The 276,546-nt window shown below is 38.7% G+C and overlaps 1 protein-coding gene across 2 annotated transcripts; it reads left to right on the forward strand.

Moving 5' to 3' along the window:
• Window positions 1-7,386: 7,386 nt before the first annotated feature.
• Window positions 7,387-125,532, forward strand: DERA (deoxyribose-phosphate aldolase). Of its 2 annotated transcripts, XM_045061440.1 has the most exons (11): window positions 30,470-30,522; window positions 35,656-35,721; window positions 49,841-49,905; window positions 57,022-57,119; window positions 58,275-58,422; window positions 60,395-60,490; window positions 62,492-62,626; window positions 78,733-78,861; window positions 120,693-120,805; window positions 124,349-124,498; window positions 124,828-125,532. In XM_045061440.1, the coding sequence occupies exons 1-11, from the start codon at window positions 30,485-30,487 to the stop codon at window positions 124,882-124,884; spliced, it is 1,095 nt and encodes a 364-aa protein (XP_044917375.1). In that variant the 5' UTR covers window positions 30,470-30,484; the 3' UTR covers window positions 124,885-125,532. The 2 variants fall into 2 exon arrangements, with proteins under 2 accessions (XP_044917377.1, XP_044917375.1); XM_045061442.1 differs by lacking the exons at window positions 30,470-30,522; window positions 35,656-35,721; window positions 49,841-49,905 and adding an exon at window positions 7,387-7,520.
• The last annotated feature ends 151,014 nt before the right edge of the window (window positions 125,533-276,546 follow it).

The following is a 276,546-nucleotide window of genomic DNA, read 5'->3' on the forward strand; positions in this document are numbered from 1 at the left end:
TTGCCATGTAAGGTCATATTTACAGGTTCCAGGAATTTGGACATGGACATCTTTTGGACTGGAGCGGGGGGTGGGGGTGCATGGCCATCTTTTGGAGTCCATTAGTCTGCCTACCACACTTTGTAATGGTAGAATCTTCTAGTAGAATTAAGCAAAAAGTTCGAGAATATATCTTATTTAAGTTGCACTTGTCAAAGTCTTCAGTGTTTGTCATGGTTCTAACCTAGGCACTTTTCCGTCCTCATTTTACTAAACCTTCAGCAGATTCAATAGTTGTCTGCTTCATTGTTTTTGAAACACTTTTTTTCCCCACTGTCTATGAAACCACACTCCTGGTTTTCCTTCTACTTTTCCAACTGCTCATATAGTTGCCAAATCTTCCTTTTCTCACCTTTGGTCTGAGCTGTAATTCCTAGCTCTGCCTCTCCAAAGGGGGACAAAAAGTATCATCCATATGGCATTCAGTATTTTCTGATATCTTCTAAATTTGTATATCCAGCCTGCCTCCCTGAGCACCTGAGTGTTGCACCTTCACCTTTATAAGTATTACAGACCTACCTAACTAAAACAAATCTTACTGTTTCAACCAAACCTGTTGCTCTCAGCACTCAGCTACTTATTTCCATTACCAGCTCTACCGGCACTACCTAACATTTGCCTAAACTAAAGAAGTCCTGGAGCCCATTCTCCCATCCCCATTTCTAATCTCTACGCAAGTCCTGTGGGCTCTTCTGAATCTGTACCTTGCCTCTTCTCTCCACTGTTACTCTCCTAGGCCAGGCTCTATTTCTCGCTTGACTATTGTGGAGCCTCTCTGCCCCTGCCTCCCCCACCCTGCCCTCATCCCATCCATCCTCAACATGGCAGGAAAGGATTTGAAGAGACCAGGGACTGCCTTATTTAAATCCATAGTGGCCTCCCACTTTACCAATTTTTTATTATGATCAGACTTCTGCCTTCTTGTGACCTTTTCATTTTTCCTTTGCTTACACTGCTGTGGCCATGGTGGTTTTGTTTCTATCTCAAGGCCTTTTCGCTTGGCTTGCTATATCTGCTGCTTGGTCCGCTCTTAACCTAAATATTTGCAAGGCTAACCCTTTCTTGTGATTCAGGTCTCAAGTCCTGTATCCCTTCTGTTGTCACTTATTTTGCTTTTCTTTTTTCTTTCTTCTTTTTCTTTTTTTATTTTTAAATTTACATCCAAGTTATATTTTGCTTTTTTATTCATAGTCCTTACGCTATCTGAAATTATCTTGAGTCTTTTTCATCTTCAACAATACTATCTTTTTTTGCCTAGAAAAGAGGCTGGTATGCTAGCAAGTGTTCAAAAGGTGTTGAGGGGCACCTGGGTGGCTTAGTCGGTTAAGTGTCTGACTCTTGACTTTGGCTCAGGTCATGATCTCACAGTTTGTGAGTTTGAGCGCAGCATTGGGCTCTGTGCTGACAGCGTGGAACCTGCTTGGGATTCTCTCTCTCTCTCTCTCTCTCTCTCTCTCTCTCTCTCTCTCTCTCTCCTCCCCTGCTGGCCCTCTCCTCCCTCTCTCTCAAAATATATAAGTAAATAAATATGTTGTTGAAACAAGGCCCTAAATTAGCACCAAATTTATCAGACCAGGAAGATAATTTTCTGGTTATCCCCCATGTAGCAGATCATCCTGTTCACGGAAGAACCTGACATGGAGCAGTCCCCTCAAAGCCCTTGCCCATGTACAGCCAAAGGCAACCTGAGGCCCAATTACCTAGGAGCAGTCCAGCTTATAGGATAGTCTCGTCTCCACCCACTGTTTCCCATTCCATTCTTCCCACGGAGCCTCCTGTCTATGTCCTAATGGGCAGTAGGTCATAGTGATTGAATTCCTACCTAGTTTTTAGTAACTTCACTTCTGAATCCTTACTTCTCAGTTTTAGTATCATCCAGAGGTTTCTTCCAAGAAACCAGAATTGAGTGTGGTCAGTAAATTGTCTTGAGGCTTTGTCCTACCAGTAAATTAAGTTCAACACATTCTTTTTCAGGCTGTGAAATAGTATGGTAAGTATGTACCGTAATTCATAATGACAAGACATTTTTAGTAGTTCAAATTCATGGTATTAATTGAGCTGTCTTTTCTTCTTTGAGACTAAGGACGGGGGGGTTGAGGTAGAGAGATGTAATTTTCCAGAAGGAGCAACAACAAAATGAGAGTTGGAAAATGCAGACGGGGAAAATATTTCTGTAGTAGCTACCTATGTTTTACACAAGGAGGATTAATATTTTGAAACAAAAAGTGATTCTTACTGGGTTACCATATACATTACATGTTGGTTCTTATACTAGGGGAATTCTTAGGTAAAAATAATTACTGGAACAAGAGCATTCTCAGGAGTTTTAGCTTTTCTTTGTTTGTCTATAGGAATGCACCATTGCCAGTGAGATAGTGTCACCTACAACAGTGTGACTATAGATCGATAAAGTTCCTGAAGAAACAAAGGAGGCATCTAACAAAAGTACCTGTGGAAATAAGGCCAAAGCCTATTATCATTAGCCATGATAGCTAATACTTTATAGGTTGAGTCACCTTATATAATTAATGAGAGAAAAGAACTTAGGCAGAATATATCCATAACCCAATGAAGATAGTATCCCTATTTTATATACGGAAAACCTGACTTTCAGAGGTTAAATGGCCGATCTAATGAGTTTGGGTTCAACAAGATAGTGGGAACAGTATGTGTGTGGTCTGTAGGCAGGGGAAGGGCAGAAGGAGAGGGAGAAGGAGAATACTCATTTATTTTTTACTTTAGAGAGAGAGCATGAGCAAGGGAAAGGGGCAGAGGGAGAGAGAGAGAGAGAGAGAGAAAATCCGAAACAGGCTCCATGCTGAGGGTGAAGCCTGACATGGGGCTTGATCCCACAATCCTGAGATCATGACCTGAGCAGAAGTCAAGAGTCTGACTGAGCCACCCAGGTGCCCCTATTGCCTGGGTTTTAAATCATCCTCTAGCACATAAACTATTTTCTCTGTGCCTTAGTTTCTTTATCTGTAAAAAAAATTGATAGTTCACACATACATCTTTTTGGAAATATCTAACAGGGTTTTTTTTTCCTGAAATCTTGAATAATGTAAAGAACTTAACTCATAGGAAGCACTTAGTATTAGCTAGTATTATAGATTTATTCTACCAATGATTCTCTAACTTTGGGATTTTGTGGACCAATAGATTAAAGAAAAAGGAGGGGTGAGGGGCAAGATAGAATGGTTTTCTTTTAGTCTTGCCAAGTGAGGCTGTTAAATTTTTTCTTTCTACCACTGCAGTCTTCATAAAAGAGACATTTTTACAAATCCAAGTTGGTAGTAAAGACCTAGTATCAGAATAAAGAACTGTTATTTAAATGGAATAAATTTATCTTCTATAAAAGACTGAATATACTTCTTATTTCTTTTATTTCACCATGAAATAGAAATTAGATGTTCTATAAGTGTCCCTTCAGTTCTGAAAGATTTCGATTCTGCCATTCCTACTCTTGTCTGGTCCTCCTTGCTTCTATATCTTTCCTGTTTTGATTTAGAAAATCTGGCTACAATCCATATATTCCAAGTGAATATTTACCTAAGGAATCTGTGAACGCTCTTAGAAATCATAGGATAGAGACTACAGTCAAGTGGAATTGGACTGGATAAAACCATGGGCATTATTAAAAAAATAGCCCCGCCAATAATATACAATTATTCATTTAACAAATATACACGGTTTACCATGTACCAATGATGCCACTAAACCTTAGGCATGTGAACAACCAAACACAAATGGTCCATGCCCTTTGAAGGTTAACAATTGGATTACTCTTATGTCCCAGGCATTGTAGGTTCTTGAGGCTTCAAGAATAAATATGACATAGTCCTAGAGCTTTACTTTTAATTGAAGAAGGAGTGGGGATGGGAAGACAAGTAATTTATCTGGCAATTTAAAGTTTATATTAAAAAAAATGACAAAATTTGCATGGATTAAAAAAATTCAATTCTTGAAATAACTTTATTCATGTAAGAGCCAATTTGGGCTGAAGCTTCAGGGTGACATGCATAGCTTTCTCTGCCCCTAGGTTGATGATTCTTTACATTTAGGTTGCATAAACATCATAGGTTCCAGGGGTGTGTGGTTGGCTCAGTCAGTTAAGTGGCTGACTCTTGATTTCAGCTCAGGTTGTGATTTCATGGTTGTGAGATCACTCCCCATGCTGGGCTCTGCACTGAGCAGGAGCCTGCTTGGGATTCTCTTTCTCCCTCCTCTCTCTCAGTCTCACAAAATAAATAAATAAACTTAAAAATAAATATGGATTCCATGATCCTAGAAATTCTGATTCAGTAGGGCTGTGGTAAAGCCTAGAATTTGCTTTAGGAAAAACTCCTGGGAGATTCCAGTGTCATAATAGCGGTCTACAGATCTTTCTTGGAGAAGCCTTGCCTAGGGATACTTCAAAAGTTTCAGAAGGCAGTAAGTTTAAAAATGATATTCACAAAGTGAAACTTGGCAACATTTTCCCCCATTAAACTTATTTTGTGTGGTGCCTAGCTGACTCAGTCTGTAAAGCATGCAACTCTTCATCTTAGGGTCGTCAATTCAAGGACCATGTTGGGCATAGGCATAGAGCTTACTTAAAAAATTGGGGTTCCTGGGTGGCTCAGTTGGTTGAACATCTCACTCTCGATTTCAGCTCAGGTCATGATTCCAGGTCGTGGGATCGAGCTCTTTGACGGGCTCCATGCTGAGTGTGCGGACTGCTTGGGATTCTCTCTCTCCCTCTGCTTTCCCTCACTCATATGCTCTATCTCTCCCCATCTTCAAAAAATATAATAATAACATAAAATGAAATTAAATTAAATTAAATTAAATTAAAATAAAATAAGAGGCATCTGGAAATTGGTTAAGCATCTGACTCTGGATTTCAGCTCAGGGCATGATCTCATGGTTAGTGAGATGGAGTCCCTAGTTGGCCTCTGCTTTGACAGCTCAGAGCCTGCTTGGGATTCTCTCTCTTTCCCTCTCTCTTTTCGCCTCCCCCTACTCCTTCTCTCTCTATTTCTCTCAATAAATAAACATTTAAAAGAAAAAGTTAAATGAAACTCATTTTTTTCCTTCTATCCCTACTATCCTTCTGAATCCTGAAAGTTTAACATACTTTCAAACTGTAGAGATTAATTCCAGATTAGTATTAGAAACATGTCAATTTTAGAAAAAGTCCTTGAGAAGTTTTTGTCAGATACATTGCTGAAACGTCAGCTGTAGGAGGCTCCCCTGATTCTTGTGTGTTAACTAAGTTAGGATCTCACAGTTTTTGTTTGTTTTAATAAATTTGTGTTGCATGTGGGTGTATATAAGTGGCTTAGAATCTGGCTTAGAGTTGTGTCTGCCCCTAAAAGCAGAATTCCATTTACTGTCTTTGTATGGATGTCAGTGCTCTCTAGCTGAAGATCACAGGAACACACCTGTGGTTGGATAAATTTGGATTTATTAATTTATTGAAACAAGGAAGAACACTCACCATGCAGGACTCTGAGGTGTGTCAGAGAGTGTTAGAAATGGGCTTGTGTTCCATGATTTGGGGAAGGTTCAAGGAAGCAGAGCATTACTCTGGGTTGGATGCTGGAAGGAAGTGGTGAGAATTCTTTTTTTTTTTTTTAATTAAAAAAATTTTTTTTAGTAGTCTCTCCATTCCATGTGGGGCTCAAACTCACGACTCTGAGATCAAGAGTTGCATGCTTTTCTGACTGAGCCAGCCAGCTGCCCCAAGTGTTCTATGACAGAGCATCTTAATTCTTATTTAGAATACAAGAAGAAGGGGGTAAGGTTAAAGTTGCTAGATAAAGAAGTGACACTTATATTAGGCAGGAAAAGGGCCATTTTGTCATTTTTGTGTTTTGGACATGTTCATGTTTTTTCTGTGTTCAAACAGGAGTACGAGTGGTCTTGTTTTTGTTGTTTCATCATGGTTACAATGGCCTTGGCTGATGTTGATTTTCTGTGACATTGTTTATGTTCTACTTGAGAGCAGCTGGTCTAGCTGCAAGTGCTCCAGACTTTCAGGGTTTGCTCTTCTCTTTTTGAGGGTTAAAATAAAAATAAAGGAAAACATGCTATATACATGGATTAGAATCTAGACACATTCAAACTACTGAGCAATAGCTATGTCTTGACAAAGCTGAGAGGCAGCTCAGTGTAAGGGAGTAAGACTGGGGTTACTTTTCCTGTTGAGCCCTATAATTGTTTTGTGAACTTGACAATAACATTAACAGCTTCCATTTGTTGAGCACCTATTATATGCCATAACATTTCCTAGGTGCTCGACACACACAGCTTTGCAAGGCATATATATTTTGATCATCCCCATTTTACAGATGAGTTGTTAGTGGAATTGCTGGTATATTAAGGGGTTTGTGTGCCTTTTCCCAGCCTTGTCAGTTTCCAGTATACCAGGATGCCTCTTTACGCAGAACCTTGGTGTCTGCAGGTATAGCAATGAGATGTAATACATACTTGGCAGGATTGTTCTGAGACTCAAATGCTATCATACATCTAAAGGCACCTAGCACAGTAACTGGCTCCTGGTGGACAAGCCACGACTAGGAGTTTTCTTTCTTCCAGCAGAGAGGAGGTGCCTTTTATGGTGAGTAGAGAGGAGCTGACTAGTAGTCTATGATGAATGACTCCAGACAATTTTAACCTCCTGGTTACAGAAAAGTTAGGCTGAAAAAAATCTTAGTATTACAGATTCAGAGTTTAGAGCTCCAAGAAATCGTCAAAGTCTTTTCTTAGAGACGAGGAAAATGAACCTTAGAAAGGCAGTTGATGTGCCCACTGTCCCACTTAATTACTCCAAGTGCTATGCTGAGAAAGCCGACTTCTCACTCCTAGCCCCACCCCTTTTTTTTTTTTCAGGCAACTGATCTGCTTTTTTTTCACGAGGTCTAGGTTAGAAGTCCCAGTGTGCTCTGGACCCTTCCTTGTTTGTTCGCTGGCCGCCCTTACGAGGCTAAGGGACCACTGCTGCCCTTCAGGCATGGGGCTGCAGAGCTCTGCCCTCGGACAGTAACTGGGAGGAATGCTCTCCCCTCTGGTTACTTAATCTTACAGTTAAAAGTTTCGAAATGTCTTTATTCAGTGCAGTTGGCAGCTCAAGCATTTTAAAACGGGTTTTGGTGGCATTGTTTCGGGAGCTAGGTCTCCAGTCGCATACCTGCGGGAAGGAGCCAGGGCGATGGGCGGCAGGATTCCTACGCGGGGCAGCAGACGGGGGCAGAGGGCCCGGGGGCAGAGGGCCCGGGGGCAGAGGGCCGGAGGGGGGGGGCAGAGGGCCCGGGGGGCAGAGGGCCCGGGGGCAGAGGTCGCCGGCCCCGCCCCCAGAGGGACAGGGGCGGGGCGAGCGCGCCGGAGCCGAGGGGGTGGGACGCAGGAAGGGCTGGGAGGAGGTGAGCTGGGCGTTGAGGAGCCTGCGACTGCTGCTGTGGCCCGCGCCATGTCCGCTCGCAACTTGGGCACGGAGCTGGGTAAGGCCCCCGCGGGTTGTCCTCGCCCGTCTCCATCGCCTTCCGTCCCCCGCCCTCCGCCGAACGCGGGGCTCGCCGCCACCCGGTGCCCTGGCCTCGGCCGCCGGGAGTGCTCGACGGGGCGGGAAGGGTGGCGCCGCGTCCGCACGCACTCTGAGCAAAGGCCGATCCTCCGAGACTTAAACTCTTGTGCACATTGGCACCCAGGCCTTGTGTTGTAAGCGGAAGACAGCAAAGGATTAGACTTTCATCTTCCAACTTAATGCGTTCACCTTCTAGCTTTCTGGTTGCAAAGAACAAAACCAAACCAAAAACCAAACCAAAATACTAAAAAAACCAAAACAGAAAGCAACCCAAACAAAACAAGATAAAAACCTTCTCTACCCACTCAATAAGGTCCCTGTGCATGCTGGATTTCTGTAGATAATTTTAACACAGCTGTATCCCAAAAAGGCATGCTGGTGGAAAAGTTGCCAGATCTCTGTAATGTAGAACTTACTGTAAATTGTGTATGATTTTAGAGGTACAGAGATTTCTAAGAGTGCCTGAATTATGTCAGTATTTTTCATTGAACTGATATTATTAAATATTACTGGGTGAAAAGTTTAGTTCTGATTTCCTAAAATGTGAAAAATTTATAATTCAAAACGTAGCAAAACCATGATCGGAGCCGAAGGTCAAGGATCTCAGTTTAAGTATCATAGCTGGGGTATCTGTATCCTGGTTCTTCACTTTAGCTGTGTGACTTTGGGCAAATTACTTAATCACTTGTGCTTAAATTTCTTAATCTGTAAAATGGTTGTAATAGTATTTCATAGGGTAGTTTGGAGATCAAATGAGAGGATGTAAAGTGTTTGGTACATTGTGGGTACTTAATAAGTGTTAGTGAATAGTAATATTGTATAGAATTACATTTTTAGAGGTTAATTTTCAGAAAATTAGCTATGATTGTATATAACACATAAGGTGCTTTATTTTCTTTAAAAGTGCTGTTCTACGTACTCTAGACTAAAAATAGTCCAGAAATTTTGTTAAATCATTAGCGTGTGATTTATAGACACTTGATTTCTTCATCAAATTTATTCTCTTTTAGTCATTGCTGTTTAGCAGATTATGCCTTATTTATATATTTATGTATTTATGTATTTATTTATGTACTTATGTATTTATTTATTTTTGAAAGAGAGAGAGACAGAGAGAGAGAGAGAGAGGCAGAGCATGACAGCAGTAAGGGAGAGGCACAGAAAGAGAGGGAGACACAGAATCCAAAGGAGGCTCTGAGCTGTTAGCACACAGTCCGACGTGGGGCTCAAACTCATGAATCCTGAGATCATGACCTGAGCCGAAGTCCCATGCTTAACTGACTGAGCCACCCAGGTGCCCCAGAAAATTATGTTTTAAACCGTAAAAATAAATAAATAAATAAATAAATAAATAAACTCTAGTTGTATCTATGGAATGTGGACTTTAGTAATAAGGAATACCCCTAGATTAGAAGATCCAGATAGATGGTGGATGGGGTATAGAGATGGAGTGTAGGTCTTACCTTGGTATCTTCAGGGATATGGATGTCTTAACTTTGTACACATCAAGGATACAACATTATTTTTCCAAAACTTACATGTTTATTTTTCTTTCAAGAAATACAATCAAAGCTTTCTTAACTTGGAAGAATTCCCATCACTTCCATACATTTGTTGAAAAGTAATAGTAATGACAAAAAATTGGTGTGGGGCGGGGCACCTGGGTGGCTCAGTGGTTGGGCAACCGACTTCGGCTCAGGTCATGATCTCACAATTCGTGAGTTCGAGCCCCGCATCGGGCTCTGTGCTGACAGCTCAGAGCCTGGAGCCTGCTTCAGATTCTGTGTCTCCCTCTCTGTCTCTGCCTCTCCCCCACTCGCACTCTCAAAAATGAATAAACGTTAAAAAAAAAAAAAATTGCTGTGGGGCACCTGGGTAGCTCCGTTGGTTAAGCATTTGACTCTTGATTTTGGCTCAGGTCATGAACTTGGGGTTCATGAGTTTGAGCCCCACGTCCAACTATGTGGTTACAGTGTGGAGCCTGCTTGGGATTCTCTCTCCCTTTCTCTCTGCCCCTCCCTCACATGTTCACTTCTGCTCTCTTTCTCTCTCTTCTGTCTCCTCCCATCAAAATAAATAAACTTAAAAAAAATCCTACATGACAAAAAAAACCCACAATTGCTATGTAGAATAATAGTAAAGGTAATTTTTATGTAGTTATTTAAAGGATCATGGTTTTGTTTTATTCTCTTTGTTTAAATAAAATCAGATATATTTCAAGGATTTTTTTCCTTCACTGATATTAATCATTAATCCAGACAGAGATTTAACCTAAAATGTAAAATAAGTTATTTGAATTTATGTACTAAGAAAAAAAAATCATTCAGTATTAATTTATGCTGCATATTAACTAATGCGTTTTATAGTTTTCTAATTAAAGGTCTTTTTAAATGAACACTGTCACTTTTTTAAAGAAAGTAACTTTTATTCTCTTTCCTATTACAAAAGAAATGCACGTTTATTGTAAAAATTTTAGAAAATACAATTAGCACAAAAAAACTAAAATTGTTACTAATCCAATCACTTATTTATATTTTAGTGTATATACTTTTAGTTAGTAGATTTTTTTTTTTTTTAATTAATAGGCTCATTTGAGACTGAACCTGGCCCTTATGATAAAGCCCTTTAGGGAAAACATGCTTTTATCATGGCATTTAGACACATGAAAGAAAGAACAAATTCTCTAACTGTAATGTTAGTTTTTATGTCAGTGTTTAGTGGTCAGTGCAATCTGCTTAAGGTCTTTTATACTTAAAGCATTTATTTCTGATTTTCTCCAACTCAAACATAGAGCTAAAAAAACATTTTTCTTTGGGCAGTGTTTGCCCTAAGCGGGCAAGTATATCTTCATAAAGACTGGACCATTTTGGAGTTAGAAGGGAGAAACCCCTAAATCTGGGCCTGGTGTCAAGCAGCCTATGGTTCTGGCCAGGTTACTCGTTTTGTTTCCAACTAGGTCAGTGGTTCTCAAAGTTTGCTTCCTAGATTAGCAGTGTCTACATTAGATGAGAGCTTATTAGAAATGTAAATTCTAAGGCCCCACTGAGATATTTTTTTCTACTTTTTTTTGCCATATATATATGTATATATGTATATGTATATATTGTATATGTATATATATTTTATAGTTTACATCCAAGTTAGCATATAGTGCAATAATGATTTCAGGAGTAGATTCCTTTGATTCATCCCCTATGTATAATACCCAGTGCTCATCCCAAGTGCCCTCCTTAATGCCCCTTACCCATTTAGCCCATCCCTGCACCCACAGCCCCCCCGGCAACCCTCAGTTTGTTGTCTATATTTAAGAATCTCTTATGTTTTGTCTCCCTCCCTGTTTTTATATTATTTTTGCTTCCCTTCCCTTATATTCATCTATTTTATATCTTAAATTCCACATATGAGTGAAGTCATATGATATTTATCTTTGTCTAACTAATTTTGCTTAGCATAATATCCTCTAGTTCCATCCACGTAGCTGCAAATGGCAAGATTTGATTCTTTTTGCTGAGTAATACTCAATTGTATATGTATACCACACCTTCATCCCTTCATCTGTCAATGGACATTTGAGGCCCCATTGAGATCTTAATGAATCAGAAGCTCTGGGGTGGCGCAGGGCCTTCCGAGTTTTTAATTAATTCCTCTGGATGGTTCTGAAACACATTCAAGTTTGAGAACCACTAGTGGTGCTAAGGTTTGCTTCTGGCCCTGCGCATTCTTTTAAAATGAACCTATGTTCTTTTCTTTATTCTCCTGGATGCCTCCAAAGTTCTGCCTAACGTGTAGGTACAGCATGGGCAGTGATCTTTCTTTTTGTTCATTGATGTATCTCAGGCACCTAGAATAGCGTCTACCATGCCAGAAAGCCCTCAAACGTAACTGTTGAATGAACAACTGAATTTAAAACTACTTGCTTGGGAGAACTGGGGCTTCTGCCTTGGCTTTTCTTTGTAGACAGGAGCTGGCGGATGTACACCTCCCTCTTTTCTGAATATCATTAAAGTTGATATTTGTTTTGTCCCAAGAGGCTTAGGAACCATGTTGACAGTGTGACTTTATTTCAATTGTGATTTTCTTTGGAGACATCTGGAAAGTAGGGATATTGTATTAGGTGACTTCTAAGACCTTTCCACTCTGTATCTGTGTATTTGTCAGCTTTTGTGTACAGAAAGAAAAATTTCAAATAGCTTATATCTGAAAAACAATAGGAAAAAAAAGTAACAAAACTGATTTTTAATTTGGAGGAATGGGGACAAGTCTATGGATTTTCTGTAGCGCATTAATAAGAGGTTGTTTTAGGCATATATCCGCAATTGGAATGATCAGGGGCCATGATTACTGAGGAATGTAGAGATTATTTTTCTCTGTGGAGACTTTTCTGTAGTGCAAGTCAGAACAAACAGAAAGGGCAACTTACTTATTTAAAACACAGATAAAGGAGATTAGTTTTGGCTAGTTGTCAAACCAAGAACCATGATGGGATTTTGTATTTTATGAAGCATATTTATTCATTCAAAAAATAGTTAGTTATTGAGTACGAATTGTGTACTGGGTAATATTACCCTGGATACAAGATGGACAAAGATAGTTCTGCTTTCAAAGACCTACATCTGATTCAGGAGCTGGGCATCAAGCCAAGTCTACAATTAAAATAATTGCAAATGTGATAAGCAGTTACTTTTTTGTCTATTTAAGAAATTAGATAGATGTATCTAAACTGTACCTTAAATGGATTGTGATAACCAAGTGCCCTCTTGCATTATAATTTTTATTTTCCCTTTAAGAACTTAGATAAGAATCGGGGATGTAGGGAGCTCATTTTTGCCACTCCTGCTAAAGCATAACTTTGGTGTAGAATGTAGATTTTGGTAATGGTGATTTTCCACTGCAAAGTTATTTTAAAATTTTTTAAGTATTTGGAATGAAATTTTATTTATTTATTTATTTATTTATTTATTTATTTATTTATTTATTAAAGTTTATTTATTTATTTTGAGAGAGAGTGAGAGGGGCATTGAGAGAGAGAGAGAGAGGGAGAGAGAGAATCCCAAGCAGGCTCCATGCTGTCAGAGCCTGACAGGGGCTGGAACTCACCAACTGTGAGATTATGACCTGAGCTGAAGCTAAGAATTGGATGCTTAACCAACTGAGCCACCCGGGCTCCCCTGGAATGAAAGTTTAAATCTTAAAGTTAGGCAAAGCGCAGGATGCTTGAGAATATTCTTTATTTAATACCAGCCATGTGCCAGACACTGCCTAGACGCTAGGTACAAAGATAGTGGTTAACACAGAGCTTAAGCTATGTGCTAGGCACTGTGTTAAATACTTTTTGTGTTATCTCAATTAGTCTTCACAACGGCACTGTGAAGATTCTGTTGTGATGCCCTTTTTACAGATGTGTAAATTGAGGTACAGAGAGGTGTAAATAATTTGCCAAAAACCAGTTAGGCAGAGCTTATGCAGAGTTAACGTGGCAGAGCCACAATTCAAACCTAGGTGGTTTGGTGCTAACATTGTATGCTTAACCACCACACTTCGTCTCTTGGTACCAACGGGGGTACTCAATCTGTAAGACGAGAGAAGGCATGTCAACAATTGGTGAATAATTTTAATGTGACCCTCTGAGGTTTGCCTGTGTCTTTGTGAAAGCTTTTTGTTTTCTTACATTCATCCACTTTTTTTTTTAACCTTTTTCTCTTTTCCTCTTCTTCTTCTTCTTTTTTTTGAAGTATGCTCTACACCCAACATGGGGCTTGGACTCATGACCCCGACATGAAGAGTTGCAGCCTGTATCAATTGAGCCAGCCAGGCACCCCCATGATCCACATCTCAACCATGGCAGTTTGTTTCAGAGAAGAAGTTTATCTTGGGAGAGAATGGAAATATCCAATCTTTGGTAGATTGGAGAGTAGGTTTAGATGTCATTGCATTAGAAATTTTATGGGATGACATGTTAAAACCAGCCTTCCTCTGGAAGTTCCTTATGTAGATGTGCTGATGTGCCTCAGAGTGTCTCGGGGTGGGGACCTGGAAGTGATCTCCAAGTGATCAGAGTAAAGGGGTTTTAGTTTTTTAAATTTCTTTTTCTTGTCTCTTTGTATTTTTTAATTTTTTGTTATTTTAGAGAGAGAGAGTGAGAGTATAAGTTGGGGAGGGAGCAGAGGAAGAAAGAATCTCCAGCAGGCTCCACAGTCAGCATAGAGTCTGATGTGGGGCTTCATCCCACGACCCTGGGATCATGACCTGAGCCAAAATCAAGAGCCAGGTGCTCAACAGACTGAGCCACCCAGTCTGTCTTTTAAAAAACAAACTGTGGAGTGCCCACTGTTCCTGGCACTTGGTTCTGGATGCTTATGGGAATAGCTGGGGTACCAAAGTGAATATTGCCTGTTCTCTGCTCTCCCTGTAGCTCACAGTCAGCTAAGGGAGTTAGTCACGTAAATCATTACAGAGAAGTAGTCAGATTGGAAAGATACAGAACAATTCAGGGGAGGTTTTTTGGTGAAGGGTATTTTGGTGAAGGGAGTAGTTTCTGTGAAGGAACTGAGTAAGACCAGCTTGTCATGTTTCATTAACTATAGGAACCCAATTTTTAGATTTCTAGTGTAATCTTCTCATTTTGTAATGGCTAAGGGTAATATTTTAGTGAAGAAAGATGAAAACAATCCTTCCTATTCTATATATAAAATACATACACAGTGAATGTTATGATTATCCTTTTATGAATGCTAACTTTGATTTTACCTTATAAGTTCTTTTACTGTTTGCTTGTAAGCATGATGATGAGGCTGTCTTTTATTATTCTGATACTGTTCTGATAAATAGAAAAAACCTATAAAGTAATAATTTGGGTTGGTCGTATAGTTAAATAATTAAAAGTTCTCCATGGTGCCTCTTAAGTTAAAAAAATTTTTTTAAAGCATCTAAGCCCCGTAGATTTTAATTGTTAGGAAGGAGGATGAACTTCAAGCGCTCACTTAAAATGGGATGCCTCTGCCAGGAAAGAAAGACTAGTAAATAGGACAGCAGATAGAGCCCTTGAGGATACGATTTAAACATGTCACTAGAAATTGTTTAAGTGGAGAGCTCTGGCCCTTTTAAAACACTGTCTGTCACTTGAGGATTGGGTCACCTTGAAATGTGTTCATCTTTGAGTTAAAGGCATAAAAAGGCACTTTGAAATTTTTCAGTTAACTTTGGTGTGTGTTGTGTGTGTGTCTACGGATGTACCTCTCGTCCGCCTGCCTCAGCTGTGAGTCAGTCCCCTGGAAACCAAAGTGGTTGCAAGAGAAGGATAAATGTTTCATCTCCGCTCCAGCAAACTATACAGAATTTTTAAAATGTTGAGACACTGGCTGCAACTTCTGACTCTCTTTGTAGAGTCAGGCCTTCCTCCCCTAAAGCAAAGTCTGATATAAGAGTGGCTTCTGGTAATTACTTCTTAAAAAGGTGCTACTTAATGGGTGCTTTGGTTCTTTTGGAATGTGGCTAATGATGTCAAGATTGTGGGCTTTAATGGCTGGTAAAAATATCCAATTTAACTACTTTTGTAATCCAGATTTGGATAAGCTTTTCAACTGAACACCTAGTGGTCACATTCTTGCCCCCATGACCACTAGGTAGGAGTGTGTGTGTGTGTGTGTGTGTGTGTGTGTGTGAGATTTCATTCAAGTGCCTAACATTTGACACTAAACTAGGTAATCTGGCATGCTTAAGGTATGCACCCTATGTCTCCAACGTAGAGATCCTTGAATGAACGTTTCTGAGCTGCTCAGTAGCTTTAACTGTCCATTGTAGGGGGAGGAGTCCAGGACTCTTCATTTTCACAAGCTCCTCAGAGGGTTCCTAAGGACATTTCAGATTCAGAACCCTGCAGTAAATTATAGAGTGACCCAGATTAACTAGAGATTCAGAGAATCTTTAATTACTATATATTATTTTTGACAAATTCTGTCACTTTTATATTTAATTAATTTCTTTTTTAAAAAAATTTTTAACGTTTTATTTATTTTTGAGACAGGGAGAGACAGAGCATGAACAGGGGAGGGTCAGAGAGAGAGGGAGACACAGAATCTGAAACAGGCTCCAGGCTCTGAGCTGTCAGCACAGAGCCCAACGCGGGGCTCGAACTCACAGACCGCGAGATCATGACCTGAGCCGAAGTCGGCCGGTTAACCGACTGAGCCACCCAGGCGCCCCTAATTAATTTCTTTATGATATTTTTTATATTTGGTTAGCAACATTTCTATAAGCAGATTTTAGGAGAAATTAGCCTTTTATGTTTTGATTCAGGAAGTGAAGACATGTATTAAAATGAGAATGAAAGCATATCGGAAAAATCAAGAGGGTTAGGGAGTAAAGTAGGTGGTAGGTGGTAGGTAACTGAAAAGTGCATTGTGTCTAAAGAGGAGCCTATTTTATTCAAATAATGCCAGTGACTAATGGGAATTAAAAGCATTCTTCATGGTGATTTTGGAAATTGACATGAGTTTATCTTCTCCATGGTCTCCGACACTGGAGGGGACAGAGCCTAAAGATTTCTCATTGCGTACAGATGCGAGATGGTCTAACAGAAAGAGTGATTTAGTTAATTTTCTAGTGGAAAAAAAAAAAAGAACACATTCATGTTTCCTTTAAGATTATTAAGTTTGTGTTGTAGATTCGGTGGGAAGGTAGGTTGTGATGATTCTCATATTTGTTTTGGCAAAGGAGCTCTAGCTGTGTACATTTTCATGTTTTGGGGGAGATTTTTCTTTCCCTTCAGTATGCAGAGAGAAACCTCAATGTTTCTGATAGTTTTCCAAAGTTGACACAAGAAACATAGTTTAGCCTTCTATCTTTATAAGCAGAGTTTCTTTTCCTTTTTTTTTTCTACTGTTGACTCTTCAGGTTGCGATCATTATTATAATTTCAAATTCTTTCATTCAGCAGGTATATATATATATATATATATATATATATATATATAGTACCTTCTCCGTACTTTCCCTGTCTTTGTGAAAGAGACAAGAGCAATGAAGTTAGGAGGCTCTGCCCTTGAGAAACTTCCCTTAATCAAACTAAAAACATCACTGGGGAAGCACACTGCTGTACACAAAGCAAACTTTGCTCATCATCAGGGTATGTAGCTGCTCTGTTTCAAAGGATGAACCAGTCAACATTACATTCTTAACCTTTAGATAATCATTTAAAAACACTGTGGGAAATATCTTCATATCGGCAAAGATCTAATGGATTTCTATGAGTGAAAACATTTCCATAGATCTGAGTCCAGGAAGAAAAAAAACTTCAGTCTGTAGATGAATACTATGTTTGGTTGTCATATTGCCTTAATGATTACATAATATAGAGAAACTGTGAGACATAGTGATTAGCATGTAGAGTCTAGACAATAGGCATCGATGCTAACAAGACTTCTTTGAGTCTTCTGATCATTACTTAGAATTACTGTTCTGTGGAATTGTAGGTCCATGATATTCCCTGTGCTTGGAATTCATACCTTTTTATGGCTCCTCTGGCCATCACAGTCCTCTCTGGCTTCTGAGGCTCTAAGTTCCAGTTATTGGTGTGCATTCCTCCTTCCCCCTTTCTCTGATGGTTGAACATGGTTGCATAATAACTATATATTTTCTTTCTCTCTAGATGTTTCATGAGCGTACATCTTGACTTCATAAATCTTTATGTACAGAGCCTTTTATTTTGTACTTATTCCTCTGCATGACAGAGTATTGATTATAGTCTCACTGTTTCTTCCATAAAAAATGTCTTGTGGATTCACCCCTTTCTCTTTTATTCTTAAGCTTGGCTTGTTCTATTACACACCTAAATCACAATAGTGGCCTCCTTGCTGATTTCTCCACCTCTGGTCTGTCTTATCTGCCCTAGGAAAATCTCTATTTGGTCAAACGTTTTCTTTGTTTTTGCACACAGCACAAATTATATTGATTTTCTCAGATTTGCTATTTGGGTTATTTGGTTTCCTTAAGATATACTTCCATTTCAAGAGAAGTATATACTCTTACTTAAATTAGTACAATCACTGTCTTTAGTCAAAGGAAAGACTTACTGGGGATAGCCAAATAGTTCTGTCAGGAAGTGGTGGATGGTTTAGCCAGGTGGGAATTCTCACAAGAACTGGAAATAGAAATGTCTGTTAAATTCTGTAAAAATTATATGTCATATAGTTGAATTAAGTAAATGTTTTTCACTCTAATGATTATATGTATGGCATTCTAGAAGTAATTTGGGTTTGGAATCATAGACACCTGTGTTTGAATCTTAGCCCTGACAAGTAGTTCCATCTCTTTGAGTTTCAGTTTTCCTCATCTGTAAAATGGACCCGATGCCTATGTGGCAGAGTTAGTGTCAGTATTCAATGAGAAATGTAGTTAGATCACCTTAACTTGAGGAGTGACTAATAGATGGAATCGATTATTCCAGTAATCTTCCCCAAATACTGCTTTCATTATTTTATCTCCTCTGTGAAGACTCTTTGTCTCCTCTGCTGGACTGTTCATCACTCACCTGCCAAGGTCCTCTCCTTCTCTTATGTACCTACTGATATCCTTCTTGTGTTTGTATGTCGTAGTGATACTTTGTTAATAACCTGCCTGAGGGTAGGATCTGTGTTTGTTAGGTCTCTGTATCCCTCCTTTCATGTGCAAGAGTATTTTTCGTGATGTAAGTAATTTATTATTATCAGTGTTTATTACATGAATGAATGAAGAAGAAGCATTGTTGCCTTTTCTAGGAACTTACAGTGGCTTTTTATTCCCTACTGTGCCAAGTCCAACACTTCTACTCTTTCTTTCTTTAAGGGTCCTGGGTCATTTGGCCTGTTCCTGTTACCTCTACCCACCTCTGCCCTTCGAGGTCAAGCTTGACCCCCTACCCGCTTCTTGAAAACTTGTCCATCGTGTTTAATAGATGTCTGTTAACACTTAATTATTTTGATTTTTTCTCTACAAGTTTTCTTCTCACCATTTCGATCACATTTTCCTTAATACCAAGGACAATACCTAAGATGCATACCTATCTGTGAATTTTGGAGAATGGATCACTGTGGAATGACTTAAAAAGTTTAAAACTCAGGTCACCTGGAGTGAAATTTTCCTAAAATTAAGTATCTTTATTTTTTTAATCAGTTTTTTAAAAACTTTTTAATGTTTATTTATTTTTGAGAGAGACAGAGAGAAAGCAGGGCAAGGGCAGAGAGAGAGAGAGAGAGAGAGAGACCCAGAATCTGAAGCAGGCTCCAGCCAGCTGAAGTCAGAAGCTCAACTGACTGAGCCACCCAGGTGCCCCCAAATTAAGTATCTTTAAAAGATGTTTTTATCTAGGGGCGCCTGGGTGGCTCAGTCAGTTAAGTATCTGACTCTTGATCTCAGGTCATGATCTCATGGTTCATTAGTTCAAGCCCCACATTGGGCCCATGCTGACAGTGTGGATGGAGCCTGCTTGGGATTCCCTCTCTCTCCCTCTCTCAGCCCCTCCCTGCCATGCGCACACGCTCTCTCAGAATAAATAAATATTTTTAAAAAATATGTTCTTGTTGGGGCGCCTGGGTGGCGCAGTCGGTTAAGCGTCCGACTTCAGCCAGGTCACGATCTCGCGGTCCTTGAGTTCGAGCCCCGCGTCAGGCTCTGGGCTGATGGCTCAGAGCTTGGAGCCTGTTTCCGATTCTGTGTCTCCCTCTCTCTCTGCCCCTCCCCCGTTCATGCTCTGTCTCTCTCTGTCCCAAAAATAAAAATAAATAAATAAATAAAAAAAAATATGTTCTTGTCTAATTATAAATGTAATGCACAATCATTATAGACGTTTTTGAAAATTTATAAATATGAAGAAGGAAATAAAAATTGCCCAGTAATGTCCCATGGAGCAGCAGAACTCTGAAGGTTTAGTCCCTGTCTGAGGAAGAGTACACTGAGTAGAATTTAATAGTTTTTGTGACTTGGAGTATTATTGTTACAAGCATGTAAGTCCTTGTAAGTACTCAATATTGTAAGTACTCGGTAAATATTATGGACTTGTGGGGCTTTTAGAGCAATTCCCTCTAGATAGGTGGCCAGGCTGCTCTGCTTTTTTGGTTTCCTGAATGCATTTTTGATAAACTTTTAAATTTCTCTCCTGTGATCAGTCTTCTGCTATAGAGATTTCCACCTTCTGATTTGCTGTTTCCAGTATGCTCAAAACAAGAGCATCGAGGTTAGTGGAAATGTGAATAAACTAAGAGCAGACCTCTGAGTGGGGGTGCCAGCAGCTTTCTGTAGTTGGGATTCTGCAACAGAATGAAGTCTTACTGACCTAAGGCATCAATTATATATCATGAATTAACTTCTCTCTGATGTCTCTAGAAGGGTACTAATTCTCCATCGGGAGGAATGAGAAAATAGTCATTCAAATCATTTTTTTATTCTCTGGTTCAGATGAGGAACCCTGTCGGAGAAATGCTGTTGGGACTCTGCTGATGAGTCATGGGCATAAACACCATCTGTGGATGCTGTAGAATCCCTATTCACAGATCACAACCTTTTCCTTTACTCAGTCTTTGATTCTTGGCATCATACCAGAAAGGTAAAGTTGATGCCTGCCTGTGTGTGTTTGTTTAAAGTAATAGTTAACTGTTATCTTATGTCATCAGTTCTATATTGGGCTCCTGGAGGATTCTTAATAAATATGTATTGATGGACCAGTCGATTCTTTTTAACCTTTTAATTATGAAGGTTTTCAAACATGCATAGAAGTGGAGAGGTTAGTGTGATGAACTCATCTACCTGTCCCCCAGTTTCAATAGAAATCAGTTTTGTCACACTTCCTTTACTAGCCTTCATCTTTAGCTGTAGTATCTTAAAATTCAAAATGACATCGTGCCATTTTACCCCCACTACTTTGATATTTATCTCTTGAAAAACATTCTGTTGTTACAAAATTACTTGATCGTTGTCATGCTAACAAAATTAAAATTGATTTACTTAAAAGATTTTCAAAGGGAAATGAAAATAGTATTTTCAGAAAATACTATTTCAGAAAATAGTATCATTCAGAGCAGAGTATTTCATATGCAAGACATTGTGCTAAGTACATGGAGTAGCCTGTACTTTACTTTCCCCAACAATTTTATGTAGTCAGTATTGTTTTCATCCTGATTTTACAAATGAGGGGTCTGATTTTTAAGAGGTAAGGCATCTTGCCTGTAGCGATACATGTAGCAACAGAGTGGTGACTTAGAACTCAACCCTGGTCTGCGTGACTTGAGAAACTGCTCTTAGCCTGAAAACTACACTATTTCTGTATAGACTTATTTAACATTTTTTTCCACTTATATTTTTTGTTGTTGATAACACCACGCCTTCCGTATACGACCACTCGCTCGTGACCTGTCTTAACTGGAAACCCAAAATGAAGGGAGATGGGAAATCTATAGCTAATTTTCAAATGTTATCTTAATTAATAATTTTAAAATGTCTTGTTTGTTCTTCCTCTTTGAGGGATTTTAAAACAAAAATGATTACTTTGAAATTCAAGTCTGTCTATGTGCGTTTTGTACTGTATGCTGGATATGCCGTGGGCAAGCAGTGAGAACAGGAAAAGGCCAGGGGCCTACAGCAGCCTCTTTGGATCATCACCAGAGTCAGCTGGCATAAGGGACAGTCCTTATGAGGCAGGGGAAATCTTGCCTCTGGGGGCAGCAGCCTCTTGCTGCACCCCTTTCCCACCCCTGAGGTGTGTACTTTGAGGGTGCCTTTCCCCTTATTCACACGCTGTCTGGGAGGAGAACAGAAAATTCACTTCCTGCTAATGTGTGAGAGATAAAGGGCTACATTTCCCCGGGAAAGGTAGCTTTAATAAATGCCAAGGAATGATACTTTAATTGTGCAATTTGAATTATTTACCCATAGAGAATATTGGGTGACGGGGAGCCTTCTTGCGTACCTGAGATCTCACCGTTTTGTCTTCCGGCTGCTCTGTGTTTTCTACAGTTGACCTTAAGTAAAGTCTCCAGTCTTCTAGATGTGCTGCTGTGAAACCCTGCCTGCAGACAGGAGTAGCCTTCTCTGTGAGAATTGGACGGGAACCAGCTTCCCTAGAGAGCTGACACAGGCACGTGACTTCCACAGGCATGTGACACCCATGACAGCTTCAGGTTTCCCCTGCCCCCAGGAGCAGGCTGCAGGAAGCCGTGTTCCTGTGGTGCACCACCAGGGGGAATGCTTCCAGATGAACGTGGCCGCCAAGTTGTTACTGTAGAGCGAACTCAGACCAACTTCAGAGTTGGCACGTCTAATGACTTTGTAAAAGGAGGGGTGGTGGTGCTTTAAAGTTTTTGATGACTTGTCACAGAGCATCTGAAAGCACGAGGAAAATCACCCACCTTGTCAAAACCTGTGCCACGAAAGAACTTCCTGAGGAGAAATTACAGAAGGAGATGAGGTGCTGGGGGAAGCGGTGTTTTTTGAATCAGCACCCAGCAGGTGGTGAATACCGCTCAAATTCAGTTTTGAACAGATATGCCCAGGCAGTGTTGGCAATCATTGTGCTCCATAATGTAACGGGGGTTTGTTTGTTTGTTTTGGAAGACAATATCAACTCAAGCCCTGTCTGCTTACAGTCAGGGTGTTTTAGCACATGTTAGATGCCTGCTGTTTAAGGGGTACACCTACATGCCAAGCTCCTTCTGCGTGTTTAAATATTTTTTTGAACACAGATACAGGCATTACCAGAGAGCAGGAGACTGTGGTAAGTAGGGATCTGGAAAACATTTGGTATTTCCTGCAAATCAAAAGGTAGGGGGGAGATGATATAAGGCTTGTTTAATACATATGGTAGCTCCCCAGAAATGTTTCTCTTGTTTTAGTTTTTATTTTCCTTTCAAAACGTACTTCACTTTGAATGTTCACTTAGTTCATTTAGTTCAAAGGGTGATCTCTTGTTCAAGTTTGAGAATTTGGTTCTGTAGCTCTAGATGTAGCTCAGATTAAAATTGTTTTGCAAATAAATATATGCTTGATGGTTACCCATTTCATTAAATGGAGCTGTTTTGGGGAAAGGAAGTTAGACTTTGAAGTCAGAATGCCTGGGATTCAAATTCTGATTCGTCCACCTGTGATTTCTGAGTTTGCACACCTAAAATAAAAGTGCATAAAAGTGATGGTGGGTAATAGCTAGGGCATAGAATAATTGTGGAGATTAAATGAGGTATTACACGTATAGCAACTGGCATGGTGCCTGGAACAAAGTGAGCCACAATAGGAATTATGTACTTTTCCTTTTACACAGATACAGTAGAGGTGTTGGAAAGTTCTGACCCTAAAGCTAAAGAATAACTCATTGTGAACAAGGGTATATGTTGACTGGAATATAACAAGGGGTTGTGAGGGAGAGATTCAAAGGGTTTCGGGCAGCTGGAGCCCAAGTGTGCTGGCACGTAACGGGGTTGAAACTACGTATGTACTCAATACCTATGTACTCACATCATACAAATTTTGTGTTGTACTCACACAAAATACATACAAAATACATACATTTGTGTGTTGTACTCACACAAATACGTATGTACTCACATCATAGTGGTTTGCTTTCCTCCATATGGATATGTGACAAAAGGTAGTTATCACTGGGTTTTTTTCTCCCAGATGGTAATTTATTCATCCCAAATTCTTTTATTTTTCTATTTTTTTCTCCCGTAATCAGAATCTTTGGAAATTGATCAATACCCAGACCATGGAGTAGGTGTTTGTTCAGTAAGTCCCCTTGGTACCACTCTATGACCATTTTAGGTAAATAATCATAGACAAGTACTTATATGCCATTCACCTAAGAATAGCAATATTTTTTTTTTGTAAAAGTAGACATGGGCTTCAAAATTCAAACATACAAATTTCAATAGCGAGATTATAGTGGTTCTCAGTAGGTCATTTAAAAATATTTGCATAAGAGATTAAGTATTAGGAATAATATAAATTCATAAACTTTTGAAATAATTTAATACCCTTTATAAAATTTGTCATTCATAATTTGCTATATCTTACCATAGAGGTAAAACTTAAATGTTCCTGGGAGAGGTCACATAGTACCTTAAATTCATGAGTAGTGTGTGGTGAGAGTGGAAGGACGTTGAGTGTGTGGTGAGAGTGGAAGGCAGTGCAAATGGTGAAATCAGTTTCAGGAAAAATAAGAATAGGTTTTATATAAATTCTAGGTTCCATTAACATATTTATTCTATGTTTTCTTGAGCTTAACATGCTTATTTAAATTTAAATGAAATCTTATTATTTGTAGTTCCATTCTGTAGCATTCCAGTTACATTTTTGATAGAACAGATTGTCTACACGTTTGTTTTAGCGCGTAAGTATCCCCCAGACTCTTTTTTTTTTTTTTAATTTTTTTTCAATGTTTTATTTATTTTTGGGACAGAGAGAGACAGAGCATGAACGGGGGAGGGGCAGAGAGAGAGGGAGACACAGAATCGGAAACAGGCTCCAGGCTCTGAGCCATCAGCCCAGAGCCTGATGCGGGGCTCGAACTCACTGACCGCGAGACCGTGACCTGGCTGAAGTCGGACGCTTAACCGACTGCGCCACCCAGGTGCCACCCCCCCCCCCCCCCCCAGACTCTTGTAAGACTAGCACAACATGCAGCACAGGTAGTTGCTTTATGCATCTTTTTTATTGACTAACAATATGAACTTAATAAGTAGCAGGGCTTTTTTGCACATTTTCAAATTTTAATTTAGGAAAGTGTGTCATCTACTCTCTCACTGAGAGGAAAGTGTTAAATAGATTTTCTTGGCAGCTCTTAGCTCCTGGAATAATTGATCAAATCTTCTCAAAGGACTGAGAGTTGAATCTTTACCCAACAGGGGGCCACAGTTGTCTAGCTTCTTGGTGAATTTCTCTAAGGTCTAATGATTCATTCTGAACACTAGGCACATTTAGGGGTTTGGAGAAACTCTTATCAGAAGTTTTCCCAGAGTATGTTAAATTGAAAGACTGTGTATTTGGAAATCCGGACATGGTTTAGTAACTTATGGTGTACATTCATGAGAGTGTATAGGAGTAAAATCAAGATCTGGGCAATGAAATGTCTTGTGAGATGGGAGATTTTTCTCTCTCAGCAATTTTGTTTAAGATGTTAATTTGGCTGAAAAGCATGAAGGAAGTGATTTTTTAGAGGACAGTTTTTGAAGGGTATTGTCAGTTTAAGGATTAATGCACAGCCATGTTTGGTAAATTGTGTGTGTGTGTGTGTGTGCGCGTGTGTGCGCGCGCGCACGTGTGTGTGTGTTCTGAATTTGACAAGCATGGACGAAACCCATGTAGATCCCTAACTTGCTTTGCCTGACACGGTCATAAGCATAGATAGAGGCTGAACAGCCAATAATTGATTTAGGTGGATAGAGTGCATCCATTTCATAAAGGTGAAGGATAGGCCAGGTAGAAAGTAAAAGAAACTGTAAAGAACTTTTTGTCATCTTGTTTCCGAGATATTTTCTCTTATCCTTATAAAGCAGAGCATCTGGGATACAGTGATATTTCAGTCATGGTATAAGTCCATATGTTAAGCCTAGAATGTAAGTCCTGATGGTCTGTAAGAAAGGAAAAGCTGCCTCATTTAGTTGCTAATGACATTTCTGAAATAGAGGGAAAAAGAAATAGCAGGATTCAACATAGAGAATTACTGGGAGACAAACAGTGATCCTTAATGTGGAATGTGTCCCTGATAGCACATCTCTTGGGAGAATTATTAGAGTGAAAAGGAATTTATAAATAGCCAGTAGTTTATAAGCATTGAGGTGAGGTTGGCTCTTTGGGTTCAATCTTGGGCTCAAACTCTCACACCTGAGTTTTTTGGTCAGCTGATCCTTTGAGAAGATTCCTTTGAGAAAACAAGAGAAATGTAAACAATATTCCCCATACCCTTTTGTCACACAATATAAAGCCTGCTGGTATTCATCCTGATTAATTATAAAATGCTTCACCTCTTCTCTTGTTTAAAGTATTATCTTATTTTTATTGATTGTTTTATTTTAGAGAGACAGAGAAAGAGTACAAGCAGGGGCCAAGGGGGGGGTGAGAGAGAGAGAGAGAGAGAGAGAGAGAGAGAGAGAAAGAGAAAGAGAAAGAGAAAGAGAAAGAGAGGGAGGGAGAGGGAGAATCTTAAGCAGGCTCCACACTCAGCACAGAGCCAGCCCAATGTGGGGCTCTATCCCACGACACTGGGATCACGACCTGAGCCGAATTCAAGAGTTGGATGCTTAACCAAATGAGCCACTCAGGCACTCCTAAAATATTATTTTATTTTTATTGACCATGTCTATGTGTACATAGATGTATACATTTTTATCGACCATAGCGTTATACTCTCTAGCTACGTCCATTTTGTTGAGGATGGCAAGATTTTCATTCTTGTTTATGGCTGAATAATAGTCCAGTGTGTGTGTGTGTGTGTGTGTGTGTGTGTGTGTGTGTGTATCACATCTTTTTAAAAAAATATTTATTTTTGAGAGAGAACGAGCATGGGTGGGGGAGGGTCAGAGAGAAAGGGAGACAGAATCTGAAGCAGGTTCTGTGCTAACAGCAGAGAGCCTGATGTGGGCCTCCAACCCACAAACTCTGAGATCATGACCTGAGCTGAAGTTGGACACTTAACTGACTGAGCCACCCAGCTGCCCCGACATCTTCTTTATCCATTGTCTAGAGAAAGATACTTGGGCTGCTTCCATAATTTGGCTTGGTAAATAATGCTGCTGTAAATGTAGAGGTGCGTATATCTTTTTGAATTAGTGTTTCTATATTATTTGGGTAAATACCCAATAGTGGAATTACTGGATCATACAGTAATTCTTTTTTTAATTTTTTGAGGAACCTCCATACTGTTTTCCACAGTGGACACACCAGCAGAGGCCAAGTGTTCCTTTTTCTTCACATTCTAGACAACATTTGTTGTTTCTTTTGCTTTTGATTGTGGTCATTCTGGCAGATGTGAGGTGGTATCTCATCCTGGTTTTTATTTTTATTTCCCTTATGGTGAGTGGTACTGAGCATCACTCAGTGACGTTTCGTGTGTGTGTTGGCCATCTGTGTGTGTTCTTTGGAGAAAAGTCTGTTCATGTCTTCTGCCCATTTTTTAAAAATTTTATTTTAGAGAGAGTGAGTAGGGGAGAGGAGCAGAGGGACAGAGAGAGAGAGAGAGAGAGAGAGAGAGAGAGAGAGAGTGAGGGAGAGAATATCGGGCAGGCTCCATGCTCAGCACAGAGCCTGACATGGAGCTTGATCCCATGACCCTGGGATCATGACCTGAGCTGAAATCAAGAGTCAAATGCTCAGTTGACTGAGCCAGCAAGGCGCACCTCTCCTGCCCATTTTTAATTGGATTTTTTTTTTTGATGTTGAATTGTGTAAGTTCTTTATATACTTTGGATAATAATTCTTTTTCAGGTATGTTATTTGCAAATATCTTCTCCCATTCAGTAGGTTTCTTTTAATTTTATCCGTTGTTTTCTTTGCTGTACAAAAGCTTTTTATTTTGATGTCCCAATAGTTTATTTTTGCTTTTGTTTCCTCTGCCTCATGAGACATATCTAGAGAAATGTTGTTATGGCCAATGTCAAAGAAATTGCCTGTCCTCTTTTCTAGGATTTTTATGCTTTCGGGTGTCACATTTAGGTCCTTACTCCATTTTGAGTTTTTTGTGTGTGTGTGTGTACTTATGATGTGTGAAAGCGGTTCAGTTTCATTCTTTTGCATGTAGCTGTCCAGTTTTCCCAGCAGCATTTATTTGAAGAGACTGTCTTTTCCCCTATTGCATATTCTTGTCTCCTTTGAAATTAAATTGAAACTAATTGACCATATAATTGTGGATTTATCTCTGGGCTATCTGTCCAGTTCCATTAATCTATGTGTCCGTTTTTCTGCCAGTACCATACTATTTTGATTACTACAGCTTTGTAGTGTATCTTGGAATTTGAAATTGTGATACCTCCATTTTTATTCTTCTTTTTCAAGATGCTTTGGCTATTTGTGGTTCCATACAAGTTTTAGGATTGTTTGTTCTAGTTCTGTGAAAAATGCTATTGGTATTTTGAGAGGGATTGCATTAAATCTGTAGATTGCTTTAGGTAGCATGGACATTTTAACAATATTTATTCTTCCAGTCCATGAGCATTGGATATCTTTCTACTTATTTGTATCATTTTCAATTTCTTTTATCAGTGTTTTATAGTTCATGGAGTACAGATATTTCCCCTTCTTGGTTAAGCTTATTCCTAGGTATTTTATTATTTTTGGTGCAGTTGTAATTTGAGTTGTTTTCTTAATATCTCTTTCTCCTGCTTCATGATTAGTGTATAGAAATACAACAGATTTCTGTAAATTAATTTTATATTCTGTGACTTTGCTGAATTCATTTATCAGGGCTAGTAGTTTTTGATGCAGTCTTTAGGGTTTTCTGCATGTCATCTGCAAATAGTGAAAGTTTTACTTCTTCCTTATGAATTTGGATGCCTTGTATTTACTTTTCTTATCTGATTGCCATGGCTAGGACTTCTAGTACTATGGTGAATAAAAGTGATGAGAGTGGACATCCTTGTCTTGTTCCTGATTTTCAGGGAAATCTCTCAGTTTTGAGCATGATGTTAGTTGAGGATTTTTCATATATGGCCTTTGCTATGTTGAGGTATTTTCCTTCTAAGCCTGCTTTGTTGAAGGCTTTCATTATAGATGGATATTGTAGTTTATCAAATGCTTTTTCTGCATCTATTGAAATGATCCTATGGTTTCTGTCCTTTTTCTTGATGTGATGTATCACATTGATTGATTACGAATAAATCTTACTTGATCGTGTGGAGTGATTTTTTTTATGTATTGTTGGATTTTGTTTGTTAATATTTTGTTGACAATTTTTGCATCTATATTCATCAGAGATATTGGTTTATAGTTCTCTTTTTTGGTAGTGTCCTTATCTGCTTTTAGTATTAAGGTAGTATTGACCTCATAGAATCAATTTGGGAGCTTTCTTTAAAAGAATAGGGGTATCTGGGTTGCTCAGTTGGTTGAGCGTCCAACTTCGGCTCAGGTCATGATCTCGTGGTTTGTGAGTTCAAGTCCTGCATCAGACTCTGTGCTGACAGCTCAAAGCCTGGAGCCTGCTTCAGATTCTGTGTCTCCTCCTCTCTCTGCCCCTCCCATGCTCATGGTCTGTCTCTCTCTGTCTCTCAATAATAAATAAACGTTAAGGAAAAAAAAAATGAAAGAAGTAAAAGAACAGATACTACCTTTTCTTTAAATATTTGGTAGAATTCACATGTGAAGCTTCTCGTCCTGAACTTTTGTTTGTTGGGAGATTTTTGATTACTGGTTTGATTACCCTTTTTTTAATTGCTGCTAATTGGTCTGTTCAAATTGTCTATTTTTCCCTGCCTTTGGTTTTGGGGGATTATATGTTTCTAGGACTTTATCCATTTCTTTTAGGTTGTCCAGTTTGTTGACATATAATTTTTCATAATATTCTCTCAGAATCCTTTGTATTTCTTTCTTTTTTTTTTGACATTTATTCATTTTTGAGAGACAGAGAGCACAAATGGGAGAGAGGCAGAGAGAGACACAGAATCTGAAGCAGGCTCCAGGGTTTGAGCTGACAGCACAGAGCCTGAAACAGAGCTCGAACCTACAAACAGTGAGATTGTGACCCGAGCTGAAGTTGGACGCTCACCCAACTGAGCCACCTAGGCGCCCCATAATCCTTTGTATTTCTGTGGTGGTGTTATTCTCCTCTTTGAATTCTGATTTTATTTCTTTGAGTCCCCCTTCCCCATTTTTTTATTGAGTCTGTTTAAGGGTTTATCAATTTTGTTTATCCTTTCAAATAATCAGTTCCTGGTTTCAGTGAACTGTTGTTTTTAGTTTCATTCCACCCCCCCCCCCCCCCCGATGTTATTATTTCCTTCCTTCTACTGGTTTTGGATTTTGGTTTTTTCTTTTTCTAGCTCCTTGGTGTAAGGTTAGGTTGTTTACTTGAGATTTTTCTTGCTTTTTGAGCCAGGTCTGTATTGTTAGAAACCTCTCTTAGAACAGCTTTTGTTATATCCCAAAGATTTTGGACCATGTGTTTTCATTTTCATTTGACTCCATGGATTTTTTAATTTCCTCTTTGATTTCTTGGTTGACCTATTCATTGTTCATTAGCATGTTATTTAACCTCCATGTATTTGTGCTCTTTCCAGTTTTTTTCTTATGGTTGATTTCTAGTTTCATGGCTTTGTGGTAGGAAAAGATGCCTGGTGTGACTTCAGTCTTTTTGAATTTGTTGAGACTTGTTTTGTGGGCTGATATGTGATATATTCTAGAGAATGTTCCATATGTACTTGAAAGAATTTGTTTCTGCTGTTTTAGGATTGATTGTTCAGTATATATCTGTTAGATACATCTGGTCCAATGTGTAATTCAAAGCCACTCTTTTCTTGTTTGGATGATCTATCCATTGATGTAAGTGGGATGTTAAAGTCCCGTAGTATTATTGTATTGCTATTGATTAGTTCCTTTAAGTTTGTTACTAGCTGCTTCATGTATTTGGGTGTTACCATGTTTGGTGCATAAATATTTGCAATTGCTATATCTTCTTGTTGGATTGTTCCCTGTATGATTATATAGTGTCCTTCTTTGTCTCTTGTTACAGTCTTGGTTTTAAAGTCTATTTTGTCTGATATATATATGTATTGCTACCTCAGCTTTCTTTTCACTTCCATTTGCAATGTAAATGGTTTTCCATCCCCTCACTTTCAATCTATTTATGTCTTTAGGTCTGAAACAAGACTCTTGTAGGCAGCTTATAGAGGAGTCTTGCTTTTTTATTCATTCTGTCACCCTGTGTCTTTTGATTGGAATGTTTAGTCCATTTCCATTCGAAGGAATTATTGGCAGGTATGTATTTATTCTGTTACTTATGTTATGGTAGTTTTTGTAGTTCTTTGTTCCTTTCTTCTCTTGCTCTTCTCTGTCATGGTTTGCTGGCTTTCTTTGGTGATATACTTGGATTCTTTTCTTTTTATTTTTTGCGTATCTATTACTGGTTTTTGATTTGTGGTTAGAATTAGGTATATAATGTTATGCTATAGCAATCTATATTAAGTTAGTGGTCACTTAAGCTTGAACTCATTCTTTACTCCTCTCCCCCCACATTTTAGATATATGGTGTCATACTTTACATTCCTTTATTTTGTGAATCTTTTGACTGATTTTTAAAAAATTTTTAACATTTATTCATTTTTGAGAGAGAGAGATAGAGCATGAGCGGGGAAGGGGCAGAGAGAGGGAAACACAGAATCTGAAGCAGGCTCCAGGCTCTGAGCTGTCAGCACAGAGCCTGATGCAGAGCTCAAATTTACGAATTATGGAATCCTGACCTGAGCCGAAGTCAGACGCTCAACCAACTGAGCCACCAAGGTGCCCCTTGACTTATTTTTATAAATATGCCTAATTTTACTGCTTTTGTGCTTCCTACTTTTCATACTCCTACTTACGGTCTTCTACTCACAAAATCCCCTTTAACATTTCTTGTAGGTCACGATTCCTTTAACTTCTGTTCATCTAGGAACTTTATCTCTCCTATTCTGAATGATAGTCTGGCTGGATAGAGTATTCTTGGCTGCAGGTTTTTTTTTTGTTTGTTTGTTTTCTTTCAGTAGTTTGAATATATCATGCCACTCTGCCTCTGGCCTGCAAAATTCCTGCTGAAAAATCAGCATATAGCTGTATGGGGTTTCTCTTGTATGTAACTATTTTCTTTTCTCTTGTTGCTTCTAAAATTCTCTCTTTATCAGTACTTTTTGCCATTTTAATTATTGTGTGAGTTGGTGTGGCCCTCCTTGGGTTGATTTTGTTGTGCTTCTTGGATCTGGATTTCTGTTTCCTTTCCCAGATTCATCTTATTTTTTCAGATAATTTTTTCAGCTGTTATTTTTTCAGATAATTTTTCTGCCCCCTTTTCTCTCTCTTCCCCTTTTGGGATTCCTATAATGCAAATATTATTATGCTTCATGGTGTTGCTGAGTTCCTTAAGTCTACTTTCATTTTTTATTATTTTTTCTCTCTCACCTGCTCAGCTTGATGACTTTCTGTCCTCTAGGTCATTGATCTGTTCTACTTCCTCTAGTCTACTGTGTATTCCATCTAGCATATTTTTAGTTTCAGTTATTGAGTTCTTTGTGATTGGTTCTTCTTTACATTTTCTGACTCTGTAGAGAGTCTCACTGAGGTCTTCCACTCTTTTCTCAAGTCCAGTGAGTATCTTTATGACCATTACTTTAAATTCTCTTTCAGGCATATTATCTGTTTCATTTCGCTCTCTTGCTCTGATTTTTGTCCTGTTCTTTCATGTAGGACATATTCCTCTGTCTTCTCATTTCTCTTCTCCTCAAGAAGTCAGCTACGTCTTCTGCTCTTGAAAGTAGTGGCCTTATGAAGAAGAGATCCTGTAGTGCCCTGGAGTGCAGTGTCCCTTGTTCACCAGAACGTGTCATAGGGGTGTCTCTCATGTAGTGTGCACCCTGCTGTTTTGGCTAAGCCACTTTTGCCTTTAGTCCAGTTGTCTGCAGTGGCTGTCTTTGCCTCTTGTGGGCAGGTTTTATCCCTATGGTGTTAGTGGGCCAGTCTGGGACCACCTTGGCCTTGAGTTGAGTCAGACCCGGCATTTTCCAGAAATGCAATAGCACTGAACTGTAGGGTGCTTTTCCTGTGGTGTCTCTTAAGAAGCATTCACTGGTGGGCAGGGCCTGCATGCAGACCAGATGTCTGCCCCAGCCCACTTCTGGGTTCACAGTCAGACAGGTGTGTATGGTTATGTTCCCTTCTCTCCAGGGCAGGAGTCACTTTGGAGTGGTGCTGGCTCCTGTTGGGGCTGCTTGCACATTGCCAGGCACCATTTCTCACCCTGCTTATGGCACCACTTTCGATGGGCCGTGGCCAAGGATGTATTGGAAGGGGCAGGTCTACAGGAGAAAGCTGGCCTGTGGTGCACAGTGTTAGCAAGGTTTGTACAGGCCTGCTGGAAGGGGACCTAGATTCACTTTAGAAAACTGCCACGAGGCTAGAAGGGTGAGTCCCCGGGAGAATATGGGGGTGGGGTGCACAATGTTAGCAAGGTTTGCAGGGGTCTGCTGTGGGAGGGAACCTGGAGGAGAGAGCTGGCTGCAGGGGGTGTGTGCACAGGGGAATGTGAGGGCAGCAAGTTAGGTGGAGAGTATTGGCTGGGCCTGGTTCCTACGGGTGTCCATGTGTCTAGGCTGGGGGGTGAGGGAGGGAAATGGTGACCGTCAGCTCTTTAGTTCTTAGAGAAGTCTTTCAAGAAGTCTGTAGTTCTTGGAGAAGCCTCTCCAGCACACATTCAGATTAGTAAAGAAATTTCCCTCCCACATGTCCTAGTCATTTTCATACTGCTACTTCCGTGTTGTATTTCCCCAGGGGCTGTTTGTTGTGTTGTGTCTCTAGAGGCACGACTCCATTTTCTCTTACACCCTGCTCTCTGACTCTCCCAGAGCTGACCCCACTAATTTTTAAAGTTCCAGACATTAAGCCCTGCTGATGGTAAGAACTCATGAAATTAGGCCTCTCTGGCTTCCAAAGCCGAATGTTATGGGGATTCATCTTCCTGGTCGGGGTTCCCCATATGTGCTTGGTGTGCAGATCTGTTTCTCTCCCCTGTCTGCACCTGCATGTCTCCTTCCTCAGGACAGTCCAGCAGTCTGCCTACCCTCTTTGATGTGGCCTCTTCTCTACATTTAGCTGTGGAGAGTCTGTTCTGCCCATCTTCAGGTCGTTTTCTGGGTTATTTACACTGATGTGGACGTTATGTGGTTGTATCCATGGGACAAGATGAGCTTAGGATCTTCCCATTCCATTGTCTTCGCCAGCAGTCTCCTGTATTCTAGATTCTATGCCGTGTTCCCGTTGACAAATTTGCTGCTGTTCTTGTCCCCATTATGTAATGTGATCTCCTTCATTTTTCTTTTTGGAAGGTGAAAAAATATTCTCATTGTCTTCAGCATTCTGAAATTTCATAGCGATGTGCTTTGGTGGTGTGGACTTTTCATTTCTGACATAACATTTTTAATTTCTAAGAGCTCCTTAGCTTTCTAATTTCAAGTTTTCTCCTGCTTCCTGTAATATTTTCTTCTGAGTGCCCTCCACTTGCTCCTCTCTACTCCCCTCCAGTTGTTTTTATGCCGTATCTTTTGTGTTTGAAGCTTTCCTCATATATCAGATAATCTTTTTTTGTCCATTCATATTTACGAATGAGACATTTGTGTAGTAAAGGATTTAGTCTTGTCCAAAGAGGTTTCTCTTTCACCCTAAGTCCCTGGAATGTCCTGCCTCATAGTGTATTTACTTGGGGCTTTGGGCCATGACAGATAGTCTAACAATGTGGTTCATGTTGAGTACTTTGGGTCAAGTGGTATCAGCTCTACTCCCAGAGGGGCTGGAGACTGAGATCAGCCCCTGGGAATTAACCACATCTCTGTGACCATCCCCTGATAAAAACTCTGGATGTCAAAGCTTAGGTGAGCTTCCTTGGTTGGCAGTATTCTACATATTCTCGCACATCACTGCCAGGAGGCAGTAACACTGTCCTTTGCTCCACTGAGAGCAAATTTGTCCTTTGTTCAACTGGAAGCTCTGTGTTTGGAACCCTCCTGGACCCTCTGTCTCTTCCCTTGGCGGAATTTAATCCATATCTTTTTGTTGTGATAAACCATCACCATGAGTATAATAGCTTTCTAGCTTTCAGCAAGTTCTGTAAGCCTTCTAGTAAATTATCAAATCTGAGGTGGTTTTGGGGATCCATTCCCCATGAGCTTATAATTGGTTTCAGAAGTGAGGGTTGTCTTGTGCATTTCCTCCAAGCTTTGTAGCAGTAAGAAGCTTATTAGAAGCTTTCTGGACATGGATGGGACTCATAAGCCATAGGGTGATATTGCTGGGCCATTTCACCGAGACTCCAAGTTCAGTGTCTGGGGGTCTTTTTTCTTGGCCTGAGCAGTTTCTCCAGAATTGAATCATCCGGTCTTTTGCATAGGTGAACATAAAACTAACTGCTGGTGTTTTCAGAATTGAGTAAGGAAGGGTAGTAACACTGAATATCAAATTCCATTTATTCCTTCTATTTTTCTCTGTGCTACTCTTGACAGCAGAAGCAGTACAGGATGTTGAGGGAGCACATTAACAGGGACACATAATGTATATGGGGCATCAAGGAGAGATTCATAGAGAATATTTAAACTGATACCCATGCATGGGTAGTGGGAGCTAGCTCTGTGAGAATAGAAGGAATAGTGTTCTAGGTAGAGGGCTTATAAATTTATTTGAATAGATGTGTCAGTATTATTTGGAGAGAGGGAGCAAGTAAGGTGTCAGTCTGTTGTAATCAGAAAAATAGGACCAGGGATATAATACCTAAGGGAATTTGTAGATTGAAGGGAATACCTCTGATGGTGGTTAATCGATACCATGTCTTTTTCAGATATGTATAAAGGCATTGAGGGCCCAAATGAAAGTTTTGTTTAGGAGTCAGGATTTAAATTTGTTACCTTGGGTATGTGAAGTTTGACTTGTTATGAAAAGTTGAATATTTACATTAGTCATACATTTTCTTGTTAATCTGTGTTCTTTGTTGACTTTGCTTTCCAGATACCATTTTAGTTTTTTGTTTTGTAATGGTAATCTGGCCAACTAGAGTAGTTTTAAGGAGATACTGAAACTTAGATTAGCTATTGCTTATACCTAAGTATTTAGATGGCTTGAAGAACTTTTGAATTTGCCTTTAGAATACTAGGGCACTAGTATTACACTTCCTGGGTTTAAAACTTTCAGTGTCTTCCATTTGTCTGTTGCATTAGATTCAATCTAGTATTCATCTGCCCATCTTCACCTTTCATGATACATTCCCAGCCTGTCTTTCAGCCTTTGTTTCTGTCTCTCTGTACTTGATTCTTCAGACAAAATAAAAATTAAAAAAACGTTTGATTATTCCTGAACTAAATTTGAGTTCTTTCACCTCAGGGTCTTTCTTAGAATGCTTCTCCTGCCTTCTCAGCCACCTCGCTCCGCCCCACCCAGAGAATGCATGTAAGTGTTCTAAGTTATACTTGTTCAGAATATCCCTTCAGAATATCCCCATTTGATTTACGTCTGCATTTGACATTATAATTTGACATCGAAAGCAAAAGAGCCTACCCATTTGGCCCTGTTTTTCCCCGTTTACCTTTTTCTTTTAACCATTTTATTTAATTAATTAATTTTTTAAAAAAAGTTTTATTTATTTAAGTACTCTCTACACCCAGTGTGAGGCTCAAACTCATGACCCTGAGATCAAGAGTCACACGCTGTACTGACTGAGCCAGCCAGGCACCCCTCTTTTAACCATTTTAAACTAAGCTTTAGTTTTTCCCTGCCAGGTTTTTAAAGAAGTAAGTGTTTATTCTACAGAACTGGGAGAAATTTGACTGTAGTTTTTCCCTTTTTCCTTTCTATCATATATACCAACTGATTAAATAAATTAACAGTGGTCCAGTATTTTAAGTCTGGAGTGTCTTGTGTCTGAATTTCAGTGTCTTGTGTCTATGACGTGACCTTACCTATGCAACCACATATTTATTCCCAAACACACCTCTTTGCCTTTGTGATTGTTTTGGTAACAGGCTATAACCATTCCTGAATTGGTCTTCATTCACATTATACACAGTATTTGAAATGTCTTCCTTCTCTTGGACCTGTAGTTAATGTCTGCTAATCTGTTATGATGAGCTGGCTTGTTGAACCCTTCTCTGGATGCCTAGTCTTCTTCTTATGACAGAGTTGGAGCTGGAACCCAGTCTCTTGCCTTGTTCTGCACTGTCATGCCTGATGTTCAGATTAATTGAATGATGCCTGTGGATAAGTTTATCACAGAAGACACATCGTCTAATCAGCTATACTATGATAAAACATTATAAGATACCTGTTGAGGGCCTGTCATAGAGTAAATGCTTCATAAACAGTTGTCCATGTTTTCCCATTTTCTTTTTTTTTTAATATATGAAATTTATTGTCAAATTGGTTTCCATACAACACCCAGTGCTCATCCCAAAAGATGCCCTCTTCAATGCCCATCACCTACCCTCTCCTCCCTCCCACCCCCCATCAACCCTCAGTTTGTTCTCTTAAAAACTGTTTTCCCATTTTCAAATCCAATGATGACCCATATCACAGAGCCAGAATGGAGATTTCCTTTTTTCCCGGGTAGTGCTGTGTACCCAGAGCTGATACCCCATGTGCTTATGAATTTCCATCATTGCTAATCTAGTATTAGGCCCCAGTAGATAGCTTCTGGGTTTGGATTATTACCATTGTACTGTTGAAGTTTTACAGTAAACTCACTTGGAACTATAGTAAATTAAAAATGAAATAGGTGGGAAACTGCTGGATATTTTAACTGCCTCTTTCTTTGACTTCTCGATTCAAGCCAAGAATACATTTCTCAAACAGCTTTGATATGCGGATTGCTGAGGAAAACTGTATAGTTCCAATCTGGGAGGTTAAGAGTTCTTTGAAATAGTTAATGAAATGCTTCATACTGGGAACCTGGTAGAAATACTTGGTTTCTGAAAAACCTTTTCATAATGCTTCCCTTAAGAGTTTAAGAAAATGCCAATAGAGTAAAAAGTATTGCTTTTTTCATAGATTTGAACATATTTAAACAATAGTGAAAACAGTGCATGGTGAAAAGCTGACCTCCCAGAGAGGTCAGACATCAGTTGACACCAGTTTTATTATAGCACATGATATTTTCAATGCTAATGGAACTCTTTGGAAGACAGTTTAGAAACACAATTGAGGGACACCAAGTTTTGAAAAGCCAAAAAATAGATAAGCTTTGTAAATAAATTAGGCTGAATTTAAAAACATGGGTGTCTATCACTATGCTATTTAACTCCCAGAGTTTCACTATTTTTTTAAAAATAAATTTAATGGAAGGGCACCTGGGTGGCTCAGTCGGTTAAGTGTCCGACTTCAGCTCAGGTCATGATCTCACGGTTTGTGAGTTCAAGCCCCACGTTGGGCTCTGTGCTGACAGCTTGGAGCCTGGAGCCTGCTTCAGATTCTTTGTCTCCCTCTCTGTCTACACCTTGCCCACTCACACTCTGTCTCTGTCTCTCTCAAAAATAAACATTAAAAAAATAATAAATAAAAAAATAAATTTAATGGAAATATGTCTCAGTCTGTCCAGGCTGCTATAACAAAAACACCACAGACTGGGCAGCTTATAAACAACAGAAATTTATTTCTCACAGTTCTGGAGGCTGGGGAGTCCAAAATCAAGGTGCCAGCAAATTTGGAGTCTGATGAAGACTGGCTTCTCCATCAATGGCTGTCTTTTCACTGTTAACTTCACATGGCAAAGGGCCAAGGGATCTTTCTGGGGCCTCTTTTATAAGAGCACTAATCCCATTCATAAGGGCTTCATTCTCATGATTATTCAACTCCTAGGGGCCCTACCTCCAAATGCTGTCACTGGAGAGTAGGTTTCAACATATGAATTTGTGTGTGTGTGTGTGTGTGTGTGTGTGTGTGGGAAGATGATGCAAACATGCATGCAGACTGTGAGACACCATCTATCTATCTATCTATCTATCTATCTACACACTCACACAGTGAGATGTACTAGTCTTAAATGTATAGTTTCTATAGACACATACAAATGAGTTTTGGTATGGTTTGATTTATATGTTTATATTGGTGGAGTGTGAAATACTTACGTTTTAAAGTTGTGGGGAAAAAAAAACTTTTAGTTTGCCATTTTATACTTGTGACACTGTTTACTATTGGTAACTTTTCATATTGGTTTTTGTATGTTATGTATTGCTATGAAATAAATGGCTCCAAAACTTAACAACCTAAAACAATAGACATTTATTAGCTCATAATTTTTGTGCGTCAGAAACTTGGGAGTGGTTTAGCTGTGTGGTTTTGGTTTGGGGTCTCTCATGAGGTTGCAGTCAAGTTATCAGCCAAGGCTGCAGTCACCTAAATGTTGACTGGAGCTTGGGATCTAGTTTCAAGGTGGCTCCCTCCCATGGTTGGCAAGTTTGTGCTGGCAGCTGGTGAGAGCCCTCAGCTTTTTGTTAATGTGGACTTCACCCTAGGGCTGCCTGAGTGTCCTTGTGATGTGGCATCTATCTTCTCCCAGAGAGAGTGATCCAAGATAGTAAGGCAAGAGCCACAATGTCTTTTATTGCCAAATATTGGAAAATACACACTGATATTTCCACAGTATCTTATTGGTCAGTCCTGTTCATTGTGGAAGAAGCATGAATACCAGGAGACAAGAATCACTGGGGGCAATTTTGGAGGCTGACCATCATGGTTTCCCTTATTCGTTATGTTATTTATTTTAGCCTGGTTTTGTTTATAGTTTCCTTTAATTACTAAAAATTTCAAACATTCTGAAAAGTAGGACTAATGTAAAATCACCCATAGATACCAGTCACCTAGACGCAACTGTCATTAATGGTTTACAGTGTGCTTTGGCAATGTTTTTCTGAAATATTTTAAATTAAAATTGTAGACATCATGACATTTCATTTGTGAATACTCATTTATGTCTTTAAGGAATAAAGGTACTTTCTTACACTATCATAATATCATTGTCAATAACCAAATTTGAAATAATTCCCTGATACTATCTAATACCAGGTCTTTATTTAAATTTCTCCAGTTGGACCCAAATGTATTTTGTAACTGATGTGTTCAAGCCAGAATCTAAATAAGGACCATGCATAATATTCCGTTGTTGTATTTGTCTCCCTTCATCTGGAGCAGCACTTGTTTCTTTTACTGCCATGAGTTTGATGATTTGAGATTATCTAACTTGTTTATCTGATTATTTCCTGCTGATGTCATTTAACTTATTTTTCTCTCTTCTGTATTTCCTTTAACTTGGAAGTCATACATTAGCTTGGGTTCTTTTGAAAAACAGCATCAGTAGTAGGTATATGAATATAGATACAGATACAGATTAAGAGATTTAATATAAGGAACTGGCTCACATGATTATGGAGTCTGAGAAGTCTAAGATCTGCAATTAGTGAGCTAGAGACCTAGGAGAGCCAAGGTACAGTTCCAGTCCAAGTATAAAGGGCTGAGAACCAGAAGAACCGATGCTGTAACTTCTAGTCCTAGTCCAAAGGTCCAAGACAGGTGAGTAGATGGTGTAAGTTCCAGTCTGAATCTGAGAGCCTGGGACCCAGAAGAGCCAGTGGTGTAAGTTCTGGTCTAAGTCTAAGTCCGGAGGCAAGAGAAGATCAGTGTTCCAGCTCAAAGACAGTCAGGTGGACAGAATTCTTTCTTACTCAGCCTTTTATTCTACTCAGCGAATCAGATGAGGCCCAGCCACACTGGGGAAGGCAACCTCCTGTACTCAAGCTACTGATTCAAATGTGGATCCCATCCAGAAACACCCTTATAAGACACACCCACAAATAATGTTTGAACAAATACCTGGGCACCCCATGGCCCAAAGTTGATACATAAAATTAGCAATCACTTATTTAAAATCTGATTAGATTGAGATTCAGTTCTGGTAAGATTACTTCATAAGTGATGCTAATATATTGTGTCATATCATGAGGCTCATAATGAATGCCTGGTAATCCTGCTGTCAGTGATACTAAATTTGATCATTTGTTTAAGGAGATTGCAGCTACATTGGCCAATTCTGTGCTTCTAGCTTGCCCTTCTGACCTGCAAGTAATGTATGAGGTGATACTTTCATACCATGTGAATATCTAGTTCGCCACAAACTTTTCAATCAGTGTCTTTTGTATCCGGGTCTCGGATTGATGTCTCCTACAGCATTGATTCGGACTGCCCTTGGCTCACTTTAGCCAATAGAGTGCAGCTGAAGTGATGCTTTCCTAGCTGTTTCTATGATTCTGGGAGCCCTCAGCTGCCTTGTGAGGGTTCAGCTACTCTGTTAGAGAAGGCACTTGGAAAGGGAGAGGTTCTGGCCCTACATGGAGAATGAGAAGGACACCAAGTGTCCCAGCAGAGCTTGCCTGTATCAATTATTTCGTTAAGTGTGGCAAAGTGATGTGGTTTATAATTTGGTTCTTTGTGCTGTTGAGTCCTACAGTTTTCTTCTCCCTTCCCCTCAGATGCTAACACTTCTTCCACAAAAGATTTCTCATCAGATAGTAGCTATGCGATGAATCTTGGTTAAGTGAATGGCTGAAATACTGTGTTCTAGTGTATCAAGGCTTCCCCAAACTGCCAGTCCCCTTTCTCTATAATCTCTGTGTTTATCATTGATTCCTCAAATGTTATTGATGATTGGCTGTGTGTCACTTAAGTGCAGTGATGGGGAGCTGGGTGGGGGAGGTAGAAATTTGTATACTAATGAAACGGTCTGAGTCTCTTGGCTTTCGGGAAGCTTCTCCTGTTGACAGCATCTGAATAGACAATTCAACAAACAATCCAACATAACCACTAGATTACATGCCTGTGCCTGATGCATAGTAAACACCTAAATACTTAGTGACTGATTTAGGTAAGAATTGTATTCGTATATTATCTGTTAAGGTTCCAGTGGAGTCCAGAGGGAGCTTTTGTGATTGAAAGGCTTGGGAAAGTTCCCAGGCTGACGTAGAGTAGGATTTTTGATTGGGGTGACCTGGCATGCAAGCTAGATACTTTAGACAGTGAAAAGGGGTGCTAAAATACTTTAAATGATATATAATTAAAAAATATTTATCAACTGACATTGTTTTTATATTTTAGTGGATCTTCTATTCAAGAGTAAATAGCTCTATTTAAAAACTTTTAAAAAACAATTCATTCTAAAACAAAATATATTAATGTACATCAAAGCCAAAAAATGTATTCGTATTAATTACCTCAGCATTATAAAGCAACATAAGTTGAGTTATTGCCCTGCTTTAACCAGTTTCTTAACTGTATCAATCTATTATGTCATTGGTATTTTTTTTAAGTTTTTTATTTTTATTTTTTATTTTGAGAGGTGGAGGGAGGGGCAGAGAGAGAGAATCCTGGGCAGGCTCTGCACTGACAGCAATGTGGGGCTTGAACTCACAGTGAGATCATGGCCTGAGCTGAAAGCAAGAGTCAGACGCTTAACCAACTGAGCCACCTTGGTGCCCCTATCATTGATATTTTTTTAAATAATTACAATGTTCACTAATTTTTTTAAAGTTGCATTTTATTTTTTCTTAAATTTGAAATTCTTGACACCTTCAATTGATTCTTCTCTGTAGAACATATTATTTCTAATTGAGAACATCCTTTCTCTACAGATGGTGAGGTATCTGGTAAGCTTATAGCAAATTCTGTAAGTGGAGGGTGTTCTCAGTTCTCATTTTTTAAAAACTGAAATGCATAAATATTTTGTCACAAATAGTTTCACAGCTAATGTATTTTTGCCTCCATCGCAAACAAAATAATATGTAATTTGATAAGACAGAACTTGTCAAATAAGATGTCTCTGCTTAAGATTCTTTGGAATGTTTTGCTAAATCTAAATACTGTAAAATCTCAAACCTTCTCAATTTCATTTCCTTCCAGTACAGAATATAAGTGTAACCAACTTAAAATAGAAATTTATGGTAACTAGTCTTCAAATATGAATCTGGGATTCATGTCGCCTACAGCATTGATTCGGGCTGCCCTTGACTCACTTTAACCAATAGTTTTTCAGAAGTGATGCTTTACTGGCTGTTTCTATGATTCTGGGAGCCCTGAGCTGCCTTGTAAGAGGTTCAGCTACCCTGTTGGAGAAGGCATTTGGAGAGGGAGAGGTTCCGGCTCTACATGGAGAAAGAGAAGGCCATCTAGTGTCCCAGCAGAGCCCAGTCTTCTAGCTGCCTTCTGTAAGGCACTGGGTGTATGAGTGAAACCACTTTGCACGTCCCAGCTCCACTTGACCCACAGAATCAGGAGAAATAATAAAAGAGTTGCTGATTTTAGCCATGGCATTTTGTTGTGATTTGTTTTACAGCAGTAGATACTCAAAACAGATTAAGTTGTGGTATTCCAAAGTGCAGCTTTAGAATTTTAAAACTAAGCACCTTATTTACTACTTGAAATGCCCTCATTTAATTTGTTGAAATTTTGTCTTTACTTTTGTAGTGATAAATCTTAGTGTCTTCCTGGGTGCAATATTTACAAACAATTGTCACCCATGCTAGTGGTTCACTAAGTTTCAAAAGCTAGAGGCTTTTGGTGTTTTATTTATTTAACAGGTTTTTTTTTTATAAAGATTTTCAACTGATTTTGAAAAACAGTAAAGCCAAAAACCATGCAAAGGTCTTGTTTATAGAATAGTTTAGGGCTAGTTGTACATCAGCTTCGATTGACTGACAAAATAGTTCTTGCTCTTCCAAGAGTAAGATGAATATTTCTAATATTCATCTGATGATGATCAGTAAAGAGAATGTGCATACTGCCGGGAAGAAGTATTTATTTTTAATTAAACATCAGCTTTCTCAGAAAGATCAGGTAGTTCACTTATTCTGTGTGTATATGAAATATTTAAAATTTGACAGCTACAGCTTGTACTTTGTTACAATGTGGAAGTTTATTTGGATGAAACTGTAAATTATGTGTCTGTCACATCCATATCCAGGTATCTTTCTGCTCCATAGATTTCTTAATTTAATGAGAAAATTGTTTTTATCATAATAGTATATTCCAACAAAATTTGTACCCATGTTATCGTTGCAAAATCAAATAATGATGTGTTCAACACCATCCTCTTTAACTGAATTTACAGTGGGGGTCACCATGATGTCAGATGTTTTACCTTCAACAAAACAGACTTCTAAATTTTTTTTTCTTGGATTTGATAAATTTGATTTTTAAAATGAGCCAATACTTGAATTAATTTAACACATTTTCTCTTTGAAGCACCCATGACTCTGATATAAAACTGGTATTTTCTAGTTGTTTGTGAAGTTAGGCTTCTAGAGCCAGCAACTTAGTAACCACTGCTCTACTTCTTATACATACGCTAGGAAATTTGGATTAAAAATGAGCAGTATTTAGAGTACAGATCTGCCTCAGCATATGGTGGGGTCACGCCCTGACGAACGCATCATACGTTGGACATATTTGTAAAGTGGAAAATCCGTTTAATACAATGAATCCAACAAACATCATAGCTTAGCCTAGTTTACCTTAAACATGCTCAGAACACTTACATTAGCAAGTGGGCAGGATTATCTGACACAAAGCCTATTTTATTTTATTTTATTTTATTTTATTTTATTGAGAGAGAGAGTGAGTGAGTGAGCAGGGGAGGTGTGGGGGCGGGGGAGAGAGAGAGAATGAATGAATCTTAAGCTCCATGCATGGGGCCATATGTAGAGCTCGATCCCACGACACTGGGATCGTGACCTGAGCTGAGATCAAGAGTCAGACGCTCAACCCACTGAGCCACCCAGGTGCCCCTCAGGGCCCTTGGTGCCCCTCAAGTAGTCATAGAATGTATTACATCCTGTACTGACAGCGAGAAACAGAATGGTTGTTATGGGTGCAGGGGGGTTGTCAGCGTATGGGTGGTTTACCCTCCTGATCTCGTGGCGGACTGGGAGCTGTGGCTGTTGCTGCCCAACATGATGAGAGAGGATCCTACCACATACCGCTATCCTGGGAAAAGGTCAAAATTCAAAATTCGAAGTATGGTTTCTACTGAATGCATATTGCTTTTGCATTACTGTAAAATTGAAAAATTGTAAATTGAACCATTGTAACTTGGGGACCATCCATACTCATTTTATCTAAAAGGAAAGTCATGCTTCAGAACTTTATGGAACTGCATCTTTTGAGGCCGTGTTAAAAAGCCATCTTTAAGGGGCGCCTGGGTGGCGCAGTCGGTTAAGCGTCCGACTTCAGCCAGGTCACGATCTCGCGGCCCGTGAGTTCGAGCCCCGCGTCGGGCTCTGGGCTGATGGCTCAGAGCCTGGAGCCTGTTTCCGATTCTGTGTCTCCCTCTCTCTCTGCCCCTTGCCCGTTCATGCTCTGTCTCTCTCTGTCCCCAAAATAAATAAACGTTGAAAAAAAAAAAAAGCCATCTTTAAGCACAGGCTTCTTAACATAACTGCTAATTTTTGAAGTATGTATAAAGATGCTTTTTAGCAGATTTGGGTCTTAGAGTGAGTGACATCTCTGTAGAGCTATGTTGGCACACTGTAAACGTTGAAAAGCATTTTGTGCAAATTACAGATCATCGGCTTTTCGGAGAAATGGAAGTTCAGAATTTAATATTTCATTAAGCATACTTTTTTTGAGCTCATTGTTGCTAATAGATTTTTTCAAACTAAAAAGGACTAACCCTAAATAGTTTTAGATTTACAGAATGTAAAAAATGACAAAAACATTGCTTTCAGTTCGTTCTCCTCTAGGAATCTAGATATTCCCCATACACGTTCCTTATTTGCCTAACGTAGTTTCTCACACTTCTCATGCCCTACTGACTGGTGGTGTGGTGTGTCTGTGTCTCTTGTGGGTTTGGGCCCAGGCCAGGGCACAACTGGCCGGTTAGATTCAAATGACTGCAGAGACACAAGAGTGTTGTGTATTTCTCCTACCACCTCCCAAGACTGGAAGGAGTTAGCTGTTGGTAGCCACAGATGTCCCAAGTACCTTCAGTTTTCAGTGAATGTCCTGCATTCCGGGAGTGTTAGTTTTGTTATGTCTGGAAGATGGGGGAAGAGTCGAATTGTGGTCTCTTTACAGAGTGAAGTACATATTCGAGTGAGATCTCTGTTCACTACACTTTCCTCTTACATGATTACTGGAGAATACAGTAGAAGCTGGGGTCTCTGAAACCCAGCCTGGTTTATTTTGCTCATTAAAAATTTTATTTTATGTTTTTATTTGAGAGAAAGAGTGTATGTGAGCAGGGGAAAGGGGCAGAGAGAGAGAGAGAGAGAGAGAGAGAGAGAGAGAGAATCCCAAGGCGGCCCTGTGCTCAGTGCGGAACCTGTTGTGGGCCTCCATCCCACGACCCTGGAAACATGACCTCAGCCAAAATCAAACGTTGGAAACTCAACCAACTGAGCCACCCACATGCCCATATTTTATTTATTAAAACAATGAAATATGGAAGCAATGCTAAACCGGATGGGACAGGGAGTGTCAACTGAGTGTGTCCTGGGCCAATTAGGATGACAGGTTGAATCTAGTGAGGACCAGAAGCTCAGCAGATGGACCTGATTGTGCTGAGTATTTGATTTTACTCCAGTGGTCAGAGCGTGGATGCAGAGGGATCAGCTCTGATGGTTTGTTCCAGTCTGTGAACTTTCCACACAGAGACTTAGCTGAGGGTATTTGTGGGTACTGCGCAGAAGGAATTCTTCCTTGATTTTTGTGCTCTGTGAACCTTCCAGCTGCTTCTAGAATACCAACTCTTCTTGGACTGTTTACTCTCCAGATGGCACCAGAGAATAGGCAGCTCTTCTTTGTCCGAAGGCAAAGTGTGAAGACTGAAATGGTACAGTCAGTGGACTGATGAGGTTATGACCGCTCTCTCCTCCCCACTACCATTGTTCTGGTTCGAGCTACCACCTGCTTGCATTAGCCTCCTATTGGCTTCCCCACAGCAGTCAGAGGGACCTCCTAAAATGTAAATCTAAATCAGATCATTTCATTCCTCCACACAGAGTTCTCTGAAGACTTCCTGTCTCACATCTAAAGTCTTTTCTGTGCTGAAAAAGTCCTTCTTAAGGGGCTTTCAAACCTTACGGGCCATGCTTCACAACAGGCCATGTACTTTATATTACAGCCATGTAGTACATGCCTACATATGTATAATTGAAACAAAATGTCTGTACATGACCCTTATCTGTATTGTATATAAGGTGTCCTGATGTTTTCCATTTTGTTTCTTCTTTTTAAAAAATACTGGTTGTAGCTGACAAAGTTGATTTCATGACATGTCCATGGGTCATGGCTCTCAGTGTGGAGAACATTTTACTCTATGACCTGGTCCATGCCTGCCTCTTTGACCACTATCTCTGCCACTCCCAGTCCTCCTTGTTTACCATCCCCCAGTTACACCTGTGTCCCTGCTTTGCCTCAAACATGACATGTTCGCTCTTGCTTTAGGGCTTTTGCATTTGCTCAGCTCTCTGCCTACAACACTGTTTCCCCTGGTTGATGGTCTCTTTGCTCACCTCCTTATTTAATATGGGGCTCTGCTCCGTTGTTTTCATACCAGAAATTCTCCCTGAGCATGCCCATCCCTGCATTCTCCTTTCTCTTATCCTATGTAACATATGTTCCATAACGTGTTCAACATATATTTATACGTTTATATGTCTTACCTCATTAGAAGAAGCTTTGTGAGAGTATGGATTTTGTTTTTTCATTCACTGCTGAATCCACAGAGCCTCAAGCAGTGCTGGCATCATCGTGTGTACTCCCTTTGTATTAGTTGAATGAAAGAATAAATGTAATCCATTGACGGATTTGTATCAACCATACTTTCTAGGAGCAAAGTCCCTGATCTGTCTCATATCTTAAGTTTAAGCTATCGACTTTGGCACGGAGACCCCTATATAACACTCTGTGAGCAGGTCTAATGCCATTCGGTCCAGGAATTCTGGGGTCCTGTGTACCTGCACATGGACTGGAAAGAGAATGTGGTATCAGGGAAAGTCTGGACCTTTGGCCCCATAGACTCTTTAACTATGCAGAAGGGCATTGCTATGGGTGGGCCGGTGTGGGCCTGTCTCACCCAGGTGTGATATTAGTATCATATAGGATTTATATAATAATCAGGTTCTGTCTGGTGGCCTGTGGTGCTAATGTTTTGGTGATCTTTTCTACGGGAGCAGTAATGGTGGCATTCTGATGTTATCCCTTCCACCTGGCATCATACAGCCGTGTCAGGCTGGGTTTGTGGAAGAGCTCAGTGGCAAGGTAGGTCACAATAGGTTTGGAGTGTGAAATGCCCCAGGGAGGCGTCCTACGATGCTGATGTCTGGACTACAGTACCAGATACCTTACTGGTTTACCTACTGTAGTCTCTCTCCACCTGTCCTGCACACTCCTGCTTGTGTGCCTCGTAATTCAAAAGAGTTTAATGTAGCTTGTTTTTACTGCTCAGTAAGATAAAGCTTGCACTTGGTAAAGATTTTCAGTTTTATGGAACTGCAACATGAGAAAGTAGAAATTTTATATAATTCTAGCTCTGAAGAGAAGAAACCCTCCTATCAATTTGGTATATAGTCTACTTTTTTTGCACATGTACCAACAGAGATATGTTTTATACTTGTATTGTTGTTTTTGTAAACATTTTTATTTTAGAAAATCACTGCTGTGCGGGTCGCTTATTTTCACGGAGTAATGCACCATGATCGGTTTTCCATGACAGTACTTACTGATCTACCTCATCCTTTTTAATGGCTGGATCATATTCTGTTTTATGGATCTGCTATATTTGATTGAACCAGTCATGGATCTTGGTACCCCTTGTAACAATAGTATCATAAATACCTTTTCATATTTGTATTTGTGTATTTGTGTAAGTGTTTCTATGGGACATATTCTGTATGCTGATTATTTTTAAAAAATACTTCTTTGATTCTGTTACAGCCCAGTTTGGAAATCTTCAGAGGCTCTGATCACTTACAGGAGAAAGTCTAGACCAGTGCTGTCTAATAGAAATACAATGTGCGGGGTGCTTGGGTGGCTCAGTTGGTTAAGTGTATGACTCTTGATTTTGGCTCAGGTTGTGATCTTGCTGCTTGTGAGATCGAGCCCTGCATTGGGCTCTGTGCAGACAGCACAGAGCCTGCTTGGGATTCTATCTCTCTTCTCTCTCTGCTCCTCTTTTTCACACACTCTCTCTCAAAGTAAATAAATTAAAAAAAAAAATACAACGGGCAACACAAAGTAATTTAAGGTCTTCTAGAATCCGCATTATAAAAGGTAAAAAACAGGTGAAAATTATTTTAATAACTTTTTATTTAACCAAATATTTATTCAACCCAAATATTATATTGTCAGTGTATAATCAATACCAAGACATAATTACAGAGATATTTTGCATTCGTTTTGGTGCTAAATCTTTGAAATCTGCTGAGTATTTTATACTTAAAGCATATCTCAAGTTGGACTGTTGCACATTTCAGATGCTCGGATGGCCACATGTGGCCAGTGGCTACTGATTGGATAGCACAGCTCTAGACTCCTTAGCCTGGCACTTAAGAAGCTTTACAAATAAGCCACAGTGAATCACGTAGAGCCAACTTGCTTTTACTCCTGACACTCTATTTCCCTTAAACCTTCAGAGGTTCCACTTTTTTCTTCTTGAATCCTGCCCATCCTTCGGGTAGGCTTTCTCAGCGTTGGCACTATTGACGTTTGGGGCCAGTTACTCTCTGTTATTGGACCGCGCTGTTGGTCCTGAGCCTGTTACTGGTAGTGGCCTTGGTTAGGAATGCCCGCAGTGCCCACCTGGGTACGTCATTTGTGGCAAATTCCATAGACAGTTCCCCTACCGGGGCTCCTATTTGTGGGTGGGCCACCTCTTCCTGTTCTTGTCACAGCTGCAGGGCACACTTCAGCAAAAATCATCAGGGAACTTTGAGGATCAAGACTTATTACTCACAGGTCCTGGAGAGTACATGGCACACCTGAGGGCCGCACTGTGTAGTTTCAGGTAGAGAGGGAGCAAGTGTGCGTGCACAAGCGGTGACCTGTGTCTTTATTTAGGGTCTCAGGGTGGGTGTCTAGGGCTTTGTGGGCTGTGTCTCTACTGGCTAATTTAAAGCAAAAGAGCAGGAATTGGAGCATGAGAAGGGGAAGCAAGGTGACTCAGGTGGTTGTCTAGGTTACTCAGGGCTCTCTGAGAGAGGGACCTTCGTGTGGGGGGGCTGTCTAGCTCCTTGTTGCTTGGTTTGTTAGCAGCAGTGTCATATAGCTGCTGATGTGTTTATTCAGGACAGATGTCCTGAAATGGATGCCTAAGCAATCAAAAGCTTAGTGTCAGGCACTTACACTACTGAGAGAGACTGTCCTGTACGTTGTAGGATGCTTAGCAGCATCCCTGGCCTCTGCCTACTAGATGCAAATGTCACTTTCCTACCACAAGCCGTGACAACCAAAAATGTCTCCAGACTGAAAACCTTTGCTTTAGGGTCAATCTCTCATCTCCACTTATTTACTAAGAGGTTTTTTTTTTTTTTAGCCAGCTGGATGAACTGACTCTGACCTTCCCTTCCTCTGAACTTGACTTATTGCCCAGCCATTGTGGTAGGTGTATGTTACAGGGAAAATGCCTTTGTGGTCAAATGTTTGAGAAATGCTGAATTAAAGAAAATCCAACAGTCTTTCTTTCCTGTGGGGCTTCGTTGTAGAGGCTAATGTGCTAAATGCTTTATGTATCTCTAAGAGAAACTAACCCATGTAGCATGTCCCAAACTTACTGACCATTGTCATAGAAATTTATAATTTTTTTGAGTTTCCAGCGACTAACTCCTGTCCTCTTAGTGTTGGGCAATTCCATCAGGGAGGCGCAAAGAGGAAGGAATGGATCTCTCCTCTTCCCTGCCGCCCACAGTCATGCATAGTTCAGGCTTTGGATGCTTTTATATGGAACTTGAGGCTCCGAGTGAGTTAGGTTAAGTGGTGGTGTCATTGTCCGCAGCAGCTGCTGTGACATCTTGGCCAGGCTATTGCTGTTAAATGCTGGCATTGTTCTGTTTTTGGCTCTGTATTGTTGTCTTTGTTTCCTGTCTCTTTTCTGAGCTTGTTCCTCCAATCTCTTCTCAGTTATCCGAGTTTTTACCATCCTTCCCTTTTTGTTCCAGTCACCAAAGTCAGTTTTTTGTCATTTTTAAAAACTGAAAGATTCCTAACTGATTGTTTGGAAATGTTGGTTAAAAGCCAACATATGTCCCCATATTTTTTATATTATTCAGATTTTGCCAGTCTGTGACTTTATTCCCTAAGCTCTTTCAGGATAGCAGCAACCTGTTTCATGCCACTGCATTTCTCACCCCGTGTAGCACAATGCCTACAGGCCAGACAGGCTAAATGGAGAGGTAGTAGGACTTGTATTTGGGTGCTTCACTCCTCTAAGGGCTTCTGGCTCTCTGGCTACATAATTGCAGCCACCCCTAGCTGTTGAAACTTTGAGGCTGGTCACTGAGTGGTTATGGGCATCCTTGGAACAAGTGGATCTGAAACAGGGAGCCTGGAGACCGCAACAAACAGTACTTTTGATGCCAGAGCAAGTGACTAGGTTCTCCTTTTGGTGTCTAGATTAACCTACAGGCAATAGCTGATGAATTGAGAAGAATAATAATTGGGAGAAATTACTTAGTAAAGAGCAGCAATAGCTGGGAAAGGGCTCATGTCTTAAGGAGGGATGAAGGATAAGAGAAAATGGGGAGACCTTAAAATCACAATGGGATGCTGCTATGTGAAGCCAGTACAAGAGCACATGTATCTTATAATGTGAGCCCAGACTTTCTTCCACTGTGATGTGTTCTGAAAGAATGTTATAACCCACATGGCTATGGATACAATACATACTAGAAATGAAAGCCAGAGGGAACAGGAGGGTAAGCAGAGAATATTCTAGATTGGTAAAGAAGGAACAAGTTAGCAAATCATGTCAGATTGATGCCATAAATCTAAGTTGAAGTATTTTATTTATTTAAAAATTAAAATAATATATTTATCTATTTTTTAGAGAGAGAGAGTGAGAGAGAAAGACAAAGCATAAGCAGGGGAGGGGCAGAGAGAGAGAGGGAGACATAGAATCAGAAGCAGGCTCCAGGCTCTGAACTGTCAGCACAGAGCCTGATGTGGGGCTCAAACCCATGAACCGTGAGATCTTGACCTGAGCTGAAGTCAGATGCTTAATCGACTGAGCTGCCTATGTGCCCCTAAGCTGAAATATTTTAGAGGGTGTAGTAAACTTAATATTCACCTGGACTTGGATTAATAACCTAAAGAGTGGTCTTAATGGAGAATGTATGTGGGATAGGAGTTGAAGATTAGGGTCAGAGTGGCTCTAGGGAGATGTCATAGTAGTAAGGCTTTGTGACTAGTAGTAATGTGTGTTCTAAGTTGCTGTGTCTTGGTTTCTATTTTTTTTTTTTTTTAATAAGCTTCACCCCTAGCATGGAGCCCAGTGTGGTGCTTAAACTCATGACCCTGAGATTAAGACCTGAGCTGAGATCAAGAGTTGGACACTAAACCAACTGAGCCCGGGTGTCTTAGTTTTTAGACCGTCTATCTGGGTTCTGAGAATTGGGTTTACACAGTAGGATGTTGGAAAAGTTGGCTCATGTCCAGTGGGGGCGTGGATGCCCCAGAGAGCTTACCAGGGGCTAACTGGATGGTAGTAGACTTTGTGAAGAAAGCTAATTCTTACTCCTACCTGCTAGTAAGGATGGGGCTTCCAGTCTTTCTTGTATATTTTTGGCTTAGGAAGTGGGCGAGGCTGAGTCTGCTCATTTATATAAGTTGAGTATCTAATGAGCTTGGATGGATCAGGCATGCACTAACATCCAAAGCTCTTTTTTTTTTTTCTAGCCAAGCTGCCCTTTTCCAAGGCTGAGTTTAAAAGACCCTACATGGTTGGGGCTGCTGGGTAGTTCAGTCAGTTGGGCGTCCGACTTCGGCTCAAGTCATGACCTCATGATCTGTGAGTTTGAGCCCTGTGTTGGGCTCTGTGCTGAAAGCTCAGAGCCTGGAGCCTGCTTCGTATTCTGTGTCTCCCTCTCTCTGCCCCTCCCCTGCTCATGCTCTGTCTCTGTCTCTCAAAAATAAACATTAAAAAAAAAAAAAAAGACTAGACATGGTCAAGTTGATATTTCACCAGTTACAGGGTCTGTGGTAAACAATAAATTTACTGTGGAGCGCCTGGATGGTTTATTGGTTAAGCAACCGACTCCTGATTATGGCTCACATTATGATCTCACAGTTTGTGAGACTGAACCCTGTTGGGCTCTGTGTTGACAGCGTGGAGCCTGCTTGGGATTATCTATCTCCCTCTCTCTCTGCTTCTCCTTCTCTCTCTCTCTCTCTCTCTCAAAATAAATAAACATTTTTAAAAATTTAATAAATTTACTGTGATGCAAGAGCCTTATTGAGCAACTATTTTTGTGCTAGGCACTTGTGCATATGGAAAGGTCTGGCTGATTCCTGGGAAGTTGCAAATTAGAACTGGAAATAAACAGAAAAGAATGAAAAGAAAGCATGGGAAATTTAGTCTTTCTTCCTTTTCCCAAATTTGGGGGAAAAAAAAATCTCTAATGAGCTATCACAATGTATTTTTCTCCATTAGGAACAAAGGTCAAATCAAAATACAAATAAACCTCCTTTCACAGAGTTACCATTTGAAATACTCTGAAGAAGTGCGAGAACCTCCAGGGAAGCACCCGTGGAAGTGACAGACTACATGGTAGAGTTGTAAGGAAAATGATTTGTCTCCATTGAGACTTAACACAGGAACGATAACAATAATAAAAAATTGTGAGAAGAGTCTCTGAGAATAAATTTATAACTGACAGAAGGGCCTGAAAGCCACCCAAATGGCATACTAAGAGACACAGTAGGATATTTTTTCATGGGAGAGTTTTAAGAAAAGAGTATTACCGCCTTCCAATTATGGCTTCATGTCGATTCTCCCCAAAGGCACGTGCACTTGAAACCCCTCCTGGCCCCGTAAGAGAAGATTCTATGGTACTGATGAGATTGTGTGCATTAGAATCACTTCTCCTGGAAAGGAGACGCTAAAGGGTACTCGAATAAAATATTAAAAATTATGAAGGACATAACAAAGGCCAATCAGTCCTTTCTTTTCCCCAGACCCCATAATATGAGAACAAGGGTTATTTGATGAAATTAAAGAGTAGCAAATTAAGTGCTAATAAAATGAGATAGTCACTTATATAATTCATTACCATGGGAGGTCACAGAGGCAAATTCTGTGGCTGGATTAAATATGGGGCCAGATAATTTTATGACCACTAATGATATTTTTAACAGTGGAGGCTGATACTGCAAGAGAAGTCATCCTATTACATTCTCCAGTAGGTGGTTTGCAGGGACCTCTGGCGAGTGATGTCTGTGAAGTATGAGAGCAGGCCTTGTGGGTTCTAACCTTTGGTGGGGAATATTACTAAAAATTAGTTTTTAAGGTGGATGTCCTCAGGTATTCCATGCATGCCTCAATCCCAACTTCTCTTGTGGAGATCCACAGTTCCTTTATTGGAAACAGTTGGGGTGCAATGTTCCATTATACAAGGTGAATAAGTTCCAGAGATCTAGTGTACGGTAATGTGACCATTGTTAACAATACTTTATCATGTGCTTGAAATCTGCCCAGAGAGCAGATCTTAATTGTTCTCAGCACACACAAAAAAGGGAAAAAGAGAAAATGGTGTGAAGTGATAGATAGGTTAATTAGCTTGATTGTGGTGATTATTTCGCAGTGCATATGTATATCAAAACATCAAGATGTGTATCTTAAACATACACAATTTTTATTTGTCAGTTATACCTCAATAAGGTGGTGGGGGGAAAAAGTAAACGCTCATTTTGTTTTAAAGCAACTGGGAAAGGTGTTGCTCAGAATTCGATCATGGCTGATGTCGGGGAACCATTCGGCTTATTTATTGAATGCCGCCCATGTGTCAGGCACTTGGCTTGGAGTTTTAAAAATCTGTGGGGAATGTGAACATTTCGGCAAATCAGTGTATTCAGAATGAAGGGGTCTGCGCTAATGGTAGACTAGAGAGTAGCCTTACGTGCAAAGAAACAAGGGAGTAGCTCAACTGGTATGGTTCGGAGAAGGTTCACAGAGAAGGTAGCATGCGAACTGAGTCCTAAAGGTTGGGTAGGAGTTCACTGTATTGGCAAGATAATGAAGGGCAGAAGGAGCAGACAGCGTGCACAGGTCCAGAGACAGAACGTGACAGGCTTGCCAGTGAACTCCTGATAGTTTAGAAACGCTGTACCACAGGGTTGGAGGAGCAGAGAGGGAGAAGAGGGTCATATGAGGACAGAGGCGGCCAGGCGGTGGAGCGTCCTGGACCTCTCTCCAGTAGCAGTGCTTCCATTGGTGGTAGTGGTAGAGAAGTGGTGGGGAGGGGCTTCCAGAAGTGTCACATGACTGATAAAGGACGTCCCCTCAAAGCCTTGCCCCACCAGCATAGGCTTCCCTCTTTTGGCCACTGACAACAGTGGCTTGGTGGTGAGCCTTGTATTTCACACAACTCTTTGCCTCATTGGTTTTACTACCTGCCTGAAACGATCTTTACCACAAACCTAATCACTGTTACTAGTTTTTGTTTTTGTTTTTTTAAGAATCTCCCCTGTCTTTGGGTATAGAGGGGTTCTTATAGGTCTTATGATTAGGATGAGTCTGATGTGTCTGTCTGGTCTTATTTCTTTGGGCTTTACCTAGAACCCATCTCTGTGTAGGGAAGAAGAGGCAGATTTCATTTGCTTGACCTTAGACTCCCATTTTCTCTGTGATGTTGGCTCAGTAGACAAGCAGAAAAACACACAGTGTCTTTGAGGAGCAGATGGAGTGAAATGTTAAAAATCTGTTTTGTTAAATGATTTCGGCTAACAAAATAGTTTAATTGAAAAAAAAAAGCACCCAGACTTTGCTCTTTATTCAGTGATATTTAAATAAGTATATCATTATTAATCACTCAAACTCGCACTTCGAATTTCTACATTAATATTGATAAGAGGAATCAATTGGAAATGAGAGAATTTTTTTTTTGTAGAAATGTGGTCTTATCTCTGTGGTAGATGCAAATACTTTATTATTATTATTTGTGTTGTTATGTAGTGCAGTATGCAATCAGCGGTTTTCCCCATCACATTGTAGAGAATTGTGTACCATAGTCCCCTCTTATCCATGGAGAATATGTTCCAAGACCACCCCTAGTCGATGCCTGAAACTGTGGACAGTGTTTGACCCTACATATATACCATATTTTTTCCTATACATATACACCTATGAGAATTTTTAATTTATAAATTAGGTACAGTAAGAGATTAACGGCAATAAGTAATAGTAAAATAGAACAATTATGACAATATGCTATAATACAAGTCATGTGAATGTGGTCTCTCTCAGAATATTTTATTATACTGTAGTCACCCTAGTGATGATGTGAGATGATAAAATACCTATCTGATGAGAGGAAATGAGGTGAATGATGCAGACATTGTGAGCTAGCGTTAGGCTACTATTGACCTTCTGATACCTCAGGAGGAGGATCTTCGGTTTTTGGACTGCAGTTGACCACAGGTAACTGATACTGCAGGAAGCAAAATCACGGATAATTGGGACATATTTCCTAATGAATAACCTTTCCCACTGTGTTTTTTTTAAGCCTCTTCTAAGAAGAAGTTGCTGGAGGGATATAAAAATGAAGTTATTTATAGAAGGTAGAAGATGCTGGAGGGATATAAAAGTGAGGTTATTTGCAGAAGGTAAATGGGTGTGTGCTCAATTTACTCTAAGGTCACCTCTGTTATACAGAGTGCTGGTGGATAAAAGTGAAATACATGTGCACCACCCTGTGTTTGGTGTTAGAGACTCAAAGATAAGATCATGACTCACAGTACAGTGAGCATAGGAGACCATTTTACCATGACTCCTGGCTGAACTAAATACAAGTTGTACAGTACAGCTGTATCCAAAATGTTAGCTCTATCTGAGGAGCTTGGCAGTGTTTTCACCAAAGCTAACATGTAGGCTGGGTTCAAAATAGAAGTTACAGTTAACTAAGATGGAGGGTAGGATCGAGGTAGGAAAGAGCATTTCAAAACCGAAGCAATAGAGATGTCTCCCAGACTTTTGAACACCTTGTTTCTTTCTTTCCCTTTTTGAAACTTCTGTTCTATCAATGTTGTAATTTCTAATACATTTTGAAATAGTCTCCTTTGAGGAAAGAATGGGATATATCATCTCAGCCTCTAGTAGAGACTAATCTTGTCAGTAGGGGGTAGTGATCAAGGGTTCCTTTAAGCCCCAACATTAATTCACTAGGTAGTTTATTAATCATTTGTTCTCCTGGACGGGGCACTTGCAAATAAGTTTTTGCCGTCAGATGTGAGGCACATGGCAGGAGTAATGTAACATTTTCCTCTGTTAGATATGTCTGTGTAACGAATCAATACAAGTTCTTCCGGTTCCTCCTGTACTTGATTTTACATGAAGTATGCCTTTTCATGACCAAGCTTCTTTCAACAAGGCTATTGATTTGTAATTGTGCAAAAAAGAAACAGAAGCTTTATAAGAGCTTCGATGCAAAATGATATATCCTTTCAAGGACTGCGTGAAAATAGGTGAATATATTTGATAAAGAAGTGTTCTTCTTTCCCCTTTAGACCTTAGCTGGATCTCCAAAATACAAGTGAATCAACCAGCAGTTCTGAGGCGTGCAGAGCAAATCCAGGCTCGCAGAATGGTGAAAAAGGAGTGGCAAGTAAGGTTTCTTCTTGAGCATTCTATTCCTGTAGTTTACAATGCCTGGTCTCTTCCCTCAAGGCCACAATATTGAATTTTGCTCAAGATGCATCTAAACTTAAAAGATTGCAGCTGTCCATGACTTATTTTAATAATTCATATATGATGATGATGGGTTGGAGAAAGATAACACATTTATCCGAACAAATTAAACATCTTACCACTCTTGAGTGGCAAAGCCGCAAATGAATTTGAGGCATCTTTATTCATGAGTGAATTAAATGGCGTATTTCCTCAACACATTTATTCAGTTCCTTAGACATACCTTCTTTGGTTGTCTTCTATTTTAATTTTTAAACCATAACGTGTAAACCTGGTGTGTCTGCTGTTGAGGCCCTTAGGCATAAAAGTTGACCTTCTTTGACCACCGTGTTTACCTTACTATTAATTTTCATAAATCATTTTCCAAAATTCAAAAAGTGATGTTTCATGGGGTACTTGTGGTCAGCATATCCTTCAGTGGATACTGACCAAAGATGTGCTGTGGATCACAGGACTAGAAGGAATTCAGAATTCATTTCTCAAGTGAGGCAAAATATTGCCATTGAATCCTTTAGGGTGACATTTCTCATTTGACTCATCCTTGGAAATATTCTAATTGAAAGATAAAAGGAAATTCATTAGAATGAATTACAAACTATGAATATTGTTTTAAAAATGGGGTTGGAATACAGTAAAAAAAAACAGCAAAGAAATTAGAAACTTCTTTTTTAATGTCTCATCCTAGATCTCAAGGGTGGAGGTAAAAATATCAGATAGAGATCCTCTTATTCCCAAGTTCTCTCATATCATGGTAGCCATCAGGGCTCCTGGTGGATAAGATGGGGAGGTGTGATGTGGGGAGGCTTGCTCTATTAGGGATTTCACTTTGAGATAGCTACGGAAGGAAAATAGTTTTAAGACTACTCTGTACCCCTCTTTTATTTTGTTCTCTTCAGTGTTCATCTTTTTGGTCCCTGTTGAGCAATGTCTATATCATATAGAGAATGACATACCTGAGAACAGTGTAGATGTCAGATTTTAGCACAAATGTTTGTCTAATGATTTCCTGCTAACTAACTGGGTTGTTGACGATTTTTTTTTTTTAATCTTGTTTTTACTTTTCTTAAACCAGGCTGCTTGGCTCCTGAAAGCTGTTACCTTTATAGATCTTACTACACTCTCAGGTGATGACACATCTTCCAACGTTCAAAGGCTTTGTTATAAAGCCAAGTATCCAATCCGGGAAGATCTCTTAAAAGCTTTAAATGTGCATGATAAAGGTAATGTTGTTGTGTATAATCTGTCTGTGTTTACCCCTTTACAGTACTAATTACTAAATCTAAGAGGACTTAAGACAAGATTCAGCTGCTTCAATGATAATAGCAGTAAGATCCACTGGTAGATTTGTGTACACAGCAAATAATTGAGATTCTTCTCTAAAAAACAGCAGGGAGAGAATCTGAATCTCTTTTTTAGGTCAGTTCTTCCCATCATGGATTAAAGTTGCTGGTAGAGAGTTTCTTTATTTTTCTTTCTACTTCTTCAGTGTGGGAAATTTTCCATCTAGTGACTCTAAAATACTGATTCTCATTCCCTAGCCACATGTGCAAAAGCCAGTCTCATTACTTAATAATCACATCTCATACATAAAGTATTTTCTGTGAGTAAATGAAATACTTTTGAGAATAAAATGCAAATGGGGAATATTGCATGCTCGTATATTAGGTTAGATCTTTTGAAAAAAGTTATATTCACTCTCTTAGTATACATGAAAGAAAGGACTTTCTAAAGTTGCCGTAAGTTTAGAATGTTAACATTTTAGGAAAGGAGGAGACCTTTCTTTGAGAGTTGATCCTCTGTATCTAAATGAGGAAACCGAGATCTGGAAGGCTAACAGCATTTCCGGGATGATGTGCGTATCACTCGCTGGGCTGGTTTTAGGAGCTTTTCATGGAGAGATGCTTCATGATCCCCAAGTGCCTGTCTGTAATGAATGCAGCTAGAGATGCTGCTTTGGTCCAGTGCTGGTGTTTTATCCCAAGTAATTTGTAGATAATTTGTAGACCTATAACGCCACAGCTTTTGAAAAATATTTATGATATTTGATTATATATTCTTTTTTTTTTATTTTTTTAATTTTTTTTTTATTTTTGGGACAGAGAGAGACAGAGCATGAACGGGGGAGGGGCAGAGAGAGAGGGAGACACAGAATCGGAAACAGGCTCCAGGCTCTGAGCCATCAGCCCAGAGCCCGACGCGGGGCTCGAACTCACGGACCGCAAGATCATGACCTGGCTGAAGTCAGAGGCTTAACCGACTGCGCCACCCAGGAGCCCCTGATTATATATTCTTTTGAGTTGACAATAAAAACACCACCTATTTGTAGGTGTTGTTATACAAAGTTATTAAAAGTAACAGCCTTGAGGGAGGGGCTGAAAAAAGTAACAACTTCATATGAGTCTTATGCTCTTGTTTTGTTTTATATTGGCTATTTGATTTTTATTTGATTTTTTTTAGATTTAAGAGCTTATTCTTCCAAATAAGGGCTCCAGATTCAGATTTTATTATTTCTTGCAACAGAGGGAATAGAATCAATTAAATGTCATTTTGCTATATTACCTTGTAAGGTTCACATCCATTTTTTTTTTCATCCACTGTCTGTTTGCTGTAGAAATCTGGATTTTGTTATCTACATGAAATAAAATATTGTCACTGAGTCAAGACCATTATGTTTACCATTTAGGAATTTTTAAAAAGTGGTATTATATTATCCTCAAAGAGTAGCATCATGATTATTTTATTCCATGACTTTAACAGTTAGAAAATGACCCATATTGTCAAGACCTGGAAGGGGATGTGGAGAGTCAAAGCTTTTTCTTTATTAAAATTTTTTTTTTAATGTTTATTTATTCTTGAGAGAGAGAGAGAGAGAGAGATTGGGGGAGGGGCAGAGAGAGAGGGGGACACCCAGAATCCAAGGCAGACTCCAGGCTCTGAGCTGTCAGCACAGAGCACGACGCGGGGCTCGAACCCACGAACCGTGAGATCATGACCTGAGCCGAAGTCAGATGCTTAACCAACTGAGCCACCCAGGCGCCCCTAAAACTTTTTCATTCAGTGCAGCGTCATGGGGGAGTTATTTTTCCTGCCATTTTGATTTCTGCCAGTGTGGTGGTATAAATAATAATTAAAAGCATATTGTACAAATTGAACTTCCGCTAAAGTAGGCTGTTACGATTCCTTTCTTCATAGGCCTTACTACAGCCGCCGTTTGTGTTTATCCCGCACGAGTGTGTGATGCTGTGAAAGCACTGAAGGCAGCCGGCTCCACCATCCCAGTGGCTTCGGGTAAAATTGTTTTGGCTTTGCTGTTGTCTCTCAACCTGTTTCCGGTTCTTCACCTCAAAACACCTGGAGGCTTTATATATAATTTTATATTATTTTAATTAGTTTTATCTATTTAATTATGTGTTTTTACTCATTGTCTCAGTATCTGATTGCCTGCTAAGTAGCTGACCATGTGAATTCCCAAGAATACAGAAGCGTTTCCCTGTCCTTAAGGAAACTTAGTTGTTTAGGAGGAATAATCAAGTTTAAAACATCATCATGCAGGATATATATTATTATATGTATGCAAAATATGCTAATAGAGATATGCAGAAGCTATGCTTGTAACTCTGAGCAGGGAGTGATTTATTTTGCAGAGGTTGGTGACAGAGAGTAAGGAGATTCTTCATAGAGGAGCTAATAGCTGCATAGGGTCTTAAAGGGTAAGGAGGCGTGTTGGTGAGTTAGCGAATGATTTTAGACAGAGGAACTAGCGTGTGTGAAGGCACAGGAGCGTGTTCAGGGAACTGTACGTGGCTTGCAGTTGTTGGGTCTAAATTGGGGCAAGGGGGCAAGGGGCTCTGGGAGTTGAAGCTGGAGAGGTAGATCAGGGCCGGATCCCATAGGGAAACTAGGCTCGGCAGTGGCCTTTGGGCTCATTCTGGTGATGGGGGAGATACTGCAAGGTTTTGAGAAGAGGTTATGTCATGATCAGCTTTATGCTGTAGTGGGTCAGGAGATGGTACTGGACACATTAGGGAGGGGTGACAGGATGTTAGGGGGACTTATTACGGTCCCTGTGGGAGGTGAGGAGAGCCACGCCAAAGCCTGGGAGATAAAGTAGAGAGGGTATGTTCAGGAGTTATTGGCTTCAGAGAGACTCAGTGGGACTTGGCATGAAGGAAAGAAGAGTCTTAAAAGCTTCTGTGTAGCTGAGTGTGTGTGAGTATATGGATGGACAGATATAAAATTAGATTGTACTTTTAGAAGATGTTAAGAGGAATATCCTGGGGCCTTGAAAAAGGAGTCTAAAAAGATGATTAATTTATTTTATTAGGGATACATCAAAAGAAACATAGTATACAGTATTGATATACAAGCCATTTGTGAGGATTCCCACAGTATTTGGCAGCTGCCTTAATTTTTCATCAGCTTCTGTCAATTCAGCTTTTCTTTTATACAACAGGGAAACGTGCTCTCCTGTAAGATAGCAGACCCAAGGAATTTAATAACATCAAGGAAATACAAAAGGTTATCTTTAGTCATAGACATGGAATTAATGATGCACGTGTAAAAAATATAATAGGTTTTCAGAAGTGTGGCTGTATTTTCTTTTCGTTTTTGGTTTTGGTTTTTTTTGTACTTGGTCCTGTTCTTCCCACCTCACCCCTGTCCCAATTTTGTGGACAAATTAGGTATTTTTCCCTCCTGCTGTCTCTTCCCTCTATTCTCATCTGCTTGGCTATTCATTTTAAGATAGGCAGTGGGAAAAACCTATACTGCAATTTGGTTACCACAGCTGTAAGTGTGAGTGAGTAAATCAAGAATACAATGATAGCCAACTTGATTAGGAGTAGGATCCATAATTAACCAGGGTCCATCAAGATAGAGCTATAGCTACTGTTTTATGACTCAGTGTGACGATAACATATTTTCTTAGTATCTATTTACTTAGAGCCCCCTCATGAGCATCACTGCAGCAACTTACTTTCAGGTTTTCCAGACGATGCAATACTAATATTTATCCTAACACCAATAACACCATATGAGATGACCTTCTATTTCTTCACACTCACTTTGCAACATAAGCGTGAAGCTCTTTAGTGTCATTAATGCTTTAGTCTAAATGCTGTTTGTTGTTGTTTTTTGTGTTTTTGTATCAAATTCCTTGTTGAGAAACCACCTAAAATTTGTCTTCTTTCCTTCCTCCCTTCCTTCCTTTTTTCCTCCCTTCCCTCTCTCTTTGCTTGCTTCCTTCCTCCCTCCCTCCCTTCCTTACTTCTTTTTCCCTCTCTTTACTAGTGGCCACTGGCTTTCCAGCTGGACAGACTCATTTAAAAACACGATTGGAAGAGATCAGATTGGCTGTGGAAGATGGAGCTACGGAAATTGATGTGGTAATTAACAGGACCTTGGTGCTGACAGGCCAGTGGGAAGGTATGTGCAAGTCCTTACCTAAGAGGGAGGCCTAGTTCTGTCCTAGTGACTGAAATGGAGACGATTGGAAAAGAGGCAGCATGTTTTGGAAGTCATTGTTCTAGATTACAAGTCACTAGATCAGAAGGCGAATTTCAGAGAAAACATGGCTGGAATTGCTCATCCTTGTTCCCCTCACAAATCCTAGACAGTTGCCCACCTATGTGAACTTTTTAGATCCCTTTGAGTGCTTAGGTGAGTGGTTATTTCTATGCAGTAGACTGTTAACTTTTATTCTGTCCTCCAGTATTTTATTACTCAATACATAAATCACTCTAGGCAAGTCATTTATGCAGAGTTTAATATGTGGAGGAAACTTCCCTTTTTTATGTTAATCTTTGTGGATTTTGTGGAGGTGGGATTAGTAGTAAATCTGCGAAGTCTGCTTTATTCCTGCTATTCTTACACATAGTTCCTAGGGGTTATTATATTTACCTTTGAGATTCATAATTTACTATCGCACCAATTATGAAAAACATTACCCATTTCAATAACAAACTTTTTATAATTAAATATTAAAAAATAGATTTGACCTGTGCCTTAAGTATATTTTGTATACTAGAGATGGTTGATAGCTAAAGTAAGTACAATTTTCTATTTCAAAAGAATCATAAAAGTAGTTCAACTAAAAATTTTTTTAAAGCTTTTTTTTTTTTTTAAGTTTATCTATCTTGAGAGAGACAGGGATAGTGCACAAGCAGGGGAAGGGCAGAAAGAGAAGAAGAGAGAGAGAATCCCAAGCGGGCTCTGCACTGTCAGTACTGAGCCCGACACAGGGCTCCAACTCATGAACCATGAGATCACGACCTGAACTGTAGTCAAGAGTCAGATCCTTAATCAACAAAGCTACCCAGGCGTCCTGCAACTGACACCCTTTTTCAAAGTTTAAGTAAACGGTAGGATTATATTTAATGTATTTTTTCTTAACCTACTTATTGGACTTGCCAGTATCTCATGGATATCTTTCTGTGAGTCTTTAAAAAAAATTTTTTTTTGATGTGTATTTATTTTTGGGAGGGAGACAAAATGCAAACAGGGGAGGGGAAGAGAAAGAAGGAGACATGGAATCTAAAACAGGCTCTAGGCTCTGAGCTGTCAGCACAGAGCCTGACATGGGGCTCGAACTCATGAACCGTGAGATCATGACCTGAGCCAAGTTAAACACTTAACTGACTGGGCCACCCAGGTACTCTTCTTTCTCAGCATCAGTGCATCTAACTTAACATCTATAAATCCTTTTTTTTTTTTTTTAAATGTTTATGTATTTGTGTGTGTGTGTGTGAGAAAGAGAGAGAGAGAGCATGAGCAGGGGAGGGGCAGAGAGAGAGAGAGAGAAACACAGAATCTGAAGCAGGCCCCAGGCTGTGAGCTGTTAGCACAGAGCCTGATGCGGGTCCAAAATCTGCAAACTGTGAGATCACGACCTGAGCCAAAATCGGACGCTTAAACAACTGAGCCACCCAGGTGCCCCTAACATCCATAAATCGTAATTCCATTGTTTATTCATTAAGAATTGCTTTTGGTTATGGAGTAGGCAAAGATTCAGTCAGTAGTTTAAATACTTCAGGGTTTATTTTCTTATACAAAGTCTAGAGGTAGGTATTTCAGGGGTGACCTATGCTACTTTTTTCTTCTACTTCCAAAGTGTGTGGCTTCTGCTCTCATGCTTAAGGGCATGCCATTCTCTAAGATGGCTTCTGAAGCTCCTGTCTTTCCACTCATTTCCTAGATAATAGGAAAGAAGGGCTGTCCTATCCTAAAAATCTCATACAACATTTTTGCTTACACCTCCATGGCTCAAACTGAGTCAGTGGCCATCTTGGCTGCAAGTGAAGCCGGGAAAATGTAGTCTTTTAGCTTAGAATATTAACATTCCCAATAAGTTAGATGGTGTACATTTCTGTGCCCAGACGGAAAGGACTGAGGGAAGTTCTGGCAGAGGACAGAAGGCAGAGAAGGACAGTTTAGCCATATGGAGCTAAACGGGGTCTGACAGTAAAAAGCTTAACAGCAAAGGGCCAGGTGAAACAACAGTAACACAAATATTTAAATAAAAAGATACATGAAGTCAAAAGGCACAGTGCCATTAGCTGTGGGGCAGGTCATCTCAGAGATCTTAGCAGCACTGAGAGTATCACTGTGATGCAGTCACTGATACCACAGTTCTGAATGATCTAGAACAAATGTTAAAGCCATTCCTATTGCCCTGTACTCCCAACTATACTTCATCAACATTTTTAATCCTTGCCAGGTTTAAATTCTTGACAGTTCACAAATATCTTTTTGTGCTTTTGATTTTTGTTCCTTTTCCCATGGTTCATGTGAGCTTTGACCAATTGCAAACATTTTTTTTAAGTTCTTTTTTTTTTTGTTTTTTGAGAGAAAGTGCACATGCATGTGAACAGGAGAGCAGCAGAAAAATGGAGAGAGAGAATCCCAAGCAGGCTCTGTGCCGTTAGCATGGAGCCCAGTGCAGGGCATGATCTTATGAACTGTGGAGAGGTGAGATCATGACCTGAACCGAAATCAAGAATTGGATGCTTAACCAACCAAGCCACCCAGGCTTTTAAATAGATGTCTCTTGTCCCTATATATTAATTCTTGTTTCCTTCTAGTCATAGATTTCAATTAAGATTTTGGGCCAGAGTAAGAGGAGAAAAGTGAATAAACATAATATTTAAAACAAATTTGGAAATAAACTGTATGATTTAGTTAGATAAAAAAACTATATGTCCTATATCTTTTATTTAACAGTTGTAGACATAGAAGTATGGTTTCTATTATAACTTGTGCTCTTGTCTCTAGAATACTAATTGGGAAATAAAATATAATAGGAGATGAGTTTTGATGTAATTGTCCCTTAATGAACTAGGAATGGTTGTTTTTAGGAACTGATAATTTCCTAATAACAGGCATTCATGTAAAATATAATAACACATCTTTGTCCTAGACCATACTTTTCTATTAACTTTTTTATGGTGTTAATAACCTCTTGACCCAAAACAAATTGAAAAGGAACATTTAATACTGGAAATTTAATTCTAAATAGAAACCTGCAATGACTGAGGCCTTTTTTTCACTGTGGTATTTTGTCTTAATTTGCCTCAATTTGATTACGTACTGTATTTTTCAGTGTCATGCTTTGATATTAGCTGTTTACTAAAATATGAGCCTAGAATTGATTTCTTTTTTTTTTTTTTTAATTTTGTTAACGTTTATTTATTTTTGAGACAGAGAGAGACAGAGCATGAACGGGGGAGGTGCAGAGAATGAGGGAGACACAGAATCGGAAGCAGGCTCCAGGCTCCAAGCCATCAGCTCAGAGCCTGATGTGGGGCTCGAACTCACGGACCATGAGATCGTGGCCTGAGTCGAAGTCGGACGTTTAACCGACTGAGCCACCCAGGCGCCTCTAGAATTGATTTCTTGGAATTTGCTGATGGAAATGTCTGTGAGGCTATTATACGTTCAAACGTTCAAGTCTAGATTCCTCTCCTCTCTGTGCGCTGAAGTGTGTAGGACCCTGGTTAAAGCACAAAAGAAAGAGTCCCATTTTTAAACCTGGCCATTCATACTGTATCCTAATCACTGCTCATGGTCACAGGGTCCACGGTTTCGGGCATGAACTCAAAGACTGGAGGGGGGCCCGTATTCCTCTTCTTTAATTCTCCTTGGTGACAATTTAAAGTTTCTTTCTCCTCAAGCTTCTAATTCTTCTGCCCATCTTGAGGCTCCTTCACTCTCAGCAGAAGACCCACCTGCTACTTTCTAGAGAAAATAGAAACCAGTAGACAGGGTCTCCCTCGAGGTCCTTGCATCAGCTCTGCTTTCCTTTGTTCCTCCTTTTCCTTCCTCCTAAGTCCAGTCCCTCCTCTGTGCAGTGGCTCTCATCTCCTCCCACATTTTCAGAGGCCTTACTCCATTTGTTGGCCATTTTTTTTGCTCCTGTATCTTTCGTCTGTCTCTACGATTTATTCCCATCAACACCTAAACATAATGTAAGCTTTTCTTATCCATTAAAAAAATGCTCACATGTCAACCTTCCCCCTCATCTCTAGCTAAGTCTACCTTTCTGTTCTTCCCTTCATGGCTACAATTCTTAAAAGAGTTATATTTACTTGTTTCCCTTGCATCTGTACTAATCAAGATGCCAATGTCCTCTTATTTTCCTATGCCCAGGGAATATTCTGTAGTTGTTTGTTTAGCTCTACTGTTCAGCATTTGACACAGTGCACAGTCCTTCTGGAAACACTCTTTTTGCCTGGCTTTGGTAATCCTAAATTCTTCAGGTTTTCCTTCAAGTTTCTGATGACTCCTGTGTCCCTGTGTCTTGTATGCAAGGTTCTGTCTCTCCTCCGTCATCCCTGAAGTGTTGGCGGTCTTCAGGTTGGGTCCCAGCAAGCTCTCAAACTTCTCACACTTTGCACACTCTCCCTTGAAAACCTCCTGACCTCTCCGATTTCAGCCACATTCCCTATACTGAAGACCACAAAACCTCCCAAGTACCGGAACCTACATCTGCTTGACTCCAGAACTTATGCTCAGTTTCCCCACTAAACCATGCTGCTTTTCATGCGTCATTTTTATGTAAGTAGAACGGTTGAATCTTGATTAGATCAGAGAATCTAGCCATTTTAGAAAGAAATCCATTAAAAAGTATTTGATTTGAACACTTTCTCTTAAATACAGGTTAGTTTCCAAACTGTGGTGTTAGTGATTGGATTGTTCTGGAGTACAGTGATGCTCTCTGGCTGCTGAAAACCCTGGAGGTGATCCTCCCCATAGCTAACACTTCAGACCCCTGTGCCTTTTGACTTCATATATCTTCTATTTAAAAAGCTTTGTTCTTGTTGTTTCGCCTGACCCTTTTCTGGTAAGCTTTTTACTGTCAGATCCTGTTTTGCTCTTTATAGTACACTGTCTTTCCCTGCCTGTACTTCCTTTAGTCCTTCCTGTCCGGGCACAGAAACGTACACCATCTCACTTATCCCTCAGGACAGTAGTTTTACTTGGATATAGGGTGTATCTAGTGTGTTATGCTGGTTCTTAGAATTACCTGACAAAATGCTTTCAGATTACTTGCCCGAACGCCTCTCTTCCTGGAACCTAGAATATCCCTCCTGAGTATATGTACTATTGGGGTTGGGTGTTGGACTGAGGGGATAGGCTTCTTTATTGTGAAAATTGCCCCAGGTGATTTTGGTTCCACCCTCTCCCCTACCATCCCATAGTTGTAGAGAATCACTAACTTGAAACATCTATTTTTTTTTTAAGTTTATTTTTTCTTATTTTGAGAGAAAGAGAGACAGGGGAAGGGGCAGAGAGAAAGGGAGACAGAATCCCTGTGATTCTGTGCTGTGAGTGCAGAGCCCGATGCAGGGTTTGAACTCACGAACTGTGAGATCATGACCTGAGCTGAAATCAAGAGTTAGACGCTTAACTGACTGAACCACCCAGGTGCCCCACATCTATTTTTTAAAAAAAGACTTCTTGTTCTTGGTTCCACATAGTTTAGGTGCAGGATGATTGAAGCATTGTTGAATTTATATATTGGTTAGTTAATACAAATAGTATTCCCTGTGTGTTTCTATTTAGTATGGATCTGCAGTTGGCTATAATAGAAGGCTTAATGGATAGAGAGTTTCTTTCTCTGTCAAGTTTAGCCAAAAAGTACATCTACCTCTTATGCTCTCAGGAAAAGGATGGCTTTCCTCTCCCTGGAATGCTGTGCTGGACTAGGAGACAGGCAGGGGCACCCAGCCAGCCAGCCAGGATATAAGCCAGTCATCACTGGAGGTGGTCAGACCCAGAGCTTACCCAGAACAAATATACCATGGAACAAGAAGGGAGGATAACTCTGGGAGACCAGGAAGGGTTGAGAGCAGAGTCTTTGCATTGGATAGACTGTGGTTGGAATCCTGGCACTACCATTAGTAGCTTTTGGCCACATTGCTTTTCTGTGTCTTCTGTTCCTTCTCTGTAAAGTAGGAATAATGGCCTCTATTTCACAGGGTTGTAATGGGGATTAAATTAGATAATGAATGTAAATTGACCATCCATTGCCTGGCCCAGATGAATCAGTCCCTCCATGCCAGCTGCAGTTTCTTCTCTTTCCCTCTCCTCCTTTTGATGCTCATAGGATGTTGTCAAGGGAAGTAACCGTAATAGTACACGTATTGAGTAAATGAAGTAGAACTCTAAAAGACTTGGATTTTAGTCTTTGTAATTTCGCTAATTTATACCTAGTCCTTGGGCAAACACTTCACTTCTCTCTGCCTCCATTTAAATAAGCTACCAATGAGGGGATAAAACTTAATGATTTCTACAGTCCTTTAGAGCTATAATGGCCTGTGATTTTATATTTGGCGTTTTCATTGTCTGGGAGTATTATTCCCTAGATAAGGACCTATAATACGGTATTTTTTCATGATGATATTAAAGTCGACATCGAAGTTGCATTTCTTAAACAGTTCTTTGAAGAAAGCATTCACCAGAAGGGGTTCATCATCTCATAAATCTTACTGAACAGGTTTTGAAAATTAAATGCGTTCCATGCTCTGTAAATATAGAGGTGTTCATTTTTTACTTTTTTTATGACCTCTCTCTGCTGCATGTATTTACCTTAATATATTACCAGTGACATTGAAATGGTATCAGATTCTGCCTTGTTCAAGAATCTTCCACTTCTCTGAGCTCAAGACCTACAGCTGACTTTCTCTTCCATACTAGAGCACTGTCAGACATCGCCCCAAAGGTGGCTTCTTCTGTAACATTTTTCAGCATAGTGCGTTCAGTGTCGTACTTGGAAATGTTGTTTGTGTCCTGTATCTAGATCCCTCTTGTATCTTCTTCAGTTCGTCAGTCCTGATTTGTTCTCCTAAACCTGGTTTGTGGAGTACATGTCTCAGGCCATCAAGCATTTTGCGAGGAGAGAATGAAATATTGGGGCCAATGCCACAGTGTCTATCACTGTGTCTTATGAAGTGGATCCTGAAAATCTTGAATCTTGGCAGCAATTTATTTTTCTTATTTGCTGATTTTTACACAAGAAGGATGGTAGAAAGAACATCTCTTAAAAGAAATTGAAATTGTTCTTTGTCTTGTAGAGTTGTTAATCAGAATATCTCATGAGAAAAGCCATCTCTAAGTCTATAGACACTGTTTGAGGAGGAATCACATAATCTATAGTCTGTGTTTTCTCTGTTTTGGGGGTTGTTTATAACAGAAAAATGCTGGAGATACTTATAGCAGCTGTATGCTTTTATGGTTTTTGTTTTTAGGCTATGATTCTTTGAAACTTCAAATAGTATTGACCAAAATGTGTGTGTTTTATCTCTTATAGGTTATTTTACTACCTGGCGTTTTAGCTCATCTCTGTTTTAGTCTTATAAGATTAATTAGTTGCCTTGGTGGATGAAAACTGTTCTTGAACATTTTGTGACTTTTTTAATTTAAAAGGTTGCTGTACACTTTATATTAAGTGTTTTACTATACATATAATTATCTTAAGAGATATTTTCAGGCCATTCATGTGCAGTGCTGAACATCTTTTCTGGTACTCAAAAAATAATTGCTTAGATATAATTCGTTAACAATTATTTTTTAAGTGCCTTTGAGTAGCATGAAATATAAAAGGAAACTACTTTATGACTTTTAGATAGGAAGCATAGGCTTTAAACACTTGGGTTTTTACTTAAACCATAATTTATATTCACAAAAGCTTTACTAACACAGTTTTCTTTGTCTATAGCAGTGCTTTCCCACAAAACTTTATGGATTTCCAGGTGCCCCAAGATTAAGAATATACTTCCCTTACGGGTGGAAGCTGGAGAGAAACAAGATACTTTTGAATAGAGAAAAGTAAAATACTGTAGACGCAAGTTCCTGCTGACACAGGGAGGCAGAAGGGAGAGCCAGTTGTCAACCGTTTTTGGATGCTGCTTGAAACAGATGCAGTGTGACCCCCTCTGCTCCTTGGATCTACATTCTCATCACACAGGCCTTTCCCAGGGTGGCTAAGTTCTCTGACTCCTGTCAGTGAACACACTCCATCAACACAGCCTCACTTGTTTTTCAGCTGGGAATGATGAGCAGAAGGTCAGGTTACGACCTCCATTTCTCCTCCTCAGTGTGGCAGTGGTGGGAGGGATGTGGGGGGACAGACAGGAGACAACTCCTCCGCTGGTTTTGCTACTATATTGATTACGCATCTACAATGTAATATATCCTGGGTTTCTAGTACACCCACTTTTGCTACTCCTGAAAACCTCATTATAAGTCAAAACATTTATTATCAGGTTTTTAATGTGACATCACTATGCCAGCCACTTCTCTGGTGTATGTGTTTTGTTATATTTTGCATTATTCTGACTAATTTGCAATCGTGGTGTTTGAATTCCATTTTCATTTGTCAGTCATCTTTTATAATAGTCTTCCAGATTATTATTTTTCTGTTACATGCAAGAATTATTCTTTCTTCCTTTTTTTAAATGGAGAAGTTTTAGTTTCCATACTGTTTGAATTTTTTAACAGTGAACATGGATTACATGTGAGTAGGTGAGCAGAAAAAAAATTAATGAAAGCTCTAGGGAATAAGGTCATGATGTATGCAAAGATGTAACCATAAGGACGTTTACTGAAGTATTGTTCCTAACAGCAAAAAATCTGAAACCTTAAGTATCCAATAACAGAAAAATGATTGTATAAATTATTTATGACCATGCAGGGGAAGATTGTGTAGCCATTAAAAACTGTGCTACAAACCTATATTTATTAATATGGAAAGATGTCTATGATATTTCAAGGGGAAAAAGCAGGCAATATGTACCATATATAATCAAATTTTTTTTGTTTAAAAAATAGAATAGTTGATAATCTTGAAAGCCCTTCCATAAGAAAAAATATCTAGATGCTAAATAAACCACAATAGTATATGAAATATATCTTTTTAACTTTTATTTTTGAGTAATTTTAAACTTACAGAACAGTTGCAGAAATCGTACACAGAACTATTTACTCTTCACTGAGATTCCACAGTTATTAAATTTTGCCCCATTTACCTTTTGTCTTCTCATTATCTTTGTGTGTGTACATGTGTGTGTTTATAAAATTATATATGTGTAATTATTTCAATTTTTTGAGATTAAGTTGCAGACTTGTTGGTCCATTAGTCATGAATATTTCAGTGTATATTTTCTAAAAACAAGAACACGTGTACCAAGCCACAGTATACCATCAAAATCAGGAAATTAACACTGATAGCATACTACCATTAAATCCATAGACTCTGTTCAAATTTTGCAGATTGTCTCAAAAATGGTCTTTATTAGTTTTGAGATCAATGGTTACATGTCTCTCTAGTCTTCTTCACTCTGGAACAGTCCTCAATCTTTCCTTGAGTGTGAAGAATAGGTGCCTGTTATTTTGCAAAATGTGCTTCAGTTGGGTTTGTTTGATGTTTTTCTCATGATGAGATTCAAGTTATATATTTTGGGGAGAAATACCACAGAAGTTTTGCTCAGTTCTTCTCAGTGCATTATGTCGGGAGTCCTAAGATGTGCATTTGTCCCATTATTGAGGATGTTAATTTTAATTGGCTAAGATGCTTTCTGGCAAATTTCTCCATTATAAAATTAATAACTATTTTGTGTTTTTTGTTAAAGTTTATGTATTTGAGAAAGAGATATTTTGAGATTGTATTAATATCCTGTTCCTCATCTAACTTTATTCAGTAGTTTTAGCATTCATTCATAATTCTTCAGTTATTACTCTGATATTTGTCAAATGGTGGTTTTCTAATTCCGTCATTTCTTCTATACTTACTAGTTAGCATTACCTTCTCCTCTCCTACTTTTTTTTTTTTTTCCCTTTCTGTTTATAAGAGCTCATGGAGTCTTATCGGACTCAATTGGTTATAATCCATTACTGTCATTATTTATTATTGATATTCAGATTATCCCAGATTTGACCAGTAGGCACTGTGTTAGATTGTTCTTCTGTCCTTTTGACATGTTCATATTATTCTTTGACATGTTCAAGAAGTTCCTTGAATTCTTATCATGGATATTTCAGGCTTACCTTTAACTTTTTTTCTGCGCTAGCCCTGGAATCGGCCATTTTTCCAAGGAGGTCTACTTTCTTTTAGTGAAGATTGATTTTTAGAAACCAAGATCTGGGTGCTAGGTGTGCTCACTGCTGTAAGGCTGTTGTTTCTAGGTCTTCTCAGTGGACAGATGTAGGAAATGCATGAATTTTCACATATACACAATGCGCACATATAAATACACGTGCATTTATATCTATTTGTCTGTCCATCTATCTATAATCTATCTGTATCAGAAACTATGAGTTCACACTGATGATTTCCTCACAAGCCAACATCAAATGGCTATTCTTGCCCACTCCCCTTTCTATATTTGTGTCCCTCTTTCTTGTCATGAGAAATCTTGTTCCCATTATCCTCAGTATATTTATTTAGTTGATCAATTTCCATGTGTGGAACAGTCTCTTGACCACATAGGCTGTCTCCCTCGTCTAGTACTGTGCACCCAGGGTGGTTGAGCTCACCAAGTCCTCCAGAATTCCCAGTCCTCACTGATGAGGATGTCCACCCCCCAACCCTGATCTGGCAGCATGTTAACCTGGAGTTTCTCAAGGCCCCAGTGATGTGCCAGGCTCAAGTTTCCCCCACCCTTCATGGTAGTGACCAAATGAGACTACTCTGCTCCCCATCTCTCTCTGGCCGAGAGCTCCCACAAAGTAGAGATCCAAATCATCTTTCTAAACCAATAGCAAGAAGCTGTTGTAATTACAACAGTGTAACATTTTAGAGCAAATTAAAGTTTGTCTTCATTTTTATACCTGCTTATTATTAAAGGTGGAACCAAGAGAAAAATAATCTATTATCTTCATGATTATTTAATTTTTTTACATTTATTTCTAGGATTTAAGATGTGTTTGAGCTCTCAAAGTAAAGATCTTCTATCCAATCTTGAGTAGAAACATGATGCTTGGAGAGGTTTCGTAACTTTCCCAAGTGACATGGCTAATCAGTGGGCAAGCAAGTGCGGCAAAGTCCGGATTCAGACACGTGAACTTCTCTACGACATAATGTCAAAATGTGCTGTTCTGATCTTAACCAGAAGGTTTATAGAGCAAGTTATAGGTCTTTTTAGCATATTAAATCGTGCAGAATTAACTGTTTTATGTTTCTGAATTATCCTAGAACTTTTCAGTTTCCTCAACTTTGTTTTCCCTAGAAAAATGAAAATCAGCTCCTGGGTTTATAATGTTCATCTATAATGTTAGTAATTTGAACTAAATGAGAGTTGACATCCCTTTAGGTTCTAGGTTTTGATTACTATATTGTGCTAAGTTCTTCAGTTCATGTCCTTGAGAACGTATTGTAAGGACAGCATGCATGTAGCTGCCTGAGTGTATGCATGTGGGGGCATAAAGGCAGCAAAGTGTGAGGAAATTTTAGGCAACTCATTCATCTCTCTACATTTCACTTTTCGTATATGAAATGTGAAGCTAACTACCAGCTACCCCACAGGGATGTTTAAATGATGTGTAGAAAACACTGAGCATTTTTGCAGGAAGATGCTTTGAAAACTTATGGGGTTTCTCATTCTTTTGAGTAGCTACTCCTCCTGAAGAGTTTTTTTTGGAAAGAGGATCTATTGAACTTGTAAATTCCACTGTGATTTCTTCCTACACATGTGTATTCCACTAGCAATCATATAAATCCACATCCTGCTGTCCTTTCCCGCTAATGTGGAGGAAAATCCACCCATTAGTTTTTCCATTGTTTTGCTCATTTATACTGAAAGGTAAGTGACCGTTGAGTATGTTGAACGACATTATGATTTGGGATTGACAGTTACACTTCAGCCATCACGTTACTTTAAAGAAAAAATTTTTTTAAAATGTTTATTTATTTTTGAGAGAGACAGAGACGGAGCACAAGTGGGAGAGAGGCAGAGAGAGAGGGGGAGACACAGAATCTAAAGCAGGCTCCAGGCTCTGGGCTGTCAGCACAGAGCCCGACACGGGGCTCGAACCCATGAGCTGCGAGATCATGACCTGAGCCGAAGTTGGACACTTAACCAACTGAGCCACCCAGAGGCCCCTCCATCATGTTACTCTGATTTGCATATGTTATCTGTCACTGTGATGCCAAGGTGCTTAGAACACCTGGACACTAATAATGCTTATTTGTGGCTTCTGTTGTTTGTGTTGGAGTGAAGTAGTCTGTTTTCCTTATATGTTAAATTTGTAAATTCTGTAACTACTAAGACAGTGCTTACTTTGTTTTGTTTTTCAAAGTTACTTTTGCATTTCTGGAAGTATATAAGAAAAAATATGGAAATCTAGTATTGGATGATTAAATGCCTACTAATTGCCTTGTTCCATTCTAAACATATATACTGTTTTATCTCATCTTCACAAAAATATGGGAGCAAACTGAGGCTCCCTAAGTGATCAAGCTTAGGAAAATTGAATGATTCCTGTAAATTTACGTAACCAGCAAGTAATAGAACTCTTATCCCAGGAGTCTGGGAGCATGGGCTCCAAGTTAAAAAAAAATGTTCGTGATATAATAAACATTTCCCCACCCAAAGCCCCAAAGAGGTTGTGTTTATGTTCTTTAAGAAACGTAGATCATGGTGCCCTCTGCTTTATAAGTTGCTGTATGTCTGCACCTGATAAGCACTCAGCAACGACAGCAACAGCACCACCACCAATGCCAGCAACAGGGAAACAAGTAGCTGACAGTTTTTGAGCATTAATACATGTCCCAGACACCATCCTTAGCACTTTATACATATTAGTCTATTTGATACTTGAAATAACTCCATGAGGTGTGCATACCTCAATTATCCTCATTTTATGGAAGAGGAAACTGAGAGTTTAAGAGTTAATCGCCCAAATCACACAACAAATTCGTGTTGAAGCTAGAATATGAACCCCAGGCAGTGTGGCACCAATGCTATTGTCCCACACCATGCCAGATTTCTCAGTAAATACTTGTTATACTAGAATTATGAGTTGGAAACTAATGAAACCAGTTCAGATTAGGTTAAACTGAAAGGGCATCTGTTAGGAGGACATGGAATAGCTCACTGAGTCAGCAAGAAGCCTGGGGAACCAGGCTTGGAAAACGGGCAGGTCCATGAAAGACTGGGGAGCAGAGAATACAGCTGGATGTGCCGTGGGAAGTGTGGTTACGGGGCCACTTCTGATGTTGCCGTCACTGGCCAGCACAGGTACCATGCTGCTGGCACGGGGCCATGGGGCCACGGGGCCACGGGACTCTCGGATCTGCTGCCATTGAGGATGTCGCAGTAGTAATACTAATGAACATCTTGAATGCTCTGTCATCTTTGCGTAACTCAGTAAGATTCAGAGGCCCAGATAGAAGCATTTGCTTGTTCGGAGTCCAGGCCACATTTTCCAAAGGATAGGTCCAGTGTGTTTTTTGATTGAATTACTACTCTGGGCAGAATAGTAACAGAAGAAAAAAATGACAAGCAACTTCAGTAGAGTTCAGTTGAACTCTAAAGATTAAGATACTTTCTCAGAAAAACTTGACCCTGTTATGTGGTGAGATAGGTCAGTTAAATGATTTGAGGAGTTGGTGGTTAAAGAATGAGAAGGCACTGGTTACTTATTTGTTTAAATCCAGTTATGTGCTGATGACTATTTTGGGTTCATTCTGTTTGGATCATGGATTACAGGGCATAATAACTTCCAGGTGGCTGATAATTGAGTCGTAAAGTACATGGGTTTTTTTTTTTTTTTTTTCTGATTAATTTTAACTGTAGGTAAAGAAATGGACTGGATATCAAAAGGTAATACTCTTTAGAAAAAGGCTGATAGTTTTGTTCTTAAATGTGATTGGGATCAACGTTTTAAGAATTTTGTTGTACAGATCAAACTTTACTTTAACAAATGTTGTAATAAAACATTTCAAGCCTTATCTGATGACTCACTGATTTTAAGCACTAATCCATATAACAAGATTTTGGTGCAGTACAAGGAGTTGGGTCAGGCCATGAATAAGATTTGGCTTTTATCACACAACACTTAATTAAAACTCATTTCACTAGGTTTCTGAGCTTAAGAATAATGGTTACACTTTTTGAGTGCTTACAATCAGCCAGACAATGTGCAGAGTACTTTGTATATATCTTCCCTTTTAATCCTCATAATAACCCTATAATGTAAGTATTATTATTGACACTTCAAGGATGGAACCGAGGCTGAGAATTACTTGCCCAAGGTCACGCAAGAAGAGATGCAGTTGGGTTTTAAATCCACATTTGTTTGACTCTCCAGCCTGCTTTTGATGGCAACGCTGCACTGTGGAAGAAAAGTCATTAATTAAATTGCAAGTTAACTCTGGGGTAGCATTCTTGAATTTTTAGATCAAGAGATTTCCTTCAGTAGTTCTTAGAGAACAACTTCCTGTTTTCAGATTCAGTAACTCAGGAAATGTCATTCCATCCAAGATTCATTCCCTGAGTTAAAAGAATATAAATTGTTATTGCCATGTAGTCGTTGTTGTCTATGCCATTCTCACACATGTTGTCATATGGGATGTGTGGGTGAGATGATTTCTCACAATTTGGGTAGGATGGGCAGGGTGAGGTAGGCGGTGTGGCATCTCAGATCGTCTCTAATGCTCAAAACCACTGATTTTTAGGGATTTGTGAAAGTATTTAGCCCTTTCTTGAAAAACCTTCTGTGGGTGCCATCTTTTGACGGGGTCAAACTCTAACATTTACCAAGCATCCTGTAATGGAATTTTTGCTTTTATTTGTGTTCACTTTTCACTTGGAGCTTCAAGTTCAGTTCAGATTTTCTAGGATCGGGAAGGCAAGTTTTCTTCATTGTGTTATAACTTTCACGATTTTGACTGAGTTTGGTGACTTGTGACCAATTTTTAGTCTTTTACATGTACTTTAGTAAACCAGTGAATTACGGAAGTCTCATTTCCACATTAAAAACCACTTCCCCTAACCCTAACCTTAGTATGAATTTTTCTTTCCTGCTCAGTGTAGTCTGTGCGCTCATAGAACTACTTCCTATGAAACACACACACACGCAGAGGAACAAAAAAAGCGCTGGTAGTCCTGATCGTGTAGTAATAGCCCAAGTTCAAGGAATGAATGCAGGATAAGAGTGATACAGGATAAGAGCCAAAACCCACTGGTGTCATGCCAGAAGATGATGTTAAATAATTTTTCAAAAATTTAATACTCATTATACTGATTTTGTTTACTAAAATTCTGTCAATTCTTTTTGAATATGAAATGTTCTCCCCCTTGATTTTCTTTTTGTTATGAGGATAGTTTTTTTTTTTACATGTATGTTTTTCAAAAATCTGCTTTCAGGGTATCAAGTGGAGCCCTCAAAAGCCAGATGTGGTACTGGGGTCAGGGGTTAATAGATTCAAGGCTGCACCTGGGAGCCCCTCTACAACTGGCTCTGTGCACATACATCCAGCATACCTGGCTAGGCTCAGTGCTTTTTAGTCAGATATATAGATACATGTCCTGGCAGCGAGTGGGGAAAGCTGTTATGTCTTCATTGTCATTAGCAGAGCTCTCAGGAAAGGCCTGCTTTATATTCTAACAGGAGAACTTATTATGTGTGAATGGAAGAATTAATAAGGACCTGAGGTTTCCTCAGTTTGCAGAGCGGTACACCCCCGTATGTATGGTGGATAAATGTCTTTTTTTCTTGTAAGTAACCAACATATGGGAGAGGTAGAAATTATTTGTAATTTGCATGTCATTATAATAATAATTTAAAAAGCGGCATGGTTCTGGACCTCGGGCAGGGGCTTAGAAAGTTTCATGGTAGCAAACTAAGCATTTCTTGTAACAGGATGTGAATGGCAACAGAATGCTCTAGGCGATATTAAATTGGGGTGATTTTTAGTAAGTGACAAATGTTTTATGTTTCCTAAATCTGAGATGGGTTCTACCAGCTCCAAATGGCTGCCAAGTTATGTTATCACTTGCCTGCTTTGTAACTGCCTCAATTATTTCCTTCCCCAGCCCTGTATGATGAGATTCGTCAGTTTCGCAAGGCCTGTGGGGAGGCTCATCTCAAAACCATCTTAGCAACAGGAGAACTTGGATCTCTTACTAATGTCTATAAAGCCAGTATGATAGCAATGATGGCAGGTAAGTGTTCTATATTCAAAGGATGATATATGTTGAATTGATGTTTTTAGGAGAAATAAGTAAGTGAAAAGATTTGGCTGTTAGCTAAAAAGTGCTAACTGCTTGGAAATTTTTGTGGGAGGGGTCAGATATTTTGTGAATACATGTACAGTGTGAAGTGGTCACACAAACTTGGCTTTCTTCCACATTTTTTTGTGGCATTTCATCGCTGCACTATCCTTGGAAGGCAGTAGATGGCTCTCTTGTTAGTGAATTGCCTTCTTGTTATTCTTTGATTATTCATTCATCAACATATGTTAGACAGGAATTTCTTTAACTCTGACTTATTCCTCTCTGTGAATTTAAGTGTTTGATTTTTCCCAGAGATGTATATCTATACTGTCTAAGGCAGCATGTGCTTTTGTTTGCGTTAATTTTTCTTTTTAAATGTAGTGCAGTATCATTGCTTTTTATACTTTCGAGCACAGGTTGAACTTATTCTTCATCTCCATGAACAGCAGGCCTGTCCATTCGTACATCCAAGCTTGAATCCTGGGAGTCCAGCTTGATTCCTTCTTTTCCTCATCTTTACGTAAACCAGTGGACAAGTCTTGAGAACTCTGCCTCTTCACCATGTCTAATACATCTTCACTCCATCCTGCGTTCTGCTGTCTTCAGCCATTGCCATCCCCCACATGGATCACTCCAGTCTCCTAAATACTTGCCCTTGTCTCCGCGTTTGTCTCCTTCCAATCTGTGTTCCACACTGTTGCCAGAATGATCTCTTAAAAGATGTTAATTCGATTTTGGTATTGCCTGCTTAAAATCCTTCCGTGGCTTACGCTGTCTCCGAACCCTATCGGAGACAAAGAAAGATACTTGTGCACCTGTAGACTTGAGCTAATATTTGCCAGCAGGGCACCTGAGAATCCAGTGGGTTTAATGTAATCTTGCCACCAAATGATTCTTTTACAACATAAGACAATGTGAAGGTGTAGGGTATACGAGGAGAAGAGGTGATGGAGGGAGCAGCCTTCTCTTCAGCAAGATGTGAAGGAAATGTAGTTCACTTATACAAATGAGAAACAACACACACACCAGACCTTCACTAGACACTGTATTCTACGCTGCCCCTCTCTACTCTCACATCACTTTCTGAGGGCCAGGGTCACCACCAGGGGCACCTGGCCTGCTCACTTGAAAAAAACAAAATCCTTCAGTGGCTTCCTTTCATCTTCAAGGTAAAATATAAATTCCTTCAGGCTGCTTTTAAGAAAAGGTCCTTCTTAAGACCCTGCCTGTGCCTCTATAGTCTCCTCATTTTCCCTTCATAACATATTCTCCAGCTGTATGCAATTCCTTGTGCCCTGCAGATGGCACCATCCAGACCTTTCAAGTCTTTATACGTGCTGTGCCTCCTGCCCGGAATGCCTTTTGCCCAAGTAATTCCTTAACATCTTTGGATTCAGCAGAGGTGTCACTTTTTTTCAAGAGTGTTTCCCCTAATAGTGCTTCCTCCCCTACCACTTGGTTCATTACCTCCTCTGTTTGCCCCCATAGCATTCCGTTGAAACCTCAGTCAGATGACATATCCTAATTGAGTACAGTATTGAATTTCTAAGTGCCTTACCAGTGGCTCCATGTTTGGGTGAAGATACGTGACTTCTCAGGTTTTCAATCTGGGCCTCTTTTGTAGTCACCCTCTAGATTTTTATACTCGGTACTTTTTGAGTACTGTCAGACCTAGCATTGTTCCTTGGAACTCTACTGGACATCAGCCAGCTAGGTATTCGTAAAGCTGTTGCTCTGCTCATTGCCAGTCTTTTTGTATGAGGTCTGCTCTGGTTGTCTCATTTAGAGCAAAATGAAAATCTAAGGATAAGGAGGTTTGGAACACTTTATCTGTTATACTGGCATTTCAGAGGTCCACAATAAGAGATGGGTCACTGCAACCCTTATGATCCTGGATGAAGCCCCTTGGAGTCCTAGGTAGACCAGTGACTCATGCTCCCTGCCAAGACAATGGATTGCTAGCCTAGAATGCTGTGATCCAGGTCACAACAAAAGTGTATTCATTCATTCATTCCAACCCTACCCTACTCAGTGCTGCTCACGATGGGAACATGTCTGAAAGCCCCTCTTCTACTCTCCACCCTACCCATCCACAGAAAAAAGTGTGACTAGGAACATGCTCTCACCTGTCTTTTCCTGTCTGCTTATATCCCTGCCCACATTGGTATTTATCTCTTTCATTTCTTCTTTTAATCGGTGTCTGTTGAGCACTTACTGTTGGTAATAAGACTTGTATTTGTGTTGTGCTTTACCAGATACTTTAAAATAATATTCCCTCATCTTCACATCAACCCTGTGGTAATGAAGAAACTTAAAAAGTAACTTGTTTTAGGTCACATATTATATATATTTTAGGTCATATATCTGTCTAACAGATAACATATAATTATTATTTGAACCCAGGTCTTCTGGCTCCAGGGTTACTGCTTTATCAGCTGTAACACTGCTGTCTCTCAAGGTACCATTTAGGACCTTTGCAAGGTAATAGCAAGTGAAAGCATCCAGCATACTTCCTGGCCCATAGTTTATGGTTCCTATTGTCTTAAGAAGGTATATGATAGAAAGTATGTTTTGAAGAATTGTTAAAAAATTTGGACTAAATTTACATTTATATAAGTTACAGCTCTACTTCTTTGGTATTTTTTATTTATTTTTTCCTTAAAAATCAACTTCATTGAGGTAAATTTATGCACATTGAGTTCTTAAGTGCATGATATGATGACTTTTTACAATCTGTATTTTCCATCATCTCAGAAATATTCTCTGTGCCCCTTTGCTTTCAGATTCCAGCCTTTTTACCTTCTGTCCCAGCTGCTATCAGTGCTCTGATTTTATCATCATAGATTGGCTTTGCCAGTTTAAGAACATCATATAGCTCTACAGTATACACTCTTTTGTGCTTTTTATCCCTCCATCCCCAAGATAATAGCTGTGAGATCTATCCATGTTGTTCTGTGTGTAAGGAGTTTGCTTAGGGGTATTCCATTGTATAAATAAAGTGAGTTGCCAAATTTATTGACATCAAGTGTATAATATCCCTATGTCTATAGGGTCTGTAGTTATACCTCATTTTTTACTGCTGGTGTTGTCAATTTTGTTTTCTTTCCTGTTGTTCTTTTCCCTTTCTTTCTTTCTTTCATAGAAAGGAGTCTTGCTGGGGGTCTGCCAATTTTATTAATCTTTCAAAGAGCCAACTTTTTGCTTTGTTTTTTTTTTCATTGTCATTCAGTTAAAAATAATTCTAATTTTCCTTGTAATTTCTCTTGTTATTTAGAATGTTATTGGAGTGTTATCTAGAATAAATGTTTACACTGGAGCACCTAAATACATTAAGCAAATATTAACGGACATAAAGAGAGAAATCAACAGAATGTTTAACCTCCAAGAATTCTATGCTTTTCTAGATATCTTACTGTTATTGACTTATAACTTAAAATTATGTTATGCTCTGAGAGAATCTGAAAGAATCTTTTGTCTTTTGAAATTAAAGAAATTTATAGGCCATTTTATGGTGTAGTTAAGCATATGCTTCAAGTGCACTTGAAAATAATGTCATATACATGACATTATATATTATATATAATATTGCAAGTATTAGTGGTAGTGTTCTGTAAATATCAAGTTGGTCAAGTTGGTTGATTGTATTTTTCAGGTCTGGTTTTGTTTTATTTTGTTTTGGTCTACTTGTTCTATTTATTACCAAGATAAGGGTGTTAAAGTCTCTAAATATGATTGTGGATTTGTCTACTTATCTCTTTAGTTTTGTCAGCTTTTTCTAAATGTATTTTGGAGCTTTGTTATTAAGCATATACGCTTTTAAGATTGTTATGTTTAGGTTTTGAATTAGTGCATTCATTAAGGTATGTCCCTCTTAATCTCTGCTACTAGTCCTGTCTTATATATATTTATCTATTTAAAACTCTCTTTCATAGGCAGTCTTTTTTTTAATCCATTTTGAGAATCTGTGCTTTTTAATTGGAGTGTTTTATTCATTTTAACTTCACATAATTTTTGACATGATAGGATTTAAGTCTGTCATCTTGCAATTAGTTTCCTATTTGTTCTGATCCATTTTTTTTTTCCTGCTACCTTTTGGGTTCATGAAATATTTGATAGCATTTCATCTTATTTTTTTCTATTGGCTTTTTATCTACAGCCTTTTTGTACTTTTCAAGTAGTTGCTCTAGCACTTACAATATGCATCCCTTAACGACAGTTTACTTAAAATTGATATTCTACTTTATACTTCATGTAAGAACCTTAATAACAGTCCCATTTACACCCTCATTAGTCCTTTGAATTATTTTGGTGTTCTTCTTCATCCACCTATTTATAAATGCCTCCTTAAAATGATGCAATTTTTGTTTTAACAGTCCTTTGCTTTTAATTAAATCAAAAGAAAACTAAGCAAAACCAGTCTTTTATATTTTCTCACACATATATCATTTCTGTCTTTATTCCTTCCTGTAAGTCGGCCAGTGACTAATTCTCTTAGGTTTTGTTCAGCTGAAAATGTCTTCATTTCACACTCAAGTTTCAAGGATCATTTGCTGAATATAGAGTTCTAGGTTACAGTTTTACTTTTATTTCAGTGCTTTAAACATGTAGTTCCATTTCTTGGAATTCCATTTTTTCTTGTTTTCCTGTAAGTAATGTTTCATCTTACTCTGGCTACGGTCAATCAATATTTTCTCTTTATCTGTTTTTCACTGATTTGACCATGATGTGCCTAAATGTGGTCTTCTTTGTATTTATCATGTTTTTAGTTTGCTGAGCTTCTTGGATTTGTAGGTTGATGTTTTCCACCCGTTTTTGGACATTTTATAATTATTTTTCCAAATATATTTTCTACCCATTTTGTCTCTTTCCTTTCTAGGACTCTGAGTACATGAGTGTTAGATTTTATCCCACAGGTTATTGAGGTCCTGTTAATTTTAATTTTAATTTTAATCTTTTTTCCTCCCTCTGTACTTTTGATTGGCTAATTTACATGGAACTTCAAGTTCATTGACCTTTATTTTCTATCTCAAATTTGCTTTTAAGCCCATCCAGTGAAATTTATGCTATTGTACATTTTTAGTTTTAGAAATCCCATTTAATTCTTTTTTAGGATTTTCATTTCTCTGCTGATGCTCAACATTTTTTGACTCATTGGGATCATGTTTTCCTATAAGTCCTTGTGAACATTTTTTTTAATAGTTGATTACAAGTCTTTAGCAGCTAATTTGTATGTCTGGATTATCTCAGGGTTTATATCTTGATCTGCCAGTTTTCCAGTGCCTGAAAATAGTTGCCTTTTATATTTTATTCCACTATATGTTCATTTATAGCAGGAAGGTAAATCTGGTAACATCTATTCTGTTGTGTTTGTAATTCTTATGGCTTTTGTTTTCTCATTAATTTAGCATGGAAATCTCAAAAGGAAAGGTATTTTATCATTTACATTCATAATAATTATCTTATAATATGGATAGCCATTTAGATTATTGCAGAATTCTCTGGAGACTAGGCTACAGATATGTAACTGTGTAAGTCTGGTATCACATATCATTGTAAATAAAAAGTTAGTTAACCAAAGTGTTCACATTTTTGGTCAACTAAATGCTTAGTAAACTACTTTTAGTTTAATTTTGCTTAGGAGTCTTTTAAATGTTTTAGAGGAAGGCACCATGGGTCATGGGAGTTAGAAGACCCAGACTCCTGTTCTTTTTTTGCACAGTTTATAACCTTAAGTGAATAAATTAATCTGATTATTAATTCAAATTAAGTAAGTGTGTATGGCTGCATTATAAAGTATAAACTAAGTACTTTGCAGGTTATTAAAAAATACCAGCGTACCTTCCTATGCCATACTACCTCAGTCAGGAAGGAAATATAATGGCATTTTTCCCCCTAGACTATCACAAGGCATTCTTCAGACTACCACTTTTTCAGAACCATTTGGCATAGCTGTAGGAGATATAATGTATTGAGCTGGATTCCATTCTGTACTGATCTTAAAGCTTATTAATATGTTTGTAGGATTGTTCAGTAACTGTTAGATAGGAACTTGTTTTGTCAACTTTGGCTCTGTCTTAAAAAAGAAAGGTGTGAAAAGAATCTGATTAGTTGAGAATCACCATCAGATGTGGTCCAGTTAATTTTTTTATGCTACATTTCTCAGCTATGGCTATTTGTCATGTTTCCTAATTCTTTTACTCTGGAAACTATAGCAGCCACCTTAGCTCTCAGATGTGATTCGTAATAAAATGTCATTTAACTAGGGATCGATTCCTCAGCAGCCACAATGATCCAGAACCAAACCAGGAACCAGGGGAAAAAGAAAGAAAACCTTTCAAAGAGATGAAATATATGTAATATAATCTACAATGCAACAACAATAATAGATGATAACATTTCTTGAACATTTACTGTGTAACAGGTACTATTTTAAGGGCTTTATGTATATTTACATTTAACCTTCACACCAATTCTATGAGGTAGGTACTTTTCCATGGAAAAATGAAAACATCAGTTAAAAAGGATTTTTTGTGCTGATGCTGTATGGTCATTATTGATATTTGGAAACATTCCAGATACTTCTGTCTTTGTTACATCATTTCCTCTGTCTGTTACAGCTTTCTCTCCTTCCCTTAGGTGTTTTTAAAGATTTAAATAAAATTTCCATACTTTGTCAAATCTCTCCATGATCCTCTAGGGGCAGAATTACTTAATTGTTCATACCGTTGTGCTCCTAGGACAGTTGTAAATACTAGTAGCGTTTGTCATACAGTATCATCATCACTTATTTCACCTGTTGAGTTTTTTGCAAAACTATGAACCCCCCTGAGCCAGGGGGCTGTATCATACTTATTTATATTCCTCTGTGATTACTACCATTCCAGGCATCTAGGAGAGCCTAAAAAAATTTTTGAAATACACGAATGAATGGATGAGAAAGAAAGATAGAGGTAAAGAAAAGTAGGGGCGCCTGGGTGGCTCAGTTAGTTAAGTGTCTGTCTGACTTCGGCTCAGGTCATGATCTCACAGCTCCTGGGTTCGAGCCCTACATTGGGCTCTGTGCTGACCGCTCAGAGCCTGGAGCCTGCTTCGGACTCTGTGTGTGTGTGTCTCTGTGTCTCTGCCCCTCCCCTACTCATGCTCTGTCTCTCTCTCTCTCTCAAAGATAAATAAATAAACATTAAAAAAAAAAAAAAAGAAGGAAAAGGAAGAACATGCAAAATAGAAATGGAAGATTTAGGCTCCTCTTTCTATACGTGCCACGACCTTGTAGAGTTTGGAGATGTTATTTTGAGCTCTAAATCTTGTTCTAATTGAACAAAAAGACAGATAATTTATACCTTTGACAAAGAGATTATGTATTTGAGTATTGTTCAGATGATCTAAGCAGTGGTATGACCTATAAAAGGTTTGTGAGGATTCTAAAGCAGCTCGAGGGCCCAGAAAGGACTAAAAAAAATTCCTGCCTTGGCTTTTTGGTCAAAGAAAATGGATCTTCCTTTGACATTACTGGAAATGTGGTGAGAGAGATACAAATAGAGGAGGAGGAGAGGTAGGAGTAAACAATTTGAAGGGAATATAATCAGGAAAGAGAAACGAGAGCCATAGTTTTTCATCAAACAATCCAAGAACAAAGTGATAGGAAGTAAGATAGAAAGGGAAACATGCTTATGGAAAAAAGAAGTCTAAAGCAGGTCAATCTACTGCTAAGGGATTTCAGCCCTGAAAACGTACACATTAAGAATAATGCCAGAGTGTAGAAAAGTGGCTTTATCTTTCAGTAGCGGTGGACTGTTCACACACATGCAACAGCTAACAAGCCCCGCTCTGAAGTTATTCTAGACCTTATCTTTGGAAATAATGCAGGCATGATAAATAAGGTTGGAGTAGAAAAGCACTAAAGATGCAATCATAATGTCATCAGGTTTGAATTGCTGATGAAGATCTGTGGGAAGAGTACTAACACAAAAATATGGGGCTCGAGAAAAAGCAGACCGTGAAGGAATGCAAAATGAGTTTTGAACTTGGCTGGAATTTTGTAATGTATAGGAAATCAAAAACGAAAAAAGTAGGAACCAAGGGAGGGGATATTTGAAATTCAACCCAATAAGATCAGAGTAAATCAGAAACAATAAGGTGAAGCAGAGAAATAAAAGAAAATAGAAGGGAAGCCATTAAAAAAATAAAATGAAGGGGAGAAAATAGACAGTGGGAAACTTGTTATGACTGAAGGAAACCAAAGCCCTAAAAAAAATGCTGTGATTAGTAGCAAAGTAACATATAAAACTTTTTAAAAACCGTTTTTAAAAATTTACATAGGAATCAAATAGAGTAAAGGGCAGTGTGGATTGAGCTTTCTAAAGACTGTCACAAGTCACACTGAGTCCTTCATCTTGGGCTGCAAATCTCTGTATACTCAAGGAGTATCGATCCAGATGGCACATCTAGACTCCTGTGGTGATCCAGCCTGGTTTTCTTGTTTGGGTTTTTTTTTTTTTTTTAAATAAGATCTTGCCTTTCACAGGAAAAACATTTAATTTATGAAAGGTATGCTACAATTGAAAGTTAGTCACTGGGGAAGGCATAAGAATATAAACGTGTATTTGGTTAAGAGTTCATGGATTTAAAATATAAATTGATTTACAGTTCCTTAAAGTAGCCCTGAATATTAAACCACTTATAGGGTTAAAACCAATTAACTTGCCATCTCATTCAGGGAGCATATATTTTTAAAATTTCATTTCATTTTTTATTATTTTTTAATAAATTTTTTAATCTTTTCTTTTCTTTTCTTTTCTTTTCTTTTCTTTTCTTTTCTTTTTTTTTTTGAGAGAGACAGAGCTTGAGCAGGGGAGGGGCAGAGAGAGAGGAAGACACAGAATCCAAATCAGGGTCCAGGCTCTGAGCTGTCAGCACAGAGCCCAGTGTGGGGCTGGAACCCAGGAGCCTAGAGATCTTGACCAAAGTCAGATGGGGGCGGGGGGGGGGGGTGGAGGGAGAGAGAGGGAGGCAGAGAGTGGGGGAGGGGCAGAGAAAAAGGGAGAAGGAGAATCCCAAGTAGGCTCCACACTGTCAGCCGCTTAACTGACGGAGCCACCCAGGTGCCCCCAGGGAGCAAATTTAAATTCAGCTCCCCTAGAGCAAAGCTTTCAGAAAGGTTACCCCCTCGAATCTACCCACCCACCCACCTTCAGTATTCATGCATCCCCTTTGCACTTTGTTGAGTGCAAAGTAGAGAGCTCAGCAGGAGGGAGAAATACCATGTTTTCTGGCCTCCCAGAAGCTCAGGAACTTCTGATGGTCCATTTTGGTATACATGTATTGTTTTAAAGAAATGAAGAATACACTTAACCATGAAGTATTTCTTTGCCTCTTCATGGCTGGGCTTCTAGGGAAAAAAAGAAAAAGCCTGTAAGCTTAGTTTTTTATGTGCTGTATAGTAGTCTGTGTAAAATTTTACTGTGTGAGATTTTTAAAAATGTAGCGCACCTTATTCCAAAATCCTATAACTGCCTTCTCCAGACCTAGCTTGCCCAGGGAAATTCCTGGGCACAGAAGCTAGTGCATAGTAAGTGCCTCAGAAGTGCTTGTTAATAGGTTCAGCTGTCAGGCATGGGGGCATCAATAGGTGTTTGTAAGCAACATGTATAAAAACTCAGTGTTTAAATAAATCTATATTTTGCATTAAAACAAACATTAAGGGGCTTTTTTTTCGTGTCTTGGTGAAATTCTGGTACATGACATAGAGGCCTGTAGCTATTTGGCTCATGTCTCTGAGATTCTGTTACTCATTTGTCTACTCCCTACCACATTCACCTTTGTTATTTATTCTTTAATAACTGTGTCAGGTAGTGACTGATCTATTAGCAAACTCTTAAATGCTGGGCAATTGGAATCCTTGAATGGGTCTCTCAGCATATTGCACCAGGTAGGTACTTGATACACATTTTGTTGAAGGAGCAAATGATTTAAAGATTAATAAATCATGTGAAGTTGCTAGTTTACAGATTCTTTTTTTTTTTTTAAGTGTATTTATTTTTGAGAGAGAGAGAGAACAAGCATGGGAGGGACAGAGAGAGAGGGGGGACAGAGGATCCAAAGCAGGCTTTGTGCTGACAGCAGTGAGCCTGATGCAGGGCTTGAACTCATGAACTGTGAGATCATGACCTGAGCCAAAGTTGAATGCTCAACCGACTGAGCCACCCAGGCACCTCACTAGTTTAGAGATTCTTTTCACAATTGTCTTAAGAGGGAACTAGGGAAGGTACCTTATCATCTTTCAGTGACTGAAAACCTAAAGCCCAGGAGTTAAGTGACTAGACCAAGGCCACACATTGAGGAAGTGGCAGAATTCTGGACTCTTGACTCTAGATTCCAGGTGTTACTGCACAATCCCGTTCTCAACCCTGCAATTGTTCTGTATGTAAGATACTATATAAGCTATGTTTAATCTTTGGGGGCAAGAGGTATGTCTAGAGTCCCTGAATGAGATTTATATGCTGAGCTACACTTTTTTATTGACAAGCAAAGGACAACAGAGAGGAAGTAAAGACAATAGAGAGTCACAGTATTTGGCGAAAAATTATAGGGAGTGGTGGACATGAAATAAACATAAAAGAGAGAAATGAAAGAAAGCCCAGGAACCCATGCCCCATAGGCCCACAGTAAATCCTTGTTGGAGTGGAAAGGAAGGGTTCCAAGAACACCCTCACCTCAGGCAGTTTGCAGTTTTTTCATGTTTACCTGCTCTGCTGATGGTCCCATGATGATGCCCTGGGAACGTTAATAGAATCGTGATTTAATGACTTCTACTTGAGTTCTGCACTAAAGTTCTTGGCTGTTTTCAGATTCCCCTACTTGGGTGTCGAGAGGACAGCTAGGGAGTGGCTGAGAAAGCGGACCTTTCTCTTATCCACCCGATGAAGAAGGAGGAGAGATGCCAAAGCTGGGGATAGTCTGGGAATGAGGGAGCAGAGGGCGTGACATTAAAGGGTATGGGATAGTGGCAGTGGTATTGGAGCATAGGTGGGGGGATGTCCTAGCATAGGATGAGGGGCATTGAAAACATCCCGTGAAGTGTGATTGAAAGGAAAGTGGGCATCTTATTTAGGAAGATGCAATTACTGGGTTGTGATATTGTATTCAAATACTTATATATGTCCATACAAAAAGGATGGAAAAGGATAATTGTTCTCGATTATCCCAAGATAGGAGGACTGGGGCCAACTTTTAGAAGTTATGGAAGGATGGATTTTGACCTGGTGTAAGGCAGAGTTTTGTAAGGCCCAGATTTTCCAGAAATTGGATGGGCCACATCAGGAGGTAGGAGATGTTCAAAGCACAGAGGCTGGATGGCATTGTGATGAAACTACTGTTAACATATGTGATGCTCAGTGATGATTAGAGATGCTTGCTGTTTCAGAGTTCAGTATGATCCTGTGCAGAAGAGAAAAACATATTGTGTACACACACACACACACACACACACACACACACACCTGTTACATGTGTGTGAGAAATTTCAGTGTAGATTACAATCCAGTATAGACAGGGCCCCAAATGCAAAAATAAAAGAGGAGTGTATTGGTTTCCTGGGTTTCCACTTCAAACTGGGTGGCTTAAAAAACAGAAATTTGTTATCATGATTCTGGAGGGTAGAAGTCTGAAATCAGGGTATCTGCAGGGCCATGCTCCCTTTGTAATCTGCTGGGTAGAATCCTTGCTTGCCTCTTGTAGCTTCTGGTGTTTGCTGGCAATCCTTGAGATGCATCGCTCCATTCTCCGCCTCCATCATCACATGGCCATGTGTATTTCTGTCTGTGTCTCTTCCTTTTTTATAAGGACACCACTCATTTAAAGGCCCCACCTTGCTCAACAAGACCTGATCTTTACTTAACGAATTATGTCTGCAATGACCCTATTTCCAAATAGGTCACTTTCTAAAGTACCAGAGGTTGGAATTTCATCATACTCTTTTAGGGGACAAGATTCGACCCATCACAAAGAGAAATAGGGTTCTTGTGCTGTGATTCTGATTCTGTTATTTCCTGTAAAGACCTGAAGAAGTTAGAAAAAAAATACTTTTGAGTCAAACCAGCAAACTTAAACTCAGGTACAAAAGATTGATTTTTCCCTCTAAGCAATGTTGGATGGTTCTGTGGATAGGGGAAATCTAGTAGATATTAAATATTTTTATCTGCAAAAAGCATTTGGTAAGGTTCTCAATGGGAGATTAATGGCTAAAATAAAGAATGAGGCATTAGGAGATAAATTTGCTTATGAGCAAGAGACAGAGACTAACAGTAGAAGGAAATACTTTTTAGATTGGAAAGGAGTGACATACAGCACAAGCCAGGAATCAGTTTTGGGACCTATGGGTTTTTCACTTTATTTTTATTGGACTTTGTAATAAAAATACAGATCTTCAAACAGTCCAAGACAGAGTGAGTAATACTACAAGCATCAGTAATCAAAAGTTATTCTCTATCATAAACTAAATGACTGATAATAAATACTGACACAAGACTACACAATGTACCATAATATTATAAAATGGAGCAAGCGATTCTCCTGTGTTCTGTTTTCTTCTGCATGGGTGAATATTTCTCTATTTGCTTTTTAAAAAGTATTTGCAGGTTTCTAGGTTTACTTTATAAGCCAAATAAATGGAAAAATATTCTTTTTAAACTTGGGAAGATGTGCTGGCTGAGAGAAAAATCAGTTGAAGCAAGACAAAGGTTATATTGCCATCACTAGAATGAAGAAATTAGGGACCCTGTGTGTTAAATTGCTCAGCAAGCTATTCAGTAAGAAGACTTAAGGAGTGAGGGGGCGTTCTTGAAATCATCAGCTTATTCGGCAGTCATGACTTTAATGGAAGCATATACAAAAAAAAGTCATTGTTTAGAATGATGTAGCTATGTATCTGAGGCAGTGAAATATTATAGTATGGAACTTTTCTCCCTTCTGTTTTAAAAAATTTAACATAATGGCTCGAAACAATCCATAAAATTCAGTAATTGTATATATAAGTTGTGTCCTCCCCGGTTAAGTATGTGGGAAACGCACTTATAAAACTGGAATTTTGCTTGCAACTCCTTTTGTCTAAGTCACAGAAAGGTCTTTACAAATTCATCTCTGTTTTTCCTTGATTTGTACATTGTCAGATAAGCTGAGAGGAATAGAGCAACTAAACATTTAAAAGTTAACTCATAAGAGTTGTAAGTGCTTTGAAAACTGGAAAGGATTATAAAGTATAAAGAAGCTTCATTAACTTCAAAGCTTTCATTTTACAGGTGAGAAAACCGAGATCCAGAAAGGTCAAATTCACAAGGAATTTATCCAGGGACAAATATCCTAAAGGCAAAATAGCCCTGGAGGAGGTTCTCAACCCAGTCTGTATGTTAGGATTTCCTGAAGGGCTTTTTAAATAAACCATTTAAAAGATCCTACCACCAGAAATCCTGATTTTAGTTGGTATTGAATGGAGCCAAAAGAATTAGTATTTTCTAAAACTTTCTTGAGTGTTCCTACTGTCTAGGCAGGAATGAGAACCTCTATCTGAAATCGGGGTTTCCCGATGTTAAGACGAGTTCTTTCTACTCGCCCTGGTAGTTTAGAAATTATTTAGAGAGAGAAATTCAAATTCTAGAGTGGGAATATCCTTGAGCATAGAGAGCTCACAATTAAATCTATTGTCCTAGCAGCTGGCTACTTTGCAGATTGCTTGTTTGGAACCCTAAGCCTGCACTCCCATAGAAACAAGATTATAAATGGTCAGCCCTGTATCAATACTTCTATAGGTCCTAACTAAAACATGAAACAGTGGCTGTGGAAGGACATGAATTTATATATTTTTTTAAAGTTTATTTATTTATTTTGAGAGAGAGAGAGAGGGAGAGAGAATCCCAGGCAGGCTCTGCACTGCCAGCGCAGAGCCCAGTGCGGGTCCTGAACCATGAGATCATGACTTGAGCTTAGATCAAGAGTTGGATGCTTAACTGACCGAGCCACTCAGGCGCCCCTGAATTTATATTTTTAATTAAGACTCCAAGAACATTTTTATTCCTTTCACCACCTCGATAGTAGTCGCATGGCTTCTCCTCCTTCCACCTTTAATGTATTAGGTGTAGGATTTGAATGGGGACTCCCCCAATTCTAAGTTGTGCCAGAGAGTGGAAGGAGACCAGGGGCTGAGGGATGGTGAGGTCTGCAGGGAGAACTGAGCAAGCAGGGGAGAGGGATGGAGGCTAGTCAAGAAGAGAAGGGCTAAGGTTTTCTGCCGTCTTGATGCCTGGGGACATTTCTTTCTCTTGAATTGGCTTATCCTGGAGATAAGTAATTGGTGAGCACAGTAATGTTTATCAGATGCTGTTCTGCACATGGGAGAATGATAAGAGAGAAAGGGGAGAGAAAAAATTAGATATAACCCCATCCCTTCAAAACACTGACAGTATCTTTTAGTCTGATGAGGGAGTGAAAGGTAGGGTTTATGATTGCCTCATTGGGAACAGGTTGGGAGCCATAGGAACACTTCGGCCAAGCACTGCACAAGCTGAGCTAACCTCTGGAGAGTCGTAGAAGGGTTTGCAAAGCAAGTGACATTGTGTAGGTGTTGCCAGGGGCAGATAGATGTAGAGGAAAGGCACTTCAGGCAGACAGCACATGCTTTTTTATACACAGACATGTGCAAGGCATGTCATGGTGAGAAAGCTAGTATGGTTGGGATGGAGAGTTAATGGAGAAGTGGCAGGATAGGAGAGGATACAGTTGGTGAGTTGCTCAGGGCTTAATGTCATGCTAAAGAGTTGGGGTTTTCTGTTTGCAAGTAGGGTAAGTTTTACCCTTGGAAAGTTTCTAACCTGAGAAATGAATGGTTGAGTAATTTATCCATCCAATTATTCATTCGGTAGGCTTTATTGAAGTCCCCTATGTGTCAGGTACCAGGGATAAAGATCAGTAAGACACTCTTACTCCAGACACTTTGTAGTGGTGGAGCAGTACTCAGAGTTTCATTTTAGGAACATGGCCTTTGGGCCCTGTGTTTAGGCTGGAGACAGGGAACCCGTTAGGAAGCTGTTATAACCGTCTAGTTGATCATCACGTGGCACTGAATTGAGATAGTGCAGTGAGCATGAAGAGGGGTAGACGGCTGGGGGGAGACACTCGGGGCAGAATGAGTAGTGTTTTGCGAGTGCTTCTGTGCTGAGCAGGGAAGGGATAGAACAAAACAACTCTTAATGGTGTCGTTCTGCACCCTCACTGCAATAACTCATAATGGTGCTATTTCCCCGGGGTAGGGAGTTCAAGACGAGCAAGGCTCCCTTCCAGCCCAGGAACCAAGTCTCTGCTGCCCCTTAGAAGACCTCCACCTGTTCATTCCATTGCTGGCTTACTGCAGAATGTGCTAGAGTCTCACCACTTTTCGTCTACTTTTTTGTTCTTGTAACAAGGGAAAAAAAAATAGTGTTCTTAAGGAAATCTGATTAAGGTTATTATGGTGGTGAAAGAGAGAGAGAGAGAGAGAGTCTATTTTTCTATTTAGAACACATGAACAAGACAACGCATATAAAGCAAAATGGAGAAGAGGAAAAGGAAATCCATGCTTTTACTTGAATTATTGGGGTGATGCTTTGCTTTGCTAGTGGCCTAAGAATGAATGTTATAGGATGCATTTTGTAAAAAATTTATCATCAACTGGGGCGTCGAAAGTCAGTTTCCGATGCTACAAAGCTGCTAAATTGGGCAGGGACAGCAGAAGAGACGCTGAATAGTCAATGAAATTGGAAAGAATTTAGATCACCCATGTCACACAAAGCCTGCAAAAGGCTGTTTGTAGAATGTTAGCTGCTATCACACTGGTTTGATATTAACATTCTAGTGAATAATTAAAATTTTCCTGTTTATTTTTTAATAAAAAGCAAAAGCGTATAAATTACCTCAGAGTTTGTAGTGTTACCTATAGTTGCATTCACAGACGTTGAGGTTTCTGCCTAGGATTGTCGATTAGATCATTGAGGCAATTAAAAAGCAGATTTTCTTCGACCTTTCTCGGTGTTTGCATGTTATAGTATTCATTACTATAATGCCTTTCAAAAATCTAAAATAAAAAATCCTTGAAACAGCTGAGACATTTTCATTATAGATGGTATTCTCTAAATTGAGTAGTTATTAAATATATTCTTCTGCTGAAATTATTTTTGAAGTACGTTTCTCATTTTCATCTCCTATCCATAAGCACACACCCAGGCCTGGCTGATGCTATATTTCTTCCCACCTTGCTTTTTAACCAGATTCCCAAGAGGTGATTAGGTACTTCCTATAATTGAATATAATTTTCACTTATACCCATCCCTTTCCACTAACTGTTTTCTTTAGTTGTTCCTTCAGGGGTAGACTGGAAAAGTTCAGGGTTTTAATTCAAGACAATTGGCTCCGAGACAAGAGGGACTCCCATAGAGATGGGAAAGAGATTCATGCTAAGAAACAAAGAGAGGGAGACAGGTGCTTATAAAGCCATAGTCTTGTGGTGTTGGTCTTGGGTGATGTATTTGTTGCTATTAAAGGTGTGCCATGGCTGAGTAATCTAGACATGTATGGGATCCCTGGACCTCATCAATTTCCAGAGGATCTGCCTGAGTTTTTGTCTATCGTATGGTAGTCCCTGTGTTAGTAGAGTAGTAAGTGGGGAATGCAACTAGGAAGGCCAAGAAAAGAGTAAATGGTATTGGAGGAAGAATTTCCTAAGAGGGCGATATAATGAGTTGAGAGAACACTGAAAGTGACCACCCTGCCTCCTCCCCAGAAACAACCACAGCTGGGATATTGGAGAGGGAAGCATTTGGCAGCAAAGTTCTTGAGAGTTTGGGTGTTCTGGGAGCTTAGAAAGGAGATCCCAGTGTGGGCTTTTTGAACTAAACATCCCTTTCCTTAGTGCCTCAAATAGCTCCAATTAAATAAAGTTAGGTTGATTAAGGGGCACATTAAACAACAAGGTTATAAACTCTAAACTGTTTGCTAGAGAAATTATAGATGTAGAAGGAAATACTAGGGGGGCACCTGGGTGGCTCAGTTGGTTAAGCGTCTGACTTCGGCTCAGGTCATGATCTCGCAGTTTGTGAGTTTGAGCCCCACGTCAGGCTCTGTGCTGACAGCTCAGAGCCTGGAGCCTGCTTCGGATTCTGTGTCTCCCTGTCTCTCTGCCCCTCGCCCTCTCATGCTCTGTCTCTCTTTCTCAAAAATAAATAAAAACATTAAAAAATTTTAGAAAAAAGAAAGAAATATTAGGTTATTTGCTAGAGAAATTATGGATGTAGAAAGAAATACTAGGTGGTACCTAGTGTTAATAACCTTGACATAAATGTGGCTCTTCTTCATGACCAGGGACTAGCAAGAATGTTGCCAGAGAACTTGGAAATGCCCCTGCTCCTCAGAGCTGCCCTCACCACCCACTCCCCCACAAACCTGGATACCACCCTTCTCTGCCTCATCATCTAGAGATTGCTTGTCCAAATTACCCCATTGGTAATTTGAAGGTCAGAGTGATTCATCCCTAATCTGGCAGATGATAGAGGTGTTGGGTTTTAGAGATGGACGGTCAGATGTAGGCTGGCCCTTCCCCTCTTTTCTTAGGGGAATTGCTATGCATAATGCTTAGGAAGGTTAGTAGAACTCAGGTTCAGTAGAGGTAAAAAGCATGCTTTGGGCTGCTGACCTGGGACTTACTATCAGGTAAAATATTGTTTATCTGGAGAAGTACATTTTGATTTCCAGGCAGCCATGAATTTATAAACTTTTGGAATGCAGTCCACTTCTAGGTTGGAGACTTGGGTATTAAACCGTTCAATTTAATAACTGAAGGTAGAAAAATATAACTGGTTTATTGCTGTAGTCAACTAGCAGTTTCATCTATGTAGATCATTTAAATCTGAATCTAAAACCAAGTATTCAAAATATAAATACAGAGAAAAAATTAAAAGCACACATAATTCCCCCAGAGACCTTACATAAGGCAACACTAAACTAAAAGAGCTTTAACTGCTGACAACCTTGTTCCCTCACGAAACCGTGTTTCTTTTCTTTAATGTGTAAATCTAGAAGTCTCATGCCTCATGGAATCTTTAATAAAAAATAGCTTTTAAATGCCACAATTCTCAATTTTTGTTAATCAATTTGGGGAAAAAAATGAAGCTAGTGAGGAAAGGGGAGGCTGTATTCTCTGACATAAGAAGAGAACTGGCCGTCTTCCTAAATTTTTATTAATAATCGCTGTAATTTGTTAAAGTGTATGCCCTCTTCATGCAATGCCCTCTTTTTTTATTTATATAAATCTAAGTTAGTGACACAGTGTAATAATGATTTCAGGGGTAGAATTTAGTGATTTATCACTTACATATAACACCCAGTGCTCATCCCAACAAGTGCCCTCCTTAATACCCATCACTCATTTAGCCCATTTCCCCCACTCAACACCCCTCCAGCAACCCTCAGTTTGTTCTCTGTATTTAAGAGTCTCTTATGGTTTGCCTCCCTCTCTGTTTTTATTTTACTTCTCCTTCCCTTCCCCTATGTTCGTCTGTGTTGTTTCTTAAATTCCACATATAAGTGAAATTGTGATATTTGTCTTTCTCTGACTGATTTTACCTTGCATTGTACTCTCTAGTTCCATCCATGTTGTTGCAATTGTGTGTCCCCTCTTAAGAATGAGGGCATTTGCAGCTGTATTCTTTGTATAACGGCAACAAATGACTTAGTGGGACTTCAGTTCTTTGTTGCATTCTTTTTTTCAAAAATTAACCGGGATTATGTTAATGAAAAATGTTTTTTAAGAACTAAGGGAAATCCTACTATAAATTAAGTTGGAGATACCGTGGGAGCTTTCACAATCAAGATTTATAGAGATCATCTCTGTATGTGTGCATCTTAGTGCAAGGGGTTAGAAACCTTTTGATAATTTGACAATTTGAAATGAACCTATTTTAAGACTTGGTCTGTGAATAACTAGACTAAAGAAGAAACAGCAATGAGGATTTGATTTCATGTCCTATAAAGTTCAAATAAAATTTTGCTAAAAAAAAAAAGAGTTTTAGAAGTTAAAAGATTGTGTTCTTCCTTTTTATGTAGTCTGCTTCATAACACATTTTCATTAGCTAGCCAGTGTAATGAACTCAACAATACATGGCCTTGGATGATTTGGAATACTGGAAAAGTACAGCCAGAATTGAAAGGTTATTCTAAAGACCAGGTTGCCCCTAACCAGATGAATAAAGAAAGGCTGTGTATTTGGGGACAGTTTTTCAGCTAAAACAGTGATTTCAAATTGTGTTCCTTGGCACAGTATGCCAATGAAAACCTTTCTTACAAAAGGGTCTCATGGCCACACAGCTTTGGGGATACCGTGTAATAGATATCCCAGCAAGACATTCATAGCACACATGTATTTAGAAAAGACCCTGTAAGTTTACAAAAAGGAAAATTGTGTATTTTTGTTTAAGTCCATCACATCAAACATTTGAAAATATGGCAAAGTTTTCCTCATGTATCATTATTAATTTTGAACCAAAGAATACTCACTAGGTTCTGTCAAGTCCTGTAGACATAGAAGATTATGGTCTGTAGAAATATAAATTTTTAAGCAGACAGTATTACAGTTCACACGTAGCTGTAGAAGCATAGGCATGCCATTGTAAGGGTCCAAGTACAGAACACCTCCCTTGCAGTCTCTGGTAACATTGCCCCCTTCCTGTTCCTGGTGCTAATGTATGAAATTCCATGATTAGATGCTTAGTCCTTAGTTTAAGCCTGTTAAAATTTAAATCTATGTGAAAGAAGTAATACATTTAGTAACTGTGTGACATTACTTGCACAAAACTAGTTGACAGGTGAAGAGAACTAGATGTGGACTTTGTGAAAATATTTGATTAAAGAAAATTCATTGAATTGAAACCATAGTTTACAAACCCTTCCTCACCCTGTCCTCCCCTCCCTACCAGTGAAGAGAAGTCAGGTCATTTGTCCAACCAAAATCAGAAACTCTTCCAAGAAAAGAGAAAATTTTCTCCCTGGGATGAGAGCAGTGTTGCCAATCAAAATATTTTGTGTTAATATTTTGACTAAATAACTTAGAAAAGGAGAGTAGAAGAAATTTAATATAAATTTGCTCAGTTGAACTGACTGAAACTAGGACTAAAATCGGGTAATCAAAACCCAAATTTTACCAATTAGTGAGGAGCCCTGGAGTTTAGAATGTCCTGGAACTAAATTGCTCTCTCCATACACTGTTCCTCTGAGGTTTCTCCTCAGCCACTCACATCTTTCCATCATACCCTCCTGGGGACTCCATTCTGTCATAGCCCCTTGATGGTATTTCCTAACTCTCCTTGACCCCTCTCTAGCGCTTTGTACATGCTACTTAGCACATATGTCCGCCTCTCTCAAAATGGAGCCATTTCCAGTCAGGGAAGCTTATTAGTTATTGCTGAGCACACAGCAGCCAGCCACAAATACTTGAGTTGGGACAGAATAGGTTGAGGAAAGAGCCCCAGAGTCAGGAAGCATAAGCCCATGCTGCCATCAAGGATTTCTCCAGATTCCTTCTTGAGTACTTGAGCCTTAAGAATATGGTTTTCTCCCTATGTTACTCTCAGACTTTCTCAGCAAGATAGCCTCATTTGGATCCTGAAGCATCAGATAACTGCTTTATTTTTAAAGATTTGTCAGGTTATTTTTAAAGCTCTTAGGGCAATGGCCAGCACATGGTATGTGCTGTGTAAGTGTTGATTAAAGGAATTAATTAAGTAAAAACCCGCTTGTTTATACAAGTAGGCAGCTGTGGAATCATTGAAGAGTTCATTTGTGTTCAATGTGGACATTATGTTTCACTAAAGCTTGACTAATACGGAATTCATTTGGATTGTGTAATTATTAAGTTCATACTATGACCACTGTGCTAGCTCACGTGGTCAATATCACGATGATGAATGAGATAGTCATGGCCCTCAAAGTGAGGGGCTGGGCCGAGGAGTGAGGGGCAGACATGTGTAGAAATATCTCAACTTATTCTGGCCTTGTATCTTCTTCGATTAGCTTTAAAAAAAAAAAAAAAAGAAAGAAAGAAAGACTTGTGCCTTAGTTTCTTCCTCCATTTTCTACTACTGGTAGAGCTTCTTATATTTTCTGTTGATAAAACAGTTCCTTCTTGTTTCTTCAATAACTTGTGCACACAGATTGGTGTATAGATGCTTCATGGACTAGTCTCTTGGATGGTTGCTTCTCTAAGAAATCTCTGCTGTTCTGTGGCTTTTCGCTTTCGGCTTTTCCTAGTAATTCCTAACAGCTTTCTTGAATCCCCCTCTTTTTTTTTAATTAAAAAAATTTGTTTAATGTGTATTTATTTTTAAGAGAGAGAGTGCAAATGGGGGAGAGGGGCAAAGAGCGAGGGAGAGAGAGACAGAGTGCGAGCAGGGGAAGGGCAGAGAGAGAGAGGGAGACACAGAATCCGAAGCAGGCTCCAGGCTCTGAGCTGTCAGCCCAGAGGCTAACGTGGGGCTCAAACTCTCAAACTGCGAGATCATGATCTGAGCAAAAGTCAGATGCTTAACTGACCGAGACACCCACGTGCCCCTCTTGAATCCCCTTTTGCTTGCTATTTTTCCTTCCACATTTTATTCCACGGGATTCTGACTTCTGTCTGATTAACCAGTGTAGATGGAGTGGGAAGTTAGAGGCTTGGATGAGCATAGCTGGCAGTATATAGTACTGCAAAGCAGTACAAAGAGTCTCAGCCCTGCAAAGCAGAGTGTATGGGGATGTGATACTTTGTGTCATGGTTGTGGAGAGTGATGCCTCTGGGAACTTAACAGATATAGTGTACCATTGGATTTCTAGGTCAACAGAGCAAAAGTAAATAGTCCAGAGGCTGCATCAGTTAGGATTCTGGATGGCGGCAAATAGCACTGAACTTGACAACAGTGACTTAAATAAATAAGGCATTATTTTTCTTACATAATGAGAAGTCTAGTTAGTTCATCATCAGTGTCAGGATTGATACCTGTTATTCTCTTGGCATTTCCCTCATGGTTGAAAAATGGCTGCCATAGCTCCAGTCATCATGTTATATTCAAAAAACAGAAAGAAAACAGTGTTAATGCCACTCATATTATAATTTTTTTTAATTTTTACATTTATTTATTTTTGAGAAACAGAGTGAGACAAAGCATGAGCGGGGGAGGGGCAGAGAAAGAAGGAGACACAGAATCTGAAGCAGGCTCCAGGCTCTGAGCAAGTGGTCAGCACAGAGCCTGATGCGGGGCTCAGACCCACAAACTGTGAGATCATAACCTGAGCCAAAGTCGAATGCTCAACTGACAAGCCACCCAGGTGCCCCAATGCCACTTCATATTGGAGGGAACTGGGCCAGATAAGATTTTGAGAGGGAGAGAAAGAATAGAGAGTACAAAGTTGATACGGTAGAGGGTGTTTTTGCAAAACAGTAACTAGTCTTGGCTAGGAGGACAGGAGTATGGCCTGGGCTTAGAAAAGGCTGTGTCAAATTCCATTCATGACACTTACAAATTGTCATAGATGAGTTCCTCAATGTCTGCACCCTCTGTTTTTTTCATTTGTAATTGGAGATGATAAGAGAACCTGTCTTTAGGGGTATCTGGTGACTCAGTTACTTGAACGTCCAACTCTTGATTTGGGCTCAGGTCATGATCTCAGGGTTATGAGATCGAGCCCTGCATCAGGCTTCATGCTGAACGTGGAGCCTGTTTAAGATCTCCCTCTCTGTCTCTCTCTCTCTCTCTGTCTCTCTCCACCCCCTCTGTCCCTCCCCCTGGTCTCTCTCTCTGTCTCTCTCTCTCCCTCTAAAATAAAAAAACAAAAGAGTACTGATCTTTAAGTTATCATGAAGATGGAATGAGTGTAGATGTATAAAGTGTTCTCTGGAACCAAGCACCTGGTGAGTTCTCAGAAAGGGGGGCCTATTCTGTTACCACTACCACTGGTAATTACTGTCGTCAGCACCATCATCGTCATAAGAGTTAGCTAGAGTCTGTGATACTTTAGAGTGAACAGCAGAAGAAAACAGTGGAATATTAGATTAGATGCAGATCCTGGCGAATGGATCCTAAAGTTTTATTCTTTAACCAGTTGGAGGTTTTGAGATGAAAAACGCCATGATTAAGCCTGTCTTATCTGCCCATTCTGTATTACAACACTTTTTAGCTCCTCATGCTTAAAAAATTTTAAATTTTTGTGCTCTTTAGTTTCCACGTGTAGGATATAAAAAAAAAAAACTAGACCAGGTCAACCCAGAAAATCTTCTTTATCAAGAGTAAATTTGTGATATTTCTGACAGAAACACAAGTAAATGGATCTCCAGCATAAGTTGACACTATGAACTGCCTCTAGCCCAGTTTTTTAAATGCCATTTTACCTTATAGGTTATCATTGTGAGTCCCATTTCCTATTTTTGGTAATAAACTTAACAGCTGAATTTTTGTCTTCATGAGGTTTTACATTTTTGAGTTACCTATGTATTCACTTTGGATTTTGACATTTAATAGCTTCCTGAAATACCAGGGAGAAATTATATCTATGATGTAACGTGTACTTTAGAGGGAGGAAATAAATGCCACACTTAAAGCAATTATATAGGTAATATTAAAAACATTAAATATGTATCAAAAATGTTAAATGTAGGCTTAAAAGGAAGGTAGGTAAAGACCTAACTTATACATGTTAAGAAACTATTTATATTCTGTTTTCTGATGGGGGGGAAATCTCCTAAAAATGAATAGCCTTTTAATCAAACCTATTAGTTTTGTAATAGGAAGTTCTGCGAGAGACAGATAAAACCTCCGTATTAAGTGTGTAGTGTAAGCTATTTGTCTGAAATATACATCATTACTGTATGGTTATATGTTATTTCTATTTCTATTTAGTTTTGGAAAAGGAACTCACAACCTTTCTGCTATGAGGGAAATACAGGCATATATATTCATTGGCAAGGCAGTGCTTTAAAAAAAAAAATGTGTGACATCCGGGGAGATCCTAGATGAGTTCTAGTTAATATTCAAAATGGATCCAGCTTGCAAGCATGTTGCATTAGTTCATGGCTTTTGCAGAGTCTAGCTCAGGACTGTTCTTCCTGCCTCGTTGACAAACCTCTTTTTCCTTCCTTTCTCCTTGCCTCAAGTGTTTTCAGGAATTGTGAATGATTCTAATATCCCAGTGATGCACACGACCTGGCAAAAGTTTGTGGTGACCGTCTCTGATTATAGACCCTTACCCATTGGTGAGATTTGCGGGGGCTCTAACACTTTCTCTTTTGCCAGTACATACCTCTTTTGTTGAGGAATCAAGGCCTCTGAAAAAGGGGAATAAAGATAAAAATGAAGGCAGGACTGGTTGAAAAATAGAGACAGAATTTTAACGTGAAAACTGTGAACAGTAGGAGAGAAGGCAGCATTGTCTTTGTAAGTGGTCGGTAAGTGGTAAGTGCAGTAACCCAGATGGCCAGCCTGAGAGCTCCACACAGTAAATACTTTCTGTTCAGAGCCTTTTCAAGGTGTGTCCATCTATAGATCTGCTAATGGGATGCATGTGATACGAGTCTCCAGGTACAGAGAAACAATCACCAAGAGATAAAACTCCCCACAGAAAAATTAGCACAACTTCTTTTATGAAAGACAGGTCACTGTAAAAAGTAACTCTACATACTTATCATCAACTGTTGAAAAAAAAAAAAAGATTTATGATGACATTGAGGTATGATAATCTCAAATATGCTCTGCATTGTTTTTAAAAGCTTTGTGTTTAAAATTCATAGCACTTTCTAATCCTGATAAAGTAGACTAATTTTCTAGCTTGCTTTGTTCAGTAAAATGTATTTCTAAATCCATTTTAAGCAGCTATTTCTTCAATTTGAGTAATTTTCTCTCAAGTTAATAGATTCCACACAAGCATACCTGACTTTTAATGTTAATATATACTATATATTCCAAACTTGCTAGTGACAATAGAAAGCACAATCAAAATGAAATTCAGTTGTTTGAAGCATATCTAGCTTGTTATTTTGTTAAAATGCTTCTTCATTTTACTCTTCTTTGCCAAAGTATAGTGATACCAAATCACATTTTACCCTGTATTGCAGTTCCAGCTTCCCCTTCCCTCCCCGCAAATGTGAAGGAAAAAAGAGTATGTTAGATATGCTTGTGTCATTTTAAGATAAGATGACTTTAAAACGACCATATCAACAGAGGACATTTGCTTAACATAGTAAATCCCTACATCAGTACGTTCGGCTGCAGGGGCTGGCTAAAAAGGAAAGCATTGTGATTTTGAGGCGTTTGTCATCAGTAACTTGGTTTACAGATCGATGTTTTCACTTTATATTGACTCTAAAACACTTTACTATTTTATCCAAACCATTATACCTATACAATAACAATGCCTGTGGGTATTTCTGGTGTTTTTGTTTGATCATAGGGTGCTAGCCTCATCTCACGAATCTTACTTTTGTCTTCTTGGCAATGCGACAAGCTCTCTGAAAAACAGAGGGTAAGGTGATGGAGACAGATAAAGATTTTTTCTTTTTTAATTTAAGTAGCCAGACTAAGAGAAAGCAAATGTAACTTATATAGTTAAGTTAGTGTCACCTCTGATGGTACAGAGTCTTGTAGAGGAAAGCCTTGGCTTGTACACACTGCTGTGTCTATAGATATACAACTGTACTGGCACATAGTAGGCACTCGGTAGATAAATAGGATATTGAAGGGTTGGGAAAGAGAACGGCTGGGTCGATTTGAACACAGAGCTGTGAGCACAAGTCATAAATAGTCATGAGTCTGTAAGTGTAGTTTTGGAGTTAGTCCTGTGTTTGAAAACTGAAAGCAAGGTCAATCACAGACAGGATGAAGGGCCGGCCAGCTGGCCAGTTTCCTTGGGTGCTAATCCACAAGAAGCCTTGAAACCACTGAAAATGTTCCAGGCAGAGCAAATTGCATGTACTAGCATTCCTCTACATTATGTGACCAGGATTGGGTATAAGACATTCCAGAGACATGCTCTTATGTTCTCCAAATGGATAGTGTACACTTTTTAATAAAGGTGGGTTTAGTTAATTACAGAGCTTTTGTTTGGCTGAAGGAGGATTCAAATTTGGGGGCTGAGCTGAATTGCTTGGATGAGAGAGAATAGTTAAGTGCTGTCACCAGAAATCTTTTTGTTCTACCCCTATGCAGAAGTAAGCCTTTCCCCACCCCCCCAAATAAATGTAAACCAACATGTAAAGGATATTAGTATAAAAGGACATCAAATTGTAGCCTACTCAGAGTGATTACAGACTTTGGTGTCTCATTGAGGCTCTAGACCAGTGCTGTCTAATAGAGATGCATAATTTTAAAAAAATTTAATAGCTACATTAATAAAGTAAAAAGAAATAGGTGAAAGTAATTATAATATATTGTGTTTAACCCAATAAATCCACAATATATCATTTCAATGTATAAGCAATATAAAAATTAAGAAATATTTTACATTCCATTCCATTTTTGTATGCTAAAGCTTTGAAACCGTTTGTGCATTTTACTCTTCTAACACATTCCAGTTTGGATTAACCATTTTGCAGTATTCAGTAGCCACATCGGTGAGTGAGTACTGTATTAGACATTGCAACTCCAGACTGTGCAAGGGCAGAGTCTCAGCATCCCCCACCTTGCCCCCACCAGGCATCATTGAACTCGTCCTGAAAGGTCCTTTCATTAAAGTTCTCTCTCTCTTTGGCCAGCATGATACTCTCCGTGTTGATACCACTCTTCAAAAATATTTTTAAGGAATTGTAATGATGTGTTTGTTGAAGTATTCTCCTTTAAAAGTAATGCTTTAGATTGTTTAAGGCTTTTGAATATAAATGCTGTATTTTTTGGTTAACTTTACCTACGGACTGAAGCATTATCAATGGATGCCATATTTATTTAGACTAATAACAGCTTACAGTTATATTGTAATCGTTGATGACAGTTAGGAGGCTTGGATTGTGGATGTCCTACTTGGCAGCTAATAGGAACCACTTACAGAGAGGACTAGGAATAGTGTTAAAATGTGTTCAAGAAAAGGGTAAGGGTACAGTTGATTATATATACTTGATTTGTCAACTAATTGATAATTTTATGTAAAGTTAGCTTTATTAGTTTTTTGCCTTCCCCCCTTTTCTCTCATGAACACATTGTCTTTTGTTTTTTATTTTAAGCTGAGATAAAATTTCCATAAGATAGACACCTTGAAAGTATACAGTTCAGGGATTTTTAGTATGTTCACAAAGTTTTGCAACTATCCCCACTATCTTAATTTTACGAGAACCTTTGTTTTAGTTTCAGACCTTCTGGGGCTCACCTGTCCCAGCTCTCCTTCTCTGATACCCTTACTCAAAAGGGGGAGTGGGAAGAGGAGAGATAAGAACTCAGAAGTGTAGCATGATTTTGGGGAGCTCTTTTTTTTCTTTTTTAAAAATGTTTATTTATTTATTTTGAGAAGGGAGGGGCAGGCAGAGAGGGAGACAGAGAGGGAAAGAGAATCTCAAGCGGGCTCTGTGTGAGCCTGACACCAGGCTTGATCCCTCAAATGTAAGATCATGACCTGAGCTGAAATCGGACACTCAACTGACTGAGCCCCCCAGGCACCCCATGGGGAGCTCCTTTCTGAACTGTTAACTCATGTAGATATTTATAGATATCCTCAGGAGCACTAATGCAATATTAAAAATTAGAGGAGGCATAGAGCTAGGTTTAGAAAACATTCTGATGTCTCTCAGTTTGACTCTTAGTCCAAAATGCTGACAATATGGTCTCATAAACAGTTGAGTTAATCCTTTTCTTTTTCCAAATTTGTAAAATAAAAAAACAAAACAATAAACAAAAACCATTTAGAGTTGTTTGAAAGATTAAACAATTTGAATTCACTCTAAAAGAGATGCTGTTTGCATTGATTGGAACGTCATCTGCAGCATTATTACGGTTATGAAACTCATTTCAAATAACCTAAGTTTTAGAAGTGAAAGGAAACTTCTTGTCATATTAGACATAACTCAGGGACTCTTGTTTGTGTCAAGCAGTTCTAACACATATCTTTGTATGGTTAACATAATGGTTTAGAAAATTCTCCCAGGGACATTACTGTCAATTACCAAGGATTATATAGTCAGAGTCCCCACCTTGTATTCCATTTGAATCGTACTGTTCTGCATTATTTTCAATGGCCACATTTTTATTTTTATTGAGGAGAAGGCAACTGCGAGGAATGTGGTTGTCATGAACTAATCTTACCCTTGGGGTATTTGAGATATTTCCTGACTCCGAGATTGTGATTGCTTTCTGATTGCCATTCTGCTTGAACATGCCTTACTGCTTAATTACGATGTTCTGTTGCGTTTCTCACGTGACGGACTAGACCAACTGAGGAGTATTTTCAGAGCTCACTGTTTAGATCAAAGGAAAGAACTGAGAAAGCAGGTGTTATTTATTTTTCTTTCCTTCTTCAGCTTTTCCTCTCTCTTTTAGGAAACACCCCCGACCCCCTTTTTCATAAAGTTAGCTATTATCCCTGGATCTTGTAAGGCTGTCTTTGTGCGTTTAATTGTCTCCAGACTGAGTATTAGCATCATATTGATACCTCCCCAGAGGCTTTCTGCTTCCATCTTTACTCTGGCCAGTTCTTAAGCCATAACACTGGATCTTGATATCTCACCCCAAATTATTTTCAAGCCTATGTTGATCAAAAGAATACAGTATCAAAGAATATGTTTTAATTTGGGGCTTCATATTTTTGTACATTATATTTGTTTAAAAAAAGAGTCCCATTGCAGATTGCAAGTATAAATTAGTGTCAGAATTACCAGAATTACCATACAAAACTCTCTTGCTAACTTTAAGGTAGTTTCTTAGAGAGCGATAGAAAACATGGTGCTAATGAATAATGTGCCCAGAAGCTCTTATTATAGGGTTGGCATGAATTCCACTTAATGACAAGCTTTCTCAAGCAGCAGTTGATTTTAAATCCTATTTTTCATTAACGAAGTATAAAATGTTAATAATACCTTCCATTGTGCTGTTCTTTTGTAACACAGGAGCATGTATCTTCTGTGTTCACCAAGACTGTCTTTAAGATCCTACTAGTAACTTCCTATCTCATAAATAAGATTTGTTCAGGAAATAAAAATGTATGTTTTCCCATTGTTAGCTATATGTTTTTCTAATAATCACATCTGAAGCTTATTATGCAGTAATAGCCTTAAGATATTATTTTTTTTAATGTACTACTGTGGTCTTAATACTAGTTTTTAATCTCTTCTTGTTTCTATGAAGTCTGAATGAGATTTTCAAAATTGAATAATAATTTGATCCGTTAATCTTTTGAAGCTAGTAATTTTATTTTCCTCTCTTTGCAGTCTCTGAGGTTCGCAAATGAATAGAGCTTCATTACTGCAGTCTGCATTTAATAACCATTATCCATTATCTTGTAATTAAGACTCCCTGTAACGAATCATGAGGACAATGCAAAAATACATAGTACATTTCTTTAATGAACTGGAAAATGTTCATCTTGTTCTATTTAGTAATGAGTTGCTGAATAGTCATTAAATCCACTGGAGAATAGAGCTAGATGGATTTTGAAGACTGTCTTGAGTTTGTGGTTAATCTATTAGAATTAAAATTTCATCTTCTATTTTTATCAACAGCTGATTAGAAGTCATTCTGTTTGACCAAATTGATTAGAAGACCATATACAAGGGCAGCTGTTGTTTAATGAAAGTTTTTAATGAAACTGTACCATGGAGACTTGTAATTATAGGCCTTAGAAAAGCTTTGAGTTGCTTTAGACCACAAAAAAAAGTATTGTGCTAGAGATTTCAGATTAAGAAAATAAAAAAATACAATTGAATGTAATACTATGAATTTATTATTAATGTTAATTTCAACTAACCACAGTTGAATTCTAGTCTATTTAATGTGTTGCTTTTGACTTTTCAGGCCTTTTATCTCCTAGTTTAGTCATTTCCTTGAAATTGTGGGCACTGATGGAGGAACATTTATATGGATAGCTATTTTAATTGTGAGATATTTTCTCATAAGGGTTTTCCCCCAAAGCTGAGCAGAGGTGAGCTTGGTTAATGTTGGATTTACATGAGCCCTGAGGAGAGTTTATGGTGCTCTGTGATGTGGATAATTTGAAATGTAGCATTTATTTCTCTATGGTAATTTTTTGTTTTAGCAGAGGGGCAAGGGAAGCAATATTAAAATAAGGAGTAAAACAAAAGTGTGTGCCCACTTAGTCCCACTGGAAAATCCATTGTTCTTTTGACAGTAGTAAAATACTAATGTACTTTCAGAAGTATTTTGTGTAATTAAAGCTAGGTCATAGTCCTGGATATAAAGAAATAGCTGTATGCCCGAACTGCAATTTTAATCTCTTGTGTGGTCTCTGGCTCTCAGTTGTTGTCACGAGATCCAACACACCCCAGACTCTAAAAGTTGCACGTTCTAAAACACACATCGACACCCCCTACCCCCAAATATCACTACTGCCATCTGTCATGCTTCCTGTCCCTCACAGAGTTTCCTTAGATGGATCCATTTATTATCGTTTAAGGATGTGTCTCATCCTTCTGTGCTTTCAGTGTTTCTTCTGATGGCAGTACTCTTTCTTCTGCCCTCTCGTCTTTACATTTTATGTCTTCTTCAAGGTTCATACCAAATTCTATCTGTTCCGTGAAGCCTTCATTTATCATTTTAGCTAAAGTGAATTTCTGCAGGCCTTTCCAATTTTCGTTGACCATAAGTTACTTGGCATGTACCTGAAACACCTTAAATACTATATATAATTTGTATCTTTATCTATACCTGATATCTAGACAATAAAGGCTTGTCTTGATATTTAAGAACTTCCTGACATGTAAGGAGCTTGGAAGTTGTCATTTCTGCTCTTGGAGGAGAAAAAAAAAAAGATGAATACACTGAAAATCCGTGGCTTTTCCCAGACCTTGCAAAGAACTTAGGCCTCAGGGCAAACTCCCACTCTGATATATGGAGAGAGCGACTCCTGAGAGTCAACTAAGATCTGCTTACTTACCTGCAAGAGCCATCAACTGGCAAGAACACTTAAGTGGTAATTAAAAAAATTTTTTTTAATGTATTCTCGAGAGATAGAGACAGAGGATGAGTCGGGGAGGGGCAGAAAGAGAGGGACACACAGAATCCGAAGCTGATGCCAGACCCTGAGCTGTCAGCACAGAGCCCAATGTGGGGCTCAAACTCCAGAACCATGAGATCATGACCTGGTCGAAGTCAGATGCTCAAACGACCGAGCCACCCAGGTCCTCTTTAAGTGGTAATTTTTTGACCACTTGTTAGAGGCTGCATAGGGTGCTGGCATATTTGTGGGATTTACCTCGTGGAACCCCAGGTTCTCACAGTGAAGAGCCAAGAAGTTTCTTCTCTTGGCTATCACAGGGTAAGGGGAAGATAATCTTTGCAAAATATACACAGAGCATTCTCCTTAACAAAGACCTGCTCTCCAGGACAAAAGAATTTGCTCGAGTTTTATCTCACCTGGGAGGGCATTTCCCTTTCACTCTTCCTGCCTCATCAAAGTAGGAGAGAAAAGCTAATACACATTTGTGAAGGGTACAATCTAGGCACATTGGTCCACTAAAAGTTTAACCATAGGATTATGAAATACTTGTTCTCCCCTATACATTATCACTACACCAACAGGGTTCCAGTAATTAGTGGATTGTAGATAACAAAGCTGAAAGACAGAGACTCTCTCTGAGGAGGAACACTTAGGAAACCCAAAGTAAACAGGATGGACCACAACAAGGATATGATGGCACTTGAAGACTTTGGCACTGGTGACTACAGCAAACATAAAATACAGCTTGGTTCCTGATTAGATTAGCATAAAATCTGACACAAAAGACCTGTTCCTAATGTCATACTGACTTTCAACAAAAAATTACAAGACATGCTAAAACCCAAGAAAAAACACAGTCTGTAGAGACAAAAACATCAGAACCAGATTCAGACATGATATAGATATTGAAATTATCAGAGATATTTAAGATAATTTTGACTAATATGTTAATTCTAATGGAGAAAATAGACAACATGAAAGGATAGTTAATGTAAGCAGGGAGATAGAAACTCTAAGAAATATTCAAAAGGAAAAGCTAGAAATCAGAAACACTGGAACAGAAATGAAGACTGCATTGATGAGCTCATGAGAAGACTGGATACAATGAGTGACCATTGAAGATAGATCCAAAGAAACCTCCTAAACTGAAGCATAAAGAGATAAAAGGATAAGAAAACAACAACAACAAACAAACAGAACAGAAAACAGTGGGGTCCTGGGTGGTTCAGTCAGTTAAGCATTTGACTCTTGGTTTTGGCTCAGGTCATGATATGTTTCATGAGTTCAAGCCCTGCATCCATCTTTGTGCTGACAGTGGGGAGCCTACTTGGGATTCTCTCTCCCTCTCTCTCTGTCCCCCCACCACTTGTGTGTTCTCTCTCTCTCTCTCTCTCTAAAAAATGAATAAACTTTAAAAAAAAGATTTAGAAAAACAATAAAAACTGAGGGACAATTTCTAATGTGTAATACATATATAATTGGGATACTAGAAGAAGAAAGAGAAAATGGAGCAGACAACATATTTGAATTAATGGGCAAGAATTTTCCAAAATTAATGACAGATATCAAACCACAGATCCAGGAAGCTCAGATAACACCTAAAAGGATAAATATGGGGGGAAAACCCAAAAAACTATACCTAAATATATCATATTCAAACCAAAGGAAACCAAAGACAAATTGAAAATCTTGAAAAAGGCCAGAGAAAGAAAACACCTTACCTATAGAAGAAAAAAGAAATAATTACAGTAGACTTCTCATTGGAAACCACGTCAGCAAGAAGTGAGTAGAATAAAGTACTTATAGAATGAACACTCATAGTGTTCGAAGAAAAAAAACCCAAGCAAGAAATCGATATCCAGTGAAATTATCCTTCAGAAGTGAAGGAGCTCAGACATGTATAACTGAGGGAATTCACTGCCAAGCAGACCTGCCCTATAAGAAATGCTGAAAGAAGTTCTTCAAGGAGACAGAAAATGATATATGTCAGAAATTCTGATCTATATATAAAAAAAAGGAACATCAGAAGAGAATATATGAAAAATAAAATTACTTTTCTTTCTCAGTTAATCTAAAAGATAACTGTTTAAAATAATAGTAAGAATGTACTGGGCATTTAATCCTGTATGGATGGGATAGAAAGGAGGAATTAGGAATACTTTGTTAAAAGATACCTCCCAGTATCTAGCGGTATGGTATTGAAGTAGCAGTATAGTATTGAAGATAGACTTAAATTCGTTAAAAATGTACATTGAAAACTCTAGGGCAACACTAAAAGAATGTATAATAGAAAATATAATTGATATGCTGAGAGGAGATAAAATGGAACTATAGAAAATGCTCAATTAAAGCTAGAGAAGGCAGAAAAAGAGATGTAAAAATAAAGACAAAAGTAAGACAAAAAGCCCTATCTTGATGAATGTTTTATCTGAATTTTAGAATATGTAGTCTACTGTTGTTTTTTGTTTTTAGTTTCCTATACATGTCAGTTTGATCATGATAACTGACAACTGATAACTTGATAAAGCTATTCAAGTGAAATACATCTTTGCTCATATTCTACTTGTTTGAGTTATCAATTACTGAAAGAGGGGTTTTGAAGTCTCCAGCTATAATAGTAGATTTGTCTGTTTCTCTCTTTAGTTCTTTCCAGATTATGCCTCATGTATTTTGATGCTCTATTGTCAGGTGTATACATGTTTAGGATTGTTATGTTTCGTTGGAGAAATGGCCCCTTTATCATTCTGTAAAACCCTTTTTTTTATCCCTGATAATGTTCCTTTTTCTTAAGTCTGCTTTGTCTGAAATTAATATAGGTTCTTCTGATTTACTTTGATTAATGTTATATCTTCTTCCATCCCTTTATTTTTAACCTTCTGAATCTTCATATTTTTTTTAATGTTTATTTATTTTTGAGAGAGAGAGAGAGCCTACTTAAACAGGGCAGGGACAGAGAGAGGGAGAGAGAGAGAATCCCAAGAAGGCTTCATACTGTCAGCATGGAGCCCAATGAGGGGCTCGAACTCACAAATTGCAAGATTATGACCTGAGCTGAAGTTGGATGCTTAACCTACTGAGCCACCCAGGTGTCCCCTGATTCTATATTTTTCAAGTGGATTTCTTATAAACAACATATAGAAGGGTCTTGTTTCATATCAATCTCTGATTTCAACTGGTGCATTTTGACCACTAACATTTAAAGTGATTATCGATTTAGTTGGATTGATACCTGTGAGGAGAAATAATCCCAAATAAGCCTGTATCTATCAAAGAAGTAATTTTAATTTTAATTTATTTTGTAAATATTGTATATAATAGTAAATATGTAAGTATATATTTATATAAACTATGTTATAAGCTATGTCATAAAACTGTATTTTAATTCTAGAATATTATAAAAAAATTTTATTATTTAATAATGTAATAAATTGTTAAAGAAAAATTAAACCCTTCCAAAAAGGAAAGCACTGGCTAAAGATGGTTTCACTGATGAATTCTACCAAACATTTAAGGAAGAAAGACTATCAATTCTCTACAATGTCTTCCAGAAAATAGAAGAAGAGAGAATGCTCACTTTGTGAGACCATCGTTACCCCAATACCAAAACCAGATAGAGACATTGCAAGAAAGGAAAGCCATAAATCAGTATCACTCTTGAATATAATGCAAAAAAATAATCTTCAACAACATGTTAGTAAAATGAACTCAACAATGCATAGAAAGAATTATATGCCACGACACAGGGGGATTTACTCCAGATATGCAAGCCTGGTTCAGTGTAATGTAATTGACCATATCAGTACACTAAAGAGGAAACATCATATGGTCATATCAATTATCACAGATAAGGCATATGACAGATTTTAACATCTGTTTATAATAAAAGCTCTCATCAAACTAGGAATAGTGGGGAATGTTCTTAGCTTGGTAAAGAAAATCTACAAACAAACTTTAGCTAACACATGTATGAGCAACTAGACACTATCCCCAAAGGTCTCCCTAAGAAGAAGGCAAGAGTGTTCTCCCTCACTCTTCCTATTCAACACTGTACTGGAAAGCCCTACCTCCTGCAAGAAGATAAGAGAAGGAAATCAGAGAAATACAAATTGGGAGGTGTGGTAGGCTAATAATGGCTCCTAGAGGTATAACCACATCTCCAGAATCTGACTATTACCTTTTTTGGGGAAAAACAAAAAAGCCTTTGCAGACATGATTAAGAGTCTGGAGATGAAGTGATTATTCAGGATTATCCAGGTGGGACCTAAATACCATCACAAATGTTATTATCAGAGAGAAGTAGAGGATGATTAGGTTTATACCCAGAAAAGAAGGCCATGAGAAGACGGAGGCAGAGGTCAAAGTGATGCAACCAAGGAATGCTGGCAGCTAGAAGAAGCGGGGCGAGTTCGGGAACAGATTTGCCCTAGAGCCTCCACAAGGTGTTCAGCCCTACGAACAACTTGATTTTGGACTTCTGCCATACAGAACTGCGAGAAAATAAATCTCTATTGTTTTAAGATACCAAGTTTGTTATAATTTGTGACGACAGCCACAAGAAAAAATTTACAGGAATAACGATATAAAGCTGTCTTTGTTTGCAGATGACATCATCATTTGTGGAGAAAATCCCCCCAGGCTAACAAACTCTTGAAACTACTAAGTGAGTTTACCAAGGCTTCATGGTACAAGGTTAATATAAAAAGTCTATTGCTTTCCTATCCACCAGCAGTGTGAACAGTTGGAATTTGAAACTCAAAAAACCTATCATTTATAACAGCGATCCATAAATTGAATACTTAGGTATAATCTGACAAAAATATGTATGTAATCTATATGTGCACCTATTAGACTGGATAAAATTCAAAAACTGATGACACTAATTGCTCGTGAGGATATAGAGCATCAGGAACTCTCATTCACTGCTATTGGGAGTGCAAAATGATACAGCTACTTTGAAAAATAATTTGGCAGTTTCTTTCAAAGCAAAATGTGGTTTTACCATGTAATCTAGCAGTTGCCGTCTCTGTATTTGCCCAACTTATTTGAAAATTTATGTCTACACAAAATCCTGCATATGAGTGTTTGCAGCAGTTTTATTCATTGTTGCCCAAAACTGAAGCAACCGAGATATCCTTTAATAAGTGAGTGGATGAATATAATTGTGGTACATGAATACAATGGAATATTATTTATCAATAAAAAGAAATGAACTATCAAGCCATGAAAAGACACCAATGAATCTTAAATGCACATTGCTGGGGCACCCTCAGTTGAGGGTCCGACTTGGCTCAGGTCGTGATCACACAGTTCGTGGGTTCAAGCCTCACATCAGGCTCTGTGCTGACAGCTCAGAGCCTGGAACCTGCTTTGGATTCTGTGTCTCCCTCTCTCTCTTCCCCTCCCTCACTCTTTCTGTCTCTCTGTCTCTCTGTCTCTCTCTCTCTCTCTCTCTCCCTCTCTCAAAAATAAATAAACATTAAAACATTTTATTAATGCATATTGCTAAGTGAAAAAGCCAGTCTGAAAGGCTGGATGATTCCAATACATGACATTCTGGAAAAGGCAAAACTGTTCCAATAGTTTATGATCAGTGGTTGCCAGTGCATGTGGGGGAAGATGAAAATGTGAAGCAGAGTTGTGAATGCGTTGTGTGTGATACTGTAATGGTTGATGCATGACCCTGCACGTTTGTCAGAACCACTAGAAGCTTCACAAAATGTGACCCTTAATGTATACAGATAATATATATATATATGTTATATATATATTATATATTATATATATATTATATATATTATATATATATTATATATATTATATATATATATTATATATATATAATATATATATATATTATATATATATATATATAATTTAGGAGATTAGGGGATTCCAGGATAGAATGCTGGCTCTGAGCAAAGAATTTGACTATGTTACACATGTATGAAACAGCCTTACTAAAGGAGGTGGGAAGAAAGGTGCTTACCCACATAACACTATAAATGAGGGTGGGCTGTAAGGCTAAAGGCAAATGAAACTGCACATTAGCACCGTGGAGTAGTTGATAAAGTTATTTCCCATGGTGTGGGTAACAATTCTGATAGTGCTCTACATGGATACTGGATGTGCGCGGTTAAATAAATGAATGACAGATGGTAGGTGCCAGGTTCCTCACTGTTGAAATGGCAGTTTCCAGAGGGGGAAGGGGCTAGAATGATCCATGTGGTGATGAGTCTGAATTGGAGACATCAGTATTATGCATATTTAGTGTAATATAGTTAAACATGGAATTATTAATAGATGTGTATATATAAGTGGGTTAGTATACACATGTATATTTCTTTGCTAGGCAGCTGAGAGAGCCAGAAACAAGCCCCTGCAGTAACAGTGAGTATGCCTAGCACCAAGATTTGGGGTTCTAATACCATTCTCTAATAAAAGTAACTAGGGCTTATTCTCAGACTGGGGCAGAAAACATAAAAGATGAGCCTGGAGCATTTGGCAATACCAGAGTAAGTGCTTAAAAAATAAAAATGCTCCATGGTGGAGGTGTGTCAAAGGTATATAGGAAGCAACTGAAAGAGCTCCCAGTGGCCAAAGGTAGAACCATTTGAGCAAGAAAATAATGAACTGGATTATAAACACAAGTATATCTCTGAGTCTGTACTGCTAGAAATGATCATAAATATGTACATGGGAGCAGACAAGTCTCCCATGCAAGTGTAGGATTCACATAAAGGCTTCTTTCCAAGGGGTACAGTATGGAAAGTAGAGAAAAGAGAGTGACTTTGCAGTGGACAAACGTGGCAAATCCTACCTCCCAAGTGTTTGCAGTCGACATCAACAGTGGTAAATCATGTCAATGGTAGGTACGCTTGATGTGATACTGTGAGAATGGCACGTTACCTCTGTGGTCTTCCTCCCCAAAAACCCATCGCCCCAGTTTAATCAAAATGAGAGATATGTCAGACAAGTCCCAAATGGGGGACATTTTACAAAATACCTGACCAGTACTCCTCAAAACTGTTAACAGTCATCAAAACAAGGCAAGTCCAAGAAACTGTCACAGCCACGAGGAAACCATGGAGATATGACAGATGTACACATCATACTATCCTGGGTGCAATTTGGATTCTAAGTAAAACTAAGGAAATCTAAATAAAATAGGGATTTGGGTTAATAGCAATATGTCTATATTGCTTCATTAATTGTAACAAATGTACCATATGGATAAAAGTTTTTAATAATAGGGGAAACTGGGTGTAGGGTTTATGGGGATTCTCTGTACTAGCTTTACAATGTTTCTGTAGATTTAGATCTGTTCTAAAATTTAAAATTCATTTAAAAATAAATAAAATAATGTATTCTTCTGAGTCACCTGTCCAGTTTTGTTACCTGAACTGGGATGAAACTCAAAACTGTCTTTCCTTTCCCATTAGTCAAAGGTAGGAAATATTGTAGATTGCTTTTTCTTGGTAGCTGTGGCCCTCTATTTACCACTTGATCCATCCATCCATCCATCCATCCATCCATCCATCCTTCCATCCATCCATCCATCTCTCCATCCCTCCATCTATCCTTCCTTCCTTCCTTCCTTCCTTCCTTCCTTCCTTCCTTCCTTCCTTCCTTCCATCCATCTATCCATCCATCCAAAATTCATTTATTGAGCCTTGCTTGTGTGTCATTCTCTGGGGATACAGAGTGCATAGAAAGATATAGCACCTGCCCTCAAATGTGCTTACCGTACAACCAAGAACGAGAGACAGACACTATGTGTAGGCCACTGTTACTACTCCTGGACTTTTGTTGCTATCATGATAGGTATTCTGCTCTGCTCCTCCCAAATATGTTAGGAGGAGAGTCTTCTCCCTTATCCTACCTCCAGACTCTTTCAAAGGAGTTTGGCTTTTTTGGTTAACTTTAAATTGTGTGATTTTTAAGTGACCATAGCTTTTTTTGGGCCTCCAAATGTGGCCTTGGACTTTTATCTTAATAATCTTTTAAGATGCTTGAAAGAATTTACATGATATCCAGTGTTGTACCCAAAAGCTTTCTAGTGAATCAGAAGACAATGTCACACTTTAGGAAATCACATCTTGGTCTTGGTCTCATTGTGAATTCTTTGGGGATGTTCCCCTCACCTCTTACATCTATTTTTTGGAGGCTTTAATCTCTTCTCCTTGATTGTCTTTTTTCTGGTGTGGTAGTGACCACACGTTGGTTCTGTAGTCCTATTCATTTGTTCATTTATTAATCAACTCAGCTCATGCCTACCTAAGGGCCTTTCTTTGCACTTGCTGTTTCCCTGCTTGTGATGTTCTTTTCAGTGATACCTTTCATTCAGTCTGTATTTGAATATCACTCCCGAGCGATGCCTTTATGATAACTCTATTTAAATATGGCTACCTCTCCCCAACTCCATCACTCTCTACCTCATTACATTGCTTTTTTCTTCATAGCACTTACCTCCGCTGACATTTGTTATATATTCATTATTGTCTTTCTCCTCTAGAAAATCTGCTTACAAGGGTAGGAACTTTATTGTTTTGTTTTGTGGTCTGTCTTCCGCATCTAGAACAGAGTCTGGCACATAGTAAGTGCTTAGTGAATATTCGTTAGATAAATGCATGCATGACAGATATATCTCCATTTCTTCCAGTGGGTCTATAGACCCACAGGAAAAAAAAGGCTTCTGATGACCTGCTTTCATAAATCAGAATTTCTATCACATTTTTACACATTGAAACCCTACCTAAGTCTTTGATTCATTTATATTTGTATAATGCTTGAGAGTTTTCAAAGTGCTTTCATATAGATTGTCTCTTTTAATTCCTTGTATAGCGAACACTGTGAAGCAAGTAAGAATTTTCAGGCGTATTTTATAGGCAAGATGGTTCAGGAGGTAAAACCAGGTCTTCTGACTTCTAGCCTATCAAGTAATTACCCAGGATTTATGTTTCATTTCCACCTGCACCTAGAATGTATGCTTTTGAGGGCAAGGGCTTGAATAATTTGTTGCTGTATTTTCCACTGTGCCGCACACACAGTGTGTTTACAAAGGTGTGTCAATTTGAACCTTTCCATCCACAGAATAGTTGTGGAAGTATCTTTCCATTTGAAACTAAAGGGGAAAGTTTTAGCCATTTCTTTCCAACATTTCCATTGACCACTTCTTTGATGCACCTTGGGAGAATCCCAGACATTAGCCTTACCTGTGGTCCCACAGACTCAGTGGGCTAGAGCCATGAATTTGCACAGGAATCCCCTAGGAACCTTGTTTATATTCAGATTCTGATTCAGTTGATCTAGTATAGGATCTGAGAGTCTGCATTTTTAGCAAGCACCCCCATGGTATCCATGCTGCTGGTCTGTGGGCATGTTGAGTATTTCAAGGTTAGATAACCACATTAAAGATGGCATCCCTATTTGGCTACCTGACTTTGTGACCCTAGGTAAGTTTCTTGGAGACACTATAATATTGGTTAAGCTGTGTTTTTTTGGTTAGAATTCTACCCCGTCCCCTTACTAACTGTGTGACCCCAAGCAGGTTATTTAACATTTCTTCTTCTTTTTTTAAAAAAATTGTTTTTCAACGTTTTATTTTTTGAGAGACACAGACAGAGCACGAGAAGGGATGGGGCAGGGAGGGAGGGAGACACAGAATCTGAAGCAGGCTCTAGGTTCTGAGCTGTCAACACAGAGCCCGACATGGGGCTTGAATTCATGAACCTTAAGATCTTGACCTGAGCCAAAGTCAGACGCTCAACCAACTAAGCCACCCAGGAGCCCCATTTTAACCTTTCTGTATCTCAATTTTGTCCTTTAAAATGGGGATCATATTAGTACTTAACTTATGCAGGTGTTGTGAGGAATGACTGAGTTATTACTTGTAAAGCACCTAGAATAAAGAATAGTGCATAACACACAGTGAATCTTAACTGTTATTATCATTTCTTTGTCTCCTGTGCTATTCTGTTAAACTACATCAATAGGTTTAGGATGCATTTGAGAGACAGAAAGTTGTTTAAAGTATTTGTAGGTTATGAAATAGTTGATGTCTTTCGTGAAATTCCTAATCTCGTTGGAAGATACACGGCTTTCATTACTGAACAGCGCGGTACAAATAAGCTAGTGGTGATTCTTCTCGCGTGGTCAGAGCCGTACTGAGTACTTTCTGTCGAGCATAAGAAAATGAGGGGAAAATGAGTGGGCACTGCAGTTTTGTAGTAAAGTGTTGTGATAAATGATATTAAGCACAGGGCATAAAATTGTTTTTATTCATCTTAGTTATGCATTAAATAAACCAACTTGATTTTAATTGATGATATGGAAAGATGGAGGCAAAGGCCCTAGGAATCAGAATCCATTCGGTACTTAATTCCATGCATCTTCTAGTAAGGGGGGGGAGGGGTGGAAAGTATGGATAGAATTATTTTAAGGAGGGATTTTCTTTTTAATTTTCAGATAGCTAATGAAAAATAAAGTTGTGTTCCTCAGGAAAAAAATTTACACAACTCATTTCTTCCGCTGACTAAGACGTGTAAAAAATGAAATTTTAATTAACATGGAGGTTTTTTTTTTTGTTTTAGGATCAGATTTTATTAAGACCTCTACTGGAAAAGAAACAGTAAATGCCACTTTCCCGGTAGCTATAGTAATGCTACGGGCCATTAGAGATTTCTTCTGGAAAACTGGAAACAAGGTATATTATTGCCAGCAAATCTTTCTTCGGAGTAAAGATAATGTTATTTATAATACTAGTTACAGCCACAAAAACTGTCTTTATATGCAGAAGGTGTGAATGAGTTACCTTTATTAAGATAAATGTTTAATTTACCTTTCATTACAAAAGAACACATTCATGGAGAAAAATGTGCGATTAGCAGAAAGTGAGTGTGAGTGTGGGAGTAAGTATGTGTGATCAAGATGTAAACTCACTTTATGTCCTTTTATTAACTGAAGACAATTTTATCACTGACAAGAGATTCCTAAATGGGTTCTTTAACGAACTAATTCTGCTGCAACACAGAGGCTTTCTGGTAAGGCGTTGGCCAGCGAAAACAGGTTAATGCAGAAATTAAACTTCCTTGAGGAATGGAAAGAATTGCAGAGTAACATTTATTGAATGATAAGCTGTGGTGGTGATATGAAAAGTATGCAATATAATGGGAAATAATCTTTTCCTGTCATTATTGAAGGACACACATAAATTGGTTTTTCTGTTGGGAAACCCCCGGTCCAGAAAAACTTATTACTTTTAATAATATGAGGTGAAGAGAAAATTCTCGAGGAGATGAACTTATTAAACAAAATAATGAAATGCTGTGAAACAGCAGGGAAAAGGTAGCTAGACGTTATATAGCTCTTGAATTAAATATCCATTTTTGCGTTTTATGGCAGTTGGATGTGCTCTTTGGAAGACTGTTAAGCTGAGGAGGGTATGTGCTAGCTTTTGTCAGCTTTTCGAAAAATAATACATATTTTTTTGAAACATAGGAAGTTAAAAAGAAAAATGCGTATGAGGTGTTTTTTTAAAATGAGTTTGGATTTTCCTTTTAGCTTCAAGTTGCTTGTTTAGCTGCAAATTATCTCAAAGGATTTTTTTTTTTTTATATCACTGGAGAGAAAGGTTGTTTTGTTTTATTTTGTTTTGTTTTGTAATGAGACTGTCCCTTCCTCAGAAGACATCTTTCAAAGCTGATCTCTGGATTACTGCTGAATGGAAACCCCAAAATAAAGATCTTTAATCCTGTGCCAACCAGATGTGATGACTGTATATGTCACTGTACCTTCAGTTCATTGAACTTCTTCCAGAATTTTCTCCTTCAGAATAACTTCATATCTTAAAAAAGTATAGGAATGCTGTCTACTGTGACCTTACTTATGATAGTTGACTCAATTTGAGTAACCTCTACTTGGTAGCCTTTCTGCATTGATCCAAATTAAAAAAAAAAAATGTTTAGCTCTAAAAAAGAGAACTCTCTCTTTGGCCCTCCCACCTGAGACCACTACTATTCATTTAGACCAGTAGTTCCTATTTTGTGCCAAAGTACAACAAAATAAGATGTTCGATGCCTGGGCCCTCATCCCTAGCACTTCTGGATCAGGAGTAATCCTCAGGCATCTGTGTGTCTCATAAACTCCAGAGTCAGGATTAAAACTCACCATTAGAGACCCAATCCTGTTGTGTTCTCAACAAACATTGATTGAGTGGTTAACTATGTGCCATGTTAACCTATGTTAACAGGGATACAAAATGAACAAGTCCCTTCCCAGGAGATCTCTTAGACAACAAGCAAAGGATTTCAGTAAAAGTTTTAAGTGCTCAATATCCTAGGTCAGTGTACAGTAGAAGGGACTCTTCACTGTCTTCCAGTACTTTCCTTTTACTTGTATTGACCCTTTCCTCAGCTAACAACCAAAGTTCACCCCAGTTTTATCAACAGTGGACCGATACAAGTCAAATCATAGTCATTATAATCACGTTTGATTTCACACGGTGAGGATCTGTGTCTCTGTCTACAAATCAGGTGCATCCTTTCAGGTTGTTGACAAGTTGCCTGGGCAGCCGTTAGACTGTAAACTTTCTACATCATTGATTTAAGGGGAGTTTTAAAATGTGATGGGCCGTCTTCCAGACCATGATTAGTGTCACTCTGAGCAGCAGAGGTTTAATATTTCATAACTGATTTCATTGCAGATTTATGTTTTCCATATTCTCTCCCTTAAAAAAAAAAGGATAAACTTATGCTAGAACCTCTCTTTAGAAACATTGCCAAACAGACTTGCTGACACAACTGAACTATATGGAAAAATCTATATGCAGCACTGCCTAATTGACAAAAATGCTCCTATGATTAACATGTATGCTAATATAAGCTAATTGATTTTGGGGGCTTCTTCTCAAAAAATAATCTCATCCTTTTTATCTCCCCCTCTCGCCTCATGTCCCTGCACTCTTTCAGAGCCAGTTGGGCTCCAGAGGAATAGACAGATAGGGTTAGGATCAGTGTATAGCTGCTGCTTAGTCATGTGGCCATGTGTGCCTGAGGCAGGGAAACCAGTAAGGAGACCGACCGATATTCCATATGAGAATGAATGAGGGTCTAAACTAATACGGCAGAAGTGAAAGCAGAGAGGAAGTGTGTGTGGTAGATATGGAAGTTAAGGAGAGAAGATTCGTAGGACTTGACCATTGATTGATTGGGTTTGGTGTGGTGAGGAAAATGGCGGAGTCTAGGTTAACTCTGAGGCTTCTAGTTTGGGTAAATTATGGGACCTTGCATTTATCATCTCCCTTCTCTAGCATTCTTTTAGCAGTTAACCCCGTGTTGGTGCTACCTATCGAATCAACAGCTGTTAGTGTTTAAATGCCTGAGCTTTAGTACTTGGCTGTAGAGTGTTTTCTTGATTGTTCCCATCTATAGATGCCCTACACTAGTGGATTCAAGTTCTGGAGTCCAGTAAATCCAGATAAGCAGGTTTTACTGTTTATAGAACACATTTATCCATTTCTAATGGATTTGGGGACATCATTTGTAAACATCAGATACTGGCTGACTTGTGCTGTTTTATGTTCACCTTCAAAGACTACTGAACTGTGAAGAGTTCCTACACTGTCTTTTTCTGCTGCACTTATTTAAGTGGTCTGGCTGCTTTATATAACTCTTTCTACTTACAACTTAGAAGAAAGTCCCTGCAGTTACATTGATGAAAACAACTGTCAACACTCCTTCCTGACTGCTGCCAGTTTGGTTAGTGTGGCCTCACTGATTCCCTCTTCTTATTTTGAATACATGTGTGTGTCTTTTGCACCTCAGGATGAAGGGCTGAAAGGTGACTAGCCAGGCTCACTGGTAGAAATGCAGAATGAATGGGCTTTTGTGATATCTGTTTTCCTTGTTTATTGACACCTCTCTTGTTTATCCCCAGTTCACAGCTATCGTTTAGATGGTTGAGGTTTATGACTTTCCAATAAGTGCAATGTTAATGAGGGTTATTAACGCTCATTAGTGTCTCCTCAGAAGCAGTGACATTCTTCCCATTAATCTTAGAGAAGTCATTTTGTACTGTGAATGGGCGTGAGCCAGTGATCTAAGCTCTTTTGCTGGGTAAAGTGAAATAGACTTTAAAAAAGAGAAGGAGAGAAAGAGAGAAAGAGAATCGAGACCCTGTATTAATGCAGTACCAGTTTTTAAAGTACTCCAGGAACAAACATTGTTCTCTTTCCCACCTTCCCTTTTAGATCGGCTTTAAACCAGCAGGAGGCATCCGCAGTGCAAAGGATTCCCTTGCCTGGCTCTCTCTCATAAAAGAAGAGCTAGGAGACGAATGGCTGACGCCAGAACTCTTTCGAATAGGTGCCAGTACTCTGCTTTCTGACATCGAGAGGCAGGTGAGTAATAATCCGTTGTCCTTGGCACAAATTGGCAAGTGTGTTTTTGAGAAAGAAATGAATAACCCCTACTGGGCTATGAGAACTAGAGATAAGAATTCATCGGATTTACCTCATCGTACCCAAAGTTGTGTTTTCTTCCCAGCAAACCTCCACCTGAAGTAGGCTGAAGTAGGCTGACTGCAGAGTCTGCTGAAGTGCATAATAATATAGGGCTTTATAATGAAACATCAATTAAATTATTAATTATTATTTAAAAGTGTAAATATTAACTGACATATATGCTATATAATCATTATTAATTAACTGAATTCTGATTTTCCTCACAGATTTACCATCATGTGACTGGAAGATATGCAGCCTATCACGATCTTCCTATGTCCTAAATCAGACCGATTCCAGAAAAGTTCTTTACAACGATGTTTAAAATGTGTTTTTCTACATAACTGCTAAAATTATTTAGTTAAAATATGAGGGAACAAATAGGTAACTGATGGTTTTTTTTTTTTTTTCCCTTCAAGCTTTCACTGAATTTAATTCAAAAAATAAAAGGAAAAAACAACTAATCCATACGTGGTATTCTTTTCAGGCACATCTGAAATGGCTCTAATTACTTAATGATCTGCATTGTTAATTTTGTGAAGATTTCCTCTTAAAAAATTCTAAGTAAAATATTAATGACAACTTTGATGACATTAAATTCTAAGGGGAAAAAAAAATGCTAAACTGCCCAAGAAATGTGCTTTAGCCAAAGAAAATGGAGCATTCCAGAGCTGCCAGCCGTACTCTAATGACTCCAGGAATCACTGACTTGACACTAATTTCCTGCCATGAAAATCTGTCTTTAATTTTTACAACAGATACGCTCTTTTATTAATTGTTTTGCTAACGAAACGTCTGTCATTGTTATATGACATTATGGCTATTGCCTTTTTAAAAAATCTCTGTAGTTTATTGTTTTGGAAAGGAACTATAAATTCTAATAGTACATACTGAACAAGTAATCCGTTAAACATACAAAAAGGTTTTATCAATGACTTTGTGAATGTCTCTAGTAGAGCCTTTGTATATTTATATCATAAAGCACCCTAGTAACATTATTAGTGAGTACAACTTATGTATATATTCTGAAACTTTTAAGATTTTCTGGCATCGTGATTGGAGAAAAAGCAGCAAACACTAACGTAGCATTTAATATGTGCTAAGCTCTTTAAATAGATCAATGTATTTAATCCTTATTTAATCCCTAAAACAGAACTGATATTATCATCCTTTTATACAGATGAGGGACTGAGGCACAGAGAGCTTAAGCAACTTGTCAGAGATCACAGAGCTCAAAATGAGCAGAGTCAGGAATGAAGCCCGGACAGACAGTCTGGCTCCTGAGTCTGTGCAGTCAGTCATGCCATGTATCGCTGTCCCTCAGCACACACAGAGCTCACTGTCCACTCTGGGGATGGTTATCTACTTTGTGGTCTACTCGGTCCTTTGCTCTTTGTCTCTTCCAGGTTTCCATCTCTGCCATTTTTGCTTGCTGGCACCTCTACCGAATTATAGTGCCTAAGTCTTCTTAAATGGGGATTTTCATAGAGAGAATCTTTTATCCTCCCTGAACGAGTCTCCAGCTACTCGTAAGTGGGAAACCCCACACTGGGCATCCGTCTTGGTTTCATCCCATTGCTGAATTCTAGCCAGCCTCTTCCTCTTTCTAGCTCTATGACCTTGGTTCAGTCAGTTCACATCTCTGGACCTCAGCTTCTTCATCTATAAAAGAAAGGGGTTGGGCAGGTGACATCAAGGTTCTTTCAGACCTAAAATTATATTACCCTGAGGGTAATTACAACAAATTCTAGAAAATGTTTTATGGCTATAAAGAGAAAACACTTTTGGAGCAATCTAAATTAGAATTTGCCTCTCGGGAATCAATTAGGCAAGTCCCCACGGCACCTCTCCAACTGTAAATGAAATGACTAAAATAAGAACGGAGAAGAAATCCACTTTCCCCCTTGCCTTAGCAGAAAGCTAACTCTTAACTTACGCCTTTGGATACGGTTGGTTGCTCTGAATACCATATCCACCTTCATAACATACCAGCCCAGGTGCCCACAGCACAATGGCCAGTCACCTTTAGAGAAGAAACTTTGCAGAAAAATAATTACATTCTATCACCTTTGAAGCTATTCCAATTTCACAGGGGTTTCTGTTTTCCTCCCATTAAACCCAGCTGGTCATTTTAGTTGATCAAGTGAACAGGCATCATTATCTTCAATTCTAATTTATATGAGGCGTCCACTGAAATTGACCCCTGCGGACAATTATAGATTCACATAGGAAATTAAGACTGTGAGTCCCTCAAACCTATTAGAGGCTGATGAGCATGGCCTGATCTAAAGGTTCATAATCTAATATTTTGGGGGACAATTTATTCCAAGGACTATCAGGCTCTTCATCAGGAATGTCTGCCCCTTACCTGGCTCTTGAAATCAAATGTAACACAGATGACTTTAATGCGAAGACCCTAGTAAATGTTGATTGCTATGAAAACATAAGAGGAAGAGGTCATTTTCGAGGTGACTGTGATTTACTACGAGCAGATTTGTGTACTTCAGAACATAGGTAGCAGATGCTTTGTAACAATCAGGAAGTGAGGGCCAGGTCTTGTGTTTAAAGCCTCTAAGTTAATAAAACAACCCCCACCCTAATTGTCCCAGTTGTTCAGTAAACCATATTAGACCTTAAAGTTACTTTTTAAACAACGAATCATATAATCTGTCGGCTTCAAGAGACTTTAGAGAATATGTATTTCTGTCATTTTTTATGTAAGAAAAGAAACAATGTGGGGGAGTCACTTATTAAGTAAGACCATGTAGAAAGTCAGAGCTGAGACTAGACCTTCAGTCCATATTGTTGTTATTTATTTCAGTTCTTATTCTTTTTTTTTTTTTTTTGAGAGAGAGAACTTGTAAGTTGGAGAGAGGAGCAGAGGGGGAGAGAGAGAGAGAGAGAGAGAGGGAGAAAGAGAGAGAGAGGGAGAGAAAGAAAGTCTTAAGCAGGCTCCATGCCCAGGGTGGGCTGGATCCCATGACCCTTGGATCTTGATCGGAGCTGAAATCAAGAGTCAGACAGTCAACTGACTGAGCCCCCAGGTGCCCCCTTAGGTCCATATTGTGCCATGAAATATTTTATAAAACATAGCCAGGGCATTGGAATTGAAAGTTTCTTTCTTGTTTATACACCCTGCCACACCTAACATATTTTGTCAGTGTGTGAAATTCAGACTTTAAAAAGACTCACTTTTGACTCTTAATAATCTTCTAAATGGTGTTTTTGAGAAGACCAACCATCTACATTTAGCCCAAATGATGGTGTGGTAAATTTCATCCAGTAGGCTTTCTGAACTTTGGGTGACCTCAAGCACTGAAATTTTTTCTAAAAAAGAAAGTTGAAAACAAAAAAAACAGTTGAATGTTGCTTTATTGTGTTTATTATTATTTTTTTAAGGACAAAAAAGACAGGGGCTTGTTTTGATTCTGGTTTGTCTACAAATGGGGAGAAAATGACTAGTGCAATCACAAAACAATCTCATAATTACAGTATCTCTGCCTCATTCTAGATTATTTCAGCACTAACGGGAAATTTAGGCAAATGAGTTTGCATGAAAAATAGCTTCTAAGGAGACCTGTAGAAAATCCAGAACTGTTGGAAATACTATCTGAAAGTCCCATCTTCTATACACAGAGATCTAACAGATCTAACAGAGATTCTGATGGAGCAGAACAGTTTGCTATGCCATATATAGATGTCTTACATAAACCAAATCTATAGAAACCAAATCAGTTTCTTTGGAAAAAATAACTTACACTTCCAGTACAGACAGAAACCAATATTAATTTTTCTTCTACTAACCTGATAATTTTTTGACCCAACATAAATAGGGCCAGAGTGGAGATAGAAGAAAGAATTTGCATAGATCGTACTTTCAAAGGAAATGAAACATTATGCCCATTTTGGCACTAAGAAAAAGGTATGAGGTGAAATCAATTTCTACATTTGTTTTCCTGATCGTGCTCAAGAGGCTTGCTTCCCAAAGGAAAATATATATTTTATAACCACCACCAAATGATCCTTTCCAGAAATGACCACAGGTAACATCTGGCCAATATATAAAATACGTAGTAAAAATAATCATTTTTAATTAACTAAAACCTGCTCAGGAGAGAGAGTCAGAGGAATATCCATCTGGTCAATTCTTATTTAATAGGGCAAATGAGGATCAGAATGTTTAATGTAATATATGTGAAATACTTAGTGACCTTACAATGAACTAAAACTTTTTTTTTTTTTTTTTTTTTTTTTTTTTTTTTTTTTTAGGAAGAATAGAGTGAGGGGGAGGAATCAGAATATCTTGAAATGATGGACCTAAAATTTGATTTCTTTTTGAGAAGTACATCTTCTACTTTAAAATATAGGTAGAATAGAAACCTAGGTTTTGTGGCATTATTTTCTATGGTTCAATGACAGAAAATGTGTTTTAATCCACTTGAATGGTAAAATGAGGTTTTACTTTTTTCTGGAGTTTGAGAAGGATGATGAAGAGTTTTAAGTGATAAGTGGTTATAAATAAAGGTGAAAGGAACTAGGATTATTTAGCCCAAGGAGAAAATAGAAGAGTACTTGATGTCTAATGGTCCCAGGAAAAGTTGTATATTTGCTCATAGTAACAGAAAGTCCTCTATCCCCTCTGCAGAAGAAGAAATGAGTTTATGCTACATGAGAAGTAAGTTTATGCTACATGAGAGTTCTAGGGAGAACTCTAATACTCTGAAATGTGTTCTTAAGGAGGCACATCTTTCTCTTCCCTTCTCAGAAGTAGATTCTCCTTTGATTGGTGTGGTTTAGTTGTTCTTCCAAAGAAAGTGGTTCTCAGACTTTAGTATGCATGAAAATCACCAAGACGGTTTATAAAACATGGAATTCTGGTCCCCACCCCCAGAATTACCAATTCAATGCATTGGCTGTGGGGCCTAAGAATTTGGATTTCCAGGAAGTTCCCAAGTAATGTTACTGCCCAGGAACCACACTCTGAGAACCACTGGACCAGAAAGCCTTGTATTCAATACCTAGATTCCAAAGTAAATGCATGTTTTCATTAGTAATGTCCACCAGCTGCAGTGCTTCTTAATCATGAAACTGCAGGATAAATGTGTATATTTTTCTGCTTTTTGTAGCCAAGAACAAGGAGGGAGCAATGGAAATGACATTATCCCTTAATCCTTTCACAGTAGGCAGTGAACTTGACTCTACTTTGGGCTTAAATGCAAGCTTTGGAGCCTAGGATAAACATTTTAGATGAGTTTAGAATCATTATCCACAAAATCTTCCAAAGGATTTCAGCAAGCCAGGGTAGGAAGATTCAGCTGTATTTGATTTTACCCATTTGGAATGCTTTGACTTTGGTGATTCCAGTGTAATTGCACATAAAACTAAGACCTGTTTTAACAGAGCTCATTCTTTAACTTATATTTAAAATAGATAAAATGTTCTAGGGAAGGGACATTTCACAGATACTTGGCTTCTTAATTTGAAGCTACTGGGTAAGTGATCTCTGGACTAGGAGCTAATGAAAACATTAGGTCCTTGGTCTTCTTAAAACTAAAGGATGTTTTAAATTTGTTTTTTTGCTTTTAAGTGTGTGTTCTGCATTATCAGGCAAGGTTCATAGTTGCAAATAACAGAACTCCCCTTTACCTAGAAGGCCGCCAGCTAGGAATAATGCCCAAATCACTCTTCAGAACTGCTCCGGTGAAGACACTGCTACCACCCCTGGGCACTGGATTACTGGAACCTTCTGCCTTTGCTGTCTCTGGAAGATGGAGCCCTATTTTATCACAGTGGCCCAAGAGGGATTCCTCACATTACTTTCTTGGGCATCAAAGACCTATGTGGTTGTGTCTATTGTTGGAGCCTCAGTCATATGCCTGTACTCTAGCTGGGAAAGCAAATTTGGTCTTCTTGGAGAAAGTGGCACATGGTATTCAAAAGATATTGGATGGCGGGCACCTGGGTGTCTCAGTCGGTTAAGCATCTGACTTCAGCTCAGGTCATGATCTCACAGTTCGTGAGTTTGAGCCCTATATTGGGCTCCTGCTGTCAGTGCAGAGCCTGCTTTGGATCCTTTGCCCCCCCCCCCCCGCCCCTGTCCCCTCCCCCTCAAAAATAGATAAAAACATTTGGGAAAAAAAGATGTTGGATGGTCACTAATCATGACAGTTGTCAACTACAATATAACAAGGTAGTACTGGAGACACAGTTCGTATTTTGTGCTAGGAAAGGATTCATTGTGCCTCAGCAGTCTTTCCATTTCTTGTGAGTTGAATTCTGCAAAAGCTGCCCCTTGTCTTTTGGTCCTACACAACAGAGCTAGAGAAGCCCTATGAAAACCTTCCTATAGTCACTCTCACTAGCAATATATGACAGCGACCCTTCTATATCTCTAGACAGCTATCTATTGACTTCCTATCATGGGTAATGAGGAAATCAGGTTTTCCACTTCCTCCCCCTATCTTCCCAAACTCACCTGATTCTTGCTGATCATATAATTTTTCATATCATATTCTTTAGACTTTGAAATGTACTTACCGCTCTATTCCATGATTTATCAGCTTCAATAATCTTTCTATCCTCTGCTCTACCAGATGAGAAAATCAGCATATTGACATTACTACCCACCATCTGTCCTCTCCCCCTCCAAATCTTGACTATATTATTTCTACACCATTAGAGTTCATAACATTGAAATGCTGTTCTGTGACCATAATTTCTACAATTATTTTAGTTTCAGTCCTACAGTTAAATGAGGTCGGTACTTAGGATCAGTACTCCACTTCTATTTGCTTTTCAAAACTTGGCCTGTAGTAGTTTCTTCAGGAAGGGCGTAGGGTATATTCCCTCAGTTTTTGCAAGCTCAAAAAATGTTCATTTTCATTATACTTTAATGAGTCTTTGGCTGTGTATAATTTTTGGATTGCATACTTTATTTCCTGAGGACTTTGCTATTATGCTATTGCCCCAATGCCTTCTAGCAATGAACATTGCTGTGGAAAATAATAATCCGACTTGAACTTGTTGCCTTAATGCACAACAGCTTTTTTCTTTGAGTTCCAGCAACTTTATTAAAACATGATTCAGGGTTGAATGTGTTATGTAAAGTTTTCCCAGAGTTTAGTGAGTCCTTTCAGTCTACAGAGGCATGAGTTCCATTTCTGAAAAGTTCCTTTGAAGTATATCTTTAACTTTTTTCCTATTTTATTATTTTTAACCTCTTTAGGTTTTTACTTATTGCATATGTTAAGGACTTTTTAACTGTCTTGTCTAGCTATTAATATTTTATAATTCTGAATTCTTTTTTCTACTTCATTGAATTGCACTTTTTCTATTCCTGCCATACTTGTTTCTTTCCATGTTTTTAGCAAACTCTGGCTGCTGCCAGTGAAATGTTTGATTCCTGTACTCTGCCAAATCATATTTCATTTTCTGTTGTCTTGCAGTATCTTCCCTGAGCTCTTGTATATCCAATATGGGCTCTTGCTTTATAGGTATGGGAGCTTTGTTTAGGTCTTTTTTTCTTTCAAGTTTATGGCAATATTTTTGACTCCAATTTTTTGTTTGTTCTATGGAAATTTTTTTTTCTGTTGTGTCTTCTTTGCCTTCCATTTTATCTTTGTTTGATCTCTTTTTTTAGTGTAGCTTTGCATGGATGTTTATTTTTGAATGAGATAGCTTTGCATGGATGTGCAAGCTTTGAACGTGGATGTTTAGTTTTGTATGGTGTAGCTTTGCATGGATGTTTATTTTTGAATGAGATAAGGTTTTTTTTGTTTGTTTTTGGTTTTTGGTTTTTGGGTTTTTTCTAGACCAGGTACTTGCCAGATGTTTGTGTGGGAGAGATGCCATGTCCATTTTCTATGCTGGCAGGGATTCTTGATGTTTTAAGACACATAAGTTCCTTATGTCACAAAATGTGTGTTTGAGTGAATTTTTCTCCCTAGCTACCAGAGATCAGTGGCTTTAGGGCTATTCACAATGCAGTCCTGTCCTCTGGCCCTGTCTCAACTATAGGCTGCTTCTTGCAAATTGTGGGTTGCTGTATGATTTTTCCTTTAGCCTTATCTTCTCTGCTTTTCTTTGATGCCATACTGGGTCCAGGGAAACGCCTGCTGTGAGTCCATGCACCACCTATCTCCATCAATCCTTAGAAGTTCTGGATCTGCCTCCCTTGAGTGGGCCACCTGTTTTGATCTGCTGCCTTTGACTGAGGCCATGAGTTGGAATTTGTAACAATGTTACATTTAAAACAATGTTACATTTAAATAAGGAGAGTTCTTAACTGTGTTTGGGGTAAATATAAATTCTTTTTTTTTTTTTTAACTTATTTATTTAATTCAAGGTAGTTAACATACATTGTAGTATTGGTTTCAGGAGTAGATCCCAGCGACTCATTACTTATAACACCCACTGCTCATATCAACAAGTGCCCTCCTTAATGACCATCACCCACTTAACTCACCACCCCCCCCTCCAGCAACCCTCAGTTTGTTCTCTGTATTTTATTTTTTATTTTTCTTAAATTTTATTGCTTTAAATTTACATCCAAATTAGCATATAGTGCAACAATGATTTCAGGAGTAGGTTCCTTAGTGCCCCTTACCCATTTAGCCCAACCCCCCTCTCACAACCCCCCCAGTAACCCTCAGTTTGTTCTTCATATTTATGAGTCTCTTCTGTTTTGTCCCCCTCCCTGTTTTTATATTATTTTTGTTTCCCTTCCCTTATGTTCATCTGTTTTATCTCTTAAAGTCTTCATATGAGTGAAGTCATATGATTTTTGTCCCTCTCTGACTAACTTCACTTAGCATAATACCCTCCAGTTCCATCCACGTAGTTGCAAATGGCAAGATTTCATTATTTTTGATTGCCGAGTAATACTCCATCGTACATATATACCACATCTTCTTTATCCATTCATCCATCAAAGGACATTTGGGCTCTTTCCATACTTTGGCTATTGTTGATAGTGCTGCTATACACATGGGGGTGCATGTGTCCCTTCGAAACAGCACACCTGTATCCCTTGCATGATAAATGCCTAGTAGTGCAATTGCTGGGTCGTAGGGTAGTTCTATTTTTAGGTTTTTTTTTTTTAATGTTTTATTTATTTTTAAGACACAGAGACAGAGCATGAGCAGGGGAGGGGCAGAGAGAGAGGGAGACACAGAATCCGAAGCAGGCTCCGGGCTCCGAGATATCAGCACAGAGCCCGACGTGGGGCTCGAACCCATGGACCGTGAGACCATGACCCGAGCCGAAGTCGGACGCCCAACTAACTGAGCCACCCAGGCGCCCCTATTTTTAGTTTTTTTGAGAAACCTCCAATACCGTTTTCCAGAGTGGCTGCACCAGCTTGCATTCCCACCAGCAATGCAAAAGAGATCCTCTTTTTGTGCGTCCTCGCCAACATCTGTTGTTGCCTGAGTCCTTAATGTTAGCCATTCTGATAGGTGTGAGGTGGTATCTCATTGTGGTTTTGATTTGTATTTCCCTGATGATGAGGGATGTTGAGCATTTTTTTTTTTCATGTGTCGGTTGGCCATCTGGATGTCTTCTTTGGAGAAGTGTCTATTCATGTCTTTTGCCCATTTCTTCACTGGATTATTTGTTTTTTTGGGTGTGGAGTTTGAGAAGTTCTTGATAGATTTTGGATACTAACCCTTTATCTGATATGTCATTTGCAAATATCTTCTCCCATTCCTTTGGTTGCCTTTTAGTTTTGCTGACTGTTTCCTTCGCTGTGCAGAAGCTTTTTATTTTGATGAGGTCCCAATAGTTCATTTTTGTTTTTGTTTCCCTTGCCTATGGAGACGTTTTGAGTAAGAAGTTGCTGTGGGCAATATCAAAGAGGTTTTTGCCTGCTTTCTCCTTGAGGATTTTGATGGCTTCTTGTCTTACGTTGAGGTTTTTCATCCATTTTGAGTTTATTTTTGTGTATGGTGTAAGAAAGTGGTCCAGGTTCATTCTTCTGCATGTTGCTGTCCAATTTTCCCAGCACCACTTGCTGAAGAGACTGTCTTTATTCCATTGGGTATTCTTTCCTGCTTTTTCAAAGATTAGTTGGCCATACGTTTGTGGGTCCATTTCTGGTTTCTATATTCTGTTCCATTGATCTGAGTGTCTGTTTTTGTTCAGGTAACATACTGTTGTGATGATTACAGCTTTGTAGTATAGCTTGAAGTCTGGGATTGTGATGTCTCCTGCTTTGGTTTTCTTTTTCAAGATTGTTTGGCAGTTCAAGGTCTTTTCCATACAAATTTTAGGATTGTTTGTTCTAGCTCTGTGAAGAATGCTGGTGTTATTTTGATAGGGATTGCATTGGATATGTAGATTGCTTTGGGTAATATCGACATTTTAACAATATTTGTTCTTCCTATCCAGGAGCATGGAATCTTTTTCCATTTTTTGTGGCTTCTTCAATTTTTTCTTAAGCTTTTTATAGTTTTCAATGTATAGATTTTTCACCTATTTGGTTCGATTTATTCCTAGGTATTTTATGGGTTTTTTTTGTGCAACTGTAAATGGGATCGATTCCTTGATTTCTCTTTCTGTCGCTTCATTGTTGGTGTATAGGAATGCAACTGATTTCTATGTGTTGATTTTATATCCTGCAACTTTGCTGAATTCATGAGTCAATACCAGCAGTTTTTTGGTGGAAACTTTTGGGTTTTCCATTTAGAGTATCATGTCATCTGTAAAGAGTGAAAGTTTGACCCCCTCCTGGCCGATTTGGATGCCTTTTATTTCTTTGTGTTGTCTGATTGCAGAGACTAAGACTTCTAATACTATGTTGAATAACAGTGGCAAGAGTGGACATCCCTGTCTTGTTCCTGACCTTAGGGGGAAAGCTGTCAGTTTTTCCCCTTTGAGGATATTAGCATTGGGTTATTCATATACGGCTTTTATGATCTCGAGGTATGCTCCTTCTATCCCTACTTTCTTGAGGGTTTTTATCAAGAAAGGATGCTGTATTGCTTTCTCAAATGTTTTCTCTGCATCTATTGAGAGGATCATATGGTTCTTGTCCTTTCTTTTATTGATGTGATGAATTATGTTAATTGTTTTGCAGATATTGAATCAGCCCTCATCATAGGTATAAATCCCACTTGGTCATGGTGAATAATTTTTTTAATGTACTGTTGGATCCGGTTGGCTAATATCTTGTTTAGGATTTTTGTATCCATGTTCATCAGGGAAGTTGGTCTATAGACCTCCTTTTTAGTGGGGTCTCTGTCTGGTTTTGGAATCAAGGTAATACTGGCTTTATAGAATGAGTTTGGAAGTTTTCCTTCCATTTCTATTTTTTTGGAACAGCTTCAAGAAAATAGGTGTTAACTCTTCCTTAAATGTTTGGTAGAATTCTCCTGGAAAGCCATCTGGCCCGGGACTCTTGTTTTTTGGCAGATTTTTGATTACTAATTCGATTTCCTTACTGGTTATGGGTCTGTTGAAATTTTTTATTTCTTCCTGTTTCAGTTTTGGTAGTGTGTATGTTTCTAGGAATTTGTCCATTTCTTCCAGATTACCATTTCATTGGCATATAATTGCTCATAGTATTCTCTTATTATTGTTTTTATTTCTGCTGTGTTGGCTGTGATCCCTCCTCTTTCATTCTTGATTTTATTTATTTGGATCCTTTCCTTTTTCTTTTTGATCAGACTGGCTAGTGCTTTATCAATTTTCAAGGAACCAGCTTCTGGTTTCATCGATCTGTTCTACTGTTTTGTTTTGTTTGTTTGTTTTTGTTTGTTTGTTTGTTTTTTGGTTTCGATAGCATTAATTTCTGCTCTAATCTTTATTATTTTTTGTCTTCTGCTGGTTGGGGGTTTTATTTGCTGTTCTTTTTCCAGCTTCTTTAGGCATAATGTTAGGTTGTGTATCTGAGATCTTTCTTCCTTCTTTAGGAAGGCCTGGATTGCTATATACTTTCCTCTTATGACCTCCTTTGCTGCGTCCCAGAAGTTTTGGGTTGTGATGTTATCATTTTCATTGACTTCCATACACTATTTAATTTCCTCTTTAACTTCTTGGTTGGCCCATTTGTTCTTTAGTAGGATGTTCTTCAGTCTCCAAGTATTTGTTCCCTTTCCAAATTTTTTCTTGTAGTTGATTTCAAGTTTCATAGTGTTGTGGTCTGAAAATATGCATGGTATGATCTCGATCTTTTTGTACTTATTAGGGCTGATTTGTGTCCCAGTATATGGTTTATTCTGGAGAACGTTCCTTGTGCACTGGAGAAGAATGTATATTCTGCTGCTTTAGAATGAAATGTTCTGAATATGTCTCTTAAGTCCATCTGGTCCAGTGTGTCATTCAAAGTTATTGTTTCCTTGTTGATTTTTTGATTAGATGATCTGTCCATTGCTGTGAGTGGGGTGTTGAAGTCTCCTACTATCTTGGTATTACAGTCGATGAGTTTCTTTATGTTTGTGATTCATTGAGTTATATATTTGGGTGTTTCCACATTTAGTGCATAAATGTTTACAGTTGTTAGGTCTTCTTTGTGAATAGACCCCTTGATTATGATATAATGCCCTTCTGCATCTCTTGATACAGTCTTTATTTTAAAGTCTAGATTGTCTGATATAAGAATGTCTACTCTGGCTTTCTTTTGTTGACCATTAGCATGATATATGGTTCTCCATCCCCTTATTTTCAATCTGAAGGTGTCTTTAGGTCTAAAGTGGGTCTCTTGTAAACAGCATATAGATGGATCTTGTTTTCTCATCCATTCTGTCACCCTATGTCTTTTGATTGGAGCATTGAGTCCATTGACGTTTAGAGTGAGTACTGAAAGATGAATTAATTGCCATTATGATGCTTGTAGAGTTGGAGTTTCTGGTGGTGTTCTCTGGTCCTTTGTAAATTTTGTTGCTTCTGGTATTTATTTATTTATTTGTGTGTGTGTGTGTGTGTGTGTGTGTGTGTGTGTGTGTGTATGTATGTATTCATTTTTTCTCCCCTCATTGAGTCCCCCTTAAAATTTCTTGCAGGGCTGGTTTAGTGGTCACAAACTCCTTTAATTTTTGTTTGGGAAACTTTTTATCTCTCCTTCATATTTTGAATGACAGCCTTGCTGGATAAAGAATTCTTGGCTGCATATTTTTCTGATTCAGCACACTGAATATATCCTGCCACTCCTTTCTGGCCTGCCAAGTTTCTGTGCATAGGTCTGCTGCAAACCTGATCTGTTGTCCCTTGTAGGTTAGGGACTCTTTTTCCCTTGCTGCTTTCATGATTCTCTTCTTGCCTGAGTATTTTGTGAATTTGACTATGATATGCCTTGTTGATGGTCGGTTTTTTTTGACTCTAATGGGGGTCCTCTGTGCTTCCTGGATTTTGATGTCTGTGTCTTTCCCCAGGTTAGGAAAGTTTTCTGCTATGATTTGCTCACATAACCCTTCTACCCCTATTTCTCTCTCTTCCTCTTCTGAGACCCCTATGATTCTGATGTTGTTCCTTTTTAATGAGTCACTGATTTCTGTAATTCTTAAATTGTGCTCTTTTGCCTTAATCTCCCTCTTTTTTTCTGCTTCATTATTCTCTATAAGTTTGTCCTCTGTATCGCTGATTTGCTGTTCTGCCTCATCCATCCTTGGCGCCGCTGCATCCATCTGTGATTGCAGCTCAGTATAGCATTTTAAATTTCATTCTTACTATTTTTTACTTCTTTTATCTCTGCAGAAAGGGATTCTAATCTATTTTCAACTCCAGCTAGTATTCTTATTATCGTGATTCAAAATTCTGGTTCAGACATCTTGCTTGTATCTGTGTTAAATCCTTGCTTGTCATTTCTTCATGCTCTTTTTTTTGGAGTGAATTCCTTCGTTTTGTCATTTTGAAGGGAGAAAAGGAATTAATGAGCTAGAAAAATTAAAATTAAAAATACTAAAATGAAAAAATATTAAAGTTAAAAAATTAAACACACACACGCACACAAATCGAATAAATGCTGCTAGATCCTAGGTGTGTTTTGGTCTGGGTGTTGAAAGTGGTTTGACAGATTAGAGAAAAAAAGAGGGTGGGGAGGAAATTGTTTGAGAATTTAAAAAAATGAATACACTGAAGTAGACTAAAATGAGATGATGGGAGTAAAATAGAATTTGAAAAAATTTACACAAAAGTAAAGAATATAGTAGAAAAATTAAAAATATTTTTAATAAAAATTAAAAATAAAAATGAATTTTTTCTCTTTATGGGCTCAAGAAAAAGAAAAGAAACAAAAAAGAGAAAAAAAGAAATTGTTTGAAAATTTGAAAAGTGAATACACTGTAGTAGACTAAAATAAAATGATGGAAGTAAAATAGAATTTGAAAAAATTTACACAACATTAAAAAATATAGTAGAAAAATTAAAGAAAAATGTTTTTAATAAAAATTAAAAATAAAAATGAATTTTTTCTCTCTCTGTGTTCAAGAAAAAGAAGTATAGAAGAGAAAAAAAAGGAAAGAAAATTGAATAGATGGACCTGCTAACAGATTGAAATAGGACTGAAATTACTTCGTTTTCCCCTAGAAGTCAGACTATGTAGTGCTTTATAGTCCATAAACTAATTAGGTGGTGAGACTTGTGTCCTTGAAGAGCGAGGTTGGCCCATTTGGGCGGGGCTCAGTGTAACAGCTCCATTCTCCACTAGATGGTGCTGCTAGTCTACTGGGCTGGAGTGTTGAGGTGCGTGTAGGTGCGCATGCGCGGGAACATGCGCGGGAGCATGCACGGCAGCATGCGCGGGAGCATGCGCGGGAGTGGTGAAAATGATGCCAGCGGTGAAAACAGACCCAGTCTGTTCTCCTAGATCAGCAATCGAGCACCCGTACTCTGTCTTCAGCTCTCGTCCACTCCCTGCTTTTTCACTGTGATCTGGCCCCAGGCAGTACCTCTTTCCCGAGTTTTGTGTCACGTGCGGCTGTTTTCTCTGGCCCCTTCCAAAGGACTGCGGCTTTGACCCATTCCGCCCCTCTGCGGGAGGCTCTCACCGAGCAATGGACGAACAATGGCTGGATGTCGGCTGCAGCCAGGAACACTTGCTGGATTCTGCTGCTGCCAGTGCCCTGAGACTGCGGTCAGGTGCCAGCCTGCCTGAGAAAAAGTTTGCGAAACAGTGTAGCAGAGCGTTTCAGGGATTATGGAAAATCACCACACACATCTGGCACCAGACTTCACCCTTAACGCCCTTGTTTCAGCACCAGTGAACGTGGCTGTTCTCTGGGGTCTGCTGGGACCAGGTGGCTTCAACAATCTACCAAACATCCTTCCAGCAGTGGAACCGCTTTTCCGCGTGTGGCCTGAGAACCTCCCGGACCCCACTCTGTTCCTGGGGATTCGCCCTTCCCACCAGACCACCGCCAGGTATGGAGCTGCGGAGTTGCAGACTTTGCACTCCCCTTGTTTACGGTCTTAATGGAATTTAAAATTTCTCCTTTTTCCCTTTTTAGTTTAGTCCCTGTGGCTGTTTCCAATTTTCCACTTTCTCTCCAGCTGCTTTTGGGGAGGGGTGCTTTCCCCGTATTCTGCCCCCCCACTCCCAGTCTCCGTCCTCTCTCTGCTCGCAAAAGCACCTCCCTTCCCGCGCCTTCTCGCTCCCCAAGTTCATCTCTCTGCGCCGCATACCTGCTGAATTCTGTGGTTCAGGTTGTGCAGATTGTTGTGTTCATCCTCAGATCAGTTTTCTAGGTGTGCAGGATGGTTTAGTGTTGGTCTGGCTGTATTTGATGGACGCGAGACACACAAAAAACTTCCATGCTGTTCTGCCATCTTGGCTCCTCCCTGTTCTCTGTATTTTAGAGTCTCCATGGTTTGCTTCCGTCTGTGTTTTCATCTTAGTTCTTTCCTTGCCCTATGTTCATTTGTTGGGTTTCTTAAGTTCCACATATGAGTGAAATCGCATATTTCTCTGACTGATTTCACTTGGTATAACGCACTATATAGTTCCATCCATGTTGTTGCAAATGGCAAGATTTCATTCTTTGATTGCTGAGTAATATTTCATTATATATACATATATATCATATCATATATATATATAAATCTCATATCTTCTTTATTCATTGGGGTGAATTAAATTCTGAGTCACTTTGAAGTTATTAGCAAAAACAATAATAATTTTAAACCGGACAGTGCCAACAAATGGGGGGTTGAAGCTATAGTGCCTGCGGCAGCTAGCATTTGTTTAGTATTCGCTCTCAGATAAAACATCTTTCCAGTTGGAATATGGAAGGAGATAATAGATGAAACTGAACTTGGAAAGTGTCTGGCACTTAGAAAACTGTTAAAAAAGATCCAGTTCTTCTCTCTACCATCATCATGACACTATTTAAAAAAAGGTAGAAAATCACACATTTAAACATATCCTATTTTGGTAATAAAAATCTAATCTTTTTTATAAGTATAAACATGCTGCTGCTCTAGTTCTTCCTACGGGGCATCACTGAAGCCATCATTAAGCAGCATCAAAAAAGATGCCACATGAGCAGCCATTTCTCAAGCTTGTGACTTACCGTAATGCCTGGTTTCTATCATTCTCTATGTCATTTTTATAATAAAATTATTGTCCAGTATTTTTTTCTGAGTTCCCTTCTATGCCAGGCAGATTGTAAGGAGAGGGGGAAGGAAGGGATGGGGAGAGGTCTGGGCTAAGTAGTGTCAGTCCTACAATGCAGAACGAGCAGCACATCTCTTACCTGGAGCTTTGCAAGTCTGGGACTCAAGAGTGGAGAAAAATCCAAGTCAACAAACAGGCTTTAAGTATGTCTTTTACCAAATGCACCGGCCTGGGGTAGGTATAGGGAAATAGATATTAAACTAAGAGATTGCAGAATAAGAAGTTGGAAGCAACGGCAAACAACTCAAACAGGAGTTGTCTAGGACAGAGGTCTAAGCCTTCATCATGATTACACACTAGGCCTGGAACTTGTAAAGGGACAGGGACAGAGCAGATAGTCTTGTACTTGATTTATTTATTTGCATTACCTTTCTGACCTCCTTAAGTGGGGACCCTGAAGGGTAAGCTTATTGTAACCAGCTGAACTCCCCTTATGCTATCCAGCTAAATACCTTATAAAGAGTAGGTGATCCAGAGTTATTTGTTAATTTAAAAGATAATTATCACTTTGGATAAATACAGGGAAGATATGATTTAAAATAACACCGATCCCCAAAATAAGCATAAAATAATGCCATCCACGCAGGCAAAAGTGCAGTTTTGCTAGTGAATGCAGTTCCAAAGTAAATGCATGATACATATTTTTAGAGTAGTTTTTCACAGAATAACCACACCTTGAGTTTCTTGCATTTTAATTTGGACGGACAGTGATACATTTTGCCATTCTGTAACTTCAGACCTGGGATTTACTGGATGAGTTGCAAATGTATGAAAAATGGTTTGGGAAAACAATTTTTATTCATTAAGTTGTTTGTTTTGATAGGTAAAAAAACGCATATCTTTTTAAAGCGATGTTTATTTCATGTTTCGAGTGGCAGAAAAATAATTGTGTGTTTGAAATCTTTGAAATATGTTTTAATGCTTTTAAAATGACTTAAGAGCAAATGTGCCAAATTTACCCACTTTTTAAGCCATTCCATGGTTGACAGTTAGCTTCACTTTTTAAGCTTTATGGAACTATTTAATATGTTCTTTGATTATATCTTTTAAACTGCAGTCAGTGTCTGTACCTGGTGGTATGATTAGAACATTTGACACACCTACAGCAAGATTTGCAAAGAAGAGATATTACGGATATTGTGTAAATGCTTGATTGAAGCTCTAAAAATGGATATGAATATTTTCAAATATAATAGAATTATGCAAACATGGTCTTATAATAAGATTTCATTGGTAGATTGAGCATATATATACCTGGTCTATATGCTGGGAATCAGTTTTCAGAAAAGACAAACTGCCTTTCTAATTTGAACTTTTCCTTTTTTAATTTTAGTGAGACAGGGTATTCAAAAGAATTTGGATAAGACTATAAAATTCAGCCCCAAGATCAGTCTACAGAACTTCCTGAGTGCCCATTAAATGTATATTTTAAGTTACTGGGAATTCATGGAATTGTAGAATTCTCCGAACACATATCTGCTCATACTAACGAGTAATTGATAGTTAATTGTACACTTAGTAAGTTGTAGGCACTGTTCCGAGGGCTTTATATATATTAACTATTTAATGCTCACAGCATGCCTATGAGGCAGGTATGATTATGATTATCATTTTACAGATGATTTGATGGAAACACAGAGAAACGGTTTGTTTTAAAGTCGCACATATAGCTGGGATTTGAAGCCAGTTACTCATGGTTTCAGCATCTCTACTTTTAACTACTGTGACAGACTGCGTGCTGGGTACTTTGGTAAAATGACATTTCTGTGCCATACTTCCAAGAAGAGGAAACTCACCAGAATTATAGGATTTCAGGGGGTGAAACAGACCCCCCAAGAGTCATTTAATCTAACCATCCTGCCGATGATCGTGCTCCCAAGGAGTCTGCAGGCTGTCATGGCGATGGGGAGAAACAGCAAAGTACTGGAATCTCTTTAATGAGCTGCTCAGGGACAGAAATGGTGCCCTCCTTATAGGTTAAACATATTATATCAGGCTTTTATTATATTTATTGTTGGGTCTTAGGATCTGGGATTTGACCCATGTTCTTTCCAAATCCTTATATAATGAGCTGTGCTACTGCACATTTCTGCCATTATAGCTATAAATACAAAACACACAAACACGAAGGCATCCACCCAAGTATAGAATTACCATGGAAATGGGAAGGATAAAAAAAAAATGGATTGTTAGGTTTGAGGGGTAATTACTGGTGACACTGGTCTGGCTAGAACTTGATAAGAAGCGAGAGTAGTTTGGAAAGATTTCAGGGGCATCATGAAAGTTGAGTACAGATTTGTCAGGGTCAAATGATGGAGACAGATTTCAGATGGTGCGATGACACGTGTGAATTATTTCATAGAGAAAGGGTGCCTGGGTACTTGGTACTTCCGAATATACTGACAGAATAAATGCAGGGGATAAGAATCTGAGAGCTACATGAGAGATGCTGTCATGGGTATCATTTCCCCAACGTTCTTGAAGGCAGAAATAGTACCTTACTTGTATTTGTATTCTTTGTGCCTTGCGTGTAATAGTCTTAATACCACTTGTTGAATTTATTTATGTGCACAAAATGTTATGTAAGCAGATAGGAAAATATGTCAGGAAGGTAAAGTGTCACCCAGTTGGTAACGTTTGAGTGTGAGAAGGGGTTTTGTAGATAGAGCTTGTTTGTGGGGTGTGTGTGCGGAAGTGGAGTGGGGCAAGTTTCTTCCCCACTATTTTCTTTCACAGAAAGAAAGCCACACCACTCCCCCTAGTTTCTCCCAGTTTCTCCCTCAGTCATCTTCCTTCAGTTAAGACAGAGTGACGTAGCTACTTGTTGGCTCTGAGATAAGGAACTGCAGGTTGCTTGTAGCTCACACCTTTCTCCTTTCTCCTCTTAGGAGTGAGCCTTTTCTCCTTTCTCAAAATGTAATAATGGAGCAGGGGGACTGTTGGAGGCTTGAAGTTTTGCTCAGCCCTGTCTGCATCTGGGTAGGTGTATCTGTAAAGTTCTGGGGGTAGATGTCAAGAAGCTCATTGCTGCCATATAGTAAGCTAGCTGTTTCCTTTGCAATCAGCCCTATTGGTAATAAAAGTGATCCTTGGTCCTCTCTCTGCTTGATTTTTTCTTTTATTTCTTAGTTTATTAAGAGCTTGGGGAGGGTTATAATTTATTGGGTTCCCTCGAATCTCAACATAACTACCAGGGACAGGCATTCCTAGAAGAGACAACAGTATTTACAAAAGCGTATAGAACTGAAAATGCTTCATGTGTTTGGGAAAGAGAATTTTGTATCATGGTAAGAATGAGCGTGACAGAGAGAATAATCGAGGAAAGTTTAGGGTTGAGTGAGGAAAGGACTGGGGGCATGCTAAAGAGTTAGAGTTGATCCTTTGGACTTTATGGTTCTCTAAGTACTGTCTAGGGTCTCTTAGAACCTTTCAGGGGGTCCATGAAGCCAAAAATACATTCACAATAATACTAAGACATTGTTTACTTGTATCATTTTCATTTTCTCATGAGTGTACAGGAGAGTTTTCCAAAGGCTACATGATGTGCAATATTGCAACCAATTGAATGCCGAAACAGATATGAGACTTCTGCTTCTACTATAATAGAATATCTTTCAAGCCAGTAATTAAAAAGATCTGTAAAAATGTAAAGCAATACCATATGTCTCACTAGTGGATTTTTTAAAAATAGTTATCTCATAAACATATTATTTATGTTAACACATAATGGGTTTATTTTTAATGACTTAAATAAAAAATTTGAATTTTTGTTTATATTAACTTTAAGTATAATAATATATTAGTTTATAACATAGCAAATATTAATATATATAACCCATGTAAATAAATCCTCTGGGGGCCCTTAATAATTTTTTTATTATTATTTTTTATTTTTAAAAAAAATTTAATGTTTATTTTTGATATAGAGAGAGACAAAACATGATCAGGGAAGGGACAGAGAGAGAGAGGGAGACACAGAATCCAAAGCAGGCTCCAGGCTCTGAGCTGTCAGCACAGAGCCCAATATGGGGCTCGAACCCATGAACTGTGAGATCATGACCTGAGCTGAAGTTGGATGCTTAACCAACTGAGCCACCCAGGGCCCTTAATAATTTTTAAGAACATGAAGAGGTCCTGCTACCTAAAAGTTTGAAATTGACTCCTATGGACAATGGGGAAACTGGAGATTTGAAAGTAGAGGAGCAACATGATCTGTTTCATATTAGACATTTAATTCTTCAAAAGTTACAAAGAATGTCCATGCCCACTGTTGGTAAAGATGTAGGAAATGAGCATTCTTATGTTCCACTGGTAGGAATATGAATTGGTATAGCCTTCAAATGGGTGTTTTGGCAATGTGTGCCAAATGATTGTAAAAGAGCATTTTCTTTGGCTTAGAAATTCCACTTTTAGGGATTTATCCTAAGGAAATAACTGAACAAATGTTAAAGATATAAACACCGTATATTAATATTTATTGTCATATTGTTTATAATGATTAAAAGATTAAAAAACAACCTAGGGGCACCTGGGTTGCTCAGTCGGTTAAGCGTCCGACTTCGGCTCAGATCATGATCTCGTGGTTCACAAGTTCAAGCCCTGTGTCGGGCTCTGTGCTGACAGCTTAGAGCCTGGAGCCTGGCTCAGATTCTGTGTCTGCCTCTCTCTCTCTCTGCCCCTCCCCCACTCATGCTCTGTCTCTCTCTCTCTCACACACACACACAAAAATAAGTAAATATTAAAAAAAAAATCCTAAATGCTCACGTTTTAGGTTCTGCTCGTTTTGGATATCACTCCACTGCATGAACCACACTGAGCCTTGATTCTTTCTTTTAATTGTAATGAGACAGAGACTTCCATCTTTCAAGAGACAGAGGCTCATGAAAGGTTTCCATGTGCCCTTTATTCTCTATCCAACTCAGTGCCCAAATAATGCTCCAGACTTAACTGCACTGCCTTTAGCCATCTGCCTCAAGGTGAGAGACTTAAAAGTCCAAAGGATCCAGACATTCAGAGCTGGCATTGTTCCTCCATGGCCTGCAAGACAGCAGAGATAGAAAGATGACACAGTTCTACATCCGCAGATGTGACCAGGCTACCTTTCCTGGGGTAAAACTGGGGTAAAACTTTCCTGGGATAAAATGATAAAATTCTTTTACACCTTCCTATTGCCCTATTTAGGAGGTAAACATATGAGTTTGTCACTCATATGACTTCTTATGAAGACATATTTTTTTAAAAAGGAACACAGTTCATAAACTGCACAAGCTCTAGTCAAAGGATTTGCTGAAGTGACTCATTTTACCACAGTGCAAATACGCAAATTTCTTAGTGTAAGAGCACAGTGACCCTTGACAATATTAGATATGTTCCCACAAGAAGAAAAGGAAATGTACATGGTTGGCACCAGAATTTTCAAGGCCATTTAATATTTTTCTAAGAAACCCAGCAATAATCCAACAATAGGGAATTAGCAAATTTCTGGTATGGAAAGGCTACTAGTAACCTCAAGATGAAGAAAGATGTAATTCTTTGTGCCTCTATAGGTAAGATTTTTTCACCTTCCGGTTTCTTTCAGGATTTTTTTCTTTATCTTTGATTTTCTCTGGTTTGAAAATGATATGCCTAGGTGTACTGTTCTGGTATTTTCTGAGCTTCCTGGATCTGTGGTTTGGTGTCTGATAATTATTTGAGGATATTTTCAGTCATTATTGTTTCAAATATTTCTTCTGTTCCTTCCTGTCTTTCTTCTCCTCAGGTATTCTCATTATGAGTATGTTACACCTTGTGCAGTTATCTCCAAGTCCTTGGATAGTCTGTTGTTTTTCTCAGACTTTGTTCTCTTTGCTTTTTGGTTTTCAAAGATACTATAGGTATATTACCTAAAGACCTGGATGATGAAAAGGAGGTGGCCTGGGAAGATCCACAGGAAAAGTGTTCCAGAAAGAACAGCAAGCAAAGGCTACCTGGAGGGGTTGACTGGAGCAAGAGGATAAATGAGAAAAGGGTTTTGAGAGAGAGGAGATTGAAGAGGTGGGCGGAGGGCCTTGTAGGCCATGGTAAGGGTGCTGGTCTTTTCTACCTAATTCTAAGTAGGTAAGACAATGGGAAGCCATTGCAAGAACAAGCAGAGGAGTGACATGATCCAAATCAGGTTTTAAAATGATTACTTTTCCTGGACTGAGAATAAATTGTAGTGGGGCAGGCGGGAGAAGGGGTGGTTGGCTAGGGGGCCATATCACTTGGCTGCCAAGAAATAATAGTGCTTGGGTGTAGGGGGTGGCTGTGACGGTGAAGGTGGGTGGACAGTGTGCAAACAAATGTATGTATTCCCAAGTCTTATGCAGCCCAGGTTACCGCCCCATGATACAGATGGGAGATAGGGTAACCTTTTTTTTTTTCCTTTATCCCAATCCTTTTGCAGATGGTTAGTAGATTTAATATTTCCCTCTAATTCAAATATGTAATTTTTTCACTCCCATATAGAAAGGAAAGCATGGAATACCACAGTGCCCAAGTGTTACCTCCCTATTACAATAAAAAAATCCACATTTGTAACTATCTTTTCTGGGAAAGTGCACATTTCAGATTTCTAATTGTAGCCCAATTTTTCTTCTACCATTTTTACATGTTGTGACAGGTGGCTTAGAAATACTTTGATTTTTGTCTCTTCATCACAACACACTGAACATTAAAATCAAGTTGTTGGTTTTTTATTGGTTTAATATGTTTTTCAGCATTTTATTCCTCAAAATGTCACGAATATTAGAGGATATATCAATATATATCAATAGTACTCAGATACATAGAGGTTATTTCTTCAGCTGTGTCCAGAAGAAGACCCTCAAAGACATCCATCATTTCTGTTACATTTCTGTTTTTTTTTTTTTTTTTTATCTCTAGCATTTTATTTTGTTTTGTTTTTCCCCTTGGAATTTCTATCCCTCTGCTTACATTGCCCATCTATTCTTGCATGTTGTCTATTTTATCTGTTAGCACCCTTAGCATATACTAATCATCATTGTTTTATTTATTTAATTAATTTATTTATTCATTTACTTATTCTTAATCATAATTATTTTAAATTTCCTATCTAATAATTCCAACATCTCTGTCATGTCTGCTTCTGATGCTTAATATGTCCCTTCAAATTGTGTTTTTTTGCCTTTTGATATGGCTTCTTATTGTCTCTTGAGAGACAGACCTAATATATTGGGTAAGATGAACTATCATAAACAGGCCTGTAGTGATGTAGAGGTGAAGTGTGGGGGCAGGGAAAGATTTCCATAGCCCTAGGAATGGACTTCTTCTGGGTCTCAGGCTTTTAGTGAGACTATGCCTCCGTACTGTGAACTTCACAAGTGTTTCTAAGTTTTGCTTTCCCTCCTTAGGTGGGATAGGATGGCTAGGGCAGGCTGGAGTTGGGTATTTCCTTTCCTCAGGTCAGTTATGCTTTGTCAATACTTGACTAGGTTAGAATCCAGTTAACTATTTCTCCTGAGGGTAGGTTTTGTTAAAAGGAGAATCCTCTGAGGTATTTCAAAGTATGTAATTCCTTTCCCCCTTACGCTATGGAAGCCCAAGGGGATTTTTCTCCCATATTTACTGTGGGAATCTGGTTGTGCTCCTGGGGGTAAATCTCACAATATTGTTAGGGCTCCCCTATGACTGAGTCCCTTTGGAATTTTTAACTTGTAGTCAGATTTGTCTGCACTGAACCTTTAGGATTCATCAGTGATAGTTCATATTTTCCTACCCTGGCACTTGTTGCCACAATGGTTCCTGTTTGGGAGTTTCTGTTCTATACCACAAGTCTTTGTATTTGCCTGTTTGTCTCTCCACTCTTAAGGGCAGTGGTTTGCCTTGGGTCGTCCTCTCTCTTACAGATCCAAGAAGAGTTGTTGATTTTTCTTTCTTTTCAGCTTCTTACTTGTTGTTAAGATGGAGGGCAACTTCCAAGCTTCTTCTATTGGAAACCAGAAACCAGAACTGTAAAGGCTTTAAAAAGATAAGAATAAATGCATTAAAATTTATGTTAAAGATCTCCATTAATACACTTAAAAATAAATGAAGAAATCCATATAGGTCTCTAATCTATGTAATCACTTTGTATCAATGTTAGTTTCTTGGTGTTTTTTTGTTTTGTTTTAAGAGAGAGAGAGAGAGACAGAGAGCGTGTGTATGGGCAGTGCGTACACATGAGCAGGGAAGGGGCAGAGGAAGAGGAAGAGAGAATCTTAAGTAGGCTCCATGCCCAGTGTGGAGCCCAACTTGGGGCTTGATCTCAGGACCGTGAGATCATGACCTGAGACAAAATTAAGTCAGACGTTCATCCAACTGAGCCACTCAGGTGCCTTAGTTTCTTGGTTTTGATAATATACTACATTTAATGTAAGACGTTAACAGTGTAGGAACCTTGGCACACAGGATCTCTGTAGTATATTTTGCAACATTTTGTGAATCTATAACTACTTAAATTTTTTTTAAAGTAAATACAGTTAGAAAAAACATTCACAGCTCAAGAAGGGAAAAATTCAAAGACTTAATATATAAAAACCTTACCAAAGGTAAGGTAAGAAAAATACCTTTAGGTAATACCTTTAGGTAATAGTAGAAAAGTGGGCAAAAGTCATATATAAGTATTTTGCAAAACATAGCTAAATTTATGAAAAGTTGTTTAAACTCACTAATAGTCAAGAAACAGCAAATAGAAGACTTACCTCTATCTATTTATCAGCCTGATAATGGTTAACAATGACCATAATAAATACCAAATTGGCCAAGTGTATGGGTAGTTAGGCACTCCATCTAGTGCTAAGTAGAAAAGTAAGTTGGCACAATTTTGCAGGAAGCCAATTTGGTAGCACACAAAGTGAAAAAGTAGCAAAATTAATATACAGGTATTTAAAGAAATAAGGATGGTACAAATACCTCTATGAGAATGTTCATCAAGTGTTATTTATAAAAAGAAATCTTAAGGAATAGTAATAGGAAAATGATTAAATAAATACAAGAGATCATCGCTGTAGAAGAATATTAAATGGTATGGAAAAATGATGTCTGCTATAAAAAAAATCAAATTTGAGAAATACGAAAGGATATATTCCAAAAGCTCTCTTCATGCCTCCAATAGTTCACTACACAACACCTCTTCCACAAATGCAACCACTATCTTGACTTCTAATAGTATAGCTTAGTTTTGCTAAACTTGAAATGCATTAATACAGTATGTATATAACAATGTGTGGTTTTTGTCATTCAGTTTAATAACTTTGTATTTAATCCATGTTGCGTGCAACAATAATATATTTTCATAGCTGTAGAGTATTCAATTACATGCATATAGGAAAATATATTATCCATATATTTGTACTGTGATTATTTTGGTACTCTTTTTTTTTTTTTTTGAACTTTTCACTTATTTTTGAGAGACAAAGAGAGACAGAGCATGAGCAGGGGAAGAGCAGAGAAAGAGGGAGACACAGGATCCGAAGAAGGCTGCAGGCTCTGAGCTGTCACTCCAGAGCCTGATGCGGAGCTCAAACTCGTGAACTGGGAGTTCATGACCTGAGCTGAAGTCAGACGCTTAACTGACTGAGCCACCCAGGCGCCCCCGTTTGTACTCTTAATAGTGTAAAAAAAATGGAAGGCTATACAAAGTATGATGTCAATTTTATCTGCAAAGGTTATACATAGAAAACATGGAAATAACAAAATAGCAATGATTGGATGTCCTGGGGTAGCAGGATCATGTATGATTTATTTTCTTCCCTACAGTTGTCTAAGTTTTGTTTTAAAACATTGATCATGTAGGGGCACCTGGGTGGCTCAGTCGGTTAAGCGTCCGACTTTGGCTCAGGTCACGATCTCACGATCTGTGAGTTCGAGCCCCGCCTGGGGCTCTGGGCTGATGGCTCAGAGCCTGGAGCCTGCTTCCGATTCTGTGTCTCCCTCTCTCTCTGCCCCTCCCCCGTTCATGCTCTGTCTCTCTCTGTCTCAAAAATAAATAAACGTTAAAAAAAATTAAAAAAAAAACATTGATCGTGTATTACTTTTTATTTTTTTAAGATTTTTAAGCAATCTCTACACCCCACATGGGGCTCAAACTCACAACTGGGGGATGAAGAGTCACATGCTCTACTGACTGAGCCAGCCAGGTGCGCTGATCAGGTATTACTTTTATAACAGCAACAAATAAAACAAACTTAAATAAAATCTGTCAACAAATTTATTAAACTCCCATTAGTCTCGGTGATACAGCAACAATACTGTTTTATTTTATTTTATTTTATTTTAATTTTTTTTTTTCAGATTTTATTTTTAAGTAATCTCTATACCCAATGTTGGGCTTGAACCCACAACCCTGAAATCAACAATTTCATGCTCCATTGAGTGAGCCACCCAGGCACCACCAGGAGAATCCATTTTTAAACATTATGAGAACACCACTGCTCTCAAAAGGAGAGTGTCTTCCCATACATAGAGATCCCTGGGAGATAATCTGGTTTGTGGGATTTATGGCCAGGTAGGCAGAAAGTATGGCTAACTAGGGGTATCTCTATGGTACAGCAGACTTGAGCCACTTTGTGAGGCTCAAAGAAGGGGGACCAGGAAGAGAAGAACAGGGCAGAGGTGATCAAAGTGGTAACCCATTCCTGAGACCTCAAACATGGGGGCAAGGAGAACTTCACCCATAGGGGATGCCAGTGATTGCCCCTAGGCCACCAGATTTGAGGACTTAGGGTCAACAGAGGGACACATGAAGCCCCTTGGTCATCATCAGAGTACATGGGAGAATGACTGATATTAAGTCCTCCTAAATATACGTGTATGCATGTATGTGTGCATAAGTATGTTGTAGGGGGAATGGAGTTGCGATTATTTAAATTCTCCTTACATCTTGCCTTAATTCCCAAAGGAACTGAAGTCTGAGTCTTTGTGTGTTATGTGGGCGCAAAGATCATCTGACTTGGCAGTGTGGTGTGAAAATGAAGACGAGCTGATTTAACTCTGAGATTCTGGGGGAGGCAGAAAGTGAAGAACTAAAGTAGGTGTATCAAATCTGAAACCCAACTGAATCCAGCTCATATATGTGACCGCCACAGTAAATTCTCCTATGCCCTCTCCTATGCCATGTCTATGCCTAGACCTTTCCTTGCAAGTGACCTGTGTTCTTTGTTTTCAGATTGGATAGGGCTTTCTCTTCCTTCTTGACAACTAGGTCCTGATGAATGTAGAAATGTAGTAAATAATCCATGCACTGTGATTCATTTCTTCTCTATCACAATGTGATAAATCACCATAGGTTAGTAAGTGCTGATAGATTAGGTTTCGTATTTTGTAAAAACAAGGGTAGCACTTAACATTGAGGACCAGCTGAGGGCACTGTTTTTCCTACAGTCTTTGGACTGAGATGGATGTGAGTGTTGTAGAGGCTAATTTTAGAGAACAGGCTTGAGCAATGGAAGCTTGATCAAGGCAAAAGGCCCATGGTGACCCCCTGGCTGAATACAGACTGGTCCATCAGGTGACCCACTTCAGAATATTCATAGACACTAACCATCAGGTTAGTTACAACCAGGCACAGTTAACAAAAAAGGAAACATTCCATACATCCCCACATCTCCTCACCCTTTCTCTTTAAAGACAATCCCCACCCACTGCCTCCTTGCAGACAGTCTCTCTGCTGTCCTGCCTACTGCTCCCTTGTGGTGTATTCAATACATTTCTATCTCCTTGGCTCTGCCTCAGGTGAATTCTTTTTGCAAGGCCATGCTACTGGCTCCTACCCCCGCATTTGGGGGCCCCCATCTTATCTGATTGGGAGAGACATCACATTTAGACTCTACAAGTTTGAGTCCCAACTCTTCATTTTCAGCCATGTGATAGCAGTTGCCTGTGCTAACCCTCAGTTTCCTTGTCTATAAAATGGGGATAATAATAGTAACATATCCATTAAATGATACAATGCATATAAAACATGTACCACATATACAAACCACTCAAAACTTTAAAATTATTTTTATGGATTTAATCTTAATGTAATGACTTTATATTCTTGCATGCCACAGATTGTGTGTGTGTGTGTGTACATTCATGTGTGTGTGGTGAGACAATAAATATGCTATCGAAATGAGAACCAATCTTTGTGGATATAATAGCAGAATGGTTATTGCCAAGCTGATGATAGGCTCTGTTATCTGGTTTCATTCACAAAAGATAATGTCTGTGAGATAAATCCATATTGTTGCTGTATTAGGAGTTTCCTCCTTTCTATTGAGCAATAGTATTCAATTGTATGACCGTACCACAATTTATTCACCTGTGGATGGACATTTGGGTTATTTCCAGTATAAACTTAAAAAAATATTTTTTTAATGTTTATTCATTTTTGAGAGAGAGCGAGAGAGAGACAGAGTACAGGCCCAGGAGGGACACAGACAGAGGGAGACACAGAATCTGAAGCAGTATTTGGGCTCTGAGCTGTCAGCACAGATCCTGACCCGGGGCTCAAACCCATGAACTGTGAGATCGTGACCTGAGCAAAGTCGAATGCTTAACCGACTGAGCCACCCAGACGCCCCTCCAGTGTAAACTTTTATGAATAAATTTGCTATGAACTTTCTTGTACAACAAGTCTTTTTGTGGACATACATTTTCATTTTTATTGAGTAAATACTTAGAAGTGGAATTGTGGGGTCATTGTATAGGTTAGATTTAATTTTATAAGAAACCCCACCCCCATTTCCAGAGCAGTTGTACCATTAAACATTCCCACCAGCAACTTATTTGTGTTCTGATTGCTTTACCTCTCCACCAGTCTTTGGTAACAGTGATCTTTTTACTTTTATCCATTCAACTGGGTGTGTACTTAATTCATTGGGGTTTAATTTGCGTTGCTCTGGTGACCAATAGTGTTGAGCATTTTGTCAGATTTTTGTCCTCTGCACTAATCCTGTGTCCTCAATCAAATGGGGATGACAATAACCAAAAATCAGGCACATCAACAGTGTAAAGTGCCTCCTACGGTTTGCTTATTGATTTACTTTTATTCACACCCCAGTTGAAGTGCTATCTTGCATGCACCTTTAGGACATACGGTAGTTTCTGCCTTTTCTGCGCATTTTATTATTACTATTATAATCTAGCTGGATTTAGCATAAAGTAACTGCTCTCTTGGTAAAATCCTCCTGATTATGTGTATGATAATCATGAAGTGGAGCCTTTCAGATTACCTAATGCCTTGGATTTGGGGGCATGTCTCTCTTCAGGAGTGCTCAAAGCCCTTTGAAGTTAATATTCACCACGTCTTTGTGAAGTGGGTGGGAAGCACTGGAAAAAGAAACTGAAATTTCAGAAGGCCAAGAGACTTAGTCCAAATCTCAAAGAGAAATGGTGAAATCCAGACTGTGACTTGACTCACCGTCGTCAGATATGTCACCAGACCTACTGCCACCTGGTAAACCACGGTAGGTCTCCTTATGGGGTCAGACTGATAAAGGTTTCAAATAAAGTTAGGTTGCTTCATCTGCTGATATAAAGTTAATATAGTTTTCCCCCAAATCTTTCAGAACTGGAAAGTTATCATAAGCCGTGCCATGTAGAGTCCCTGTGGATTTGTGAACTGATAGTTATAAAGAAAAACAGAGTCATTCTGCCCCATGGAAAAAGATGTGTGAGAATGCAGTAATGTAGGGGAAAAAACTTTCAAAGAACAATGTACAAAAATCTCCTATCCTCTCATACACACATAAATATTTTCAAATAAGAAGGCTGTGTTTTGAAAAAAACAACAAAGAAAAAGATAGGACCTCTAGCAATAAAGAAATAAAACACACCAGTGTTCCAGGTTGGTTTTTTTCCTGCATCTGAACATATTGCATATTTAAAGAGTCACTCTCAAGTAATATGTGTGATGTTTAACAAATATGCCAGAATCCACACACCCAAATAGGTGCTTTTTTCTCCAAAGTAGGCATCTAGGGATGTTTATATACTTACCTCCATGTCACTTTGTCACTGATGAAAACATTTTTGGAATTGCTATGTTGGAATTGCCCTCAGAGCCTCAGGAACATTCGTTTGAATATCTTCGGGATTCTGTGGCTCCATATAAAAAGTATGCTTCAAATATCCTCTCACCATTTTATTGTCTTAAGTCTTAGGCTCCTTATCTTGGGTCTCTTCTTACTCATCTTATAATTCAGGCACAACAATTAGCTCCACAGTCTTAGCTGCAACCCTCACTTTTCTTCTTGACCAGAATCTTGATTTTTTTTTTTTCTTTTGTCTGAGATGCTCTCAGTAGCTCCAGGTGAAAACTCTCTCGGTCCAGCCTGACGCCAGGAGCAATTATCCTGCCCAACCCCAAGATACAGGGCTACACATCATCCAGTGCGCCCGTCATCCCCAAGACTCAGTGGCAGTAATTCTTGTCCTCTCGGAGCAAAGTTAACTTGTTAAAAATGGACCCAACTCATTTGGTACCGATGACTGCCATGTAGTGAATGACACGTAGGTTTAAGCCACAGCAAGAAAATAAAGGTTGAGAAATGGCTATAAGGTGGTGGGACTGGATTTATCCTATGGCTCTGAATGCTGCACTGACTCACAGTTGCTGAGGGAGTGCTCCTCTCAGGTACAGAAGGTTCGTGTCTTGGCTCTCACTAGATTTGGTTGAACTATGGCTCTGCTCCGTGCCTTCTCTCTGGGACCCACCCTGATGGGACCTGTCTCTTGATAGAGGAAAGTGAGACACAGTGAAACACACCCTCGCATTCAGGGCACTGACGGCAGAATTGGAATAAATATACTGCTTGTAATAGTTAGTTGAAGGGAAAACATTTATTTATTTATTATTTATTTATTATTTTATTTTTTTAGAGAGAGAGGGAGTGGGGGAAAGGGGGAGGGAGGGAGGGAGGGAGAGAGAGAGAGAGAGAGAGAGAGAGAGAGAGAGAGAGAGAGAATCTCAAGAAAGCTCCACACTTAGTGTGGAGCCTGATGTGGGACTCGATCTCAGGACCCTGGGATCATGGCCTGAGACGAAATCAAGAGTTGGTCGTTCAACTGACTGAGCCACCCAGGTGCCCCTAGATTCATTTATTTAAACATTTTAAAAATGCTTTGTTTATTTTTGAGAGACAGAGAGCAAACAGGGGAGGAGCAGAGAGAGGGAGACAGAGAATCTGAAACAGGTTCTATGCTGACAGCATTGAGCCCGATGTGGGGCTCAAGTTCACAAACCTTGAGATCATGACCTGAGCCCAAATTGAATGCTCAACTGACTGAGCCACCCAGGTGCCCTGTAGATTTATTTTTTAAAGGTAGTTTTTGTTGGTTTTGTTTTAAATATCTTCATTGTGTGGAGCACATTTATGTTCCTATATATCACCAGCAATTTTGAATACTTATTCTGTATAAGGAAAACTAATGGATGAGTAAATAATAATGCCACCCATAAAAATACATTAGCGGGGCAGCTGGTTGGCTCAGCTTGTTAAGCATCCGACTTTGGCTCAGGTCATGATCTTACAGTTTGTGAGTTCAAGCCCCGCATTAGGCTCTGCAGCAACTATGCAGAGCCTGCTTGGGAGTCTCTCTCTGTCCCTCCCCCACTTGTATTCTCTCTCTCTCTCTCTCTCTCTCTCTCTCTCTCTCTCAAAATAAATAAATAAACTTAAAAAAATACGTTAGTATTTTCTTTTAGATAGTACATTTTTATAATGACATTTACCAAGTTATTTTCCTAATTGCATTTTACCTTAATTAATATAAACATGGGTTGTATTTGTATAAACATGGGTTGTGCAGGAAAGCGGATTATCCCAAATATAGAAACATGGAAGCTGTGTGTTTGTTGGCAACCTCAGGAATTCCCCAGAGGGAAATCAAACTGGACCCAGACCTGGAGGGCAAGGAGAGATCAAAGAGGCAGACCATTCCTGATTGCTAAGTGGCAGTTTTAATAATAAGCAAGGGAATTTACACAGAAGCCTTGCGTCCAGTGGCTAAAGACAAGTAAATCTCCACACCCAACTTTCAGAATCTTAACTTTACATGGAGACCTTAATAAGGCTCAGTCACATAAGTGGCCCAGGTGGACTCAGCAACACCTTACTCTCAAGGTTGCATCCTTGAACCTGCTCAGGCTCTGGGAATGGTGGGCGGAACAAACATTCCAAAGACAGAGAAGGAGTGGGGAGCCTCTAACTTCCCAGGTCCAGCTCCCAGGTCAGCCAGAGATCACGTCCCCTTCAAGGACCTCCTCCAACACTGTGGTCGTTGTTCGTGTTCAAACATGATCTGTTTGTGGAATCCCTGGACACTGCTCATATGTTGGTGTAAGTCAAAACCCAATGCATGATTTGCAATGTTTCCATGCCTGATCCACCTGAAGAATCTGACTTAAAACCAAAAAGAAACCTACCCACTTAAGGAAAGCGCTATGGATTAGTGTCGGGGTTTACTGATGCATAAGAGAATCAGGTCATTCTCTAAGTGCGTGTGGGAAGGGAGCAGTCATGAGTTTATGGGGAGGGCAGTGTAGCCGGGCAACACTGCTCTGGTCTCCATCAGCAAGGCTGCAACATACCCTCATGGAAGAAGAGCAGAAGAGTTAAGGTAGGAAGTTATATTGCATTTTGTCTTCTCTCCACGCACTTAGCTCAGTTCGACATGCAGGGGAGAGGATAGAAAGGGCACTCTGTCAAAGCTCCATCATCGAAGTCCTACAAAGGAAACAGATTTTAAAAGCCGCGAGAAGGATTTATGACTTCGGGGACCTTTGTGAGTCCTTTTATTAGCCTAGTACATCACTTCTCTCCCATCTTTATGCTGACAACACTCCTCAGCCCTTCTCTGGATTTCTTGTCAAACTGGGCAACTGTATAAAATGAACAGACGAGCTGCGGGAAGGGCTGATTGATTCCCGTGTACGCCTGTACATTAGGAGCAATTTTATTCTGCTAAGAGGTTCTCTTATGCAGTCTTCCAGTGAGGGAATCTTGGATTGTTTCTGACAACTATGTGTTTTTAAAGAGTTTTATTTTTTTATATAATGGTCTTCCTAAGAGCATAAATCAACGCGTAAAAAGAATAGCATGCTAGCCTAAACAGTTCTACAAAAGTTGTTTGAAAGTTCGGAGATGACTCTGATTAATGTGGTGTGGCCATCAAAGTCAGTAAGTAGCGTAGACCCTTTCAAGTTGTTTATGTGGCTGACCTTTCATTTCTATTCGTTTTACTTATGAATGTAAAGTTCATAAAGGAAAGCTCAAATATGTCTTCTGTAAAGCTTCCCTTAATTTCCGCAAGACTGAATTCATTTCTCCCTCTTCTGTATCCCAACAGCAGGAGCAACAGCAACAGCAACAAAATAGTTGCAAAATTTTAATGAACATTTACATGTTCAATAAGCATTATTCTATGCTCACTGACCCACTGATTCTCTACAACAACCCTGTGATGTCTGCACTGTCATTTTCTGAGGCCCAGAATAGTTAAGTGACTTGCCCAAGATCACACAGCTAAAAGTAGAACATGATTTTTAACCTATACACAAGCAGTGTAACTCTAGAGCGTGAATTATTTTTATTGTAATTATTTGTTAATGACATGCAACATCTTATTAGTTTCAGGTGTACATTGTAGTGATTCGATATTCTTATACGTTATGAAATGATCCTTACAATAAGTCAATGTTACCATCTGTCACCAAAGTTATGACAATATTTAGAGCATACATTCTGAAAAAAAAATTTTTTAATGATTATTTATTTTTGAGAGACAAGAGGCAGAGTACAAGCAAGGGAGGGGCAGAGAGAGAGGGAGAAACAGAATCCAAAGCAGGCTCCAGGCTCTGAGTCATCAGCACAGAGCCCGACGCAGGGCTCAAACTCGTGAGCTGAAGTCATCAGACGTTTAACCAACTGAGCCACCCACGAGCCCCTAGAGCATACATTCTTAACCTGAACCCTCTACTGCATCTTGTTTACACTTTTAATAGCATAAAACTTCAGGGATGATTACAACTTTAGTCGCCAACTTCTAATGGGTAAGGAGTATGTATTAAATACATGATCACAATTTGTGATTTCACAGTCACAAATGCTAAGTGCAGGGATGGCTACACAATTTGTGGAACTGAGTGTAAAATGAAATTGGGAGTCCTTTATTCAAAAAGGCACTAAAATATAAAGCTTTCTCCTTTTTTTCCATGGTCTCTTCCTGACTTGGTCATGGTATTCTTTCCTTTGCTACAGAATGTCACTGTGGCTAAAAATATTTATTAATTAGTAGCATAAATGTACCATTTATCTTCATATTTATGTGTGCCAATTTTAAGTGCAAACATAAGAATGTTTAACTCTTGGGGTGCCTGGGTGGCTCAGTCGGTTGAGCGTCTGACTCTTGATTTCAGCTGAGGTCATGATTCCAGGCTTGTGGGGTTGAGGCCTGCGTCAGGCTCTGTGCTGAGTATGGAGACTTTCTGAGATTCTCTCTCTCTCTCTCTCTCTCTCTCTCTCTCTCTCTCTCTCTCTCTCTCTCAAACAAGAGAATATTTAACTCATATGCGGGACCACCAAAATTACACAACTTGTATTGCCTATGGATTTTGTTGTATTATCTTTTAGTTTACTGGTTTTGTTCTTATCAGAATAGTAGAATGCTGTGCAAAACTAGTTCAAGTGTTGTTATTTCACTTCTTGAGATGTGTACATTCTACCAACACTCTCCATATTTGGTTTACTGTTGAGTAAGAAAGGGCTGAAAGAAGAGGAATTATGAGCTGCTCTATCTTTCCCTTTCCTTAGCCTTATAATTTTCAGCATAAGTGGTTGCTTAACACAGGAAAGTGACATCCAAGCAAGGGAAGATATGATAGGGTTCCTTGGTCGTTCCTGTTTTTTGTATGCCCTGCCTTCTTTTCTTTAATTGAGGTGTAATTGACATATAACACTATATTAGTTTCAGATGTATAACATATGATTCTATATTTGTATATATTGTGAAATGATCACCACAATAAGTCTAGGTAACATCCTTCACCATACGTAATTACGGTTTTTTTTTCTTGTGACAAGAACATCTGTTTTTTTTTTTTTTTTAATTTCAAACCAGTTCTGGTTCAGAAAGGAAAGAATACCTTTCCTTTCTGAAAGGAAAAATATCCATTTATCCAGTTATAGACCTAACACACTTACCTTATTCTTGCTTTGAATCTCACTGAACTCCCATTCATGGTGGGTCCACTGGAATCCTGTGCTCCTGGGGCATCCTGAACGTTATGTGCTTGTGGACCAAACAAGGAATTCACGCAGGCACATACACTGTACACATCGTATCTCCTCTGCCCAAGTGCAGGCTCCAACTGTCACATTGCACTTCACTTACAAAGCACAAACGCAAAGATAAAATGATTAAGAATTTCAAGTTAGTGACAGCAGAGCGCTAAACCAAGTATTGGGCCCTTCTGTGTTAGTGCCCAGGTTGCAGGTTTATGAAGTTGGCCCTGGGTTTGAAGTAATACTTACTTTTTTATTTTCAGATGAGGTAGTGATGGTGGGAGAAGAAATAACATATGTAAGCTCAAATAAACAGAAATGGGAGGAGCTGGGTTTTGAGCTCTGGTTTGTTTGTCTGATCCCAGAACTCACATTCCTAACAATTCAGTACTGTAATAACTCTGCTATGCAACTGCCCATAATGATTGGCGGACTTTAGAAATCTAAAAATAATGATCACTGTGTGGGTCATAAAAAGTCCAAATGGTTCACCCTTTCTACTCATTCTCCCATGTAGCACTTGGCCGAAGTACCTTACCTTGCAGTGTGTTTCATATTTTTCTAAATACTTTCTTTCCTAATACATGACCTTATTTGATCATATCACAATTCCAGGAGGGACTTGGAGTTGCTACTCATTTTTAGGCGAGGAAATCGGGGCTCAAGTGTATGGAGTGACTTCTCTAGGCTACTATTTCCATCAAGGTTGGGGCGAAGTCTGTTGTTCTATCTTTACAAGTCAACTCTTGAGCCAAAACTCAAACACAGCAGGACTTGTGGATAGGTGATAAGGGAATATTGGCTCAAAATACAAAATGAGGTTTTCGGATTTCCTTTACATGACGGAGAGCATAATTTAGTGGGCAAAACTGGTGAATTGAGTTCAGAGAGACTGGACTTTATGGCTATCACTTAATTGGAGAAACTTGGGAATTTTCACTTCTGAGCCTCTGAATAAGGGGTATTTATACTGACCCCAAATCATTATTGTATTAAATAAGGAAACTTCTGGGGCTTAGGGCTCAGTAACTGTTACTTTTTCTGTTCCTACTTGTCGTGATCTACTGCTCTACAGATACTGGAGAACTCAGTCTAACATTCTTTATTCCAAGAAGGCCATTCTGGCGAAAGGTGAGTTCAGAGTGAAGGAAACACCTAGAGTCTTATGTTCCATTCTTCATCTTCCTATGATCTCTGGCTCTGAATCTATCATGTTATCAGTATTTAGGTATGAGGAGGACATGCCATCATGTACTATGTTTAATGTATAAAAGATGTGCTAAATGTGCAAAGCCGTGGACATTCAGTCTTTATATGATACGAGTTCAGAAATTTCACTGTGAAGTCATTTAAAAATATGAATGGGTACACACTAATGGGTAGTTTGGCTACACTTGCTAGATTTGAAATCATTATTAATTTCTTTAATCCTGTAATAACATTGATTTAGATGAACCTTTATAACATCAAAAGTATATAGTATTTAGCAGTAATTAACATCCCTTAATTAAGAAGAATTTCCAAGTATTTTTCTCTCTTGGCTTTGTTGTAGCTAAGGGCAGCTGGATGAAAATTCTGCTTAATCACAAAGGGAATATCGTGTGGTTTATGTGAAATTTGCCTTCAATGGATTAAAAAATATTCTTTGGTATTATATTTTATCATAAAAAGGCACATTTGAATCACCAATGTTATAGAATGTGAATAAGACAAATGCTATAAACCTTATAGATAAAGCCATTCACCTAGAGATGCACGTACATGATATAAAATGAGTGTAGAAATTTGATATGTCTGTCCATATGCTCATTGGGTTGCATAGGTCTTAATACTGGCTGTGCCATTATTGTTCCCTTAGAACCACAATATAAAATTCCATATTTTCATGTACATTTATAGTAAATGTTACTCTTTGCTAACCAGAGAGGCATTTAGGCAATTGCTGGGTATGAAAATTGCTGACATTTTCTGAATTTCAAATGACAAATGAGATGCTCCTGTCAGTTTACTGTGTAACTCCATAGCATATGGTGCTTCTGCTGGTGGGTGTTATTTCAAAGTTTGCAAATCACACCATGAGAAAGTCCCTCTGGTGGGCTCCTGGAACACTTAGCAACTGTGAATCTGAAGTGACAGTACAGAGGGAAATGACTAAAAAAAAATAGTTGGTTTTTTTTTTTTTTTTTATGACAGTGAGAAGGCAGTACAAAGTGAATGATAAGTTAATTCAGGGAGGTGGAGGGGCAAAGACACCAATCTAGCAAAGGAAAAAAAAAAAAAGAAGTTTTCCCTTTTATAGAACAAACCAGGAAGTTATCTAAATTCTTAAAACAGAGTGTACAATGTCAGAGAAAGAATAAGAATTAAGAAACTGACTGGAATTAGAATAATTGTCAAGTCTGTTACACAGAAGCTTAGAAATGGAGGGGAGATTGTTTCATGGGTTAGAGAATAGTGCCAAAATTTTATCTACATCAGAAATCACAAAATATCTCCAAATAATAAAGACTTGAAAAGAAAGTCTCTACTATTTAAAGTGGGGCAGCTTATTTAAAACCAGCTCATAACAGAACCAAATTTCTTTCGTTGCAACCTAAATTAATGGGTCACTTGATTTTGCTGTGTTCAAAAATGACACACTGCAGAGAGTTTCCCTACAATGGTCAAGCCAGCAGTCAATTACATGGAAAGCCAGAGGAATTGGTTGCTGGAACCAATTGACTGGCCAGTTCCATCACAGCAGTTACAGCCAATTGCTGTAAAAAGCTGCCCAAGACTCCTTGGAATCTAAAAACTTTTCGTATTTATCAACCACAAATTTTTTTCAAGTTTATTTATTTATCTTTGACAGAGAGAGTGTGTGCACTCATACGACTGGGGGAGGGGCAGAGAGCCAGGGAGAGAATCCCAAGCAGGCTCCACACTGTCAGTGCAGAGCCTGACGAGCGGCTCAGTCTCACCAACTGTGATATCATGACCTGAGCCAAAATCAAGAGTTGTAGGCTTAACTGACTGAGCCACTCAGGCACCCTTCAACCACAAAAATTTTTAGTGGAACTGTATGCCTAAAGGATGCAGAAGAAGTCTAACTGACTTAAAATGATGTGTTTTTAAAAAGAGCTGAACCTCAGGGCCCCTGGGTGGCTCAGTTGGGTAAACGCCCACTTTGGCTCAGGTCATGATCTCATTGTTTGTGGGTTCGAGCCCCTCGTGCTGACAGCTTGGAGCCTGGAGCCTGCCTCAAATTCGGTGTCCCCCTCTCTGTGCCCTTCCCCTGCTCATCCTCTGTCTCTCTGTCTCTGTCTCTCTTTCAAAAGTAAATAAACATTTAAAAAATTAAAAAAAAAAAAGAGCTGAACTTCTCATTTTCTCTTATTCTGGAACTTTTCTGTATTTTTACCCCCCCAAATCTATGGAATACAGATTTTCATGTAGGAAAGGAGAAACATCCAGTGAAAGAAGGAGTGTGCTGATTCGTGTTGAATCTCTAGATATTGAACTTACAAGTGTTAGGAGTTGACTCCAGAAATAACAACAAATAATAATAACGATAGGTAAAATGTATTGCATATAAGCAGTGTCATGTAAATTAAATCATATAATCCTCACAAAAAAACTTACTATCTGCATTTAACAAATGAGGACATTGAGGTGCACGGAGGTCAAGTATTTTACTCAAGTCCCCCTGGTAAGCAGTATAGCAGTAACGTCCTTCTAGTACTCATGTAGAATAGATGTTGGTTAATTTGCCTGCAAAACCTTCAGCTCCTCCTCTGCCGCCATACACTCATCAGCCCGAGGTTAAACCATTATAGCCCCACATTTATACTTATGTTAGACTCTGACTCTCTCTCTCTTTCAGGTTATAGATGGTTGGATGTAAGAGTGGATCATCCAAAGGCTGGGCCAAGCATTTCCTTTCTTCTGAGGCTGTTAGACTGTTCTTAGGGTCTGAGTGGCCCAGGACACCTGAGTGAGGTGAAGAGGGCAGTAGGCTGAAAGAGAGAAAACCACTGTAGGGAGCAGTGAAGTTGTGAGGGACCCTTGGTGAGAAAGAAAGAACAATTCTGTTACCAAAATTTTACTCCCCAATTCTTATCTGCAGGAAAGCTCAATGTACTTCTTGCAATAGAGTTCCATGGCAGAACCCTGTGGCTTCCTACTAAAACCGTTTTTATTTTTCTTAACCATGTTTAAGTGGGTTTCTGCAATACACAACCAAATAACTTTTTAAATGTTTATTTATTTTTGAGAGAGAACAAGCAGGGGAGGGGCAGAGAGAGGGGGACACAGGATCCGAAGCAGGCTCTGTGCTGACAACAGTGAGCCCGATGCAGGGCTCGAACTCACAAACCCTGAGATCATGATCTGAGTTGAAGTCACATGCTCAACTGACTGAGCCACCCAGGTGCCCTTACAACCAAATGATTCTTAAGAAAACTGCATTTCTGGGGCGCCTGGGTGGCGCAGTCGGTTAAGCGTCCGACTTCAGCCAGGTCACGATCTCGTGGTACGTGAGTTCGAGCCCCGCGTCGGGCTCTGGGCTGATGGCTCAGAGCCTGGAGCCTGTTTCCGATTCTGTGTCTCCCTCTCTCTCTGCCCCTCCCCCGTTCATGCTCTGTCTCTCTCTGTCCCAAAAATAAATAAACGTTGAAAGAAAACTGCATTTCTTCTTTGAGAGGCTTCTCCTCTGCTTCACCCCAAACCACTCTGAATTGCTATACCAAAATATGTGTTCTTCAGGGATTTCTAAAACATCTGTTTTACTCCCCCAGTATTGATACTGTCATCAGAAGGCAGAATTAACAAAGGGTGAAAATAAAGATGCCAGGTACTGCTTACTACTGACAAGACTGGGGATAAATATGAACAAGTCAGTATATGTCAAATCACCTACCATGGTGCTTGGGCACATCAGGGTCTCCTAAAAAATGTTTGTTTTATTTTAATTTCCATTTATTCAGTGACCATGCTGTTCTATAATATGTTAACACATGTTAAAGTGTGTCTATTCTCAACTAGGGAAATAAGCAGAAGAGCAGTGGTTAAAAGGGGAGTCAGACTGGCTGATAATAACAGTACCTGCCTGTGATGGTTAATTTTATGTCTACTTAACCTGATTCAGGGATGCCCAGATAACTGGTAACGCATTATTTCTGTGTGTGTCCATAGGGTTTTCTAAAAGAGACTGGCGTTTAAATGGGTAGGCTGAATAAAGAAAATCACCCTCACCAGTGTGGGTAGACATCATCCAATATGCTGGGAGCCTGAATAGAATGAAAAGGTGGTAGAAGGGCAAATTCACTCTGCTTGAGCTGAGATCTAGTTTCTCCTTACCTCAGACATTGGCTCTCCGGGTTCTGAGGCCTCCAGATGAGGACTGAACTATACCACCAGCTTTTCTGGGTCTCCAACTTGCAGACAGCAGAGCATGGGACTTCTTAGCCTCATTAATTATGTGAGCTAATGCCTAGAATAATCTCTACCTATCTACCTACATACCATTCTACCTACCTACCTTCCTACTTCCCTTCCTACCTATTTATCTGTCATCACATTAGTTCTGTTTCTATAGGGAATTCTGACTGAATATACTACTTAGAGGCTTAGAACAGTACCTGGCTCACCAAAAGAATTCAGGGAATGTTCATATTAATTATAATTCTTACTATTGTTGTTATACCTCTGACCCCTTTTCTTTATCAATGGCATCATTCCTACGTTCTTTGGATTATTACTAACCAAGCTTATTTTAAAAATTCTGTAGAAAGACATCATTGGTGAGTAAATTTGATTTACAGTAGCTGTCTGTGTTTCTTTCCTTAAAAGTAATGGTTATTAGGCCCACTACATCTTATTTGCTTGCAAATCTTATTTTTTTCTGTATTTCTCCAAGAAATATAGCAAAACACTCAAAGCTTTTCTATAGATTTTTGTTTTGTGTGACACTTTCCTAGCATATAAAGAATTGCTTACCAAAGACATTTTAATAGAACTAGATTTAAATTTACTTTCCAACTGTTTACCTTTTCCAAGTTTCTTTAGTAAATGAGGATGTACATCTCAAGATAAAGGAGATGGTTTTTTATAGTAATGCTCAACAAACTCTGGATAGTCTTATGGTGCAGCTCTCCAGTGTTCTTCTTTCATTTAATATCAAAGTATCATAGAAAAAAGGAGAAATAATGTAAAAAAAAAGTGCAGAATACAGAATCCAACAGAAAGCCATGACAGGAAATATTAGATTGTATGTTACTTTAGGGCAAGGTTATAATATGTTCTTCTTTCTTTGTAGCTTCCCCATACTTAATAAATGTTGACTGAACTAACTGACATTGATTCTGCCCTTAATGCATTAGAAACAGAACTTTTCCTTCAACATATAATTAGCATATTTCTTCAGAGCAGCAGGATAAACAGAGACTGCGAGGTGTTTATAGCAATGCTATCATTTCATTTTATAGAGAAATAATACAAATAGGAAGAGATGATAAGTCATAGCTTCATGCTGTGTAACTCAATGCAATTATCTATTACTATTATATCCTTATTAGTAGAGATGCTATTGTGATTTGATGTCACATAACATTACTCCTCTCTGACAGATATTATAAGCCAAACTGCTTATAAGAGCCAGTCAGCCTCAAAATGACAAAAGTCCTGTATCCTCATCAGATTCGGTGTTAAGAGAAGTTTCATCTTTCATCTGTCACTCTTACTTGATGGACATAACATCAATTTCAAGGCCCACATTTGTAATAACAAGATGTCTAGGTATTCTGACATAATACTCAGAGGATATAGGCTACTGTGCCATGGGAAAGGAAGTCACCAGGATAGGACATCAATGGCCATATAGGTGAACCCAGTCAAATGTGAGACACGAAGGAGTGCCAGAAGGCTACTGCATTCAGTTTGAAGGCATGGCCAATACAAATAACTAAGAGATTACAATAATACAAATTTCTCTGAGAAGCAGCCATCTGAGCAGGACAGTTGTTAAGAGCAAACCAAGCTAAGAACAACTCTTGAACACTAGGTAGCTATCTCAAACCATGGTTCCATGACCCCAACAAACCACCAGGTCCATCGAGTGACTTTGTGAGAGTCTGAAAGAAACATTCCTAGAGATGGATAAAATAGAAAAAGGCTGCTTTCTAGTTGGATGTGCCAGTTATCAACCTATGGCCTCTCAACCACAGACCCCCGCTTCACTGCCCTGCTAGACTGGAACTTGAGAAGAAGATGAAATGCGAAGGCTCTGCTCTCAAGATGGCCTCAGCATAGTGGAAGAAACCGACAAGTAAATAGACAGTGGGGAATAGGCTTTGATGGAGAGAAACACAGGGTACTGTGGAAAAGTATAGGAGAGGGACCTTGTTTTTATTGCCGCATAACAATTTACTCCAAAACATAGAGGCTTAAAACAACAATAAGTATTATCTTACACAGCTTCTATGAGTCAGGAATTTGGGAGTAGCTTCGTGGAATGATTCTGGCTTGGATTCTCCTAGGTTATAGTCAAGGTGTCAGCCAGGATGCAGTCATTTTGATGAGGGAGCATAAAGCAAGCTGACATCAAGCAGACACCACCCCCTCAGGTGGGATGTGTGTGACATTCCTTAGGCACTCCTGGCTGCCCAAAGACAAAGGAAAGGAAAGAAAACACATGGTTAACTGATAGAGATCACAGTCATGTAGGACATGAGTCTCCATCAGTTTACAAATGTCTTTGTAAATTATAAGAAAAAGGCAATCTTATCAGTAGCCTGATCTCCAGAAACCTATGGTCCCAACATCACCCTGATCTCCATAGTGATATGGGCAGCAAAGACAAAAGAAAATGGCAGAGAAAATTACATTTTCTCATAACATGCAGCCCATTGACAAATACTTGAGGCAGGCAGAGTATAACATTTCTCCAGGAACTCCCTAGGGTCTTAATGTTAATGCTTTCCTGGAGGGAAAAACAACCTTAGCTTGACAACAGCTAGGCATCTTTAAGAGTCCCCTTTGCATATGAAAATCCCTTTTGGAGGCCTCCCTTTTGTCTTTACCTCCCCCAACTCCATGGTATATAACCAGACACTCTTCACAACCCCAGTGCAGTCCCCGTGCTTTAATAAAATCACCTTTTTGCGCCAAAGACGTCTCAAGAATTCTTTCTTGGCTGTTGACTCCGGACCACCACCACTCCAAAACCCCATCAGTTTGAAGGGGCACCTAGAGCTACAGGAAATGCTGCTCTGATGGCTCAGTCACGTAGCTGGCAAGTTGGCTCCAGCTGTTGGCACAAGTCCTCACCACATTGACCTTGATTTCAAGATGTGGCAGTAGGCTTTGGCCAGAGTAAGTGATGAAAAAGAGCAAGGAAGGATTTACTGGTTTTATTATGAGCTAGCCTCAAAAGTCACAAATTGACAATTTCTTGTAGGTTACACAGTTCAACTTTATTCAGCTTAGGAGGAGATCACAGGAGGCAAGATCATTGTGGGCCATCATAAAGCCCAGCTACTGCAGATTCCCCAGAACAAGCCAGAAGAAAGAAAGCTTCCTGCAGGAGAGAACACTAGAGCTGAGTTTAGGGGGCTGTGGTAGCAAGGGATGTAGAGGGGAAAGATGTTCCAAGCAGAGGTGTGTGGAAAGGTACGGGAAGATGAAAAGGTAAAGTGTTTTAATGCCGCTCTGTTGCAGGATTCAGTGTTTTGAGGTAGCAGGGTAGTGCTGGGCAAATGCACTGAGAAACGATTCTGTATAAATCATCAGGTAAAATCAGAAAGCACCTTGTTTGGCATTTTGCTTAGAGGATATGGGTAGTTATGCACTGATTTTAATCAGGATAATATTTCCAAATACAGTAAAACCTTGGTGTGCGAACATAATTCATTCTAGAAACATGCTTGTAATTCAAAGCACTTGTATATCAGAGTGAATTTCCCCAGAAGAAATAATGGAAACTCAGAGGATTCATTCTACAACCCAAAAGTATTCATATAAAAATGATTACAATACTGTAATACAATAAATAATAAAGAAAATTCAAAATATAAAGAAAAATAAATAAATTAACCTATACTTACCTTTGAAAGCCTTCATGGCTGGTGTGAGGGAGACAAGAAGGGAGGGTTATTGTGTAGGATGACTTTCACTATCACTCATGGAATCACTGCTATCTATTTTTATTTTTATTTATTTAAAAGGTTTTTTTTAAATGTTTATTTTTGAGAGAGACAGAGCGCAAGTGGGGGAGGGGAAAAGAGAGGGAGACACAGAATCTGAAGCAGCCTCCAGGCTCTGAGCTGTCAGCACAGAGCCCAATGTGGGGCTTGAACTCACTAACCATGAGATCATGACCTGAGCCAAAGTTGGACACTTAACTGATTGAGCCACCCAGGCGCCCCAGAATCACTGCTATCTATTGGCTCAATGAAATCTTTTTCTGCATGGGAGCCATTGTATATGCTCGCACAATGTTGACTTCAGTACAGTATTAATAAACTCCTGCATATATTCTATTTGATGTAACCAGCAATAAGGCAGCAGAAGAAAGGGTCTGTATCTGCCGGGAGCCTGACCTGGAATGAAGCAAAACATTACTAGGCTTACTCTTGTATGGAAAAGCAAAGGACCGTGCATAGGTGCTTTGAAGTGACAAAAAATACACCAGCGCCAATTGTGGGCATCTTCCAACGTTCTGAAAAATCACTGATTTCTGCCAAACACTGTGGCCTGAGACTGAGCATCTGACCATGGGAGACGATCACCCACAACCCCGCAGAGAGAGAGAGAGAGAGAGAGAGAGAGAGAGAGAAGAACCATTGGCTCAGTTGTGATCATGTGATGTTCATCATCATGCACTACTCGTATTGCAAGACATTGCTCGTTTATCAAGTTAAAATTTATTAGAAATGTTTGCTCATCTTTCAGAACACTTGCAGAACAAGTTACTCGCAATCCAAGATTTTACCGTACTTGCATCTCAAAAGGAAGCCACCCAGATTCAGTGTACCTATTACAGTATTAATTTCCAACTCTTCTTTAAAAAAATTTTTTTCTTAAAGTTTATTCATTTTTCAGAAACAGAGTGTGAAGGGGGAGAAGCAGAGGGAGAGGAAGACACAGAATCTGAAGCAAGCTCCAGGCTCTGAGCTGTCAGCACAGAGCCCGATTCGGGGCTCAAACTCATGGACCGTGATCATGACCTCATCTGAAGTCAGACACTTAACTGACTGAGTCATCCAGGCACCCCTCCAACTCTTCTTAGAAGCAGGGTCAAATGCCTTCATTGTGGACTTCCTGCTTTTCTTCTTTGTTCTTTCTCCAGTTTTCTTCTCTTTAAACACATCTGAAGCGTAAGGGGCATGGCCAGAGAAAACTGAGAAGTTATGTTCCAGATTTCAACAGTACTGAAAAAATCCCCTTTAAAGGCCTGCTGCCTAGCTGTGGGTGTTGTGGAGACACTGGTCGAAAATGACCAAGTGATATCAGCCTTAGTCAGTGACAGTGCTTGAGTCAAGGGACATCATCGCTCTGAAAGGACCTTTATACATGTGTCAATGTGGCAGGTCAGCTGGGAATGCTTCAGGCTTTTCAGCTATAATCATGAGCAAGAAAAATAATACTGTCAGCATTAGCATTTTAAAAGTTGGAGGACAACTACACACACACACACACACACACACACACACATCAGTTAGGCCTGGGACCCTGGACTAAGAAACATTATCTGTCTCTTCTAGAAACAGAAACAATCCATTAAAGTCAATTTCCAGTTTTCCACAGAAGAAGGAGTAGGCATAAGACAGAAAATTAAAATCCTTACATGACCCTCCAAACTTACTTTCATTACTATTGTCATTTTCTTCTCTTGAAGCACTTCAGAGGTGTAAGCAAGTCAGTTTACAAGGAGCAAATTGCCTAATTTCAGTCTCTCCCACTAACTCATTCACGTGCCTTGCTAATTTGCCTTCCCTTCTTAAGATACTTGGCTAACCCACAAAGTTAAGGAATAGGCATGGTGAGCCTTTATGTCTCTTTCAGATTGAAAAGATCCCATTTTATAAATTTCATTTTTCAAAGCCATACTCTTATTGGAGATGCTAATGGATGTGGGAAGTGTGAGGTATGAAAAGCGATTCAGTAATTTACAAGCCATATAATCAGTCTCTGAATAATTTAAAATTTCGTGTACTACTAGACCCTGTGTTTTACTTGCTATTGACATGATTCAGATAACAAAGGGAAGAGTCATCAGAAAACTCTTAACGAAGAGAAGTCCTTATTGCTGATCCCTGGTCTAATTTTTTTTCCAGAAGTACTCTAACTGGACTAGTATAGCTCTTAGAAAATGCAAAGACACATTTAAAATACACTGTCCATTAAAAAAAAATTCTTTTTAAAAGTTACCTTGGGGTCTTCTGCCTCCTTATTCAGTCCACTCTTTCTAAGATATTTCTTGGTTTCTTTAAAAAAATTTTTTTTAATGTTTATTTATTTATTTATTTATTTATTTTTTTAATTTTTTTAAAAAATTTTTTTTCCACGTTTTTATTTATTTTTGGGACAGAGAGAGACAGAGCATGAACGGGGGAGGGGCAGAGAGAGAGGGAGACACGGAATCAGAAGCAGGCTCCAGGCTCTGAGCCCTCAGCCCAGAGCCCGACGCGGGGCTCGAACTCACGGACCGCGAGATCGTGACCTGGCTGAAGTCGGACGCTTAACCGACTGCGCCACCCAGGCGCCCCAATGTTTATTTATTTTTGAGAAAGAGAGAGAGAATGCAAACAGTGGAGGGGCAGAGAGACAGAGGGAGACACAGAATCTAAAGCAGCTCCAGGCTCTTAGCTGTCAGCACGGAGCCTGATGCTGGGCTCAAACTCACATGAGCTGAGCTGAAGTCAGACACTTAACTGACTGAGCCACCCAGGTGCCCCAGACATTTCTTGGTTTCTTAAATGTTTTCTCAGTGCTTTGCTACTGACTTTTACTCATGATCTGTAGAGACCTAAGCACTGAGGAGCCTTTCCAGCAGCTGAGAGAGATATAGGAAGCCCTGGCTGATGGGCAAAACTCCTACACAGGAAAGATGCAGAGGAGTTCACAAGGCAGGGATAGGGGGGAGGGTGAACGCTCTGAAGGACACTAGATTACCCCGAAGTTCTCTTCCTCAACTACAGCTATTTGAGTTGACTGTGGGCAAAATCTCAACTGGTCATGTAGTTTGTTAGCAAATATGACAGTTAATTTTATTTGTTGACTTGACCGGCACAGAGAGGTGGTCAAACATTATTCTGGATATTTCTAGAAGGATGTTTTTGGATGAGATTAACATTTAAATTGGTACAATGAGTAAAGAAGATTGTCTCCCCTAATGTGGGTGGGCCTCATCCAGTCAGTTGAGGGCCTGACTAGAACAAAAAGACTTACTCTCCCCTAAGTGAGAAAATTCCTTCTGCCTGTGGGCAGTACTGGCTGCCTAGGTAGAATGTAATTATTTTGAGGGTGGAGTGGGACAGGAAAAACTTCTCTCTTTCTAACCTCATAAACGTTGTCTCTATCCACTGAAAGGTGCTCGAAGTTCTTCATTCTTTTTTTTTTCTTGATATATTTCCCAAACTTCTAAGAATATAACATTTCAAACAGTGATTTATAGCATTTTTGGATCTGTTGGGATCCAGATAGGACATCAGAAACCACATTAGGTATTTCAACAGAGGGAATTTAAAATAAAGTATTGCTTAAACAAACACTGAAAAAGAGAAAAAGCCAAATGTGAACAACATTAAGTAACACAGAGATAGTAATTACAGTAGGTAGCCACCATTCTGGGCGCTGGAACAAAGGAAAGAGGCTGGAGTTGTCCAAACCTAGAAGCTTACAGAAGAAGCCCTGTCAAGTTAGAATTCGGGCTTCTCAGAAGGGAGAGCTATCCAGCAGCTTCTGGTATCTCAGAAAGTCAGAAGACAGGCCCCATGGATTTTGGACTGAGAACTTGGTGGAAAGACATTTCCCAGCTGGTGGTATCTGGGAGTGAGGAAGCTAGCTGGAGAAAGGAACACTATCACTAGGCTATTGTTGGCAAGAAGTGAACAATTGGCATAGAAAAAGCACGTCTCTATTCTCTCTCTCCACTGCCTCCTATTGGTCATCTCTACAGACAAAGGAGAAATATAGTACTAGTCCTCCATTATCTGTGGTTTTGGTTTTACTTTCTGTGGTTTCAGTTACCTGTGGTCAACCTTGGTCTGGAAGTAGATCATTGTTCTTGTGACTTATTGTCAGAAGGTCACTAGTAGCCTAAAGCTATGTCACAATGCTTACATCTTTCGCCTCACTTCATCTAGTGATGCAGGCATTTTACTATCTTACATCATCACAAAGAGATGAGTACAGTTCAGTACAGTATTTATAGAGAGAGTGAGACTCTGCCCCTCCCCCGTTCATGCTCTGTCTCTCTCTGTCCCAAAAATAAAATAAAAAACGTTGAAAAAAAAAAAAAAAGAAATATCTCTAAAAAAAAAATAGAGAGAGTGAGAGGCCACATTATGTAACTTTCATTACAGTATATTGTTATAATTGCTTTATTTTGTTATTTTTGTTGCTAGTCTCTTACTGTGCCTAATTTACAAATTAAACTTTATCATAGGTATGTATGTATAAAACATAGTACATTTGGATTCAGTCCTATCCATGGTTTCAGGCATCCTCTGGGGGTCTTGGAACATCTTGGAAAAAATGGGCAACTACCATAGTTTTTGCTTCATCTGAGCCCTAGCAATACAGAGTAGAGAAGGATGGGTTTTGATCTAAAAGACAGTTCCTTGGGGCACCTGGGTGGCTCTGTCGGTTAAGCGTCTAACTTCAGCTTAGGTTATGATCTCAGTTTGTGAGTTTGAGCCCCACATCAGGCTCTGTGCTGACGCTCAGAGCCTGGAGCTTGCTTCAGATGGTGTCTCCTTCTCTATCTGTCTCTCTCTCAAAATAAGCAAACATTAAAAAATATTTTTTTAAGTTCCTTAACAACCAGCAAGCTTATTATGAATGGAAAAATTTGTAAACTGGTTTTGACAGAGAAGAAAACCTAGGGAGATAGATTCTAGTGGAATTAGAGGGGAACATGAATGAAATTACTAGGAGGGTAAACAGAGAACGGGTAGCTAGCCTTTTGCACAGTGTCAGCTTTGAGATATTTGATGCCTCTAGGTAATAATGTTCACAAAGAAAGGTTAAAGCTAGTTGTAAATATTAGCAGGTATATAAATAACAAAATAATAATATATATTTATGCTTACAATCTGTATTGCCCATCCAACTAAGCTAAGCATGGTATAGAAATACTTTATAGCCACATGGTTATTTTGTAATCTTTAATAACTTTGTAAAAATGATTAAATTATTATAGATACAAGAAATAGCTATAGTAATATAGCTGAAACATTAAAACATAATCTCTTGGGGAATTATACAATTTTCAAATATTTAGAGTTAACATTGGATAATTACATGTATCTGGCAGTGTTTTAAGTGTTTTACATGTATTAACTCACTTAGTTCTCACTGTAATTATTTCTTTTATTTTCCCATTTTATAGATTAATAAAAAAAACCCATGACACAGAGAAGTTAAGTAATTTGCCAATAATAACACAGCCCTAAGAGGCAGAACTAGGATTTTACTCCAGTATTTTCTTAAACATTCCACTCTACATTGTTGAGGAAAAAAAAAAAAAAAAAAAGCATTGTTGGATTTAAAAAATCCCTTGAAGTTGAATTAAAAGCCTTAGTTTCTTTCTTTATAAATATGGCTAATAATTCCTGCATGATGGGATTGTTGTAAAGATTAGATAGTACAGTATTTGTAAAAAGTACGAGTACAGTCTGTCATGTATCTGAACACATTACTGAGATAGGTGAAATGTAAGTCATCTGTGGGTGCATGTGATATTTTGGAAATAAGCAAATATATCTCCTGTAACCAAGATGAATGAGTGAAAGGGGATGTCATACTGCCTGATAAACAACAAGCTGTTCTATGAAGGATAGCATGGATTTTATGATGTGCTTTCTAAATGGCTAGTTACATTAAGATCATTATCAGAAAAATCATCTTAACTTTTAAAATCTCAATCTCCTAAATAAATGAGGAAGCAACAAAACAAAGCAATTACGAAAAGAGCTCTGTTATGGAGCTCTAACTTTAGTGGCCCTACTCAATCCATACTCAAGAAGGAAAATACCACTTTGGTACTGGAATTCTGATGGGCTGTAAGGTGATTTATTTTTCTGTTTGCTTTAAAAAAGAGAGAGAGAGAGATGAGAGCATAATGTAGAGTAATGGCTGCATTGTGTGCTTGTGGATAGAACAAATATAATAATACGCTTCTCTAACACAAAATAATAACTGATTCCTTCTCATTATTCTTTAAGTGCATGAACACGCAATACAAATGTTCTAAATGAAAGCCCTGTTTTTCAAGGTTATTTATTGAAAAGACCTCATAAAAATATATGTATAAGACTAAGACTCTATATTGGCTAAAACTAATTTAGATGGGCCACAAAGAAGAAAAGATGGAACACTTTGCTCTTGGGGTGTTTTAGGAAATTTTGAAACATAGCTAGAACTGTAATACCCAAAGCATCTCAGGTTTGTAACCAAGGCAACTTCTCCTGCTCTGCGTTCAGGCTTTCCTGTTGATTATCTATTGTAATGCCAATAATTGCAGCTGAGAGGAGTCTCTGTTTGTTGTGAGAGACAATTAGCACTTGAAATAAAATAACAGATTTAAATAAATTGGGGGACTCAACAGTGTGACCTGATCTCTTAGGAGCAAGCAACAGCTTTGGAATATGACTGACTCTTGTGTTTTCAGTAGCCTCTGGAGTGAGAGAGTCATCATCCAAAGTTACTTGAGGTCTTATTGGTGATTACTCGAGTTGTTATGGTTGAAAACCATTTGTTTCTTTTAAGATTATAATGGACAATAGTTTAATAAGTCCAAACCTGCAAGAGGGTGATACTGAATTTTCAATGATAGGCTTATTCAAGCAACTTGACTCTGCATGTAATGCTTCTTTAAAAATATGTCTTCCAATTACTGTCACAATTACTCTTCATTATTATATAGACTGTACTTTAAATTGTTGTTTATTTTAATTCAGATGTGGATGGAAAGCTTGCAACTCCTGATCTCACCTGCAATTTTTGCTTTCAAAATGAAAGTCACCATTAGTATTACGACCATTTACTGAAACCATTACATGGCACAAACTCTCAAAATCAGTGTTAATTAACCCATGGACCCATGACTCTTAGGGAGTTTTTTCTAAGTTTCCATAAATCTTTAGTGTTCCAAGGACAAATAAGTTTTCCCTAACTCAAATAGTTTTCAGGGTCTCAATTATTTTTTTTTTTTATTTTTTGAGAGAAAGAGAGAAGGGCGGGGGAGAGTGCACAATCCAGGGAGGGACAGAGAGAGAGAGATAGAGGGAGAGGGAGAGAGAATCTGAAGCAGGCTCTATGCTCAGCATGGAGCCCAATGTGGGGCTTGATCTCACCATCATGAGATCATGACCTGAACTGAAATCAAGAGTTGGATGCTCAACCAACTGAGCCACCCAAGTGCCCCCAGAGTCTCAATTCTTATTTGTATTAACAGTCACTCTGCTTTCCTGTTTCCGTGTGATGGGATTTCTGCTAGAATGGGATTTCTGCTAGAATGATACTCCTAGCCTCTGTGTTCAGCTATCTGATTTGTGAATTCAAGAGAAGAAATCAAATATGCTGGACCCAGCCCCTTCTGGACTTTTCTTTTTCAAAACGAACATGTCCACAGGATTCATGCATTCCCATGAGCCCTCTTCCATGTGCTAAGGGCTGTGTTTCTAGGGGGAAATGGCCTGCGACTGTCAAACTATACCAGTGAATAAGGAAACAAGTCTTTTAAATTCAGTGATAAAGGCAGATCTAAAGTCACATTCTCCAATCAGCTTTAACAGTAATAAAGCTGTTGGTTTGATCTCCATCTGTCTATCTCTTCTATCTTTAAATTGGTTCTGAGTTCAATTGGGAAAGAGAGATGTTATTTATTGGCTGGCCGAAACACCTAACATATGTTTTCCATATCAAGTGTAGTTGATAAATATTAAATAATGACAAAGTCATAGGATGTAAATTCCATCAGAGTGGAGTCCTTGTTCGTCTCATTCACTGCCATTTCTCTGGTACACAGAGGTTCTTAGAAACATCTGTTGAATGACTGAAGTTACAGCTTCTCTAGTTCAGATCACAAATGCTCTCACTCACATCTTAGAATAAAGCATTTGGGGCACTTCATATTTTTCAAACACCCAAAAGATTAATGAAAGATGATCTCAATGTAAATGAAAGGACTGGAACCACTGCAGAATCATTGAATTATTCACAGTAGAGACTGACAGCGTGCTGTGCCACAGATTGGAATTCAGGCTTATCTAAGGCTTGTTCTCTGGCCTAGGACCACAGTCTTGGGAAATCTCAAAGGATGGAAAAGGAACAAAGGATTCTGATGTGGGCCAGTAGTAAAAACTAGTCCTAAGGAACACAAGGAAAGGATTTGAGTATGTGAAAGGTGGATCGTAGAGTAGATAAGGAGCTCACACAACACTGGATATGAAATAATCAAGAGTAATACCTCTGAGCCACTGTTTATAACAGGATGTAGAGACTGACACTGGGAAATATATTTTCAAAGCAGGAAACCATTCTTGTTGCCAACCAGAGTGTAGTTTAAAATCTACACTTTGATCCTCTCTGTCAAACAGACGGTGACTGGCAGACAGACCTCTAGGAGGACAGATACTGGCCAAACACAAATGAGGAATGGAGGCATCTGGGGAAGCTATAGGAGTACCTGACAAGAACTACAGGCATTTGCAAATGAAAAGACCAAGATTTGATCCCAGATACCTCAACACAAAGAGAAGACAATCCTAGAGCACAAGAGTGTAGAAGAACTGGGGCAACACGCAGAGAAAAAGAATCAGGACTAGAACAAAACAGAGAAGCTGTTCTTTATCTCACACTAGGTTAAGGTTCCTAAGAGGAACTGGTGTGTCATCTCCAGTTAACAGTGCTTATAATTTGTTGTCTATAATCAGACCTAAGAAGAGCAAAATGTACATAGGTCTCATTCCCATGTGTAGATTCAAGCATTCCCCAGGAATCTCTTAATGAAGCCCATAGGCTTTGCTGTCCCTCTGGGTATTAGTGTTAGGATCACGGTGCCTAACATGGGTAAGAACATGCAAAGAGGGACACGTGGGTGGCTCAGTCAATTGAGAATCTGACTTCTGCTCAGATCATGATCTCATGGTTAGTGGGTTGGAGCCCCTTGTACGGTTTTTTGCTGACAGCATGGAGCCTGTTTGGGATTCTGTGTCTCCTTCTCTGTCTGTCCCTCCCTTGCTGGCATGCTTCACTCTCTCTCTCAAAAATAAACATTAAAATAAAGAACATGCAAACCGATTTGCATAATCCTGTCTTAATAAGGCACGTTACTTAAGTAACAGAGTCCCTGGAGTTCTGGAGTGATGCCAAAATGCAGGCACTGTGGTTGGAGCACCTCGTTTTGAACTCTGCCAGGCCATTTATTAGCTAGTTGTAAAGGCTTGGGTTAGTTACTCATCATTTTTAGCTTCAGCTTCCTCATCTGTAGAAAGGTACAAATATAGATAAACTGTAATAGTACTTATATCATAGAGCTGTAGCAAGAATTCAGTAAGGTGAATCATAACACAGTAAATAAGTATCCATATGAAATGAATTATTACCTGTTTGCATAAATTTAATGAGTTTTCCAAAATAGATTATTCACATAAAAAGCTCTTGCATAGTGACTGGCATATGATGGAGTTTATACAAATGATGAGTTATTACTATTTTTTTTTCAACGTTTATTTATTTTTGGGACAGAGAGAGACAGAGCATGAACGGGGGAGGGGCAGAGAGAGAGGGAGACACAGAATCGGAAACAGGCTCCAGGCTCTGAGCCATCAGCCCAGAGCCTGACGCAGGGCTCGAACTCCCGGACCGTGAGATCGTGACCTGGCCGAAGTCGGACGCTTAACCGACTGCGCCACCCAGGCGCCCCGAGTTATTAATATTAACAGACCCTGCAAACGTGTGCCGGGTCCCTGCTGTGTACTAAGTGCCTGTCTAAAATGCACTGAATATCCTGCTGTAGCTATCTTACTGTGTGTTATATTTCATGTTAACTTCAGTCTATTTAAGAGCTGATGTTTTCCCTTACTTTGCAATAATAGTAACTTTTCATTCCAAAAAGCATAAGCAGTGTATGACTGGACTCCCACTGCCTATAAAATTTTAGTGACAGGTGAGTTGCTGGGACGGTCAATAAGCCTTGGGTCTCTTGCTTTTCTCGTCTTAGGAATGCTGTTTTAGGGTTCTTAGGCTCACTGCCTACTTCGTCTCCCCTTTCCCTCTCTTCTTTCCTTCCTAATTTATTTCTAAGTCTTTATTATGTGTATTGTATGGTGCTAGAACCTGTGGAAAATCCCAAGAAACACACACACACACGCACACACACGCACACACACACACATACACACTTACTCACTCCGTGTTCTCAAGCATTTAGAATCCATTTGAGGGGACAAGACATAAAAAATTAAATGTCAGAGTTGAATGGCAATACAAGACACCATATAAGATACATATTCAGGCTGTTTATAATATGCAATCAATGATATTCCTTATGCATTTAGCACATCACATTATTAATCTCTGCTGTGAATAATTTAGTTTTTGATTCCTTCTTTCACATAGAGATAGCTTTAGTCTATAGATCATGAAGATGTTGAAATCATGTAATTTCAGTGATACCAGGTGAACTTAGTACCTTAAGCAAGAATAAGTTATAGATCCAAATGATATAAAAGAAATTCAGTATCAGTAACATTTTTGAAATTGGATGCAGTTATTTGTTAGAGGGGCTGTCAAAATCATCACCAAATTTCAACTGGGGCGTGTCTGAGCATAAAATGTTAAAAGAAAATTTGCTGACTAATGACACACACAGAATTGTTCCAAATAGTGATGTTTTGATAAATGGGGCTAATGTATTTGGGAAATGTAAAATGAAACACAGATACTCATATAGGAAGAAAAACTTGGAAAGTAGTAATGCTAAATGGACTGGGGTGATAACCAGCAGCAAATTTATATAAACATGTAATGCAAGAGGGTGCAGAAAAAAAAGGTAGCATGACTTCAGGTAAACTACACAAAGGAATCATATTATAGATCAAGAAAAATATAGACAAGTCTGTTTATATCTTCTTAGTGGAACACTTTTGGAATAATACAAATGATCTCAGGATTTCAGCATAACAAAGATGTTGAAAAACAAAGAAGATTCAGATGTGAAAAGCACAAGTGATTATAAGGACCTGCCAGATTGATTTATGAGGTATGAATGGCAGAATGACCACCTAAATATGTGCATATATGTGAGTATCTCTTACAGAAAGCCAATGATTATCAAAATAATTATAGTCTCCTTTCTCAGTTCTATTTTTAGGGATAAGCATTTGTTGGCTTAAGTAAAATCCCTTACCTTGAGAAGGAGATTATTTTAAAATGTGTCATCAGGCAGGCCCTATCCAGGATATAAAAATGTGTGCAATTCACATACAATTGTCAAATTCAAGCTCATTTGTAATAAACTAAAGAGACTATAGTTCTAAAAACAAATGGTTCTGGTGGCAATAGAAATGAAAAATAACCCTGGCTGCTAGATAACTAGTAGTTGTTGCTGAACTTATTCCTGGCCAATAGCCCATGTGCAGAGTTTGAAATTTTATAAATATATTATCTTAAAGGCAGAGGTGACTAATAACCTTAGGAAAGGAGAGGTAATAGAATGGAAAAAAGAAATTGGGGGAAAATAAAAAGGCCAAAGGATGAGATGTGTCCATTCAGTGACATGGTTTCTTAGAAAAGGTGAAAGAGTGTGAACTAATTTAATTATCATCAGGAAGTGCATAAATTTACCTTGTTCATTTAAAAAATGAGAACTATATTATAAGGCACAAATTACTGAATTTATTGTGTGAATATATTACAAAACATGACTGTTTTAAACATAGGACAAAAATAGTCCTTTTTACAAAAATCCCGTTTATTCAAAAGGCTGACTATGCACATATAAATGTTATGAAAGAAATAACTTTACATTCTTTATGTAATCAACTGACATTTTGGCATTTTACAGTGTATTGCCAAAAAGTCAACAGCAAACGTGGAGAATTTTAGAAAACACAGAGCTTGGAAACAATTACCTTTTATTTATAAATGGACTTTAGAATATATTCAAGATGAATTATTTTCCATTTGGAAATAATTGCCTATAAGCGATATAAAGAAAAGGAAAATTATAGGCAAACACACAACTTATAATAAAACTAAAGTATTTTAATGGCTGTGGTTCCACATATATTTATGCTTGAGTTTATGGGAAGTGTTTTGAAATTCATGTAGAGCACTGAAAAAAAAAGTTATAGGACAAATGATTCAAATTGAGGTCAACCAAGTTATAAATCAAAACATAAATGTACTTCGCAGTACATTTATTTCCAACGTAGTTCATAAAATAACCTGTTTACTTGCTGAAACAAAGCATATACGTTTTGAAATTTATCTTAGTTAGAATTAACATCTTTTGAAAAAGCCAGAATTAGCTACAATCATATCACTCTTCTATATAAAAACTTTGATTGCTCACCATTGTTTATTGAATTAAATTAACATTTTTTGGCTTATGGGCAACTCAATTACCTTTTTGTCTTCTCCACGGTATAGATGACTCAATCTACTTTTCCTATTTCAATAATTCATGACTTATAACGTAATAGTTGGTCACTTCTTTTTGAAGTGAATAGAATAATTGTAAGCACTTTCCTAATCATGTTGACATTGTTTCTGATTCTTAGAAGCTATTTCATGTGTTTCTTCTGGATAGTTGTTCTAAATTCAGATGCCTACAAGTTAACATAAATAGGTTCAGTAAATCTGGAGAGGACCAGACCAATGGATGCAAACACACCCCGTCTAAGGGTCAGCCTCTACACACTTTTGACTGTTCACATTGCAGCAATGATGTCCCGGGTTGCCAGCTGTTCCACTTTTTAAAAAAAAATTTTTTTTAATGTTTATTTACTTTTGAGAGAGACAGAGACAGAACGCGAGTGGGTTGGGGCAGAGAGAGAGGGAGACACAGAATTGGAAGCAAGCTCCATGCTTTGAGCTGTCAGCACAGAGCCCAACGCAGGGCTGGAACTCACGAACCACGACATCATGACCTGAGCCGAAGTCCGACGCTCAACCGACTGAGACACCCAGGTGCCCCTGTTGTTCCACTTTTTAAAGAGGAGCTAGAAATTACTCTTATGTGAAATTTCCAACTTTTAAATGTGAGAATTTGTTCAAATAAAAATGCTGTAGGGGTGCCTGGGTGGCTCAGCGGGTTAAGTGTCTCACTCTTGATTTCAGCTCAGGTCATGATCTCATGGTTCCTGAGTTCAAGCCCCACGTCCACCTCTGTGCTGAAAGCGTGGAGCCTGCTTGGGATTCTCTCTGATTCTCTCTCTCTGCCCGCCCCACCATGCTTTCTCTTTTCATCTCTCTCTCTCTCTCTCTTTCAAAATAAATAAACATAAAAATATTTTTGAAAATGCTGTAAACCCCCAAGGAAAATAAAAAGCTTCCAGGCTGAATATGGCCTATGGACTATTAGTTGTAACCTCTGTGGCAAATTCTAAACCAACTAAATCCCCAACCCTAATTCAATTTTCTGCCCCAATCTTCTTGTTCCTGACAGTTCATGAGCCAAGACAGCTGCCTTCCCTCCTTTCCCATCACTTTGCTTGAAAACTTCCCTTGATCCCCTTCTTTGTGAAACCTCTCTTTCTATCTTCAGATCTCTCTTTTTTGCTGAATCTGAGTAATAAACCCCTTCTACACCAAATTCTGCCTTGTATCTTATGTGTTTCATCCTTATTGCTAACACTACAAACTCCCTGAAGGCAGAGATATTGTACTATGCTTGACACTTGGGAGACATTCAGTAAATGCTTGCAGAATTAAATTGAATTGGATATGGAGGGTATCATTTAGAGATAATCCATCAGCAATATTTTTCATGGAGACTTTCATTTGAGCTGAACAATGTAGAGTTAATATTTCCAATGCTAAAGTCTAGTGAAAAAAAAAAAAAACCTCAGTTAAATCATGTTTCCTTAACAGATGGTGCATCTGTGTTTCCTAATGCAATATCCTGACTGCGTATAGTTGTCATAATTAAGTAATAGCTGCCTGCGCAGGCTTTGGTAACAAGAAGCTTTTCTCTATGTGGCCTTGAAGTATCAGTCAAGTATCAAGTCCTGATCAATAAGGGTTCCTACGAGCATTTGATTCAGTATGGACTGTTTCTGAGTGGATTTCCTTCTCTGACCCCCCAAAATTGGTGAAGTTCCGTTTGGTTTCATTTTTTGAAAGGCAGGCAGTTTAAAGTGAACTGGGCCTAAATCGTTAATTCCTGAAATGACCTGGAACTCAGGACACAGAATTTTCTGCTTTTGTGGTTACTCACAGCTTGGCTTAATGCTTGAGTGAGTATCATGGAGGACTCAACAGATCTTGAGGAGTGTTGACGAATTTTTTTTCATTCTCTTGAGCACTAACTACACTTATCCATAGAGCATTATTTGGAAATTGTTACAGTTCATACTTCTTCTGTTTGATCTGTGTAGAGTGCATTGCTTATGAGACAGTTGGGTTTGTGGTAGAAAGATCCTTGGAACTGAAATCAAGAGATCTGCCATTTGATCTTGAAAAGAAAGGAAGTTACCCGAGCACCCTGAGTCTACTTTTCTCACGTGTAAGATAAAAAGATGGTATGCCTACCTCTTAGAGTAATCCTTATTTTAAGATTATTGAAAATATTGTATGTGAAAACCTTTTGTGAGCATGCTTTCCAAGTGTTCATTATTGTTTATTTAAAGAACTTGTGCACTTGTTCCTTTGGTGGTAGATATTTAATTTCTTGGGAACTCTTCTGAGTCAGCAAACAATGGCTGGATCCAATTGGGCCAAGCCCATTAGTTTACATATTGTCTATGGCTGCTTCACTCAACTATGGCAATGCTGATTAGTTGTGAACGAAACCTTAGGTCCCACGAAGTAAAATATATTTAGTATCTACTTCTTTACAAAAAAACTTTGCCTACTTCTGCAGTTTTTCATTTGCAGGAGATATTCAAACATTTGGCTTCAGATCTGAACTTGAAGAGCACCCCAACTAGACCTTCTCAGATTTACTGTTTATTCTTCCCGTGGTCACAGGGCAGGAATGAAAACACCTGTGGGATTTGGGACCAGAACAATAATTACTTCTCAGTCTTATCTCCTGCAGCCAGAAGAAAACATCTGCTTTTTTAATTCTGCAGAGAAGGGCAGAATTAAAGCTCTCTAGGGACTTGGGCTATATCTCTGGCACAGAGAAGGAAGGGTATAGAGGCAGGCAAGAACATTTCTGGTTTAACTGAATGCAAAATTAACGCAAATCAAATTAGCTGAGGGTGAAGCCTTGGTTTTAAAGCTTAAACCTAAATAGGTCTCATTGCTGTTCTCGAACCAATGGATAGTTGTTGGCAAAAGTCCCACTAATTCTTTGATTTGTTTAATAAAAGTCATTTAAAAAAATCAAATGGATCACTGGGCAGGAATTTGACCAGAAACACCTTCCAAGTGATAATTAGCTAGCCAATTTTTCCTGAGTTTTATGTTACCATAAATATTCATGACACATTCCCCATCAAATTGTAAGTTCTTCAGGAAACACTGTTATCAGTTTAAGAACATGAATCAGACTGATAAAGCTAATTGGTTAGGGTTCTTTTTTCTCCTTCATTTTAAATAAAGCTGTCGAAGGTTCCCAGGGTAATGAAGAGCTTTGTTGTTATGACAACTGCTTATTCCTTTCCCTTTGAAGAAGCTTGTGATGTGATAGGCAACACATCAGGAATAATTAAAACAAATGATAAGCGAGACACATCCGCTTAGAGGAATAAACCAGCATAAATTTAAATCATTTTACTGGTTTTTAGTTACTATTTTCATGGCAGGAAGTTCACATCATCCGGGCTGGTCATTTGTACCAATTTCCAACATTTCTTGATCCAAGAACTGTGTTACTCTGAGAGGATTTAGGTATGTACTGAGATCCTTTTTTTGTCCGGTGCTTCTCACTGTCTGACCTACTCTTCGGCAGATAGTCTGAAACATAGAAGTGATGGTTTATCAGGGCAATGAGGCGCCTCTAAAATGATTCCAAAAGCTCACATGATTACTTAACCTGATTTCTTCAAGCAAAAGGGAATCTGTGCTATGGTTTTTGGGCTCACTCCTCAGAACCATAATACAGTGTTCATTTGTTGAAAAGGGGCCTTTTCACGTTCCCTTTAGCCTTTAACCTCTACAACAACTCAGGGAACTTGTTGACATTATCTTTGTTTCGCAGAGGAGGAATATAATCTCAGAAAAGTCTAAGGGACCTGCTCAAGATAATCTGGCTAAAAATAGTTAAGCAAGAATCAAACTCAGGTTTTTTGACTCTAGTTGATCTTCATAAAATTCTAAAGCTGAAGGAGATAACTGACTTGAATAATTAAAATATAATAGATATTCTCTACTCAGTTATGCTGTTACTATTACTCCAATCCTTCCTCATTTCTTTGCTAAACACTTAGCTTAGCCAGCCTAATGCATTTTCCCCCAACTCTAGGACATAAACCATGCACGCACTGCCATGCACACTGACATGCTTTTCTTCACATTTTCTGTGAACCTCTATAGTTTTACTATAGAGGGTTCATGGGGCTTAACTGCTGCTCTTCTTGGAAACAGCCACAGAGATTTTGGAGGGAGATTATATGAAAGGAAGAAAAATGAAAGTATATTGGATAGATGTAAAAACAGGGTATACTTCTTTGAAGAATTCTTGCCCCAAATATTTAACCTGAACTCATCAAGGTTATAGACCTATTCTGTAGTGTAGAGGAAATACAGATAGAGGCATGAGTTAAATGACACCATAGAGAAACAGACAAATGTAGAGGATGGGATACTCTATAAGACAAATTGGTCTGGACTTTCCAAAAAGGAAATGTCATGGAGAAAAAAAGAAGCAGGGACTAGGCACTAGATTAAAAGAGACTAAAGAGACAATTAACAACCACATACAATAAATGAGGCTAGATTGAATATTGCTTATAAAAAGAGTTTACTTGGCAAAATTGAGGAAAATTAAATATGAACTGGATATTAGATATTATAAAATTATTGTTAATTTTCTTAAGTGTTATAATATTATGGTTATGTGGCAGAATGGTTTTATTCTTAGGAAATGCATGGTGAAGTACTTAAAAATTAGGTGTCATGTCCATAATTTGTAATTTAGTTTCTAATGATTCATCTATCTATCTATCTATCTATCTATCTATCTATCTATCTATCATCTAGTTATCTATCATCTATTAATCAATAATCTATCTATCTATCTATCTATCTATCTATCAGAAGAGAGAAAGATAGATTGAGAAGGATGGTCAAATATTTGCATCTTCTAAATCTAGGTTAATGATATATGGGTATTTTTTGATACAATCATAACTTTTCTGTAGGTTTAAAAAATTGGGAGAACAAACAATATATATGGTATAATTCTATTTATATAAAGTTCAAAAAGAGATGTTAGGATATTCATAACCTCAGGGAAGGGCTGCAGGGATTATAATTGGCAGGGGACACAAGTGGACTGAGGTCTAAGACTATACTAATTCTTAACTTGGGAAGTGGTTACATGGGTGTGTTCCCATTGAGATAGATCACTGGGCTGCATACTTATTATTTGTGCATGTTTTGTATATATCTTGTGTTTAAAAAATTAAAAGAAAGTAGAGAAGTGATACTTTAGAGTAGCTTGTTGCTGCTAGGGTCCAGTGATTGGTTTTTCAATGTGAGGAAAGGGAAGTTAAAATGCTGGACTTATCAAAGACCATGTCTGAGCTTTGGCAGGGCTTTCAGAAATCTCTTGAGTTTAGGAAAATGGGGGCTTAAGCTAATTTGTATAGTTTCTACATGTGGATAATTAAAAAATGTTTTGCTGTTAAAATTGCTTATTTAGATGTAAAATAAATTATAGTAATTAAAAATGATTATTGCTTCAGCTGTTGAACTTGAAAGCCCTGCTATACAATGTATGATTATCATACTGCTTTAGGCTTATTAGTATACAGGTATGTTATAGTTATTTCTGTAAGATTTTTACAGTAGGATTCAAAATAGTATCTTTTTTCTATTATGAGAATGTATACTTATCTTCCAAGGTAACAGTACTGTCTGGTGGAATGGAATCTGGCTTATGGGCAAAACTAATTTCTCTCAATTGGTATCTCTCTAAGCCTTTTACTTTGGGTTAGAAAGAGAATGACTAAATCTTATCTTCTACTACTTACCTCCCACTATGGATGGTTGCAGGTCTACTGGATGATGGTTTGAAACCTTTTCATTTATTGAAACATTTGCTGCTCATGGGGGCTGGCAGGTATATGTTTAACTTAAAAAAATTTTTTTTTAACATTTATTCATTTTTGAGAGACCGGGAGAGACAGAGTGTAAGCAGGGGAGGAGCAGAAAGAGGGAGACACAGAATCTGAAACAGGCTCCAGGCTCTGAGCTGTCAGCACAGAGCCTGATGCGGGGCTTGAACTCATGAACCTTGAGATCATGACCTGAGCCCAAATTGAATGTTTTTAACCAACTGAGCCACTTGGGCGTCCCTATGTTTAACTTTTTTGAGAAAATTTAAACTGTTTTTCATAGTGGTTGTTCCATTTTACATTCCCTCCATCAGGACATGAGAGTTCCAGTTGCTTCACACAATCAGTATATTTAATTTCAGAGATTTTAATAGGTGTGTAATGGCATTTCATTGTGGTTTTAATCGACACTTCCCTAACTGCTAATGATTACAATCTGTTCAATACATTTTTACTATTTTTGCTTTACATACTAATTATCTTATAAGAGGAGTTAAATAATAGGACAAAATGTTTTTTTTTTTAATTAGTCATAGTTTCTAATGCATTATTTCTGCTTGTGCATTTAAAAAAATATTGTGCCTTGGGGCGCCTGGGTGGCTTAGTCGGTTAAGTGTCCGACTTTGGCTCAGTTCATGATCTCACTGTTTCTGAGTTTGAGCCCCACATAGGGCTCTGTGCTGACAACTCAGAGCCTAGAGTCTGCCTCAGATTCTGTGTCTCCCTCTCTCTCTGCCCCTCCCCTGCTCGCGCTCTGTCTCTCTCCCTCTCAAAAATAAATAAACATTAAAAAATTTAGAAAAAAATATTTCGCCTTAATTTTTGAAAGAGTTTTCACTGGATATAAAATTCTAGGTTGGCAGCTTTATTCTTGCAGTACTTTAAAGATGATGTTCCACCCTCTTCTCGTTGTCTTGTTTCCAGTGAGAAGTCGGTTGTTCTCCTTTCCTTTGTTCTTCTGTACATAATGTGACTTTTTTCCTTTTTCTCTTTAAAAAAATTTTTCCATTTACAACTGGTCTTAGGTCTCTTAATTATGATGTTCCTTGCTGGAGTTTTCTTCATTTCTTGTATTGTGCTTGGGGCTTCTAGGATTTATGGGTTTATAATTTTCATCAAATTTGGAAGAAAAATTGATCACTATACCTTTAAATATTTTATCTGCCCCCTCTCTTTTATGGATACCAATTAGGTGTATATTGAACCACTTGAAGATGTTCCACAGCTCATGGAAGATCTGTTCACTTTTTTTTTCAGTCTTTTCTTTCTCCTATGTTTCCTTCTGTACAGTTTATAATTCTATGTCTGAAAATTCAATAATATTTTTATCTGCAGTATCTGATCTGTTGCTATTCCCATAAGGGACATTTGTCATTTCAGTCATTGTCGTTTCATTCCTAGAAGTTTGCTTTGCATCTTTTATATATTTCATTTCTCTACTGAACATGTTCAATTTTTCCTCTGACTTAGTAAATATATCAAATGGTTAAAATAACTGTTACAATGTCCCTGTCTACTAATCCCATCATCTGTGTGGTTTCTGGGCAGAGTTCTGTTATGGAGGAAAATTCTTTTATACTCCTTGGAGATCTGTTGTAGATCTCCACAATGCTGCCCACAGATCCTTCTTCCCCGAGAATTCCAGCTGCCTTGGCTTACCCAGACTTCTGGTTCTGTTTCTTCAACTCAGGAACATCTCTGGGCTCTCCTTAGGCTCGCCTTTTCTGAGTTACAGACGGGAAACTCTCCCCTGTTAGGAAGCTGGGGCAATCATAAGGTTCACCTCATTTCTTTCTTGTCTTCCAGCGATCATTGTCCTTAAATTCTGATGTTCAATTCCTAGAAAACCACTTCTTTAATAATTTTGTCTGTTTCTTTAGTTGCTTTAGGCAGAGGGGTGTCTGGTCACTGTTATTCATCTTGGCTGGAAGTAGACGTCTCTATGTCATTCTTGACCACTCTTTCAAATTTCACTACCACCACCAAGAGAAACAAAAAGGCCGCAGCAGAGAATTGAATAATGGTGAAGAATACCAATTTCTTACAACTGATATTTAATGTTACACAGGTAAATAAATGAAGAACTATGCTTGGAAGAGATACTTCTGAGGAGAAATGAAAAGGAAAAAGAGAAGCAGGATTGTGTTTGCCATCTTCATACCACATCTTGTTGGTGGGGATAACAGAAATAAAACCTTCAGTTATGCCATTTATCAGGCATACAGGTTTTCAAAGCAACAGTGGCAGGTGTAGATGCCAGCGAAATGAAGCATTACTATTTAGTAGAATGCAAACACTTCAATTTTTCATGGTAATGTCTTTATAGGAATAAGAGAAAATATTTTAGCAGATACTAAAAAAGTGGATGAGATTTATAGTATCTGCAGTGTAAAATATCTTTGGATTGAGATATGCAGTTTGTGAAATAATGTCACAGCACTTCAAAGACCAGTGTCTTGCAGCCCTGATCCCACCCTGAAATTTTTTTCTTTCCTCACCAATGAAACAATGTATTGCATGAATGTGGGGGGTGTTTGGGAGAGCCCAGTGTGTCAATGTAAAACATCATTTTAGCTGTGTGTAATGAGGAATCCTGCAGCCTGAAAAAATGGGAGACCGCTGTGCCTACCAGCATTACTGTGAGCACATTATTCTCCACATAGAGCTAGGGGCCACTGCTAGTTTTTAAAAAAGCACAGACTAAGCCAACGTAGTATTATATAATTCTTGAGATACAAACTGCCCTGCGCTTTTCTTTTAAATCCACTTAAATACCCGAAAAGCTTTAAGAAAGGATTTTAATGACTTAATATAAGAACTGTGCATAAAATTAGCATGTCTGAAAATTTTTTTTTCTCCTTTAAACTACTGAATAAAGGATGATAGGTTCTGAGATTGCGATATGTGGCTTATTGACATAAAAACCATGTACCACAAGGACTATTTTAGACAATGGGAAAATAGCTTTGCTTTTATCTCTCAGGGAGAGACTTCTTCTCTACTGACTTCCATAACATAGCCCATGTCACCAAGTTGGCAACCCAGAGGATGAGCTAAGACTGTGGTTTCTATATAGAGCATGACAAGCCCTGGAATCTACCCTAATATATTTTTTCAAATAAAAATAATTACTTCTACATCATGTAAAAATTCTGGTCTGCTATACACAGCCAACATCACATGGTTGCAAACATCCTCTGATGAATCCCAAATTTTGATCCATTTTGTTAAATTGTGGCATCCCATTGACCTCTCAACATGCAGATATTCCTGGGAGAGATATCATACATCTCACAGTGAGGGTTTTTTATCAGATCATTTTCCCCCCTTTCACAGAAAAGAATGGTCAACATAAGAGGCCTGAATGCCTTGGGATAGGAAGGAATAATAGAAGAGATATAGGAAAATAAGACAGGAATCAAAAACATACCTCCTGCTTTAGAATTTTGGTAAGGGGAAGTAATGCCATCACTCATTCATTTATTTATTCAACTCAACAAACATTTATTGAGTGTAAACAATTTATTCTTTTCTATCCTTCTTCTTACCAAAAAGGAATTATTGTGTTATGGACTAGTGGCACCAACCCAGTTCTCCACAGAGACATGACATACACCCAAAAACTACAGAATAACAAGTTATAGAAAAACGTGAAAGAAAGACCGATCATTCAAAGTGTAAAGTGTTATATAAATGAATGTATCACAGGCACAGTTCAGAAGAAAGGAGAACTCTAGGAAAAATCTGTAGGATTTTGTGAGGATGGCCCCAAGATTTCTAGTTTCGGCAAGTAAGAATCATCATAACAGAGATACAAAATGCAGGCAAAAAAGCACATCTGGGGCAAAGACAATGAGTCAGTTTTAGAACTATTGAGTTTGAAGGTAACGTCCATTTGGTGGTTGGATATACTGGGCCTGGAGCTAAAGAGAGACTTTTTTTTTTTAATATATAGATATAGATAGATTTAGTGTTTATTCTTGAGAGAGAGATTAGAGAGAACAGAGCATGAGGGAGGGAGGGGCAGAGATAGAGGGAAACACAAACTCTGAAGCAGGCTCCAGGCTCTGAGCTGTCAGCACAGAGCCTGATGTGGGGCCTAAACTGACAAACTGCAAGATCCTGACCTGAGCCGAAGTTGGATGCTTAACTGACTGAGCCACCCAGGCATCCCCCAAAATTTTTTTAATGTTTATTTATTTTTGAAAGAGAAAGACAAAGCACGAGGAAGGAAGGGGCAGAGAGAGAGGGAAACACAAAATCAGAAGCAGGCTCCAGGTTCTGAGCCCGACATGGGGCCTGAACCCACGAGTCACGAGATCATGACATGAGCCAAAGTGGATGTCCAACAGACTGAGCCACCCAGGCAGCCCTAAAGAGAGACATTTTTAAACTAGAGGCAGAGATTTTGGATTTATCTGTCTCTAGGTAATAGTTTAATATGCTGTTTGATGGGATTGACCCAGAAGATAAAATACATTGAAAAGAAGGTCAAAGAAAGTATAATAACTTCAATGGACAACACAGGCCAATGCAGAAAACCTGAATTGGGAGATAAAGGCACAGAAAGGCAAGAAAGAAACAAAGGGACAGTGATGTGACAGAAACCAAGAGAGGAGAAAATGTCAGGGGAGGTGGGAAGTGATTGTCAATGATGTCAAATGCTTTGATTGGGTTAGTGTGGTCAATCATGGTCAATCTAGAAATTGGAAACTGGAGAACAATTCAAACATATTCAGGAAGTTACACTTCAGTGGGTTAAAGAGGGAATGTCAGGGAAAGAAATGTAACTCCTAAATGCTATCTTCGAAGGCCAGTTAGCTGTGACTCTAGTAAGCCCCTCTAAAATGTGGTCTCTGGCCAAAAAATTGCACTTTGTTACTAAGGAAATTATCAGAGATATGCACAAAAATGTATATATGCAGATACTAATCAGAGCCTTATTTATAATTACAACATTTTGGAAATACTGTTAATGTTCAGTTATAAAGCACCAGCTAAGTAATTTATGATTTAGTCATGTGATGAAAAAAATTCCACCCCTAAAGTTATATTGAATAAAATGTACAGACAGAAAAATTTTTATGAAGTATGTTTTCTAAGACTTCTGCATTGGGACTGCATTCATTGTTTTGGATTTGGGGGAAAGTCATTAAAAATGCTGTCTATATCCAAACTGAGCCTGGCTATGAAGGCAGGGAAGGGATAAGACAGTTAGTTAGTGGAGGGGATCAGTCAAGGAATATTTGTTTTTGTTTTTGTTTTTGTTTTTTTTCTTCATCTTCCCCTCTCTCCTCTATTCTCCTTCTTACTCTTTAATTGAAGGCACTGGAACATGCTTATTTGCTTGGGGAAGGGGGCAGTAGAGAAAGGCTTAAAATACAGAGGATTGAGCATTGGGTAGGGAAGATTAAGTCAGGAAGCAGAATTCATTTGAAGTTGGAAGAAAATTAGATCCAGTGAAGAGATGAAGAGTATAATGTTAAGCAAATATGAAGATGGAATGGAGAAAGAAAGAAATAGGTGGGGATATAAATAGTGTATAGGTGAGGGACAGGAGAGAGAAAGTTTGAGAAATGTTCATTCAAGGCATTTTACTTTCTCTATAAAAGAAAAAAAACTAGATCAGCCATCTACAGAACATAAGTGGAGCATGGTTGAGACTGAAGACTTTTGAGAAGGGTTGGAGTTTAGGAACAGGACAGCTTGTAAGGGGTGGGGAATGACACATCAGTCTTATGAATGAAAAGTTACAGTGTAAGCCTTGTTTCCTTTCCTATAATTCCATGATAAGACAAAAAAAAAAAAAAAAGAGGCACAGAGTATTAGTGTGTCGATTGGAATTTACCTGCACAAATGTGTGAGTGAATAAGGTCCTGCCTCCCTAGCTCATCACCATCATTAATGTGTGTTTATTAAATTCTTGTGATCAAGGCACTGAAGAGATTGCAAAACTGATGAGATATGGTGCCCATCCTTATGGAACTTACGTCTGGTTGGGGAGATGAATCATAGCCACTTGAAAAGTTAACTAGGTTACAAGGTAATTTTGCCGTAAGTGATGAAAGTGGCATAAGGAATCAGAGAAATGATTGATTACTTACAACTGGAGTAGTCAAGGAAGATTTCATATTATTCTTACATTGCCTTTGTGTATTTATTTATTTCTCCTTTCCAATAGAGTAGGCACTGCCATATTCATCTTAACTTCTATCACATTTCTCGGTACCTGACAAGCACTCAATAACCATTGCTGAATGAATGGACTAATGAATAAGCAAATAAACAAGTCAAGTAAGATTTGAATAGGTGGAGGGGTAGAGATTCATTCCAGTAGTGTTATGGTAACATGTAAAAATGTACAAGGAGAAAAGAAGGGAAAAAAGAAAATAGCATTTACTGAGCAATTATATGCCAGGCACTGTGTTGTAAATGCTTTCACCCATGATATAGGCTCATTTAGTTGCTATGATAATGTTGTAAAACAGAAATATCCCCACTTTGAAGGATGAAGGCTCTACGACAGGAGCCTCTACACAAGGCTGGTTCTAGGGCAGTGGAAGGGTGGGTTTTTATGCTCTCCCTTGTGAGGATGTGGCTCTCTCCCGTTCCACTACAGCACATTGTGTTTCTCTATTTTTAAATTTCTGCAACTACTAGTTAAATTTCAGTTCATTGTGTAATAGATGGCCTGAGTTCCCAGTGCCCAAGTTGTGAAGGCAAAGGGAAGTCTTCGGTATGGCCAAAAGACCCGTTGGGTCCCTGCTTGTCTCCTCAGGTAACTCATTCTCAGGGAACTTATCCCTGTTCACCAAGATGAATACGAATGTCCCTGGCTTCCTGAACCATGCTTGCTCATTCACCCTTCCCCAACTTCTTTCATGCTGTTCTCTGTGTCCCAAATGCTCTTCCTCATCTTGGTACCTATTCATCTTTCAAAACTTAACTCCATGAGCACTTCCCCTTTTTCTGACTTGCAGATAATATTGGTTGCATGAATCGATGCTTTTGTCTTTATAAGTTTTCATCATATGCTCTTGTCTTTTCCCACAAATAGCTGTGTTAAGGGATTGTTATCTTCTCTCTCCTCCCTTAAAGAGACCCTGACCAAAGTGATGTTGAGTATTTCTATAGCTACAGGTGGCCCCTGTACTGCAATATTGTGAAACACAATGGAAATTTGTGCGCTTATCCCTAAGGCCATGACTCTGAAATTTTGTACCCTCTGTAACTAGGGAACATCCTCCTGTAATTCCATGGGTTAAAGAAAATAGAATTGAAGTCAGGCATACATGTATAGATTTATTCAGAGCCCATGAAATGGCTCAGTTTTATCAAGCTGTGGAGTTCCTGAACTGTCCTATCCACATCCTGTCCTGCTCCTATTATATTCCTATCCATTTTGGGGCTGATCTGCTGATATGCTCAAGAGAAGTAGAAAGGACACTCCTCCAGTCTCTTCCCAGAGGGGGAAGCCATGGTGAAACTGTACAGGCCTCCTCCAGAGAGCTTTTATATTTCAGAGGCAAGGAAGGAAATGCTGATGCCCTGAGATAGGCTCTTTCTCAGGAACAGCATGAAATAACACCCTTGCCTAGCTCCAGAGATTAATTAACAATGCTCTAAAATAAACTCCTTAGAAGAATTTGCTTCTCTGCAGAAGAAAGCCATTTTCAAATTTGGACTTATTTGCTATTAAATGAGACTAAGGATGATCTCCTCACACACTCATCTTCTGGAAGCAGCTGATGACTGTGAAGCTAAATACCACCCTTACTACCATTAGGCCCAGGGCTCAGGCATGCCAGAGGGTAAGGCAAGGGTGGTGTTGGTCATAGGCTGGGCCTAGAGTGAGTTCTCCTGGTGGGGGTGGTGATGGAGATTAGGGCTGATACACAGTTTAACCTGACTCAAGTTCAGAATGTTTAGAGACAGCCCTGTTGTCACTCACTTGGATAGAAAGCCAGGAGGGGGAGAGGATTATTCCAGGAAATCTTAGGAGAGTCTTTGCTGGTCCTCTTCTCTATACTTAGATGGCAGCTAGGAGAGTAGAGCAGCCACTAGGCACCCACAGTCCACCAAGAAAGTACACCAAGATTCCCAGTGTGTCCACACCTTCTCCAGATCTCCCATCTTGCCCTCCTTAGTTCTGAGACACTCCCCATGGAACCCTGTTCTAGTAAAGCAGCATCGCAGAACAATTATAGGCTGTCTTCTACACTTCATTCATTTTTGCAAAAATCTGGTAAAATTTTTGCTTCTAATTAAAGAGAACAAACATTGTCTCCCAACAGATATACAGGCCAAATAACGAGGCTATGACTAGAGGAGGGAAGGGCCTACAGGAGCTGGGAAGGTACATTAGGAGAACAGTGTCATAATGGATCAAAACTACATCTATTAAGTGTTCATTCATACACTTGTTAAGATTCCTAAAATCTCTGTGTAGTAATAACAATAGAGGACACCTGAGTGACTCAGTCAGTTAAGCACCTAACTCTTGATTATGGCTCAGGTCATGATCTCACCATCATGAGACTGATCCCCGCATCGGACTCTGCCTTGAGCTTGGAGCCTGCTTAAGATTCTCCCTCTCTCTCTTCCTCTGCCTCTTTCTCGCTTGTGCATGCGTGAGTATGCACATGCATACTCTCTCTCTCTTTTTAAACACACACACACACACACACACACACACACACACACACACACACAACTAAAAGCCATAGGTAACCTAAATAAGTATCTACTATTTTTGCTAAATGTTCAAGTTTTTTAAGTATTTTTAAAATTTATTTTTGAGAGAGAGACAGCATAAGTGGGGTAGGGACAGAGAGAGGTGGACAAAGGACCCAGAGCAGGCTCCACTCTGACAACAGTGAGCCTGATGCGGGGCTTGAACTCACAAACCGTGAGATCATGACCTGAGCTGAAGTCAGACGCTCAACTGACTGAGCCACCCAGGCACCCTGAGAGAACTCTTTTTCACTCAGTCTTTTTGTTCTGTTTAGGCCTTCCCTGGGTTGGATGAGGCCCACCCACTCGGGGAGGGCAATCTGCTTTACTCCATCTACCAATTCAAAAGTTAATCTTATCCAGAAACAACTTCACCAACATACCCAGAATAATGTTTAACCAAATAGCTGGGCAACCCATGGCCCAGGGAAGCTAATATATAGCATGTACTATGACAGCAGTGAAAATTCCTTAATGACCAGCAAACTCAGCATGAGTTCTGGTGATATCCAGATATCAAAGGATTGAGAAACAAACAAGGAGGTGAATAAGTGGAGACAGTAGGGGAAGGCTTCTCATTCAAAGAAAGTTAGTTGACTGTCCCAGAAAGAAAAGATAAAGCAATAAATTCAGGAGGAACATAAGTTGAGGAGGAATTTTTTCTTTAAGGTGAAGGAAATTTGAGTATGTTTAATATTTATTGGCTGAGACAGGCACTTGTGAAGAACAAGTGATTGAAGTGAAACATGAAAAGAAGAAATAATTGATTGGGACAGGATATTGAGGGAGGCCAGAAAGAATGAGGTTTATATGCAAATAACTAGAAAATAAAGCAGCCTAATGATAATAATAATGATAATAATGTAAAGTAAGAAATATGTTCCATTGTGCAAGTATTAGATTTAGGCTTCAAACATTCAGAGATGTGAAAGATCCATGGAGAGTTATCTCCCAACACATGTTCTATGCATTTATGCAAGAAAATGAATAATATCAAGTGATTATAAACACAGGTGGTGTGATTTTGGGTTCAACTGCCCAGAGTGTGAAACCTGATCATTATAAAGGTGTCAGGAACACTATCTTGAATTGCTATCTAAAGCCCCTGCCTATTTCGTCTGGCTACAATCTCAAACAGATATCAAGTCAAAGAAGCTACTTAGCTCGGAGGAGAAATGTCACAGAAAAATCTCGAAGTGTGATCGATTTTTCAAGAATGACATAATTATCTTATGTAGCATTCAACCCCAGAATGGAAGTGAAATGTAAGATTACTGAACATATATGCAGAATATCATTATTATGCAGGATTGAACAACACTGAATCATAGTAAGCTTTAGCCAAAAGAGGACTCTCTTCTATTCGTTACTGTTTTCCTATTGCTTAGCTACCAGGACTTGGCACCTAGAAAGCGTTCAGTAAGTATTGGTTGAATGAGTGAATGAGAGTGTTGTGCTGTTAGGAATGCATTGCAAGTCTTTACTTACATTGAATTTCAACGTACAAAGAAAATTCTTTGAAGGCCAAGTGCCTAGACATATTTGGAACTTTGAAGGAAAACTCTTCTTCAGAACCTAAGTCCAAAAGGTACCAAAGGGGCAAAGTGAGATGCAGGCTTATGGAAACAAAGTGTGCCTGAAACATGGCTTGACTAATGAGAAGTGAGGTGGTTGAATTGTTCTCTATAGTGGATGTTGTGGTACACTGTCCGGCTCCCCTTAAGACTGAGGCCCTAATGTCCTAACACTTGGGAATATTGGTGGCTGACAGCTCTTAGCTGAGTGATTCTCAGGGAATTACCCTCAAAGGAAGAGAGAGGTATTTAGCCGAAGGCCATGCTGCTTCCCCAGGAGCAGCCCACATCCAGTGACAGGGGTGGTGGTGTTCTTGGTAATAAAGCCCCAGGCCCCGTGCCTCAATGGGAAACCACTCTGAATGGCTATTCTAGCTTCAGGGATTTCCCTAGGATTGTCTGAGGTCTGTGTTTTGCCTGTACTGCAGTTCCATCCTTTGCTTTGCCCAATTTTTTCACTCCTTCACAGACGTTGGTCCCCATGAGCAAACCATAGAAACCTCACAACATGCAGTCCTCTGTCTGAGTTGGCCTGCTATGGAGCCTGTCCAGAGACATTCTGTGCCACTTATTATTTCTAGAGAGACAAGAGGACATTCTTTTAAGAGCTAAAAAATTCCAGGGAGAATTGGGCTAAGGGCCTTGGTTCCATTCCAGCTCAGTGCTAGGTTCCCATGTATTCCAAAAAATTAAAAATGGAGTCACAGAGGGCTGGAGTGGCTTGTATAGATCAGAACGAGTGTCTTTGTCCTGTCACACAGAAGAGGCTAATTCCTTGCTCTTGTAGCACACAACTGCTGAATGCTGCATGTCTCCGCCATCTGGCACCGAACATACCTTGCTAATGTTCTCACGTTCTTATCCCAGTTCTCCCAAAGATTACTCCCCTTTTGTTTCTGTTGTTCTGAGCACTTAATTTTTTTATTCTTATGCGAGCTCTAATTCTGAGTGATAGGCAACTTCTCTTTCTGACCCAGGAGAAAACCAAAACTCTTGAATTTCATATCTTCGCTGGAGTCCATTCTCAAGACTAGAGCCGAATCTAGGTATTTTCTGAGACTCTTAGCATGTCTGAATTTTGAGTCTCTCATTACTACCACCTTATTGCTTATTATGATGCCCCAACATCAAAAAAACAAACATTTAAAGATATTTTCTGTTTAATTTTAAGTATTGACAATATTTTTTTAGCACTTATTATTTATTTGTGTGGCATTTCTATTTAAAATAAAACCCTGATACAAAAATCTCACAAAAATGCATAGATTAGTGAGCTTGTGTGTTTGTTTTTGTAACCCCTACTTGGGTTTAGGAATAGGACTTTTCTGGCTACCCCACAAGCCCCTCCATGGACCCCAACCTAATTTCAGCAGGCCTCCTCCCCAAAGTAGTCACCAATCTGAGTCTATATAATGGCTTCTTTGCATTTCTTTATAGTTTTCTCAAAGAGTATGAATCTCTAAACTGTAATTTTGTCTTGCCTATTTAAAAAATCTAAGTCCTTTCAATCTCTCCTTTTTGTTTTTTAAAGTTTACTTATTTTGAGAGAGAGAGAGAGAGAGAGTTTACTTATTTTGAGAGAGAGAGAGAGAGAGAGAGAGAGAGAGCACTTGTGCTCTCAAGCGGGAGAAGGGCAAAGAGAGAGAGAGGGCCAGATGGAATCTCAAGCAGGCTCCGAGAAGCTCAATCCCAAAAACTGCGAGATCATGACCTGAGCAGAAATCAGGAATCGGACTCTTAATTGACCGAGCTACCCAGGCTCCTCCAAATCTCTTTTAATCTACAGTTCCCCTTGCATCCCTTTCTTTTCCTCACAAATTCTCTGCTGAAGAACCCGAGGTATCAGATCTCCAGTTTCTCACAATCTAGATTTTTCACTTTAATACTTTCTTGTCTCTTCTATAGTCCCTATGAATAGGCAGCTAGATCCAGACACTCGACCAGACTTGTGTTTGATCCCTTCTGCAAAGAAAAGAAACTCAACCCCATTCTGTCCATTTGAATGTCTTTATTGAAGCTCAAATTGTCCTGTATTTGGCTAGTGGGAGCTTCCACTTCTGAGTCCTTTCAACCTACTCTTTTTTTTTAAACGTTTATTTATTTTTGAGACAGAGACAGAGCATGAACGGGGGGAGGGTCAGAGAGAGAAGGAGACACAGAATCTGAAACAGGCTCCAGGCTCTGAGCTGTCAGCACAGGGCCCCACGTGGGGCTCGAACTCACAGACCGCGAGATCATGACCTGAGCTGAAGTTGGACACTTAACCGACTGAGCCACCCAGGCGCCCCTCAACCTACTCTTTGATAACTTCTTTGCTCTTTGGTATAACAAGGTTTCCAGGCTCATCTTGTACATTTCCAGTCCCAGACATGGAAATAGTCACTTCTCTAGGGAGAATTGAGTGTTTTGGGGTTGTGGGGGGGTTGGGGTGGGGTGGGGGAGTAAGGGATAGTAGTACTTGAAAACCACCATCTGTTTACTAGGGGTGGTGATTGTTTCTAGGTCTCTTCAGTGGACAGAGTTACTTTATGAATTCATACTGATAGGTCTAATTTAGATTCAGGAACACAGGGGTTTTTTTTACTTAACTTCTGTTATATCTCTATTTCTTTTCTTCCATACCCCAAATCTTAGTTCTTCAGGACACAGGGGATGACAGAATCAGAATACTGCACCATTGTTCATTTACTCAATTCCGATATTATATACACACATACTACCACTGGCAATATGATCACTGAGAATAACGAAAATGTTTTTTTTTTTTTTGGTATATACTATTGCCATCTCACATGAATTTTTATAGTTACATTATATCTACATTGCCTAAGCAGATAGCCGTTAATCCTATACTTTCTCCTGTTAAAGCTCATTTGATCTTAGTTCTGTAATATTTTATACTATATTTATATATTTAGTCCTCACCATCAGCCTTTGTGTCTCTGTCTTTCTAGTGATTTTTATTCTCACTTATAGTATATTCTGCAGCTCATTTACAGTATATTCCTCAGGAAGGGCTCATGGGAGTAATGTTCCTTCAGTTCTTACGTGTTGATAGCAATTTGCTTATTCTCTTCATATCTGAAAGTCAGTGTTGCTGGATAAAAAATCCTTTTCTTTATATTTCCTTTAGACATTTCTTGAGTACATTAATTAGGTTGCTGTGTTTTTCTTTTGTCATAAAACATTGCTGTTGTAAAGTATGATAGTAGTTTAATTTTCCCCCTTATAAGTCACTCGCCTTTAGCCCCTAGATGCTCAAATATTTTTTTTTTCTTTAAAACCCTATGATTTTATTAGAATATGCCTTGGCATTTGTCATGCTGAGTTGATAATCGCAAATGTGTGGTGTGTTCTTTCAATACATAGTCTCAATTCCTTTTTTAATTGTAAGAAAGTTTCTTGAATTACTATTTTAGTGTTTGTTCTCTTCCTTGTTTTGGTTTTTCTTCCTCAGGGATTTCTGTATTACGGAATTTGAATCTTCTTTGTCTATCTTTGTCATGTCTTTTTTCATCCTTTTTATCTCTTTCTTTATTTCTTTTTGATTTATAAAATCTTTCTCCTTTTCACCTTCTATTTTCTTGAGGCATATTTTGTGCTTATTTGCTCTTGTGTCCCTTCTAATGTAGTCTTCATTTCTGAAATGTCTTTTCATTTATTTATAATACTTTCCTATGCTCTGTCACCTAATTTCTGAGTTTTTCTAATTCTGGCTTATATTGTTCTTTTACATCTTGTATCATTTCTTAATGTTTTAGCTCATTTTGAAGTAAGTTACAGTTTTGATCTGTCCCTGTCTTTCTGATATGCTTTTATTATCTGTAGTGATGTTATTCTGCTTTTTATTCTCTTTTATCTTATAATAACTTTGCATAGGACTTGACTTCGATACTTTTCTGCTGCTCCTTTTTGTGTGAAATCAGATTTCTGAAATTTTAAAGACCTGGTTTGGAGTAGATTTTCTGACTCAGAAAGTTCACTCTTCTGTTGTTTTTCCAAGACTTCCAAGGCTTTTCCAATGATTCTATTCTCCTCCACTTTTGTTTGTATCTTTTCTTTCTTTTGTCTCTATCGGGCCTATTCCGTTCAATTTGATTACATTCCAGCAACGTTTCCTTATTGCAGGTCTCTTTCCTGAAAGTGAGCCTTGTCATGGTAGAAAGCTTAAAAGTGCTAGATTCCTCCAGGGTCTCTAGTCCTCCCAGAGAGCGCTCTTTGCACTCACCCAATTACTGGATTGGATAAAACTCTCTTGGATTCAGTGGCTATCGCCAAATGTGTTCACAGTGTTTTGTCTTTGCTTATATCTACTTTCTTCCGCACAGACCCTGATACCATACTTACTGGTGTTGCGACTGTGGTAGTTTATCCCTACCAGCTGGTATTCTGAGGTTTGTAAAGAAATGTAATTATCTAGTTTCACTGTAAATATTGTATTTTGGTTTGCATTTTGGTTTGCTGTTTAATTGATTTATCTGTTTTAATGTAGATATAAAAGAAAAGTAGAGGGGCACCTGGGTGGCTCAGTCTGTTGAGCGTCCGACTTTGGCTCAGGTTATGATCTCGCAGTTTGTGAGTTCAGGCCCTGCGTCGGGCTCTGTGCTGACAGCTCAGAGCCTGGAGCCTGCTTCAGATTCTGTGTCTCCTTCTCTCTCTGCCCCTCCCATGCTCCTGCTCTGTCTCTTTCTGTCTCTCAATAATAAATAAACGTTAAGAAAAAAAAATTTAAAAAAAAAAAGAAAAGTAGACCATGTCAACTGCCATCCTCTTCTCCCTAGCACTAAATACTTGCCAAGCACTCTACATATATCGTCTCATTCCATTTTCAGGATGTTCCATTGGCATAGGAATAATTATTCTTATTTCGCATACAAGAAAACTCAGGGTCAAGGTGTCAAATGGTTTTGTAAGGTCCCCTTACCAGCAACTGGTAGTGTTAGAATTTGGACCTATGTCTGCTTGATTCCTAAGTCATTTAGGAATGACTTTTACATTTTTATATGTAAAAAATGTTTTAAAATCATGGGGCATCTGGGTGGCTCAGTTGGTTAAATGGCCAACTTTGGCTCAGGTCATGATCTCACGGTTTGTTAGTTTGAGTCCTGCGTGGGGCTCTGTGCTGACAGCTTGGAGCCTGGAGCCTGCTTTGGATTCTGTGTCCCCCTATCTCTCTGTCCCTCCCATACTTGCACTCTGTTTCTCTCTCTCAAAAATAAATAAACGATAAAAAAATAAAAAAATTTTAAAAATCAATTCTTTAAAATATGCATTCCTATAGAATGTTTTCCTAACCAAATGGTTGTAATTAATGGTAAAAAAATATCAGAAAATGTTCATCTTTGAATTTTATTTCATGTTTATTTATTTTTGAGAGACGGAGTGCAAGCAAGGGAGGTGCAGAGAGAGAGGGAGACATAGAACCCAAAGCAGGCTCCAGGCTCTGAGCTGTCAGCATAGAGCCTGATGCGGGGCCTCCAACTCATGAACTGTGAGATCGTGAGCTGAGCCAGAGACAGAGGCTTGAGTGACAGCCACAGAGGCACCCCAGAAAATGTTCATCTTTAAACATAAGAATTAGATGATTTTTTTTTGGTGCACATTCCCAAATTTCTCTAATGAATATATGTTATATTCAAATTGAAAACTCCAATACACCCTATTTTAAAAATTAATGCGAGCATAGTTGAAAGATTCCTCGGCTAGTGTCAAAAATTTAGGGGCACCTGGGTGGCTCAATATGTTAAGCATCTGACTTCGGCTCAGGTCACGATCTTATGGTCCGTGAGTTCAAGCCCTGCATTGGGCTCTGTGCTGACAACTTGGAGCCTGGAGCCTGCTTCGGGTTCTGTGTCTTCCTCTCTCTCTGACACTCCTCTCCTCACACTCTTGTCTCTCCCTCTCAAAAAAAAATAAACATTAAAGAAAAGTTTATTTAACCCATGATGTACCTGAAATACAGTACAAATATGTGTATGCATGTATATATAAATATATAAGTATGTATACATACACACATTTGATTAAAGCAGTGAACCATGCATCTGCAATACTAAGATTTGGCTTAATTGTTTAGATGCATAATGGTCAAAGATGGAGGGTCTGTGTTCAAGATAAACTTCAATTTGAATTCTAGATCTTTATCTTATTTTGGTTACCTTTGTCCAAATTTTTCAGCTCATTCAAAATTCAGTTTCCTTATTTATAAAATAGAGCTCATTTTATAGGGTTTTCCTGAATATAAAATGACATAACGCATGTGAAGCAAAGCACTCAAGACAGGGACCAGAAAGACTAGGCATTCACTAAATATGAAGAGTTGTTAAACACAACAAAAGCAATAAATAAATTAGACTTAGGGGAAATAGATGGAGGATTATAGCCATCTGGAAAATAAATTTTGTATAATACCAAGGCTTTTAGAAATAGATCACTCTTTTGTTTGTTTTAGAGTTGAGATTTTTAGAAAACTTATCAAAGATCAATGAATGCCTTTAAAAAATTTTTCACAACGGGGAAAAACAAGAGTTACAGCAAGTAGCCTAGAGTAGGTGGTCCAGTGTGGACATGAAGCTCATACAGAACCTAAAAAGCATGTGGGTTCATATATTTGGTTTGTAAGAATCAAGGGCAGGCTGCCCCAAGACAGGCCACTTTGCCATGAACATTATTTTGAGTTAAAAGTAATCAAAACCCAGCAGATTCAGGAAAAGCTCTCTTTCTGGTCCTCAAACTGCCTAAATTTGCATTGGAAAAGAGAACCTGTACCAGGAAGAGAGCAACTAATAGGGAGCCTTTACCTAAGAAACTTATCTGTTCAATAAGGCAAACTTTGTTTTTCTAAACCATTCCTTTCACCTTCTTGCTAATGAGTGAGCATTCTCCTCTTTGTACCCTCAGACTCTACCCCTCTCCTTAGCTCATATTAGCTGCAGGTTGCCTCATTGTCTTTAGAATTTCTGTGTCTGTGTGGATTCCCCACACATATGCCTATTAAATATGACTTTTTTTCTGTTAATCTGTCTCATGTCAACTTGAGTCTAAGTCCAGCTAGAAGGATCTTGAAGAGCATAGGAATGTCTTCTTCCCCAACCAGTATCACTAGGAAATTGACTTCCTGTAGTGTTGTGGGGCCAAATTGGAAATTGCCTACCGGGCCAGTATGTACTTGACAGAAAACTTTGTCAGTCCTCCCCAGGACATGATTTGGAAGGCCGTTGGTAATACCAATAATTTAAACAAATTGTACTGAAGTGGTAACTTGAAATGTGCATTGGTGAGAATTGTTAGAATATTCACCTGCAATGAGTTTAACTGGATATAAAAGTATGGTTCTGAAAAGAATGATAATGTAATACACTCTCTGTTCTCCCACTGCATTTGTTATTTTGTGATGTTTGCTCTAGAGATAATAGAAGCATTTAATTTTATTGAGCAAAAATATGTGATTTGAAATGTATACATGTCATGGCTCCTTCTCTAATTTCTGACTATAACATCATTTGTTCAATGATAGGATGCCTGTTAACATATAGAAGCCAACATAGAGGCCATTTTCTGTGTCTAGAGCCTGTCTAGATCCAGTAATAAAATCATCACTTATTGAAGAAGATGAAGTTGCAAGGATTTCATATGGTCTGTTCCATTTACTGTCTTACAAAATTTTTTTTAAATATTTATTTATTTTTGAGAGAGAGAGAGAGAGAGAGAGAGCATGAGAGGGGGAGGGGCAGAGAGAGAGGGAGACAAAGAATCTGAAGCAGGCTCCAGGCTCTCAGCTGTCAGCACAGAGCCCAATGCGGGGCTCAAACCCATGAGCCATGAGATCATGACCTCAGACAAAGTCGGATGCTTAACTGACTGAGTCACCAAGGTGCCACCCCCCATGTACTGTCTTTTGAAGACAAAAAAAAAAAAAAAAAAAAACAACTTTCTTGCTCATTTAATTGTTATTGTCAGTAATTACATCTTTATCAAATAAAGAATTTGTAGGATCCTGTTTCTGAATTCTATGTGTGGTGTAATATAGTTTTTAAAAATTCTGTTTAGACCTAGTTTTGAGCCCCTGGCTAGAGGCTGGAAGTTCCCCATCTTGAGTGGCTAAGTTCACATCCACAATCACCTGCTGTATATGGGGCTGTCACACTCTAGACCACTATATACGTGGTTTAATTGCCCCAAGGCTGGATGCCACATAACCAGAGATAGCCTATCTGCCCCAGAGCCTGAAGAATTTATTCAAATTAGCAAATCCGAAATCAGCTTGTCCCTCCTCATGCTTTCCTTCCCACAGAAACCACAAGAAGGTGCTCGTTCCCAATATCCCCCTTAGACCACATGATTGACCTGGTTAGTTCTCCTCTGTGGTCCTCTGTGGCATGCTGCATTCTCCCCAGGGAACTGTGTAGCAAAACTGTAAACTCTTCTTGGTTTATCTCTTTTAATCTGCATCTGGCCTTACCATACCTCACTCAACATGGTACAGTTAAAACGGTGAGTGATATTTAACAGATGCCTACTCACTTTCATTGTTCCTCGTTGTAAAAAATTTAAGCAGTCTACCTTTTAAAGATTTTCTCTTTATGTTTTTAGGCTTTTGTTTCATTTTCTGAGATTTGTTTTGGTATTTTCTATTTTTATCATTTTTTCAATTAACTTAAAAGATTAAAAATAAAATGTAATCCATATAAGGCACATTTCAATATATTTTTATCAAAAAATATAAATTCAAGTGAATGTATAAAACAAAAAATTAAAACTTTTTTCACATATGCTTGCAAAAATCTATATTCTCCTAAAATATTAAAAACCTATTAAAATCAAAAGACAAAACACAAATTATAATGAATGGATATCAAAATTTAAAATGTTACTTAGTAGTGCTGACATTTTAAATTTAATTTTTAAAATATTTAATTAAATATTATTAAGTATTTTTAGACAGAACTATTCCCAATCCTGGAGTTCAATATCCTTCAGGTTGCAAATGTAATGAACCAACGTCATGTTGCATGTGCATAATGTTTAGCCTAGGGGTTCTCAACTGGGGAGATTTGGCAGTATCTGTAGACATTTTTGGTGTGGGGCTAGAGAGAAACTACTGGCTTCTAGTGGATGGAAACTTGAGATGCTGCTAAATCTAGATATCTTACAATGCACAGAAAAGTAACCCCTTCTCTGTTAATAAATAAATAAATAAATAAATAAATAAATAAATAAAAGACTAAAAACAACTAAAAGAAATATCCTATCCCAAACGTTAATAGCTCAAGGGTTGAGAAATCTTCGTGTATGTCTATTTCTACATCTGTGTGTGTGTGTGTGTGTGTGTGTATGTTTATATTAATTATACACACACAGATGGAAGAGTAATATGCATCGTTTAAGACTGTTTCTCAGCTATCATGTACAATGGTTGCATATATTGTACTAATTTGTGAGTACCTCTGGAACCATGAATTGGAACACAAAGAAAATCAAGAAAACACTTAGCATTACTGAGAAATAATACTTTGTTATGCAATAATCTTTGGTGTTCACACTACCTCAGAGGAAACATTTGACAGGTTAATTAATTTGTCTTGTCTTGTCAGCACCTCTGCCACTGAAATCTTCATACTCCAAAGCAAAGCCTATTCATCAGCAGTGGCACAACCCACAAACTTCATTTATTTATTTCTTAAAAAATTTTTTTTAATGTTTATTTATTTTTGAGAGACAGAGAGACAGAGAGTGTGAGCAGGGGAGGGGCGGAGAGAGGGGGAAACAGGCTCCAGGCTCTGAGCTGTCAGCACAGAGCCTGACGTGGGGTTCGAACTCACCAACGGTGAGATCACAATCTGAGCCAAAGTTGGATGCTTAACTGACTGAGCCACCCAGGTGCCCCTATTTATTTATTTATTTATTTATTTATTTATTTATTTATTTAATGTTTATTTATATTGAGAGAGAGAGAGAGAGAGCGCACGCACAAGTGGGGGAAGAGCAGAGAGAGAGGGAGAGAATCCCAAGCAGTCTCCACATCGTCAGCACAGAGCCTGATGCAGGGCTCGATCCCACAATGGTGAGATCATGACCTGAGCTGAAATCAAGAGTCAGACGCTTAGCTGACTGAGCCATCCAGATGCCCCAACCCACAAACTTTTATAGCAAGTGAACGAAGTTACTGTATGTGTGGCGGATATGGTGGATGAAGGGTGTTTCTCTGGGGTCTTAAAAGTGTTGGTCATGCAGGTGGATGTTTAGGATATAAGAGGTGCTATGCCCATGCCAGATCCCAAGGGACAGAAAGGCACCCATGCAGCCCTTAAAACATTTATTTGTACGTGAGCACAGTGTGCTATGGGGACTCTCTAATGCACCTATCCAGCACAGAAGCCCCTAGGCTCACATCTAAAGGCAGTACTGAAATAAATACTTAAAAAAAAAAAAGTGTAAAATTTGAGGCCTTGGATTTTCAGCTTGAAACCACAAGGTGTTTAGGTGCGAACCAAGTCAGAAATGAATGGAGCATATGGTAATATTAGAAGAATTTGGTTTACATTTCTACTTGAATATTGTAATAAAGGCAAACATTTCTGTACATCTGACAGACTCCTGAATACAGGGTAGAGCATGTGTAGACTAATCCCAGGCAAAGTTGTTTGTGCCTAGAGCAAGCTTAGAAGTGAAAAAGCCTGATGTGGGCGAGGCCTGGGGGCATGGGGACCCTTGATCCTGAAGCTGTCTTTGCTCGATTCTACCCAGGGGATCACAGTGAAAGAAAACTTAGGTTTAAATTCTTTCACTTTGCTGGATCTTATTTCCCTTCCCCACTCCAATTTCCCTGGTTCATTTTCTCTTAATTGGTCCTGATTGGAAGCCATCATAAATCAGAATAATTTCTCTTTCATGCTCTTCAAATTTTAACTTACCAAAAAAAGTCTTTAGCTGGAAATGTCCATAAAAGATGAATGTCAGTGGTTTCATCTCTAACAGGGAGAAAATGAAACTCAGACATTTTGGAGTCACAGTCAAACTACCTCAGTATGATTGTGAATTGATTTATACAGGGCCTTTAAGAAACTTCATGTCCTTTTTGGAATATACTAAGCAGGAATCACTCTCTCACAAATCTAGAAATTATAGCCACCCGTGAAGTTAAATGCTATATCTGTCTTAGCCTGGGTCTGTACTAGGCTGATAATTTACTTCAAGATTCAAAAAAGCGATTTGACTCTGCTATCTAGTTCTCAAAATGACTTATTTAATACTGAGTATTTAGATAAAGGTTGGAGATTTCTTTCCTTCCTTCCTTCCTTCCTTCCTTCCTTCCTTCCTTCCTTCCTCTCCCTCCCTTCCGCCCTCCTTCTTTCCTTCCTTTTTCCCTCTCTCCCTCCCTCTTTCTTTTCTTCCTTTCTAGATTGCCTTCTAGATTTTTGAAATAGTCACTAAATTTCTCTTATCTACTCATTAACTTCCTCAATTAGTAGAATCTGGGCATATACCTCAGGGAAAATTGAGAAGATGTTTTAACAAAACAAATCCAAGTTCCCAACTTAAATCATGGGATAGTATATTTTTAGAATGTTTTTCTTTTTTTTTTTTTTTAAGTTTTATGTATTTATTTTGAGAGAAAGAGAGAGCTGAGTGGGGAATGGGCAGAGAGAGAGGGAGAGAGAGAGAATCCCAATAGGCTCCACACTGTCAGCTCAGAGCCCAATGTGAGGCTCAATCCTACGAACTGTGAGGTTATGAGCTGAGTTGAAATCAAGAGTCAGACACTTAACTGACTGAGCCACCCCGGCACCCCATGGGATAGTCTATTTTTTGGAGTATTATAAAGAATTCTCAAAATTCAGTATACTAGTGCTATATAGATAAATCATGAAGGTCAACCAGAAATATCCAGAAAAAAATAATGCCAAGTGAGTAGAACTTTCATTTTGGAGCCATGTCTCAGTATTTCTCTCTGTTCAATAGAGACACTTCCAAATAGCACCCCTGTCATGTTGTCATCTTCGTTGAGGCCAATAGGAAGGCTGCTTTACATTATTTTTTTCTTTATGACCACATGACCTTGAAACTCTGAGCTTCAGTTCATCTATTTGTAAAATGATACAACCACTTTACTTGCTTTGCAGAGCTGTGAAGCCTACAAGTGGTAAATATCAGTTATAATGCTAGTCAAACTCCAAAGCTTTATGCTGATGCAAGGCAGTAGTACTGTGGCAAACATCAGTGGTTTTAAAGAATGAAGTAGGACAGTTGTTATTTGATGGAGAACAAATTGCTCAGGATAGACTCCTGGGATCAGGCAGGTGGAAAGGGTAAGGTTATACCTCTAAGAGGAGGGGTAAAAAGGCAACATATAAGTTTTCCGCACTTCCAGTTTTGCTCAGTCTTTGTCTAGTGTTTAATTCCTCTCACCTGATAGGGCCAGTCTCATTTAGTATACTGAAGAAAAAAGTGATTTTAGAGTTTTCAGATTTGGGGAGTGGCACCTATATGAGATGTAGAAATATTTTCTTCCATGGGATGTATAAAAGACTCCCTGGGCAGAAAACCATATTCCTTCCTTTAGCCTTCCAACATTTCTGGAAAAAAACATGGAGACTTCTAACTATTCATGTCTTGAATAGGATTTCCTATTTGACTAAAGTAATTGGGTTTATAAGATACACATCTGCCTATTTTTTATTCCTGTATATGTACAGTACATGTACAATAAGGTGGTAATAGAAACAGATGGGAAGGGAAGGAAAGGGAGGGGACGGAGAAGGAAGGGACGGAAGGTGAGAGAAAAGACAGGAACATTTATTGGACATCTGCTGTTTGTCAAACACTGCCTCAGACATTTTACATTTTAGAAAATTAAACCGTATAGTCTGGTACTTTCTTTTCCAACTCCAGTGATTGCTGGACATTGAGATTAATTTATTGTTTTCAGATTAAGTGGTAATAATTTTAAAAATCACTTTGTATTTCTCTGAGCCGGGTGATATCTTTCGGTGGTATTGTAGTCATTTTGGGCTGCTATAACAAAAGCACCAAAGAATGGATGGCTTAAACAGCAAACATGTTTCTTACAGTTCTGGAGGCTGAGTGGTCTAAGATCAAGGAGGCAGCAGCTTTGGTATCTGATGAGGGCCTGTTTCCTGGCTCATAGACACCCATCTTTACACTGTGTCCTCACAGGTGGGAGCAGTGGGAAAGTTCACTGGGGTCTCTTCTATTAGGGCAGTAAACCCATTCATGAGGGCTCCTCTTGACCGAATCATCTCCCCAAAGCCCTACTTCCTAATACCATTATGTTGGGGGTTAGGATTTCAACATATGCCTGGGAGAGGGGGAGACACAAACATTCAGTCTATAACAGACGGGAAAAGAAATGCCTTCTGCCTCACTAAAGAGATTCAGCATCATCCCATACTTCTAAATCAAAGTGTGGTACTCTACAGTTTAGCCCAGCAGCTGAGTATCAAAGGCTTGGACAGAATGCTAAAAGACCTGATGCAGCTACTCACCAGCTCTTGAGAATTTTTTCTGTTTTTCCTTCTTAGGAACAGCAAGTTTAGTGATAAGAGATAGATGAATAAAGCCTAGAGACCAATTAACAGGCTAGATGTGTCTTATCTAATCAGACTGTGACAGTCAAACAAAAGCTTTCCTTGAGTGCCTGCCTAGAAGGTGTTTTGTGAAGAACACAGATGCTTAAAATGAGCACCTGGATGTTAGGTGAACACACTGGGATTACAGATCTGATTTTTCCGGGATTGTTTTTTTTTTTTTAAGAGTCTTATCTTTGGGTGAAAGGGATTTGAGGTCTTCAGCGAAACTTTACGTTTCCACATTTTAGATAGGCTTGACTCATCTGGCATGCTGGAATTCATAGAATTCATAGCAAAACAAGGGAAACAAAGAGAGGGATCGTGCTGAATGTGGTAGTCCAAAGAATTTTTTCCAGTAAGCATGTGAGGTGCTTTTGCTTGGTGGTCGACATGGTCTGCTATTGAAAGGGTCTGATACAACCTGCTCTCTGGATCAAAAGTCCTAAATCTCCCCTTCTCACATGAGGATGAGCAGTTACTGTTAGGGCAATTCTGGGACGGTGGCTATTTTGACTTCTATCTCTTTACTGTAAAACACCTCTCCCCTCCAATTAACTAAGATTAAGAATGCAAAAGATGGAACCAGTTTAGGGTGGTGCATTGGGAGAGGGGCATGAAAAATGAATTCTGTCTAGACATATTGAAATTGAAGTGCTCCGTGAGGAGATATCTAGTAGATGGGTTAAGAAATAGCTCTGGGAACTCAGAAGAGAGGTATAAGCTGAAGACAGAGACTTGGCTCTTACGGGTGTAGATGGCAGTTGACATTATATGACCAGTAATGCACCAAGTTCTTGTGGTGTTGTTCACACGAAAATCAGTACAAGAAATTCACCACCAGAACACATGGTTCCCCACTGCAATTGAGATAGAAACTTCCTACTGGTCTAAGCCATGATAACATTTCAGCCATCTTCATAAATTATACTCTGAGACAGACGGTTCAATTAGTGGTGGTCGGTGGCAAAATAGGGAATATTTCAGAGTCCAAGATTGCATAGAAATTTGTGTGTGAGGGAGTCAGGGGACCAGACTGTGGGAAAATGAAAGAGAAAAATATGCTGAAAAGGAGGAAAAGATAGAGGGGTGTGTGTGTGTGTGTGTGTGTGTGTGTGTGTGTGTGTATGCATTTGGAGCTGCAGAATATTCAATGAGTATCCGTTATATTTAGCAGTCATTTATAAACAAACTAATACACTGAACAGAAATATACTCCAAAAATAACTGGTTATGGACTTGATTCTTTGATCACATGCCTCATCCACCTAGTAAAAGCATTACTATGAAGTTTAAAATTATACCTCCAACATTTCTCTTCACCATCAGTATGCATTTAAAATTTGAGAAATTTAACACATGAGAGTACATTTCCTTCTTTGGGTTCATTTATCAATTTTCCATCAAACATTTATCGACTTCACTGTTTGTCCAACTCTTGCATAAACACATATACAAGATCAGGGAAAAGTATTTCCTCCTCTTGTGGGGCAGTGAGGTCACAACAGTGAGAAGTGTGGAGCTGCCTCTTGTGGATCCAGCAAATCCTCTGTAGATAAACCTCCCTGGAAGGTCAGCTATAGGAGCCAAAGTCAGGCCATCAGGCAATTGTATTGCAACAAAAACAGCCTCAGCAAGTTTTAGTCCCCTACAAGCAGCATATCTGAAACTTGATTCTTCGTCATTCCTCCTTCCCTTCAACTTCTCCTCATCTTGTACTTACTTCTCTATAATAGCATCACCACCCCTCAGTGAGTGATTTCCTAAGTACTTCTTCAGTTGTGACCAATTAATGGCTGTAAAATCAATTTGGCAGGGGATGGCTCAGTTGGTTAAGTGTCCACCTTCGGCTCAGGTCATGATCTCACGGTTTGTGAGTTTGAGCCCCACATCAGGCTCTATGCTGACAGCTCAGAGCCTGGAGCCTACTTTGGATTCTGTGTCTCCCTCTCTCTCTGTTACCCCCCCCCCCCCCCACTCACACGCTGTCTTTCTCTCTCTCAAAAATAAGTAAACAACAAAAAAAATCAATTTGGTGGGTTGTGATGTGAATTTAAAAACAAAACTAGAGAAGAATAAACACACCACAGTGCCTTGCATATAGTAAGGTTAAATGTTGTTCCATGAAACCCCTGTATCTGTCCTACATGGGTGTGTATATGTGTGTGTACACTGGGTCTCAATGTAAAATATTTCTTAGTGGGTCACAATAAAAAAATTTTTTTTTGAAAGCTGCTGTTCTTTGTTATCCAGCTGAGAAATCTGGGAGTCCCATTAACTTTCTTCTTCTGATTAGCTACATTTCCTTTCCATCCCTTCCACCACTGCTTTCATTCAGGTCTCCATTGTTTTAGTGAGATTAATTGCAGTAATCTGCTCACTAATCTCTGTCTCCCAGATTGTCTTTCTCACATCCTCCTTCATGTATTTGCTGGAGCCATCCTGCTGACATGCGTGGTTTAGCTGCAGCTCACTTCTCTGGCCCCAGCTCACTTCTCTGGCCCCACTTCCTTCTACTCCTTCTACTTCTCATACAGCTCTTCCATCAGTCTTACTAAAAGAATGTCAGTGCCCTGGATGCTCTTTCTTGCCTCTGTGCCCAAGGTCATGTCCTCTGCCTGGAAGCCTCTTGTATTTTTTTAAATCCCTCATTGCTATGTACTTAATTATTCTTCTTCTTATGGGGTTTGAGTCAAGACTGCTTCTGATAAACAGTCCCAAGCCCATCACTCTGGTTTCCCTGATATTCTCTGGGGTCCAAAAATACTTTTTACACCTCCTCAAATGTATTGCATTGTCTGAATTTCCTTTCCTAAGAAAGGAAAAAGTATACGTATGGTGCACCTCAATTTATATATTAAGACCCATCCTCCCAAGGAAGATAGACAATTAATGTCAGTCAATTTGAGATTTATTCTATTGTCCCTGGAGTAGAGGCTGACTTTTAGGGGCTTATATGGTACTAAAGCTTGATCAGAGGGGAGGGTCTGGAGAGGGACAAAAAAGGATCCCTGATGTTCTCTCTAAAAACCAGCATCTGCTAAACATCTATCACCCTGGGTTCTGGGTTGAATTGTGCCCCCCTAAAAGATATGTTAAAGTCATAACCCATAGTAGCTGTGAGCATGACCTAATTTGGAAATAGTATCTTTACAGATATAAGTCAAATTAAAATGGGGTCATACTGGATTAGGGTGGGACCTAAATCCTTATAAGAAGAGAGAAATTTGAAGACACAGGGAAGAAAGCCATGTGAAAATAGGGGCAGATATTGGAGGGAAGTGTCTACAAACCAAGATATGCCAAAGATTGCCGGCAACCATCAGAAGCTAGGAGAGAGCATGGACCAGATCTTCCTTAGAGCCTTCAGAGGAAGCATGGCCCTGCTGAGACTCTGGTTTTAGATTTCTGGTGTCCAGAACCATGATAGAATGCATTTCTGTTGTTGTAAGTCACCTTGTTTGTGGTGTGTAGTTACAGGATCCCCAGGAAATGAATCTACTCCATCATCCACATGGACCCTTCAGGCCCCTGCTACTACCAGGCCTTGCTAGATAGGAAATCTTTCTGATTTCTATAGGCTCTCACTGTCTCCCTTCTCTCCTTCTGCACTGTCCTTCAGTTTGGCAAAGTTATTTAACAAATAACATCCTGCCACATGATTAACACACTCTTCATAGTCCATGATTTACTTGACTGTTTCTTAAACAGAGTGATTATAACATTCTGATTTCATATCTGTGGTGCCCAATCATGTGTGTTTAATAAGTGAGTCTGGTTGACAGTGTGTCCAAAGGAGAGAATAATGAGCAGAGGTTCTCAGACATCTGTGTGTCAACACCCTTTGCAATACTAGAATTTCTGGCAATGCACTGAAAGTGATTAAAACAAAAAGTTGTTCAAATAAGCAAATTGGGAAAACGGAGAAAAAAAAATGCTCATCGCTATCATGCTATTCACTTGGTGCCATTCAACAACAGGACTGTTTCCTGCCCTTACTGTGTTTTCTTATTTACGTATGAAGCAAGGAAAGTTCTGACAATTTTGGGAGTCACATGATGTGAAGTCACAAATATATTTAGATATGCAAAGAAAACATAAATTCTTAAATTTATGATAGTAATCTGTTCTTCACAAGCTTTCTGTCCACTAGATTGTGGCAGGGAAAAACCCACCTATATTTTAGTCTAGTGTTTAGAGTCTCCATGGAAATTCACCTCTGTATAGATGACTCAAATAAAATGCCCCATCTTTTGGAATTCCATCTCTATACCCGTTATTTTAGTTTTCTAGGACCACCATGACAATGCGCCACAAACTGGGTGCTTTAAAACATAGAAAGGTATTGGTTCACTTGGGGCACCGGGCTGGCTCTTGATTTAGGCTCAGGTCATGATCTCATGGTTTGTGATATAGAGGCCCTCATTGGGCTCTGTACTGACAGTGCAGAGCTTGCTTGGGAAACTCTCCCTCCTCCTCTCTCTGCCCCTCCCATACTCCATCTGTCTTTCCTCAAAATAAATACATAAACTTTTTTTTTTTAAAGAAATGTATTGGGTCACGGTTCTGAAGGCCCAAATCAAGGTGCTAGCAGGGCCATGCTCCAATTGTAACTTTAGGGGACTCCTTCCAGGCTTATTCCTAATTTCTAGTCATATGTTAACAGCCTTTTGGCATTCCTTAGCTTGCAACTCATAATTCCAATCTCTGCTTCGTCATCACATGGTGTTCTTCCTGTGTGTCTCTGTTCTCACAGGGCTATCTTCTTATAAGGACACCATTCAAATTGTAGTAGGGGTTCACCCTATTCCAACATCTCTTCAACTTAAACAATTACTATGCAATGACTTTATTTCCAAAAAAGGTCATATTCAGAGGTACTGGGGGGGGGTAGGAATTCAACATGTCTTTCTTGGGGGAGGCACAACTGAAACCACAATACCCATCTTTTCTTGAAGATGGAATTGAGGTGCATGAAAGAGGGTAATTGCTTACCTGATGGTGGGTCCCTATCTTTTGCATCCTTGCTGGTGTCGGCTGAGGGGTGGCTGTTCACAGTTGCCTTTGGGCCTGTGTGCTAAAGTACAGCTTTTCCTATTTTCTTGTCCTAATGGTGTCCTCTGCTGAAATGTGGTATTTGTTTGACCCATTCTCTGTCTGTTTGGGTAAAACTCAACTAATATCCTGGTTTTCCTTTGGGACCATGTGGAAAATTTGCAGTCTAGCTTCTCAATCCCATCTCTATCATCAGAGACTGAGGGTTCTCTGATGAGACTGAGGGTTCTCTCAGGAGAACTGAATTCTGGCTTTCCTTTTGCCTAGCTGGGATGAGTCATTGACATTACATTACCGCAGCCACTCCCAGACAAAAGGCAATGCATCAGGCAGTTTCTTCCCAGACTCATAAGTAGGCAGAGTAAAAAACCTCTCTACTCTTGGGCTCTTACATAACTAACTATGGGTTTCTCCAGTTTTCCCTGCACCCATCCCTCTACCTCCAGAAGGTTTTGAGAAGGCAGAGGTAGGGGAAGAAAATAATAAAGGGTTCTGTTATCTGCTGTCCTTTTCTACCTCAGTCTTCCGAATTCTTTCCACAATTCCTTAGTCTGAAAGGGATGGACCTTTTTTCCCTATGTGTCAAATGGGCCTTCTACCTTAGGGGGCAATAAACCCCATTGCCTGATGATCACGGAGGAAGGGGTATGCCCTTTTCAGTTTGGAAGGAATCCTTGTGATTTGTGTCCCCAGGCATGGGTTTAATATGGGGGCCACAAGATGTCTTTAAATGGAGCATAACCAAACATAACCAAGTAGATTGGTTTCATATGACAAGAAATGCTATCTTATGCCCTAATAACTTGAATTACAATGTATAAGTTAAGAGAATAGGCTTTGGAGTGAGCTAGCCTGGGTTCAATCCTTAGCTCTACCATTTTCTGTTTGAAATTGGGGAAGTTACTTAAACTTTCTGAGCCTCTATTTCCTGGTCTTGAAAATAAGAATAATATAAATACCTCCCTGAGGGTTCTTGTGAAGATTGAAGGAAGTAGTCAAAGTGTTTCAAGAGCACCAGGCACATAGTGATTGCTCAGTAAGTGTTGTCAGACATTACTAGTAGCATTTGTGTGGCATAACCTGCTTTGCTATTATGCTATACCTTTTACTTTTTTTTTTTACTCCCAGTAAATTGCAGTTCTCTACGGCATTTTATCTGACAAGACATTGCCTGTCACACAATAGTATATATCTTCAGTTTTAACACAGATGCTTCTCACATTTGGATCACATATTGCTGTTATGCCCATGGAGGGTTGGCAGTCCATCAGCATGTGGTGAAAGACCGATTAAGAAGCACTGACCGATTAAGAAGGGATGCATGGGTGGCTCAGTTGGTTACACATCCAACTCCGGCTCAGGTCATGATCTTGCAGTTCGTGAGTTCGAGCCCCAAGCCGGGCTCTGTGCTGACAGCTGAGCCACTAATTCCCTACTTACCCACTAATTACTCGAGTCTGGAGCCTGCTTCGGATTCTATGTCTCTCTCTCTCTCTCTCTCTGCCCCTCCCCTGCTCACACTCTGTCTCTCTCTCAAAAATAAATAAACATTAAAAAATTTAAAAAAAAAGAAGCACTGATCCAGTGATGGATAGCCCCATGCCCAAACGTAGGCATGAACTTTTTAGCTGAAGAGGACAAATGGTTAGCCTCTTAAATGCTAAAATAGACATGACATCATTTATTATTTTTTAACATCATTTACTTTTTGTTTTATATTTCACTGGTGTTTTCATTTGTATTCTGAATATATAGGAAAGATGATATTGTAGGGCAATTTTCATCTTTCTATATGATCTACATATCAATGTCAAATACATATAATGGAAAATGTTACAAAACAAACCTTATCCTTCCTGATGGAAAGAGGATACTTTGATATCTGATTTTTAATTCATACTGCGATATGGAAACCTGCCTGATGATTTATTGATTTTTGAGAATAAGAGCTCAACAAGAGGGAAAGTTCTATAAGAACAGAAGACTGCCATAACCAAATTTATGTTTATCTTATTACTTTTGATATAGGACTTCCTTTACTAGACACATTACATAGGACTCTATCTAGCAAATGTTCATGTAGTATAATTTGGAGAGTAATGGAACCTAATTCACCAGAGCTCTCCATCTACCTTTGCGCTTTTAAATGTTTATTGAAACATAACTAAGACTACCAGTTTTATTTCTGGAAATTATAGGGTTGAAAATTATTGAAGTGAGAATTAGTGAGGTTCTGCTCTATTTAACCCAAGTTTTTCTACTATAGCTTAAAAGCCATTACTTCTTGTTCTGTCTTTTTGACTAATGAGAATAATTGATTCCTGTCTTCTTTATACATTATGTATTTTTTGTCCATTAAGCTTTCTCTTTTAAAGTGATGTTTGCAAAAAATGCCATATAGATGATCTGTGAATAGAAGTTCCTGGTTATACTAATATGAAAGGGTGAGTAACCTTATTTCTGGGTCATTAAACCAATTGGTGGAATTGGAATTAGACAAACAGATCTTTTCCATCTCTAACTTTAGAATGTCTATCAGATTGGAGTAAAATGCTTTGCTTAATGCTTTTCATTTCCCTACTTACCCACTAATTACTCGAGTCTGTTCTTTATAGAATTTGAGAGCAGGAAGTATCATTTAAAACCATGTAGCTCAATTTCATCATTTTACAGATGGCCCAGGATGGTTAGGTTCTTTCCAGACTCAGGTTTTCTTACATGCCTGAAACACTTTCCTCCTCATTCTTTATATGGCTATTGTCTTCTTACCTTTAGCTGATAGCTTAGATGTTAAATGTCATCACTTTAAAAAGACCTTCTCTGGGGAACCTGGGTGGCTTCGTCGGTTAAGCATCCGGCTTTGGATTGGGTCATGATCTCGCGGTTCGTGAGTTCGAGACCCACGTGGGGCTCTGTGCTGACAGCTGAGTGCCTGGAGTCTGCTTCAGATTCTGTGTCTCCCTCTTTCTCTGCCCCTCCCCTGCTCACATTGTCTCTCTTTGTCTCTCAAAAAATAAATAAAAGTTAAAAAAAAATTAAAAAAATAAAAAGAACTTCTCTGACTCTCCTCTTTGGGAAGGCCCTTTGTCCTTCCCCATCAGGGTACATTCTTGATTTTCTTCCCAGCCCTTATTGTATGAGTCAGAATATGCTGTGAACTACTTCATTTTCTGCCTTTTCTGCTACACTGTAAGATTCATGAGGGCAAGGTTGGTAATAGAACCAGCCATCACCCAGTGCTCAGCAAGGTGCCTGATGCTGTGTAGGCATTTGATATAAGAGCTGCGACCAGAACTTTCTCTTGTCTCTTCTTTAGTTACACACACATGTGCATGTGTGCACACACACACATTCCTTTTTTGGCTCCCCCTTCACACATTCCTGATATAAACTAGCAACATTGTTTATCTAAAATTCTTGGTCATGTGACTGCCATTAGGCTTTTGCAAATAGTGTTATATACTCAGACCACATAGGGGTTCTCACGTTAGTGTTATTTGCAAGGGACTGATACACTTATGCAGAAATCATTAGCTGCAGCATCTGGGAAGTGGAGTGGTCACTATTTTTCCTTTCCTGATGGGGAATGTAGATTCTGAAAATGGAAAATTGATGGTAAGCTAAAGAACCAACTTTCAAAACAGTATGTGAACATGGCTCATGTAGTAAGCTGAAGCTGGGTATTTTGGATCTTGGTTGTGATAAGAGACTGTGCTGAGCCATAGTCCGCAATTGTGGTGCAATTTAGGATCGCCTGCAGAGTTTTTGAAAAACACAGATGTCCTGGTTCTACACCTGGATCCATCGGAGGAGAAACTCCGTGGTGAGGGGCACCTGGGTGGCTCAGTTGGTTAAGCATCTGACTTTGGCTTAGGTCATGATCTTACTGTCTGTGAGTTTGAGCCCCGTGTCAGGCTCTGTGCTGACAGCTCAGAGCCTGGAGCCTGTTTCAGATTCTGTGTCTTCCTCTCTCTCTGCCCCTCCCCTGCTCACACTCTGTCTCTCTCTCTCTCTCAAAAATAAATAAACATAGGGATGCCTGGGTGGCTCAGTTGGTTAGGCATCTGACTTTGGCTCAGGTCATGATCTCACAGTTCGTGAGTTAGAGCTCCGCGTCGGGCTCTGTGCTGACAGCTCAGAGCCTGGACCCTGCTTCCGATTCTGTGTCTCCCTCCCTCTCTGCCCCTACCCTGCTCACGCTGTCTCTCTCTCTCTCTTTCAAAAATAAAATAAACATTTAGAAAAAATATTTAAAAAAATAAATAAACATACAAAAAAGAAGGAAAGAAAGAAACTCCAGGGGTGGTTTCTGGGAGTACATATGTTTAAAAATTGCCACTTGTCATTTGTTGTATACCAGAATTTAGAACAAAATAGGGAAAGAACTTTGGTCCTGGATAACGAAATTTGTGTTCAATGTGTTAAGCATGTCCTTTTGAAAGTCAATAAGCCAGTAACTGCAGTGAACGCAGGATTATGCCCATTGTTTAACTGAAGATATTTTGTAGAAAATCGCTGATAGTATTACTTTCGGCTACCGTCTGGATGATAGGTTATAGTCAGAACAGCTCTAACGTTTCTGACTTATGTCAGAACTGTCTGAAATTTCTCTTAACCAGAAATGGTTCTGACTTATTTTAAATGTGGTCCATCTACATGGTAATTTTGTTGGAGCGATGACTTTTCCTGGAAATATGCCAATTGTGCCTTCATGTAGATTTGTCCCCTCGCTCTGCCCACTCACCATATGGATTTCTTCTCCTGTTGTAAGTCAGGGTTCAGGACTTGTCTCCTTCAGAAAGATTTCCATAAATAGCTCTCTAAGCATACGGTTTGTCAAACTGATTCTGGTCCACCTTTGTCAATTGCAATGTCTTGTGCATATACTTTTATGAGTCGCTTACTAGTCACCACGGCTACCTTTACAGCAGCTCAGCAACTTTTTAATATGGATGACAGGGGTTCAGAGATGTATGGCCAGCTGATGAAGGTTCAGTAAATATGTGTTGAGTAAATGAATGGCCAGTCCTGCTCATTTCAGGCAAGTGTTTTTATAAGGGAAATTTGAAAGAAAAAATCAGGGCAGAGGGTTGTTGGCAGTTTGTTCCTGTGAAATAAAAATGAAATAGAGTTTTCTTTTTTATTGTGGCTGATTCCCTTTCACAGGTTTCTTTACCAATTGGCTAGTGTCCAACTTTGTCAGAGCTGAAACATCAGACAGCTAGAAAAGAGGTTCTCAGTTGATAAATATTTGATTTACAAGGTATTGAGAGGTTTAAAGGAATGGAAGGGAGTTTGCCTAATGGGAGATGTGTTTAATACAGTGAGGAAGATCACCAATAACCAGGTCTGTGTTTCTTTCCAATGGCCAGTGGGTACCTAACTTTATCAGCCCTGTTGCACTACAGATTGTTCTGGACCAAGCTGACAACGAAGCAAAACGAAGAGGACTGGGATGCTCCTGGTTCCACAACAGAAATACAGCTGAAGGGAATATTCTTAGATTTTTCTTTTCTTCTCTTCTATAACCTGTGATAAATATTGTATGTCTCTGCAGCATAGGGGAAAAAAATGATTGATCCTTTCTCAGTAATATAGATATGTGGCTGTGTATGTTATATGCAGAATGAATGATTGAGAGAGAATGGGGAGGGGGCAGAGTGAGAAATGCAAGAGACTATGTATAGAACTGCCAATAGCAATCTATCAAAGGCATGTCGGGAGTGCTAGAATAGATGGCAAATTTCACCTCTAATTTAATCATTTGTTGTTTTTCTGTTCTCAAAGTTTTGTTTCCTTTGTAAATGTTACTTCTCACTCCGCCTCCTCAAAGTTTCAAAGAAATAGGGACGATTAGGGGGAAAAATAATGAACTGACTGGATCAAATGCTTAAGAAAATCATGTGCTGCCTTTTACATACTCTGTAAATCTTTCATACAAAGATAACCCTACATATCCAGTGCTGCATTTTAAGACCATTGCACTTTAAATTGCTTCCCCCCACCCATGAGAATAGTGCAGACTATTCATTCTCAGTGGGGATGATATTGTCCCCAAGGGAGTAAAAATTGTCTTGGGGGGGGAGCAAAAATAATATCGGATATTATTATAGTTTATGATTCTTCAAAGGGCTATGGTACATATATAGATATACAGTGTCTTTTATTTTAATTTCACCTTAACTATTGAAATTTTTCTTTGTTGAATATGTCGTATTGCAGGATATTCCACCAGGTAATTTTACAAAGACTGTGCTCTGTTGAAAAGCTTGGTTTCAAGACTAACAACTCAACAAAAGAAGAGTTTGTATAGGCTTGAAGGTGTAAGTCAGAATTCTTCATGGATTACTTAGCTGTGTTCCTCTCCTCAAACTGCTGGAGTGAATAAGAGTATGAGTGGAACATGTTCATCTTTTTGGACAAATGTGCTGTCCTTTTATTGTAAATGCTATGTAACTGTTGAAAGAGTAGTGGTTAATATTCTTAGGTCTGTTTATTCAAACAGTGGAGATGGGTTTATGAGTTTTCATCAAGACATTTTCTTGCGCACCCCCTCCCTCGTTTCCCCATAGTATGAACATAATTCAGTACTTTATTGCAACTTTCAGGGTTGTCTGCACTGAGCCTCCAGCAATTTGTCAATTACAGTTCAGATTTTCCTTTCTGGCACTTGTTCCCATGATTTCTGCTTGTGAGTCTGTGCTCTGGGAAGCTCTGACTCCCTCTGTTTACCTATCTGTCTTTGTAATCTTGGGGCAGCTGTTTGCCCTGTGTCCTCCCCTCTCTAACAGATTTGAGAAGAGTTGTTGGTGTTTCAGTCTGTTCAGCTTTTTTACTTTTTGTTAGGATAGACTGGCAACTTTCAAGCTGTTTACATGCAGAACCGGAAACCAGAAGTCAGGACTTCACTGTAGAGGGTTCTTTTGTTCACTGTTACTATCTGTGTTTACCTTGTCTCCCCATCTAAATTATATACTCTGAGAGAGAAAAGATCATGTAGAATCACAGAGCACTAGAAGAAAAGAAAGGGGATTTCACCAAGCCAAAACTCACTTGCTCATTCATTTATTTATTCATCATTCAACAAATATCTGTTGTGCAGTTGTCACATGGAAGATTCTGTGCTGGAACTCTGGGGGGTACAAATATAAATCAGTCATCAACTAACCATGTTTTTAGGAGCTGAAGTCCAGCAACAAGGAATAACACATTTTCCCATGCCTTACCGTTTCCTCAAAACAACAAGTTTTAATGGTTGTATTTTGTATGAATATACCATGATTTATTCAGTTATTCTTTTATCATTGTATGTTTTAATTTTTTATTATAAACTATACTGCAAGAAACACCCCTACAGATAAGACTTAATTCATTAATTGCTATTTCTAGCATAAACTTCTAGAAGTGAATTACTAGCCTTGAAAGTATAGATTCTTTAAAATGTCTTGACTTTAATACTCTTTTTATATTGCTTTCCAGAAAATTTTTTTTATCAGTTTGTGCACCTAGTACTTATGTGTGAATGTGACTATATTACTATGCCCTCAGTGGCATTGAGTATTATTACTGTGAAAATCTTACTTAATTTAACATAAAGGAGAAAAAAGTGTTACTTAAAGTCAGAACTAATCGCAGCAGATCCTGCTTTTTAAAGGAAGTGGCATAATTCAAATGGATGAGAAAACAAACATCTAACCCTTCCATTCTTTTCAGAGAACCTTGTGGAGTTGAGAGAAAGGTATGGCAGGAAATTGTAAAGTCTCTGTCAGTCAGTTTTTCTGTGAAGGTGGGACACAGAATAGAGATTTACTATTTAGGAAAAAATCAGTGACTCAGGATGCCTTGAGCCAAGTAGGGAGTGAACAACTGCAGGAAAAATTGGGGGAAGTTGAGTTTTAATGTATGTAGGTTGAAGATTCAGGACAGGGGAGGAGGGGTATGGGTTAAGGAGTGGGGGGTTGGGTCGAGTTTGAGGATAGACATTCGGAAAATAGATGGAGTATGTAGGGCTTAGAAAAATAGTGACTCACAACCTCTCTGTCCCTACGAATCTTCAGTAAATCTGTTCTTTATGTGAAAATTAAGAAAAGAGGATATGGTCCATGCCTGTGGCACATTGTTTGCAAAAAAGACAGCATTATGAAATGGCAAGATGCTCCATTCATGCACTGAATTCGTGGAGGCAAAGTGGAATGAGATTTATAAAGAATTGTAAGTGATTCTGAAGAAATTCAAAGGCATTAGGAAGGATTTAGGCTTTCCCCTGTGAAGACTAAATTGGGTTATATATCATTGATGCTCAAAGTTGGATTTTTTTATTAGTTATGAGGCTGAACATTTTTTTATACGGTTTTTAATTTTTTTGGCTGTTCAATTTTCTTCCCTGAATTATCTACTCAGATCCTGTTCCACTGGCATTCACAACTTACATGAAAATATTTCATGTAAACTTACATGAAAAGTTTACAAAGCAAACTTTTCTCCTGTAAACACCAGAACAGGATTTATAAGTGGTAAATAATATTCAGTCAATAATACTGTTCCTGATGTTCTTTCTTAAGTCTGAGGGCTAATGAATGTCTGTACAATTATGGGTCTCCAACAGTTACTTGTTAAATGTGTAAGAACACTACTTTGATTCTGCTGAATGCCTCTTGCTATGGAAAGGCTAGGAATATCCCACTTATATTCCAATAGCAGCAAGAAATTCCTTCTCTACCCAATTCCTCCTGAAGCATTATCTCTTATTTTCAGATTAGTCACAAGGGTTAGGAAATAAAACAAACATTTTCTCTGTAGGCTGAGCTATAACATACATTTTTCTTTTTTTTTTTAATTTTTTTTTCAACGTTTATTTATTTTTGGGACAGAGAGAGACAGAGCATGAACGGGGGAGGGGCAGAGAGAGAGGGAGACACAGAGTCGGAAACAGGCTCCAGGCTCTGAGCCATCAGCCCAGAGCCCAACGCGGGGCTCGAACTCACAGACCGCGAGATCGTGACCTGGCTGAAGTCGGACGCTTAACCGACTGCGCCACCCAGGCGCCCCTATAACATACATTTTTCTAGCGAGCAGGAGTGGAGGAAAAGCACTGCTGGTAGATTAGACAATGCTTGGGACTGTGTCCAATGGCATACACTAAAGTTTGGACAGACTTTCTCATGGAGACCATCAAGTTGTACCACTAGGGCTTCCTTATTTTGGAGCTAAATGCCAGACTACCTTGTTGGTCTCTTCTTGAACTGAGGTGTTTAGTTTTCAGTGAAATATACTTCTCAAAAAAAGAAATCCAAAGGTGACTTTGTTTTGCTTCTGATTTGAACACTATCAGAATATCCACGAGAGAAAAAAAAAAAGCCAATCTCAAAAGGGCTTATCAGCATAATAGCAATATTTTAAAAGTGATAAACTTCAAAAGCAGGATGGGCTTTTGTGTGTTTTCCTGCTGGGATAGATAGTGTCCCACAGGATCTTCCTTTGGGAATCCTTGTCAGAGGATGAAAAGAACAAGGTTGATGTAGGCAGTGCCCAGCTTCTATTTCCTTCAAAAAAACAAAAACAAAAACAAAACAAAAAACAAATAAACATACCACAAAAAAAAAAAACCCACAAAGTTACCTCTTCCAGTAGTTTGTCATATATGTATAGTGAAATTTTAGTTGACCTGCTATTAATTGATCTGTATAAAAAGATAATAGATTTATTTGAAAAACCTATTTAATCAACACATTTCCGTAATTTTCTGCTTAAATGAGAGGAGGCTGAAGCAGGATAAGATTGAGATCAAAATCCCTTTGGTCCCAGATCGTTGATAAATTGATTATGACACTAATCAAACCTCCAAGCTGGAAAGCAGGAAACCTGGGGAAAAGTTTATTAGGTTTGCTTAAATAAACCCTAGGTCTTGGAATTGCAATGGCATTGCTCATAGCTACAAATTATTCTAAGAAGTAAAATAGAGCTGGACAACCCGATTCAAATTGTCTTCCCATCTCTAAGGAAATTCTGAGATTTTACTCCCTGGAACCGTGAGAGCTGAACAAATCTCGCCTCTACTAGATGGGGCAGAGTTAAGTGTCAATTGCACTTGAAAACAATAAAGAAACCGAGAGGCAGATTCAGAGTTCATGTGTAGCCCTGTTCCAGATGGGGCTATGGGCACGATGCAAGAGTTTTATCTCCCCACAGACCATCTACAGATTGATTGTGGTCTGGAATTTTCTTCCTATGAGTATCTTAATTCTGATTATCTTCTCTGTATTAGATTCTTTGATTTATAAATAACAGAAAACCCAATTCAAGTCAACTTAAACAGAGGAAACAGAATTTATTGGACTGGGAACTGCAAAATGTCAGACTAGAACTAACTTTTGATATACCTTGATCCAGGGGCTAAAATGATGCTACCAATATTCCCATCATTTCTTCATTCTGCCTTCTTTATTAGCTTCATTCATAGTTCTTTTTAAAAGCCAGTGGGAAACTTGTAGCTCCAGATCAACTCCTTCTCCTCCTCCTCCTCCTCCTCCTCCTCCTCCTCCTCCTGTTCCTGCTGCTGCTGCTTCTTCTTTTTATTTATTTTTTAATTTACATCCAAATTAGTTAGCATATAGTGCAACAATGATTTCATGAATAGATTCCTTAATGCCCCTTAACCATTTAGCCCATCCCCCCTCCCACATCCTCTCCATTAACCCTCTGTTTGGTCTCCGTATTTATGAGTCTCTTATGTTTTGTCCCCCTCTCTGTTTTGACATTATTTTTGTTTCCCTTCCCTTCTGTTAACCTGTTTTGTCTCTTAAAGTCTTCATATGAGTGAAGTCATATGGTATTTGTCTTTCTCTAATTTCACTTAGCATAATACCCTCCAGTTCCATCCATGTAGTTGCCAATGGCAAGATTTCATTCTTTTTGATTGCCGAGTAATACTCCATTGTATATGTGTGTGTGTGTGTGTGTGTGTGTGTGTGTGTGTGTGTATACACAACATCTTCTTTATCCATTCATCCATAAATGGACATTTGGGCTCTTTCCATACTTTGGCTATTGTTGATAGTGCTGCTATAAACATTGGGGTGCATGTGTCCCTTCGAAACAGCACACCTGTATCCCATGGATAAATGCCTAGTAGTGCAATTGCTGGGTCATAGCGTAGTTCTATTTTTAGTTTTTTGAGGAACCTCTATACTGTTTTCCAGGGTGGCTGCACCAGCTTGCATTCCCACAGATCAGCATCTTCTAAAGCTCATGTCTCATGGAGAAATAGAACTCTATTCACTAAATAGACTAGACACAAGTTTTGGGACCAACGGATGGAATTTTCTTCTTGTGTAGTCTGAATCACATGCTCATCCCTGGGCTGGGTGATGTCAACTACACCAGAATTTAATACTAGGAGAATGGAGAAGGGAGTGAAGTAAAAGAAATGAGCAAACACTGACACCACAGAGGCATAGTGGAAGATGCATGGCCAAAAGACCACAATGTCTAGTACACAGTTGTGTAGGCTTATTGGAGAGATCATGAAGCCCAGCTCCCTCCAAAGACTAAAGACATAGATTTAATTGGAATAGGAATTAACTCACTAAGTTATTCATTGAAAGACCCAGTGTGCCATACCTCATGGCACTAATTGGAAGACCTTTTCTTGTCAGCTCCTTGGAGAATAGAAATTTCAACTCTGTGAAATGAGCTGCTAACCTGAAAATATATACATGTATGAAACGCTATCATTTCCTATACCACACTTTCCTTTTTCTTTTTTGTTTTGCAGCCATCATGAAAGTTGAAGGCCTGGTATCAGCTTATTGGGATGTTGTCCATTGGGGAGTTATCCTGGTTTCAGAGTCAGAGTTGGACCTAAGATAAACATGATACCACCATAAGGATAGTTTTAGGCACAAGGGACATCATTAATCTGGCACCATTATCAGTAAATTGTTGGTTTCTTATGGTCTTTCTTGGTCTTTGTGTGACAGGAGATCATCCACTTCTAAAACTTTGAATAAAGTCATATGTGGAGAGATGCTATTCACATGTTTCTCCACAAGAGATTTATTTTCTAGATCCAAGCTATAATTTAATTCTTACTGGCATCCCAAACCCATTATATTTAATACTATACTCATTATCTCTGGTCCTGTTCCACTTACTGTGTTCTCTATCTTGGTTTACTGTATCATCATCATTAACCCAATTACCCAAGTCATAAACTCCTCTTCTCCTGATGACTTCCTTCCATCTTTTAAACCATCTGTTATAGGGCCATACTTCTGGTCACAGTGTTTCATTTGGAAGTGAGCTTATGACCCAATCTGGGCTGATGAGAGTCCCAAAATTTGTGTCTAGTCTATTTAGTGAATGGAGTTCTATTTCTCCATGATACATGAGCCTGGAATATTCATTTACTCATTCAAATAACATTTCATATGCCTAACTTTCAAATCTACAAAGTTCCAGGTCTCTTTTGGGTGCTGAGGATACTAGAGTGAATAAAACAAATGTCTTTCTTTTATAAAGACTATATTTTAGTCTTTAGAGAGAAACTGTACACATAAAGAAATGTCAATAAGACAGGTAAAGGGTAGATAGAAAGCTGGGAGTGGGGCATTACTTTTTTCTGTATTGTAGTCATGGAAAGTTTCTTTAATAAAATAATATTTGATCATTGAGTTTAAGGAAGGGAAGGAACCAGCAGTGTGGATATTTGGGTAAAATCAGATTAAGTTTATGGAATAGCAGAAAGTAGAGAGGTGAGAATATGTACAAAGAATAAGGAGTCCCTTGCTGCTAGAGTGGTGGGAGCAAGGGACATAATGGTAGAAAATGAGATCAGAGGAAATAATGGGGGTAGGGTAGGATCAGCTCAGGGGAGAGCATTGTAAAGTTTTGGCTTTTATGGAGATAAAAATCCATTAGAGAGCTTCCAGCCAAAGATTGACTGACAGATTAAAAGGAATACTCTGAAAACTCTGTGGAAAGTAGACGATAGTTTTAGGGTTGTTATGCACTAAATTGTATCATCCAAACTTATACATTGAAGCCTTAAATGACTGTATTTGGAGTTAGGGCTTTTAAGGAGGTAATTAAGGTTAAATGAGGTCATAAGAGTGGTCGCTGTGGACTAGTGTCCTGATGGAAAGAGGAAGAGACAAAACAAACCTCTTTCTCCTTATAGGCATTGTGGAAAGACTATATGATGACACAGCAAGAAGGCAGGCTTCAACAAGCCAGGAAAAGATGCCTCACCAAAAATCAACTCTAATACCACCTTGATCTTGAACTTCTAGCCTCCAGAACTATGAGAAAAGAAATTGCTGTGGTTTAAGCCACAGTGTGGTATTTTATCATGGTAGCCCTAGTAGGCTGATACAAGAGGTAATGTCAGCTGCTAAAGCAAAGGGAAGAAGTGGCAGACTGTGTCAGATGTTGCTGATATATCAATGAAGTTGAAACTGACACTGACTGGCAATGTGGTGATTGGTCACTGGTGACCTTGACAAAGCTGTTTCATTGGACTGGGGTGAGTTGAAGAGAGAATGGGAAAAGTGAAAGTAAAGACTAAACAGACAAAGTTTCCCTAAACCCCTTGTCCTTCTGATAAAGACAGTAGTCCTCAGCACCCGCTCTTATGACCTCATTTAACCTTTACTTCCTTAAAAGCCCTAACTTCAAATACAATATTGGAATATAAAGGGGAGTGGTGAACTGGGGTTGTAACTGGAGGGAGACTGTAGGAACATGAGAAGGGTGTTGCAAGATGAGAGATATCAAAACAGGTCTTACATTGACAGGAATGTTTTGGTAGAAAAAAAATATGATGATGTATAAGAAGGAAAGATAATTGTTAGTGTGGCCATAGAAAATGAGACCTCGTGTTCAAGTGTGGATCTTGGTCTTAAATAGGAAGACAGTTCATCCATCATAACAGAGACAACCGCAGGATAAATGGAATTAGATGGAAGTAAGTTGACAGACATTGATAGTAGAAGTGTGGGCACTGTCTTCTGATGGCTTCTGCTTTATCAACATAGGAAGCAGGATCATCATCTGAGAGTGAGGACCAGGAGAAAGGCATTGGGGTTGTGGAGAGATGGCAAGACTTGAAATAGGCATCTAGAAGATGAGGGTATAAAGGGAGTCACCTAATGTAGAATTGTTTCTTGATATAGGTGATTATGGATTTAGAGTGAGATAGTAAAAAGAATTCAATGCTTTCAACAACTTTGTTCAGCTTTGAGGTTCTAGGTGCAAATTAGACAGAGTTGGTTTAATTAGCACTGGAGGCAGGGTTCAGTCAGAAGACGAACCACACCAGGAGCTAGAACATGGAAAAGTTAATATAAACACCAATACTTAGGTGAACAATGGCTAACTATTACAAAGGAGTAAAAGGATCATTCTATATACAGAGTTAGCAACTGCAGAGAGTGGCTTCCAGTTCTCTGGAAGAAGGAAAAGTGAAGGTGGAAGCGATCTGGAAACCTGGAGGAAGGCCACACACATGAGGGAGATTCCAATCTCTGGGAAGGCACGTGGCCACTGGAGGAGTTATGTGCTGAAATGTGACGCCTGCTGGCGAACCATGCCATGTGATGGAGGCTGCTGGGAGGACAACATGCCAATACACTTGTATCTGGGTGTCGACACAGCCCCAAAAGAAGAAAAAGTGCCTCCTTTCTCCTCCAACCCTGCAGTCTCCCTCCAGCGACCTCCATTGGCAGAGCCCATCCTGGAGTAAGAGGCGAAGAGGAAATGATGTCCACAGAATCCAGCTCCGGTATCACAAGGCAAAGCAAAGAAGGGTGGGTTTGGAGCTGAAAGTCAACAACAGTAATTGGCACAACAATCCCAAGTGAGCCCAAGGTAGAGAGAAGGGGGCAAGAAAGTTGAGGGTGTATGTCAGAGGTAATTTTAATAATGAATCATGGAATCTCATCTGGAAAAGGAGGGAAGAGAGGAAAAAGGAAGTGAGGGGAGTAAAAAGAAGTAGGATGAAGGCCACCATATACTGTAGTCCATGTGAATGACACTCTCTGGAGGTGTGCAGGGCATGACCTGCACAACTGTTTGCCAAGGCCCAGGAATGCCTTGCCCAGGAATGCACTGCAGGATCCACTGGAACCAAAGAAAGGTTGGGGGAAGGTTCTAGGCGTGAGCAAATGTGATCTTGCTCTGCCACTTTTCCGAATCATCATAGAGCTCCACTAGGGTGATCCTGTTGAAGAAAGTTAAGTAGGTCAACTAATTACTCCTGAGGCATTTCCATTCGTTCGTGGGACCACGGAGAAGGCAAATTTCTACCTAAATTATTATCATTCAACAATCAAAACTCTGGTGTCTTTCAGTGCTTTTCTATATTTTCTAAGCTAAGAAAGATAAAACCAAGAGATTTAGTTCTAGTACCTGTGCAACCAAACAATGAACTATTAGCTGTGCTTTCCGAACTACATGAAGATGTTCATATTGTCTTTCTCCCTCATTGCCTCCTGAGGTCCCCCTTCCCACCTTCTTGAGAATCATTGACCTAAACATATAAATGTCTCATAGGGGAATTTCAGGTGTCTGCTAAAAGCAACACAGGAAGAAATCGCAGGCATGAAACATTTTACCCCACTAAAATCATACTAGTAACTGCCAGCCAATGCTGCCTGCCAGTAATTATAGCCTGTCAGAGTTCACAGGCATTTGCTTCTCACAAGGATGTGTGAAGTGCACATGTCTTACATTTCTCAGGAGGGGCCGGCCCTACGGCAAGATTTTTACAAAATGACAGTTTTCAGGAAGGTAGAGGATCTTATTTAAGTAAGTAAGTAAGTAAGTAAGTAAGTAAGTAAGTAAGTAAATAAATAAATAAATAAATAAAAGTTATTCTCCACCTCTAGGACTATAAATGAGGCTTTAATTAATGAACTTGCAGAGTCAGGAACACAGCTGAAGGCACTTGCTCAAGTTTGGTTTAGAGCTATTGATTTACTCATCATTAGGAGACCCCAGACCTATTTGGGGCAACAGGCAGTATGGTCTTAATTCCTTTATCTCCCTTTTTTTTTTAAACCTATTCATCCAGATCTCTCGAGGGTAAGCTGCCTCTTTTTAATCTACCTATGCAATATAAAATTAAGAGCCAATTACAGCACCGTCAAACAGAGGAGGGCTTTTAAAGGATAACTGGAGAGTGATATATAAGGTTTTCTAATCACTACACCTAATTGCAAAGAGGAGTAAAGAATTTTTCATGAGTAGCTGAACTATAATTAAGTACAAATAATCAACTATGAACTTTCCATTATTTTAGCAGTGTGTTCTCTGAGGCAACCACACTTTTCCCAGGAGGAAATAGATTACTGTTTGTGGTAAATCAACTTGTGTATGAAAAAAAAAAAAAAGGCATACAACAAAGTGGGAAAGAAGGGAGATAAGACTCCAAGAAAGTTGCTGTAAGGATTCCCGAGTCAGGAAAAGGTGGGGGAATTTTGGAAGAAGAATTGAATAAAAGAAAGACCTGGGGTGCCTGGGTGGCTCAGTCAGTTAAGCGTCCGACTCTTGACTTCGGCTGAGGTCATGAACTCACGGTTCATGAATAAGTTTGAGCCCCACTTTGGGCTCTGTGCTGGTAGAGCGAAGTCTGCTTGGGATTCTGTTTCTGTCTCTGCCCCTCCCTAGTTTGCTCTGTATCTCTCTCTCAAAATAAATAAAAAATAAAATTAAAAAAAAATAAAAAGAGAAAAAAAAGACCCAAATAAATATGAAATGAGAGGAAGGGGTAGATAGAGAATCAGGGCTGAAAAGGGGTGCCTGGATGGAGCAGTAGGTTAAGCATCTGACTCTTGGTTTCGGTTCAGGTCGTGATCTCAGTTTCGTTTGTGAGATCGAGCCCCACGTCTGGCTCTGTGCTCTCTCTGCCCCTCTCTGGCTCATGCTTGTGCTCTCTCTCTCTCAAACTAAATAAATAAATAAACTTAAAAAAATGCTTAAAAAAAAAAGGAGGGATAAGGATTATATCACCAACCTGGTAGGGGAAGTCCAGTCAAAAGCAATCAATTTCCAACCTGGACTTCATTAGAAAATCCTTCACTCAATGGGGAGAAATTCAGCTTTTAGGTTGTTTTACACCTCAGTTGATTACTGGGCAAACAAGATATACTTAGAGTAGGCTGCCTTACTGTGGTGGAAGTAAAAATTCTGGAAGGAAGACTGTTCTGGATAATTGTGGAAAGTGGAAAAGTGTTCTTGTCCTTCTAAAGGCAGGGGATTTATTAATTTTTCTTTAATTTCACATTTCTTTGGTATTTCACAGGTTCTAGGCAAAACCACTCTTTCAAAATTGTGAGTCAGACCAACAAGTTTGCTTCTCTCATCATCCTTACTTTTTGGTTAAGGAGAAAGACAATCACGCAAATAACCAAGGCAATGTGAGGAAATAACCTCTGCTATAAAGAGATTACAGTGGACTGTTGGGACAGAGTAGACACTTTCCCATATAGAATGAATTATTTGACAGTTTTATTTTTTCTCCCTCCCTTTCTCTTGCTGTCCTTTTCTTCTTTCCTTTCTTCACACATTTTATTGAGCCGATACTATATGCCAGGCATGTCTGGTTCATCTTTTAGTACTTCCCTGCCCCCACCTAAAATAACAAGTATAGTGCTTTGCACCTAACAGGCACTCAGTAAGTTGTTTGGAAGATACAGTCGTTCACAAACTTAGATTCTATTAAATGAGGCACATAATATGTCCAAAGAAAGGAAAGACAAAAATTGAGCATAATTAACACAGACACAGGTTAAAATTAGATGACAGTGAGCCTTATTGGCACAAATAATGACTATATCAATATGGCACTTGAAATAGCAGGACTGTGTCACTTATCTCACTTTTGTGTCTCATCTGTCTTATGAATTTGGAGAAAGCAAGGCATTTTGCCAAATTTAGAAGCAATTCAAATTTTACGTATTGAGAGTTTCGACTGAAACTTGTGTATGTCTGTATTTGAGCTCTGATTGCTGGCAAGATAAAATTTCCCAGTTAAAGGAAAATCAGTTCTTAAGACTTGAGAGAAGGAGGAAGAAAGCTGGGGTGGGGGGAGGGGAGAGGGAAGGAGGAGGGGAGAGGGAAGGAGGAGGGGAGAGGGAGGGAGGAGGGGAGAGGGAGCGCGCGCCAATGTGCGGAGTTAACTGTAAAGAATCAGAAACAGATGGACTGATGTCTTAAGAGGTGGAAGGGAAAACAAAGGGAAAACAGTGATTGGCAGAATGCAATTTGGAGGTTGTTGCCTTTGATCAAAGAGCCTTAGTGTGTTGGGTGACTAACAAGCTTAGGCCGATTTCCCCTGGTAAAGAAGCTTTGGATGACATAAGCCAAACATTTTTCCTCTTAATTCTCCTGGTAATAGCAATTTATCTTTTTCAAGCAGTGGTGGAAACGGAGGAATGTACATGAATGCAGATGCCAGACCTCTCTGCCCACCTCCTATGTAAATGTTATAATAGGATTTACCTGACTTAGCCGTACAGTATAGTGGAGGTGCCCAGAATTCATTTTGCTTCCCATCCCTGCTCACGGAGACTACTACATAGGTTTGTAAAAAAGATCAGTATTAAGCAGAGAAAGTTACAGCCACACTAACGCTTTTGGAAAGTATGTGGGTTTACCATAAAATACAAACCAATCCAAAATCCTAGTAAGAAAGTTATGGATGTCTTAGGGTGGCAGATGTTGGAACCGGTATTCTCTTGCATTTCAACATTCGTGAATACATTCCCTCAACCTAAGGCATATAAACACACATTCATGAAAGAACCCACACGACTTTTTATTTTTAGGAGATTACATAAAATATTTATGTCCCACTGTCCTCCTAACCAATTACTTTCCCTTAGAAAAAAAAAATAGTACGTATGAGATGTGATTAAAAATTTACCTTGTAACAAATAACTGGCAATTAACTAATTCATTTCCACATTTCTTCATTCTCAGTTACAGTCAGGATGATTTACTATCACTTTGGAACCTTTCAAACTGGAAATACACCATATCAATGGTGGCAGGCAAGTCAAAACACAGTGTAGATTTCGTATCAATCAGAATGTCAAATGATCTCATTAGAGTTTCAGGTCTATATGTGGGTGCATGTCAACGACTCCGCTTTTCCTGCATGAAAGTTTAGCAAAGATTAAGTCATCTACCAGCGACAGTTGGCTAAGGCAGCTGAGTGGAAGCTTTGATGAAATGTGTCAGTCATTTACCAGCAACCCTGCCTTCGCCAGTAGGCTATCAGGAGTAACCGCTGTCACTGAGCTACTGCCAATGTGGCTGGAATTCTTTTGACAGAATATTCCTACTCTAAATTCTGTCTTTAACTTGTTTGTGAACCTTTTATGCCTGTGACTGTATTTACGATTAACATTCACTTTCTGAACCTCGTAGCCTGGAATTATCATTTCCCTTTTGAAAATAGTTTTGGGGAGTAATGAATGGAAGTGATAGACTTGAGAATTTCTGTTCAGAAATTGTACAAAGGTAGCGCACAACCAAACAATGAATGCCACATACTATCCTAATTATGTAATACTTTGTTCCAAGTTTTACTTCAAATTAACTACAAGTTTACTTAGCTCAATTCGGAGAGTCAAATATTGTTTCTGGGCTTGTCCCTCTCATAAGCCCCAAGCAAATCCAAATGTCTAGAGATGCCAGTACTCAGCATAAACTCTAAACATCTGCTTGTGGTGTATTTATGTAAAGTAGAAAAATCTTGGCCTTGCAAGGGTCTGAGTAGCAGATCACTCTAGGAAATATTCCAACTATTTCAGATCCCGAGCTTTTGAGATATTGCTGCTTCTCTTTTTCTGAGGAATCGGTAGTAATCAGATCCTAACAAAATTTGGAGTCTCTGAGCATATGTACACAAATATTACATAAAACGATAAGCAAATCCAGCACATAAGAAAATGAACTTGAACTAATGGCCATCTCTTATAAAAACAGTGGGTTTTACCCAATCTTTCACTATTTTTCTTAAATTAAAAGAAGCTACTTTATTTAAAGTATTTACATCTTGTAGAAAAAAAAAATCAGCAGAAGGTCCATGACTTCTGTTTGAAAGTGTCTTGTGGAATTCTTAGCCATACAATACCAATTTTAACTAGCAACTCGGTAATTACTGAGTAGACTGACCTTTTATAGTGAAATATATTAGCCTGGGCATCATTACCACCAGTTGGAAGCAGAGGGCCTTCTAGTTCAAAACTAGCCTCTCAAATCAGCTTGTGTGTGTTTCAAAAATTGAATATTCATTTTACGATGTTACATATTGATTTAAGACTTTAGTGAAAGACGTATGTTAAGGAAATGGAATCAAATGGTGAAACATTATTAAATATTTCTAAATATTAAGGAACTTTATTTTGGGTTAATTCTTTCAGGAGAAAATTTTACTTAAAAGGAATCTGAGTTGTGTTTTGAGATCTTGAAAACTTTTAGTAGGTGAATAATCAAGTGGCATTGATTTGAGGGTGAAAAAGACATGTCAACAGATAATTACAATAAAATGTTATAAGTGCTATTATAAGGATTTGTGCCAAGTCCTCTGAGAGGACTCCTCCCCTTCCATATGGGAATTTTGGCAATGACAGAATCAGGGTGTGGGTGAATTTACTGAAGTGATTGCAATCAGGTCAGAGAATTAAAGAACTCTTGAAGTAGAGACTTAAAACAGTCTTCCTACTGATGGTATGTTGAATATGAAGGAAATAATGTTAAATAGGATAAAAAAGGACAGTATTAAGATTATCTAAGAACTCACTGTGGCATTCTAATTGAAATTAAAATTCCACCTAAAATTGACTACCGTTATAATGCTTAAAATTTACGTAGCACTTTGTGCTTTACAGAGTAATTTCTCATTGTATTAGCATTTGCCTTAAAAAGTAATTCAATATTTAATATATTCATTCATATACCATTCATTCACTCAAAAAATACGCTCTGTGCCAGATACCGTATCAGGAGTTGATAATTCCAAGATGAATAAGAAACAGCTCCTATGTTTATAGAATTGTGTTCTTGCTATACGGTGAACATCTTTGAAGGGAAAGGTATTTATAGCATATAGGTACTCACTAAATGTTTTCTGAATGAATAAATAAATGCGTGTTTTGGTCAAGTTGGCAAATAAAGGATTCTTTTACCAAATAGAAGTTTGGGTATGATAAATCCATAGGTGCTGGGGTCAGAAGCCCTGGTTTTAAGTTTTAGCTTAGATATATAATATGATACTGAAAATTCACTTAACTTTTTCCAGTCTCAATTTTTCTCACCGTGGGCATAAGGTATCTTTCTTATAAGGTTGCTATTAGGATGGATGTGAAAGTGCTTTCTAATCTGAAATACTATTTAGATGTTAGTCATTATTACAAATATGATCCCAATATTCCTCATTATACAGCAACATTTAAAGGTAAGTGGCTCTGTCAGGAACAAAGCACCGTAGCCTTTCCAGAATGGGTAAATCAAGAGTGCTAGTCATGGCAAAATGCCAGCTACCCTGAGGGAAATTACATCAGTGATTTGAATCAGAGGTCAAGACAGAAGTCTCTGTATAGTTGGATAGACCAAAGAAGACTTGAAGTGTTGTGGCTTGGAGGCAGTGCAGATCCCAAGCAGTTGTAAGAATCCCCAAGGTACGGGGTTCTGAATCTGACCAGCAACAAATAAACTTGTTCCAAGGTCAATGAACGGTCCTAGCAGTCACCATGCAGGCATCTGAATCTTGGTTCTGGTGTTCTGACAATAGTTGGAGTTTCACTGAATGGGAGCTAAGGAACAGGATGAGTTTGTAGATAAAGGGTTATCATGGTTGTTGCTAAAAACATGTGAAGACAGAAGCAATTGATTTGAGGTAGGGCACATAGACAAAGGGCTGGGTGACAAAGATGATAATTATGATACTATTACTACAACTACCATTACCAACAGCACCAATAACTATATGTTGACAGTTTACCAAGTATTCCCCATTATCTCTGTTAATACTCACTAAAAAGTTGTAAAGCACTTACTCCATTTTACAGATAAAAAGTATACATTCAGTTAAATCTAGTCACTAGTCTAAGGCCATGATTACAAATAAATTGACTTAGCTCCTGTAAAATCCACATCCTCTGTCACTTTGTACAAGATGATTAACCCTTTAGTCAGCGTCCCAGGATAGCAGGGTGCTGTGCAGAGTGGACTGGGGGGCAGAAATTGTTTCTGGGTAATCAACAGCATTTGCTACAGGATGCTTTGAATTGTTGTTTTGCACGTGTGTGTTTTCTTCCTTATGAAGTGAATACTCCTTTTTTTTTTTTATTTTTTTTTTTCAACGTTTATTTACTTTTGGGACAGAGAGAGACAGAGCATGAACGGGGGAGGGGCAGAGAGAGAGGGAGACACAGAATCGGAAACAGGCTCCAGGGTCCGAGCCATCAGCCCAGAGCCTGACGCGGGGCTCGAACTCCCGGACCGCGAGATCGTGACCTGGCTGAAGTCGGACGCTTAACCGACTGCGCCACCCAGGCGCCCCATGAAGTGAACACTCCTTAAGAGCAATAAACATGATCTTATTATTCTCCCTTTTCATTGATACAGCTCCAAGGGCAGTATTTGTACCTGGTAGACTAGATAAATACATTTTAGTAATTATTAGTACTATAATAAAAGTATCTACTAAGATTTGCTTTCCATTCAAATAGCTTATTCATGAATGGCTGTCATCCCTTCTCTCTCTAACAGATATATGCAGGTTTCATTACAAAGCTCATTTCTTTTCCATGCTGCTAGATTCCTCTGCTGTATCCTATGACCAGCACATCATGGCAAAACTCTTCAGGCATGGAAGTTCCTGAGCATGGCTCCTTGCCGACTTGTCACCCAGGACCATGATCCTCTTTTCTCTCGAATTAGCACATGGCGCCTCTAATCTGCAATTCACTATCCCATTTCTTTTTCTTGTTACCTTCCCCACTCTTCATATTCTTCAAACTTTATATTTCAAAACTAAATATTTAGCTTATTAAAGAAAGGAGAGACTGGAGGCAAAATAAAGTAGGTTAAAGTGGAATGAGTGAAGTGAAATAAATTAAATAATTGTTAGATTTTAAAGCATTGCATGTATTTAAAATTAGATTGCATGTCTCATCTCTAATGACTAGACTATAAACTTATTCACAGAATAGAAGCTTAGGTGAGACCAGAATGTGGGAGCAACCCCTATTTTGCTGTTTATGAAGCTACATAGTGTAAGATCTGTCTGGCTCTCCAGTCATACAGAATCGTTCTCTCCTGGCCTAATCAAGTAGGCCAGGAGAGAAACCAAATCGGATGGGATTCAAATGGTGGCCAGCTGAGATCGACCATGCTGAGACTGAAGAATGCAAAAAAGCCTTACTCAGTAGTTCTCAACCAGCAGGTTCTAACAGAAAGCATCTTGGGAGATTTTTAACCTATCTGGGCCCACTTTTCCTTTCTCTAATGAGTTATCAGGATGTCTAGCGGGGCAATGGGCATGTAAGATTTGAAAAAGCTTCCTGGTTGGTCCAACTCCTATCTTTGTTCTGAAAATTGCTGGCCTAGTGGTTAAGAACATCATCTTTAGATTCAGTCACTTCTCGATTCAACCAGTTGCTAGATCTGTGACTTTGGATGAACTGCATAACCTCTCTGATCATCTCGTTCTCTCATTTGCAAAAGTTTAGTTAATAATTTCTGCAATACTTAGACAAAATTTGATGAAATATGTACTAGGCCTGTCTGGTAAAAATCAAAGAACACTGATAAAAGAAACTAAAGAAAACCTGAATAAGAGGAAAGATATATCACATTTATAGATTGGAAGATTTAATGTAGTTAGGAGTAATTCTCCTTAAATTGATATATAGAGTCAATCCAATGTTAATAAAAAGCTTACTGTATGATTTTTATAGAAAATGACAAATTGATTCTAAAATTTATAAGGAGATGCAAAAGATCTGGACTAGATAAAAACAATTTTGAAAAACAGAAAGGAAGACAGACAACTTCCACCACATGATTTTAAGACTTACTATAAAACTGTAGTAATCCGTACACTGTGATATTGGTGTAAGGATAGATATATAGATCAATGGAGCAACATAGAGTCCAGACATATATTGTCAATTGATTTTTGACAAAGGTGCCAAGATAATTCAAGGGAGAAAAAAAATCAGTCTTTTTAACAAATGGTGCTGGAAAGAGTGGTTATCTGTATGGAGAGAAAAATGAAGCTCCTCCCTTATTTTGCAACATATACTGAAATAAACTGGAGATGGAGCATAGATCTAAAGACAAGTAATAAAACTATAAAACACCTAGAGGAAAACATACAAAAAAATCTTTTAAGCATTGAGTAGACAAAGATTTCTTAGGACACAAAAAACATACCAGAAAATATATAATAAATTGGACTGCATCAAAATTAAAAGTTTCTGCTCTTCAAAAGACATCACTGAGTGAATGAAAAGGAAAATAACAAAAGAAGGAAAAATATTTGCAATTTCTAACAAAGAACTAGAATCCAGAATAGATTGATTACTCTTATAACTCACTAAGAGACAAACAACCCTTCAAAATGAGCAAAGACTTGAACAAATGTTTTTTTTAAAGAAGATATATAATGGTTAATAAACACATGCAAATATACTGGACATCATTATTTATTAGGGAAATTCAAATTAAAACCGAAATTAATATGATTTCACACCCATCTGAGTGGTTAAAATGAAAAAGACTGATAATTCCTAGTGTTGGTAACGATGTGCAGCAACAGAAAAAACAAAAACAGAAAATGAAAACAAAGAAAACCTCAAAAACCCCAACCTGTTTTGTGGGAATGTAAAATGGTACAACCACTTTGGAAAACAGTTTGACAGTTTTGTATAAAGTTAAATATACACTAACCATATACCCTAAAATACCACACCTTAGGTATATGTCCAAGAGAAATAAAAACAGATGTCCACAAAATGTTCATACACATGTGCTCCTAAAAACCTTTTTTGGTAATAGCCCTCACCTGGGAAAAAACTCGAATATCTATCCACAGATAAATGAAAAAAATAATTGTGTTATAGCCATACAATGAGCAAGTACCCAACAGGTGAAAGGAATAAACTACTCATACAGCAACACTGATGACTCTTAAAAATAATACTGAGAAAAAGAAAACAGACACAAAAGAGTTTGGAATTGTATAATTCCGTTTAAGTGAAATTCTAGAACCAGCAAACGTAATCTATGTGACAGAAATCAGATCAGCGATTGCCTGGATGTGAAATTGAGTTAAGCGGGGTCCAAGGGAATATTTTGAAATGTTTTATACTTTGATTTAGATGGTGGCCACCTGATGCATTCATTTATCAACACTCATCAAACTCTACACTTAAAATGAATACATATTATTGTTTGAAATTATCTCTCAATATAGTTAACTTCAAAAAAATCCTACCTCTTATAACTGCTGTGAGATAATAATTATACACACATGCAGTATAAGTATATATTATATAAATATATAGCAAGTGTCTTGCATATAGTAACAAAATACAAATAAATAAATGAAATGTGTATTTTGTCATTTCTTACGGTTATCATTAGGGCACTTTGAATGAAATACAGGAATATGAGCAATGATCATTATAAAATGCCAGCAATTATGGACAGACTTTGGTTAAAACAAACAAACCCCCAAATAAATGAACAAACATATATTTTGTTAGCATAACAATACTTAAGTTCTTCACAGAAAGCTGGTCAACATTAGCAAAAAAAGAGGTTTATCCGTCCTTTTTAAATTTTATTTTATTCCAGTGTAGTTAACATACAGTGTTATATTAGTTTCAGATGTGCAATATAGTGAATCAACAATTCCATATATTACCCCATGCTCATCACAATCGCACTCCTTAATCCCAATGGCCTAATTAACCCATCTCCCCCCCTACCTCCCCTCTGGTAACCATCATTTTGTTCTCTATAGTTGAGAGCCAGTTTCTTAGTTTGTCTCTCTTTTTTCATTTGCTCATTTGTTTTATTTCTTAAATTCCACATATGAGGGAAATCTTATGGTATTTGTCTTTGACTGATTTATTTCACTTAGCATTGTAATCTCTAGATCCATCCATGTTGTTGCAAATGGCAAGATTTCATTCTTTTTTATGGCTGAATAATATTCCATGTTTTTCCGTGTGTGTGTGTGTGTGTGTGTGTGTGTGTGTGTGTGTGTGTGTGTACATATCACATCTTCTTTATCCATTCATCTATTGATAGATTCTTGGGCTGCTTCTATATCTTGGCTATTATAAGTAATGCTGCTATAAATATAGGGTACATGTATCCCTTTGAATTAGTGGGTTTTTTTCCTTTATCCTTTTCTTTTTTCCTTCCTTCCTTCCTTCCTTCTTTCCTTCCTTCCATTAAATACCCAGGAGTATGATTACCAGATCATAGAGTAGTATTGTTTTTAGCTTTTTGAGAGATCTCCATATTATTTCCCACAGTGGCTGTACCAGTTTGCACTTCTACCAATAGTGTAAGAGGGTTCCTTTTTCTCTACATCCTTGCCAACACTTACTGTTTCTTGTATTTTTTATTTTAGCCTTTCTGACAGGTGTGAGGTGATATCTCATTATAGTTTGGAGATAAATAAAATAGCTTTTATTTCCCTTGCCTCAAGAAACATATCCAGAAAAATGTTGTGTATGGCCAATGTCAGAGACATTTTTGCCTATGCTCTCTTCTAGGCTTTTCATGGTTGCAGGTCTCAGATTTAGGTCTTTAATCCATTCTGAATTTATTTTTGTGTAGGGTGTAAGAAAGTGGGTCAGTTTCATTGTTTTGCGTGTTGCTGACCAGTTTTCCCAACACCATTTATTTAAAACTATCTTTTTTCCATTGAATATTCTTTCCTGCTTTGTCAAAGATTAATTGACTATATTACTTTTCCTTTAGATGCTTCATTTTGAAGAATCTGGAAGACATCCTTTACTATGTATTGGTGCCATATCCATACTATGAGTATGAGTATTATGACCTCAGGTACAGAGGTATTACCAAAATGGAGGTAGAAACTTGGGAGTGGGCCAGTGGTAAGAAGTGATGCTGGACAGCTTTCTGAGGCAGACTTGGAATGAATTAGAAGGCAATCCATCCAGAAAAATAGCATTATGGATTCCTACCATCTTCTGGGTTCTAAATGTTTATGATAGGCTAACAATGACATTGTTCTGAATCTGGTAATAGACTTGACTCATGTGCCTTTCCAAGTACTTACTGAGGTCTTACACTTAGGTAAAGAACAAAACTCTACAAAATGTTTATAGGGTTGGATGACTTGAAAAATATTTGTAGTTTTTGTAATTCAATGTTTGATATATTTTCAGTATTAATTTTTCTAGTTAAAGTCATATAATCAATCAACCACACACCAACCAACCACACCATAAAAACTAGATGCTATCTTACATTGCAAAGATAATAGTCTCTGAACTAAAATGGTGAGGTAGGGACTGGGGAGGTTGTGGAGATTTCATTAGGAGCCTGATCAGGTTAGTGAAGAACATCAAAAGTATACTGACTGAAGAATGAATGCGAAGAGAAAATGGTTAAATATTTGAAAGTTTGTCATGTAGAAAAGAATACAGAATTTTTCTTTGCAGCCCTCATGCTAGAAACAAAGCCAATGGGTAGAAATTACAGTGTGGGAGGTTTGGGCTTAACCCATTATGTTATATGGGTTTTCAGATGTTTTGCTTCTGCTGGAGTATTTCTGGGGAAGAGGGAGAACTCACCTCACCATAGGGTAGCTCAATCTTCAATGAATGGGTCTCATTATTAACAGGGAGTACTGGTTCATAGTTAAGAGAGTAGACTGTAGAGTTTGAATTCTGTCTCTGCCATGTACTGCTAGCTACATGACTTCGGACATGTTGCTTAACCTGAAGTTTATTTCCCCCAACTTTCGAATTGCACTTACCTTATAATATTTTTGTGAAGAACTAATTCACAGATGGTACTTAGAACAGGATCTAGCTCTTAGTAAATGTATGTTAAATGGTAGCTACTAGTTACAATTATTACCTTTCTGGGGACCTGAGGTGGAGATTTCTGTGTGAAGTAGGAGGCTGGACAAGATGATCTCTACAATTTCTTCCAATCCTGTATTTCATAGATTCACCATAGTGAGGAAACAACCTTCTTTTTAGAGGTTTATAGATCATTGGAAAGTGACATCCGGCCTTGAAATGGAATTCTCTTCCATGAAGATTTTGAAATCATAAGTCTCACGTGGGTGTGATTTCACATGACTCTTCAGGCTGAAATACTTACAGATGAGGTTGGCTTTTCTTTCCAACAAGTCCTTTATCCATTGTTCCTGGGTTACTTTTCATGTGTGCTATTCTCAGTGAGAAAAAGAGTGGGACACAGTACCTTTTTGTTGTTGTTGTTTCCCAAGCATTGTACAAAAAAGCATAGCTACATGCTATGACAGTTTATTAGAATATATTGACTAACAGTCTAAAGAAATCTCCACTCAACTATGACTTAGTAAATACTTGTAGGATGCATGCTGACATGAGCATTGTGCAAAGCATTGGAAACCTACTCCTCATTTAAAGTCTGAGTTAAATACTAAAAACAAAACAAAACCAAACCAAATCCAGAAATGTATCATTACCCATTGTTGTATAACAAAGCACCCTCAAATTAATGATTTGTTTTGTACTCAGTCAGGCAGTTCTTCTCATGTCAGTTGGGGTTAGCTTTATCTTGGCTAGGAAGCTCTGCTTCTGGATGCAGTTGGACTGTCGACAGGAGTTATGGGTGACAGTGTCACATATCTCTCATTTTACGTCAGACCAGCCTGGGCTTTCAGCTCTGCAGAATCAGAGGTTCATGAGAAGGACCTCCAGAGCCTAGGCTTAGAACTGGCACATCATCCTTTTCACCAGACTCTGTTGACCAAATCAAATCACAAGCCCGGCCCAGATTCAAGACATGGAGAAACAGATTCCACCACTTCATGGGAAGATCTGCAAATTCCCATCGCAAAGGGCATAGATACGAGCGAAGCCAATGATTGGGGCCATCAGTACATTCGGTCCACCAGAAGATGCCATCATCAAATAGATAAGAAATGCTCATATAACATGACCTGTTATAGAGCCAGACACTGCAAGACATTGTAAGAGATTAGCCATACTCACTGTACAAAGCTTCTCGGAAGCAATGGAAAGGTAAGTCACACTGGGGCTCTTCCAGTCTGATTGTTTTTTTACTCATACAGTGCTTCTGAGAGATGTCCAAGAAGCTGAGAAATATATAAAAATTTTAAAACAGCAGATGATATCAACTGTAGAATTATAGTGCCCAGAGTAATTTAACCGGAGGTGCCAGAGTAAATAGCCAGCAATGTGAATGTTCTAGAGGTGTGCCGATTAATTATATAGCGTGAGAACCAGGGACCTCTGTTTACAGACAAGGAGTTAAACTCTCACAGCAGCACTAGAGAAGACTTTTGAATTAATGGCTAATTTCAAACAAAGCATTTAATGTCACCACTTGAAATGTTTCAGTAATAATTCAAATGGTTTAATTCTAAGCCACTTATGATTAAATTTCAAATATGCTAAGGTATTATTAGACATTTATGGGAAAAATCATTTTTCCCCTGCAAATTAAATGTTCTTCTGTGACAACGATTCAAGTTATGATGGGGGGGTTCTTGTTTCCTTTTAATTATAGCCCAAACACTTACATGGATAAAGCGGCAGGACGATCACTATTTCATTTCGGAGCCATTATTACTGAAATGCAAAATATCTCAATATCTCTCCCTCTCCCCCTCCCCCTCGGTTTTCTTTTTAATCCCATAAAAGCATCTGTCTTTGATTTCAAGTGGAGTACCTGCTGTGCAGGATGCAATGCAAATCCAATTTGTGTGTAACACAACCAAATGGGCTGGAATGAACTCTGCATTTTAAAGATGTTTTTGTTTAATCATTGCCATCACTCGCCTTTAATGAATGCATAATCAAGTTAAACTTCAGGCAAGAAATGGAATGGCTCTTCTTAAAACAGAGAAAGCAAATTCCTGTGATAGCCCTCCTTGCTGATCTGCCTCCTATTCCTGTGTCGGCAGGAAAAAAAAAAATAAGGAAAGATCTTCAAATGCATATGATGGCGCACTGTGGAGAACCATGGCGTGAGCGGCAGCGCCGCTCATTTGCTCATTTTTTCTGCTGTCTTCAGAAAGCATTATAATTACTGTTTAGAGCAGAAAATGAGATGTAAGATTCCTGGGTTCACATTTCATCCTCCCCTTTTCTACATCTCACAGAAATAGGAGGGAAAATAAAGTACTTTGGGAGTTTAGAGGTAGGATCTGGGGCATTTCTGTGCCACGCATCATCCAGCCTAAATGTTGGCATATAATTAACTAAGTACAGAGTTTCTTTGTGTTAGTGAAACTTTGGGTGGTTGTTTCTTCTGGAAGGAGAGAATCAGCTACAAAAACCTCAAGGTGTCAGATGACTTTTGCCTGGTCATAACACTGGACAAACAGATCAATTACAAACAACGAAATGGTATGAGGAAATTTTCACTCATTTCACAGATGGGAAAGCCAGACTTGAAGTGTGCATTGACTAATGTGGGTTCAGATGATTTGTAAGTGAGAGAATCAGAGCTGGAACACTGGTCTCTTGATCTTCGTCCTTCCAAAGCAACCCCAGAATATAACACTATGTTACTACAAAACAGATGACAAAGTTCAAAAAGGGAATACCGGGGAGAATCATTAGGTGATGTACATGAGCTTTGTATTCAAGGTAAATGTGAGTGACGTATGGTTAAACACAATGTATGTATGTATATTTTTTGGTTGTCAAACAAAAATCTAGAGATTTATGAGGATGCCAGAATGCAGGATTTCATTTCTTCTGATTACTTTTAATGGATAAAAATCAGGATTGGTTTTATTTATAGCTGAGATTCTACATGGTAGGATTTACAAAACTCTGAGATGGACAGCTTAACACCTGCCATTATGTTTGAAATTTCAACTTTGCAAGTTATTTTTATAGATAAGGCATTGTCTTCTGTTAGGGAAAAATTCTTTGGGAACAGTAACACTGTGAACTAGCATCTCTGCCTTTTACCCTTAAATTACCAAAGATACATTAATTTCCTTTCTTCTTAGGAGCATCTCACCTGGAGCAGGGTCCTGCGATGGTATACCATAGTTTGTTGATGGTTGATGGAAAAGTTAAGGAAGGTTGGAGAACAGCTTACAGACCTGCAGTGACTATTGTAGAAAGCCAGGACATGGACCAGGACTGAGGAAGCCTCAAAGCTAGATGCACCCATATGCAACTTTTTTGAGGGTCACTTGCTGAGTTAAGCAGCTTGGGGGACAGTTATAACAATGCACGATCCAAAGATTCCATCTTAGGAATTCCCTTGTCCTTGTCCTTGATCTGTACACCTTGTCCTCCACCTTTACCTGTTCTATTCAGATAAGAATATGAATGTTGAGTTTTAAGTGGGTTTAAAATTTTCCACGTGATGGGAAGAAAAATTACAAGCATAATAATTAAATTGCATTCTAGGAGAACAATATTATTTGGTATTTTTTATCGGCCAAACTCTTTCATCTCATGTCAGGACAACACCAAGTAACTTTCAATAATATTATTCTAGCGAGGTTAAAAGACACATGTGCTCTTTCCTCTCTGAAAAAATTTCAATTCCCAAATTGCACTAGCTGGTCAATGAGACCTCTTGATCCCTCCAACTTTTTAATTTTTCTTCCGACTGCCAAAAAGAAGACTTCGTCAGTATAGGTATACCATGCATACCCCGAGGCCAGAAGGCCATCCATGGAAATGGACTGAGTCAAACAGTTTCTTATGTTCAGAATCTTTTTTATTTTTTGGAAGTTAACGTAATCATGTACTTTGGCTTAATGTGGTAGATAATTTGGGCGGTGGCCTATGACCCAGGTATACAAAACTAAATTTATTTGGGGGAAATATACAAGTAGCTGGCTACCAAAGGACCCCATTCATAATAGTTTAAAAATTGTTAAAACCAGAAATCTTTTAACAGTCTTTGCAGCACAAGAGTTTATATCAAATTCATCATAACGTGTCGTTGTAGTGATAATTCAGTTGTTATCAACGTAGGTGGCCACTGGATGTCCCCAGTCCTCCTCAAATGCAGCCAAGGCATCACTTAACTGGCAGTTATAAAAACAATGTATTTTGCAGGGAACCTTTAGAAAGATCCTGCAAGAGTTCTGGTGTGCTTAGTAGCATTGTTTGCCCCAGGCAACAGCAAGGTGGACTAGAAATGGTGACTTAAGAGACTGAGTTGAGTAGAAGGAATTCTTTGGGTCATGTCACTCTGTGTCATGCGTATTTACTTCCATATCCTCTCCAATGACTTTAAAGCTTTCTAAAAAGCTTTAAAAAGGAAGTAAGTCTATGGATACTTCTATTATAATTCCTGCAGGTGAAACAAGTATGACTTGGGAAGGGTGAGAACATGGGGGCATGCCCACCTTGCAAAATACATGAAAAACTGCCTCATGGGAGTGCAAGATATAAAGCATATGAGATTCTTTGGCACGCTAGAAACTCTAAATTTTGATCACTCATTTATTCGGAGCAGTTGTACTTAACCAGGTAATAGCTATGGGACAACTGCCTGAACTTTACATTTGGAGTTAGGAGACCAGGATTTGAATCTTATTTCTATTACTTACTAGCTCAATGACATTAGACAAGTATGCTTTATTTTTCTGAACCCCAGGATTTTGTTTGTAAAATGGAGATAATAGTACTGTCCTCAGATTTGTTGAGAAGCTTAAATGATATGTTATATATATGAAGGAGCCTAGGACATGGTGGTTACAGAATAAATGTCAAATATATTAGAAATTTGAGATGCAATTGAAAGTTAAAAAGGGACTTTAAATCTTCAAAAGATCTAGGTTGAGTTAAAATGGAAAACAGAAGGATTTAGTTTTACTTACAATACATTTTATTATCTACTTGGAATTAATGAAAATTTGTTTAACCACATCAGCTCTCCCTTTAAAGTGTCAAGGAAGGAGAATCATGCAAACTACTTAATGTTTCACCTAGAAAAAGTCCTTGGAAAGTAGAACCCTCTTTTTAAAAAAGTGCTGTAGATACTTAGTTAATTCTTAGGATTCTATAGAAAGAGAAGGGGAGTGAAAATGAAATGAGTTTTTTTTTTTAACGGTAAGAAGCTGAAGCACAGAACGCTGCGCAAAATTGAGGCATGCTTTTGCACCATTAATCACACGACTGTGTCAAAGTCAAATTGAGGGAATGAAGTGCGGTAGAATTTATGAACGTTTGTTCTGGAACCACGGTCTGAAACGTCCAGAGAATACTATGGAACATCGGGAACTTTCCTCTCTGAACTGGGTTTGGAAAGGCTCCCCAACGAAGTCCCATTTCTCTAATTCCATTCTACCACCAGACTATTTTATTTTCGTTTAGGGAAAACAATAAAACTTGGCTTGTAACTAAAGAGCAGTCCTGGTACACGGTTCCTGCTGGGAAAACAGTATCGGAGCTCATCTACTGGGAGACACTTTCTTGTGCTCACTTCCAAGCACTGACTACCAGGCTACTAATTAGGATTTCTCAAAGGAGGAAATGGACTCTTTTTTTTTTTTTTTTTGGTTATATATTCTTTACAATAGTACCAGTGTTTCTATGTAGTTAAGCCAAAAAAAAAAAAAAAAAAAAAATCCGATAGTATTTCTGGCATTGGCAGCTTAAGTAAAAGTTATTTCAGAGATACTGTCTGATTTGAATGACTGAGAGTAAGATTCAAGGGCTTTTATTAACTTTGGCTTGGTTGAAAGTGCTTCTGAACTGCTGAGAGGTTCGCTAGTTCAGGAGTTAGGCGGATGAAGAAATACTACTACCCAGGGTTTACCGCCAAGATGTAACTTTGTAAATTGGCTTTGTTTAGCCCTTTGAGAGCTTTTACTGACCATATTTATAAAAATCCACCCACAATGTAACTATACGAGATGCTCAAGATCTTTGGACCTAAGCTCCAGACATGAATTAGCCAAGAACTGGGATAAGTCTTACTGATGGTTTTTTTCTTGTTTATTTTTTGGAAACTATGTCTTGATTATTAGTTAGGCATTGTTACTCATTCACGAAATACCCATGGAAAAAAAATATTGCCCATTGTGAATAAAAATGATGCCCTTGAAATTAGTTTTTCAGTTGGGGTTATAAGCTTGAGGTAGTAAGTTTGGGTAATAACCTATCCAGACTGTTTCCTGTTTCCCCATATTGTTTAGCTGTTTGTAGCTGGGAATTTTTTTATTCAGCTGGAATGCTGACTAAATAAGGAAAGGATAGAAGTAGAACCGCGGAGCAAAGTTGGCTCTTCTCTCTGAGAACTGAACTGCAGTCTAATTAGCTCTAACTAGCTGAGCTAACCAATCATAGATGCCTAAACTAAGCTCAAACTTTTATATGTATCAGAATCATCTAAGGATCTGTTTAAAGTACAGCTTTGGGCATCATCCTTCAAAATTGTAATTCAGCGGATCTATGGTAGGACCTAAGAATCTGCATTTTTAGTAAGTACCACTGGTGATTCATCCTCAGGTGGCTCTTGGGCCAAACTTTGAGGAACAATGATAAATGATACCCGAATCATTTGAGTTCACTGGAAAACTAGTCAGGATGTAATAAAGAAACAAAGCTTTACCTTCCTCCTAAGAGAAGGGAGGTGATAAGGGACATGGCAACTGAGGGAGAAAGGGGGACACGGAGTTAAGGTAGTTGGTTAGATGTCTCTAGTATTGACGGTGAAAATCATACATCTTGGAAATGTATGACTTTCTATGGGGAATGACTACTACCCATTGTCTGGTTAGGACTGTGGACCACACATAGTTTGGATGGTAAAGGGGTCAAAGAGCATGAGCTCTGACACCAGTCTGTCTGAGTTTGACTCTTGGTTCTGCCACGTATTAGCTGTGTGACTTTGAGAAAGTTACTTACTCTCTTAATGTCTCCTTATCTGTAAAGTGGGAATAATAATATCTATGCCATAGAGCTGCTATGAGGAAGACATGGGAGAGTGTAAGTAAAAGTGTTCAGAACAGTGCCCAGAATTAAGGCCTGGCCCTTAGTCAGTGCCAGATAGAAGTTAGCTCTTACTACTCTTACTTCCAACTCAGTGCTTCTTTGGGAAGGAAAGGGGATGCAGGTGGAGCTGGGAAAATGAGGTTACTCAGAATAGAAGAAAAAGTATAGAGCTTGTGAACTCTTAAATTATGCCAAACCATTTTGTGACTAGATTTCAGTTATTTTAAGATATCTCTATCTTGTAAACTTGTCTGTGTTTGAACTACATTTGAAGTATTTGGGGTTTTTAAATTTTTTATTTTGCTTCTTGGCAAAGTCCGGTATGAAATAATTTTAACATTGATGTAAAGAAATTAATGCCCTACAGCTTTAGTTCTTGGGCTTGAGGGGGTCTCTGAAGTAAAATTTTACCTATATGTACTTATATGCTTTGGTGGATTCCAGGTAAGAAATTTTCCCCTATCAAATTCAGGGAGAGTACTAGGATGCCAGAAAGATTAACAATAATCCTCTGAGAGTCAGCTTACCTGTGACTTCTTCCTCACCCCACTTTCTGTGACCCTAGATGAGTGGTGGTCAACCAAGGGTAGCTTTGCTCCCTCCGCCTGGTGGCAATATCTTGAGATAGTTTTGGTTTTACAAGTAGTGGGTGCTACTAGCATGCAGTGGGTAGAGACCAGGGATGCTACAAAATATCCTAACTGAATAGGACAGCCACTCACAACAAAGAATTATTCAATCTGAAGTGTCAATAATGTCAAGGTTGAGAAACATTGTCTTAGAGTTAAGATCAACGGAAGCCCAGCTGGGGACTGGAGGCAGATCTGGTGGAGCTGGGTACTTAGTGAGAAGCAGCAGAGTTGAGGACAAGTTCCTTTCCTTTTGGACTGTTCCTTTAACAATAGTATGGGCTTCCTGTCAGCACAATGCTAGATGCCAATGGCAGCTAATATTTGTTTATGTATAGAATACTCCTGTCAACACTGTCTTTGGGTCTTCGGAGACTTGGTGCTATCGGGGTGCACTCCCGCCATGTTGTCTTACTGTTTACTCTGCTCATAGGTCAGGTGTTAGGATCACTAAAAATTTGGATGTTTGATTCAGAAGCAGGAAAGTTTAAATTTCTTTTTTATAGCATGGATTTTATCAGGGGAGACATTTCCTCACTTGGGTAATGGAGTCCCTATAATAATTAGCACTAATTGAGATCCAGGTAGGAGCTTTAGTAGAAAGGCTGACAACTCAATCACTCATGGTGGTGACCTGGGGACGAGTCTCACAGGTCCTTGTTTAGTCTTATGAATGAAGAAGAGGGAGGCAGAATTGAATGAGATTATTATTAGTTTTCAGGAAGCATTACATTTGTTGTAAGCAGTTGGAAAACTATTTATCTGGGCTAAATGCCATGAGCCACACACACACACACACACACACACACACACACACACACACACACACTTCTCTTAAGGAGAATCTGAGCTCTACCTAATTATACACAGAGATCAGAGGGTCAGCAGGATTATTCTTTGAATAATATATAGGTTCTGTTTAGTAGCCTGGGGACAAGATCACATGTGTTTCAGTTGGGTCCCTAGAGTGTTTTTGTGTGACTCTTACTTAACTTTTCTTCAGTTTCTCCATTATTAAAATGACCTAAGCCTTTATTGTTTTCTGTTCTGTGAAAACTCTCCCATACCTCTGCAGAACTACATTTTGAGGGGAGGCTAACATTAGAGAGAACTGTGAAGTTTAAAGCGACATGAGTTCATTAGCTTTCTAGAGTTCTATCCTGGTTGTCTGGGGGAAATAAAGTATGGGAGAGAAAATCATTTAGATGATGAGAACATTCCTTTTAGATGGATCACAGATGAGAAAAAATTCAGTAAAAAAAGCTTGAAAGAGCCAGGGTACCTGCTATGGAAAATAAGATGTAAGACTTTGGGTTTGTCATATAAAGCTAGGGAATAGATGCCAATCAAAGTTCACAGAATTTTGACAGTTTCTCTCTAACATTTCTCATGAGAGTACAGAATAAGAAGTCATCTGGATTGTATTAGGGCAATAATCCATAATCTGGGACATAATAATTCCATAATCTGGGACATAATTATTCCACAATCTGGGACAAATGTGGTAGATGCCAAGGCTATAAGAGTGTCAGTAATCTTTGCCTTGTTGTTTTGTGATTTTTCCATGAGGAGACTAAAGAAAGAATTATCTGGATTCTAGCTCCAGCTTTGCCACTCGCTAGCTGGAAAAAAAAAAAAAGGTTCTTCATATGCCAGGAAGAATCCCAAACAACTTTCTGTGACAGAAATTTCTGTGAGAAATAGAGTAACATTTCTGTAATCTATACCTCTGGGATTCTCCAATTTTGAGCTTGGACCTTCTTTTGGCTGAATTCATCATCAGAATTAATCTACTGCTAGTGAGTTCCAAGCTTAAGTCCAAGCTGCTGTCACTCCAAGACAGTAGGACACATCCGCTCCTTTTGGCAAAACGTAGCCAGTGAGGTCACCCACTCATTAGAAGCCTATTTGCATAGAGACCTGTAAACTCTATGTATTCTCTGTCTAGGGAGAAAATTCTTGGAGAAGAGAGTTCTAGGCACCCACGCTTGTTTTATTAGCCTTGGTAGTTGAAAAGGTTTTGAGTACCTAATGGTGTTCATTATTTTTTCTCTTCTGTTCCCACTAACAACTCCATGAGAACTAAGAATGCCTGACTGCTCTGCTTTGGTATTTGTGTGGCAGAGTGTAACACAAAATGCGCAAGCCCTTTGGTAGGGAACTGAAGTGGGACTTCTGTGAATTGAGGGAGTCAGAATACAGGCTCTAGCAGAGTTACACTCTCAGGAGCTGTCAAGACACCCAGGGGCTCTGACAAGGGGATCTGGCAGTGGTGATACCTGGAGTGATCTTTGGTACTCTGGGAAGGAGGACCTTTGTGGTTGGTGGCCTCACTGTGGGTACATGCTGCAGCTGTGCCAGTGAGATCTTCTTGAGTGGCCTTTTAAGGAGTATGTATGTACGGAAGAGATGTTACACAACAATGTGTACTTAAGGTGTACATAAGGTGGATAATCTGTGAGGCCCCTTGGCGGGGGGGACTTTGAATAGGGCAGAAGCTCCAACAATCACAGGTCCAGGGGGCGATTGGACAACCTGGTGTATAACTGTAAATGTGCCCCCCTGTTTTCATTCTCCCTCTTTTCCCTCCAATAGCACCCCTCCACACCAACCTCCTCCTTCTAACTACCTCCTATCCTCCGAGCTGAAAACCACTCGGTCGGAAGTCTGAAGAGAACCGACTTAAAGTAGTTGCATTGTTGGTTACTGCATGTATGAGGGCATTTCTTATATAATAGTGAGAAATAGAAATGCTTTTGGGGAGTATAAGATAATTTGATTGTAAGTTTTGGATGATAATGGTAGAATGCAGGGAGAATGCTAAAAGAAGCATCCAAATGGAATATCCTAGAATAGAACTTGTACACATCATAGCTTCTTGGAAAAGAACCATAATATGTGGTGTGCTATACAACCTTACCTGGTGGTCCTAGCTTGCAACAGAAAAATAATCAACCTAGGTTCTGTGACTTCAAGTTTCAAAATCAAGTATGGTTTCTTAATTGCACTGAGCTTTCTACACTGACATCCTAGATCAGGACCCCTGGAATGGTCTCTGACCTTTATTTTATTTTTGCTTTCTTGAATCCATTTATCCTTCTTTTGGTGACCATACCCCAATTTTCCTCTGACAGACTACTCTATTCCTGACTTTCTGTACATGTCCTTCATTCTAATTGAGTGGTCTCAATCTCCAGCTTCAGAGATGGGGAATGGGATAGAGCTCAGGTAATTAGACAATTGTGTTACTCTAGTTGCAGTGATTGGCTCAGAAATGGGCATATGATCCAATGGAATCAATGAGATGTACTGAGAAAAATCGTTGGAGTATTTGAGAAAGAACTCTATCTGGCTTGTTTTCTGCAGCCGTCTAGTAACCATGAATGAGATAAGAGCCTGGCTGAGAGTAAAGCCAACATGGGGGCAAGTAGAAGCAGATAATGGAAGAAGAGACATTGACTTTTGATGCTATCTTGAGCTTTCCATAGCATCATATCAAAGGACTAGGACTAGTTTTATGGGCATATGTCCTGTGCAGGTACACAGGGCCCCATGCTCAGAAGGATGATGAGCTTGATTTAATGCACTGCTGTTGCCTTGAAAAAATTCATTTTATTCTCGAACTTGTATTCTGTGAGTAAAGTCCAGTGGAACAATGGAACATGTGTGTGAACACAGGAGTGCTTGTACACCTGTCTGCTTCCCTTGCCCCCTACTTGCATACAGCATTCACGATGAGCCAGAAGCACAGAGTTCCAGTGAACTCCACAATGTGTAGAGGCTCAATGAGACTCAAAGTGAGTACAAGGTAAGCCTGACATGTCTCTGACTGAGTAAGCAGGGGCGCTGACCGTTCAGTGAGGCCATGTCTTCCCTCTGAATCAGAACTGGTTCGGAATGCAGAAAGTAAACAAGAGCATTCTAAAAAAAAAAGAAAGAAAGAAGGAAGGAAAAGAAAGAAAGAAAGAAAGAAAGAAAGAAAGAAAGAAAGAAAGAAAGAAAGAAAGAAAGAAAGAAGGAAAAGGAAAGAAAGAAAGAAAGAAAGAAAGAAAGAAAGAAAGAAAGAAAAAAAGAAGGAAAAGGAAAGAAAGAAAGAAAGAAAGAAAGAAAGAAAGAAAGAAAGAAAAAGAAAAGAAAAAAAACCACAAACGACCAAACGACTCCGTCAGAACTTTTCTTGCTTGTGTTGTTACTTCCCCATATTAGTTAACCACTTTGAAAATAATCACTAGAAGGAAAGGGAAAGAAAGAGCAACTTTTAGTTGCTTTTCCTTTCAGTTCTTCCATACTTATCAATAAATGTAGGATAGAGTGTTGGTAGAATTTATGTGTCTCAAGAAGTGAAATAAAAACAGTTGAGTTAGTTTCTGTCATGTTTCCACTATTCTCCTAAGATTGATGTGTCTATGTGTGTATAGGCTACGAAATAGGAGTTGTGCAATTTTGGTGATCCTGCATGTGAGATAAGTGCTCTTACATTTGCATTTAAAACTGGCATTGCACAATACAGAGATGAATGGTAAAATTCATGCTAATAATTTACCATTTTGATTTTCCTCTGCTTAGAATTACTGAAATAGCAAAAAGTAGGAACAAAAATACCCCTAAAACCTAAACAATAAAACAACTATGACAAGTCAGAGGGACACTAGAGAAGGGAAAAAAGCCTCATGTTTAGTATCATTAGTGACATTTTTTTTTCTTGCTTTTTGAGACAGGGGCACCACATTTTCTTTTTTCACGAGGATTTGCAAATGATATATCCAGCCCTGCAAGAGACTGGTATTAGTTAGCTAGGGCTGCTGTAACAAAACACCGGATTTGGTGGCTTAAACTACAGAAATTATTTTCTTACAGTTCTGGAGTCTGAAAGTCCAAGGTCAAGGTGTTATTATGGTTGGTTTCCTCTGAGGCCTTTTCCCTTGGTTTGCAGATGGCCACCCTCTTGCTGCCTCTTCATGTGATTGGCCCTCTGTGCATGTGTTGTCCTGGTGTTTCTTTGTGTATCCAAATTTCCTCTTCTTACTGTTAAAAACTGAAAACAAACTAAGGGTTGATGGGGGGTGGGAGGGAGGGGAGGGTGGGTGATGGGTATTGAGGAGGGCACCTTTTGGGATGAGCACTGGGTGTTGTATGGAAACCAATTTGACAATAAATTTCATATATTGAAAAAAAAATTCCTCTTCTTATAAAGACACCAGTCAAGTTGGATTAAGGCCCATTAACCTAATGACCTCATTTAACCTTAATGACCCCTGTAAAGCACCTCTCCAAATATAGTCACATTCTGAGATGCTGAGGGTCAAGGCTTCAGTGTATGAATTTTGAAAGGCTACAATTTAGTCCAGAGCTAGACTTTTCAATGGCATGAGCAATAAATTCCACCCCCCCCCTTTTTTTTTGATGTCAGGTGTGCTGGAGGGTTCTTGGAGCCAGTATATTAAATTAAGAATATGTAGATTATGGCCTGCTGAATGAGGAGACATCGGCTTCACACATGGGGGTTGCAGGTAGCTTCCTCAGCATCTGAGCTCCCACTTAAGGGAAGTAAAAACCCCAGAGTCATTTTGATTGAAGGTGCAGTTTCAGTATACTCACTCAAAAGAAATAAAGTCACAAGATTTGTTATACAGAAATCCCAGAAGAGGAGCAGAGCGCAATGAGCCTGGGGAAGAGCAGGCCTCCATCCCAGGTCATGAGCAAGCAGGGGATAGAGAGCAGAGAAGCAAGCACCCATTACTTCTAAGGTGGTCAGGGTGGAGGTCAACTTTTCGTGGGCTCAACCATAGTGATTATTTGAACAGATGTCCTGGGAAAACCAAAGCAGGAACTTGTGGCGGGAATCCTAAGCTCAGATACTTATCCAAATGTCCAGACTCTGGGTGTGAGCTGGTCATACAGTAAATGCCAAGCAGCACCTCAAAGTAGCTGTTTTCTCATCACATCAAGTTTGGTTTTGTTGTTGTTGTTGTTTTGTTTTGTTTTTTTGGTCACTAAGAACTTAAGAGAGCCTAATTGAGACTGCTTCCCAGTGCAAACTCCTGGGTCCTTCTCCTCAGTATTCTGTTCTCCGTGGACAAAATAATTTTAGTGTTCTTAAGGGACTTGGAAATGAGGGAGCAGAGATAGATAATGTTGCCATAAAATGCAACCAGCTGTTTATGAAAATACACCTTCACATTTTGTGCATGAAGCCCAGAAAAGACTAATGGTAGTGGAGATCAGGTATCAGCTCCTTCATTTTCATAGATAGTAGAATCAGAGTTTGTGGAAGTCAAATTAAATCCAGATAGCTTGGTAAGCGAATACTAGAACCCACATCTCCTGATGCCTAGGTCAGGATTCTTTCCATCCTGCTCAGTGATACTCACCTTCAATGTCTATAAACAGAGATGAAGCATATAACTCTGATCCCTGCCTGAATTGGCTCACCTACTTGATAAAAACCTTACCTCCCAGGTGGCCTTTGGAAATTTTTAAAACAAACAATCATTTGAATGAAAAAATGTGTCAAGTGTACAAAAATGTACCAAGATCTCCGGCTAGATTCTAACTAGCTAAATATGTGCAATAAAAGAGTGTTTTCTCATTTTTAAAAAAACAACTTCTTTTATAGAAGTAATGCAAATAAATGCATTTCTCATCGAGGAAAAATCACAAGTGCTACAATCTAAACTGAGATCTTTGTAGATGTGACTTCAATTACAGTATGTGCAAGGTAATCAATAATTATAGAAGGCAACTTCTCTAAGGCAATATTGGGCTTCAGAACTAGGATTGAGATTTGAAATTTAGAACACCCTCTACTCATCCCCTGGAGTTAATTCCACATGCAGGGCATAGACTTTGGTCTCAAGAACGAACAGGGAGCAGAAAAACACTATTTTACTTGCACAATTTTTAAAGAGGAATCACGTACAGGGTGGATGGATATTTTTTATTTATTGAATGTTCTCAGCATTTCTCATTGGTGTCTCTAAGCAGCAGCACTTAGATCAATAGGAAGGCATAAAGTTGCAAGATGGGAATGAAAAATGAGATTAAGAGTAATGTTTGTAAAAATACTAAGATAGCTGCTTGAGAGACAGTGGAGGCTGCGTGACTGACTCTTTCAAGCTCCCTCACTTCTTGCATGATGGCACTAATGCTGTGGACTCCTTAAAGGAGCTCTTTCTAAAGTACAGAATAATATATGGCATTGTGGAAAGTGAGACAGTGATGGAATGCGATTTCAAGGGAAATGACCATTTGGTCAAAGTTGAGATATTTGTCACTGTCCTAAATACGTCTGACTATAAAGTAATCTTTTCTTTTTTTTTTTTTTTTTTTGGCTTAGGTCTGGTTTTCCACAAATATGCTAATACATCCAAATTAATGTTTTCATTCAAAATAGTCACCTTAACAATGTGTGCATGATAACATAGTAGCCATTGCTTAAAACATCTTTGGGATTGTCTTTATTCCTTGAATATATTCAGAACTAATAAACATGTGTCTGTTGATTTCTGGAAACTGCCACAAGCTTACAAATGCCAAGTTTGGTGAATAAAGTCATGATTTAATCAAATCATATTTTTTCTTGTTTTCTTTATTGTACAATTGCTAATTAAACATGGAAAGTCAATGTAAACTAATGGAACTGATATTCTTATATGGTTCACAAAACGATGCTGAAAGCTTAAGAAAGAGTTGAACAATGACAACAGCAAAAATAGAACTTCTGAAGGTGGCTATTATGAAGGGTCTAATATTCAAGTACATTTGGTTATTTTTGCAAACACACACATATTTTTGCACACACACACAGAGCTTGCATACAGGTTGTACTATTTTCAATTGTCTTAGTTGTGTAAAAAAATTTAAGTTTATATGATTCAACTAAATATACATTCAAGGACACCATTACTCCCTGGTTATAAACATTACAAGCTAAGTCAATTCTGAGTTTTCTCTATTTCTAGTCTAAGCGCCATCCAGTCATAATTTCTGTTTTTTCCTGGGGCTAATCTAAGCTGTGATGTTTCAACAGTCTGATAGCAATAGAGATGGTATTTACGTGTTGGTCTTTACCTGTCCTGCACTGGTCTCTCCTGAAATATGCAGTTGTCCTATTTGGTCTTCCATGCTGCTTCATACTTCTGTGCCCTACCATCAGACTACAGGATCCATTTGGGGACACTTGTTCTCTCTCTTTCTCTCTCTCTCACATTCTCTTCTCTCTTTCAGAGCTAACATCAGTATCCTGAAAAGGTAAGGAAGAAGCAAGAGTCAGTGTACCTCCCACACCTTTTGGAGTGTTGCAGACTTGGAGAAATCTGGGACCCTCTACCCCAGGCATCCCATGAAACCATTTAGCTCCACTGCTGTCTTGCTTTAGTGGTGTGGGGGAGGAAAAAGCCATATAAAGATGTGCCTGCCCCAAAACAAGGATCCCTATGAAACCACTGACTGAATGAATGCAGATGTTGTTTCCCAGAGTTCCAGAAGGGAAGTAGGGAATATGTTTTCTCTTCTTTTGGATTCCCCAAACTAAACACAGGTTCTATTCTTTTCTGCAATCTCTTTGTAACTATTTGTGAAATGGGAATAGAGGGAAGAGGATGAGGGCCCTTCTAAGAAACCTGGAAAGAATAATTCTAGATCTCCAAGGACTCTCTGGATCAATGTAGTCATTTGAGGAGGCTGCCAAGAGTCCCATCTTGTTTGCTTAAATGATACTTACCTTTTAAGGTCTAGATGAGGCCTATTCCTTAGTTCCCCTCTAGACTGTATGTTCCATGAGACTTTTCTGTTCTTATCACCTCTGTATTACCAGGTACTGTACTTGGCATATGAGCAGCCAATACATATCTTTGAAATAATTAATGTAAATATGAATAACTGAACTATTTGAACCAGTATATTTGGACATTTCAGAGGTTGGTGGTATTTTCTAGATTTGGTAGTTCAGTTATATAAGAAGACTGGAATTATTATCTTAGTCCCGGCTACATCTTTGCAAATCTAGAGATAGTGGATTAAGAGGGAAGTGTTACTATTCCCAAGTTAATACCCCTTATTGAGCTCAAAACTCAGGGACATGATCCGGTTTTAAGATGCCATTTATTTAACTTTTCAGGTAGTTAGTTAACAAATTTATTTTTGCATACATTTAAGGTCTTATTAGAGTGCTCTGGGACAACTTGAGATCTGATAAAGTCAGTAATCATATGTAAATTTTTGGTTATATAACCAACAATCCATTTCTTACAGTCCAGATTCCTCAGTGACAATAAATGACTTTGAAAGGAAGAGTAATCCTCACCAACTAGTACAGGGAAATCTCCAATGGACACTTTGCACAGTGAAGATTAGGAATGGCTGGTAAATCTTTAATGGGCAATTGGCTGCACTCTTCATGGGTTTATGAAGAACAGCTGCACCACGCTTACTAAATTGAAATGTTCTGCATTTTGCTAAGAAGGGTCAACTTTTGTCTTTCTTCCTTCCTTGGTTTCTTCTTTTCTTTCTCCTTCCCTCCTTTCCTCCCTCTAGTTTTTCTTTCATTTGTTCCTTTCTTCTTTATTTTTATTTTCCCTATCATACTTGTAGCCACTGTGTATTTAGCCTAGCTAACAAGATTTGCACAGAAGTAATTCTACGTGATTGGCATATGATGGGGAGAGAATAGTGCTTATTTCCACTTGTTTAAACCACATCCATATTCAACTCAGCTATACATGGGAGCTAAATTTTTTTAAGGATAAAGATTATATTTCAAGGAAGATACCTGTTGTCTGGGAATTTCTTCCTTTTATCAGTTACCAAAGTCAGAGAGTTATTATGTATCTCCAGAGTAAAGACAAAAATTTATCATTGGCATGCAATATTCCATCCTGATTAATTTGGGTCAATCACAATGACACAGCACAGTCAACATGAAGGATGGGAATTAGATGTCAGTCCTTTATCTTAGATTTGGGAAAGATTATTGAACTATAGTTTTGAAATCTGGAGCTTCTTTCACTGGGGCAGACATGCATTCAATTTTTTTTTTCTTATTTCTTTTCCCTTAGTTTTGACAGAGGATCTACCAAGGAGATGAAAAAAAAAAAACCTGGATTATCAAGAAGCACCTTTTAGGCTAATTGTACATGTCGCTGACATACTGATAATATTTATAGCACACTTTAAACAAAAGTTTTAGTTTGGAATATTTTAAACATACACAAAAATAGTGAGGGTGGCATAATGAACTCTTATGCACATAATCTCAGCTCCAATGTATATCAACTGATAACCAAATTTGATCAATCTAAATTCTCACCATTTCCCCTCACCTTAAGTTATTTTGAAGCAAATACTAGACAATATGGCATTTCATCCCTCTGTATTTCTATGTGGATATTTAAAAAGATAAGAATTATTTTCTAAAAATCACATCATGTCAATGTTATACCTAAAAATTAACAATATTTCTTATATTATCAAATATTGTCAGTGTTCAGTTTACCTCATTTCTTTATATTTGTGTATTGAATCGGGATCTAAGTAAGTGCAAACACTGGAATTGATTGATATGATTTTTAACTTTCTTTTTAAAACTTTTATTTTGTTGTAGTAAGAACACTAACATGGGACCGATCCTTTTAACAAATTAAGTGTACAATACATTATTGTTGATAATTGGTGCAGTGTTTGACAGCAGATCTCTAGAGAATATTCATCTGTTTAACTGAAATTTTATGCTGATTAATAACTCCCCGCTTCCACTTTCCTCCATCCCTGGTAATCACCATGTTCTTTGTATTCTATGAGTTTGACTATTTTTGATACTCTATCCCATTCTGTAGGTTGCTTTTTCATTTTGTGTATAGTTTCCTTTGGTGTGTAGAAATTTAGTTTAATATGGTCCCATTTGTTTATTTTTGTTTTTGTTACCTGTGTTTTTGATGTCATTTCCATACAATTATTGCCAAAACAAATGTCATTAAACTGTTCCCATGTTTTTTCTTAGGATGTTTCACAGATAGAGGTCTTACATTTAAGTGTTTAATTCATTCTGAGTTGATTTTTGTGTTTACTGTAAGCTAAAAATCCAACTTCATTCTTTTGGATGTGGATACCCATTTGTTGAAGAGACTATCCTTTTCTCATTGTTTGCTATTGGCACCCTCGTCAAGGATCAGCTGACCCTAGATGTGTGGATTTATTTCTGGGCACTGTACTCAATTTCATGGGTGGGAAGACTGTGGTTTTGTGACATATTTTGAAACCAGGAAGTGTGATGCCTCCGGGTTTGTTCTTTCTTTAGTTGGATTTGGCTATTGATGGTATTTTGTGTTCCAGTAAATTTTAGATTTTTTTTTCTATTGCTGTAAAAATTGCTATTGGGATTTTGATAGGCATTACATTCAATAATATTAAGTTTTCCAATCCATGAATATGGTATTTCTTTCCATTTGTTTATTTTTTGTTTAATTTTTCATCAATGTCTTGTTTTTAGTATACAAGTCTTTCCCTTCCTTAAATTTATTACTAAGAGTATCTTATTCTTTTTTTGTTATTGTAAATGGGACTGTTTTTCAAATTTCCTTTTCAGATAGTTTGTTGTTAGCATATGGAAACAGAACTAATTTTTATTTGTTGATTTTGTATCCTGCAAATGTATTGAATTGGTTTATTCTAAAAGTTTTTTTGTGGAGTCTTTGGGATTTTCCATATATAAGAGCATTCCATCTGCAAACAAAAGCAGTTTTACATCTTCTTTTTTGATTTAGATAATTTTATTACTCATTCTTTCCTATTTGGTCTGGCTACAATTTCTAATATTACATTGAATAGAAATGGTGAAAGTGAGCATCCTTGTCTCGTTCTTGATCTTAGAGGAAAAGTTTTCTGTGTTTCACCATGAATTGATGTTATCTGTGGACTTTTCATATATGGCTTTTATTTTGTTGAAGTAATTCCTTTCTATTCCTAGTTTGTTGAGAATTTTTATCATGAAAGGATGTTGAATTTTTTCAAATGCTTTTGCTGCTTCTTTTGAGACAATATGTCATTTTCATCCTTTATTATGCTAATGTGATGTATCAAATTAATTCATTTTCATATGTTAAAGTATCCTTGTATCCCAGGAATAAATACCACTTTGTTATGGTGACCTTTTTAATGTTGCTCTTGGATTTGTCTTGCTAGTATTTTACTGAGGATTTTTGCATGTACATTTATTTGGAATATTGGCCTGTAAATTTCTTTTTCTGTGTTCTTTGGTTTTGTTGACAGGGTAATTTGGCTCCATGAAATGAGTTTGACGTATTCTCTCCTCTGCAAGTATTTGAAAGTATAAGAAGCATTGGTGTTAATTCTTTAAATGTTTGGTGGAATTCACCAGTGAAACCATCTGGTCCCGAGCTTTTCTTTGTTGGGAAATTTTTGATTACTGATTCAACCTCCATACCAGTTATAGGTCTCTTCAGACTTTCTGTTTCTGTATGACTTAGTCTTGGTGGGTTGTATGTTTCTAGAAATGTATCCATTTCCTCTAGGTCATCCAGTTTGTCGGTGCATAATTATACATGATAATCTCTTATTTTGTCTTTATTTATGTGACCCCATTGGTAATGTGTCTTCATTATTTTCCCTGGCAGAGGCATCTGCCTTACTGTAGGCATTTGTTGCTACGAATTCCCCTTTGTGCTGCTTTTGTTGCATTCCCTAAAGTTTGGGTATGTTTTGTTTTTACTTTCATTTGTCTCGATATAGTTTCTAATTAAAAATTTTTTTTCTTTGACCCAATGGTTGTTCAAGATTGTGTTGTTTGTATAACATGATGTATAAAATTGTCAAATCACTATGTTGCACACCTAAAATTAATGTAACATTGTGTGTCAACTATAGTTTAACAAAAAAAATACCTTGTTGTTTAATTTTTACATGTTTGTGAGTTTTCCAGTTTTCCTTCAGCTATTGATATCTAGTTTAATTCCATGCAGTCAGAAAACATATGGCAAAACTGTAATCATTTTTAAATTTGTTAAGACTTATTTTGTGACCTAACATGTGATCTATCCTGTAAAAAGATCCACATGTGCACTTGAGAAAAATGTGTATTTTGCTGCTTTTGGGTTCAATGTTCTGTATAGGTCCAGTTAGTCAATAGGGTTACTCAACTACTTTGTTTCCTTATTGATCTTCTGTTTGGATATTCTATCCAGTATTGGAAGTAAGGTATTGAAGTATCCTACTATTATTTTATTGATGTCTGTTTTTCTTTTCAGTTCTGTCATTGTTTGTTTGATATATTTAAGTGCTTTGATGTTGGGTGCATATATATTAATAGTTGTTATATCTCTATGTTGAATTGACCCTTTTTTCACTATGAAATGTCATTCTTTGTTTCTTGCGAGAGTTTTTGTCTTAAAATCTATTTTGACTGATATATGTATAGCCATCTCTGTTTTATTTTGCTTACCATTTGCATGTAATATCTTTTTCTAATAGACAGCATACAGTTGCATCTTGTTCTTTATCCATTCATGTTTCATCCTGTTCATTTATCCATCTATGTCTTTTGTTTGGGGGATTTAATCTATTTACATTTAAAGTAATTATTGAGTAGGAAGGATTTGTTACTGTCATTTTTTTTTTTTTCTGTCAGTCTTTTAGTTCTTTGTCTCCTTGTTCTTCTCCTGCCGTATTCTTTTGTGTCTTGTTGATTTTTTTATATTGATATCTGTCTTTTGCACAGGACAAATAAGATAGTTCAATGAGGATGTGTTGGTAATCACCACACTGTGTCTTTCAAGTTCTTGATTGTGGCTCTAATTTCTTCAGTTCCTCCAGGAATGTAGTATTGCTTTTGGTTTACTATTTTCCTCCATAGAGGCCATTCTAATGGTTTCCACTTGGCCTTTCTCACCATAATAACCCTTTCTCTACAAATCATAGACCTAATGTGGGCCTTATGCCAGCTGGTAAGTATGTCTTTTCCAATTATGCATTCTGGTACTGGAGAAATACCACAGGATGGGCTTGGGGGACTCACAGGACCCACTGTGAGATAGACCTGAATTAAAAGCTCCATTGATCATCTGGCATCTGTTAGTCCCTACTCTGTCTTGTGGGCCAAAGTGATATTTTGGGTCTCTTGGACCAATCAATTCAAAGTCAGTATCCAGTAGTCCCCCTAGCATGTGAGTATTTCCTTTTCCCCCATGTACAAGTACTCTGGTAAAAGGCAGTAGGTCCCTTTTTGGGAGAGCTGGAAGGGAGGAAAATTAACAGTGTTGCATTTCTATAGTGTACTGTGGTTCTGTGTCAAGGGGACCTGGACTCCCCTTCATCCAAGTTCTTCTGAGTCCATAAACTGGCTTAAGCCTGAAAATTGACTGAATGGCTGTGACTCTCTGTTTTACAATCCGGGTTAGATTTTTGTTCACTTGACCTAGAATTATAGAGGTTGAATATGTATTTGGTATTTAATGTATAAGAACATCATGAGATCAGTTACTCAGTGCCCCAATTGTTCAGGCTATTACGATTGTCACTTTGACTCTGCTGTCTGTTATGGTAACTATGCCCCTCTTGTCTTTGATGGCTGAGTGCTGCCAGTTGGCCCCTGACATGCTGAAACCCAATCACTCCTATCACATTTAGGTTTCCCAATGACAGTTCTCACTGTAGATTTTTACCTACTGAGAAGAGTGATCACAGAGCCCTTCACGGATATTGGAGCTCCCTCATAAACTTATTTCTCATAGTATTGGTGAAAGGTATGTATCCTGGATCCTTCCACTGTGTGTGAGTTGGTCTTAAATGGCAAATCCACATTAATATTGCAGTCTCCCTAAGCCCTTGAATCCCTTCTTACACGTTAAGCCAAAGCAGGTTGTACTTCTCCAGTTTGTTCACTATGGGCCATATTTGGTTTGTGTTTCAGCCAACTAACTGAAGAAAATGTTATAAAGCCTTTTCTAACTTTCTGAGATGCAACTTTCTGAGATGCAACTTTCTGAGATGCATGCAGAATCTTGGCTGAGTGAACCCACATCAATAAATTCTACCTAACCCGACTTTATATTCCTTCTATCATTGTCTCATATCCTTAGTGTCCATAGCCACAGATGTGTCCTGATTTTCTGTCTGTATAAATTAGAAAACTCATGTAGTCCTTCTGGAATGTAGTGCACCTCTTCATGGGATACATATTGTACCTCATCTTAAGGGGTCTACTGGTACTTGATATGCTTATAGATCTAGAAGTAGAGAGGGGCGGTTGGGCAGGTCTCGAGGATGCTCAGCATTAGCTTGCAAAGAAACTGCCTCAGGGGAGGCCATTGCAGTTTCTTCAGGCAATGCAGACTGAATGGGAAACGTCAATGCTCTTATGGCTGAAGAGGTTGATTCCACTGAGGGTGGGGAGAAGCCCTCTTCCACTGGCAAAGAAACTGATGTCCCCAGTTTCATCAAAGTCTTCCCACATGTCCCCATATCAATCTACAGGATCTCATTCTTTCCCAATAAATGCCCTCACATTAATAGTAGACACCCTGTGAGGCTCTGAGTTCCACTTGCTTTGTAACTCAATCATCAAAATCACAGGATGGTTCTGCATGTGATTTTCAGCAATTTCAGCTCTGCAGCTACAGAATATAGGGGACTCCTTTGGGGGACATAAAGAAACTCTTAGGTCATTTACTGGATGCTTTAATTGGGAATTCGAACCTCTTAGCTCATCTTTTTCTTGTACTACTTTGTCTAGCAATATTAGGAGTAACCAACCAACATCATTATATTCATTAGTTTTTCAAAAATACTAAAAAATATCATTACAGAGTTACCTCACTTCTTGATTCTTATAAGTGGTTGATTAGGTGTATCCGTGCAGATGTTTTGGGTAGGTCATGCTGTGGACTATCAGTGTTCTCTTTACTATTGGAAACAGAGTCATTTGCATCCTTAAATCTAGTCAGGTTAGAGAGCCAATTCCAGAAAACCTGGGATCAATTCAAGAAACTCATTCTTAACATTCTGTTTCTCTAGAATCACTTTCAGTACTAAAATCTTTATTAGTCAGGGTTCTGTAGAGAAACAGAGCCAATAAGATATACACATGGAGATTTGTTATGAAGAACTGGCTCGCACAATTATGGAGGCTGAGAAATCCCACAACCTGTTGTCTATAAGTTGGAGACCCATGAAAGCCAGTGGTGTGATTCCAGTCCAAGTCCAAAGGCCCAAGAACCAGAGGTGCAATGGTGTATATCTCAGTCTGAAGGCAGGACCAATGTTCCAGCTCAGTAGGCAAGTAGGAAGGGAAGGAATCCTCCCCTTCTCCTTTTGTGTTTAATGTAGGCCCTCGATGGATTGAATGATGTCTATTCACATCAGGGAAGACAATCTACTTTACTAAGTCCACTGGTTTAAATGTTAATCTCATCTGAAAACATTCTCATAGACACGCCTAGAAATAATGTTCAATCTGGGCATTTTGTGACCCAGTCAAGTTGACACATAAAATTAACCATCATAGTTTCTTTCCATCTTATATACTGATTATCTGTATGACATTCCAACTCCATTTATAATTCAATTATGAGTACTGAGGAAGTGAAGACATGTTAATTGTGTATCTGGAGAAATTCCAAATTCCATGCAGTCTTGTTATGATGAATCAACAGGGCCTTTTTGTTCTGATAAATGAGATTTCTACTTCTCCATCTCTTCTAGCTCCCAAATTGGAAGAATTCAGGGTCTGGTATCAAGGTGATTGGTATTAATAATTTTATTTTCAATAAAATAAATAGGAAAGGTGGAATCCTTTTAATTTTCCTGAAATAATAGTGAGGAATATCATATTAATTAATACATATCTGTGAATGGTTTGGGGAGTATAGGAGATGTCCAGTAAATAATTGCTGGTTAAAGAGGAGGAAAAAATAGTAGGTAACTAATTTTTATTGGTCATAGAAAGTATTGTGAAGTACTGTGAAGAATATGTTCTTACCCTATTATGCAGACATAGAAACTAAGGCTCAGGGAGATTAAATGACTTGTCAAAGGCTGCTCAGCTACTCGCATATGGATACTTAGTTCAATTCCAGTCCTAATTTCAAAGTCTATGTATTTTTTACCCTACCAGCATTTCCAATGTATAGAAAAGATCAGTGCTGAGAAGTGTTCTCTGAGTAACAGATTGTGTGGCTACATGAATTTAGAAAACTCTGGATAGAAAACTTGTTTCTTAGCAATTCCCAATGTGCATAATAACGCTTCTGAGAAGTCCTGAAGAAATCAAAATAAATTGTTTGCTAAATCTAGCATTTGACAATGGACACTTTCGCTCTTTCATAATAATTCTTTGGGGATTCCATACTCTACTGAGCTAGACTGAGAGTCAGAAGTCATGGAAGCTTTATATCTATATCTATATCTGTATCTATATCTATATCTATATCTATATCTATATCTATATCTATATCTATCATCTATATCTATATCTATATTCAATCTATATCATCTATATATCTACATCTATATCTATCTATATGTACATATATCTAGATATAATCTAGATATTATATCTATATATATTATAATTATACCTAGATATAATGTCTATCATCTATCATTTATCTATCATCTATCTATCATCTGTCTATCTCTACAGAGAGAGAGAGAATGGGAGAGAAAGAGACAGTGTTCCAGCTAGCAGTTGATGCTGGCTACTGTCTAGGAGCCTCTGTTCCTCTCTATGTGGACTGTTTCATGCTGTCTCTCTACATGGGCTACTTTGGGCTTCTTTGGAGCTTGGTAGCTGATATCCAAAGGCAAGTATCCTCCCGTCCCAAAAAACAAAGCCAAACATAAATCCTATTGCCTTTTATGACCTAGCCTCAGGGACTACACAGCATCACCTACACTGACTTTCTTTGTTGAGGATGTCGGAAAGTCCTGTCTATATTTAAAAAGAGAACAAATAGGCTCCATCTCTTTATGAGAAGTAGCAAGATCCTAGAAATTCACCTGCAACCAAAAATGTTGTTGTGGACATTTTCGGTTTAAAGTTGAACAGATATGTTTTAGGCAAAGGGCAGTGGCAGGAGCATTTCTGGTAACATGAGAAAGTGGCACAAGCAAATTACTGAAGTGTGAAACAGCACAGCTTATTCTGAAAACTACAAGTAGTTTGGACTTTTGACTGGAACAGTTGTTTGACTGGAGTGCAAGATGCAAGGGCAGAATAATATGACAGATTTGTGATTCAAAAAGAATACTCAGAAATATAGAGGATAAACTGGTGAGAACTAGATGAGTTAGCCCAGATTGGACTATCTATATCTATACCTATATCTATCTATATTTATCTATATCATCAATTATAGATATACAGAGATGAATGCATATATATAGAAAGAGAGAAAGAGAAATATGTATATGTATAGAGAAAGAGAGATATGATATGCATATATATGTATATCATATATATGTCTGTCTGTCTGTATGTATATATGTGGAGATAATATAGCTCCACAAAAATCTCTGCCTTCATGGACCATATATTCCTCATAGCCTTGTGGCCGTGTATAGGAAATAAGGATATTATAGTGAAAGAGATGTCCTCAATGAAGCAAGAAGAAAGTATCCTTTCACATAGATTTACTCATTAATGTGAAAAATCATTTACAGTTTAGCATGAATTAGAAGAGAAAGCTGGAAGGAGAGAAGCCCTTGGATTTTTTCCACCTGCTCATCTAGCCAGTGAACTTCATGGACAGTTATGCATTCAAGCTTCTTTGTAATTTAAGCCTTCTCTCGTGTGCTGCATATGGCGATCTGGGCTAGCCGTATGGGATGTGACTCCTGCTTCAAGAGTAATGCTGAAGTTTGTAGCACTCACTGCCGTTGTGGGAAGCAGACTGTTGTTGAAGTGTTATTATTAATGAGGATTACTGCTGGACAGCTTGAACTAGAGGATAATTTATTCTCCGTGAACTTCTAATTGCAGTAAAATGGTTCATTCACTGCCACACTTGTCCATCTTGTTTGCTCCTGTCTTTCAGGCACGGTTGGCTGCAATGAAATAAGGCAGAGCTGCACAGGCTGCACAGGAAACAAAAGTCTGCATTTCTGGAGACACCGTGGAAACTGGTCAGAGAGGCTTAGCTCATTTAAGAGAGGCATGGGAAAATGATGAAAGGCATGCTGGCATTCTCAAGGGGGTGATAATCAATTCCTGTGAACCAAGGCACCTACTATGTGCAATACATTATGCTAAAATGGGAAATGAGTTTCCAGATGGCCTTCCTCTGATCTCACTGTTGAAGCTCACACTTTCCCTCTGGCATTTCCAATCGAGAGCTCTTTCTCTTATTTTAAAATTTAGCATACCCTTTCCATTCTCTCATTTTGCTTCAAGAGATTGCTTTGGGAAAATGAAAACTGTCCATGATGATGACATGTGTACTTTCTTGGTAGTATCTTTGATGTTATGGTGACTTCCTCCTGATTTGTGCTGAATTTCTGCCTCTCACTGATTCCATTTTTTTCTCCATCTTTTATCCTTGGTAGAACTAAAGCCTTGCTCTTTGCATAAATGTTGTTAAATGTGCTCCTGGATTGCTGCTACCATGGTAATAGACACTTGTCGTAGACTCATTACTGTATTTATAAAAGATTTGGTCACTGGTGGTTTAGCATGCTTAAGAAACAACTGGATTCCCAGCCAGTAGAAGGATTCAAACCTGTCTAAGATGGATGAAAGATTAGGGTTTGGGTGCTATTATTATTTTATACTTAGCAAGCTCTCTGAGTGGACTAGTGACAGTGTATCACCTAGGGAAGTGATCTGGGCTGTCAAAAAGCATCTATTCTACTGTAGACAATCTTACTGGGACACTAAGCTAGAAAGAGGCAGAAAAAGACAAGGAATAAGAGAGAGAAAGACAGAGACAGAGATAGGTAGAGAAAGACAGAAAGATTGAGTCTTGCCATCACTATCCTTGATTATCTTTGACAATTTCACACTTACCAGATAACAAGCCTGGAAGGAATCCTCAAAATCTATACAGATGCTAAGGAAGTGGAGAGTCTAGTTGACCTCAGGTTCCAATCTTGACCTAGCAAGGGATGTTTTATGTGAGGAACAGATGGCTCACATGTGATTTAAGGATCACTGGGAAAGTAGCCATACAATAGTTATTAGATAGATGTACCAATCCACTGCCACAGTGCATGAAGTTCTTTTTTTTCTTTTTTCTTTTTAATGTTTATTTATTTATTTTGAGAGAGAGAGAGAGAGGGAGCATGCGTGTGCGTGCACAAGCAGGGGAGGGGCAGAGAGAGAGAGAGAATCCCAAGCAGGCTCCACGCCGACAGCAGGGAGCCTGACTTGGGGCTCGACCTCACCAACCATGCGATCATGACCTGAGTCAAAATTGAGAGTTGAACACTTAACCGACTAAGCCACCCAGTCTCAGTCCCCTGAAATTCTGCCCATAGAATCATGCCTTTGGGTTTAAGCAGAAGGCAGTAATTATTCACAGAGGGGGAGGATGAGAGCACAACTTAGGGGTGTTAAAAATTTCTCTTTAAGAATCAATCTGGCAATTACTTATGGAAGAAGTCATATTCTTATGTGTTGGGACAGAAAAGACTGAGATCCATTAGGCTAAGGCATTGCCTTCCCTGGAATCCCCTTGAGATTATTTAAAAATTGGGGCGCCTGGGTGGCACAGTCGGTTAAGCATCCGACTTCAGCCAGGTCACGATCTCGTGGTCCGTGAGTTCGAGCCCCGCGTCGGGCTCTGAGCTGATGGCTCAGAGCCTGGAGCCCGTTTCCGATTCTGTGTCTCTCTCTCTCTCTGCCCCTCGCCCGTTCATCCTCTGTCTCTCTCTGTCCCAAAAATAAAATAAAAACGTTGAAAAAAAATTTAAAAATCTACTACAGACAACAGCTATACTGAGAGGCAGTATACAGAGAAGGCTAGACCCTGGATTTTGTAGCCAGACTCTCCAGGTCCAAATTTTTACTCTGTCCACAGTATATGTATAACCTTTGCAAAGTCATCACCTTCTCTATGCTTCCTATTTCTTATCTGTAAAATGGAGTTAATAATTGTACTTACCTCGTAGAGTTATTGTGATGATTAAATGAACTAATATACCCAAAACACTTAGAACAGTGCCTTACCCTTAGCAAGTACTACCGGAGTCTTCACAATTATTAATGATATTTTTGGAGGTAAATTTGTTTTCCTCAAATTGTTTTCTAAGGCAGTTTGGAATGGATTGTAGCACATCCAGAGCATTTTGATGAAAGAAGGAAAGGATGTTTTTGAGCCCAAACCCCTGCCCCCATGGTCACTCTGGGTCTTTTCAGTGGGGTGCTTCTGACACCCTAAGCTCCACATGAAGACAACACATTGCTCCACAGAAGCTGAGTGAGGGGGAAGAGATGTTAGAAAGATCCTTGTTTTTTGTTAACCATTTTGTCAGGGTCTCTAACCCCGCCATGGTCTTTCCTTTCATTCTTGTTTCCTTTTAGATGATGTAGAGAAGTGTTTCGCCTAAGCGGTTGGGGATGTGCCAGTGTTGGTGACATTATGAGTGCTGTTTGTAGAAGGAACTGGCACTTTAGAGACAGATAGACCCAGGTTCAAGTTCTGACTGTGACATCTACTATCTCTGTGAGTCTGGATAAATCACTTAATGTCTCAGAGCTGCAATTTCTCATTTATAAAACAGGCATGCCAAAATGTGCCCACCTCCCAAAGGGGTGGCGCTAAGCAAATGTGATGATATGCGTGACACCAACCTATAAACTGTAAAGGGTGACATAGATGTGAGTTGTCATGAGTCGTGGTTCCTTTAATATCGCTGTTCTCTACAAGCAGACCTACATTTCACACCTGCATTTCAGGTGTGCTGTCATCGCTTGGCTGTTGATTTTATTTGAGGCCTTCACTCAAATGAGTGAAGTGAGTCTGTGACTGGTAATTGTATGTGGCTTCTCTTGCAGTGGAGATGGTATATGCCCACTGCTGGACCAGTTCAGGGAACTAAGGCTGAAGCTCTGTTTCCATAAAACAATGAATCCTGACAGTGTTCAGAAGGGGTGCTTTTCTTTCCTCAATTTGTGAATCGCATGATATTGATAGGAAACTTTTTGGAATCATGAGCTGTTCTTTGTGGTGGTACTGTTACTCTGATGGTCGATAAAACAAGTTCAGAAACCAAGAGAATCAGAGGTTGGCCGGGGTGGAATGAATGCTATAAATCAACATTACCTGAGGGGATATGAGAGATAAGGGATTAAGTGGAGTAAAGAGATAACAAGGGGGAAATATCCAAGGAGCTTGGAAAAATTTAACAACTTGCAAGAGCAGATTTTTGGGTATTATTAAAAAAAGTCATTCTGGTGGAAACACTTTCACTAGCAAACTTGTGAACTAAGGATATGGTTTTCTTGATGTTGAGTTCAATGTAGTGGCTGCGTTGGACTGAAGTGCTACAAGAAAAAAATGGAAGAGGAAAGAGATGTCACTGTTGTGGACAGAATCAGATGGGGTCAGACCTGTGCTCTGCGGGCCACAGAAAACATTTTCAAATACCTTGCCTTTCAGGTCTCACTCATGGACAAAAATAGAGCACAGAAGGTGCTTTTTAGGGAAGACTTCATTTTCTCAATCTTTCACAACTGAAAAATGGAGCAAATGAGTGTCTGGGTACAGACCCTTGGCACCAAGTGACTGGGAGTAAATGGAACACTGCAGGGACCCAGAACTTTGCCTGCCACTGAGCATATTATGGGAGAAATACAGTACAGACCCAGCAGGCTTCTGCAAACAACACATCCCTTTAAGTTAATTGGTGTTATATAGAAGCTGAAATGCTCCGCTTATTTACAAAGCTACAGATTTATGTAAAGCAAAACCAATTACACTTAATGCCTAAACTATTCCAGGTGCTCAATGATAATGTTGCTAGGCTCTAGAGAAGAAACTGCCGTGTGAATGTATCCTGTTCCGAATGGAAGCATGTGTAGTTACTGCAATTTAGCTAATCGCAAGTGTCAACCCCAATGTGAGAATTCTAAGCTCTTTTGGTGTTTGCTTTGGGTCAACTTTATAAGTCTGTAGATCTCTTTTCATCTCTAAGGAGGAGTGAAAGCGTAATGAGCACTTTTTTCTATTACCGTGTAGAAATTGGGGAAATGAAGGCAAATTTTTTGGGGGGGAAAAACACAACACAACAAAATAAAACAGACCCTTTTTTTCTAATAATGGGAGAGACTGCCAGAGCTACTCACTTTGTACTAAGGTGAGGTGTTCAAAGGTTTCTTGATATTTTGGATGTTCATTAAACCCAGATTGCAAACGTGACATTTAACCTTTGCAGCAAAAAAAACCTGTAAGACGTATCCAGGGGTTGGCCTCACTATTTTTTCAGATCACACACACACACACACACACACACACACACACACACACAAATAGAGAGAGAGAGAGAGAGAGAGAGAGAGAGAGAGAGAGAGAGAGAGAGAGAGAGAGATTTGGAAAAGTTACAAGGCAAGAATTTATGTCTGCAAGAGCTAGTCGTTTTATTTGTCCTCCAAACAAACAAGCAA

This window comes from Felis catus, chromosome B4 (assembly GCF_018350175.1).
Source record: "Felis catus isolate Fca126 chromosome B4, F.catus_Fca126_mat1.0, whole genome shotgun sequence".
In the NCBI taxonomy this organism is placed as follows: domain Eukaryota; kingdom Metazoa; phylum Chordata; class Mammalia; order Carnivora; family Felidae; genus Felis; species Felis catus.

Excerpts from the sequence above, each read along its gene's own strand:
- DERA (XM_045061440.1), top strand. The coding sequence starts at position 30,485 with ATGTTTAGTCCATTTCCATTCGAAGGAATTATTGGCAG. Across the intron at positions 120,806-124,348 it reads TCTGGAAAACTGGAAACAAG|ATCGGCTTTAAACCAGCAGG; the intron begins GTATATTATTGC and ends CTTCCCTTTTAG. Across the intron at positions 124,499-124,827 it reads TTTCTGACATCGAGAGGCAG|ATTTACCATCATGTGACTGG; the intron begins GTGAGTAATAAT and ends TTTTCCTCACAG.